We start from the raw sequence: 288,358 nt of genomic DNA, 5'->3' as shown, positions 1-288,358 counted from the left end.
ATGCTTTCATGATGGTAGTTATCTTTCTTCTACTTGGATATAGGACTCCTTATTCATTCTTTGCAAGACTGGTCTGGTGGTAATGAATTCCCTTAGCTTTTTCTTGTCTTAAAACATCTTTATTTTTCTAAAAGTCAGAGGGATGGCTTTGCTGGGTATAGTAATCTTGGCTGGCAATTATTTTATATAAAGGTTTGAAATATATTATTTCATGTTCTCCTGACATGTAGGGTTTCTGATGAAAAAAATCTCCTGTTAGGCAGTTTTCCACTGAAGATTTTCAAATTCTTTCTTCATTTTGTACTTTTGATAGTTTGATTATAATGTGTCATGGTAAGGATCTTGTCTAGTTATGTTTATTTGAGGTTCTACAGGCCTCCGATATCGATATGCTCATGTCTTTCCCAAGATTAGAGAGATTTTCTATTATTTCATCAAATAGGTCTCCTATACCCTTGGTAGGAATCATAGTACCCTCTCTGTGGCACTCATACCTAGTCTTGTCAGCAGTATATAATCAGAAAAGCTTCAGGGGATACCAATGCAGGGGACCTGTATAGGTGGCAGCAAAGTTGTTAATCCTTTCTGCTATACTGTTGGTATGCCTGCCCCAAACCAGCACCTCTCAGCTTCCTAGCCATGTACTCCTAGGGATGGGGCAATGTCAGGGGCTCTTCTCCCTCTGATTTTTTTTTCTGTTGTAATACTTGTAGGGATTGAACAGCAAGTAGGTAATAGCTCCAATCAGGTAAAATTTGACAATCTTCATGGTTTGTTAGAAAATGACCTGTGTTATTTATGTATTTATTTATATTTAATTTATTTTATTTTTTTAAATACACGACAGCAGAATGCATTACAACTCTTATTACACATATACCACAATTTTTCATATCTCTGTTTGTATATAAAGCAGGTTGACCCCCAATTCGTGTCTTCATACATGTACTTTGAATAATGATGTCTATCACATTCCACCATCCTTGCTAATCCCCTGCCTCCTCCCTTTCCCTCCCTCCCGTTGACTTGTGTTATTTAGCTACAAATTGGGTAGCATTCAGTTATGAAAACTTGGAGACATCTATTCTTAGATCACCACCCCCTTTTTCAAGAGGTTTGTACATGGAATGTCTAGAAACATAGGACTTTGGCCACAGAATTTAGAAAAACAAATTTAAAGTTTGTATTTCAAAGAAAAATTTAAATTGTGAGTGTAGACTGACAAAAGAAACCAGTCTTCCATGTTTTTTCTAAAGCAATAACTCTCCCTTCACTCTTCAAAGAGTCCATGATCAATTCTGATGGGCAAAGAATATTAATAAGAGTGTCAAGAGGGTGGATCTGGAGTTTGAAGATGTGATGAATTGAGAGTGACACTAGTAAAGTCTCAAACTCAAATCAAACTGGGGATCATTAAAGTTTGGTGTTGGTTTCCTAGTAGCTGTGACACTGGACATCTAGATTCTCATTCTTCAGCACAATCTACTTGGCCTCCTAAACACCCAGGGGATACCTGAACTGGATTAAGAAATGTCAAGCTACATGTCCAGAAGCGAGACCCTCACATTGCAATAGCACCACAGACTATGACTTGCCTTTCATCACACCTTCAGAATCGTAAATCTTGTCCCAGGCTAAATCTGGATCTCCCCAAAGGAAAAGTAGGTGGGGGAGAGGAAGAGATTCTGTATTATGTTACTTCCTGAGAATTCTCTTTCATTAATCTTTGCTCCGAAGGTGCCTTTGAATGGCTCTTGGTGCAATGAATAATGTTCACACACAATCTCTCTTGTCAAACATTTTACTCACTCTAAAGTCTGCCGACAGTTTGGGAGCAGTGTCTTTTGCTATTATGTTTTCCAATTGGCTTTCTATTGTCACTTCAAAAAGTGTGGAAACACCTGATTTATGAGAGCCTCGCTTAAAAAGTGTCATTTCCATTGCCTACTTAGTAATCACCTCAAATAAGCAGAGGAGGGCAATTTGACTTGAACTTGCTTTGAGAAGCTTTAAGTTTAATTTATACATTGGATAGTGCTTTCTGGCTCATTGAAATTCTACTTAATGCATTCTCAGAACACACCTGGAAGACAAGAAAAACAAAGTTACTGTATGCATGACCCTACAGTTAAGGCAACAGCTGTGTGTTTGTGAATACAGTCTCAAAGCAGATTCCTGTTTCTCTTTCTTCCCAACACTGTCAGAACATATAAAAAACAGAATTTCAATAACTCAGAAGCTATACCACAGTTAATAATTAGGCAAGTTTCTCAAAGGCACATTAAACTTCTTATTTCCCTAAATAACTGTCTATAGTTTGTCAATGTTATGCCTGATATATTTTTTCCAATAACCTCAAGAATGGGGCATGTCCTAAAAGTCAGTTGCAAAGAACTGACAGTTTGCAAAGAGAGGAGGTTTAATTTAAAATGTGCAGGCGCCAGAGTCTCTTAGAAGACAATTGCTGCCAAGAAATTTGGAAGGTCATTATGCGGACTATCTGCAGTACAGCATCTTTTGAACATTTTTAATGGGTAAGGAGTAACATTTATGTATAATGGTATGGGGCTGATTGTACAGTTGTCCTCAAAACTGTCAGTCACCTACAGGAGTCCAAGATGAGTTTTATAAATGCAAACTCACATTCACCAAGCTGAACAAGCAGTTTGGAAGCTGCCCTCAGCTTGAATTGGTAAGTGTTTCTTAGAGGATTTCTCAAACTTTAACATTCATACAAATCATTTGGGGAGATTGCTAAAATGAAGATTCTGATTCAGCCTGTGTTATGGTTTGGATCTGGAAAGTTCCCCAAAGGCTCATGTATTGAACGTCTAGTCCCCAATACAACAATGTTCAGAGGTGAGGCTTTGGGGAAGTGATTGGATCATGAGCTCTCCAATCTCATTAGTGTATTAATCCATTGATGGGTTCATAATTGAATGGTTTGGGGATTCAGGGGCGAGACTGCAGAAGGTGGGGTCTACTTGGAGGAGTTAGATCACTGAGAACCCACCCTAGAAGGGTATATTTTGTCTTGTCCCTGGCACACCTCTCTCTCTCTCTCTCTCTCTCTCTCTCTCTCTCTCTCTCTCTCTCAGTAGCTTTGGTGTACCACACACACCTGCCATTATGTCCGACATGTCTCACCACCATAGCCATGGGGTCAAACAATTAGGAATCAAAACTTCTGCATTAAAATATCTTTCCTCCTTTATTTCCTCAGATATTTTGTCACAGTGACAGAAAGCTGACTAACATGGCAGGTCTCGGGTGGAACCTGAAGTTCTGCTTTTTCTAACAGAGCTCCAGATAATGCTGATACTTCTGGTTCATCATCTACATTTACAGCAGTAAGCACTTAGAGAACTGTATTTCCCAAGATTCTTCTCATGTATGGAAACAAGGACTAGAATATTAGGTATACACAAGTCTGTTTTATGTTGGTAGGTACTCTTTAGATTCATCTTCCATATTCATTCAGAGTTTTTTCTGTTACCTATAGGTCTCTATGTTAAAAGCAAAGAAATTAAGGTAATAATTCAAAGGATTTATTTGAATCACTAAGACAATGGTCTAAGGTTTTGCATTTGTGTTAGAGACCTGATTTGGGGACCGGAGGGAGGAGTTCAGCTTTTAAGCCAAATACATCAGCATGCAAATAGTAATTTAGAGATGTGAGCAGCAAAACTTGCATATGAGGATGATTTTTTCTGTGCTCTATGATTTTGTTCTCAAATGAATAATGAGGCCAATGTGGAATTGCCAGGTTTTGCCATAATTTGGACAATGATTTCCATATGTAGAGGTTGAGTTAGGATTGTCTATTGGCTGTTTATCATTCCCCTTCCATTATTTCATTAGGGCAATATATTCTTTCAAACAGTCTGGGATTACACTCCATGAACACATTAGAGATACAAGATTTTTTAAAAAGTCATACTTTTGAGATTTTGAAGAGATGATTTTGCAGTTCTTTCTAGCCTTCTCAAGCATTGCTCATCTTTTCCATTTGAAGTATGAGTTCCTACCACCCAAGCAGTGCATAGTAAGTGAATAGATAGATAGATAGATAGATAATAGTTAGATAGATAGCAAATTAGTGGTGGGTTGAGGGGAGGGAAGGAGTGGTCAAAGTCTGGAATAGTGGGACTCCAAAGGGACAACATCAAAGTCATAATGTCAAGGTAATAAACAAACATTGACTTAAACTTGTGCAAAACTTTACCATTCATAGATCAAACACAATAGTGTTTTGATCCTGAGAGTAAAATACAAAAGTTAAAAATGCAACTTTCTCTTTACTTGTTCAGTTCTAGTGTAACAAAGTACTTTGGAGTTATCAGAGCCTATAAAGCCCTACAACAACAGACAATACCCATTACAGCTAAACCAGATAAACTTATAGAGTTTCCTTCACGAAGGTCATAAAATACTATTAAATAGGGTTTTTGTTTTTGTTCTGTTTTTATGTAACACTAATTTACCTTGAGCCAATACAAAAGACTTCTCTTCTCCCCAGTTAATGTACAATGGACAGTTATAACACCTAACACTTATTGAAAGTTTGTCATGCTGGGTGTGGTGGTGCACACCTATAATCCCAACAACTCAGGAGGCTGAGACAGGATGATCACAAGTTCAAATCCAGCCCCAGCAACTTAGTGAGCCTCTAAGCAACTTAGGGAGACCCTGTTTCAAAACAAAAATTTTAAAAGGCTGGGATGTGGCTTAGTGGTTAAGCACTTCAGAGTTCAATTCCATACTAAGAAAAGAAAGAAAGAATTGTCATGAATAAATATTGTTCATATTTGATATAATCCAATTATTATACCACCCTATGGGGTAAATACTATTATTAGCCCCATTTCACAAGTGAGGCATTTGGAATTTAAAACCACACACTCAGTAAGCAGTGGAATCAAGATTCATAAGTGGGCAGACTGACCCCAGAGGCTGTGTCCCTAACAAGGAGACTAAATTGTTTTCACTTTGGATGGAAGGTATTTCATTTGCAATAACAAAGGGTGTGCCTTTTTAATACTTTACAATTTTCACAAGAGTCTAATCCTAAATGTGTTGAACACTTAGAATAACAGTGTTTCTGGAGTTCAGAGTTTCACAACATCTGAACATTTCAAGGTCATTTTTCTTTTATTCTGAAAGGAAAACATCTTTTAGAAGATACCCACATAATCCTGATCAGCATTCATGCATATGCTCATTCATTTCCCATCATCACTGCCACTTCTACCCAGATTGGATTTGTGAAGGATGCCTATGATTCCTTCACAGGAGGACACTGCTAATGCTAGTGGCCATTTCTCAGTTCTCATCTTCCTTGACCTCATCATTTGACCTTGCTCATCACTCCCTCCTCCTTGAAATACTTTCTCTAACTGCCGAACAGGAAATCACATTCTGTTGGTCTTCCTCTTATCTTTTGAACTGCTCTGTTTCAGTCTCTGTGACTGGTTCCTTTCATCTCCCTGACCCCTGAACATCAGAATAATTTGAACTTTTCTTTCTTTAAGTCATGTTTAAGTGATATTCTCAGCCAATCTCAAGGCTGAGCACTCTTAAATTTATGTCTATTTTATGCCTATACCTCATCCTGAGTGCCAAACCTGTACATCCTACCCAGCCTGCTCTTTGCTTCCTCATCGGCATCTCAAATGTTTTATGTACAAAACTAAATTACTTCCTCAGATTCTCTCCTTCAGCAGTTTTCTCTCACATGTAGCATCTCTATTCCTGTAGTTGTTCAGGCAAACCTCGTAATCATTCTTTCTCTCACTCCTTATATTCAATTCATCATAGTATTTCTCCCTTCAAAAATATATCCAAAATATATGTAGCCTCTACCTTAAATATATATCCTAATACGTCACACACATCTTACCATTCCTAATGTTGTCATCCTAGCCTGAGGCTCTCTCCTTGATTAGAAAATATCTTCCTAACTAGTCTCCATGCTTCCATCCTAGCCTTACCACAGCCAATTCTGAACATAGTAAATGTAGGTCAGATCATACCCTATTCCACTCAAAATCTTTCAATACTCAGGGGAATGGCCCAAATCTTCCAATGACCTATAAATACCTATACAATGTGCATCCCCCTTCACCTTTCTGAACTCACTTTCTACCCAATTTCCCTCTTACTTACTCTGCTCTAAGCATCCTAAAACTACTCTGGTACATACCAGGCACATATTCCTTTCCCATTAGGACCTTAAGTTACATTTTGCCCTACCATGAATATTGGTATATCCCACCAGATATTGTCATGACTCCCTTACCACATTTGGGTTTTTGCTGAAATGTCACTTTCTCAACTTCTCTTCCAGTTCCTTTCATGGTATAACAAATTACTTCAAAACTTAGCAGTTAAAAGATAACATAGAAGTTTTCCTATGCTGAAGGATTCTGTGAATCAAGAATTCAGAAAGGGCACAGCAACAATGATTGAGGGTGACATAGCAGCTGGGAATTAAAGGCAACTGATGTTTCCTGGCAGTTGGTGCCTCAGCCAGAACAGTATGTGGCCTCCCCACATAGCTGCTTGGGCTTCCTGACAGTGTGGTGGCTGGGTTCCAAGAGTGGGTATTGCACAGAGTACCAGGTGGGTGCTATGTTGCCTTTCATGACCTAGTTTTAGAAGTATGCCTTTCATCACAGTCACAAACTCACCTAGGTTCAGAGAAAGGATCCTAGACCCCACCACCACCATCTAATGAGGGGAGTATCAATTAGTTACATCTTAAGGAAAGCATTTGGGGTGGGAGAGATTTTGGTAGCTGTCTTTAGAAGATATAATCTGGCGTATCTTCTCTTATTTCAAATTGGAACAGCCCTGCCCTCTGCCTCCTCTCCATGTCATAATTCTCTACCTTCATTCCTTTGATTTCCCCATAGCATTAGTATTATTTTCCTATTGCTGCTGTAAAAGATTATCACAAATATTGTGGTTTAAAACAGCACAGTTTATTTTCTTACAATCTGGAAGTAAGATTCTGAAATTAGTTTTACTGAGCTAAAATCCAGGTGTAGACAGGGCCACACTCCTCCTGGAGGCTGTGGGGGAGAATTCATTTCCTGCCCTTTCCCACTACCTTCCTTGGTAGGTGGGCCTGTAACATTCTGATTCCTGCGTCTATCATCACATCTCCTCCCTGATTCTGACTTTCCTGTTTCCTTCTTATAAGGACCCTTGTGATTACATTGGGCACACCTGGATAATTCAGGTCATCTTTCTACCTAAAAATCCTACTTGAGTTACAGCTGCAAAATCTCTTTTGCCATATAAATGAACATATTCACATGTTCTGAGTGTTAGGATGTGGACATCATGGGGGGCCACTATTCAGCTTGTCAGAGCACTGATTACCTTTTGACATAGTATGTCTTCTATATATTTGTTTACATACTGTTTGGTAGAATATGACCTCCATCAGAGAAGAGTCTTTTTCATCTTGTTTGTTTGTTTGTTGTTGTTGTTGAATTCCACGAATCTAGGGTCCCTGATGTGTGCTAGAAAACTCTTTATGTGTTTATTGAATGAGTTATTCACTTGTTGAGTTAATGATTCCACACATATTATTGAGTGCCTACTATGTGCCAGACAATGTAGATAAGTTGAAGCTTTGTTAGCATTTATTTTTCTGAGAGTTCAGAACACCCTGTGCCCATAAAGAAACTCATGTGTGTGGTTTATCAGGGTGAAAATTAAAGATCCAGCTCATAATTATAATAATAAATAATCTTAAAAGAATACTTTTTTCCCTTTCTGGACATTTTGCAAAAATATTACTGCCTCCATCATAGCAAGCATATAGCTGAGTCTCCGGGATCTTCCCACCCCAGGCACTTGTCCAAAACATGGAGGGAAGACATCAAAAATGATGAAGGACTCAGACCCTGGATCTTAATTACAAAAATTACATCCACAGGGTTTGGGCTCTGTTATCATTTAGTTCTTATTTGAACTGTCCCATGACTGTGCTTGCAGTTTTGTTTCCATTACACTCCACAGTATTTCTCCAGATAGTGCACAAATTTAAAAAATTGTTTGTATTTTAACTTTGAATTTCCTGTTTCCAGATCAAGCTAGCTGTGTGTGTGTGTGTGTGTGTGTCTAGACTCTGATCCATATGCTTGTGTGGATGTGAATTCTGTGACCTTCTGTTCTTTCTTTTCCTTGATGATTTGTACACACAACCTCATAAGGCAAATCTCATAATTAACTTGGATGTGTTTCAACCATGAATTTTTCAAAAGATCGCAATCATCATGGTTTCCATGTCCATTTAAGAAACAATGTAGGCACATATGTCCACAAATGAGCCTCATAGAATACTGCCCTTATCAATTTAGTTTTGCAACATGAGCCAAATTGGACTTATTTATATTCATTTCAGATGTAATGACTTAGCCTATTACTGAACATCACATAGGAAGCAGAATCTCAAAACAAAATAAAATTGAAATAAACAAATACCGTTTTCTGTGTTTAAGTTAGAGAATAAAACAGAGAGAAAGAAAGCAAAGAGTAACAAAAAGCTTCAATTTCTCTTTAAGCCTCAGTTTTCTCAGTTGTGAAAGGGGTGTGCTAAAAGCTTCTTTGGCAACTTATTTGCCTTTTATAAACTTGGGTTTTTTTTTATCCATAAAGAATGAGATGCTAATTATAATACAGACCTCGTAGAGGAGATGGAGGATGAAATTAGTTTCAGATGTAAAGTGCCTATTTAAATGCCTAGCACTTAGTAAACATTCAATACACTTTTAACCCATTGTTATTATCCACATATAGAATTCAGTTTACATTAACTAATTGGTTGCTATTTTTTAAAACAATATTTTTTAAAGCAGTCTTAGGCTCAGAGCATAATTGAGCTAGAGGTGCAGATTTCCCATATGCTCCCTGCCCCCACCATATACAGCCTCTCCCCACATGAACATGCCCCATCAGAGTGGTACATTTCTTACAATTGATAAACATACAGTGACATAATCACCCAAAGTTCATAATTTACATTATGTTTCACTGTTGGTGTTTTATTTTGACAGAGTTTCACTGCTGTAAAAAAATCCTCTGCCTACTCCTTATATCTACTCACAGCCTCTGGAAACATCGATCATTTTATTGTCTCCATAGTTTTGTGGTTTCTGGAATTTCACAGTTTTGGAATCAAATAGTATGTACCCTCTTCGGATAGGCTTCTTTCACTTAGTAACATGCCTTTAGATTTCCTCTGTGTCTTTTCATGTTTTGGTAGTTGATCTCTTTTTAGTGCTGAATAATATTCCACTGTCTGGATGTACTACAGTTGATCTATTCACCTAGTGAACTACATCTTGGTTGCATCCAATAACTTATGTTTCAAAGCATAAAAATCTCTTCTAGTTGACAAAGAACCATTTTTATAGTATGAAGAACTAAGAATGTTCTGTTTACCCATATGAGGGTCTCTTCTGCCTTGAAACAGAGCCTGCTGTTTCTCCACAAAGCTTAATTTATCTGACTTAAAATGATAACCTGAAAACACTCCTAGGAGAAATAGTACTTTAAGCATTGTTAGTTATTGTTAGCTATTTACACTTCAGAAGGAGTGAGTTTTATGTCTTGTTCTAAGAAATTTCCCCAGAGGAAGAGGGAAGAAGCTATGTAACACAATTGGCAGCAAGGAAGATGACTTCACCCGTTCCACAATCATAAGTGACATACAAATATCAAACTTAATGACAAATATAATTTTTTGTTCTCAGTGCATAACCCATAATTCGCTCCCAATGCCACAACAGAGTGGTCAGGCCTTGGAGATACTAGAGACACAGGCAAAAATCCTTTAATTAGCCTCGATTGGACATCAGAATGATTTTTTTAAATAGTTTACAAAGGTGAGTTGTTACTGGTTTTGGAGGGCATTTGCTTGTAAATTTCATGGCTGGGACTAAAGTTCAGGAAAACTATAGCCATGGCTCCTCGCTCGTGCTTCTATTTCTCCCTCTCTCCTGTACTTTCAAGACTCTTGAAATCAATCATCTCTCCCAAAAGACACTTCAGTTGGGCCTGGGTCTACCAGTAGCAATGCTGGAGGAAGCAGAAACATTGAACAAAGCCGCATGGTACAATGAAGTAGGTTGTCTGTTGGGAGGGAGTGAAAATTTTATTTTGCTCATAGTTAAAGAATCTACCAGCCAAGGTTCTCATCCCAGCTCTTCCACAGATGAGCTAATCCTGGCAAGGCTCTCCAATTCTCTAGACCTCGAATTTCCCCCCTGATAAAAAGAAGAATGGATAAGGTAGTTTGTCAGAGCCTCTAGTTCTGTGTTTCTATGGTTACTTCTTGACAGTTTTATCTTTTCTTTCTTTTTTCTTTTTCTTTTCTTTTCTTTTCTTTTTTTTTTTTTTGGTACCATGGATTGAACTCATGGGCACTTGACCACTGAGCTACATCCCCAGCCCTATTTTGTATATTATTTTGAGACAGGATCTCACTGAGTTGCTTAGCACCTTACCGTTGCTGAGGCTGGCTTTGAACTCACGATTCTCCTGTCTCAGTCTCCTGAGCCACTGGGATTACAGGCGTGTGCCATCATATGTGGCTGACAGTTTTATTCTTAACTAAATGCCAAGTGACATTAGTTTCTAGGCTTCCATGCCCAATTGGAATATAAACTTCTTTGCCAGTGCTCCCCAAGACTGTGGGACAACCCCCCTTTTACTGCCTAAACCCAACTAAAATAAGAAAGTTGGTCGGCTTGACCCTGTCTCTCCTTTTCTCCACCAGGCTTATCTAGATGGATACCTTTGGATCCTAAGTCTCAGGATTGCCGTAGGACAAGTTACCTCAATTCTCTGAGCATTAGTAACTTCTTTTATAAAATAGGAACAAAAATACCTATTTCACTGGGCTTGTGGTGTGAAGTAGTTTATACAATCTGCATAACTCACCTAGCGCTGTGCTGTCTTACGCTGGCAATTTTCTCTTCCTTTGACTTCACTGATCTGTGCTTTCAAAATTCTAATTCTTCCTCCACATTAAAGGAAAAGAAATTATTTGATGAGACTAAAACTCATTTATATTATAGGATGGTTCCCCCAGGCTCCTGTAGGGTTCAGCCTTTTTATCTCTGACTGTGGGAGGCTTTGACTATCCTAAAAAGGATCTCACATGTGGGGTGCAGACAAGAAGCAGTGTTCTCTCACTAAGCTGAGACATCTCTCTTGATTCTGAGCTCACACATCCTCAAAGTCAGTGCCTGGGTCTACTTTGTTTTTTTTCCCTAGGAAGCCAGTGAGTTGGATAAGCTTGAGCCGGGAGGAGTGGCAAATCTCCACCAGCTCCCTTCCTCACATGCCAAAAAAGACAACTGTTTGGGCTCCCTTGGGAAGCAGTGGCAGCTGCTGGAAGTTCTTGCCTGGGAACGGGTGGGTGGAGGATGAGGCTCTGGCATCGAGGGCCGTTTGCACTGATTCTTCCACCTGCTCCAGCTGGCTGCAGGAGTCTGGGTGAGGGACAGGTGGAGAGAAGACAGTGAAGAGCCAGGAGCAGCTGGACTCTCATAAGGATCCCACAGAAAGTGTTGTTCCAAGACCTGAGCACGTCAGCCCAATGCAGGGAGGCCCAGGTCACTGGCCATGGGACTCACTCCCTGGTGCTGCCTATTTCCAACAGAAGGCAGCCCAGCCCCTGGCATGGCTGCTGCCCAGCTTCATCTCCTACCACTTCCCCCAACATTAGCTTCTCATTATCTCTTGAGCAGCCTCCACATCTCCATGTTCCTATTAGCTGGGAAGCTTCTTTCCCTTTTCCCTATTGAAAACTCTGGAAGAGTCTATAAGAACCATTTCAGACTCACCTTCTTTGCATAGGCCAAGCAGTCTCTTCCCTATGCCTCTGCGGAATTCACACCTTTCTCCAGTTATGTCATGGCTGTCTACTCATCTAGTAGCTCCTCTACTAATGTGGGAGCAACTTAGGAGGGGGTCCTTGCCTGATTCACTCTTATCTCCAGCCCCCAGTCTGCTCTTGGCTCAGGGAAGGGAGTCACTCCATGAGCATCTCTTAAGTGGATATTGATTCTTAGTTGCAAGGAAATTATAAAAGAGAACTTGGTCTTCCCCTCTGTGTGGCCATGCGTGTGGCTCAGAGGTCCACGTGGCTCAGAGTATCAGGAACCCAATCAGCACTGGCACTAATCAGAGTCTACTGGAGGATAAACCAAAGATAAAAACTAGAAATGTGACTCAAAAAGTATTGTGACTCAAAAGTATTCAAAAAGAATACTCAATTTAGTCAATTTCTTCCATATTCAAAATATCGTTTTCCTTGCTCATTCAGAAAATCCTTCTATTGTGGTAGCAAAATTGTGTTCTCAGCTGCCAAGGAGCCTTGGAGTGAATTTCACCCCTTTCCTTTTTATTATCGTGATCCTATAGAAGCAGCTGGGAGAAAAAATATTATCACACACTGAGGAACTCAGGGCTTTGTCACAAAATGGACATTACAGCAGCTAACTGAAGGAAATTTTTCTCTGAGAAAGTCTGTAATATATTAAACATTTCCTAGACTCTCTGTCCATTTTCCTCCATCCATGGAGGAATTCCAAATCTAATTATAGGCATTTATGGAAACTGCATTCATAGATGCTTAATTTCCATGTCATACAATAACTATTGTGTACACCATTGTGTGTGTGAGAGAGAGATTAACTTTGCTATAGTTATCAGAGTTTATATAGTTTATATAGTTATATAGTTTATATAGTTATATAGTTATATAGTTTATCAGAGTATCACACTAAATTCTGTAAAAGTGTACTCAGTCTTCCGTGTGTTTGTCTGTCTGCGTGCTGGCCACTCACAGAGGACAGTTGTCAGCTCATGCATTAAAAAAGCTAGTCAGAGCCTTTTGTGAGATTTCTTTTGGATACCTCTTCCATACCCTTCACAACACTCAGCCCTGTGTGCAGCCACCTTGGAAAACTTCATAAATATTTTCAAAAACAGTCTACTTATTGAGCGACTGTGGGATTCTGTGTCAGGAATATGCAGAACACTTGGTGGCCAAGAAGGCTTTAGAAGACACATAGGGACTTCTAATCTGGCAAGAAGATCTGATACATTTTGAAAAGGGGCCTTTGAATAATAAATAAAAGGGAAATGCTGTTTTAGCTTTTTGTTACCTTTGAACCTTTCAGATACCGTGAAAATAACAGCTCTGCCATTAGCATCTTAGATGGAAAGTGGGAGTAAATTTCACCTGAAGCAAATTTTCCAATATGGGGAGAGTGAAGCAAGATTGTGGTAATGGAATGAGGGCTGGGGTGGGAGTCAGTCCCAGTTCCAGACATTTGCCCTCTGGGCTCTCTGCTATGTAAGATGGCTTGATGACAATCATGGTTTGGATGTGAGGTGTCCCCAAAAAGCTCACATGTGAGACAATGCAACAAGGTTCAGAGGAGAAATGATTGGGTTGTAAGAGTCTTAACCCAATCAGTGAATTAATTTCCTGATAGGGATTAACTGCTTGGTAACTGAAGTGGTAGGGTGTGGCTGGAGGAAGTGGGATTTGGCAAGGTGGCTTTGGGTGCATATTTTTAACTGGCAAGTGGAGATCTCTCTCTCTCTCTCTGCTTCCTGATCACCATGTAAACTGGACACATTCCTCAAAAACTCCACCACACTCTTCTGCCATAATGCCCTGCCTACCTCGAGCCTTGAGGAATGGAGCCTGCTGTCTTTGGATTGAGACCTCTGAAACTGTGAGCCTCTAAACAAACCTTTCCTCCTCTACAGTTGTTCTGGTTGGGTCTTTTGGTCTCAGCAGCAAAAAAGCTGACTGAAACCCCTGACTATCCTGAGGCTGCCTGTTTCCTTGGAATGCTAAGAAGAACCAAAAGGCCCAGGCAGTTGACTGTTATGAGGCAGGTGTGGTGACATGTTGGGAGAGTAAATGGTGCTAGCATCGGTTAGTACTAATATGTGACCCACTATACCTCCATGTGCAGATCAGAGGTTTGCTGAGGGAGAGACAGACATGAAAAGTCCCTGAATGCCACAGAAGATTCACTGATCTAAAAGTCACTCCACACCTTTGCCCACACCTGCCCTACACCCACCCCAGCCCTTCTTAGCCTTCTGGGTTTCCTCTCAGAGATTGCTTTTCTTGACTTGTGCTGTAAGTTATTGCCTACACTGACATTTCAGGAAAGTTAAGAAGCAAGAACTTGTAAAACCGCTTAGGTTTGGATAGTCTTAGAAGATGGGGTAGGAGCAACTTATTGTAGCTGATGGATTGCTCAGATAGTCCTGAGGTGGGAGTGGAACCTCAAATTACATGGAGGATATATTCCTCAAAAACTCTGTATTAACTACAGACTATATAACCAGAGGAACAGAGTCAATGCCAAGCTGAGGAATAAAGATGGTGGTAGCCAAGGAGGCGTGTAGCTCAAGAGGAAACTGCATTAAACAGTAAGGAGGCCACTCATGCCAGGCAGCTCCCAACCAGTGACTGAGCCATACAGGGATATTCAGGTCTGGCTATTTCTGCCCCACTCAGGACCCTCTGGAGGAGTGAAGCTCCCCCCTGGTGTGGCCAGGCTTTCTCAGAGTTGCACTGCTCACCCTCCCCTCTTCCTCCTCCCCTTTCAAGGGCATCAGACCTACTACATGACCTGAAGCCTTCTCCTGCCTACTCCTGTCACCTGTCCCCTCCATCATCCATAGGCACCCCCTTCCCAATCACTCACACTTCCAACTCTGATTTGATGTCCACTCCCCAGAAGACCTGGGTTGATGCCAAGTATATACCCAACCTAGGAGAAATTTACTTTATATTTAAAAGGGTACTTTGACTCCAAATACAGGTCCTTAATGTTTTATCCACAACTGAAAATACCAAAACCTCTGAAAACACCAAAACTTGATCTGACCTTATATGAGGCTGTTTACAATCTCTAGATATTCTACCGGAGCCACACATTTTATTACATAAGTATTCATATGCTAGTTTATGGGATGCCTTCCAAACTCTGCTGGGCATATATCATAATATATAGTATATACATTATATACACTCTAAAATACCTGAAAAACTCTGAATTATGAAAACATTCCTGACTATATGTGATTTGTGGATCTTTATTATGCAAAAGTTGAAAATAATATGAAATAGACAATCCCCAAAGAATGATCCCAACAATACACACCTTCCAGTCCAGTGCCCTTGTCTGAGCCTTTCTTTTGCTTGACCAACAGAATGTGGCTGAAATGATGCTGTGCCAGCTCTGATCCTAAGCCTTAAGAAAGCCTCATGGTTTCCACTTTTGTGCTCCTAGACAATTGATCCATCAGGAAACCTGGCTACTCTGGTAGACAAACCACATGGAGATACTAAATGGCCAGAAAAGGGTCCCAAGATTATTGAGGAGAGGGCTCTCCAACCCAGGGTCTCATGGGGTCTCATGTGTCCTTCCTTCTGGCCATCCTTACCCAGAAACCAAACATATTATATAAACCATCATAGATATTACAGCTCCTGCCATCTGACAACAAGCTGTATGACAGTCCCAAAGGGAGACCCATGTTGGATCCATCAAGTTGAGCACCAGTCAATTCATGGAATCATGAGAAATCATTAATTGCTATTATTTTAGGTCACCAAGTTCCATGGTGGTAGTTACATGGCAGAAGACATCTGAAGCATTGTATTAAAATGTTTGCACACAAATGAATGAAAGGTCACAGTAAGAAAGGCACTACAACAAAATAAAACAAAAAGCTAGAAGTTACTAAAGATGTGTAATGATAACAGCTTCCACTAATGCCTGCTACCCCAACTAGTACTGAGCTTACATATATTGTGTCAGAGCAGCCCTGAAAAGAAAGCTTTACTAATTCCATTTTATATGCTAAGAGGAGTCTGTAATTCGTCCAGGGTTTTTCAGCTAGTCTATGATAGAGCTGGGATTCACACCTAGAAATTTCCTGAGATTGATGCTGGCCATCTCCCAACTCTTTGAACCTCAGTGGAAAATAATACTCTTTCTGGTGAAAATATGTTATCTCGCTATTCTACATCCAATTTTCTGGGTACTGCACCTTTTACTTCCCTCTGGGAACCACCCACCCTATTTTCAATGAGTGTGCTTCAGGTAGAGTTCATGGCCTCAATCCATAAGCACTTCCATCCCCCAGGACACAGTTCAGACAGGTGCAGGGATAGTGAGATTTACTGGGGAAAATACTCTCATTTACACACTAGACTTCTTAGAGAGGAACATGTCCCTTACACCTGCTCTTCAACCTCACAGAGATCTCCAGGGGTTTTTCCCTTCTGGTCTACTGCATCCTTAGCATTTCCCTGAGCATTTTCTCTGACCTGTTCCTGGAACACCCTCCATGAACCTTCATCTTTTATCCAATTATTTCTCATTCTTAAGACTTAGTTCATGTCTTCCCTTGATGTAGCCTGACCAAGTCCCACTCCCAACCCATTTGCCCTGGACCTGACTTAACAGTTCCTCCTTTTTGCTTCCATGGTGGCTATGTATAATATGTTACCTTACTGATCATACTGCTATGTCGTCCCTGGTTCATCTTCCTTACCATTCTGCAAATTCATCAAGGCAGGCAGTATGTCCCAACCATCTTTACATCATTATCACCTTGCTCAATGTTCAGCCCGTAGATGATCACGTCAATAAAATGAATGGATGAATGAGTTAATGACAGCAAGGCTTTTGTGATCTTCTTCACCTAGCAAAGTCCCCCATGGGATTTAATGGCAGCAAATAACTTGAATATCTCAAGTTCTGCTTTTGGCTTTCCAATCCTCCAGGTTGTTGATGGTTGGCACTGGCATGCTTGAGGGTGAAAATATTGGTTACTATAGTGTTGGGGAGATAATAAATAACATTTTCTTCTTCCAGTCTGCTGAGAGCTGAGGCACAAGAGCAAGAACACAGGTATTGAAATGTTAATTTCATTGCAGTTAAAATTATTTGGGGAACATGATTTTAATTTTGTGGCTAGGTTGAACTTTCAAATACTGTCTCCCTTCAGGATGGTTTTAAATTGCAGAGCACATCATTCATTCAAAGTTGCTGCCTCTCCCAGCTTTGTGGCAGAGAAGAAAGAAGCAATGGACCTTCAATGTTGGCAACACTTTAGGTTTTGGTCCACACATTCAAGCAGTCACTAATGGAGTCCCTGCAAACTCAGTGGGTCACATTATCACCACTCCACTCGTGGAGAAGTAAGAAGGGGTCCAGGAAAGAGATTTGGAATGTAAGCTAGAGTAAGCCACTTCTGGAAATATGAAGCCAGGGCATTAAGTACATAATGGGAAGGGACACAGAAATCAGGGATCCTTGAACCCAGGAAGGTGATAGTCTGTCCATAGAGAAACACACAGGTGCAGGTTGGACAGATAAAAAGACAGACCAAAATACTCAGAAAAGCTACAATCCTGATGTGTCTACCTGAGCACTTGAAAACATTGATTAGGAATTTAGAAACCATACACTTTATCCACTCAAGCAATAATATTTATGGCATGTGGAATAACAAGCCTCTTTGCTAACATATCCAATGACATTTCTGAAACATGAACAATTATAGTGTTCTTTAGTTTACTTGGATATGTAGTAATTTCTTGTTTTTAATGGAAAATTCTGAAATGGTATATCAAAATGTTCCATTTTTAAAAAATTTGCATTGTTCTGAAAACTTGGGGGAAATTACAACCCTGGTTCACTTCCTATTGTAGTAAAATGCAGCACATATGGGATTCGTTTTTTAATTTCAGGCTCAACTTCCCTCTTAGGTACAAATGGAAGAGAAATTTAAGCTATTTGAAAGAAAATGGCTCTGGGGATTGGGATTTAAGTGTCCATGTGGTCATAACATCTAGCACCCTGAAAATAAGTCCCTTGTTTCACCGATAAAATTGAGATATTCACCAAGTAACAATAAATGTTGGTGAATATGTGGGGAAAAGGGTACTCTCGTCCTTTGCTGGTGGGACTACAGATGGGTGCAACCACTCTGGAAAGCAATATGGTGATTCCTCAGAAAACTTGGAATGGAATCACCATTTGACCTAGTTATCCCACTTCTTGGTCTATACCCACAGGACTTAAAATCAACATACTACATACTACACTGATGCAACCACATCAACGTTTATAGCAGCTCAATTCACAATAGCTAATCTAAACAAGGTGCCCTTCAACAGAGGAATGAATAAAGAAAATGTAGTATATATACACAATGGAATATTACTCATCCATAAAAAGAATGACTTTATTACTTTTGCTAGTAAATGAATGGATCTGGAGACTATCATGCTAAGTGATCATATATGAATACCCAACCAGTAAAAATCCACATCATGTACAACCACAAGAATGGGATCCTAATTAAAATATACTCCGTGTTATGTATAATATGTCAAAATACACAGTGTTCTTTAGTTTACTTGGATATGTATATCTAAAAAGGACAAATCAAAAAAAAGTTTAAATGGATATATTCAAATACCTACAACTATGGATTGAAATAAGAATTAAATGGGACAAAATTCACAGAAAAACTGCAAGGTAATGCCAGACATTGAACCGAGTGATTGATAAATGGTTTTAAAAGTAATCAGCATAGCACCCCATTATGGTTGTTACTTTACCAGATCCCAGGAACCAGGGGATTCTAGGGAAGTCTGATTTCTTTTGCTGGAGTTTTGACCCTGGGGTGGCTTGCCCTGTGAACATGGCATTGGCATTGAATTACAGAAACACCAAGGTTGAATCTTGGAAAGAATAGGATAAAACAATTAAAACATTTCAAAGGGCCTTTATCTAAGCCCTGTGGGCATGAGACTGGAATTGTTGTAGGGAGACAGGCACAAATATACTGAGGACTTAGGAATGAATGAATGAATGATGGAGACGTTGGGGAGGGAAGTGATTGCTGTTAGTGCATATGCAGTTAGCAAGCAGCTACACAATGTAACAAATCATTCACTCCAGCCCCAACTCTGTAAAATGACATTTTAGGACTTTCCATTAAATAGTAGAGTATGCATATCTAAGTATGCCAAGAGCTAAATGTGTAATTCAGGCTGTGGGATCTGTGCCGTACAGTCCAAGTGACAAGAATACCAGATAAAAAGTGATCTGAAGGAACACTCATCACCTATCTGAAAGTTTCCTGCAGCCATTTGTTTGTAATTTGGCTTTTCTACAGTTGGAATTTTGGATAGTGAACAGAGAAAATGATCAGATAGCATGACAGAAGCACATTTCCCTAGCAAGTTAACTGATTTTTGTTTGAAAAAGTCTTTATTTTGAACATGATGCATCCAAGACAAAAATGTACATAGATAATCTTTCTTTAAATTGATGTTCAATTTTTGTTTCCTAATTTGAATATGCAAATAGGGGACTTGCAGAATTACTTTTTCACAAGTATTGTTAAAATTTCATGCAAGATTGTAAGGTTGAGAGGAGGAATTACATTCTTTAACCATTACACTCTTCTTAGCATCCACCTACCATGTCCTAGTAGAATTTCAATACATGTTAAGTTAATGTAAATAAGCAGACTTCTAAGTGTTATAAACACCAAATTGTTTTCCATATTTTTTCTGTATCCTATAAAAGAAAATGAGATGTAACAATACACGTGGCATCAGGAACATCAAATATAATATGATGTGATGTCTAAACAATAAATACTATTTTCCAACTGGCTGCTTTATGAGACTGAATTTGACACAACCAGAGTGAGGTCACTGGAGTACCATTTCGGGTGGGAGAGCTCAGACTCTCCCAGTCCTGCACCCAGTATATCTCTACTCGGCTGTACTGGATTGCCCACTCCCTCTGCCTTTTTCTTGCTTTCTTAAATATGGTGAGGATCTAACTATTGTGAGAATGTCTTCTTTCTCCATTAGGAAGGACAATGCAGCTCATAAAAGGTGATCAAAATATTACCTTAAATAAAACAGTTTTAAATGAAAAAAAAAAAAGCACCAATAACTTATCCTCTTTGCTTGCCCTCAAAAGTGTCAGAAAGAAAGACAGTTACTCTTACCTTTTCCCCATCAGGAAAGAAAATGCTGCCAGTAGTGTGGAGTTTCCTGTCTAATATCACAAAAGGGAATAATTATACTCTACCACCTCGTTTTTCTCCAAATAACTGATACCAAGTTACACAGCTCAACCCTGGAAAACTGACATGAGCAGCAAAGGGAGTGGACTGTCTGAGATCAGAAGTGTCTTACTAAAAGTTAATTATTCCTCCATTTATTTTCTTCCAGGAGGGAGGAAGGCAAAGTCACCGTAAAGTTCATTTCTGGGAACATTCTCTGGAACACTCCAGGGCCCAGGGCCCAGGGAAATGCCTCTTGGATTTGTTGTTTCACCTTCAACTTGAACTCTTTTCCTCCAGTGTGGTTCCTTGCCGGCAGCTGGCTCTGGAGTCACCATGACCCAAGGAGATAGATAGCCTGAACCTCACTGAGCCAACACAAAGTTTCCCAAGAAAATTTGTATATTTATTAACTAAGGAAAAAATTAATTCCTTATTTTAATCATGTGTCTCAGAAGCCTCTGAATGATTTCTATAAGACACAGACAATGGAGAAAATCCAAAAAGCAAGCAGGAGACGAGTAGATAAGCTCAACTCAGAACAGCTAAAATGAAACCGAGAACAATACAGTGCTTTGATTGATAAGGTGATTTAAAAATTAAAAGAGGAGAGTCTATCTGTGAGCTGAATGCCAGTTTCTAGAGATTGATGGATGGCATGAGTCTTCTTCTCTTTGTGGCATTTCAGATAAAGATGTGTTTTTCTTTTAGAGAGAATCTTTATAAGACAGTTGCTTGACTAGAAAAAAGGTGTGTATGTGTGTGTGTGTGTGTGTGTGTTTGCACACACACATTACAGCATTTCAGAACAGTACTGTATACCTAGAATGCAAGGCTGCTCTGTAGTCTTGCAAACTGTCTGTACTTTCCAGAGCTTGTGCATAGATAAGGTACTTTAGAAACATCCCTCCTGGATGAGCCTTCATTTCCAATTGTGTCTATGCACCATGTGGTAACCAGCATGATTAAGGAAAAAGTGATTGTGTGAACCTCCAAATCCATCTGTCTTGTCATTGGCATTGAGGAGCCTTGCTGAAAAATTAGCCTCCTCCTTCCCCCAACTTGTGTTTTCCCATCCTCCAGACAATACAGGAAGCTCTTAGCTGGGAGAGAAGGGAACAAAGGGGCAAGGAATTCAATAAAAAAGAGATCCTAGGCAAAATGAAATATTGTTTCTGTGTCTGTGTTGCTCTCGCTCTCTCCAGTCTGCCAGAGCATTAACCGTTTGTGTGCTGTGCCACAAGACAGGATCCGTTGTAGGATTAGCTGTAGAGGCTGCAGTGTCTGAAGTATCAGGGACACAAAAGGCCAAAGTGGACACAAAAAATGTTAGGCACAATGTGAAAAAAAAAAATACTTTAGTTCCTACATCTTTGGAATTTTCCTGGTATGCCTAATTAACTATACTATAGGCTTAAAGATTTATTGGTTATTTTTATATTTTCTGTGCACATTTAAGGAATTCTTGAGTTTGCCTTTTAATGTTATTTACCTGTACTTATGTGCATTTTCCCAGGATCCATAGAAATCATCATTTTTAAAAGAGTTTATGACCTTCACAGTTAAATGGCTTCAATAAGATATTTACTACCTATTTCCAGTTTTTTCACAATTGCAGAGGGTACATTTTCTGTCATTGGGGATTAGAGGTTAAGAGACAAACCCTATCTGTGAAATACTGGGCCAAGAAAAGACAAATATAAAACACAAGTAAACCAGAAAACAGTTGTTGAATTAGAAAACAAAACAGAGGTTAAAGAATATTAGATTTATAAGGTCATTTTTATTCATTTAATAATTGTGATTCAGACTCAGACAAAACATAAAATGTACATTGTACAAATATCTCTAATTTTTAAGTTGTCTTTAAGAATTTAAAAAAATCTTATTTCAATTGTTGGGATAAAAAGTTGCAAGTATTTGGATTAATGAACTCATTTAAAATTTCTTCAGTTGGTATTAGATTTGAGGGAAGTTAATTAAAATAAGAAAACAATAGAAAAGCAAACTTGTTTCAGGTCAGGGGCTTTTGATGGAAAGAATTATTAACAGAGCTTGCCATAGGCAGGCTGGCCTTACAGTCACTGAAATTTTTAATCTGTGTGCATTCTTCTTAAACTGAATATTTTTTCAAAGTTTAAAAAACAGGGCTCATGAGGGTATTTTAGAATGGCATATATTAGTTGCAGTACATATAAAAGCTGTTTGGGACCAAAAAAAATATATTTTGGGATGAAAGGGAAAAGGTCTCTCTTTAAGTACTGAATCCACACATCGATTCCTCATGTGTCAGAGTGGAGATCTGTAAAGTAACCTCAGAGAGACCAAAAACAGCCTTTTGTATCCAAATACACAACAAACTAAAAATAGATGGGAGCATATATAACCTGATAAAGGACATTTATGAAAAAATGAAACTAACCTCAAATTAAGTGTAAAACACAGAAAGCTTTTCCCCTGAAAACAAGAAAATTAGTTCTGCTCTTGCCACTTCTATTCCACATTGTACCAGAGTTTCTCTCCAAGGAAACTAATCAGAAAAAAAGAAGAAAATAAATAAAAGCAAGGAAAGGTATCCAGATTAGAAAGGAAGATATTAAGATATCTCTACCCATATACAATCTTGTGTGTAGAAAATCCTAAATGATTTACAGAGAAACTATTGGAGCTAGTAAATGAGTACAGCAAGGCTTCAGGATACTAGATCAATATAGAAAATCCACTTATATTTCAGTAGTAGTAATGAACAAAGCAAAAATGAATTTAGGAAAACAATTCCATTTATAATAGCTTCAACAAGAATAAAATATTTAGGAATAAATTTAACAAAGTAACTCAAGGCTTATACTTTGAAACTATAAAGCAAGACCTAAATATATGGAAATATATCCCATGTTCATAGATCAGAAGGTAGCATATTCTTAAAATGGCAATAACTAGTCTCCAAACTAATTTTCGGATTCAACATAATCCTTATCAAAAACCCTGTTGTGATTTTATTTATTTTTGTTTTGTATTGTGGAGATTTAAAAGTTGATTCTAAAACTAATATGAAGATGAAAATAACCAGAGTAGCCAATCAAACTTGAAAGAGAACAAAGTTGAAATAACTAAACTTCTGTATTTCAAAATGTACTGTAAAGCTGCAGGAATCAAAATAGTGTGGCATAAGGATAAGCAAATAGGCCAATGGAATAGAATTGATAATTCAGAAATAAATGATTACATTTATAGTAAATTGTTATTCAACAATGACAGCAAGACAATTCAAGAGAGAAAGAATAGTCTTTTCAACAAAGTCTTTTCAACAAATGGTATTTGGACAACTGGTTACTCAAATGCAAAGGAATAAAGTTGAACCTCTACTTTGTACCATCTACAAAAATTAACACGAAATGGATCATAGACCCAATGTAAATGCTAAAACTCTTAAAAGAAAAATATGTAGAAAATTCATGACCTTGGTTACCCAATGGATTCTTAGATATGACAATCAAAGCATGAGTAACATTACAAAAACCTCATGACTTGGACTTTATAAAAATTTAAAATTTTGTGCATTAAACGACTCCATTAAGAAAGTCAAACAAAATCCCACAGAATGGCAGAAACTTTTTTTTTCAAATCATTTACCCAATAAGAATCTAGTGCCCATGCCAGGTATGGTGGTGCATGCCTGTCATCCCGGCAGATTGGAAGTCTGAAGCAGGAGGATCATAAGTTCAAAGCCAGCCTTAGCAACTTAGCAAGGCCTTAAGCAACTTAATAAAACCCTGTCTCAAAATAAAAAATAAAAAGTGATGGAGATGGGGCTCAATAGCTAACCACCCCAGGGTTGAAGCACCAATACGAAAAAAAGAAAAAAAATAAAAGAATCTAGTATTCTTGCTGGGCACAGGGGTGCTTGCCTGTAATCGCAGTAACTCAGGAGGCTGAGACAGGAGGATCACAAGTTCTAGGCCAGCCTTGAGAACTTAATGAGACCCTGTCACAAAATAAAAATTAAAAATGGCTGAGGATATAGCTCAGTGGTAGAACACCCCTAGGTTCAACCCCAAGTACTAAAAAAAAAAAAATAAAGAATGGTTCTTAACTCATCAGCAAAACAGATCAATAACAACAACAACAACAAAAAATGGGCAAAGAACTTAAATACACATTCTTCAAAGAACATATAAAAATGGCCAATAACCACACAGCACCCACCCACACACATACCATTTCAACATCTTTAGTCACTAGGGATTTGCAAGTTAAAGCCATAATGAGATACCACCACTTTGCAACCCCTAGGTTGGCTAAAATAAGAAAGAAAATAACAAGTGTCAGTAAGGATATGGGGAAATTGTACCACTCATACATTGTAGTTGGAGTGTAAAATTGTGCAGCCACTTTGAAAAAGAAGTGGAAGTTCCTCAAGTGCTAAACACAGAGTTACCATATACCCTAGCAATGCTCCATATATACCTTTTATGGTTTCGATGTGAAGTGTCCCCCAAAAGCTCACACGTGAGATAATGCAAGAAGGTTCAGAGGAGAAATGATTGGGTTATAAGAGTCTTAACTCAATCAGTGTTTTAATCCCCTGATAGGGATTAACTGGGTAAGTGATGTGGAAGGGTGTGGTTGAAAGAGGTGGGAATTAGGGCATGGCTTTGGAGTATATATTTGCATCTGGCAAGTGGAGTTTCTCTCTGCTTCCTGATCTCAAGTGTGTTGTTTCCCTCTGCCACACTCTTTCACCAAGATGTTCAGCCTTACTTCAAGCCCCATGGAATGGAGCTGGCCTTCTATGGACTAAGACCTCTGAAACCATCAGCCCTCAAATAAACTTCTGCTCTACAGTTGTTTTGGTCAGATCCTTTAGTCACAGCAGTGAAAAAGCTAACAGAAATTGGTAGTGAGAAGTGGAGTCATTGCTGTGCTTAACCTGACCATGTGATTCAGAAGCTTTTTCAGCTTTTTGAAATTGGTGGGAAAATTTTTGAGATGTTTAGCAGTGCAAGCTGGAAATGCTTTAGGTTGTTGTAAGCAGGCTTTTTTTTTTTTTTTTTTTTTTTTTTTTACTCTTTTCAATGTTTTATTCACTCAAATCACTTAATACAATTTCACTCTATAGGTTCTTAATCAAGGAATAAGCAGACATTAATGGTGGATTCTGGTGGGAGCTCAGAAGACCAGAAAGGCAATAGGACCATGGTCAGTGAAGACAAGGCTCAAGAGGGTTCAGAAAATGAGGACTCTATTGGAATTTGGCTTTTAGTCAAATTTGTTGTGATAATCAAGAGCAGAAAGCAGAGTAAAAAGATTTGGGAAAAGTGAACTTAAAAGGCCTGAGTAAAACTAGGGCTAAGGAAGTTGCAGTTGTTAAAGACATTACCACCACTAAAGAAATGCCAAAGGCTTTGCCTAGAGACAATAAGATGGCTTGAGGGCATCTTAGGAGCTGGCAAGACTCTACCCATCTCAAGCTCAAGGGAGTAAAGGTGAAAATTCTCTTAAGAAGAAACCAGCAGGGCACTCTTCTTGCACAAAGGCGCCTAGGAAGTTTTTTTCAACATTCTCAGCCACCCAGACACTCAGAAGCTGATGCAGTCAGGGTCCCTGGAGGCTTGGCTACTGCTCTAGATGGTGGCAGACCTTGGCGTCAACCACGTGGTGCTGGTTCTGCCGGAATGCTGGATATTGGAGTTAGGGGGTTATGGAGGCTTCCACCAAGATTCCAAAGGAAGGCCTGGGAGGCCAGGCAAAGTGCAGCAAGGTCGGAGTCCCTGAGGGCACCCCATTAGAAATCAAAGTGTGGAGATGTGAGGATACCAGTAACGTGGGGCATCATCCTAAGGAAGCTGCAGGAATCAAGCAGAAACAAACCAACAGAAAGGCCACTTGGGCTGCGACCAAGGAGCCACAGGGGCGGAGCTACATATGTCCTTTGGAGAGAACATCAAGATGCTATGTGCCCCAGATGCTGGAGTTGGAGCTACAGAACATGTTTGCACAGCTGGATTTTGGTCTTGCTTTGGTCCTATCCCTTCTTTTTATGTCCCTATTTTTGTAAATGGAAATGTTTACTCTGTACCTTTGTATGTTGGACTTATAAATTGCTTTTACTTTTACAGGAGCTCACAGTACGAGATTGCCTTGAGCCTCAGAAGACTTTGGACTTGAACTTTGAGAAATCTCAGAAGTGTTGAGACTATGGGGGACTCTTGGGAATAGACTAGATGTATTTTGCATTGTCAGATCAGTGTGAGCTTTCCCAGGGCCAGTGGTGGAATGTTATGTTTTGGGTGTGAAGTGTCCCCCACAAGCTCACATGTGAGACAATGCAAGAAGGTTCCTAGGAGAAATGATTGGATTATAAGAGTCTTAACCGAATCAGTGATTTAATCCCCTTACCGGTTTTAACTGAATGGTAACTGAAGTGGTAGGGTGTGGCTGGAGGCGGTGGGAGATAGGGCATGGCTTTTGGGTATATATTTGTATCTGGAGAGTGGAGTTTCTCTCTCTCTGCTTCTTGATTACCATGATGTGAGCCGCTTCCCTCTGCCACACTGTCCCACCATGATGTTCAGATTCCTCTAGAACCCCGAGAAATAAAGCCGGCCTTCTATGGACTAAGACCTCTGAAACCGTTAGCTCTCAAAAAAAAAAAAAAAAAAAAACTTTTCCTCCTCTATAATCATGCTGGTTGGGTCCTTTAATTACAGCAGCATAAAAGCTGACCAAAACAATACCCAAGATAATGTGAAACATATGTGCATCCAAAAACATGTACACAGATGTTAAGGACAGCATTATTCTAATAGCCAAAATTAAATCAACCAAGAAGTTTATCAAATGATAAAAGAATAAACAAAATGTGGTATCTGTGCAATGAATTATCAGCTGACCATGAAAGGGAATGAAGTTCTCATCACACTACAAAATGAATGAACCCTGAAAATATAAGAAACCTGTTATGAAAGATCATATAGTATATAATTCCACTTAAATGAAATATCCAGAAAAGACAAGTGTGCACCATCAGAGAGAGATCAGTGTTTTCTAGGAACTGGAAGGAAGGAGAAATGTGGAATGGCTGCTAATTGGTACAGGGTTTCTTTTCGGTGTGATGAAATCACTTTGAAATTTTTAGATTGGGGATGCTTGCATGACTATGAATATAATAATTTCATATTTTAAAGATTTAAGAAGAAATTATTAAGTAGCTGTATTATAACCCAAACAAGATATTAAGGTTTTAACGTACTTGAAGAATGAATATATCAGTCATGAAGCCAGGATGTTAATCAGAAGCCACTTGATAAGCAATATGTGGTACACTAGATTATTTGTTCTAATTCTTCATTTCTTTGCCTAGTAAGAGTAAAAGACCCAACAATATAAAATTGCCATTTTGAGTAAAGCAAAAATGGTGAAAAAAAGGAGAAGAAAGGTGGGGCATGAGAATCTCATGGAAATTGAAGGGAATTCGGTAGAGGCAAAAGACCTGGAGGAGGGAAGAGTGGAGGGAGGGGAGAAGTTCTAGGAGTGATATTGACCAAATCATATGTTAGATTGTGTGTGTGTGTGTGAACATGTAATAAAAAATCCCATCAACATGTACAACCATAATGCACCAATAAAAAATATGGAAAGAGAAAAAAATTATGGATTATCAGCAATTTCATACAGCTTAACCTATTACATTCATACCTTTGCCATATAATTGTGCACTGTATTCTCAAAGGTGATGGAGTATTCTACCTTATCCTGTTGATGTTGGGCTTGATGGTATAATTTGCTTAGGTATATGGAATGTTAGTGCACTAACACAATTACACAATTAATTGTAAACGTATGTGCAGAGACTGTAAATGTGCTTGTGTGATTAAGATTGTTCACTAACTATTCACCATGAGAAGAACAAACCTTAAATAGTCACTAATCCAAGTAAATACACGTGGAGCCCACTTGGAGTCAACCCACAGCCTAGAGCCACCTCATAGATGTGTTTCCTAATCAGAACCTCCCATACTATACCAACTAGATCTACCCACAAACTTGTGTGAGAAAAAATGGTTTTTGTCATAAGCAATTGAGGCTTTGAAGCTTTTTGTTACACAGCATTACTGTGCCTAGAGCTAACTAATATATCATCTACCCAGTGAATGAGCAAGAGTAACTGAAACAAAAGTAGATGGTGTCTGTCCAAACACTATTCAAAGGAAATGGAGTCTTGTTAAACAGACTTTGACAAAAGAATTTCCTGAACCCTGAAAGAGGAAAGACAGATGAATATATTGCAGAAGTAGCAATAGACACCCCAAGCAATCGAAGCAGCCAGAAGACTGACCTTGGATATTTGATTGAGTATCACACTAAAGGGAGAAGCTGACAATATCAATTTTTAGAACTTCCCAATTTTGACCAAGGTCTGTGTTGCAGTCTGTGATTTAATCTAAATTCTCATATATAGAGAGAAAATCAAGGAAAGTTTGATTACAAGCAAAGGCATATGTTAGTTATGGTTGTAACATGCTGAGGAGCAAACACTTGGATTCTATATTGCTTTCATTTACTTTGAATTTTAGGCTAAGTATTTTTCACTTGAGTAAATCCTAGAGCTGTTAATCGAAGTTGGTAAAAAATGTAAACTCAAGGTCTCATGCATTTATTTATCTCAGCAATTCCAAAGAAAATTGATATTATGTCTTGCCAACTGTCATCCACTTGTCTTCTTTGTATCCTGGATTAAACTATGACAATAATATTCTCCAGCCTCCCCAATTATAACAGTAGCTGCTACTTGCTAAACACCATGTACCAAGGACTTCACTAAACACTTTCAAATATTGTACTTAATTCTCATAATGACATTGAAAAGCAAATATTATTATCCCCAAGTATTATTATTTCCTTCAGAGGTGAGGAAACTGTAATACAGAAAGACTGAGTAACTTCACCAATAATATTACATAGTTAGTAAAAAGGGAGCTAGAATTTGAACCCAAGTCTAACTATAAATCTACTTAATGGTGATCAAACATCAGTTAAACTGAAGGCTTTGTTAATGAAATAAAAATGTTCCATTCATGGAGATGTAGCTAATGGCATAGAAAACAACCTCATTTATAAGAAGATCTTAGTTCTATCTATCATCTATCTATCTATCTATCTATCTATCTATCTATCTATCTATCTATCTATCTATCTAAATCTATAACATAGATTGGATTTGAGAAAAGTTACCAGACATTGACAGTTTGATCAAGTTTTTATATATCTTCCTTTTCTGAACATTTAATTCATTTTCAGTTTGGTTACTTCTTGTAGTCTATCATGTGTGAATGATGCTTGGCTAAGTACAATGCAATTGTTTTGTTTTGTTTTGCTTTTTTTGATTCTGGAGATTGAACCCAGGGTGCTTAACCACTGAGCTACATCCCCAGCCCTTTTAAAAAATTTTTTCAGAGTCAGGGTCTCACTAAGTTGTTCAGGCCCTCACTAAGTTATAGAGGTTGGCTTTGAACTTGCAATCCTCCTGCCTCAGACTTCTGAACCACTGGGATTGCAAGCAGGCACCACTGCACCCAGCATCAATGTGATTGTTTTTAAAGAAACAGTTTCAAATGTGATGAAAAAACTATAGTATGGGATATGAATGGCTCTTAAAATTTCTTCTGAGATCCTCTTCATCTTAGTTCCAGAAAACTGCACCCCTTCTCTCCCTCTCCCCCTTTTGTACTCCTCTCTCACCCCTCTCTCTATATGTACATATATTTTACACACACACACACACTTTTGCTCTCTCTCCTTTCTACTCTTTTCTCTCCTCTCCCCTCTTTCTTCCTCCCTCCCCACCAATTCCTTTTCAGCACACTAGGTTTGGGCCTTCCCATCATGTAGCCAATTTCTCCACATGTCCACCCAGCTCCCTACATACACTTTTGTTGACACTTAACCTACCCTGCCTTATCGAAAATGTAATGCCTCTTTCTTCATTAATAGCCTCCTCTAAGACTTTGGTCCATTCTAACTCCTCCCATTTTCTCTTCTCTCATTTCATTCCACCTCAAAAAGTTAAAAAAGACCAAACTGCTCCAGAACTTTCTTCAGAAAGGTAGAGGTAGCTAATCCCAGAAAATTCTATCTCTAGCAAAGAAAAAGAAAGGCTTCCCTAATCCTACTTGTGCATCACATGATATGTTAGTTTCTTAAGGCTGCTGTAACAAATAGCACAGATTTTGGTAGCTTAAACAAGACAGATTTATCATTCTACAGCTCCATAGGTCATAAACCCAACACAGGTTTCAAATGAGCTAAAATCATGGTGTTGCATGCTGCCTTCCTTTTTGGAAGCTCTAAGGGAAAATCCATTTCTTTCCTTACTGATGTTGTAGATAGAAGTCAGTCTCTTGTAGGACTAAGTTCCCCATTGCTGGCTATCAGCCAAGGGTCATTCCCAGCTTTTGGAGGCCACCCATGTTTGTTGGCTCATGGCCCATGACTTCCATTTTCGAAGATAGCAGCTGATAGATCAAGTCCCTGGCCTGCCTCAAAGCCGTCCTCTTTCTTCCATCTTGTCTCTCTAACTCATTGGAAAAATTCTCTGTATTGAAGGATGCATGTGATTAGAGTCACACAATCCAAGATTATCTTCTCCCCCTTCCAGATCTATATACTTAATCACTTCTGCCCAGCCTCCTCTATTATGCAAAGTAACCTATCTACAGGTTCCTGGCATTATAGTAGCAATATCTTTGAGAGAACATTATTCTGCCCAACATGTGATAAATTTCATTGTCATTTTATAGATGGAAAAGCTGAGGTCATATGGACAATGCAATGAATTAAACATTCCACTCTGTATTGGTAAAACCAAATAGTCAGATTAAGCTAAATTGCATACCTCTCAAGAATCTATACTGTTGGTGCATACATCCCTGTAGAAAAATCAGATAGTAACACATGAAAGTCATATGATAACTATGTTTTTTGATCTGTCCACCAAACGTTTTTGTTAAGTTGAATCTAGAATGTTTTCAATTAAGTAGTATAAGATCCAATGTATATTCTTAGAAAAAAAAAATAACTTAAAAATAAGTACCCATGATACCCCAAATAAGAAAACCTGGATTATGTTTTTTTCAGCCATCTTTCTGTAAGACATGATGATTTTTTGCTGCAAGTTCTCTTCACAATGCATTTCTAAGAAAATCACATTTTCCTACAACATCCTCTTTAAACATCCTGAACTGACTAGGTTGAGATAATTCAAGAGTCCCCAGTCACCATCATACCAGAATATCCCATTTTCCTTTATCTCCTCTGCTTAAGATGGGACATTTATAAATATGCAGCTAAATGGAAGGCTTGTCAAGAGGAAGTGGGACGGGAGCATTCCAGTTTATTTTATTATGTTTCAGAGTAGCTACTGCTGATGCATCTTACTCTCTAGGAAAATTAGAAGTCCAGATTACATCAGGTAATTGCAACATGCAACCAAGCAGGATACGCACATGGAGGCTGCCAGAAGCAACTATGATTGAATCATCAATGATAAACAAGAGGTAAAACATAAAGCAAAGTGGAACACCAGAGCCAAGCAAGGTATCATCACACCATCAAAAGCTAATAAGAAGGAAAGCTCATGGGATGGGAGGCGTGGCCTGAAAACGAGACAAGAGGCTTTATGTGTAGTGAGGGAATCTGGTGTCTCTCTAAGACCGTTATCAAAATAAAGAGTGTCTCCTAAGTCTTAGCAGTAGGTGGGGTGGACTGCTGCAGTGGATGCCCTGCTGCAGAGATTCACATGAGAGCTTTGTGCTATAGTCTTTGTTTTGCATTTTCGTCCTACCTGTCAGAACTTTCTATTTATGCTTTCTCCTTTTCTTCAGCAGAGAGCAGAGGAGAGTCATTATGGACAGTTGATAAAAATGTGGGGCTGAATTTACATAGCCATTCAATAACTGTCATGTACGGTGATGCGTATGGAGTACAATTAAGAGAGTCTCTAATTTGAATAAAAATCTGTTCTTTTAGTTCCATGTCATATATAATATCACTACAAACTCATCTACATAGCCTATTATAATGCACACTTTTATACTACTATAGCCTTCACCTAATCAGTCCTCTACGAGCTAATCAGCTCAAATACTGTCACAAGTGGCATAATGCATGCAATTATCCTTAATTCAACTTTTAAACATGGAGGTGAAAGATCATATTTAACCAAACAGGCTTATCAGGAATTCATGAATTGATAATCATGATTAATGGAAAATCACAGTGCAAAACTTGTTTTAATTTACCTGTTCATGTAACTTGTGTTACAGAGAAATGTGAACTTTCATCCAGAGCAAACAAAGAATGTCTAGACTTTCAAGTGAATTTTAGCCCCATGGTAAGAAACCTGTATTCACTATTTCAAAGATAATCTTAAATGACAGAAATCAGTGTGGCTAAGTAAGGCTTAGAGCTTTGAAAAAATCCCGACCTGGACTCACTGAAAGAGAAATGATTACTCTAGTCATCACTAATAAGTGTTTGAAGTGGGGATTTACCTTGAATGGGACAAATTGGACTTCTTGTCTCTGGAGAGCCTAGATTTCTGCAGATTGTGCTATTTTTGAAAAGTGTCTTTGAACATAGCTGCATTAAGATCCTTGTTCCCCAAAGCATTGACCACTTATAAGACACACAGAATATTGATGCATAATTAATTCACTTATTTCAATAATATTTATTGAGCAAATATTATAAGGTAGGACCCATTCTAAGTATTGGGGAGAAAAATATCGAGTGAAAGAAGCCTTGTCCTAGAGAAATTCACAGTCCAGCAGAAAAGATAATACAAAGAAACTAAAATAACCTATATAACCTGGTGAGATATTGAGAAAATTGCTGACGGGCTTCTTATTTTGTTACTACTTTGTAACAGTTAGCCAGGGGATGGTCAAATATATACCAGCACAATGCTAGTATTATGTTTCTGGGCAGACTTAGATTTCCCCTCCTGACCAATCATGGAGGAAGTTAATATCTTTTGTTTTACTGGCTGAGATGAAAAGGGTTAAAACAAACAAACAAACAACAACAACAAACAGATTATGCCATAAGTGGAGGAATTGGAGCTGGTGCTCTCATTAAATCGAAGCCTGGCTCAAGCTGACCAGGCAATTTCCCAGGAACTGGCAGAGATGTACCCCACCTATATGCAGGACCCAGCAGGGACTGATTGATGGTCTGCACATTAGGATAGGTGTGCAATGCTTAAAGTGCTGGGACTAAGGTCTCTGTCACCAAGTCCATAGTTTATGGAGGGAACCCCTGTGAAGAGCATCTCTGAGCCTACCTCTCTCACCCCAGAGCAGGGCTGCAATTCACAGGAGATACAGGCAACAGAGGATTCACGATGGGCAATACAAGGCTGTTGATGCCAACCCTGTTGTTTGGAAATTTCTCCAGCACAGAAACCCCATGCATTCCTGTGCATGTTTAGCAACTCCACAAACATTTCTAAGAGTGAATTTATTGGCTGGTGAATATATTGTCAGGGAGCAAATCCATGCCATCTAGTGATGAAGTGAACCTGAGTTGACAAAGTAGACTGCAAATGATCCAACCTTTGAAAAGCAAATGTTATCCAATTTCAACTGGTTATGTCCATGTGGAAATACCAGTAGAGTGCAGTGAGGTCTTTGATTTTTTTCTAATTTATTTTCAAGAAAAGCTGGATTTTCATGTAAAACCTTCTGAATTTTAATATTGGCAACTAACTCAAATTTTAAAATATTATGTAGACCAATGCATTTATTTTGTATATTTGATCCATAAACTGGTAATTTTAAAATTCTAGGCTATAGAAAAATAAAATTAGAAGTTTGGGAAGCAGTGTAAAATGAGTAGAGAAATTAGATTTTGAGATTAAAACGGAGGCATGGATGGGATTCCTGATAAAATATGTGCTATCAGAGACAATGGAAAAGATGAAGGAAAAGAATTTATAAGTTGGTCCACTTCTCATTCAACCACAATTTATTATTTCCTTTATGTCAGGCATAAATACACAGATGTGAGAGAGGGAAATGATCCCTGCACTCAAAAATATATATATATATATTTTTTAGTCTAGTGGTCAGACACTGAAAGATAAACAATATCTTCCAGAAAAAAATCCAGAGGGTAAAGGAGGAGTGTTCTAAGCAGAAAGAACAACACCTGAGATGGTCTAAGAATGAGCATGGAAAGGTTTGTCTGCAGATCCCAAGGATGCCTGAGAGCCTGGAGGACACTGTTCAAGGGGAAGTGGTGAGAGGAGGCTGTAGGGCTGATGGGGCCAGAACCTTGGGAGCCCCAAGCAGAGGCCCTGCAGAGAGCTTATGCTAATCCTAAAGGCAATGGAAAATTCATCAAGGATTGTAAACAAGAACTCCATGAGCAGGTTTGCAAATATAAAGGTCACTCATGGTTAGCATATTCGACATAGAATGGAAGACTAAGTATGAGGTAGCGGCAGTAGTTTGGAAAAAAAATGAAGGCCAGGTAAAGCTGAAAGAAGTGAACTGAGGAGAGTGAATGGGTTCAAGACACATTTAGGAGATGGAAGGAAGATCAAAGGTAATTGATAAGAAATAGAAAAGGAAGGAGATAGAAGATTTGAAGGTGACTTCACCAGGGTTCAGGTTGAAGCACTAAGTGAAAGATGGTGCCATGTCCTAAGAAAGGGAACTCTTGTATAAAATAAAAAGTTGGTTTTGGAGGAAATTTGCTTTGTTTTGCTTTGGTGTGTTAAATTTTTGGTGCCAAAGAGACATCCAAATAGAGATATTTAACAGGCAATGGGCTATAGACTTAAGCACAGGGCTCAAATTATAGACTACATTTTCAGTGCTAACAGCAAGTTGTTGGGGGTAAAGGATATTTTCCAGAGTTTAGAGGAAGAAGAACCAATAGCTCAGAGAAGACCATGTAAGACTACTATTGTTTAAGCAATGAGTAGAAAAAGAAAGATTGGGAAGAAGAAGTCAATTGAGAAGAAGTCAGAGAAGTAAAAAAAGAATCAAGTAGTGTAGCTAAAAGGCAAGAGAAGTTCTGAAGAAGAAAAGAGTAAATCAACAACTGAAAAATGCTCTTAAGATTTTATGACATGTAAAACATTGGAAATTGGAGCAAGAGAAGTTTCAGTGGACTGGAAGCCCAAGGATAAGGCATATTCATATCTTTGATGAAGACATGGAAACAGTAAATAAAGATAAATCTTTTAAAAACATGATTATGAATAGGAAGAGAGAAATTGCTTGAGCCTTGACTGAAAGGTCCATAGAATTTGTATGTGTGTGTGTGTGTGTGTGTGTGTGTGTGTGTGTGCTGCAGTTAAAGACTTGAGTTTATATAGATGTGGATAGGAGAAGGAACTGGTAGAGAAGGACACATTGAAAATAGAAGGAAAAAAGAAGATAATAGAGTGAGATCCTGGGAAGGAAGAGAGTCCAAAGCATGGGGGGGGGCATATCTTCCTGTTTTAGAGCTGGCAGTGGGTTGTAGAGGTAGAGGCAAAGTAAGTGAAGGGATCTTCTTTTCATATCTCTTTTGCTATAACATGGGAAGCAAAATTATGTCTTGATTCTGAGAAAAGGAGATGGGAGCTGGTAACCGGGAGAGAATGGGCAAGGTTTGGAACAATTCTTATGGAGAATGAGGGAGAGAACTAGAATCTCTGGTGGTGACAGGAGCCCTGATGAGCTTGATACCCATCAACATGTGGTGTCACAGATTTCCCACATTGTGACGTTCTAGTAGTGAGCTCATTTGCCCTTTTTTTTTTTTTTTTTTTTGCACTGGGGAATGAGGAACAGGGTAGCTGCTTTCCTCCAGAGTTAGGGTATTGCCAGGAGAATGCAGCAGAAGAAGCCTGGGACAAGTAAGTTAGACTCTTACAGAAAGAACATTTAAAACAGTGAACTGTGGAATTGGAGAGGCCCCCATTAATAATATTGTAATAATTTGAAACTATATTCTTATTAACACTTATACAACACTTCCTACACACCAGGCAATATTCTAGGCACACATCATAGGATAGTAATAACTAGAATTTTTCTCCATTTTACATATGATAAAACTGAAATACAGAAAAGTTCATTAACTTGCCTCAGATCACATAGCTTATAGCTCAAGAGTCGGGATTTGAATCCATGCAGTCTGGTTTCTGAGCCCATGTTTGTAATCAAATGCAGTCTGTCACCATTCTTTGTCTCTTGGCATCTCTTTGAATTTCATGGACAGGCATTCTTTTCTATTCAGTGGAGAAAAAAATTGAGCCAGACTTTGTACATTATAATACGTATACATGTAGACGTAGCCCAGAGATAGGAAGCAGAATTGGGAAGTTTTCAATCTCATTTTTCTTTATCCTAAAATACTCAGATCAGACACAGGTCTCAGTGTTCCATCCCAGAAGGACTAGGAAACATGCATCTTTGAAAACTGGCAGTACTCCTTACAGCTGCAGCCCAGCCTTATCCCCATCTGCACCACCACCTGTACCTATGAGTGGTGAGGGATCATTGTCTCCACCCAGCTTCTTCCTGTATTCCCTGATGCCCTAAATTCCTGGTGGAAATTTACTCCTTTATATCAAGTTAAAGTGTCTACACGGAATAGGAGCTCTTAAGTATTCAATCAGTCATTTACACCTCAGTTTAAAGGTTGTTTCTGAACTCAGTTGTTAATGGATAGAAAGAGTTGTAGGTAATGAGGTCATAAAAGGAAAGGAAAACTACAGAGTGGACAAAACACTTCACCTGCTTTAAATTTAATCTTCCAGCCAATTGTGGCTATAGGGTTTGGTTATATTTCTAAAAACAGTGAGATTAAACTGTGCAGACCAACTCCAGGACTTAATCTGGACTGTGATTCGCTTCTAAATTAGCAGCGTTTTCAGAATGGATGTATTTTCACTGTCTTAAATGGAATCTTGGACGTTTCTTTTTTTTTTTTTTAAATCACAGATATTTCACATAACATAGCATTTTTCATAAAGTGTGGTTTCTTTGAGATCTTTTAAAAGACTCCAGCTGTATAGAAATATCTCATTAGTGACAAAAACAAAGCAAGTTTTTCCTGCTTTGTCTGATCTAACAATGGGCAGACTCATCATACACTGGTGCCTCCTGTGCTTACAATGGATTGTGTAAGTTGGGCATTTTCTTAGCATTCTTTAAACATTTCCCTCCTCCCAGCATTTGTCCAGGTGCTCAGATTTATTTCCAAAGTCACAAAATACAAAATGAGTTGAACATCTGGCTCATAAAAGTCCTTTTGAAGCCAAAGCAGAATGCCTCTCTGGTAGGGGAAAGACAATGGGAGAAAGCAACACTGGAGGAATCCTACCAGAGAGTGCTTGGGGGCAAACCTGGTTCACTGCAAACCTGGAAGGTAATTGTCCTCCCAGATACTTAGCTGCCTGGTGTTGTCATTGGGAAACACTCACAAACCAAGCATTCACCCTGAGAAAAAGGGGAGATGTAAACCCGCCTATACCCTAAGCCAGGGAGGGATAACACGAATTCCATGCAAACCCAATGACTGGGTTTCCTTGAAGTTATTTTTGTTTCAGTAACTACCAAAAAGTTAAAAATGCTTAATGGAAAAAAATACATATATATACAAGGATATATATATATATATATATATATATATATATCACTCAGGAAACAAGCTAGAAAATGTTGAAGCCTCCCCATATGGAAGAACAATGACAAGAAAAAAAAAAAAACCTGTATTCGATAAACCCTATATGACTAATTGAGGTTGAACTATGATAAAAGTTTCTGCTGTTTCCTTCACTTTTTATGTAGGGCAATGAATTTTGCTCAGCCATTCATGTGCCAGCCAGCCTTTAAGTCCTTTGAAAGCAGAAATCTTGTCTGTCTTGATCAACATTGGTTCTCTTTTGCCTGGTACAAGGCTCTGCACCAAATGGACCCTAAAGAATTTGTTGAATTGTTTAAAGACCTAATTGCTCAGCCTAAACCATTCTATAAATTGTCTGTGAAATGGTTGCCCAAACCACATGTATAAAATGTTATTACAAAAATTTGATCCCTAAATAGGCAACTTCTTAAATGTATTTTTGCCTTGGCTTTGTCCATATTTTAATGGGCACACCCAGTTTATCTCTTAGATTTTCTATTCTAAATGGAAAGAAGCAGAAAGATATTTTCCCTTAGGCAAGGCCTTCTAAAAGAACATGTTGCCTCCAGAATTATTAAATAAACTTCTACCCCATTGAGTTCAAATCCTGAATATCCAATTTAGCCAGAAAAGAAAAACTATTGTCTCAATAATTGAAAGGGGGGGGAACCCCAAAAAGCCAAAAACAATAACAACAAAAAAACATGGGGACCTATTGCCCAATAAACCTCTAGGATGTGTGACAAACACGTATTGAACAAGCACAGAGCCTAAGAGAAATCCAATAGCCTTTACCTCCAGAACAAGTTAGTCTCAGAGGAAGACAATTATCTAGTGACCAATGCCTACCTCTGTTATTTAGTGCAATCAAGTACAAAGGCACCTCTAAACTACCATGATGCTTCCACTACAGCTCACCCATAGCCTTTGACTCTGCCCTAGAAATTGTCAGAGGGACAAACATTATCAGAAGCCTTTTACTCTGTTTCAGCAGCTTCCCAAATCACAACAAAGCACATCCTTCCTTCCTTCTTGTTTATTTTGATGGCTCAAGGGCTAAAACTATGCAGGAAGCAAGGACAGTAAAAAGAGATGGGGGAGGGGTGTAATTTGAAATGAATTTAGTAAACTATTAACATTAGTAGAAAGAGCACCAAAGCTAGAGCAGTTCCCAGTACCCAGGTGAGTCTGAGTCTCACCTCTCCAGGTCTGAAGGGACAGGGTAGAGAGAGAAAGTGATAGAGGGTTGGTTGTGTAGGAAGGGCCTTTTGACAGGAGCTGAGATTCCCATTAGCCTACAGAGAACCCACAAGGAGTAGCCAGTGGAATAAGTTCCTCCTTCCTAGTCTCTTTCCAGTATTTATCACTGACCTAACCCCAATGGAGATCCAGGGTGAATGCAATGTCTGTGCAGGTACAACTCCGAAGGCACAGACAGAAGCAGAAAGGGTCGTGTGGGTCTGCAGGGGACAGCAGATGACTTCTAGCATAGTGCAACATCTTCGTTCCCACATTTGGTTTTATAGTATAATGGGGAAATCAAGATGTCCTTGAGAACATTATTTCCCTCCCTGGATTGGATTTTAAGTTTTGTTGTTGTTGTTGTTATTGTTTTTGTTTTTAAATCATTCTGACCACCAGGCCTATTTCATAGGCCTTGGTTTCCTGATTTCCAAACTCCATGACTCTTTCAAAAGACAAAAATCAAAGTAACTAGTTTGAAAACCAGTCTAGTATTTACTATCAGACAACAATGGCTATTAAAATATTCATTGTTAGGAATTTAAATATCTAGGGTTTATTTACCCATACACACACACACACACACACACACACACACACACACTCACACTTTCTTGGAGCCCAAACTAAAAGAGTAAAAAGACTAAAGTCTGTCAGTCAGAAGTCAGACTAAAATGCTAGTTCAGTTACAGTTAACCACATAATCAATTCTATGCTAAAGTTTATCCAGAGTGGCTTATATTCTTCTCTGCAACAAAGGCTTGAATCTGGAATAATAATGGAATTAAACTTCGAAACAATAAAGAACATTTTATTTGCAAAGTTTTTACATTGGCCACCTCTCTTTCTTGCTCCAATCCCATAATATGGGCAGGAATTCTATTCTATAGCCCCTAATACCACATGAGCTCTCACCCTCATATGACCATAATAAAATTCCCCCGGTCTGGGTTTCCTGTGAGGGCCATCAGTTCATGGTGTCCAGCCAAAGAATCATAAGGACTGGTTTTAAAATACAAAATTACTTCAGATCTCACAATAGTTATTTTTTAAGCATGCATCAGTTTCTATGAGTGAATTTTCAATCAAAACCCCGTGTCCCTCAGGCTGGCTATTTTGCACACCATATTTTCAAAGTGGAATAGCAATCACAGTAGATCAAGTCACCTGGCTAACCACACCACTCCAGCACTACACATCCAAAGCAGCCACTACCATGACTGAAGCGGACACCTGGAGAAAAGTGAACATCAATACTGGGAGTTACTTGAAGAACAGGCATTGGACGTTGTCTCTTAATTCGTTCCCCATATCTGCACTCAAACCAGAGTTTCCTAAAAGTAATTTAAGTACTATCTAGTCCACAGTAATACCAGGAAATGTGAGTGGTGATATCGTTAACACAAGTATATACCATCTACTGCAGGCCACAGTTACACAGCACTCAGAATTACAACTACTTTACACATCACCATATTTGATCAGGAATAACTTTATAATAATGATTCTAGATATCTCATGTGATTATAATCTGTTCTTGTTGAATCACGTCACTGTGTTAAATATTCCTTGTTATCTACTCATGCTGTATAAGTCATGCAGCAAACTTGAGTCCAAAGCAATCAAATTGTCATTGGCTTAATTCTCAAGTCATTTTTCGCCCTTGTTCTATCTACCTGATCCCTTTTGTAGGGAATCTGATAACAAGCATTTTGTTTTTAAGTCCCACCAGGTGAAACATGATTGGTAAAAAGAAAATAAACATTGGGAAGGTACCTGACATAAACCCTTTGGTCTAGATAAGTAGACAGCCTTGGACATGAGTAGCCATGAGGGTAGTTGATGGAATAAGCACTCAACTTCATTCTCCTTACTTCCTGTACTTGGTTTGAATTTCATCTTATCCAATTATCAGTTATGTGGTCTGAGGCAAATTTACTAGCCTTCCTTAACCTTGAGTTTTCTTTCATTTCTTCTTATTTATTTATTTATTGGTGGCAAATTTTAGATGGTGATAAAAAAAATTTAAAAAAGCAACAACAACACAAAACCTATTCCACTGGGTTGCTCTAATAACTAAATGAAAATGTAAATCCCTTAGGATGTCACCTGTAGTACTTATTAAATAAACATTAGCTGCCTCACATCCCTCCTCCCTCCCCTGCCTGCTTCACTGAGCTGCTATGCTCAGGTAGAAACAGCACTTACAAACAGACTGGGAATAGCAGAATTTTACCCTTCAAAAGGATCATAAAGGTTACATACACCTCCTTCTTCCAAACAGGAATATTCGGTTCATCAACCCATCTTAGCTTCTAATGTGCACAGCTCATTTTTAAAATAAGGTTATTTCTTCTGAACTTACTATAAAACATTAATGACTGAAAATTTATTTCTCATTTTGAAAATAAATCTATTTTCAGAAAGCTTCTGTCCATATACAATATCTATACAACTTCTGTCCTATATACAATGTCTAATTCTGTTATGTCACAGAAATCTTTCTGGAATCAGACTGTAACGTGGGGCTTAGGCCCCATTCAGAAACTGAACAGCTTTGTGACCTTAAAAAAAATAAATGAATTACCCTGAAACCCAATTGAGCTGGGAAATGAGGACAACACCACTTGCCCAGCCTCCTTCCTAGGCCCTCGTGGACACTACCTAACCACACTCCCTTGTGCTCTTCCCTCCAGGCCATCCTGCAACATTTCCCCATCACAGCATCTTCTGTTCTTTCAGGAGTTTTCATTTGAAAGTTTTAAAGGACAAGGAAAGATTTTATACCAAGAACTTTAAAAAAAAGCCTCAAATTAATAATAACAGGCAAGGACCTTCCAGTAAATAGGCAGCAGAGAAAAGGTTGTGATGAGAATAAGTGCTCAAGACAGAGGGAAAGGTCTTGATATTACTGACCCACTAAATGGCGTGGCCCACTGAGAGTGTGGCTGGTTTAGGGAAAGGCTCAAGGTGCTGCTAAGAGTTTAACCAAGACAGAGTACAGAACAGGGAAGTTTTGAGGGTTTTGAAGGCAGGGAGGGGCATAATAAAGATGGCATTTAAGGAGAAGAACACAGCCCAGTTGTTGGCCAATGGGAAGGCTGAGAGTCAGAGATGCTAAGCATATACTGTGTAGTGACACATGTGAGCCTATAAGGGCCTGCTGCGTAGTGGCGGCTATAAGTAGGTAAACACATGAGAGACAATCTAAGGGAACATTTGACAGAACATGAGAACTTCCTAGAGACAGGGAGAATAACAAGAGGAATTGTGAAAGGCAATTCAAATATTTCACATCCAAGTGCCAGGGTGATTGGTGGAAGCTTTGACCAGAGAGAGTGACATTCAAGAAGAAACATTTATTATTCATCTGTAAGTTGGCTAAAAGTTAGCTGAGCTGTGTATCTTTGGTTGAGCTCAGCTGGGGGGGTCCATGTCTATCCAGGCATCTACTGCCTGTTTGAGCTCAGCTTTGATCTGTGTGTCTCACTCACCCTCCTCATGGGTCAAGAGAGTAGCCCAGGCATGATTTTCTCCTGGCAACAGCAGGGACTCAAGAGTACTACTCTAGTCTCTTCAGTACTCCTCTAGACTTGGGTCATATCTTGCCTGCTGACATTCTATTGGACAAAGCAAATCACAAGGCCAAACCCAAAGTCAAGGGCTAAGAAGGTGAACTCTAGTGAGAGGAACCACAAAGTCACACGGCAGCAGATACAGGGAGAATAAAGAATTGAGGTCATCAGTGCCACTTACCACATACACCACAGAATCAGTTGTAATAAGACAAAATAACCTATGTTTCATCAAAAAAGAGAATGGGTAAATAGATGGTGGTGTTTTCATTGCTCAGAGCACTATGTAGTAGTGAAAATGAATAAATTACAGCTGTCTGCATGAACGTTTATGAACGTCAAAAACAAATGATGACTGAAAAACAAGCAAGTTTTAAAATGAAATAGCAACTTGCAAAACAAGATCCAGAGCATAAAGTCACTGTGGTTACCTTTTAAATGCATAGACTATGTATCACATATTTGTTATGGATATACACATATGCAGTAAAAATATAAAATATGGACAAGAAAGATAGATCTAAGCCTCAGGTTAGTTATTACCTCCTGAGAAGGACAGAAAGAGAGGATCATGGAGGGAGAAAGAGTGGGCTGCAGCAGGATCTATGAAATTTCATTTCCTAACATAAAAGATATGGAAACAAATATGGGGATATAGTAACATCTGTTAAATTTGAGTGCTGAAATGCATAAGTGTTTCTTATAAGACTCTAGCTGTTTTTTGGTGAGGAAAGTGTTATAAAGAGCCAAATAGGTTTTGGCCCTAGAATAAAAACAATTGTCTGCTACAAACACCAGGAGATAATGATCACTTTATCTTCCTACCCCATTCTCTGTTAACACTTTGCTCCAAATACGGATGAAAAAAAAATTAGACAAAAAGAGAATACCAAGAAAAAGCAAACTCTCTTCCATTTCATTCTGTGGGCTTTGGCTTTAAATCCCAGAAACACCAACCGTTGCTTGTTTGGGGGACATGACTGGCTGTTTCATGAGTCAGCGAATCAAGTTATGAGGATACAGAATCTAGGTGTCTTTGTGGAGAGAACTGAGCTTAGAGGGAGTTATTTCATGTGTGTTGTTTTTTTTAAATTAAATTTTTATCAGAACATCTCAGAGTCTCTTTTTATCCTGAGGGAAATGAAAAGGACGATTACAGAAAGAAAATAAAACCCAAATTTTGTTAGCAAATATTAGGAAAATTTTAAATCATGACAAGAAAAAACTGCCAGATGTCTGGAAGTAAATAATAGCGTGCATGTGGGGGTTGGGAGGGAGGATGATTATGAAGCTCTTCACTCTCAACATGGTAAGTAAAGAAAAAAAAAAGCATTGATTTTTAACTAATATAAGGTTTACATTCTTTTTATTTTTCTTTTTAAGCAGAGTTAAGTTTGCTCTTCTTTCATTTTCACTTTTTTTTTTCCCCTAAAATTACTGGTTTGGAATTGAAACATGTGCATATGAAAAGTCATATAAAATGGAACACATATAGGTTTTCTAAATGGTCTTTGCTGTTGATCCATGGATGGCTGTATTAATATGCATTAACAGTAAGCAGATGACACGTCTCTGAAATAGCTGCTTAATTGAGGAAAATAGGATCATTGGATGCAAGGCCACGAAAGGGCTAGCCAGCATATTTTCCAGAGGCACTCAGCCTGAAATGAATATCCTTACCAATTTGCAACATTGCATTCGACGTTAATCTGTATGGTTTTTCTATGGAATTGTTTTAGAGCTATTATCTGTGATTTTGAAGTTGCTTATGGTGGGTATCATAAAGGAAAAAAAAAAAATCTCCCTTCCCTCCTCTGATACTCTTTTATGGTTACTTATTAAACAGGTCTTGCCTCCAAAGTCCATCCTGAATTTTTCTACTTCTCTCCATCTCCATGGCCACCTCCTGGCCACCCTCACTCAAGCCACCCCACTCTCTTGTATGATAATATGAAAGGGGTTCCCAAGCTGGCCCCTCTAAGGCCTCTGTGGCCTCCTCTCTCCCTCTGTTCTCCATACAGCATCAAGACTAATCTCTCTGAAATATAAATCTGGTCTTATGATTCCCTTTGATGAATTCCTGCCTTCATTCACTTTCTATTGCCCTTAAAATTCTCACCATGACCAAGATCCCACCACCCTGTCTAGGACCCACGACTTTCCTTATACCACATTCCCTCCTCCCACTACACCATGGTTTCCATTTCAATCCAGGTTATGATGTGCTCACACGAGAAAGCCGGAAGATCCACAAACTTGTTATGCCCCCTCTGAGAAAATGCCACCCCCTCACTTCCATCTCCACAGAAGAAACAGGTTGCAACTCTTTCAGTTAATTCTTGGGGTATTTTGTCCACACATCTCTAAATACTGTGCTTTTTAGGCTACTTTTGTTTTCGTTTTAAGCATATGCTTTTGAATCTTTACTATAGAAGAAGAGAATTTGTTCTCTTACATTTATCTCTAGCACCCCACCTTATAATAGTTACCTGATCACTGCGATTATATCAATGTCCTGTCCTTGTTATTTTGGCTATGCCAACATCCTTACAGCACAGCCATATACCTGGAAAGGTTACTCCTCCTTTTCTGAGTAGCTTTAATTTTCCCCTAGAATTAATCTTTGTCATTTTCACCCAATGGCTTAATTTTTCTCATCACGAAGTTAACCTTAAACTCTCCCTGCTGTTGTGTAAACACCTTTTCCATCTTTCAAACACTTAAGTGAATGTCAAGTTTTATCCTAAGGAATTCTCTCTTGCCCACACTTCTACATCGGAGGAGCAGCTGTCACCCAGGGAGTTTCCTTTATTATGATTTTAGTGGCATTTCAGGAAAAACTTAAGTAGACACATGGGTTCCATTGCCATCTTTACCCAAACTTCCCGCTTTTCTGTAGATCCTCCCCACTGTGCTTCAGGGCATTCACACCTGCTGCTATCTCTACCTCACATCTCTCGCTAGGCCTTGCTTAATTTCCTCTCAGCCTTTGTATCTGAGCTTAAAGGTCACTTCATCAGAGGTAGTCTCTGATTTCCCAGTTAACCATGCTCATTATAGCTTTTCATAATGTCCTGCACTTTTTCTTGGAAGGCACGTATCGCATGTGTTAGTATAATGCACTAATAACTTGAAATATTCATTTTGGTTGTTTTTTACTTCCACAACTTATGCATGACCTTTTACCTAATCAGAAGCATCCATTTACTCAAGGACAAGTAGAATTTTCATAGAGGATATGACAAGAGCAGGAAACATTTCATAATCAATCTTTTGACTTTCTGTAGAAGCTTACAAGTGCAGGGTGAGGGGATGGGGGTGCAGAAAAGAGACCATACTATAACCAGAGAGGAGATCCTGGGGGGCCAGGTAGAGAAAAAAAGTAGTGATAGCTTCAGGACACTGCCAATCACCATTCTTAGCACCCAGGAGCCCTGGGAGACATCAACAACTCTACAGACAGGGTGGTACTTAAGATATTTGACATCTGAGGCAAATATTTATTAGTATATAAATAAAAATTCCAAACATGCTTCCTTTATTGTCTGAATTATCTAAAACTGAATATACTTACCATGAAGCACAAATTGTAGCACAAGTCATTTTATTAGCTCTAACAACTTCCAAAGATGTTGGGTCACAGAAATTATTAGTTCATCAAATAGTCGATCCACTGATTAGGTTACAGCTCTCATAATCTAATTATTTCCTCTCTGAACATCCTACATCAACATAGGAGCTCTTGGGGGACACCTCATAACCAAACATAACCATCATTAAAAGGGGAAGTCACACGGGCTGAGGCTATAACTCAGTGGCAGAGTTCTTGTCTAGCATGTGTGAGGCACTGGGTTCAATCTTTACCACCATGTAAAAATAAACAAATAAAATAAAGGTATGCTGTCCATCCGCAAGTACAAAAAAAATTTAAAAATAAAAAAAAGAAGAAGTCATCGAAAAGGGTTGTCCAAAACAGCTGTTGGTATTTGAGGAAGGTTTTCTGGGTGTTCTGTGCCATTGTGCCCTGGTCCCCTTCTGATTTCACTTCAGCTCACTTGGTCAGTCCCTCTACCAACTCAGATTTTTTGCTATTCTGCTTCAAGACTTTTTTGAAGCCTCAGGAGCTCACCCGGCCCTACTGAAGACATGGCTTGAAAGTGCAAAGGAGCAAACACCTTAGGGACAACCTCATATAACAGTAAACAGCCATCAATGGGTCATAGCACCCCAGAGCCCCAGACTCCCATCTTTGGGAAGACAATTTGGAGATGCATTCTGCATAAGTTCTCAAAAGGTCTCCAGCAGAATCAGGCTTCTGCACAAGAACATTCCATCTGTTGGCTCCCCTTCCTTCCTATACCATTCATCCCATTCCCCTCATGTCTGTTTTGGGAAGTCACCTTCTAAATACAGGAGCTGCACCCAAGATCTTGTTTTAGGCTCTGCTTTTGAGAAAAACCAAAACTAATTTACTCTCTAAATTATGTCCCCAACTGAGTCATGGTATGACATTGGGAATTGCACCAAACCCTTTCTGTGACGTTCTCTTATAGTGATGGTTATGGTTTGGTTATAAGGGTGTCCCCCAACATCTCCTGTGTTGATGTAGGATGTTCAGAGAGGAAATGATTAGACTGTGATAGGTGTAACCTAATCAGTGGATTGACTATTTGATGAACTAATAATGGGGCTGAGGCTATAACTTAGTGGCAGAGTTTGAGTGGATTACTGGGTAGAAACTGTAAGGTGGAAGAAGTCAGTCACTGGGTGCATGACTTTGTCCCTGACTCCTTGTCCTCTCTTCCTCTGCTTCATGGCAACCATGAGGTGAGTATCTTTCCTCTACCATGCCCTTCTGCCGTGATGTTCTGCCTTACCTCAGGTGCAGAGCAATGGAGTCATCTGACCATGAACTGCCGGGTTTCTGATCTCGCGACTAAAAGGCTCAGGGTTTACTCCAGTTGAACTGAGCTGACTGGGCTGCACTAAATAACCATACAAGAGACACAAATACCTTTTTGTTTGGGGTCGCAGTGACGGCTCCTCTGACCTTAAGGGTCCACAGGAAGAGAGAGAGAGCGAGAGCATGCACTGACCCCTTTTATTGAGGAGAAGCTATTCAAATGAGGCAAGGGGTCAGGATTCAGGGGGCTGAGTCTATCTTCATGATGTCCACTGTCAGCAGGTTGACTGACACCTGGGTAGGCCACACCCAAGGGCACAGTAAGAGAAGGGGACACACACAAGGCACTTCCATGGAAGATTCTATCCTAAACAGAGCAAGGGGTTATATTACAAAGGAACAGGTGAGAATAACTTCACCCATGGGGCTGTAGCAAGACACATCCATGCATGAGAGACACCGACCCTTGAACCCAACAAGGATGGGGAAAGCTCTGCCACATTTCTGTGACTGAGCGCCTCAGCACCCAGCCGGGGAGTGTGACCCAGTCGCGTGCAAGGTTGGTCTCCCACAATGAACCGAACCTCTAAAACTGTGAGCTCGAAATAAACCTTTCTTCCTCTAAGTTGTTCCTGGTCAGACATTATGGTCACCATAACAAAAGCTGACTACCACAGTGAAGAGCATCAGGTGACAGAGGATCCTGTGAGGTGATTGAGGGATGGTTCATACACTTGCTCCCATGTCACCTTGACTGTGTCCTCTGCCCTCTAGGCCCTTGCACCTCTCCTGCAGCCTCTCTCATCCTGCCAGGACAGACAAGTGTTATTATGGTTTAGATCTAGGAAAGTCCTCCCAAAAGCTCATGCATTAAGTAATGTAGTAACATTCAGGGGCAGAAAAACTGGATTATGAGAGCTATACTTCATCAGTGGATCAATCTCTTTGGTGGATTAGAAATTTGAATGGACTACTATGTAGTAAGTGGGTATAGTTTAAGAAGGTAGGTCAGTGAGGGTGTGACCTTGGGGACTATATCTTATCCCTGATTCCCCCATCCACTTTTTCTCTCTTCACACCCTCTCTCTCTTTTTCTCCCCATCTCTGCTTCTTCAGTGCTATGAGCTGAGAGCTGGCTGCCACTCCTGTCTGCCATGATGTTTCTGAATGGCCTCAGACCCAGAGCAATGGAGTTGGCTGACCATGGTTTTTAAAACCATGAGCCAAAATAAACTTTTCCTCCTCTGAGTTGTTCTCGTCAGGTATTTTGGTCACAGTGATGAAAAGCTAACACAGGCCAGAGGCAGAGAGAAAGAGAGGAGAAGGAAAAAAAAATAGGGGAATCAATGGGTGAGGAGCCCAGATAGAAGGTGGAATATACATAGAGGGAAGAACAAGAATAGAAGAGGCAAAAGAAAGGAAGACACAAATAATAGTTATTGACATAAAGACAAATGCTTGTCACCTCACCTTGCTGGAAGCAGGGAGGGATTAATGCTGAAGTTTGTCCTGCCTGATCTATTCTGGTGAATGAGAGTAGCCAGCCAGAGACAGGGGGAATGGGCCAGTTCTTCTTCTCAGAGATCATGTACCAGAGGTGACAGAGAGAGGATGCACATGGTCACTTGCTGGAGCATATGGTTTGCTGGCCATTAAATAGGGTCCTAGGCAGACCTGTCTAGAAATGGCTGTCCCCAACCACATGAAAATGTACAATATAAAAAAAAAAGTTACCAACCTCACTGAAAAGATGCACCTGCACAAAATCCAGTCTGAAACAGCCTCCTAGGAACCACTCCAAGGACCTGGACTCTGCTTCTCCCCATGGGTAGAGTTTGGCATAACTTTGGGGGAAATACAAAGTAAGTCCTTCTCAGTTCAGTGTATAGACTACCACCAGACTCCAGAAATTGCAGCCCACTTTCCATAGCTTGAAATAAATAACCTAAAGTCCACCCCAGGTTTCACATCTCTGCACTTCAAATGTCCAACCCAGAAAAGTCTCAGTATCACAGTTCATCAGATTTCTGTGATAAAACCACATGTGCTGGAATTTTACTACACTTAATTTTACTGCATATTTCAGTTGCTCTTATGTTATTTCCCAACTGGTATAAGAATAATTCCATATTTAATAAAAAGTACAACTATATCAATGCACCTGTGGAATATCAATTCTGCCTGGATCTTAATCTCCATTCCAGGGTAGGCTTGCCACCCACAGCTAGCTGCACAGGCCTGTGAATAATCCAGCAGATTGCCTGTCTATTTCTTTGAACTTCTTAAGTCCCATCTAAACTTCAGTTCACCACTACCCTTCCAATATCCTTCCAGAAATAGAGATCCAGGTCTTCTCTCATTTTTCTATTTCTGTGTAACAAATCATCCTCAAGCCCATCTATCATCTTAAAACACAGAAGATGGCATCTTCACTCATAAGTCTATTCCCTGGCCTGGGATGCCTGGAGTAGCTGGGAGTCATCTAGGCACTTCTCTCACTATGCAGCCTCTCCCCAAAGCTACCTTGAGTTTTCTTACAGCATGGTGGACTCAGACAGAGGGCTGGTTTACCTAAAGGGAGACTTCCAGGAGCCTTCTTCTGATCTGTGTAGAAGCCAGGTATATAACCTCTGCCGTGAGTCCTGGTTACAGTGAGTTACAGGTTACCCAGATTTCAGATGAGAGGATGACTACAAAAGTCTGAATCCCAGGGAACATCTTTTGAAGATAGCAGAGAGGATACTTGAATAGGACCTAACAATAATAAAAACCCACCCATTTTGCTTAAATACATACTTATTTGTGTGATCATCTGTTTGATGACTTCTGTTGAGGCCAGGGATTGGCAAGCGTTCTGTAAAGAGCCAGATAATACATATTTCAGGCTTTGCAACCCATGCAGTCTCTGTCACACTTACTCAACTTCACATAGTGAGAAAGCAACCAGAAATAATATGTAAATGAGTAAGAGTGGCCATGCAAAAGAAAACTTTTTATGGACACTAAAATTTAAAATTTTTATAATTTTTATGTATTCCAGTGCATCATTCTTCTTTTGATGAATTTCCCCTCCTTTTTAAATGAGAAATTCATTCTTAGTTCTCAGGCAGAACAAAAACACACAGTCAGCCAGATTTGACCCACGTTTGCCAATCCTTGGTCTAGACTAACTTCCATAAGGGCAAGGACCATGTCTGCCTTACCCACTCTTATGAAACCTGTATTTAGTACATCATAGCAGGGCTCAATAAATATTTATTGAATGAATGAATAGTTGATTTATAAACAAATTATAAAGCCCTGAAGTAAGAATTTCTCTGAAAAGCCTTTAGTGTTCACCTCTACATCCATCCCTTCCACTTAAAACCTAGGTCCAAAATTACATTTGCAGCTTTATTGACATTTTTCTGGAAATATAGCAGTATCACTACACCCAAGTCTCACTTATCCATGCTAAATGTGCCCAGAGTACCTTGAATAATCTGAAACTTCAATACGAAAGAGTGATGGCAGTTTATTGCCTTTTCAGCTTCTCGGAGAGATGCAAGCACAGGCCATGAATCACTAATATCATAACTCCTAAGCCACACATCGCTATTAAAGTGCTAGTAATATGACACTGTAGAATCACAGAATTGCCAAAAGTTGTCCTGGAGACTCTTGGTCTAATTCCCTCATTTTCCAGCTATCCCACTAAAAATCCCTTCTTGAATGCCCAAACCACAGGACCTGGTGCCAAACCAATGTTCTTCTATTTTGTGTTCCAAACCTACTCCTCCCCCTTGACTTCCTTGTTTCTATTAATGACACCAGCAGTTCCTAATCCCTGAGGTTCAAACCTGGAATTTCCTTTTTCCCCTTCTTCTCCCTTATTATCCTATCTTCTCATTGCTATGGGTCCAATTAGGTAGCATTTATTCTTTTCTAGACTCTAATAATTAGAGTCTCCTACTAATTCTATCCTCCCATTTCCCATAGCCTCTTCCACCTCCTCCTAAACCAGGATTAACTTTTGAAAAGCACTTATAGCTATTGCCTTGTTTTATAACCATTTGGATAGCAATCTTCATGTATGATGCAATCTCAGTATGATGCTGAGTTTATCACTTGCCTGCTCCAAAAGCTTTGGTGGTTACTCTTTACCAACAAAATTAGACAGTGTTCCTGGCCTTGCATTCAAGGGGTTTTAACCTAACTTTAACTTCATCTCTCATATAGGGCCTTCATTTTAACAAGTAGGAGTGAAAGAAACTATTTATTTTTTCCTTCTTCCTTAGAAGTAGCATCGTTGGCTTCCATACAGGCACAAGGCCACTGTATTTTCCAACTTGCCTCACAGATGGTCATATCCATTTGACAAAGTTCCAGCAAATAGGAAGTCAGCAAGAAAATATTGTATGCACCTTGTAGAAAGTATCCTTAAATGGTAGGGGGTACCTCCTTTTACATATCTTCTTCCACTTAGCAAGGCAGAATGTGAATATGGTGGTTGTAGCTTGGGCTGCCATCTTGACTATAAGATAGAAAACAAGTATTGAGAATGGCAATATAGAATGACAAAAAGAGCCTGGATTCTTGATGGTCTCAGTCATCTTTCCAACCCTGAATTCCCAAATTTTGGACTTCCTTTTTTTATTATTATTATTTTAGTTGTAGATGGACATAATACTTTTATTTTATTTATATGTGGTACTGAGGATTGAACCCAGTGCCTCACACATGCTAGATGAGCACTCTACCACTGAGCCACAAACCCAGCCTCTGAACTTCTTGATATGAGAGAAGATAAACATCTGTCTTACTTGATCCACAATTCAATTATTTTGTCCCCTTCCTCTTCTTCCTCCTCCTCTTCTTCTTCTCCTTCTCCTTCTCCCAACTCCTTGTCCTTCTCTTTCTTTTTCAATCAATTGCCCCTGAACCTACTCTTAACTGATACCAGAACTACTCATTTTATCAAAACATGGTCTTCTTACTCCTAGGCCTTTCCACTCTTAGCATTTCTTCTGCCAGTTATACCCACCTCTTTTTATCCCCATTCCCTTCTGCTATGCATATTTCCATTTGCCCATTGTCAAGACCTATTTCCAGTGTCTGCCACTTGAGTTCTTCCAGCATCATCCAGCCCTTAAATTCTCCCACTTTCAGATTCCTCTAGCACTTTTATTTCCTTTATGCAATGTCTTCCTCACAGTGGTCATCTCTAAACTAGTCTTACCTCAGTGCTCTCTTCTTCCACGTGAGGGCAAACAGTCCCTACAGTGCCACGGATAACACATAGTTTGTGTTTGTTGAGACATATTTTGGGTGTTGTCCCAGCTCACAATGATTATCCCTGCTTTGGGAACTACCACTGCCCCACACCCTCCCTCTACCATTATGATTTACCATATGACTTCCCCTGTTCCTGGCTGACTGGACATCTGGTCAACACCTTCCTCCTAGTTTACCTATTCAGAGTCTCTCCTCTGAGAAATGAAAGCAGAATTCCAGGTGCTGCAGAAATGGCAAATGTCAGTCTGCAGTGTGAGAGAAGATGGATAAGAGAAGGATGATTGCCTAGCTTCTTGGTTCACCCACTCCCAAAGCCCGGATGTCTTCCTGCACTTCGGTTCTGTAAGACACTTTTGATTCCTACTCTTACAAATGTCCATTTTTTAAGCTAATTCTGATTTTTGTTCCTTGAAACCAAAAAGTTAAAATATTTTTGAAGTTTTATTTAACACAATAAAAACCACAACTCCCTTGTTGGAAGGTCAAAGACTGTTGAGTGGCAGAAGGAGGGAATCTCTCAGCTACATCAGTTTGGTGGGATAAGCCCAGGAGTTAAGAACTTCACACATTTCTTTTTCTTTCTTTCCCAGGTTGTGCTCTCTTTTAGTTTTTGTGACATTTGTTATCTGTGGCACTCAGGTAACATTTACCATTACTTCCTTGTTTTTTAGTATCCATAAGTAGCTAACTCACAAGCTACAGTGTAATATGACCCTATCTTATTTATCCTCCTGGGTCCAGAAGCCCATAAATCCATTAGCATATTAGTACCTTTATTTGCATTGAAGATAATCTGAACTATCACAGGCCAGTTTTTGTTATTCTAATCAGATTTATTTAGCTTAATCTTTACCAAGATTGAGTTTATTTGCAAATTAAAGTTTAGATAGAAATAGAGAAAATGCTGTATTCTTTTTATCACTTAAAATTTCTGATCCCCAAAAGAAGAAAAATCCACAAGTGAGAATTTTGAAGCAAAATAAATCGCAATAAGTGCCTAACTTTGGACTTTAATATAAAATTCACTTTCCAGCATGTTGTGCAATGGAACACATATTCTTCTGTTTTCTATGTTCAGCAGACAGCTGGAAACCCACACAAGATGCCAAAACTATGTGACCTACATTTACAGCTAGACAACATTTGCTAAAATGAAATCCAAGATTCAGAATCTTTTACTTTAAATCTCTTTGGGAGTATTATGTGTTCTGGATAATGGGGTAATAGATGCATTCCTTTTTTTTTTTTCCTTTCAGGTATTTAAAACCATGTCAATCTGCCTCCCTATTCTTCAAAAACAAAAACAAACATAAAAATTCCACTGGAACTTTTTTCCCATATAAAATATTTTTAAAAATTCGAAGTTTTTGTTTTTTTGTTTTTGATAAGTTTAACTAATGCACCATATTTCTGCATCTTTGGACTTGCCAAAATAAATGGAACTTCTTGCATTCTGGTTTACATCTGCTTCTTGTTAGTCTGGATAAAATAAATAAAGCTAAATACTTAACATTGCATTCAGATTCATTTTCTCCTTATGCAAATAGGCTGTAAGTACCTTTTTCAGGAGTCAAAAGCAAATGTTTAAAGGGAAATTCCACATTCCCATGAGATTCCCTGAATAAGCCTTCTCAGATCTAGCAACTCCTTAAAGTGGACACAGAGTTCTTTTTGATGATTTTGGGCCAATAGAGAAAGGTGTCTTTTTCTGAGGTCCAGTACAGGAGAGATCCCCTTAGAAATCAAGGTCTGTCCTGAATCAGGTTCAGGAGGAATTTCCCTTAGAAATCAAGGTCTTTTCTGAACCAAGGGATCCACACCCTTTAACCCTTAATTACCAGCCTGAACAAATGCAGCCTAAACTTGAAATAACTGCATATCTTTGCAGCCTTCAATGTGGATTTTCATCTGTCTGAGATCCTTCTATTTCCCCAAATTTCCAAGGGAAACAAACTATTTCCACATTTCATCTGGAATGTCTTTCCCACTCTTCTTTATTATTCCTTTCTCCCTTCCCTCTATCCAACTAATCTCATTTCTTTGGGGAAGTCTTTGCCGACAAACCAAAATGAATCATTCTCCTCCCAATACAACCCACAGCTCTGCTCTTAAACCTACAGCACTTATATATGTGTTAGTGGACTATCTGTCCCCTTTCCCAGTGAGCTGCCCCTTCATAACCCTCTCTTCTAGCATGTGAACTTCCTCTGGGAGATGGCCCCATTTTACTCATCTTTGCTCTCTCCTCCCCTGTATCTTCCCTAGTTCTTTTTCTTATGCTTATAAATGTGCTCAAGTATGTTGTCCAGGCTGACCTCAAACTTGTGATCCTTCTGCCTCTCAGCATCATATGTGCCACCACTCAAGACTCAAGTATCTTTAAAAGTATCTATAGCAAAGGATTTTAACTCTTTGAATAAATAAGAATCCATGGGTTCCAGTGATATGAATGAATAAATAATTAGATAAATGGAGGAGACTGGAAAGCCCTTCCTTATATTATAAAGTCAGTTAATACAAGTATGAGGGATAATGAGACTAGAAAATTATTATTTGGTAATCAATATAATAATAATTGATGCAGGCAAGAATCATGAATAGACTCTGCTACTAGGGAATGAACATTTGAGGAGAAAAAGGATATTTATAGTCTCAAAACATCCCCCCAGAAGATTATTATTAGTCATAAAACGAAGAACAGTAAAGTTTAGAGTAGAAAAATTTAGCAAAGACCATCTTGACGAAATGACCAGTACTGGGACAAATTAACACCTGTACCTCCTGATGGGATGCGCTAAGGAAGACATGGCATTGTTTCTATGGTATTCCTCCCACAAATGCATTACCAGAATCTAATCTTGAGGAAACATCAGACTAAGCCAAATCAAGGGCAACTTAACTGGCTTAGTCTCTCTCTTTTTAAGTATATTACTTTATATTTATTGATTTTCCATTTTGCCTGTCATATTTTCATTCAATATTTTTTTATTTTTTAATTAGACCTTTATAGTTTTACGTAGAAGTTGAGTTCATCCCAACAAACTCATACATGCATGGATATCAATTTTAATTCATGATCCCCATTTTTCCCTTCCCCAATTCCCTCCCATCCCTCCACCCCTTCTCAATTCCTCCTCTACTCTACTAGACTTCCTTTCAGTTTTCTATTTCTTTATATCTGATTGGTTCTTTTGACTTACACATAAAGGTGACATTCCCTATAGTATATTTATATATGAACATGACATGATTTTTTTAGTATTTTTTTTAGGTGGACACAATATCTTTATTTCATTTTTATGTGGTGCTGAGAATCGAACCCAGTGCCTCACGCATGCTAGGCGAGCGCACTACCACTTGAGCCACATCCCCAGCCCCATGATTTTTTAAGAATTCATTCTACATTATCTCCCTTTACCATTCCCTCCAGTCTGCCTCTCAAGCTCCTTCTACATCACTGATTTTCCCTTTATCTTTATGATATTCTATCTTTCTTTCCTCCTTTCCTTTATTTCACTCTAGCTTCTACATATGAAACAAAAAAAATTTTGACTTTTGAGTTACTGAGTTTGGGTCTATTCTCTTTTAAAAATGCTAATACTTTAAAAATAAAAATTTTAAAATGCGAGTAATTCATGAAATATGAAGAAAAACTGACTCCTAATTAAAGGAAACTAAGGAGACATGACAACCGAATGGAATATATAATCTGAAATGTTTTTGTATAGTACAAAGCATTATTGGAACAACTGGTAAGATCTGAATGTACCAATAATAATTTCTTAAATACTAATTTCATTGGGTCACAGTTATATAAGAGAATATTTTTGCATTTTAGGAAATACACTGAAGTGTGGATGTAAAGCAGAATTGTATCTGTGACTTCCTCCCAAATAATTCAGAGAAAAGTGAGAGACAGAAAGATAGACTGAGACAGAAGCAGAGAGGAGAAAGAAAGCAGAGAGGAAAAGTGATCAGACACCTTTTAATCACACTTGGAATTGCTTGCGGTATTGAAAATTTTCTAAAGTCTAAAATTATGTCGAAAAGTTAAAAAAATCATAACCAGCCAGTCAAACTTGCTTTTGCTTCCTCATCTTCCAATCAAGCTTCTTAAGGAGATATCTGGCAGTCACTGCACTTCTTTCATTGACCCTCACCACTGCAATTCATTATCCTTGTTCATTACCCAACTGAAATGATCTTGATATAATCTCCAGTGTGCTCATTACTGCTAAATCCAATCACATTTCTCTATCCTCTTATACTTTTTTCTCTCCAGCATTTGACACTCCCTTCACTTTAATTTTAGAAGCTCAACTCCTTAAACCAAAACAGTTCATGACCTTTCCCTCACCTAACTTTATAGTTTCCCTCCCATTATTCTTCACAAGGACTCTTCTTCACCAGAATTTGAAGTACAACACTGTTTATGTGTACTTCTTTCCATGCACCTCTTTTTCTTAGATAACTATCATCTTCAGTTAACAAACTCCAACTCATCCATCAATCTTCAGTTCACAACACCTCCTTTGAGAAGTCTTCTTTGAATGCCCTGTAGAATTTTGATAGTCCTTACCCTGTGATTCCTCTCCAAAGCACTTAGTACCATATAATAGCACTGCCAATTTACTTATCTGTCTCCCCACTCTAAAATCCTGAAGGGCAGACAATGTGGCTTATTTGCCTTAGTATTCTCAGCACCTGGCACAAACTAGACACTCAATGTGCATTGGATGCATAATTGAATGCTAGAAATCATGTGTAAAATCTGAAAAAAAAATGGCTTCTTATTCCTTGACTTTGAAGAAAAAAATTATTCTAAAGAAGGATGCTATAGTTAAGAGAAAGCATTCATTTTGTTTTTATTTTGTTTTGTCAAGTAGGCATATTTCATTGTTATGGTTATTTAGTACACTTGCACTATAATACCATTTGTGGAACTACTGTCTGGCTCCTATAATAATAGACCAAAATGAGAGAGTAAAAGCCTTCCAAGCAGACTTTCCTTGATTTGCAGTTTTTCTCATGCCTAATGCAAGTTATATTTCTTTTTATACTTTAGTTTCCTACTGGTTTCCATTTGGTAGGGAAAATGAAGTTTGGCATAGGACATAAAATTTATTCATTAACCTTATAGCAGCTTCAAAACAATGTTTAAATAATGGTTTCATTCTCCAGGGGGAAAAAATGTCATCAAATTGTTGGTACAAAATGAAACTCTGGAAGCATCACACATGAGAAATGCTTATTTTTGTCCCCCATAAGGATTCATCCCAGAAGCTAGCATTCATAATATCTTCTCTCAACTATAAAAAATGGAACTGTAGCTTATGCCTCAAACATACAATGGAAGTCGAGGTGATGCTTTAAGACCTTGAAATAGAGTTTCCATAAGGTGGAATCTAATAGACTACCAAATGCAATGTTGCTATTGTTTTTTAACAGTTAAAAAAATCATTACTTCTTTTTGAACGATTATTAGGAAAGGCACATTCAGAAATAAAGTTGGCCAAGAGTCTAGCTTTAATAGGCTGGAATTAGTGCCTTTAGGACTTTGCTTCCTTTATTATATTTAGGAAAATATGGCTTCAGCTGCATGTGGTTTTGCATTTGGATTGGGTTCTATGCACAATAAGCTATGAAAGCACATAAAAATCTGAGCAAAACAGGAGGAAAAAAAATTGCTAAGAATTTAGAGGTTTTTTTCTCAAAGACTCCTTTTTCACACGCCTGAAAGTTAAATTCAAATGTTGCTCTTGTGCAATCTGGTGCACAGATTCAATATTTGGGATGATGGTGGTTTCAAGTGTTCACAGATTTCAAGATATAAAGCTAGAAGCATAACAGAGCAATCTTTCTTGTGCCACCGAGTGTAGGAAGGATAAAAGGTGACAACAGGAGCAGTGTGAAAGATCAAGTATTTGAAAACTAACTTTCTTTCCAAAGAATATAACATAAAAAAATGCCCACAAACCAACCAGAAAGAAACTCTGTAGAAAAAAATGGTCAATGAATGACAGACACTTCACAAAGTTATCTAAATAGTAGTAAAGATATGAAATGGGACTCAGCCTCATTAGTAATCAGGAACTCAAAATCGTTCAACCTCAAAGGTAAATGGTTGTTTTTGTTGGTACACATGCATAACCAAATCACAGATGGTGTGTGGAACATCCTTCTGCCACTTCCACTTTACTTCATTCTGAATTTCTTATGGAAGAATAAAATGGGTTCAAAGACACAAGTCTCTGTTGTGCGAATCAATTAATGAGTCCTAAAAACCCATCTCAAGGATTATCAACAGACCTGGCTTTCACTAAGGAAGCAGACTTTCATGTCTGGTAAGGCTTTTGTGTGCATTATCTTCAAAATTGCCACATCTTGATCATATCAAACATCTGGATGACTATAAGAGTGCCAGACCCTTCTCTAAAGCAAAAAGAAAAAAAATTAATTAAAAATAAAAATAAAAGCAAATCTTTAAAATCTAATAAATAAATAAATTGTTTACCTGAATTTAAATAACAGACATTTTATATTTTAATTATTCAATTATTGTTTCATCATTCAAAGAAACAGCTATTTCTTGAACACATACTTACCACCTTCCAGGCACTATGCCAGAGATAAGAAAAGATAATAATTCTGCCAATCTATGAAAAGGGGAGGTCTTTCTATCTTTTAGTGTCTTGTCCAATTTCTTTTTTCAGTGTTCTGTAATTTTCATTTTAGAGGTCTTTCACCTCCTTGGTTAGGTATACTTCTAGGTTGTTGTTTGGTATTTTTTCCTGAAAGTATTAAGAATAGGATTGTTTTTATCATTTCTTTTTCAGTAGATATATAGAAAAGCTACTGATTTTTGTATTGTGTGACTTTGATAAATTTGTTTATCAGATCTAAAAATTTGCTGGTGCAGCCTTTAGGATCTTCTAATAATTTTGACTTCTCCTTTTTATTTCTTTTTTATTTCTTTCTCTTGTTTAATTGCTTTGGGTAAAACTTTATTCAATTACATTTATTCAAGTACTACATTGAATCAAGCATCCTAAGAGTGAACATCCTTTTCTTGTTCTTTCTTTTAGAGGAAATGCTTTCTGATTGTTCCCATTCAGTATAATGTTGGCTTTGAGTTTGTCAAATAGCCTTTTATAATGTTGAGGTAAGTGCCTTCTATCCCTAGTTTCTTCAGGGCTTTATTTTGAAGAGATATTGAATTTTGTCAAAGGCTTTTATTGAGATGATCATGAGATTTTTGTCTTTGGTTCTATTTTTGTGGTTTACTATGTTTATTGATTTGCATCATCTCATATCCCTGGAATGAAGACAACGTAAATATAGTATATGATCTTTTTAATTTTTATCAAATCCAGTTTGCTAATATTTTATTAATACTTTTTGCATTTATGTTCATATATGTCCAGTATAGGATATTGGCCTGTAACTTTATTTTTTGTAGGGTCCTCATCTGGTTTTGGTATAAAGGTAATATTGGCTTCAAAAAGTAACTTTGGGCCAGGCATGGTGGTGCACACCTTTAATCCCAGCAGCTTGGGAGGCTGAGGAAGAAGTGTCCTGAGTTCAATCCCCAGTACCTCCCAACCCACCCCTCCCCCCTCCCCCCAAAAAAAGTAAGTTTGGAAGAATTCCTTCCTTTCTATTTCTTGGAATTGTTTAAGGAGCATTTCTATTAGTTCTTCAAGTCTGGTAAAATTTAGTCAAGAATCTCTCCAATCCTGGGCTTTTCTTTGTGGAAGAATTTTTATTACTTTGATTCCACTGCTTGTTTTGGCCTGTTTAGATTTTTTTCCTTAACACAGATTAAGCTGGACTTCTTACCCAGGGTCTTGCTACATTTTTCAGGTTGGCTTCAAGCTAGTACTCCTCTTGCTTCAGCCTCTGGAATAGCTGGAATTACACGTACATGCCATGGCACCCGGCTTTCTAAACTGTACTTTTTAATATCGGAGAATAACAGTGTTGGTTAATATATGGAAATAGCTTAGGAAAAATTATGGTATTTGCCTTAGATATCTTCCAGTGATGGAGTGAAGAAAGCAGACAGAGCAGTTTAGTAGTGTTGTGGTGTGAGAAAAAGCAAGCCTTTTCACAACACTGCTCCACAAGCCCTCACTCATTCATTAAACTGGTTCTATTGATCAAGGGAGAAAACTTTATGGGTGTGTCTGCGTGTCTGTGCACAGACTATGCATATACTTCAGGAAAAAATGTGTTTCTGAAAGACAAACACTAATGTAATAGATCATAAGGAAGAAAGGGTCTATGGCAAATCTTGATATGAAAGGTTAGTATGAACATGGAGGGAATAAAGAAAACATTCCAGTAACCAGGTATTTATTAGTTCCCTGTGCTAATACTGTTTGCCTTCCTAGACCTGCTCCACGGTGTCTTCCCCACTGAATTCTGGAACTGCTTCACTACCAGAATTTTGCCTCTGGTTGGGCTTGGTCAATCAGAGGAATAATAGACTTGGTCAGTCACTAATCGACTAACAGGAAGGAAGGAAGAGATGCTGGAGTACTTTTGCCCTGTCCCACTCATCCTTGGCCACACCAAGTGTTTGGGCATCCATTGCATTCTGAGTTCCTCCATGTCCTTAGCTTCTCTCAGAAGGTTCCTCTTCTAAAGATTCAGTTTTTACTGGATTCCAGTAATAATACTTGCCTTCCCCTTCAGGATTAGGGGTGCTTATGCCTTCCTGGTTTTTTTCTCTTTGCCTGCCCACATTCCCTTAAAGGGAACCTTTGTTAAACTCCATCCAATAAGTCTCTTGACTGGATCTTCTGGTTTGTTCCAGAAATTTGAATAACAAATATCTATCCTCAATATCTGTTACTATTATTCAAGAGGAGGAGGCAAGAATTCAAAGAATTTTCTTGCAATCCATGCTGGATGTGTTTTCTCAACACAGAAGAGGCAACAAAGATATGAAATTCTACTTACTTTAATAGTGAGCTTGGGATCCAATGTTTACTGATAAAAATGATGACCAAAGAAGAATTCCTATCCTAACTGTTTCATAGGATTTTTAGGAAAAAAATAAGATGCTGTGCATGAGAGTACTTCACACATCAGCAACATTTTAGAGTTTTACAAGGGGTGTCTACAGTGAATTTCCTAGCAAAGAGGGAAAATTAACGATATTTGGTGGAGAGCATCCAAAATGTGGGTGATTAAGTGGCTAAGGGAAAATGATCCCACCATGCCCTTCTTTCTGGAAAGGTAGGGAGGGGTAAAAAGGGCCAAAGAAAGAAATCCAGCTAGATGCCCTAGACTTTTTTTCAGGCACACCTAAAGCCTCACCCTGCTCAGACCTTCATTCCTTTTTTTTTTTTTTTTTTTTTTTTTTTTTTTGTGGTGAGGAATGAACCCAGGGCCTAATCCATGCAAGGCAGGCACTCTACCAACTGAGCTATATCCCCAATTTCTAAAACCAACAAGACTCCATACCATTGCTTTACCTTTGCCATTTTCCTCCCAACATTCAAGTGATTCTTCACTTGCCTTGATTGTCTGCTACTTTCAGATATCATAGAAGTCACATAGGATATGGAATGACCTGCTGAAGACACCACATGTCTACATGCATTTTGTGAATGTTAGGACACTTAGGCAGACTGTTTCAGAACCAGAGAGCTTCAAAAGCCAACTTGCTTGTTGAGCCTGTCTAACTGTCATCCAAAACTTGATGCTGTTCTGAAATTCAAATATCATGGCCACAACCCTCCTCCAATCATCAGAAATGGCAGAGACAAGATAAAGTAACAGCCTCTTTTGCTGGCACAACATACTTCTTAATGAGTCTATTTAATTGTGTTAAAAACACTGAAAATTGTAAATGCTATGTTTTCAAGGATAGTTGGGCACATTAATTTTCCATTGTAATAAACTCAATCAGTTCTATTATATTCTTCAATATTTGAGAATCAATACATGCCAGCAAAGAGTTTGCTAACTTTTAATTTGCCCTTTAATTTTCAATCCATGCGGTTCTTAAGAAAGAAATTTAATATATTGATTTGAGATTTGGTACAAAGAAAAATCAGCTCCCTCTGGACAGCAGCTTTAAATGAATGATCAATGCATTCATTGAGTCACTACGAAGGGCTTACATCTCTGTCACACAGGTGGTGGTATGTCCTTAAGCAATCTTTTTCTGCAAAGTGGGAAAAAGATTCTCATGCAGAAGGAATGAATGAAATGCTTCTAGAATGGAATAAACTTTTCTGAATGTTCACATTGAGAATTTATACTTTTTGATGAGAAAAATGAATAATAATAAATCTATTTGAAAAAAGAAAAATGACTAGAGAAGAAAGGTAAAATCCTTGGCCCTATTATTACTTTCTTCTTTATACTTCTTTCTCTTGTACTTTTTCTCCAAGATCTCCAATTTTTATGTTACAAGTAGGAAGCAATGACACCTTGAGTAAGATATTTAGAAAACTTCTCCAAATTATGCACCATTTCTTTAAAATAAATATATTCATTTATTCAATAAATTTGCATCCATCACATTCAATGTAATATTCAATATGGTAATGCATACAAAGCATGTTTAGTAAGGTAACTGTTCAATAAATGTTAGCTATATAATAGTCATCCTAATATGATAATTTCCCAAGCAATGTGCAAATTTTCATGAACAAGAAAATGTGGACCTTACTCTTAAGTGCCTTCCTTTCTGTTTGGGAAAAACAACCCCCCCCCACACACACACACACAGGATAGTACCAGTGTGATAAGTGCTATGAAGGAAACAAACCAGGTATTCTAATATAAAAACTGGGAAAGTAAATTTTTTTTATAAGATTGAGTCTCATATAAAAGTTTGAGTCATTGAGTCAGAGGTCAATTTCTTTTGTTAAAATACCCTGCCTTAAAAAAAAAATAGTATCATTTGAGAAGAACTCTCTTAATTTAAGTCATTTGTTTATACTTCTCAACAACTCCAGGTAATTGTCACTCTTCTTTCACTTGGGCCACACATAGCTACATGTTTACAAACTTCACTAGGATCAGGATGCAATCTATAGAATTATGAGAGAGAGGAACATGACAAGAATCACTCTTCCCCAGTGAAGAAACAGAGACAGCAGAAATAACACGTTCTAAGTAGACGTTCTCTCTTCAATTTCTTCCTAAAATTAGTCAATGGATTCACTTATCATACCACGCCCCTTAATTTTTCTCAGTGTAATCCAAGTACTAAAGAGTTTAGAGGAAGTGCTGATGAATAAGAGTATTGGTTAAAGGGGAAAGAAAATTAGACTTTGAAGTACAACCCCAAAGCCTGATCTCCCCCACCACCCACTTGTTTCTTTGCAAGAATGATGTTTTTTGCGCAATTTAATTGGCTCATTTCTCATTTTTTGTCATCTCTTTCTTGTTTCCTAGCCTAGGGGCAGACCACTGCACTTTATGCCATTGTTTTAACCTCGATCAAAGGCCTTATTATGCATACCCTGTCATAAGTAATATCAAAATCCATAATCCTCACCTTCAACTGAGTTAAATATAATTGGACTTAAAACAACCAATTACGTCCTCAATTCAGCTAGTGTGCAAGGTGAAGAATGCAATTTCCCCAAAGGAAATGGGAATACTCTGACTTTATAAAATACTTTTAAAGGAATTTTATAATTGTCCATGTTCTTTGCCAGGCCTATCTTCCACTGAGCCTCCCAAAGCTCGGGAGACTCCCACCTTGCCACATTCCACCATGTGCCAGCCACCCCCCAAAAAAACACTCTCCAGTCTCCCCCAGCAGTGCTTTTCTTCTCTTTTTATCTGCAGGGAATGCCTTTCTCCTTCCTGTGATTCCCCTCCTGAAATTCTACTTCTCCTTCCAACCTCAACTCAGATGTTACCTCCTTCTTAAAGCTTCCCTCAACCCCAGAATTATTCTCCCACCTTTTTCCTGTAACACCTAACATCTCTTCTCCTGTCTTGCCTGATTTGATAGGGATTAGTAGTCTCTACTGTTTCTCTCTCTCTCTCTCTCTCTCTCTCTAATTCACTAAGGACAGTAATTTTGAAATATATTTATACATATCCTTTTTGCCCCCTGCATGGTGCCTTTGGTCTGGGCAGCATCCATAATTGTTTTTAATGAATGAATAATCAACCAATCTGCATATTGTATCTCACACAGTTCTCTAATGTTCAGAATCCTTGTGAAGGTCAATCTGCTTTTCTTTCCCCAAAAGAATTACTAATACACCTTTTCATCTGTTCACATTTATAGGGAAATATAAAGCTTTGTACGAAGGAAAAATCTAAGTTTGACCTCCCCCACCACTTCCCTTACTCCCCCAGGAAGCAATTCTATGTCTGTAAAACTATTTTCTCTATCTTTGCAGTAAACTTGTGATGTGCTCTGGCAAACACTAGTGTCCATGTGAATCCTTCCTAATGTAGTCAGCTCTTCAGCCAGAAATCTTCATTAAACTGTCCTGTGCTGGGAGCTGTATCATGTACGCGCACGAACAGGAGTTGGACTGTATCATTAGCACGTAAAACATGGTTTCAGAGTCATAGTATTTTCCACCTCTTTAATTATTATTCAAGATAATTTTAACATATGTTTATGGAATTAATACTTCCATTTTACTTAATTCCAGATTCTAGAAGGAGTCTCTTATAGGATGTCCAACACACCTGGACCTACCATCTCCTACATGGAAACTATGTGGACATTAAGGTCATACAATCAGACAATGATCCTCTCCCTTCTGAACATTTGGAAGAAAATTTTAGCACAAAAAAGCCATAAGTGATTTTTTTAAAATACTTCATCAGTGAAGCCAATCTAAAAACAGAGCAGAACATTTAGTTTTTACATGTGTTGGGCTGATAACCAAACTAGATTAGCTCCACAATAAAAGGTTTTGTTTGTTTGTTTGTTTGTTTGTTTGTTTGTTTTTTAAGAACTGGTTTAAGAGATGTCCCAGTTATAAAAACATTTGCAAGAAGTTCAGAGCTCCCAGCCACCCTTTTCAACCCCTAGACTCTCCCTGTGGCAGTTGACTGGGTTACCTCCAATTCCAGCTATTAAATTTTCAGTCGAGCCCTGGATCATGCTGCCAAGAAAGTATCCAGTGACTATTTTGGTTCTTCCCTCTCAAGATGTGCCCTTAGATGAAGCCGGGTTGTGTGTACTCCAGCCTCTCAGAAGAGGCCAGCCTCTCAGTTACATTATGAGTGCCTGATGATACAGCGGGGCCCTGCAGACAGTTGTCCTCCATGCGGGAGACGTTGCTGTGTCCAAGAATAACTAGACAGGCAGGTTTGGATCTGGGAATTTTTTTAGCTCATAGACATATTTAATAATGGAAACAACCGGTCCAAAATTTCCTACAGAGACCTCTGCTTTGGAAATGGTTTTATTTATACATAGCTACAAAAATACCATTTCTGAAATACTTATGTGGGGCCCAGTATTTAATCTTTTAGTGACTTCTGGAAAAGTTTTTTCAACTGGTAAAATAAAAACTCCTCTTTTTCCTTTAGCAAACACTTCTATAAGTATAACAGAGAACTAAAAAAAAAGAAAAGAAACAAACAAAACACCGTGTACACACACACACACACACACACACACACACACACACACACGGTTAAAGCAGAGTCTGTTAGTCTACATAGGATCTGATGCTTCATTGATAAGAATTTTTCCCCCAGAAAATCTGGATACATTTTGTTCTTTTTGTTTTTTTCAAATACTATCCTAAATGTAAGCAAGCAAAATGGTCATGGGAAATTTTATTGTATTTAAAGGTTAGCAATACTGTGTAGGTTGTCATTATGCTGCTTAAAACAAACATCATAATTCATATAATTTCAAGGGTGTTTTGAATTCCCTGGAAAATCTTGCAAAACATTTCAGTCTGATTAAATTTTAAAAATGCCCTTTTAATCAGGAGAAATGTGAACTACTCCATTTTCCACTTTCTAACATCACCTTAATTTACTCAAATCCCAGGTCCACTGTTACTGTTCCATTACTGCATTGACATTTTCTTGTAGCAGAGACAGCAGGGGCTTGAGAACAAAGCAGGAGAGACTATAAAGATGTGGTTCTCATTCATTAGAACTTTATTACGTTTCAGCTGCTGGAAATACAGAAGCAAACAAGACCCAGCCCTTACCAAGCTCAGAGGAGAGAAATCTGGACTTAAAAGTCATGGTTTCCTGGTGCTGGCTCTGCTACAACTCGTAGAAACTAAATGACTTCATTTCACAAAGATGTCCTTATTTTTTCATTTGTAACACAAGGCAATTATCCTCACATTCCTATCACCAACATTGTTGGTAGAAGCAAGTGATATATGGATATGCAAAAGTATTTTGTAAACTATGAAGGATCAGAGAAACACCAAATGTTTCTTTTAAAAAGTGAAATAGAGGGAGCTATCTAAAAATTAAAGTTCTAGTGAGTTCCTCTAGGTTATGGAATACCTCTTTGATTTTCCTAATCATTTTTCTCACTGCTATTAGTGTATTTCCTATTAGGAAATACCTATTGCTTATGGTATAACTAGAATGGATGTTCCTGAAAGGCAGAATCTATTCTTCATGCAATATTTGAAGCACTGGGTTTGTCCCATCTTCCTGCTACACCACCTTCAACAGGGAGTCCCCAAGGTCAATATACTTGTGTTCATGGAGCCAACAGAAAAGGAAGACGAGTGTTTGAAAACACACTCACTCCTCAACTCCTCAATGATCTTTGTCATTTTTGCTTACAATCTGCTAGTGAAGACTCATCACAGGGCCTCTTCTGTTTTCAAGAGGAACTGGGAATTATAGTCCCTGGATGCATGGTCACAACTTTATGAAAAGGGGCTGGTGATTTTGGTGGACAATTTTTTAACAGTCTCTGCCACAGCATCACACAAAAAGCCTAAAGAATGTCAGACCTGGAAGATACCCTGGATATCATCTACTTCATGCAGCACTTCTCAAACCATTTTGACTCTGACCAAGAAGATGAAAGAAATTTACATCATAATGTGGCCTAACACATATTTGTAGGCATCTGAAACAAAGGTTACATAAAGTGATATTTTTCCTGATATGCATAACGCACTGATATTTTCTACTTTTTTAAGTCCATTCTATTTGTTACCTTTTGTCACTGGCTTTGACATAGTAACTCGATTTTTCAATCGACTATTGGGTTTTTACCCACATTTAGACCTAGCTCAACACTTTAGAAATGACATATATGAAGTTCTGACGGGTTTTGTGATGTACCTAAGGTCACAGATGGTGAGCAGCAGCTTTGGGCCCACACTTGTGGTCCCATTTGCCCAGAGTTTTTTTTTTTAATACATTTTCTGGTATAGATTTAAGATACAAATATTTTTGCAGGAAAAAATATTAATATTTGACATAGAAAAGTACCTGCAAATTACTATTGAATGATATATTATTCTGTAAGCCTATATTTTACATTTGAAGATGACTCCTTATAAAAATATCAACAGTAGTTCACAAATATTTAGGTAATTTGAATCTTGAGTTAGTTGAAAAATAAGAATGTAATTTTGTTTTCCTTTTTAGGCATCTGTCTTACTACTGAACTCAATTGTCTTTCTGAAAATATTTCTAAAATCTTCTCATAAAAAAAATTCCTAAATTTACTCTTAAATTTCTGCCCTTTAAAAAACCTGTCTGGGGCTGGGGTTGTGGCTCAGTGATAGAGCATTTGCCTAGCATGTGTAAGGCACTAGGTTCGATTCTCAGCACCACATATAAATAAACAAAATAAAGGTCCATTGACAACTGAAAAAAATTTTTAATAAAAAGCCTTCTAAGTTTGGGGAAGTAGGGCATACCTGTAATCCCAGTGATGAGGGAGGCTGAGGAAGGATCACAAGTTTGAGGCCAGCCTGGGCAACTTAGTAAGCCCCTGCCTCAAAAATAAAAAATTAAAAGGGCTGGGGATATAGCTCAGTGGCAAAGAGTCCCTGGGTTCAATCCTCACTCCCCCACACACACAAGCACCCTTCTCAGTACACAGGTACACAACACTTTAAAATGATATGTGTGCTTCTTTCTTTTCTCCCAATGTTATTTTCAAATTACAGAGCCATTCGGATCGTCTCCCTTAACAGAAGCATTTCGAGGCTGAGAGCACCATCCTCATCAGGAGCCATCTCAATTCTGAAGGAGCCATGATCATTAAGAAGCAAAAACATCCCTGAAATAAATACACCCTCTTTAAATTCAGTTGTATTTTCATTTTTCTTACATTCTCAGAAAGGCTTATGATGTCCTTATGGTCTCTTGCCAACGTTTCTGATGAACAAGATTGTGTGGGGGAAAAATTCTTTTTTGAGCACATATTATACATTTTCCTAAAAGAATTGTACTGCACAGAGCAATTAATATTATAAATAGTGAACGCTGATTTGCATGAGGAAGATGCTAGGTGCAGATTCCAGCTGGGTGGGTGAGTGTGCACTCAGCTGAGAAACCCATCCTGTTGGCACAAGGGTGTCATCTCAGTGTATGGGTGGGATGCAAGAGGAGCTCTGAGAACTGCTAAAGGAGGAGAATTTTGCATCCTTTCCTCAAGTTTACTAGGAATTGGCTAAAGACCCTGGAATTTGATTTAAGTCCAGTGGCATCTGTGTGGTATCCAGTAGTGAGAGGGTAGGATGATGCTGCCAACAGGGTTTTGGGCTCAAAGAGACCTCACCCCCCTTACTATCTAGGTGACTTTGAGCAATCTGCATGACTTCTCCAAATCCTTAACTAATTCATCCGTAAAGCAAGAGTACCCACATTATTGGGTTATGAGGGTTAAATGAAACAATGCATGTAAAGTACTTGGGAAAATATCTGGTCTGTGGAAAATGCACGATAATTGCTATTAGTAAATAAAATTTTATTTTATTTACTAATAAATAAATAATACAGGTTAATCTAAGGCTATTTTTTTAATCACTCATGAGCAGATGTCTTTGGTCTGGAGAAGCATCATTATTTTTACAAAACTGTGGACTGAATATGGCCCTTTCTAAAATTAATGGAAATACCCTTTACTAGCTTCATGTGGCAAAACAAAAAACAAAAAACCTTAGCAGAGTAACATATATTTAGGGAGAAAAAGCTGCCTCATCAGTGTGATATAGCAAGGTACATACCACACTGCAGAGGGATGTTCAAGTAAATGAGCCTTCCTTGCTATTCTGTTTTGATCATCTGCTGACCCTGAACCCCAGACAAGAAATGTCTTTGGGTTTCACTTGATTTCAAGGTCACAGACCTCGACAAGTTCACAGTTCCTGGTTTAGGGATTGGTGCATTTGAAAGTAAGTCTCTTTACGCTGTTAAAGAGCCCAGAGAACTAAACACACTAAGTAATTTCAGGTTATCCTAGCTTATCTTCCAGGCACTCTTTCAAGGTACAGAACAAAGAGAATGTTCTAGATAATCTGCAAGTCCCTTTCCTTCTGGAGAAGGAAATCAGGACTTTGTGTCTACACCATGTCCTTGCTATTTGGCTGATGAAATTCAGGTTCCTTTACTGGCTCTTAAGCCATTTAAATCTTAAAATTTAATAACTCATGAACTTCAAAAATTACTTTCTATTTAAATATATTTACTTATTTTGAGAGGGGATTCGATGCATTAAGCATCTGTATTAAAAATATGATCTTTTCTGCCTTTGTGTGTGTGCAGGGTGGGGGCTTTCTTTTTTACTCTAAGAAAAGAAATAATAGCAATTGAAGATGAGAGTAAATTTCAATTTCTATATCATATAATGTTAGATCTCCCCCGTGAAAATATTTAATTGCAAAGGCAGTTTCACAGGAAATGCTGGCAATTACAATACTACAGCTTGGACTGTGTTGTTCATTGCTGTATCCACAGCACCTAGAACTAGGGATGGCATATAGTTGGTACTAAATAAATATCAGCTGAATATAATAAGCCATTAAATTGATCTTAGACATACAATTATATTAAAAGCCCTAGTTTTAAAACTTAATTTCCCACACAATTATCTGGAATCAAAACGCAATTATTGATTATTACTCATTAAAATAAAACTATTAGAATAACTTCGTTAGTTGCCATGCATTTTTTTGACAGTCAATAGCACAAAACTGAGCAGAATAATCAGCCATATCCCTTACACAAATAAATCTTTGGTTCTTAAAGTTCAAAGTAAAAACCATCAGGCACTATAAAGTATTTCGATCAACTAAAACTATTCCTCTGCTCCAGGAGCTGCTCCAACGAACAGAATTTTCCTGTTTGCAATTTTCAGCTGGCAGATGAGAAACGCATGAACCTTTATCCAAATGGAAAACCCAGTCATTCTTGGTAAAGCAGAGGGAGAGAAAAAAAAAAACTGTCAGCTCTGAATTTGTCACTAGGGAGACTATTAAATTGATGCAACTTATTTCTTTGAATAGGAACACATATAAAGTAACTTCTAATTTTCACATTTAATTGAACTCTTGTTACTATTTTCCTTTTTCATCTTTTTCTAGTTCTTCTGCAATCTGCCACACACATACTTACACCAACACATACACGGTGGTTTGGGGGAATTTTCTGGATTGGTTTGGAAGGATTATGGAGAAGTGGGGGCAAGAGTGGCTCTTGGGACTTTCCTTCAGGATTAGCTTTGCACTCACCCCCTGCATTCAAGTTGTATGGGAAAATGAACATCACAGATGACTACAGAGGTCCTCCTGGGAGGAAAAGTAGTGTTTACACAATTATTACTGTGCTGGATTCCAAACTTTTTGTTTTGGTTGTCTGTTTTAAGTTGCAAAGAGAATGGCTAAGAATTACTTTGGAAACCAATCAAAAGAAGAAGGGTTTGGATTAATATGTGGCTCCCAGACTTTTGGGTTTCATGGACTAGTGAATATCTAAAAAAAGGTTGAAGAACCAAAAGAGAGTTGCCAATGTTTATTTAGTCAAGTAAAACATTAAAACAGCAACATCAAGTCTTATTTTTTCATTATCACCAGATCTTTGAAAAAGGAGCAAAAACTTTAACAGCAAATAATAAGAAAACATAATCTAAGAATAAAGGACTATTCTTTCCAAGAAAGTATGATTGGTAACCTTAAATAATAGATGAAGATTAAGTCTGTTTACATTGTTAATGTTTATATTTAACAATGTAAGAGGGGCTGCCTAGATCTCCTCAGATCTTGGTTCTTGGAGCCTATCCCCCAGTTTCTATGTTCTGCTTCTTAAAGCTTCCACCAGCCTTCAGAAAATATTTAATCGCAAAGGCAGTTTCACAGAAAATGCCATTTAAATCTTATAGATTTAGGAACCTGTAAACTTCAAAAATTATTTTCTATTTAAATATATTATTTATTTTGAGAGGAGATATAATCTATTATATACCCGTATTAAAATATAATATTCTCTGCCTTTGGGGGAGACTTTCTTGTTTACTCTTAAAAATAATAGCAATTCCAAAGAATGGCCCTTGGGCTTTTAGAGTTGCTTTGGGTTCATGCACAGAAAACTACAGGTGCCTGGGAGTTTAGTGCCCCTCCATAGCCCCAATGTGGTCTAGCAGCCTGAATGGAGGATTAAAGCCCAGCCCCTGCCTTGGAGGTGAACTGCCTCTGGGGTAACCGGTACTCTAGAGTTCCCAGCATCATTCAGCTGACATTGGGATTTCCCCTTTCTTGGCTTTTCTCCCATCCCTGTCCTGCTTCCCCACTCCGTTGGTTCCTCCTGGGAGCGATTCTTAAATAATTCACTTGCACATAAATCTTTGTCTTAGTGTCAGCTTCTGGGGATACTGATGGAAAACAAATGTCTTTCCACATGGTGTCAGCCTTCTCATGATACTTGAGGGATGGTCTAGAAAACAAACTTGGTCTAAAATGTTCCCATCCAAGTCTCACCACCAACCAGATGCTTGGCTTTGGTCAAGTAAAAAGAAACCCCTCAGACTTACCATGTGATAGAATGACTAGTCAGGAGGCTATGGAATGGGGGTCAATTGGAGGCAATCTTACAAACACAGGTTTAAAAAAATAGCTTCTTCAGCCCCTAGAGCTGATCTGGTCTTTTCCAAAGTCTGTGTTCACAGCATTTGAAGGGTAACATGAAATTCTAGCCTCATTATCAGAGTCTCATCCAATAATTTAAATCACTCTTTGAATAAGTCATGATTTTGTAGATAAATGCTATTCTGCAGATTTCTTATTATTCCTTTCCAAGTTGGCATCCTACAGAACTGAAGGAGGGCATGTCACCTCCAACTGGAAAAGGAAAGGAGTTTCAGAGCTGTGGGTGAGGCCTCAGATCTGTCTCCCTGCTCCCTCGTTGTCTCTTTTCCCCGACTGGTGGGCACCCTGTCGACCCTGGGTGCTGAATGGAGGGCTCTTGAACAGGCAACCCCATTCTTGGCCTCTTCAGGACAGAGTCCACTCTTCCACTGTGTGGAGACCCCAAGGCTTTTGCTGGCATCTGAAGTACAGCTGCAACTTCCATTTGATGCCCACTTGGCGTGGCACACTGTACTCCTTGTCACAGGTCACCATGCCCCTGCTGTGGTGACTCCTCTTTCCCAGCCACACCTGTGCCACAAAGGACAAATGGGTCTCTGCAATGCCACACAAAAGCAGAAGCATGCTGGTACAATCTTCCTGTCTGTCAAGTCCCACTGTGTCATCATTTGGTGACTAGTACAGAATATGGACTGCAAGGGGCATCCTCCTGAAGTCCCAATTAGAATAGGGATAAATGCCCTTGTCTTTGGACTTTTCCCTAAACTTATACAAAATGTGTCACCTGAAGAGCAAGTGTCAGGACTCATAGTTTATGCGCTTTTTTATCTCCATCTTTTTATCCTCCAGAGAAGAAGGATGAGCTTTCTTTTTCTTTCTCTCAGTTTAGCCAGGGCTATCCCTGGCTATATCACAGGCCACCATGTACACTAGTACAGACTGTAAACTGCACAAGAATGCCAAATAAGATAGCAGGTACAATTTGAAATTCAGCCCGCTCTCTGCTCACTCCACCATGAACCCTGGCACTGGGCTGTGTCTACTTAGACCAAGAAAATCTTTTTTCCAATTTGCACAAAGGCATTGTAAGGGCTAGCAGGAGCTCTGGTCATATCCATTCTCTTCTGAGGGCATCACCCTTCCCTGGAGCTACACTGTTTGGAAGAGAATATGATTTACAAGGGTGAGGAATAATACGCACATTGCTTGTTATTTTCAAAAATACAATCCACACTCCAGATGCTAAAGCACTTAGAGACCAAAGAGGTCTTTATGGTTAGTGTATCAACACATACCTGCTCAGCACTGGTCTGGGACAGAGGTGAACGCACTGAGGGATGTATGACAGGATCCTTAGGGAAGGAAAGCAGAGTGACCTTTAGAAAACAGCGCTAGAAAGCATGTAATTGGGGCTCAGAGGAACAATGTGGGCTTCAATCTGCAAAGCATCAGGGTGGACACAGGCTCATGAGGTCTGGGGCATCTGGAGAAGGATGCCATCCACATATGGAAGACAGGTAGGGGTGGACTTTGTTGATCTCTTAAACATAGTGCCATCTCAGTTCTCACTTCAGAGATCTCTCTCAGCCTTAGGCTTTTCTCTCTTCTATCTACATTCATTCTCTTTTTTAAATTTCTAAACTTTTTGTACTGGGGATTGGACTTAAATACTGAGGCACATTCCCATTTCCTTTTTTTTTTTATTTTTTATTTTGAGACAGGGGTCTCGCTAAATTGCTCAGCATGTCACTAAGTTGCTAAACCTGGTTTTGAACTCCTGATCCTCCTATCTCAGCCTCCAGAGCCTCTGGGATTACAGGTGTGCACAACTGCCTTTATTTTTTAAAGAAATGAAGAAGAAACAAGCTTCCATAGATGGTCATATATGTACCTGCAGCAGAAATGTTCTTGGGCCCTTCTGATAAGGGGAAAATGTTACCACAAATTTCAATTTGATTTGTTCTTCCTGGTCAGAAAAAATCAAACATGATTATTAAAGTAAAACTTCAAGTGGAAAAACACACACACACACACTCAGCAACTGTGGGTTTAATTCCAACTCCTAATGTAACATGGGTTCAGCATTTAGTTGGTACCCCACCCCACCATCTCAGAAGGCAGAAAATTTATTTGTCCAATGTCTATAATATGAACATCTGAGCCATTATAACCAGGTCTTTTCTTGATTTCACCTTAAATTTATTCCTTGGGCTTCCAGGGTCATACATTTGAATGCCTCTTGATACACCTGTTGATTGCCCAGTGGTAATTTGTGCCTTTCAGAGTAATCAGTTCATGGAGAGGTGGGTTTAGTAATCAGCATAGAGGTCCTTCCAAATCTCACAGACCAAGTGAAGGTCAGGTCATGTTATTGAAGAGGCTTTATTGAAGAGGCTGCTAATTTAGGAGATACAGAAGAACTGATGGGTGACTTGTTTTTAGTGAACTAAAGTCTGTATTTTTCCCTATAAATAAATATATTTATAAATCTATGTACTATCTATAAATATTACAGATTATTTCTAATGAGGCCTGAGAGAAAAGAAAGAGAGAGGGAGAGAAGGAGGGAGGAAGAAAAATAAATGTTTTGCTATTGAGAATAATAAAAAAGTGTATTTATGTCCCTTCTCAAGAGATGTTTTTGGGTGTTTGTTTTTTTTCTTTTTTTCTTTTTTTTTCTTTATCAGAATTGATGCACTATGGAAAAATAATGCAATACATAAATTCCAGTTATATTAGCATAAAAATGAAAAGTAATCACAGGAAATGATTACAGTATAAGTATGCTTATAAATTCAATGTTTTTCTTTGTAAAAGATGCAGTGCATGATTTCTAGTGGAAAAAAAATGTTTATTTCATATCTTAAAATGGACTCCCTTTTAATATAAAAAAGGAAAAATACTCGGGATGCTTAATGTGAGCTAATATAATTACAATTAGTCTGAACAATTTTTCCTACTGCTCTGAAGTACTCACTAACATTTAATAGAATTGCCAGTTCTGATGGGAATCGTAATATTTGTACTTGCTCTACCCATCCAACTGGGTAGTTCTTATAGATACAAATACACCAGTAGTATGTATGACAGTGGTCCAACCCTGCATCAGCACAGGGACTTTTTTTGGCATTCTGTCACAGTCTTCTGGTTGTCCAGATGTGACACCATCTGTATGTAGGATGGGAAGTATGAGTGGCTTGGATTAGCATCCACCCAAGAGAGTTTGAAGGGACCTTGGCAAAGCCTCAGAGACATGCCAGCTTTGTTCCACTGGGCAATCCAGAACCACTGTGCAGGTAACTGTGGATGAAAGGAACATATCCCAGGGTCTTGGGGCAACTGCTTATCCTAGGCTGATGCATTATGCTACCTCTGAGTATGACAAGGAGAGAAAATAAAAGATCTATCTTTTAAGATTCCATATTGAAGAATATTTACAATTATGTCCTCTAACTTCTTTCTTTCCCTTACTTTACAAATAGGCTTCCTTCTTTGCTGGCCAAGATTCAAGGTTCCAGGTTCTGTGAAGTAGAATCCAGTAAAAAGAAAGGAGAAAAAGAAGACCAGAAGGGTGAAAGGAAGGGGGGAATTGACATGAAGACCAAGACTGTGGGGGCTGAGATTCATAGAAAGAGCTGGTGAGAAAGTATGTAGTCAAAGTTGAAAGGATGAGAAGCTCCCGATCCTTTGGTGTTTGAGAAAACTGGAGAGGGGACGAGTGACTAGGAAAGGTTTCTGTGGTCCATGAATTGTATTATAAAATAAAATCATACAATAACTGGAAGATAAAAGTTCTTTCAGAAACAGAGTTGAGGATGTGAATGGCTCTTTGATTGCATTTGGATGCTAGACAGTGTTTCCTTGGATGCCACCCCAATACTGGGCCTCGTGATTTTGTGGTGTTGATGCAGGTGTGTATTCGGCTTTCCAGCCGGGGTCCAAATGGCCTCCACATTGTGTGAACAATGTCATCTCACTAGTGACAAGTGATGAATCTAATGAGATTTTAGTAATGAGGCCTACCTAATGTGCCTCAAAAATCCTTATGACAACAACTAGAAGCTCCTTCAAAGCCCCACAGTGATGCAAAAGGCCAAAGACTGTTTTCTACATGAAAAGTGAATGTTTCTCAGAATACAGTGCATAACATAGTTCTAGTAGAAATTAACATGTGAGTCATGAGTCTTACCATTTATTTCCAGGTATGACCATGGCTTTTAATGTTTACCTTAGCTAGGTCATCCTTTATAACTCTCCCAAGGTTGTAGTAAGAGAATAAATCAGATTAACATTTGTATCTGTTTCAATTGTGTCCTCTTAAACATTTCAGCAAAATGAGCAAAATCATCAAAAGGGTAGTGTATTAGTCAGGGTTCTGGGCACCCTATGACGCAGACAAGTTAGTACATAACTTTTACCACCATTAAATTTTATTTTATGTTTATAAATCATATAACCATATTTTTTGCTCTATAGGACCTAGTATAAGACGTATCTCCATTTGTTAGTCTAAGCTCCAGCCAGGGGTTTGTCTTTGGGGGAAGGGAAGCCTGATGTGGAGGGATTCTCCTCACAGATGTTCTCTTGCTTGAGGTATCTCTCCTGAAGGGCCAGCCTCCCCAGGAATAGAAGAGACTGGTGGAGTACAGAATCATCCAGGAGCAGGAAGCAGGGGAAGGCCAGGAAGGCACCTCTGGGCCCTCTGTGGATGCTTCACCTTAGTACCTCCCCAGAAAACACTTCTTCCTGCCTGAAAACTCCCCAGATTTCTTACCACCACATCAGGGATTTAAAAGCTGGCAACCTTTGGGGGACATACAGCTAAGCACTTTGAGGCTGATCAAAGAGAAAACAAAGAGAACTCCTAGCTGCCTGTTGAGTTCCAGCATCAGTCCCAGGAAGCTGATTTTCTGCTCTGCTTCGTCTCTCAGCATATTGTTTTGAAAGCAGGAATACATTTTAGTTTAACACCATTCCTGAGCCACACCCTCCCTGTCCAACATTAGGGTATGTCCCCTGAGCCCAAGGTTGGGGCAATGTAGACCCTGCATCCAGAAGAGGAATCCTTAGTATCATTCTGGAGAAATAGTTTCCTTATAATAATGACTTGCAAGTAATTCATTACCTTGTAGCACCCAAAAATATTCCCTTCTCCAGGGCACATCTACATGACAGTAAGCAAATACTGGGGGAAAGAATTAACTTTACATAGAAATATGCATTAATTTCTTTTCATGGAAACCAGTTTGACAAACTGATAGTTCTGCCCTGATTCTTCAATGGGCAAGTGTTCTTAGTTGATTAATTCTCACAACAAACAAAACTCTGGCATACTAATTTGTTATCAAGTCTTCAAGCCAGAACTAATTTCTCTCTTTTTCTCTGTGATTTTTTTTTTCCTTAGCATGTGTCTGTACTTCTAGGTTACATGCCTGTGGCATAATTATTTAGGTGAACATCTTAGCCTTTGACTATGTTGTAAGCTCCTTTGATTCATCTTTACACCATGCACAGCATTTAGTACAGTGCTCTGCTTTGGTAAGCTCTTTTTAAATGAGAATGTCTATTTATCATGCAAAAGCCAATTAATACTGAATGAGCAGTCATCAAGACCCCAGCACTGTGCATGGTCCTCAACAAGGAGAAGTGGTTGCAACAACACAGATGAAACTGAGGTCATTGTGCTAAGTGAAGTAAGCCAGACACAAAAGTAAAAATACTGTGTGAGCTTGTTTATCTACAAAAGCTTTTAAAAAATGGATAAAAAATAGAAAGAGAGTAGCAGGGCATGGTGGTACGTGCCAGTAATCCCAGCAGCTTGGGAGGCTAAGGCAGGAGGATCCCAAGTTCAAGGTCAGCCTCAACAATTCAGCAAGGCCCCTAATAGCCCTGTCTCTAAATAAAATATAAAAAGGGGGTGGGGGGGTGGAGATGTGGCTTAGTGGTTGAGTGCCCCTGGGTTCAATCCCCAGTACACAAAAAAAAAAGAGCCAGAGAAGAGTGGTGGTTTTCAGGAGGTAGGTAGAGGGAGGAAGTAGGTTAAAAGGCACAAATTTGCAGTTAGATAAGATGAATAAATCTAAAGATCCAATGTACAACATGAGAACTATAGTTAATTATATATTACATACTGAAAATGTTTGCTAAGAAAAATATAATTTATGTATAAGAAAATAAGACAGTAAATGTAGCAAAGTTAATCTTATTTTACCTAATGTCTATTAAGAACAAGGGTCTTAGACCAATTTTAAAGAAAAACAAGTAAGAACAGCAAGGGAAAAAACTTGAGAAAAAGGACAAATTGTGTGTGGGTGGGTGGGTAGTGTTACCAGATATTAAACCATATTATTAAGTTTCTATAAATAAAACTGTGTGGTATTGGCACGTAAACAGAGGGACAGATCAATGGAAAGAAGTAGAAAATGCAGAAATAGACTCAGTAAAATATGAGAATATGATGTTTGATAAACTTGGCATCTCTGATTAGTTGTGGGAAAATGTACCTTTTAGTGAATGGGAAGGGATAATTGGAGAATTACAAGGAATAATATAAAATTAGATCCATTCCTGACACCATATATCAGAATAAATTCCAAATGATGTAAAAACTAAAGTTATACAAAATAGGAGAAAATATGAGTGAATTTGTATTCTGAGAATGGGAAAATTTTCCTAACTAGAAGTCAAATATCTAGAAGCAAAAAGGAGAAAGGACTGACATATTTAACAACATATAATTTTAAAATTTTTTACATGACAAAAATGTAAGCAAAGTGTAAAAACAAAGGAAAGCTTAGAAAATTCTTATCAACTGATATTACAGAGTTCATATTTCTAATATATTTAATGATGAAAAGGAATCATTGTCAAATTTTAAAATGTGACTTTTCCTTTGTGCTTATGGTTTTGAGAAATGGCCTTCATTCTTTAGAGATACCTATTCAAATATTTATGGATGAAATCATATGCTGTGTTGACTTTGCTTTAAAATAATCAAGAGACTAGAAGAGAATATAGAAGAAAATGGAGTGGCAATGAATTGAAAATTGTTGAAATTGAGTGATAAAAGCTTATAGCACCATTAAATTATTCTCTCTCCTTTTAAGTACATCTGAAATTTTTCATATTTAAAAGAAAAATATTTTTGTAAAAATATGTACATAAAGCAAGCAATTCAACAAATTTCAGTCACTTTCATTGGAATCATACTCAACTCATATTTGTGAATTAGTTTAGTAAATCCTTATCTATTATGTTGTGGATTTTTTCAAAGTAAAAGCCATCACTTCCATCACTGTGATTGACTAGTTCTAAAAGACTTCCTGCTGTGAAACAACCAAGTCTTATTGAAGACACTCTGAGACATGAATGGCCTCACAAGAGATGAAGGATCTGTTCAGGGACCCTTCCCTGCAATCCTCCAAAAACTCGCTTGTCCAGCCCAAATGTACCAGGAGCTGGAGCAGTTGGAACGGGCAGGGTTATCTGAGGTGGGCTGGACAATTGCATGGCCCACTATGACAAGAGCAAAAGTAGCTTCAAATTCCCTATGCAGAGTCCTACAGGGAAACTGAAATGGTCTCAGGTAGCTAGAGGGCCCCTTGGTCACAAGCAGATACATGGCATTTCTAGGGGAAACTTCCCTATTCTTCAATTTAGCTCTGAGTAAAATCAGGCAATGAACTCACAATCAGAGATCAGTAAACTTACACAAATGTAAACCACTCTGTCTAACCTGGCAGACCTGGTCATGGGAACTGATACAGAATATAGAATGGTCAAATGGATGGAGCTGGAGAATATCACACGAAGTGAAATAAGCCAATCCCTCCAAACCAAAAGCCGAATATTTTCCCTGATATGCAGATGCTAATTTGCAATAAGGTGGGGCAGAGCTAGGGAAGAACAAAGTTACTTTAGATTAGGTAGAGGGGAGTGAAGGGAGGCGAGGGGTTATGGGGGTAGGAAGGATAGTAGAATGAATCAGACGTTATTACCCTGTAACTAAACAACTGGTGTGATTCTACATCATGTACAACCAGAAGAATGATGAATTATACTTCATTATATATAATGTATCAAAGTGCATTCTACTGTCATGTATAACTAATTAAAACAAATAAAAATTTATAAAAATATATAGAATGGTTATGTATAAAATGCCTGAAGTTATGATTAAATCATGAATGTAACCTAGTCAACAAAAGACTAGGAAGAAATGAACAGATCATTTTAATCTTTTAATCAGAAACTTTGGAAATAAAAAACAAAATTTTGAAATTTTAGAGCATAGCACTAAGTTGACCCTTTGAAGAAAAGATAAACAGTACACTGGAAGAGATCTAGAAGAAGAAATTACCAAAATTACAACAAAAAGCAACAAAGAAAACCAAGATATTTAAGATAGAAAGAGAAGAAATAGCATAAATCTTGTCCAACTCCAAGAAAAAATAGAGCCCAGAATGAAAAGAGATAAGGACTGTCAAAATTTTCACACTTAATGAAAACCACAGATCTGCAGATCTAGGGAACAAAATGAATGTCAAGCATGATAAACAAAAAGAAATCATCCATACCATCAAAGGGAGATGCAGGTTGAGGGTTGAGTTGTCTGGAAGTCAATGCTGAAGCAGGATGATTATTAGAGATTAACACCTGTGAAAGGGCAGAGGAAGAAACTGTGATGTTTCTCTGGCACAGAGTTGAGGCCAAATCCACAGATCACTGGGACATATACTGCCTATCAGAGTTGTCCTGCAGTGGGCCCAAATAATCAGGTCTTTAGACCCCCACTAGCATGCATCAGTCACTGGATGTGGTGCAGCCAGCCTGTGTCTATTTTTGGGTCACGTGGTTCTTGAGTCTTGAGACCCTCACAATTGGAAACTACTTGATAATACCACCCATAAAATACAAGAGTCCTTACTTCAGGAATCTAGGCAGGTTTCTCTGTTCATCTCAGTCCATCCTTAGCTCTATTTCTCCATATGCATTCTGCTCTCCCAGTACTTCAGTGCGCCTGGAAACTTGGAAAGGTTAGTAGGATAAACTGCTCTGTCACTATAGCTGGTCCTAGAACTGCAAGGAATACTCATCATCTCCCTTTTCCACTACCTATTCTAGATTCCCTTCACTCTTGACTATCAGCTGTGCCAGTCTCTCACACATGTCATAGTGTGGCCCAGACCATTCATGAGGGGACTGAACACATGATCACCATGTCCTTCTCAGACTATTGTTCTTGAACTTACTATTTTTTGTCAACAGAAACAGGCAAAGGCATTCCATAAATCCCCTAAGTGGATCATTGGTTGATGTAAATACTTTTCTCTATTCCCATTGTGTAATAGCAGCTCTTCTTCTGCCTATAATTCTAAAAAGACATGTCCCAGCATACCCATGACCACAGGAATCCAAAAAGTTTGATTCATGTGGCAGGCCTCTGGATCTTCATAGTGTTTATCCCCCGCCTCCTCCTCAGCACATGTGTCTTAACTCAAGCCTTCAGTCACATCTTGCTCATCCAGTCTGAATCATCCTGTCCAATTAGCATAATATCACTGATGTAGTAGTGAGTCAGTGTGATGTTCCATAGAACATCCAGATGGTCCAGATCTCTTTGAACTATGTTACGACAAAGATCCTGAAAGAACATAGCCCAGGGGAACAACTGTAAATATATATTGTATCTCTTTGCCCATTCCATATGAAGGGGAACTCTTTCCGGCATTTTTTTTTTTAAATCAGGATAGAAAGAACCCACTCACCAAATCAGTAGCCACATATGCTGTACCTGAGGCATGCTAATCTGCTGTAGCAAAGATGCCTGAACAGTACAGGAGCTGTGATCTGATCCATTATTGGTTGGGTTAGTGGTAGTCTGCAGGCAGCCTCCAGAATCTGGTTCTGCAGAGACTGGACTGGTGCATTCAATAAAGACAAAATTAGCAGCTTCCCTACCCTGAGCTTGCTTATTCTTTAGATCAGGGGTTAGCAAACTTTGGACACCTGTTTTTGTAAATAAAATTTGTTGAAACTCAGCCATTCCCATTTGTTTATGTACTGCTTATGACTGGGATATTTTTGTTTTGTTATTTTGTTTTGGGTTTGTTTACTGGTTAGTTTTTACTACAAATGTGGAATGGTAACAGCAGAAACCACATAGCCCAAAAGCCTAAAAAATACTTACCATCTGGGACTTTTCAGAGAAAGTTTGCTTTAGCTCCTTAAAGGTGGCATTAATCTCCATTATGACCTCTTTCCCAGAATGTAATATTGTTCTTTATTTCATATCTTGGTTAGGTAGAGAAGCAATTTCAGAAGCCTCCACTTTATCTTCTCCACGGGCCAAAAACCCAATGTGGGGATTGTTTAACTGCCATCTATAGAAATTTTAACTGTGTATTCTTGGACCAAAGAAATGACCATGGATCTGATAAGTCCATCGGCCTAGGGGACTCAATAATAAGTTGATCTTATTTATTACCAGGCCCTAGTGTGCTCCATGCCAGCACGTCATAATTACCCTTCCTGTCACAGTCCTCAAAATATTTGGGTATTGCCATTTCCCATAAATGCAGGTGTCCGCCTAAGTGGCCATAAGTTCCTGAAGTTCCTAAGTTCTCTGGGGAAAACATTGCCACAGATACTCATCACTGTATTGCCTGGTTCTTCCTCCTGGAGACCTACCCTTCTTTTCAGTTTCTGGGTTATAGGCTTGGAAACTGACACAGGTTTGGAGAAAAAGAAAGAAATTTATTTACCGAAGCAACTGCCCTTAGTCTCCTGGTCATTATTTCTGATTTTTTTTTTCCAATGGTGCACACTGAGTAGAATCCTTGTCATTTGCCCATCTATTTTGCATCTAAGAATGTCACATTCTATCAGCCAGTTAAGTAAGTCTCTGCAGGGCAGGCTCCCTTGGCTGCCACTCCAGTCTCACCACTCGTTACCATAATTATATCTACCTGGACTCTGTTGTGTCAGGATCTTGTCATCCCTGGTGTTGTCAGTGAGCCTAGGTCTGTATGGGCCTCTCCTACTTCTACTCTTTAACTGTCATCTATAGAAATTTTAACTGTGTATTCTGACCTTCAGAGGAGAGCCACCCCTGAACATGATAGTGTGCTTGTCATACCCATCTCACCAGCAATTCCTTAAGGACTTGTTAATATATTGCCTCTAGGTATTCTCATGGAACAGTTTTCTGGTGGCCTTCATGCCTTCTTCATAAGCCTTTAATTGCTTCCTTCACTCTCTGCCATGGCAATTTGGACATTTTAACCTCATAAGGGCCATTGCTTTTTTTCCTACATCTGTAGGAGCCATTTCAATAGAGATTTCATACCATCTCCTGATATCTCTGCCATAGTATAAAATCCTATATCTCAGGAGAATGATCACAAATCAATGAATCTCTCCTACTCAATGTCATGGTCCTATTGCCTTGGTCAAACTGCCTTTGTATCTCATCCCATGCAAGTTCTTATTTCTACCATCACATGCTGGTTTGGGCAGGTCCTTCAAAGCATAGCATCTTTCTTACTCCATCAATCCCTGTTTCCCAGGTGGACAATTCTATGATAAACCCTATCTGTAGACTGAGTGATAAAATCTCAATGTGGTTTTGATTTGCATTTGCCTGATTACTAGAGAAGTTGAACATTGTTTTATGTATTTATTAGCAATTTGTATTTCTTCTTTTGAGAAATGTCTGTTTAGTTCTTTTGCCTATTTACTAATTGGGTTATTTGTTTTAGGGGCATTTTTTTGAGTTCTTTATATATTTTGGATATTAATCCCTTGAGAAGAAGGTGACAAAGATCTTCTCCCATTCCTAAGGTTTTCTTTTCACGTTCTTAATTGTTTACTTTTCTATGCAAAAGATTTTTTCATTGACTGCCATCTCACTGATTGATTCTTGGTTTTATTTCTTGTACACTAGGAGTCTTGTTAAGGAAGTCAGTGCCAGAGCTGGAATTGTAGCTCAGTGGTAGAGTGCTTTCTTAGTGTGTTTGAGGTACTGGGTTTGATCCTCAGCACCACATAAAATAAATAAATAAAATATAGGTATTTATTCCATCTACAACTAAAAAAAATTACAAAGAAAAAAAACAAAGGAAGTCAATGCCTGTGGCAATCTATGGAGTTTTAACCCCACATTTTCTTCTAGCAGCTGCAGAGTTTCTGGTCTTATCCTAGGTCTTTGATCCACTTTGAGTTGACATTTGTGCAGGGTGAGAGGGGATTAGTTTCCTTTTTCTACATATGAATATCCAGTTTTCCCAGAACCATTTGTTAAAAAGCCTATCTTTTCTCCAATGTATGTTTTTGGCACTTTTTTCAAGTATTGGTGAAGACATATCTCTGTGTCTTCTATTCAGTTCCATTAGTCTTCCTGTCTGTTTTAATGCCAGTATCATGCTGTTTTTGTTACAAGAGCTCTGTAGTATAATTTCAAGTCCAGTATTGTGATGCCTCTAGCATCTTGCTCAGGATTGCTTTGGCTATTCTGTGTCTCTTATTCTTCCAAATGAATTTTGGAACGTTTTTTCTAATTCTGTGAAGAATATCATTGGTATTTTGATTGGAGATTGCATTGAATCCATGTAATGCTATCCATGTAATGCTTTTGGGAGTATGGCCATTTTGACAATATTAATTTTGCTTATCCCAGAACAGAAGGTCTTTCCATCTTCTAAATTCTTCTTCAATTTCTTTCTTTAATGTTCTATAGTCTTCATTGTAGAGGGCCGTCACCTCCTTTGTTAGATCAACTTCCAGTTATTTTTTGAGATTATTATGAATGATAGTTTTTCTAATTTCTTTCTCAGCTGATTCATTACTGGAATATATAAAAGTGATTAATTTATGTATATTGATCTTGTATCTTGCTACTTTACTAATTTGCTTACCAGCTCTAGAAGTCTTCTGGAGAGGTTTTGGGGTTTTCTAAATATGAGATCATGTCATCAATAAACAGAGATAATTTGACTTTTCCTATTTTTATCCCTTTAATTTCCTTCTTTTGTCTGATTGCTTTGGCTAAAATTTCAAGGATTGAATTGAATAGGAGTGAGAGAGGGGCAATCCTTTTCTTGTTCCTGTTTTTAGTTTCCTTAAAAACTAAAAATTCAATTTTTCTCCATCTAGTATGATGCTGGCCTTGGGTTTGTCATATATACCTTTACAATGTTGAGGTAAGTTTCTCCTATCCCAAGTTTCTCTAGTGTTTTAAACATTAATGGGTGCTGTACTTACTTAAATGCTTTTTCTTCATCTTTTGATATACCATGTGATTCTTGTTCTAGCTCATTTTGCGGGGTGAATTACATTTATTAATCTTCATATGTTGAACCAACCTTGCGTCCTGGAGATGAAACACAATTGATCATGGGACACTAACTTCTTAATGTGTTTTTGAATGCAGTTTGCCAATAGTTTATTAAAAATTTTGAATCTATGTCCATCAAAGAAAATTGGCCTGAAGTTTTCTTTCCTTGTTGTATCTTTGTCTGGTTTTGGTATCAGGGTGATAATGGCATCATAGAATGAATTTGGCAGTATTCTCTCCTTTTCTATTTCATGAAATAATTTGAGACAGATTTGTATTAATTCTTTAAAGGCTTGGTAGAATTCAACTGAGAATCCATCCAGTCCTTGACTCTTCTTTGTTGGAAAGCTTTATTAATATCTACCTCAATTCCATTACTTGATATTGATCTAAATTTTCTATATTCTAATGGGTAGGTCATATGTCTCTAGGAATTTGTCAATATCTTCAAGATTTTCTAATTTATTGGAGTATAAATTTTCAAAATAGTTTCTAATGATCCTCTGAATTTCTGTAGTGTCTGTAGTGATATTTCCTTTTTTCATCACTAATTTTGTAATCTGGATAGTTTGGCTAAGAGATTATCAATCTTGTTTATCTTTTCAAAGAACCAACTCTTTTTTTCACTAATCCTTTGTATTTTTTTTAATTTTCAATTTTACTGATTTTGGCTCTGATTTTAATAATTTCCTGTCTTCTACTGATCTACTGATTTGGTATTAGTTTTTCTTCTTTTTCTAGGGCCTTGAGATGCAACATTAAATTATTTATTTGGTATTGCTCCATTTTTTTTTTAGAAAGAGAGAGTTTTTAATATTTATTTTTTGGTTTTCGGCGGACACAACATCTTTGTTTGTATGTGGTGCTGAGGATCGAACCCAGGCCGCACGCATGCCAGACAAGCGCGCTACCGCTTGAGCCACATCCCCAGCACTGCTCCATTTTTTTTAAATGAAGGAACTGACTGCTAAAACTTTCCTCTTAGAATTGTCTTCATACTATTCCAGATCTTTTTATATGTTATATCACTATTCTCATTTATTTCTAAGAATTTTCTAATTTCTCCTCTGATTTCTTCTTGTATCATTTTTCATTCAAAAGAGTATTATTTAATCTCCAGTTGTTAGAGTGGTTTCATTTTTTTAAATCTTGTCATTGATTTCTAATTTCATTATATTATGATCTGATAGAATTCAAGGAATTAACTTTTTTTTGTATTTGCTAAGATTTGTTTTCTGTTCCAAAATATAATCTTAATTTTAGAGAACATTCCATGTGCTACTGAGAAGAAAGTGAATTCAGTTGTCAATGGATGAACTATTCTATAGTTATCTGTTAAGTCCATTTGAGTAATAGAATTTTTAGTTCAAAGAGTCTACACTTAGTTTACATCTGTTTGACCTACAAAGTGGTGAGAGGACTGTGTTAAAATCACCCACTATTATTGTATTGTCTGCTTAATTTTTTTATATTGAGAGGGGTTTGTTTTATGCAAGTACCTGCACCATTGTTTGGAGCAAAAATATTTATAATCACTATGTCTTTTTGTGAGATGATTCCCTTAATCAGTATAAAGTGATCTTCTTTTTCTCTTCTTTTTTTTTTAAAAAAAATATTTATTTATTTACTTTAATTAGGTATATATGACAGTAGAATGCATTTTGATTCATTGTACACAATTTCAGCACAACTTTTCCTTTCTCTGCTTATATATAAACTGTGGAACCAACTCAGATGCCCTTCAGTAGATGAATGGATAAGGAAACTGTGGTATATATACACAATGGAATATTACCATATTACTCATATTGTTCAATGATGTAGGGTTGCATCATATGCCATAGCCATAGGGTAATGATGTTCATCTCATTCCACCATCTTTCCTGTCCCCATACCCTCTCCCCATTCCTCCCTCCCGTTTGCCCAATCAAAGTTCCTTAATTTGGGGCTGGGGTTGTGGCTCAGCGGTAGAACGCTCACCTAGCACACACGAGGCCCTGGATTCCATCCTCAGCAGCACATATAAATAAATAAATAAATAAATAAAGGTATTAAAAAAAAAGTTCCTTGATTTTTCCCATGCCCCTTCCCATTATGGTTCAGCATCCATTTATCAGAGAGAACATCACCAGCCTTTGGTTTTGGGGGATTGGCTTATTTAACTTAGCATGATATTCTCCAACTCCATCCATTAACCCGCAAATGCTACAATTTTATTCTCTTTTAATGTTGAGTAATACTCCATGGTGTATATATACCTCAGTTTCTTTATCCATTTATCTACTGAAGGACATCTAGGTTGGTTCCACAGTTTAGCTATTGTGAATTGAGCTGCTATAAACATTGATGGGCTGAGTTACTATAATATGCTGATTTTAAGTTCTTTGAATATAGACTGAGGAGTGGGATAGCTGGGTGAAATGGTTTTTCCAAGTTTTCTAAGGAATCTCCATATTGCTTTTCAGATCGGTTGCACCAATTTGCAGTCCCACAAGCAATGTATGAGTGTGCCTTTCCCCCCACATCCTAACCAACATTTATTGTTGTCTGTATTCTTGATAACTGCCATTCTGACTGGTGTGAGATGAAATCTTAAAGTAGTTTTGATTTGCATTTCTCTAATTGCTAGATATATTGAACATTTTTTCATATATTTGTTGATTGTATATCTTCTGAGAAGTATATGTTCAGCTCCTTAGTCCATTTATTGATTGGGTTGTTTGTTTTTTTTGGTGTTAAGTTTTTTGAGTTCTTTATATATCTGGAGATTAGTGCTATATCTAACATGTGTGTGGTAAAAATTTGTTCCCAAAATGTAGGCTCTCTCTTCACCTCATTGATTGTTTCTTTTTTTTTAAGAGAGAGAGAGAGAAGAGAGAGAATTTTTTAATATTTATTTTTCAGTTTTCAGTGGACACAACATCTTTATTTTATTTTATGCGGTGCTGAGGATCGAACCCAGCGCCCGGCGCATGTCAGGCGAGCGCGTTACCACTTGAGCCACATCCCCAGCCCTCATTGATTGTTTCTTTTGCTGAGAAGAAGCTTTTTAATTTAAGTCCATCCCATTTATTAATTCTTGATTTTGGCTTATAGTCCACTTTTGGACATTCAACATTTTAGGGGTGATTTACCCAGATGCCTGTGGCTCCCCAAATGTGGCTCTACTTTCCCCACAAATAGGACCTGACATTGGCACAATAGATCTGTCTTGGTTGGATATTTAATTTTCTCTGATGTTTGATCACTTAAGTCCTGGGCCTGGGCCAGGCAGGACTTCAGCTTACAGAACCCCTTCATAAGCTACCAGGGATATCCTCTGGCTTTCCAATTTCCTAGCTTTTCAACTGCTTATAAATCACAGTTTCTTATTATCTTCCTCTAGGGCATCAGTGGTGCTTAGCAATAGCCATGAAATCCACTGCCATAGAGTACCCATAAACTTCTCACCTGCCTGGTATGTCATACCAGCTATCCTATTAAACCCAATTGGTTCACCATTCCAATTCATTTGGTGTGAGAATATTAATCACTGGGTTACCACCTGTGCCAGGTGCTGTCTATACTCCTCCTACCACAGTAACAGAGACTTCAAATGTCAACAGGGAAGGGTGATGCAGTTCCAAAGCCTCATTTTATCGCCATTTCCTTAGGCCATTCTCAGCACCAACCATCTCAGACTGGGTTACTTCTTCAGGAACATGGAGGCTATATAAGGAAAAAGCATTTAAGTTATTGAAATTACAGGCAATTTTCTAATTTTGTGGTTGGGTGGCAGATTCATTGTTGTTTTTTATATTACAAGGTGATTTACATATATTTACATATAATATTTTAGGTATATCTAATAATTTTTTAAATAAGAAGGCAAAAAATAAATCATTTATTAATTCTTTTTACCACATATTATGCTACCATAATTAGAAAGTTATGGAAAAACATTACTACAATTAAAAAATTCTCTTTTAGCCTTCCAAATACTTTAAACCAGTTTATGAATCTCTTCTTGTTGTTGAAAGTATAAGTGGTCTATTGGAATTAACTAAAATGGTGGTAGTACATTATTTTTGTCACTTTTTATTGTATTATTTTTAAGAAAAAATGGTTTAAAATTTTTGTTTTAGTTGTAGATGGACATAATACCTTAACTTTATTTATTTATTTGTATGTGGTGCTGAAGATCAAACCCAGTGCCTCACATGTGCTAGGCGAGTGCTAGGCGAGTGCTCTACCACTGAGCCATAACCCCAGTCCACTTTTTATTGTACTCTTGATAATTGATTTTGAATAGGAAACACTTCAAATTATTTTTTAATAAATATAGTCTGCTTTAACTTTTAACCAATGTTTTAAGTCTCAATTTTGAGGTGCAAATAGAGATTGACCCAGAAGTCCTGATCTCAACAGGGTTCTGAGACAACACTATCAAAGTCATAAGGAACACTCTGGTGTCAGTCTTTAATAAATTGTACTGATTTTGCTTCACAAAGTTTGATCTTTTCATAAACTTTGCTGCAATATTAATGCAATGATTCTCAATTCTTTCTATGATGGACCCCTTAAATATTGACAAGTTTTGCCCAGACAAGAGCTGGTTATTAAATAAGATCTTGACAACTGTTTTTTGGTTTTTTTGGAGCAAGGGAATAAATGGTCACCTCTATGCCTTGTGAAACTATATCTGGCTGCTAGATGGATAATGAGTGGGGGAGAAGAGCATGGGAAGAGAAGGACAGCAGCCACTGGAACACTTGCCAAAGTCCAGGTGAGAAACAGTAGGGGTCCGGATCATACTGCGACAATGATATTGGAGAAGGAGGATGAAATTAAGAAACTTTTTGACTTTATCCTGGAAAAGGACCTGATCATTTAAAGATAGAGATAAAGAACAAAGACTAGTTAAAGATGACTCAATTTTCCAGTCCAATTGACTGGGTGGAAATAATACCATCTGCACAATTTAGTAATCAAGGATAAATCAGTAGGTTTGGCAGAGAAAGGACTAACTCAAATTTTAGCCATGCTGATTGTGACAGGTCTATAGGCCACAGAGAAAGAACCATACAGATTTTTAAGTGGGAACAATTACCAAAGGAATATATTATATATTTTAAAATATTTTTTAAAACTCTAATCTGCCATCATCTCAGTTATGCTTTCCTTATCTCCCTAAAAGGAATAAGAGAGAGGACAGATTTCCCAGATCTATGAAAGGAAGTAAAGAGTGCCTGATCTATATAGCAGCCCTGGGCCATTGCCCTAGCACTGTGGTTCTAACCACACACATGCAAATCCACAGACACCTTACCTGGAGCTGATTTTTTTTCTCCTTAATATTTTAGATTCTATTCTTTCTTTTTTGAATTTTTTTTTGTAGTTGTAGATGAACAGCATGTCTTTATTTTGTTTATTTTTATATGATGCTAAGACTTGAACTCAGTGCCTCACCCGTGCTAGGCAAGCTCTCTGCCACTGAGCTATAGCCCAGATTCTTTTTAAGATCACAAAACATTTTTAAGATCACAAAAACATTTCCAAAACTATAACAAGTTCAATTCTTTATTAGTTTTTAATGTATAGCTCATGCTAAAAATGAATGATTATTTACTGACATAATCCATAATTCCCAATGGACCAACACAGAAATAATTAATGTATAACAACAGGCCTACTGAATAAGCCAACCAGTTCTTTTATAAATGGGGTGTATAAAGCATTAACAGCAGACCCGTTCTAGACTTTTATTTTTAGTTGAGCTTAGCTGACCTTAAAATAGATTTGCACTGGGGGAAATGTAAAACTTCCTCAAATATAGTACTACTTGATTTGGCATAAGCCATGGGGTGGGGTTATGTCTCTGAAGAGACTTTTTTGCATACTAGAAAATATAAAAGAAAGTTCTATTGCTAAATTATTTCTCTGAATTTTTTATACTCTGATGAAGTTTATGAATGCATCTTTGGGCTTAATAAAAATGCTGCTAACTGTGTGCGCCTCACAGCTATCCTCACTTCTGGAATTGGCCGTAGAGTATCTACTCTCAGTGTGATTGGTGTTGCAGTTTGGCAGCTATCCCTGCAAATTTTGTTATGATGTCACTAAAAGATGATCCAAAAAATACTGTGGTCAAACTATAGTGTCTGCAAGGATGCCAGACTGGCAGGCAAATAATTGATTAGTCTGCATATCTTCTTCACCAATAACTTTTGGTATAGCTTTTGCAGTAACAACAGCACAAATGTTATTGTGGCCACACACTTTATTTGTCTTAGATAAATGAATTTTGTCTTCTGGTTTCTTAATTTTCCCATCAACCCCCTATTACCGGGACTTCTTCCATTTCCTGACATATCTATCAATACCTATCTCTGCTCCTTCAGCAATAAACACAATATCTGTTTGTTATGTTTTGGATTTCTCAAATATTTCAGTTATCCATCATATAACTCTGTAAGTAGTTATCACCCTTTCACTTAGGATAATACTACCAGGGGAAACTCAAGGCCTGAGAATGTTAGTCAGGTATCTCTAAAGAAACAGAAGTGGGCAGGTGAAGAGAAGGAGATCAGGTCCAAAAGCCTGAGAAGAACCAGGGGAGCTAATGGTGTAAATACTAATCAAACCGCAGGAGAAGTCCAAAGTCCTAGCTCAAGCCTAAAAGCAAGAAGCACAAGGAAAGAATTCTTCCTTCTTCCACCTTTTATTTTATTCAATATCTCAGATTAGATGATACCCATCCATTTTAGGGAGAGCAACCTACTTTACTAAATGTCTTCCAAAGACACCCTCACAAACACACCCAGAAATAATGTTTAATATGGGCACCCCAAAGTCAGTCATATGGACACATAAAATTAACCATCACATTGAAGTAACTCAATTGACTCAAGTGTTTAGGTCAGGCCAAACTTCAAAACCTCAACCATTATGCTATGTTGACCTCATATGTTACCTGCCTACTCTCTTCCAAAATCTGTAGCTAAAGGAAATACTTTAGGAAAACAATATAATTTCTAGTATGGAAGATTATAGGAGATAGAAGTCCTCAGAGGATACAGATTCTTGGATCCAAGCCCCCAGAGGGCAAGTTGGCCTATTTGACTCAATTCAACAAATGATAATTTAGGCCCTCTATGTACTAGTCACTGTGCTCCATGTGCTCCATGTTAGAGCAGAAACAAACATAAATTAGACCAAATTCTATCCCTAAGAAACTCATATTTATCTGAATCTTTGTTTACCAAGTATCACTGGATAGAGTGGTATCCTAACAGAAGAATTTAGCTTAATGAAGGCAGTTACATTCTAATTTATCAGGTGTAAGTTAGTATATTGGTTATTTGGACAAATCCCCAGTTCCTTACATTCCCCAGAGCATCAAGGACTACCTTGAATAGCAGAAGTAGAGTAGTGATAGAAAGAAAAAGCAATTGGAGATCTATGTAAGACCATTAGAGATCCCTGGACCACTTATAAGTTATAGTGGGCATTTTTTAAATCATCATCCCTTCCTTGGAGAAACTTCTCTTTTCCATAAATGATGATATCCTAATGGAGCTATTATCCCACAGCCCTACCTTCTTTGGCCGTGAAAGTAGGCACATTACTCAAGTGTCCAATCATGTCCTTCAAGGCATAGTGATTGGTCCAGAGGAATACATGTGCTCCAAGTAGAGCCTATCAGTATCACAGAATCCTGATGGCTTCATTCATTTCAACTCTAAGGTAGATTTATTAGACTCTGAGTTCCATGAAATAAACTCCTGCATTAGCAAATAGTTTTATATGTATTTGTTTGGGGGCTGTTTGTTTTTGCATTTCATGTAACTGAAAGTGTAAGAAGCAGTATAAGAAGTTGGGTAGAGAGTATAAATTGGGTTGAGTTTCTGTTGCTTGGAACCAAGAGTTCCAATTTTAAAAAGAAAAAAAAAAATCAGTTATCCTTAAACCTTATTCAGCATCAGTTAGTGGAGCTGCGTTGTTAAATCTCTGAGGGCGACAAAGCACAAAGTAGAGGGCTTGGCACAGTTCCCCTGCTCTTCATTTGCTGTGCCCCATAAAAACAGCACTGTTGGCGATGTACTCACTGTGTCTCCCAGGTCTCTTCCGGAAGGATTTGGAGCAATCTCTGCCACTCTGTAAGAATCAAGGGTGTCGCTGAGAGCAGCATCTGTGGAATCCTAAGCATCCAAGGCAGGCCTCACCTCCCTATTAGCAATTTAAGCAGTTTTGCCATCAGATCTTGGGACTTGACCCTTTTTCTTTGTTCTGACTCTCTGCAGATGCTGAGCAATGAATTGAGATCACTGGTCTAAGGTTTTTATCTCCAATATTTTAAAGCAATATTTTAGCTCATTCTTCTTGGTGATGAATAGATAGATTTCCAACTATGAATAATCTGAAAATAAGCCTTTTGTGGATCTTCACTGACCATTGTTAAGGCAGTTAAGGCTTAAATCAATTTCAATTACCTGGCACCATGGGAGGAAGGATGAGATCTGGAAACTATTGTCATGGATGACATGTGTTCCGTGGTCCCTGGGTCTGAAATTTGGCTACTTAAAACACATACAAAAAGTATGTTTCAGCCTCACAAGCTCTGATAATTTACCACCAAAAACAAACATGTGCTCAAGAGACAACCTCTATGTAAACAACACTCAGAAAGATTTTTTAGCATCTGCATACAGAAGCTGCCATCCTATACCCAGGAAAGCCCAGGGCACCAAACACAAAGAATGCTTTATCTTTTGGGGGAGGGTGGGGGCAGCATCTGTTGAGCATGAAAGAGAGACAGCACAAAGAGTCTCTTCTTTAGCTCAGGCGGGGAAATGAAACGTGATTCATCGCTCTGTCTTAAGCAGTTGCACATTTACTATTCCATAAGTGTGCTAAAAATTGGAGCTTACCTTTTATTAGAAGCTTAACACTTATCCTTAGTATTGGCAATGGGTTACAAAATGCTTATCAGGTGGCAGAGTCATTCAATATGACTTGTTTTCACTGAGTACTCATGGCTATGTATGGAAATAATAACTGGCCCTTAGTAGGTGCTTAATATATTGCATTTCTGGCCCATGTTTCCATGCACACTGTTGTCCTTTACATTTAGCAAATATGGTTTTAAAAAAATCAAAACTGTATGGCAGGTAAATTAGGGCATAAACACTATAAAATCAGAAGACTCTCTTATCTCAGGTTAATTTTAAATAGCAAGTCCCCTCACTTAAGATGCACTTAAAATTATAACTATTGACAACTAATTTCACTGTGAAACTTTTAGTACATACTAAACAGGGCACACATTTATGAGTGCCATTTGGCTCCCACCAGCAATTTGCAAAGCAATGGCTAGAAGAATTGACCGAAAGATTAATTGTTTAGTGAGGCAGGAAGTTGAAAGTATTTAACTTAAAATTAGGTTTGGGGATTATCTGAGGTCTCCAAATATTCATACAAATTGTATTCTTCATTATCATGGGTAAACAGGAGAGACTGTGAAGCCTATGTGAATTTATTGCCATGTGTTGCAATAAGAAAACCTCCAGAATCATCAGTTCACAGATTTATGGGTTTCGAATGTGAATTTTTCCATGGATCACATACCCGTCATGATGGTGAGTTGCTTTGGCCAAGCTATGTGAGACACAGGGACTCCTGCCAAGATGCCAAGGAGTGGGGAAGAATATGTGGAAGGGGAAGAACCCATGCTACTTGATATCCTGCTTTCTCAGCTCCATTGGAAGTCTGAAAGCCCCAGCCTACCTTCCAATGCAGATCAGGTTCCCCAGGGTAGACTAGCCTCCTCATTATGGCTGGTCCCTCCCTAGCTCACCCCTGTCCCTTCTGCTGCCTATTAGAGGTCATAGTGAAATAACTCACTCCAGGACTACACTTGAGTGTCTCTTCAGACGTCCTTTTAAATTTAGGAAGATGGTTTAGTTTCTTTTCTCTTATTTCAAGTTTGTTTATGGTTTTGTGATTTTATATAGTTACACATAACATTATCTAAGGAGAAATGTGGTTCCTAATTATCTGGGGTCTGATTCTTGCTTTTAGCATTTATCAAACAATAGCTAACATTTCTGGTGATCAGCTAATAATTCATTTTCATTCTTGCTCCCCAAATCGAAACTTAGGAAGTCCGTCATTCTAGTGCTGAGTAAGTCTCCTTGGGGGACTAAATATCAGAAGCGCAGAATTTTAGAAACAGTTCTGTGACTAACTCTATAAGCTTGAGCAAGTCCTGGACTCCAGGACTCTTGTGGCGGTTAATTTTGTGTATCATCTTGGCCAGGCCCTGGTGCCAAGATATGTGGTCAAATGTTATTCTAGATGATTTTGTGAAGGTGATTTTAGATCAGTGGGCTTTGATTGCCCTCCACAGTGTGGGTAGTCCTCATCCAATCAGTTGAAGTTTAGAAAAACCAAAAAGACTGATTTCTCCAAATAAGAGTGAATTCTACAGCAGTTGGTCTCCAAAATTGAATTGGCTCATCAGCTTATCCCTCTGTTTCCAGCCTGCTGACCCACCTTGCAGATTTGGGACATGCCAGCTTCTATAATCACAGGACTCAATTCCTTAAAATACTTTAAATCCTCTCTCTCTCTCTCTCTCTCCATATATATTTATTCCAGTAAACTCCAAACTTAAGAATTTGTAGTAAAAACCAGTACTTTGCTTGAAGTTGAGCAATTAGAAATTTATTTTTGTGATAATGACCCTTCCATGAATTTGTCTTCTTTGGTCTGATCTCCATCTGTGGGCTCAGACAAGCTAACTCCTAAGTATGGCCCCACAGGTCTCAGAAAAAAAAAAAAAAAAGGCTCTGTTTCAAGGTGAATGTCAAGGTCGAGCTCCCTGTGCTCTTACCCATGTCATGGGGGAAGGAGGTTCTGACTAGTCTTTCATAGGTCCCTGTTCGCCTCACCAAGATACACAGGGGATTTCCAGGTGACTTCTAATATTCACGTACAATTTGTTTACTAAGACAAGATTGACAACATGTTAACAGTTTTTGTTCATTAAATTTTTTTACCCATTATTTTTAAAAGTCTTTATAGAAAGTTTATCATGTACTAGACTCTAAAGAGTTCAAAGATAAAGAAGAATCCCTCCCTATATCTAAAAAAATATACTACAGACTCTTAAAACTTCCAAGGGAGATGACATGAAATATTCTCAAATCCCTAAAATCAGGAACACAGAATTATTTTTAGTTTCCTGCCTTATTTTCCTAAAACATATTTTTGCTTTCTCACATATAACCTATGAATATTTTCATACCACAAGTTAGCCATCTTTTAACTTTGTTCAGTTGTGATCTCTTCTACAGAAAAGGTATTTTTCCCTATGCCTGTAAACAATTGTTTGTTATATGTTTGCTCCTTTAACCAGAAATACATTATCAGTGATGAGCAGAAGACCAATAGAATCAATGGGTCAGTGGGTTAATCCGTTTATCAGATAATCAGTCTTGGACCTGAAAACCACCCACTTGGACCTGAAATCCAATCTCATATTTCAAACAATTCAGCTGAGGTCCCAAGTCTACATAGTGGCATTATCTCTCCTCCAAGGTGTGTGTTAAATGCTTGAATACCTAGAGTTGACTGTAAAATGCACCTTTGTTTTCCCACCCAACTTAGCCCTCTGGTAGCTAATGCCATTCGTTCAATGGAACTCCATACCCTATCTGGTCATTCTTTTGTGATAACTTTTGCCCCCACCCACTTCCACTGGCTCCAATCATACGTCCCTTTTCCCAGACCACCCTGCCTCCCAATTAGAAGTTGCCGGATTCTATCAGCCTGGACCCTGTGACCTTTCTTCGTCCACATTGCTCCATTTTAGTCCAGTTCCAAGCCCTGACAAAAAGCTAGGCCAACTGTTTTATTTTTATTATTTTTAAAGTAAATTATTTAAATTTCCAGGAATCTTTTTTTGATATTTTCTACTACATAAAAGTCTTTAATATTATTATTCTTTTGCACTTGGTGAGCAATCCCTTTATCATCTTTTGTTATTAATATCACATAATACATGAAAGTGCACAATCATAACTGTAGAACTTAGTTAATTTCTACAAAGCCAACCTACCTGGTATGTAGCCATCACCCAGATAAAGAGATCAAATAATTCCAGCACCCTGGAAGCTGCCCTTAGAGTCTCTTTCTAGTCACTATCTCTCCCTAAACACTTATCTTGACTTGCCTGTCTTCAACTTCATGCAAATGGAATCAAATTGTGTAATTGCCACTATTGATATGCCACTCAAATCTCCCTTCAAGAAAGAACTAGCAGGAGGGACACAGTAAGCCCACAACCTCTGGCTATTATACCCATCATGACCTGTGGCTTTCCCTAGGCTGCCCAGCCAATGATGAGCAGGGTGAAGACACTGGAGCCAAGCTATCGATGCCCAATACAGGACCCTCTAATGTGCAATCTTTGTTTTAGGCATTTCCATTGGCTTGGCACTACAGAGTTGCCCTACAGTCTAAACCTCTTCCCATTTAATTCTCCCTCCTTCGTCCTCTCCTCTCACAGATGTCAGACCACGTTGTCACATGATGTCTCTCCCCACCTATATCTACTTCCTCTCCCCTTTATTTTTCATAATACATCTCACAGTCTTCAATTCTGTCTTGGCATCTTCTTCATAGAGGACTTGCACTGACCCATATTTTTTTGTCTGACTTCTTTCACTAGAGCTTGTATATGTGACATTCACCCATGAGCAATCCTTTTATTAAAAGTCTAATTATGCACTAATAAGGCTATTAAAAGTCTCTTGATATAAGTGTTAAAATTTTATAACCAACTATAGTCTCTTTTTTATCTCTGTGATTAATTCTACTCTCCCAACCGCCAGCCTTCCTGAGCCTCAGTCAAATCCTCACAGATGATCTAATGCAGCCTGAAGTGCATGCCTAATAAGAACTTATCTCAGAACCAGCTCGAAAACTATCAATGGCTCACTCATTCATATAAACAAATAGTATGTTATTACCTACTCTGTGCCAGGAAGTGGGAGGGACGATTCTTGGTATGCCAAAGAAAGTCGAAGTTCAGTAACCTGGCAATGGAGCACCCCTCAGTGTGTGGTTTCACTTTGGCTTTTCAGCCACATCTCCATGTACTCCATTTTTACCCTTGAAGAAGGCTGGTCCCCCATTCCAAAGATTCTTTAGGACTTCCTACCTCTGCCAGTCGGAACCTCAAGACAGATCTGGACAGGACTGGATGCTTCCCTGTTTTTACCTTCAACATCAGCCTTAACCTAGCATTGGAGAAGGGCCTTAGAATTTGGTGAGAAAGTGTTGGGCTTCTCAGCATAGAGAACAGAGTTCAAGACTTTGTTCTTCTACTAACTCTATGATTTGAACAGTCCCTTAATCTTTCTGAGCCTCATCTGTACACTAAAGAGATCAAACTAGATTGGTCTCTTCTCTTATGGCCCTGTTGAGGACTCCAACCTACATGATTAAACAGAGAAGGCCAGATAGTGCTGCCACATTTGGCTGTGTAATGAACCACAGCATGTTCTTAATGGTTCAGTGAGATTCATTTTGTCATTTACTAGGATATAATCTTCTGGGCGGCCTTGCCCCAAATACTGGGTAACCCTGCTTTCCATCTGGTACCTATTCTGTGGGCATTCCAGGGACTTTCATTTCCTGTATTGGAGTCTAGAATCTTTGAGACCCCTAATTTCAAGTTGGAGGGGAATAAAATTGGTCCTGCATTTCTAAATGCAGAAAAGATGAACATTCTGTAACCCATTTGTGTCACAAACATGTTCTCTCTCTCTCTCTCTCTCTCTCTCTCTCTCTCTCACACACACACACACACACACACACACACGCACAATCTAAACAATGTCATGAATGTGAATCATTAGCTATGCATATGTATAACTTCAAATTTAACTTGTAGGCATATACAATTGCATCTTTATATCATCTTGTATATAGATCTAAAATTTTAGTTTTAAGAAGTAACTTATTCAAAATTCTAGGACTGAAGAGTTAGTCATTTCAAAATATACTTTTGGTTTTGAATTTCTGCCAATGATCTAAAAATAGTTACAGTAGTACTTTTGCTTTTATTTTAAATATGAATTCTGTTTGACTTGATCATCTGTCATCTGAGGCTCCTAGTTTCCCTCTGAATTGAATCCTCTGCCTGAATTTGTAATGCCTGAAAATAGTAGTTAGAAATGTAAGCATCGACAGCATACACACAACTATACTCCAGTTAAAATGCTTACTATTAATGTGTGTGATTATGTGATACTTTAAGCACTTAATAGCACTTAAAAGAGTTTGTCTTCATATAGCTCTAATTTTCCCTGGAGTTTTAATTCCATTTTCTAAGAATATTTACGTGCTGTTTTCAAAATGGCCAGAAAAAGCCTAGATAAATATGTGACTAGAAATTTAATAAGTCCAAGTTTATTAAAGGGCAGAAAAGAAAGAAAACTAGCATTTGTTATATGTGTATGTGCCAACTTTTGTGTTAGGTACTTTCATATATATTCTTTTATTTAATTATAGACAAAATGCCTATAATAAAAAAGGGATAAGTATAAATAAACTTTAAAGATTTAACAAGAGGGTAATGATTTTACTGAATTCATTCGGATCTTTTCCAATGCCTGCTTTTAAGTTCAAATTGATAATAAGTGTTTATTTGAACTCCCTGAAGACATCACCTCTGGTGTATAATTAAAATGGAATCTCCTCGGCTTACTTTAATAACTAGAAATGTGTTCAGCATTTTGGCCATTCCATTTCTCCTATTTTGTCATGTTAGTATAATATTAAAATTACATTTTACTTAGTCCTCTCTGTTCATCTTATTTTCTAGGAAATCTGAGAACAAATTTGCATTAGGTGTGATGTGTTCTTCATTGAGTGTTGCAAAAATGAATTTCATTTGTATTTAATAGACTTCATTGACATAAAGTAAGACATTTTTAGGTTACTTCTAATTCAAATCTTGAATTGTTAATGAATCTGTAGAAAAAAAATAGCAGTTTTAAAAAATAATAGCACTTAAAAAGACCCATTTATACTTTTAAAGTGTACCGAAATTGTCCAAGCATATTAAAATAGAAATTATAAGAGAGGCAAGAGATCTTTTGTCCTGCTTGGCAATGAGTAGTCAGTAAGATAAAAGATTTTTAAAAATCTATTCTTTTACCAAAAAAAAAGACAAAAATGGACACACAAAAAAAAGTTTCTTCCAGAAGCAATTTATAGAAGGCATAGGATGGGAATACATTTGTAAATTACTCATAAACATGTAAACATGGATGAAAGCAGTCTGGGGAGTTGCCCTATTCTGTTTTAATTCATTAATATGGAAATTTAAGAGTCATATTATTAATTATAGCTACTAACATTTGGAAGCACAGAACCATTGCATCAGTTTCTTATTTGATTTTTAAACAGCCAATAAGTTCTTCAGGATCATCACCGTCCCTTCTTACAGGTGGAATTGATGTCAGAGGCAGATTGGAGAAGAATGTTCCTTGGTAAATTATTGTGAAATCTCTGTGGCCTCCTTTTCCAAGAGGTTTAGTTGGAAGCATCCAGATGTGCATGATTATTTACTTTTGCTGTATTTCACCCACATTCAACTCCTGTTCATTTATCCAGACTCAAGAGATTGTGTAGATTACAGGCCTGTTGCTTCTCAAACTTGAGCCTATAATAAGAATTTCCCAGAGAGCCTGTTAAACCACAAGCTCTCAGGCCCCAAACCCAAAGATCCTGATTCAGTAGGTCTGGGTTTATCTCAGAATTTGCGTTTTTACAAGTTTTCAGGTGAATTTCTGCTGCTAATCCAAGGTGTATTCTTTGAATAACACAGTATAGGCTTTTGGTTTTATTTAATGTAGGATCTAATAAAGACATAGATTGCTAGAGCCACAAGGAGAGGATTACAGGCCAGAAATAATCACTTTAATGCTAACAGAGCTATTTGGCATGATTAAGAGCTGAGCAACTCTACAGGGTGATACTTAAGTCTTCAACCTGTACAACGGTCCACTGTATCCTTGAATACTATATGCATTATTCCAGAAGTAGAAAGAGAAGGGGAAACAGTCAGAGTAGGGAAAATGTAGAATTTGGTTTGACCATTGGATTTTGGGAAGTTCCAAGTTGTGGGATATTATCACAGCCTGTCTAGTCAGGCTGATTCTGGATCAGAAAGTTTAAGGAGAAAATCTGAAATCAGCTTTGGAAGACAGAGATTTAGAGAGGCTTCATACAGAGATCCAGGGGATAAAAAATATCATAAAGTTAGTTCTATACAGAATTCTTGTTGACTTAGGTGGCACAGGCCCCTGGCAACATCATGAGATAGCACCAAGGCACCATCCACAGAATGTTAGCAGCAGAGGTGGTATAAAGGCATCCTCTAAGTGTCTGGCAAAAAAAAAAAATACCTCCCCCACTGAGGGGAAGTCAGAACCGAGCCACCACAGATATCACCACAGATACCACCTGGGGACTCCAGGGACATCAGGCTGAGTTCTTGGGGCAATGCAGGCAGCAAATATGAAGCTTGCTGAATATCTCTTAATATAACAGGAACTTGTTCCTGCTTACAGGCTAGTGAGTTCTGAGTACCTCCAAATGAAGAAAGAAAAAAAAATCCAGTGATCCTAAGAATACAGATTTCCAGTATTCTCTCTTTTTTCCCCAGTATTCTCTTTTGTGATGATGTGATGGAGAAAAACTTTATTATTTTACTATTAGTCATACACCACCAGCAGTTCAATCTTTTGATTGATTGATCTCTGTGGCTGGTAAACTGCCACTTATATCACCACCTCAGTTTGTCACCAGGTTTTGAAATCTGACACAAACCCACGGCTCTGGGAGCAGGAAAAGCTCGGATGAGTGGGTTTTACTAAGCTAAAGTCCACTGAATTGTAGAGACCATTCTCTGTTCCTCCCAGCATTCCCTCCATGGCCCATTGAGTAGGAAGACCTGCCTCATTGAAAGCAGTGAGAAGGAGCTGTCTGTCCTCATTCCACCGTTTACTCCTTCCCAAGGAAGGAGCAAAATATATAATTGATAGATTTGGGAAGAGGAATGGAATTGTTCCTAGTCTAGTTCTTTCTGCTTTGATATGGTCAGTCCTGTGGGAGGTGAGAGTATTGTCCTCCTCTGCCCAGAAGGTGTTTGTCTCCCACAGAAGAGAATCTGATTGTGGTGTAGTGGTAGCTGGGTGGCTTGTTCATTATAGTTTGACTGCTATTTAAACTACATTCTTCCATCAGGGTCCCAAGAAGAAATGGAAAGTACATGCAAATTATGGTAATTTGAGGAGGATATATTCACAAAGAAGCTGTTTACAAAGGTGGGGGAAGAATACTGGAAACCCCCAAGGGATAGTGCCAGGATAGAGCCAAAATAGCAAAGGGGAAGGAGAGATGACCAGTGCCCATAAGCAGAGGACCATGCAGGAAAGATTACCTTGAGAAGAGTTTCATCTTCAGTATGCAGAACAGTGACCCTTCGTCAAGGGACACAGCCTGAGGCAATTAGATAGGAAGAAAGACAAGAAGGTAATACCCTAGTGTCACTCATTTCTATTCCTTTTATCTTGTACCAGGGCTCCCTGTTGGCTGACTGCAACCAGAGGCCAAGCGCAAGGGAGCCCACTGATGATAGAGTTCAATGACATACTATAGGGGTCCCACATCTCACCTGGCCCTGCCCATTGTCTTGCATGATGTGCCTACACCATAGCTTCTAACTGAAAGCACCAACAATTCTTTGCCTGATGGATTTCTCAAGCCAGTGGAATCCACTTGACTTTCATACAGAGCAGCTGAAAGTCCCAGATAGGTAGTGAGTTCTGAGAGCACCCCTTAAACAGTGACTGATAGGAATTGAAGGATAACTACTCCAGCCCTTGCCCCTCAGGGGTAATTCTAGGCATGTTCTACACTATTGCCTAGCATTCGCCTGTAGGATCAATCTGTCCACAGTTGCAATTCTTGATACCTCATCCTTTATTAGGCTCCCTCCCCTTCCTTGTATCACCTGCCCATTTTCCTGCTGGTACATGTAAGGATTACCTTCTAAACTATTTTGTTCAAACTATTAAACTAAATAAACTATTTTCCTCAAGTCAGATCTTTGAGTCAGGTCTCCTCTCAGGGCACCGAGACTATGATAGAAGAACATACAGAGCAAAACAATCAATAAATACCAGTCTACAACAGACTAGGCCTATTACATTTAGATACAGGAAGATAATGCTAGAAGAAACAGGTAAAACAATTCAAAGTGACTCCCTCTGGAGAGGGGATTTGAAATAAATCTGGAGAAACAGCTGGGAAAAAAACATATGCTGATTATTAAAACTTGGTATGATGATTTGATTATTTAATATATATGTATTTCATAAAAATAAAAGATATTATTAAAATGTGCTTTCGACTTATTTGCAGAAGAGGAATAAAGGAAAAACAAAGAAACAGAGGCCAATTAAGCTGGAGGAAGAAAATTTCCTTGAGAGAAATGTAATCTTTGTGATTAGGTTATAAAGATATGAAGAGAAAAATGAAGCACTGGAAACCAAATTTAATCTACCCAATTTGGAGACAGATAGAACTGAGTCTAACTGCTAATAAATATGGACTATAAATCAGGGTGATATTTTAATTATTATTAGCCCTTGAAAAGTAAATGGGGCTCAGAAATACACACACACACATACACACACACACACACACACACACATATATATATATATATATATATATATATATATATATATATATATATATGACTCAAGATTCTAGGAGCAAAAGCAAACTGAAATGGCATTCCTTGAGATAATTCAGATATAAGAAGAACTGAATATCATTCTCTAAATAGGATGTCCATAAAACTACAAACTGGAAAGTACACCATGGAGAATAAAATGATTCTACCAAGTGATGACAGAAAACCTGGGCTGTTTTGAGAGGAAACTATCAATGTAGAATATTCAAAATATTATTGCTTAGGTAAACTTCATGGTGACCTAGTTTGGGTTGCAATAATCTAGATATTACCTGTCCTATGAGAAGAGAACAAATCTAAAAATTCGTAGAATTCTGGGGTTATTCCTATTGAAATGGTTGAATGAGCTTCTATCATACCACAGATATACCACAGATAACAACTACAAACTCTAGAAAAAAATATAATAAAAAAATATTTAAAAATATAATAACACAAGTATCTGAAGGGAGTAGTGTTTAGGAGGAAAGGATGTCAGGGGGTAAGTTTCCTACTTGTATGGCTTGAGTCCAGAGCTGATGTTGGCATTATACAGAGCAGCTAGAACTCTGGAGGAAAACCCAAAGTTGTTCTTCCCTAAAGGACCAGAATCAGAAACAAGAATTGGAGAGAATCATTCAAGAAAGTATTTAGAGAGATAGAGCGCCAAACAACACAGCAAAGTTATATCTGGTCCCTGACATCCAGATAAAGATGAACTGAACTGAAATTTGAGCTGTCACCCAAGAGACAGAGTTTGAAGTTTGAGTCTAACCAGGTTAATTGCCTGACCAAACTCAAATGGGGGGGCGGGGCGGGGAAAGTCAATACTTTTCAGAGGAATTTAATAATCCAATCTCTACAAAATAATAATCTTGATATCTAGGATCCAACTCACAATATTCAAATAAAACTAGAACATTTTGATTTATTCTGAAGAGAATCAATATTGATAAACAAAACCCAAAATGATTCTGTTATTAGAATTAGTACACAATAATTTTAAAGTAACTGTTAAACTATGGTCAATGGGGTAGAGAAAAATATGCTCAAAGTGATTGAAAAGATGGGCAATCAGAAGAAATATGAGTGGTCAAAAATAAATGAAAAATGGGCTGGGGCTGTAGCTCAGAGGTAGAGTGCTTGCCTTGCATGTGGAAGGCACTGGGTTAGATCCTCAGCACTACATAAAAATAAAATAAAGGTATTATGTCTATCTACAACTAAAAAAAAATTTAAATGAATGAAAAAATGTTCAACATCTCTAGCAATTACAGAGATACAAATCAAAACTGAGATTCCATCTTGCCGCCATCAGAATGGCATTTATCAAGAACACAAGTAACAATTAACGTGGGGGAAAATGTTCACTTACACATTTCTGGTGGGACTGAAAATTGGTGCAAGCACTATGGAAAGCAGTATGGAGATTCCTTAGAAAACTTGAAATGAAACCATTTGACCCAGTTATTCCATTCCTTGGTTTATACTCAAAGGACTTAAAAACAGCATACTACAGTGACACAGCTACCTCAATGTTTATAGCAGCTCAATTCACAATACCCAAGATATGGAACCAACCTTGGTGTCCTACAACAGATGACTGGATAAAGAAAATGTGGTATATATACACAATGGAATATTAGCCATAAAGAAGAATGAAATTATAGCATTTGCCAGTAAATGGATGAAATTGGAGAATATAATGCTTAGTGAAATAACCCAGTCCTGCAAATTGGTGCAGCCAATATGCAAAGCAGTGTGGAGATTCCTTGGAAAACTGGGAATGGAATCACCATTTGACCCAGCTATCCCACTCTTCAGTTTATACCCAAAGAGCTTAAAGACAGCAGACTTCAGTGATGCAACCACATGAATGTTTATAGCAACACAATTCACAGTAGCCAAATTATGGAACCAACCTAGATACCCTTCAGTAGATGAATGAATAAAGACAATGTGGCATATATACACAATGGAATATTACTCAACATTAAAAGAGAATAAAATCGTGGCATTTGCAGGAAAATGGAGAATATAATGTTAAGTAAAGTAAGCCAACCCTAAAAAAAACAAATGCCAAATGTTTTCTCTGACATAAGGATGCTAATTCATAATGGGGATGGGGGTGCAGCGTGGGAGGAATAGACAAACTTTATACAGGGCAAAGGGGAGGGAAGGAAAAGGAGGGGACATGGGGGTAGGAAAGTCGGTAGAATGAGACAGACATCATTATCCTAAGTACATGTATGGCAACACAAATGGTGTGACTCTACTTTTTGTACAACCAGAGACATGAAAAATTGTGTTGTATTTATGTAATATGAATTGAGTTGCATTCTGCTGTCATATATAACAAATTAGAATAAATAAAATAATATATATATATATTTGTTGTTGTTGTTGTTGTTGTTGTTTTAAGAAAGAAGCCAGTCCCAAAAAAACCAAAGGCAAAATGTTCTCTCTGATAGGTGGATGTGAATCCACAACAAGGGAGGGGAAGATTAGAAGTTCATTGTGCTAGACAAAGGGGAATGAGGGAAGGGAGAGGGAAGGGGAATAGAAAAGACAGTAGAATGAATCAGACATATCTTTCCTATCCTTGTATATGAATACACAACCAATGTAACTCCCCATGATATACAACCACAATAATAGGACCTTAATTGGAACAAGTTATACTTATTCTATGTATGGTATAATTGACAAAATACACTCTACTCTCATGTATATCTAGAAAGAATAAATAAATAAAAGGTAGCTTCATACAAGTTAAATTATAATATCAAATACTAGAAAATATCAAACAGCTTTCAGCATTTTACTCTCCTCAAGAGTCAAAGCCTACTTTAATACCTTTCAAGCATTGAGTATTATATAGCTTTTATGTTTTTCAACTTAATAAGAAGTTATTTCTTTCTGCTATTTCTATAACGTTCTCTTAAGTGATTTTTTTTTTTTTTGGTGTGTAGGCCAAATTTTTAAATGTATCAGAAATTTAGATGATTTTCGTTTTGAGCCATTTCTCAATTACAGTGGGTATTATATATCCTGATCCAATGATAAGATCCACTTATTTATTAAGACAATAATTATTTGCTAAAAGTAGTAGGTTTTTTTACATAGTAACTATTTACTTTTTAGTTCTATTTGTGACATTTTGAAATGACAAGTGTTTTGCATTTTTTCTAACCAAAGCTAAACTTGTTTTTGTTTCACATTCCATGATTGGGAAGGTTTTGCCCATTATAAACATAGATTTTCATTGGGAAAAAAAGATAAGCAGTCAGTAGAAAAGCAAAACTATATAAAAAAAACAATGGAAATTTTAGAATTGAAAAGTAAAATGCTTGAAATGAAAAAATTACTGGATGGAGCATAAAGGAGATGACAGAGAAAAGAAGAAAATTTGAAGATAGATCAATAGAAATTATTCAATCTAAAGAGATAATAAAAAGAAATCAATAAACTACAGAAACTAACTCAGAAGAGACAATGATATCAAAATGTTTAAAAATTTATAGTTGTGCTCCATTTGTGTACAATGTGTCAAAATACATTCTACTGTCATGTATAGCTAATTAAAATAAATTCTTAAAAATATTTAAAATTTATAATTGAGGTCCTGGAAAATTAGTAAAGAGACTGGAGAAGAAAAGAATTATTATGATTTAGGTAAGTAGTGTCTCTCAAAAGCACATGTGTGAGACAATGCAAGAATGTCCAGAGATGAAATGATTAGGTTATAATAGCCTTAACCTAATCAGTGAATTAACCCATTGACATGAATTAGGAGGTAACTTTAGGTAGGTAGGAGGTAGCTGGAAGTAGTAGGTCACTGGGGTTTATATTTTGTACCTGGAGAGTGAATCACCCTGCCTTTCTCTCTTTCTTTCTCTCCCCCCACCACTCCCATCCTGGTTATTACGTCCTAGGCTACTTTCCTCTGCCATGCGTTTCCACCATGATGTCTGCCTTACCTTGGATCTTGAACTCAGAGCTACAGAGTTAGCTCACTATGGACCAATGCTCTGAAACTATGAGCCAAAATAAACCTTTTCTCCTTTTGTCATGTCTTTTGGTCACTGCTGGGAGCCATTAGCCAAGTAGGTATGACAATTTCCTTGCCAGCGTACCCCATGTTGCTGACATGTTGCAGCGACATTGAATGTAGGTGACCTTGCTCAAGGACCAAGGCAGATTAGGGTGTTCCCGGTTTTAAGATAATCCTGTTTAGGGCGTTCCCAGTTTAGGTTCCAGGTTTAAGGTTTAAGATTATTCCTGCTGGGAATAGGGCGTATCCTGCTGCCTGAGTTCCCCTTGAGTTCTCACAGGATTCAGACAGTATATTTTGGAGATAGAAGCCCAGTGGAGGTGGATTTGGGCAGAGAAGGTGGATTTGGGCAGAGAACGTGGATTTGGGCAGAGAACGTGGATTTCCCCAGAACGTGATTGTAGACGGCTGGTGTGAGTTCAGGAATAAAGAGTTGCTGTTTGAATCTACAAGCTGTGTGGTGGCTCGTGATTGTGTGCCCAGCCAGACTGCGGCATTTGTGCCCAGCCAGACTGTGGCAGGTCACTGTCATGAAAAAGCTAACTAAAACAAGACTATTTGAAGAAATATTTGAAGAAATAATGGTCAACATTTTTCCAAATATAGTAAAAGTCATAAATTTACAGATTGAAGGATCTCATCAAAACTCAACAAGAGGGGATGGGGATGTAGCTCAGTGGTAGAGCATCTTGCTTGGCATCCAATCCCCAGCGCCATGAACAAACAAGCAAACAAAAACCAAGTAGGATAAATATGAAGGAAACCATGACTGACACTTGATAGTAAAACTGAAAAAAAAAACCCAAAAACTACAAAAAAGAAAATCCTAAAAAGCAGCCTGAGAAAAAATGTATTTCCTCCAGGATATTGTCAACTTTTTATCTGAAACATGGAAACCAGAAGACAATAGAAAGCCATATTTAAAGTGTTGAGGGAAAAACCCCTGTATGTTCATAGAAAATATCTTTCAATAACAAAGATGGATTAAAGACATTTCAGGTTAAAAGAAGAAACTAATAAGAGGATTCATCACCAAAAGCCATGTACTATGAGAAGTATAAAAAGCATTCTTCATACTGAAGAAGAGTACTGAATGAAAACTTTTATACTTAGGAAGGTATAAAAAGCATGGAAATGGTAAAGAAATGGATAATTGCATAAAGTCTCTTTTTCCTTCAATCTTTAGAAATGAGAACAGTTTAGACTTGTTTTTAGATGCAATAAATATGGCTACTCTAGTATAAGGGACAAATGAACCTTTACTGCAAGGAGTTAACATTTTACATAAATTAGCAAATAATAACCCTAAGTGGGCTATAAAAAGTGAAGAATAATAGATAACAATAATTCCCAGTGTAATTAGCAAAATTAGTAATGCAAAAAGGTATACCTAGATAGCCAATATATAGACTGAAATGAAATTTTAAAATGTTCAGTTGATCAAAAGACATAAAAGAAAAAGAGAGGAACAAATTAATGAAGGAGTCAAAGAGACATAGATACAATCAGGCATAAATTCAACCATATCAATAAACGCAATTCAAAAGTGAAAGAAGACTTTTAAGCAAAGGGCACTGGAATAAATAGATAGATATCTAAATGTGTTGGGGAGGGGGGACTGATCACATAGTATATAACAATTAACAAATAAAAACTAAAATCATAATGCTTTTAATGAGAGTTTTGGAGAATAGCTTCATGACTTGAGGATAGGCAAACTTTTGTTAGGACACAAAAGCAAAAAATTATTTGGGGAAAATGACAAATTAGATTTCACCATAGAGAAAGGAACTGTTTATAAGAGTGTAATCAGAATATAGAAGAAGCAAAAGAGATAGTACCAGACCAGAGCTGGTCACAGGAGGGTAGAGAGAGTTTTCCAGAATCTAGAAGGAAAGACTCATGCAGGAAAGGTCACCTTGAGAGGAGATATGATCTTCAGAATACAGAGAAGTGACCTTTGGTTGGGCGACACAGCCTGTTTGAAGAAATCCCATGGGAAGGGAACCAGGACAATACATAGGCTAACATCTCCTTCATCTCTTACTAGGGCTCCACTTGGACTAAATCTAACAAGAAGCCAAGGACAAGGACTAGTTGATATGGCTGTTTGAGACATGGTAGGAGCCCCACACACATTTCCTTGGCATTGACATTCCCAAGTTGTACTTATCAAAATCACCTTTTAACATTTTTATTATATGAACACAGGAGATGCCAACAGGATCATTCTGCTAGTCTCTATAGACCTACTGTGTGTTAGTCAGATTTTCATCACTGTGACCAAAATACTTGACAAGAACAATGTAGAAAAGGCAAAGTTTATTTTGGCTCACAGTTTCAGATGATTCACATGATTGGTTGGTTCCAAGGCAGAGACATCAGGATGGAAGGGCATGGTGGAATAATGTTGCACTGCTCATGGCAGCCAGGAAAGGGAGAAAGGGGGGGCAGGGACAGAGAGAGTCCCCAAGACCACCCTCCAGTGACCTACTTCCTCTAGCCACACTCCCACCTGCATAACAAATAGTTACCACCCAGTAGTTCATTATATATTAATCCATCAAATGGATTAATCTCTTGTTGAGGTTACAGCTCTCACAATCCAACCATTTCCTAAAAGCTCCACCTCTAAGCCTTGCCTTGGGGACCATTTTTGGGGACCATGAGCTCCTGGGGATATTCCAGCTCCAAACCACAATACACTGTCAGATCCCTGCCAGCTCTCAGCTTCCCTGCTCCCTCGACTCTCCCATATGACCTGTTTAAAGTTTTAAGACAAGCTGTGCTTGATGGTCCCCAGGTCCTCTCTGACAAGGCTCTTGAGTGGCTTCCACACCCACAGCTTCTGCTCAAGATGTCCTTATCCCTCATCATCCTGCTTTTCATCACTTGATCTTCCTACTCTAGCCTGGGTTTTGGGCAGATACCCCTGTGTTTGCCAGTGATGTTTGAGAGGGATCTTCTGGCACAAATGTTTTCCTTAGAACTGGAACTGGAATAAAATTTGAATGTGAGATAGAATGGAAGACAGTTGGGTCATTGGTAGCACTTAGAACAGAGATAGGATGAATTCCCAACATAGTAGAACTCTAGATCCTAGAACAGGGTACTAATTTCTGAAGATATTTTTAAAAATAAATTTGCTAAAGTTCAACTTTTTCTTGAATCAATTTTCTCTTTTTTTTTTAATTTTTGTGAGACCTGGTGAGGCTTTCTGATAACTCTTAATAAGCCTGAGGAGACCAGAAAAGATCTCAGTTCTTTGCAATTTAAAAATAATCCTCTTTCATTCAGTTAAGAGACAGCATAAAATGATGACTCACACCATCAAATGGTCTTGAAGTATTCAGGTGATGTTTGATCCAGCAATTCAGTGACATTACCAAAGACGGATCTCATTGTCTATCACTTTTGCCAACTGCAGTGTTTGCTTTATTTAAGGTTCCAAATAGAAGCTCTTCTCTCATGGTGGCAGCAGTTCTAGCCCTCACAATTTTATAATCCATCATTGGAAGAGATAGAAAAATAACCTTAGGATAATTTCTGCATAAATTTTGAGATTTGCGGTCATTGAATGAATTCAAATCACATTCCCATCCATGATTCAGTCTCAGGGAAGAGGAGTATTTAAAGAGCTAATTTGTCAATGTTCTACACCTGAATCTATATGTTGGCTCAACATCTATGAAAAACATGATCTCCCAAAGAAACTGGGGTCTATGGAGAATGGGTTACTAGAGAATGGATACTTGGAGGCAATCCATATGTTCATATGTTCCAATTCTTAGACTAAATGACTACCAGAAAATATGCTTCTGCAAGTATTGATTTATGGAGCCTGGCATTCTACTATATTTTGTTAAAACTTGATCCTCCATTAATATGCCAGTATCCCTGTTAAGATAATACAACCACACACACATTCCTGAGAAGACAGATATGAGGAAGTGAGACAGCAATTGAAAGCAGCAGGCTTGTATATCTAGGAAGAAGGAAACTGCAAAAAAAAAAAAAAAAAAAGGAAATGGAGAAGAGACTTAGGATGCTAATGACAAATTGTGTCTTATTTAAACATGTGCATGCCAGCTGGGTACTGTGACATGTGCCTATAGTCCCAGCTACACATAGGACTGAAGCAGGAGAATCATTTGACCCTAGGAGTCTGAGGCCAGTGACAACATACCTAGACTCTTTTAAAAAAAATATGCCAAGTGTCCATATTTCACAGTGCCAATATTAAGGTGTATCTGAGCTGAACTGAGGAGGCTGAGAAGGTTCACTTGCCCCCCTCCCACCCGGCCTAGAATTGGTTCTTGGACCTCAGAGACCACTCTAGATATTTGAGACATTTTCAATTAAATCCTGATGGACAGTGGTAAAGCAGGAAGATGGGTCTCTTCCAGGACTTCCTTCTCTACTAAATTGAAATAAACAAGATCTACCATCAGGCATACTCTTCCCACTTCCCACCAAGTTGCACAGACTTACACCTATTTTTACAACCAGAGACAAAAGTGATACAGAAATGTGCTTATGCAGTAACCCTGGAAGTTCCTTAATATGCCATTCAGACTTACAAGCATTTTAATATGGTGCCAATTAAGCACATTGATCCCTCATTCATACCGACCCTGCCTTCATTTATTCCTTTCTCATCCTGTACAGTCCAGGAACTATCTAGATCAAAGCAAGCTTACAAAACTCCAATTTGATAAGCTCATAAGCCAATGGGTCAGGAGAGAGAACAATGCTGATTTATTTATTTTCCTATAAAAATTAGAAAATTAGTGAGATACTTGAAAAAATGGAGTAAATAAAAAATATATTTAAAAATTAGGTAAGCAATTAGTCTGTTATCTCAATGAGGTGCCACTCACATTGGCAACTACTCGTTTGGCAATCTTGCAAGCAAAATTTTAAAGACTTCCGCTGATTCACAAGAACAGACTCATAATTTGTATAAGTTTAAGTGTTCCAGCAAGTTAAATATCCATATGCAAAACAATCAACTTCAATCCATACTTCCTACTATATACAAAAAGGAGCTCAAAATGGATCATAGACCCAAATGTAAAATCTAAAATTATAAAATGTCTGGAAGAATGTGCACGCAAAAAATAGTTGGTTAGGCAAGGATTTCTTGGGTATGATACCAAAAGTAAAATCCATAAAAGAACAAATTGGACTTCATCAAACTTAACAACTTATGCTCTTCAAAAGACACAGTTAAAAGAATGAACAGACAAGTCACAGACTGGAAGAAAATATTTGCAAATCAAATATCTGATAAAGAACTTGTGCTCAGAATATATAAAGAGTTTGCAAAATTCAATAAAAAAACCTACATTTTTTAAAAAGACAAAATAAGATATCCAGATGGCAGATAAGCACAGAAAAAATGTTCAGTGTTAGTCAATAGGAAAATGCAAATTTCCAGGCATGGTAGAACATGCCTGTAATCCCAGTGGCTCAGCTCAGAGGCTGAGGTAGGAGGATCTCAAGTTCAAAGCCAGTCTCAGCAACTTAGCAAGACTGTCTCAAAATAAAAAAAGGCTGGGGATGCAGCTCAGTGTTTAAGCTCCCCTCAGTTCACTTCCTGAAACAAAACAAAACAAAAAGGAAAATACAAATTGAAACCTCACTGAGAAAGCACTCACATCTCTTAGAATGGCAAAATAACTGGACATAGGAAGCATTGGTAATGCTCATAGACTATTAGTGTAAACATAAAATAGTTTAAACTTTGAAAAAAAGTTTGGCAGTTTCTTATGAAGTTAAATATACACCAACTATATAATCTAGTCATTCCATTTTTTTATTTAAATCTAAGAGAAATGAAAACATGTCTACACAAAGACCTTTCTATAATGCTTAAAGCAGCTTTATTTATAATAGTTAAAACCTGGAGACAATGTAAATCTCCATCAACAGGTGAATGAATAAGCTAACTGCGGTACACCTATACAACAGACAATTAAAAAGAATGACCTATTGATATCTAAAGCAATGCAGGTAATTCTAAAAGTAATCACATTGAGTGAAAGAAGTCAAGCCAAAAAATAATAATAAAAGAGTTCAAAAGGTATGAGTGCCCTTAGATAAAATTATAGAAAATAGAAACTAATCTATAGCAACAGAATGGGGTTGGGGGAAGAGGGAGGGGTTACCAAGGACCAAAAGGAGGAAACTTTTGGGAATTAGAACTCAGTTCCTAACTTCATTAGGGTGAAAGTTTAGAAGGTATACACATATGTCAAAACCTATCAGATTGAGTGCTGTAAATGTATACAACTTATTGCATGTTAATTATACCTCAGCACATAATGAAATTTTCATATTGGTTGAAGATACCTAGTCGTGCCTGAATCTACCCAATCCCCTACCCTGGGATTGCCCCTTTCCGTTTACAGCTGCAGGCATTTGACTGTTCTCCTAGGCCCTCTGCCATCCTGCCTATGGCTTATTGACAACAGGAAATGTTTCTTTTTAAACCCTTGGATTTAGATTTAAGTAGATCTCTCCTTTAGAGGACTAAGCCTTGAGAGTGTTGCTAGTCAGACTTTCATCTGATGTTCTATCTCTGGTAACTATGCTTCTTATTTCTCTTGTACTAGAATTCTGGAAGTAAATTTCCCATCTCTGATTCCTATTTTTTTAGTGCCTGACTTGTTAGCTGGTGATGTCAGAATTTCAACTGGCTGTTTGTAACCAAAGTAGGAAATATTATACTTGAAAAATTTTCCTCTCATGTAAAAAACAAAATAAAACAAAACCACCCAGAGATAGATAGCCTATGACTACTAATGATGGATGGCTCCTCCATGGTCAGTGGTCAGGGACCAAGTGTCTTTCTTTCTATAACACCATACTTAAAGCATTGGTTTCTAATTTCAGGGTTTTCTGATGGCTCAAATTGTTGAAGCCTTAGCCATTGATGTTGTCTTCCAAAAAAAAAAAAAAAAAAAAAGCAAGGGAAAGAAGAAATAGAGGGACAAAAAGAAGCACAAAGCAGCTATTTGCCCTTTTAAAAAATTTTCAGAAAGGTTCACTTTGCAACTTCCATTTTTATTCCACTGGCTAGAAATTAGTTAGTTATATGGCCAAACTTTGCTACACAAACCAAATGAAACCAAAGTTCTCAGTAAGAGGGAAAGAGTAGGTTTGGGGTGGACATAATTGCTCAGCCTAGACACTTGCAATACTCCTTACATCCTCTCTTTTTCCCTGTACCAATGCCCTGTCTTATCTCTCAACCTTAACATGTGCTGATGGACTTCTAGACATCTGACTGTCTGCTGACTACTCACCTGTGTCTCAAAAGAATTGTGTGCTTCTAGTTTCTATAGCTCTGCTGTATTACCATATTTGTTTAGATTGCTTGCTTACTTCTTATTGGCTTTCCATGCTGTTGGCACCAGACTTGGACTGTCTTGTGTATGAATTCCTGGTAAATTGTACTTTCCAGTATTGCCAAAGACATTTGCGGTCCCCTTAGGGAGGGGAAGATGAGCCTTTTGCATGAGAAGCAAAAAGGGCAATGATAGCTAGTCCTTAGGTCAGACAGAAACACATTTGGTCTAGGGCAAGCAGATCCTTACCCTGCTTGGACTGCAGTTTCTTCTTCCTTCTCATTCTTTGCCTAATCAGCCATCACTTTGAGAATATACCCCTGTATCCAAGATTTTCATTCCTAGTTTGGCAAGTACATTGCTACTTTCAGAAATTTCTCCTCTTTATGGATTCATTGGCACAGAATCATTTTCCAGCTACAAAAGTCTTTAGTCTTTGATTTAATCTTAGAAATTATATTTCCTTGACTTTCTCCATCACCTGTTCTGTCAGACACCATTCTCATTAATAGCATCTCCAGGCTCTATCCTGAGAGTGTTGATAAACAAGTTTGTTTGTTTCCAGGGGGTTTGCTGGAGCAGGCTTATGTTGGCTTGGAAGAGATGGCTGTTAAAAATAAAAATAAATATAAAAACATAATTTGTCAAACTGCTGGTAGCTTGAAATTGGCCATGTAATAGTAATCACAACATGAAAATTGAAAACTGCTACTAATCAGGGCTTTCTTTTTTTACTGAAAGGTGGTTCACCAGCAGGGCATTGGTTGTTTCTTCCCCTAATTGCCGGATAAGCATGCCCGTGCACACACACAATGGATGTTCCTCATCTCAGATCCTTATTTCTTCACTTTACCTTAGCCTCCAGGTGCAGATGACCCTTCCACACTCAGTTATATCCCATGACTTAGCATTTTGGCTATTGTATTCAAACATTTGCCTGTAACATATGATAATGGGATATGTATTTTGAAAGTCCATTCTGGATTCTAAAAGGACTTATTGCAAAACTACTGATGACACTATTTAAGAATTACTAATATCATTCATCTGTCTTTAGAACACAAATAATCATATAGAGGTATCATGGTGTGTGTGTGAGAAACCTACATATATAAAATAGTGTTTCAATACAGGGGATTCATCTATCCATATCAGAGTGACTCATCATAAAATATTAACTACTGTGAAGTTAATATCAGCAGGAAAAGGACCAATTAATTATTATAGGTATTTCAGAAAGCCTGATGCAAACTGTGCAATGATAAAACTACGTGAAAGAACCAAAATACCAAATTGCTTTGCCCTTGGCAGGAATGACATCAATTCTAATCATGCTGTTACCTTGTATTGATCAGGAGCTGTGTTACATGTGTCTCTGATTAATAGCAATGAAACATGAATTGTTACTTATTATTGAAGCACATCATAAATAATATTATTCAAAACATGGAAGGAATAATTGTAGAAAGAACAAGGAAGACTTAGAAAACACTAGACAGAATTTGTAAAGAATATGATAATCTTTGATTAAAAAGCTACTATTTCTTTGCTTATAAACATTAGAGGTTGTTAATATAGTAGTGGCTGGAGTCACATGCTGTGGAGACAGACTGTCTAGGTTCATATTTAGAGCTTACTAGCTCTGTGATTTAGGGTAAGGTACTTCTTTTCTCTGTGCCTTAGTTTTCTCATCTGTAATGTGTAACTAAAAGCACCTGCTGCACATAATTACTATGAAACTAAAATGAACTAATACATAAACCACTGAGAATGGTAGCTGGCATTTACTTAATAATTAACAAATATTTATTTCATTTTCATTATTGATGTTATTTCTTGAACACCTAAACAATATGCCAGGACCTGTGCTACATGATTTATTTTCAACTGCTTGTAACCCAGCAGATAGGCACCAACATTGGAACCATTTTATCAGTAAGGAAACTGACTCTCAGTGACATGTAATTTTCCCAAGGTTTCAAGGCTAGGAAGTACGAAAGAGCTTGGCCCAATATATTTTAAATGATAGAACTGTATGTAAAACCACAGCTGGTATTAAAATCCAAGCCATCCCTATATTTAGTATTCTACTGGGAAATTCTTCTTCATGGTCAACTGAATGCTTGCATGCTGTAGCATAAACTATTCTCGTTCTGTCTTCAGCAGAGGCAGAAAAGCTCATCAGCATCCTTGTGTTTTCGCTTGAAGACTATTAGTAAGTTGCCCTTCTGACTTATCTTCTTCAGGTTTTAAAAAACACACAGCTCCTGTAGGCCTTTCTCATGAATCCTATTTATTAACCATAGAATAATCTCCACAGAAGCACTTCCACTTTCTCTACCAGTAATTTTTAAATTAGACTTTAAATCTGAAGTTCATTATTAATGTAAGTAGGGCGCAGTATCCTTTGGCTGAACTTGCTTCATTTATGAAGAAGCTGAATATAAGGATCCCTTTCCTTGTTTTGAACTTTCATACTCTACCTTCCTATTTAAAAGCTGCCTCCTATATGGAACCACTATACATTTAAAAAAGGATTTTTTAAATTTTCAATTTTGCACGTCATTTTGTTTCTCAGGGGTCAGTCTAGATTCACGTATACTTAGTTGTGCCATCAGGAAGACAAATGACATTCTTTAAAAAGTGAGGGTTGTGTCAACATTAATCATTGATTTATTCACCTTGTCCTGGCCAGCACTGTGCTAGACACCAGGAACAAACAGCACAGTTCCTCCTAACAGGGAGTAAATAAATCTTACAAGAGACACATGTGCAATTATTTAAGATAGAGCAATGAGCTGGGTTTGGTGGTGCATGCTTGTAATCCCAGTGGCTTGGGAGGCTGAGACAGGAGAATCGCAAGTTCAAAGCCAGCCTCAGCAACTGCAAGGCACTGAGCAACTCAGAGACCCTGTCTCTAAATAAAATACAAAATAGGGCAGGGATTGTGACTCAGTGGTCTAGTACCCATGAGTTCAATCCCCAGTGCCCCGCCACCAAAAAAATAGAGAGAGGCTGGGATATAGCACAGGGGTAAAGTGCCCCTGGGTTCAATCCCCAGTACCAAAAAAAAAAAAAAAAAAAAGATGGAGCAATACATAAGAATCAACAGGACTATGCTGGGCATGATATTGTATGCCTGTAATTCCAGTGGCTCGGGAGGCTAAGGCAGGAGGATTGTGAGTTCAAAGCCAGCCTTAGCAAAACCAAGGTGCTAAGCAATTCAATGAGACCCTGTCTCTAAATAAAATACAAAATAGAGCTGGGGATATGGCTCAGTGGTTGAGTGACCCTGAGTTCAGTCCCTAGTACCCCCCTCTCAAAAAAAGAATCAACAGGAATATGGGACAAGGGGAAGCAAAATGCTGTGGAATGTGAGAGTAGTAGAATCTGATCAAGATCTGATCAAGAACCCTAGGTAACCAGTTGGTAGCTCTGGCTCAATCCCACTGTATCAATTATTATCCCATCTATTATGGGTTGAGTTGTGTCCTCCCCAAAAATGATCTGTTGGAGGCCTAACAGATCTTATCTGGAGACAGGGTCATTTAAGATGAAGTCACTGGAGGGCTCTAATCCAATATGACTGGAATCCTTATGAAAATGGGGAATTTGGACATAGAGGTAGACATGCACAGAGGAAAGACAACGTAAAGAGACAAAGAGAGATGTTAGCCACTTATAACCCAGCAGAGAAGCCTGAAAAAGATTCCCTCCTGGCCCTCAGAAGGAACCCATTCTGCTGACATCTTGAGACAGGAAATTCCTGTTGTTTAAGCCATTCTGTCTACAGTACTTTGTTACCAGAGCCCTAGCAAATTAAGATACCATCTCAATGTCATAAGCATAACTCACATGCCAGATTCCACTCTAGGCAAGACCAGTTCCACATTTGGGAGGATTTGGACAAAAACAGGCAGAACAAACAAACCAGAGATATGCCTGCATCTGTCTTCAGCTTATTCTTATGCTGTGACCCAGAGGAATCCAAAGGTTTCTCTTTAGTGAGTTTGGGTTCACAAGAAGACCCCTTAAACTTTGGGCCTCCAAAAGCAATACTAGTAGTCCTTTGTTTATGAGGTAAATAAAATAATGTGGGGAATTTTGAGTGCAACTATGATTAATAGATAAAACTGTACTAAGTAACAGATCAATATGACATTACTTAAATAGTTAATAAACATAGGAAAATATGCTCAATAGCACACTCATGACAAAACTGCTCTAGGTAAACAGAGGTACTAATTGCACATCTGAGAACAAATTGTGCTTCCTGAATGAATTACAGCCTGTCCACCTACAACACACACTGGTGCCATTTGTCATTCTTGTTGCCACAACCAAGGTAAATGGAGCTTCCTAGAATACACAGTGACATGTACCTTTAAAACCAAACCCAACCTTCTGTTAGGTGTATGTTCATTTCAGGAACATCTTCTAAGGGAAAAAAAATTTAACCTAAAAAGGTATGAAGCAGTGAAAAGATAATCTCATAAGTTCAGCCAAGGTACAGCATTTGGGGGTTTTGTTTCCAGCATGCTTTGCCCTCAGGCCGGTTAGGTTATGCTTTCTTTTCTCACCCCCAACTCTTCATTTTCTCTGGAAAATTTCCATGCAGAACTCTGGTTCCAGGTCATCACTCGATCTGTTGCACTGGAACACCAAGGGAATGACTCATTCCTTTGGATTTGCCTCAGCAAGTCTCCAACAAGTCTTTGTTCCTCTGCCCACTCGCACTCAAACCCTCGGCCTTGGCCAGTGTCCATAATGGGTTTTTCTTTCATTCTCTCTTGCCTTCCATCCTTTCACTTCTTAAATAATATTATGATTATAAAAGTGATATACCATGGGGGAAAAATGAAGTGTACAAAGTTAAAAGTGGAAGTCTGCCTACCTTCAGCCTCACCCTAAGGCAAGGTCACTGTGTGAGTATCCTTCCAGGCAAGTAGATTTCCATCCTCCCTCCCCACTTCTTGGAGTTTATATTGTACATAGTGTTCTGACTTGCTCTGATCACTCAGAAATATATCATGGATACACTTCCATGTCAACACACATGTATCGTTCTCATTTCAAGTTATTAATTATTCCCCAGTGTAGGTGAGACCAATTTATTTAGCCATTCTTCTATATGTAAATGTTGAGATGCAGTCCTTTTTTTTTTTTTTACTTTTACAAATTCTACAATAGACATCTATGTAAATACATTTCTGCACACTAGGTATTTCTGCAGGAAAGGTAATTTGTAGTGGAAATGTGTAGTCAAAGGTTACATGTGTTTTTAATATTTTTAAGTACTGCAAATTCCTTTCCCCAAAATGTTTATTAATTCACACTAAAGTCAGTTAAGTATGACAGTTCCTATTTTTTATACACACTCACAAACACTTGATATTAAAACATTTTTGCCAAATAGATAAATTTTAAAAATATGCTTCTCAAAATTTACATTTTAGTCGTGTATGGAGGCGCCTGCCTGTAATCCCAATGGCTTGGGAGGCTGAGGAAGGAGGATTGAGAGTTCAAAGCCAATCTCAGCAAAATCGAGATGCTAAGGAACTCAGTGAGATCCTGTTTCTAAATATAATGCCAAAATTCGGCTGGGGATGTGCCTCAGTGATCAAGTGCCCATGAATCCAATCCTTAGCACGAAAGAATAAAAATGAATTAAAAAGTTTCAGAAATAAAATTTACACTATGATCAGTGGTGAGACTGAGTATATTTTCATATGCTTATTAGCACAATTCCTTCTTTCAAGAATTGCCTCTGCATATTCTTTATCCATTTTCTTATCTTACTGCTTCTCTTGTCCATAGTGATTTTTAAAAGCTGTGAGTAAAAACAGTAACCCTTTCCTGTTGTGTATATATATTGCATATATTTCCTCCCACTAAGTAACCTTGTTTTTGGTACATTTCACTGAACCAAAATTTTAAATTCTTTTGTGGTCAAAAATAACCAATATTGTAAAACAGTTTCTTAAGTCTTTTCTAGTTCTTTTAAATATTGAGATTATTAATCTATCTGGAATTTCTTCTAAAATGTGGAGTAAGAGTTAAGTATTTGTTATGCTTAACTCAGAAGGTATTTTTATTCAGAGAACAATTCACTGTGGGTGTCCAGCCAGTAGATACCAAAGGGTGACTCAGAGATCCAGTCTCCTCCCATTCTACTTCTACCCTCCTCTAGATAAGGAGTCAACAAACATTACCTACATCCAGCCTACCCTCTGTTTTTTTTTTTTTTTTTGAAATAAATTATTATTGGAATACAGCCATGCCCATTTTTTACAGAGTCTCTGGCTCCTTTCCCATCAAATGGCAGGGTTGAATACTTGTGATAAAGACCACATGAAGAACACAGCTATCTGGCCCTTCATGGAAATGATTTGTGACTCTTGCTCTGAAATCTCAAGGGCCTTAGCTTCCACCTGAGGGGCTATAGTATACTGAAGAATAAAACAACCTCCAGATCTCAGTGCTTAAATGAACAAAGTTTTATTTCTTGCTTATCCTATATGCCCACTAAGGACAGAGTGATGGCACTGCTCAGTGTCATCATTCACTCCAGCTTGGAAGACTGGCCATCACTTTGCACCTTGTGGTTTGCAGTACTAGAAGGAAAAGAGAATGTGGTGACCTTTACATTAGCTCCTAACTTTTGCCCAGAGTGATATTCATCAATACCATCTATCTTTCACGGCTGAAGCAACTTGCAGGGTTCTTTGCAGGGTTCTATTCCACTTCAGTCAGGAGGAGAAGTGCAATCCCACAATCTGCTTTGAAGGAATATCTGTGACCAGCCCTAATAAAATACCTCTCTAACACACACACACACACACACACACACACACACACACCACGTTCATCCCCTCCCTTAAGGGAGATAACCCAGATTTTACCTAGTGACTATACCCAGTCAAAGTCCAGGATCCCTGATCTCTATCAGGTCTGGATATTTAATAGCAATCTGGAGCCTAGCAACTAAAATCACTCCCTATCTACATGACTTGTTCAGATATCAGAATTCAAATAGATACTACACAAGTGATTGTGGCCTAAAAGCCAGCTTCTGGGATCTGAGCTACTTCTGTGAAGGTGAACCCTGCTCTCAATGACTATGCCTAGAATCAGGAGAATCAGGAATCCAGCACAATCTAGGGGTGGAAAGCAGGAAACATGGCGTTTTGCTGGAATCAATACTGTAACAGTCAGGTTTATTGACTCCCATGCTTATGAGCACATTGGATAAAGGTGTGGGTGGAAATTCAGTAGGTACAGGTTTAAATTACCTACATGAAAATATTAGAAAATAGAAACTAACGTATTTTGATCACCTCTCAGAAGACATTCGCTTTAGAAATAAAACCTGCACTTTCAAAATTTCTGTAAAAAAACATTTATAGATTAAAATCATAGAGAATCATTTTGAACAACAGAATCATACTAGCATCAGACAATCTCCTAGTCATAATTTCAAACAATAATTTTTTCAAACAAATTTTCAAAATATAGTGAAAACACCAATATGTATTCTATTTCTTTAGATTTTTTACCTCCAAATAATAATAGAAAAATGTTATTCTTGACCTAACAAAGCACTGCTTTGTTAGTTATTTGATGTGCAAGATTTTCCTTACATTTCAATAAGCATTTAAACCCTCTCTTCCAGAAACTGAAGGTTTTATTTTTTCCAGAGTAATTTATTTTGAATAGCAAAGGATCTAAGTTTGATTTGAAACTATCTACAAAACTTATAAGTCTGAGTTCTTTGGCTGAGCCCTTAGCTAACTCTTGAAAGATAGAATTGTTTTACACAGTTGCTTTATACTTATCTTTTCATGGAGGGAGACCTGCATTCCCAGTAAAGAATTAGTTTTAGCCTAGCATGTGGTACAGTGTTACTACACTACTATTCTCCATTTGTTTTTTCATCATCTTAATGCTTTAACATCTTTCCTCTCAGTACACATAGCAGTTATTCTTATGGCCACTACCTACTTCCTGGAAACAGCCCTCAAATGTCACATTCGGTTCTTGGGAGTATTTTTTTTTTTTTTGGTCAGACCTCACTAAGCAAGTTGGATTTGGAGTTCTGGAAAGATTATGAAGTGGTAGAATAAAGGAATGAAGACTGAATTCAAAGCACTTCCTAGAAAAGCAACAATTTATTATTCATTTTAGAATTCTAATTATATGGGAACTACCCCTCTCAAAACTTATGTGAATTATTCTGTAAAAAAAAAAACACCCTAAAATGTGCATCAAATTCCAAGTCAAACTTTTACAAGTTACCTATTTCACTATAACTTACTAAGCAATAGGATGGCATTTGTCTTCCACATGTTGGGGCCTCTAGAAGTAAGCTTTCCTATCTGCAGCATAGGTGGGGCCAGCAACTCTGAGAATGAGTAATTCTTCCACCATTTATTAGCTAAAAACTTAAACCTCTCTGTGATTCAGTTTCTTTACCTGTAAAAAAAAGGATAAAAAATAATAGATACCTGGTGGGAATGTTTGAAGGATTATATCAGCTAATACGCATAATTTAACCAACATGTGTTTATATTTTAAATGAATTCGTGATCCACATGCCAATCCAGTGTGACTATTAGGTAGCAAGAACAACCAGCACAAGTCGCGAAAGAAAATAAGTGTTTTCCTTTTAGCTCCTCTCTTGTTTGTTATGGTAGTGCTCTGTCAACAGAGGCACGTTTTGTTAGCAGATTTAAACTTAACCCAAAAGGTGTATTTTATTTAAAATTATAAATTTCTGAACATGGGAATAGACAGTTCTGTTGTACACTAGGGAACCCTTACACACCCTAGAGCTTGAGAGGCATAACTGACTCCGGTCTGATATTTGTAAGGGGCTTTGACATCCATGCAGTCGTCTAGAAACAGTTACTGGTATTGAGAAAAAAGAGAGGCTAGAAGTTGCTGTTCAAAAATAAACTGGAGAGCTGCCTGCATTTCACTCTGCTGCCTCTGGAAGAGGCGTGTTATCTAAAGTGCTTCCATCATGAATAATGATTGAGAAACTGCCTTTACTCTTCCGACTCCTGCACTCTCAGGCAGAAACCCACGGGCCGATGCCTAAGGCGTCTCATTGTAACTCGGTTATCTCTCTCTCCCTCTGTAACCCGCCCGCCCCCCACCCCGATCACACACGCGCGCGCACGCGCGTACACACACACACACACACACACACACACACGTTTAGAACCCAGGGTGAGTCCAGGAGCGAGGGCAAGGGGCCAGAACACTCTGGGGTAGCCGGATTTGCAAGGTCAGACTGAGTCTCTACTTTATCCGTGCCTATTTTTCGGGTCATCTTCAATAGGCTATCTTTGTTTACATTTTGAACTTGGATCGTCACCAGAACGCATTACTACCTTCTAAAAGGAGAAGCATCTTGCCTTTGCAGACAGTGCTGGTGGGAGCGAAGTTCATTTTCCTGGATAGGGAAGGATGATTCCCTTGCAACTCTTGCGGGTTGTAACACAATCTTTGAATAACGGGGGGAGTTTCCGTGAGGTGGAGGTTTGGGGGAGAGGCAAGGAGGTTGGTGTGGAGCAAGGAAGCAAAGTGCGGAAGCTGTATGGGGATTCTTCTAGAAAGTAGGGTGGGAAAGGAGCTAGGGAGGGCGTGTGGAGGGACGGGATCTGTGTCAGAACGTGCGTGTGAGCGGATACAAAACCCGAGAGAGGCGTGAGCAGCGCTGTGTGTGCGAGCAGGAGCGAGGGGCGCCGGCTCGGGGTGTGTGCGCCTGGTGAGTGACACTGAGGGGCGGGCTGGCCGGCGGGCCGGCGGGCGGGGGCAGCCTGCGCGGGGCGGGAGTGTCCCTGCGTGGAGCCGGCCGAGTCGGAGTTGTGTCAGTGAAGGAATCCAGTCCAGGGACCGAGCCGGCTGCGCTCTCCGCAGCGAGCGCGGGCAGCGCGGGGCGAGATCGGGACGGTGCGCGGCCCAGCAGCGGCTCCCTCTCGGCCCGCCCTCCGCGCTGCAGGGGCCGCCACTGCCACGGCGCCTCCCCCGGCGACCGCGCCCCCGGTTCCCGGCCCCGACCCGGGACAGAGCGGCCGACGCTCGGCATTGAGGTAAGCCAGGAGCCGCGGCCGCCGCCGCCCGGGACCCCCTCTACGCCCGCCGGGCCGCGCCGGGACGCGGAGCGCGGGCAGACGCGGCGGGGCCTGCGCGGCGGGGATGGAGGCTCGGCTCGGCCGCGCGCTCCGCAGTCCGGGCCGCCCAGCCCCCGCCGCCTCCCGCGGTGCTGGGTGTGGCCCGCGCTCGGCGCCGACGCGGGCTGGCGGCGGGGACCGGACGCGGAGGTCGCCGTCCTTCCCTTCTCCGGCCAGCGCGAGCGAGCGGGAGGCGGCGCTGGCTCCAGCGCACATCTGCGCGCCCCGGGCGAACGTGTGGCCGCTGCGCTCCGACGTGGACCCGCCCGCCCCGGATCTGAATGGCCCGCGGCCGCGTTCCCTGTCTGCCCTCCTCCCGCGCGGGCGCCCCCTTGCTCTCCCAAACGGGAGTGTGACCCACCCACCTCCCATCGCACGCCGCCTTCCAGCTCCGAGCCGCCAGGCTGCCCGCGTCAGCCAAGATCTTCCAGTCCTCATCCCGGCAGGGTTCGGGGGCCGTGGGTCGTGGAAAGTCTGCGCCCTTGGGCGCCTGGCGGGATCGGGATGCTCGGAGATCCCCTGTGCCCAGTGCCCAAGTTACGCTCGGCGGTGGCAGGCTGGTGGACGGAGTGGTCGCCAGAGCCCCGGCCGCTGGACAAGCGGTCGCGCCGCAGCTTGTGGGCGGGTGGACCCCGGAGTCGGCGGGCGGGCCCGGGAGCTCAAGACCGCGGGTTGTTGCCCACACGCGGGCAACAACGTTCTTCCCGCTGTCTGGACACACTTCACTTTCGCGTGTCTGGGAAGATCGCCCTGCCGGCTTGCACAGGCTGTGTTGGTCCACGCTACTGCAGGCGTGGGGTGAAGGGCCGGCTTCACCTGGACTGGGACTGAAGCCTCGCATCTTCTTGAGTGGAGGTTTCCAGTGTTTGGAGGGATGTGTGTGTGTGTGTGTGTGTGTGTGTGTGTGTGTGTGAGAGAGAGAGAGAGAGAGAGAGAGAGAGAGAGAGAGAGAGAGAGAGAGAGAGAGAGAGAGACTTCATAAGAACCTCGGTTCCCAGGAATCCTGATTTTAGCAGATGCCAAGGTTTTGGAGACCTGACACTTTCATTAAAGATTTTGTACAGCATTTTCCTTTGAGTGTTTTACATCATCTCTAGCTTGAGAACTAGTGAAAACCCTTGAACTTCAAACACAGCTTCTTTCTTTCCTAACGTGAAATATTATGTGTAATATTTTCACTTATTTAATTTTTTAAAAAAAATATTGAAATATTTACCAACCTCCTCTCACGGCCCACAGACTTGGAGAAAAAAACGATTCAGACATTTTAGAACCTTTGCAGAGAAAGAGACTTTACAAAGAAAAGAGTAAGATCGGGTGACCTTTCTAACATCATTTTAGTTTGTCTTAAAGGAACAATTCATTGCTACTCTGATTTTGTTTTTCAAAGAATTAAGCAGATGTGCATTATGGCAGGGAAAAGGACAGGAAGTCAGAAATAGAAAAGACTATTCAAGTAGTAAAACCAATTATTTTGAAAGATACTCTTTAAAAATAAAGTTGCCTTCTGGATAAAGTATTTTATAGGCCTTATGAAATTGTGTTACTTAGCCAGAAAGCCATGTAGTGTGTAGGGAGACAGTCTTATCAGGTAACTGTAATGTTTTAAAATATCTGGGTATAATGTTGGCTTGTTCTTTAACTGGGGAAAAATCATCTTTGGGAATGATTTTCTGTTTGTACAAGGCAAATACTACTGCAGTTGCTAATTAGAGTTTCAGAATAAACTCACGCTGAGTTAAAACCTTTTTTATGGAAAAGCAGAACAAAAACACATCAAATTCTATATCTGTGTGGCTTTAAATACACACAAACCAGAGACTAGTCCCCCAAAATAATTTGCATAAAAATACACTCACTTGAATGCAGAGAATATTTAAGAGGTTAGCAAAAACTGAACATCTGGGAAAAGGGTATATTAATTGGCAATTTTCTTTCTTTATTCCTTGAAAATATTAAATGATTTCCTAAGAATCAACTTATTTTATTGTGCTCTTTTAGGTAGTCAAAATGATCAATACTCCTTTTGTACTCATTTTTGTTTTTAGGAGGAACCTCCTAAGGAAAGTCTTCAATTGTTACTTTCTCTGTTTACCCAATTTTTCAAATGGCTGTTGTGGAGACTAGTATGTGCCTGCTTCTGAAGCCATTCCTCCACCTCAGTATTCATCTGGGAAACAAAATACATCCGCAACACCATGACCATCTTTGAAACACTACCAATCTGAAGCGTCTTATTGGTCACTTTTGCCATGTAACTGCTAATATTTTCCACCAGATATTAAGCTTTAGAAATGTCTTGCTTCTGGTCCTATTTTTTTTTTTTTTTTTTTAAATCAGTTTCTCAGCATAGGATCAGAAAATCGTACTTTCCTTAACAATGAGTGTTTATTAATGGTGGTAGGTTGGAGGTGCATAGATGGTCTGCATTCTGTTACCTTTATTCAGTTCTAATTAGCCTCTTGTGAAGTAAGCCACGATGAGAACTTTTGGTTACAAAAGTTTTGATAAGATGGAAGACATGAAAGTCAGTCCTGGTAAGATTGAGGTTGTTGCCAACTGTCCTACTATATGACAAGAGTGGAGTATGTTTTGTATGCAGCAGACAAGTACTGCTTAGTCACTGTTCCATGGTATTGTTTCTTTGGTCATTTTCTGTAGAACTTTTACTATTATTTGACTGTGATAATTAAATCTGATGGTTGCTATAACTTCTATACACAGGAGCTTTTGTAAGGACAACAGATCATATAGACAGATGTAAGTAGTTGGGCCTGTGAGTTGAACCCTAAATGAGTGTGCATAATTCACCTGATCAGTTCATTCCATCACTGTTTCCCTTAGAGTGTAATCACACAATTAAAATAGGATTCATGATACAAACAGTTAAAAAAACAGTAAACATACTTATAGAAGAAAAAACAAACTTTTTACTTCCCTTTTTTGAAGTAGTCTGCTATGAAGGTGTTATTTCCTTGACACATCAAAATGGCTAATTTGGAGTTGTGATGCTCGTTATGTAAATAGACCATATGTTGAATTTCTATAGAAAGTTTATTTGTACAGTGTTGTAGTAATGGATAGGATCCCCTGAGTACCATAGCTGAGAAAAATAATCTGTGAAGCTATTATCTCTATATAATTTTCATTACTTAATAACTAGTATTTTTATTTTCTTATAAATTTTAAGTGTTTTCTATTGCTACATCATATGCATTCTTATCTCTAATACCAATACAGACACTTTGTTTAATAGACTTTTCACAGGGGTGTCCTACTGTCAGGTTATTAGAGTACAGGTCTGATAACAAGCTTTTCATATTATCTGCTAAACTTGTTCTGGTGATGGTGAAAAGACTTTCCATTGCTTAATACTTTTTTTTGGTATTATCCAAACTGGAAAGCTAGAATCCACCCCTGACTCTTTTCTGCTTTTTTCCCTCTGGAAAACTGTGTCAAGTCCTATTAATTCTTCCTTTGTAACAGTTTCTCCAAGAGCCCGCCTCCACATTTCCTTTTCATTCTTCTCTTCCCTTGGAGCCCAACCCTCCGCCAAAACTGTTTGCTACAGTCCTCTACACTCTGGTCTGTTATTGCATCTGGTCTGTTATTGCATCTTCCCATTCTGTGCACTTCTATCTCATCAACCTCCCTAAAATGTTTCTTTTAGAACTCTTCTCCAAGGAGGTCTCACAATAACACTCACTGTGTTGAATTCAGGTTTAGATGATTCTAAAATTAGTGCTATTTCCAATATAGATGATCCCTAATTTAGGATGGTCCTGCTTAGGGTTTGTCAACTTTATGATGGTGTGAAAGCAATGCTTATTCAGTAGAAAACTGTACTTTGAATTTTCATCTTTTCCTAGGCTAGCAATGACGCTGGGCAGTGGCATCCAGGTGGCTACCCAGTTAGCCATGGATACTCTATACTGTACTGTGTTGCCCGTGTTTTTTGGATACATGCATTCAATAAAGTACATGAGATAGTAAATGCTTTGTCATGAAATAGTCTTTGTGATACAGGATTTTGCCAGGCTGTAGGCTAATGTAAGTGTTCTGAGCAGGTTTAAGGTAGGGTAAGCTATCATAGTCTTCAGGTTAGGTGCATTAAATCCATTTTCAACTTTTATGATATTTTGAACTTTAATCGATTTAACAGGACCTAACTCCACAGTAAATCAAGGAGCACTGGGCTCTGCTCAGCCCTCTTGCCCTCAGCATACAGTTCAGCCTCTCAACCTGGTCTTCATGTAACTCATAGTCTTGCCCAATTTTAACATGTCAACCTTATTTGCCACTTCTTTCCAATGCCAAACATCAGCTCTTACTAGTTGGAGCATAACTGTCCTTCTTAGATGACATGCTCCTTTATCTTGTTCCCTTTTGTTTACACTCTGCCTTTTAGAATGCCTTTTCATGCTTCTTTGACCTGACTGCACTTTTCAAGTTCAAACCTTGATCTGATCTTGTTATTCCCATTGGTTTCTTCCTCTTCTGCCCTTTTGTCTGCATCATTCTTTAGACCATCTTAGAACCTCTTTCCACTGTTGTGTGCTTCATTCTTGCTTATCCAACTAGATTGAAAGTTCCTTAATGGCACAGATGTACCTCATACTATGTCTTTGGACCAACTATAGTCCTGGTTATAGCATGTACTTGACAAGTACACCTGTTGAATGAATAACCCACACGGTGATTTGTTTTTAAGTGATGGGCCTTGATACTGTCTCTGTGCTACTCACCAATGCGTCAGCTCACAACCTGACACATTGTCATGACCTCAATAAATATTTGTTAACATAGAAAGTAATGTTGAAATTGGAAAAAAGAGTCAGGCATTTGAGGGAGGCATCTGTCAAGGAGTTTCTCCCACTTTTCTTCTGTGGTTCTAATCAGCCTCTCCATTCATCAGCTGTGAGGATTTTGAGGACTCGGCATTTCCCAGAGTTCAGATAATGATGGAGCATGGCAGTTGTGAGTTGGAGTTTAGAAAGCTACAGTTATTTTAAGGTTGAATCCCAGTAGTGAGCAAAAATAAAAGCATCAGACTTGATGCCAGTATTTTATACATGATACAATTTGGCTAAAGTTATCAGTTATATAAAAGTTTGTTTAATCAGCCCTAAAATTCCAAACTCAACCTTTTCATTTAAAAGCATCTATATATAAATTGAAAAAAAAATCATCTGGGCAATCCATCTAAGGGTGAAAGGTGATATAGGGATGCCATATCCATCATGTTGTATTCAGAACCAAATTCAATTCTTTAAGCCTTTGGTAAGGCTTGTTTTATATAAGGCACTATTTCTGCTGAGGACTTTGTAGTCTAGCAGGAAAAATAACACAGGCATCCAGGAAACAAAAGTCTAAGAGCTCAGGAGAAAATTTTCCTTCTGTTTGAGATGGAAGGGACTGCCCTGGAATGAGAGCTGTTTTTGCTGATGATTTAAAGGATTTGGATAAGATTTTAATAGCTGTTATTGGAAATATATGAATGGAGAAAGGATGATGGGGGTCGGGTGGGGAGTAGAGACCTAAATTCTAGGGTTTTTTTTTTATTCTAACATAAGTTCTCTTTTAAACGACTGCTACTTCTAAACCGAAATCCAGCTAGGGTTCTCCTGGGCACTAGGGATCTGCAGTGTTTGATAATGGAACATAAATAATATATAGATACCTGTAATAATTATATATGATGCCAGGTGTTGAACTGGCCATGACATAAAGCACACAATAAATCTTGTAAACAGTATGACCAGTATGTTCCTGCATAGCATCCAGCTTGCTTACCAGTGCTCGAAAAGGCCTCCCTCATTGTGAGTGCTGACACACAGTAGTGTAAGTACTGAGAGACCTACACCAGATTATTGTCCCAAGCGGCCAGTCAGAGCTCAGTAAATGCCATTAAAATGGAACCCTCATTCTGATTCTGTAGAACTACCCTCAAGGACTGTTAAACTAGGACAACAGGTATATGTTTCAGTAGGACACTTTTGGGGTCAATGTAAGAGAGCTTTTCCTATTCTGGATTGTGCTATTTCAGGGGTTGGTAAAACTCCCACCAAAAAACATGTACAAGGCTGTATCAGGCAATGCCTTATTTAATTACATGCATTTTGTCTTTCTTTCCTAAATACAGTGCTATGAAATACATACTTGTGTTACCCCATTTTACCAAATGCAAAACTGGAGCCCAGAAGGGTGGAAATCTAGGAATTTGCAAAACAGGTATCAAACCCAGGCAGTTTGAGGGCAGAGACTGCATATGTACTATGATGAGGAAAGGTTACAAATATCTGATTGTTATTTGGGTTTTTAAGGTCGCTTCCTATCATTAGACTTGATTCTTTTAAGTCTCCTTTAGGAAATAAGATGCTGATTGTTGCAAAACACTAATTCATTGTTAGAGCACCCAATTCTTAGAGATTTCGAATTTACTAAATGCAGTCACCACTGTCATTGTTATCATCATCCTCATCCTCATCTTCATAGTTATCATCTCATTAAACCTCACTGTGAACTTGCAAGGTAGAAATTACGTACCCTTTTAAGAAGGGGACACTGAAGCTCAGGGAAGTTACATAACTTGATTAAGTCTTCAAAGTTGATAAGGGGTTGAAATTTGGTGTCTGGTCCCCCAAGCTCCTGCTTTTCCTTATGCCATCCTGTGAGTAATGCACATTGACATTGAAAATATTTACTGATCAGTTCTGTGGACCAGTCAGAGAGACGTCAAGCTACAAACTACCTCTATGGCTCTCAGATGAAGAACATTGCCTGAGGTGATGTTTAGGTGAAATCCAAAAGTGTGTAAAAGGCTTATAATATACCAAGATCAGATCTGAAACTTCAGAAAACTAGTGAATTTTTCCTGTGTTCAACTTTATCTGATTTTATGCATGATATATAGTATTATTAAAGAACAAAAAAGCTTCTTGTATAATTATACAATTGGCCCTCTGTATCCACAGGTTACCTCTCCAAAGGTTCAATCAACTACAGATTGAAAATACTGAAAAAAGATTCTTTGTCATTATTCCCTAGGCAATATAGTATAACAACTATTTACATAGCATTTACATTGTATTAGGTGTTGCAAGTAATTGGCCATGACATAAAGTAGACATGATTTAAAGTACACTGGAGGATGTGCGTAGGTTCTTCTGCAGAGATTATGCCATTTTCTATAGGGGCTTGGGCATCCATGGATTTTGGTAACTGGAGGTGAAAGCTGGTCCTAGAAGCAATCCCCTGCAGATACCAAGAGACTGTTGTATTTCATTTATATTTCTAAAAATAGTTTAGCAATGGTAGTGTTCCATCTTCCTTATAAATGAGAGTCTTGGGGCTGGGATTGTGGCTCAGTGGCAGAGTGCTTGCCTCACATGTATGAGGCACTGGGTTAGATCCTCAGTACCACATAAAAATAAATAAATAAACCAAAGCATGCTGTCCATCTACAACTACAAAAAAATTTTTTTAGAAATAAAAATTAAATAAATGTGAGGATCTTTCCCATTCTCTTCTTTTCTTTCCCTTCTTCCAGTCTGAAGCAAATTCTCTGGCTGCCATCCCTTCTTGCTTCCTCTGGTGCCTTGCTCTCTTATATCTTTTTTTCTTCAGCATCTTAACCAACCTTTTCTTTCAGTGCATAAGCATGCGTATGTCTTTTTCACATTTTTTTAAAAACAGAAAACGAAAGACAAAAATCCCTTTGGCCCATTCTCTCTTAGCCTGGTTATGATCCATCTCATTCCTGGTCTTAGAAGGCAGCTTCTTAAGGGATGGATCCTCATGAATTGCCTGTGCCTCTTCACTTTCACTTCACCACCACCCTTATGTATTCCTGTCCTCTCATGATGGCTGCCCCTGTTCTTCAAACCCATAGATGTATTGTCCAGAGTTCTTTTCTATTTCTTGACCTGGTATAGCATTTGGTGTATTGATTACTCTCTTTTATGTGAAACTCTGCCTACCTGTTTTTCAAATCACTTCTTTCTCCTGATTGTTTTCTTTTTACTCAACTACTCTTCATTGGACCTCTTTATAGGCTCTTCTCTTTCTGCCAAACTTAGCGCTATAAAGAGTTTGGCCTTCAGCCTTCTGCCTGCTCTTCATATTTGCCCTGCAGTAGATCATCTGTTTACTTCTGCTGTCACCTATGTGATTCTTTTGTTTGGGTCCTGAACTCAAGGTTGCTTTATGACTGAGCTATAGCTACACCTCCCCCCCCCCCCCCCCCCCCCCCCCCCGCCTTTTTAAACTTTTAAATTTTGAGACAGGGTCTCACTAGGTTGCCAAGATTGACCTTGAATTTGCAATCCTCCTGCCTCAGCCTCCTGAGGAGCTGGGATTACAGGTGTGACCCACCTTGTGTGGCTTGCCATTGATTCTTAAATCTGTGTATTCAATCATGAACATTTTTCTTACAACTGCTTCAGGTACCTTAAATTCAGTAAGTTTATAACTCTACTTCCCCAGCTCTAAACCAGCAGATTCCTCTGCATTTTTTTTTTAATCTCAATAAATGAAACCCACTTCATGGTTGAAAATCTAAGAGTTGCTCTGGATTCCTGTCTTCTTCAGTCCCTACATTTTCTTGACAACTAAACCCCGAGAGACTGTCTTTTCAAACTCTCTTGAATCTGCCCTCTCCTGTCTGTACCATTACCACCATTACTGCCTTGGCTCAGGCCCTCAGCCCTTTCTTGAGGATTATTACAGCAGTCTCCTAACTGATCTCTCTGCCTTCTGTCTGGCCTGTCTCCAATCCGTTCCCCACACTGCTGCCTTTCTAAAAGGCAAATCTGATCACGACTCTCTGCTGCTTAAAATCCTTCAGCACAGTCACTGCATCTTCAGGATAAAGTCTAAGCTCCCTGGCATGGCACAAAAGCTCCTTTGTGATCTAGGCCCCCCCTTCATGTGTGTATCAAAGTCTCCTCTAATGATCCTGGTCCCCACTGTCTACCCCTGCCCATAGCATCTGTGCTACAGGAAATGAACTGTTATAAGAAAGAAATGATAGGAGAGATTATGGAACTGCAATATCCAGTACCATAGCCACTATTGCCTGTGACTCTTGAGCATTTGAAATATGGCTAGTCCAAAGTGAGATGCACTATAAGTGTGAAAGAAGACTTATGGTTCTTTTAGAGTTTCTTAAAATTAGTGCCTTGTGGATACACGTATAGGTGAGATTCACTGTGATATAGAAAGAAGACTTTATGTGGAAAAAAAAAAGAGTGTAAAATATCCCATTAACATTTTAATATTGGTTGTATGCTGAGATAATATTTTGTTTATAGTTGAGTAAAATATATTATTAAAGTTAATTTCATATTGTTTTAGCATGGCTACGAGAAAAAATGTAATTACTGCATGGGTTGCATTACAGTTCTATTGGACAGTGCTGTTACAGGACATCTCATTCCCAGGAAATGTGTCCTATACAAGCCAAGCCCATGAGCCTCTTGAATGATTCAGTCAGCCCTAGAGTACAGAGAAGCAACAGTGGTTTCGTTTCTTAAATCTAGAGATATAAAGTGCTTTAGGTAAGATTCAGAAACAGAGAGAGACAGATTCTGAACAATAGAGGCAGGAATCGTACATAGAATGTACACAGCTTGGAAAGTACATTAAAGTACATCAGTCACTTGCAGGCCTCCCTAGACCCCATCAGGAGTGGGAAGCAGGTCTTGTAGTGTAGCAGAGGGAGGATTTGAGATAGATGGGAAAAGCAAGGAGGAGAAAGTAGAATTACATCCCTGGAAGCATTCTGCTTGTGAGGTACCGGATAAGAGGCAGAAGGCCAGACCTCTGAGATGCCCTGCTATTGATTTTTCCCAGTGAGTTAATTCCCAGTTCCCACTGTCTAGTTCTAAGATCCTGAACAAGTTAATGAATTAATGAGCCAAAAACCCCCCAAAACCAAACAAAAAAAAAAAAACTGGTAAGTGCTCCATGGAAGTCAGTTATGCTTTAAAACTGAGGGTAGGCATCTGTGCATCACTTGGCCCAAAAGGCTTTAGGGGAAGGGTATGCGAGGCTCTCAGAAAACCCAGAGGGTAGGTAGTATGTTGTGTCATAAAAGATAGCAGAGCTTTATTCATGTGTTCATGGTGGAAAAGCCAACTAGTGACAGAAAACCAGAGCTTGTTGGGTTGGAGCAGGAGGGAGAAACCCTCCTGGAGAAGGCACTGGGAGAAATCAAGACAATTAAGAGAAAAGTTGAGAAGATTAGATTCCAGTGAAGTCTGGAATAGGCAGTGTGACTAGGTGTCTTCTCTCCTGGAGGGTTGCATGCTGCATTTTTCTGAGCCCTAAGGTTCTGAAAACAATCTTCCTCCTTGAAGTCTATATGAATAGCTGTTTTTATTTGCTTTATGTGGTGGACATTTGTATAAGAATATTTGTTAAGGGGGAATATTCTTGTGCTAAAAACAAAAGTTTGAAAGTCATTCATCTCCAGAAAAGGCCCGAGAGGAGTGGTGAAAACCCTGGAGTGGTTATCACTCCATTGTCTGCAAGATCTGGGACCAGTTTAGCCCTTTGCAGGCAGAGGCAGCTCCCTTGCATTTCTCTGTCATTGACTCACCTGACATCAAGCATGTAGCTTACCCAGGGACATGCAAATGCAGCTGCAGTATGCAGAGCTCAGCCTTGTTCTTGGATATTCAAGTTTTTACTTTGTATTCCAAGTTCTACTTTGTCTCCTACATTCACAAGGCCCTGCTTTGAGTTCTGTGTGGGGATCCCAAATCATCTTGAGGACCAGTGCTGTCATATCTCTCCAGGTTCTCTTGGGACAGTAGTGTTGCCTCTGAGCTGCCAACCTTAGGGCCATGTCACTGTTACTCTCTTTTAGGTCCCTTCAATACTGATACATACCAGCAGTGGTCAAGACACTTAATAGATGTTTTTAAAATTGAATAATTTGCATGTATACTGGCTGTATTAGTCCTTTTTTGTTACTATAAAAACAAAAACAAAAAAAAAAACCCGAGGCAAGCTAACCTTATAAAAAAAGGGGGGGTTTATTTAACTCGCAGTTTCAGAGGCTGAAATTTCAAATAGCATGGCTGCAGCTTTATCATGGGCCTCATAATAAATGGCAGAAATGCATGTGGGAGAAAAGAGATCTCAAAATAGGAATCCAGAGAGAGATTAGGATCCCATAATCTCTTCTTGATGACATAAGGACTTCCCAGTAGGCCCCAACTCTTAAAGGACCCACTTCCCAACATTGCCATTTTGAAAACTAAGTTCCTAACACACAAACCTTTGGGAGACAAATGACATCTGGACTATACCACTGGCTGTTGGGGTTCCAGGCCCCTGACAGCAAACACTGCTTTCAGATCGGCTGCCCCTCTTGTTTCTACATGCAATTTGGAAAGAGAAGAAGACAAGCAGTGAGCCCATTTTCTTAAATTAGGATACATCTGTGTCTTTGTCTTCAGTGGGAAGGCTGGTCTGAAGGGTCCATGAGAAAGGTGGCTGCCTTGGTGGTGTGATTTCAGAATCCTTGCTCCTAGAAAGGGTACTTCAAACATTGGCAGTTTCTCTTTCATGTTTTCTAACATGTAAAAGTCTACATTACAAAAATGCTGTTTTCTTTCCTAATTCCAGTATTTCCTGAAAGAAGGAAAAGATGAGCTTTGGTACTTGAAAAACCTGACTTTGGCTCCTGTAATTAATTGGCTAGCTGTATGATCAAGTTGTTTCATCTTCCTGAACCTCAGTTTTTTCATGTATGAAGTGAAATTAGTAATACCTACTGTTCTGTTATGTCTAATTAAGAGAAAAAAGAAAGTGCCCAGCACCAGGGCCTCAAATGCAAATACTATGGAAATAGGAACTTAAACTTAGAAGACATTTGCTCATTAGATAGAATAATTATATAGACCTTTCCCTGAGTCGGATAGGGAAGAGAATAAGAAATCTGAACCAAGGAGCACTGGTGAAAAATGACCGGAAGGAAGCTGCCTTCGTATTTTGCTTAAGTCCAGTCCTGCCTAATGGTTTGCACTTGTAAAAATATTCATCTTGGATTATGGATCCAGCATGAAGCCATAAGGGAAAAGGAAGCCAGTTTACATCCTCTGCCAGGATAACATAACAATAAGCAAAGCATGTGTTTGAATCTCTGAGTAGTCAGGTGCACTGCCATCAAAATAAACTTTTAATTTCTATTCTTTGCTGATAAATTACAAATTAAGGAAGCCTCTAAAATTCCCTGAAAGGGAAGGTTCATGTACAAATTAGACACCAAGGATAGGTTTCTTTTACACTCATTTTGTTGCAGCTATACTTGCCTTAACTGAAGGTGTTTGGGAGGTTCTTTTATTACAGCCTTTGTTGCTTATGAGAAGGAGGGAAAAGCTTCAGTACACTAAGGAAAGATGATTTTGATTAGAGGCAATATTGTTCTCAGTGTGGGCTGCCTTTCATACATTATAGTGATTGCTAGTACATAACTGAGGGAAACCCTCTTATTGAAGTGCTATAAGCAGCAATGAGATAGTCTGATCTGACATACTGCCACTTCTGATAGACAGGTGTTTATTACAGGAATGTGGGCAGACTTACACTCTTTAAAGAGAAAAGTGGAAGATATTATGCTGGTTACTGTGACTGCTAATGTCCTGATCTAGCAGGTCTTTGTCCTTTATCATTTATTTCCCCTGTGAAATCTGAGCGGTGGACTGGATTCAGTACATGCACAGGTTTCTGCCTTCCTAGGCTTTTGATGCAATTGATCACCTCACTGTAATACTGTGGCCTACATGAAATATTATATCAAAATTATGAACTTCAAGGAGAGAGCATAAATCTGCTGCCTCAAAAATTAAAAATAAAGGACTTTAAAAAATGTTATTTAGTGCTGCTTTGTGGCATTGAATATGTAAACTCATTTATTGTTCTGATAGTCCCCGAGCAAGAACTATTTTGGCTGCAGTAAATGATATCAACTAAGGTTTCCATGGCAGCATCAACTTATAATTTTCAAACTTTTGTAGATTTTTACCTTCTGGACTCTTCTGGATCGAGTTTAAATTTGAAGGTTTTTTTTCCCCCTCATTTATTAAGGCAAAGCATTTTTAGGTATTGCTTGCATTAATGTACTAACATGAAAATTACTATTAAGAAATTAGAGGGCTGGAATTGTGGCTCAGTGGTACAGCACTTGGCCTAGCATGTGTGAGGCACTGGGTTCAATTCACAGCACCACACATAAATAAAAATAAATAAATAAATAATTAAAGGCCATTGTCACCTAAAAAATATTTTTTAAAAAAGAAAGAAATTAGAAGCATACAATGTGGGCATTGGAAAGAGATAATGAATACTATGCTTCTAATGTCCCACCAACTGCAGGAATCCCTTCCACAGTATCCCAGTTGCAATTGAGCCCAGCCAGGAATTTATAATTTTATGATATCAATGCTTCCAATGACAGTTGTCTGCAGTTCCTAGATCTTAAGCTTCTCTTTAGATTTGAGTCTTGTCTTATTTGTGATCGTACCAATACTCATTATTAAGCACAGGCAGACAAAATATTTTTTTTCCTCATGGTGTGCTGAAATCCACCTCCCCACAGCTCACCTGATGGTCTTTGCATGCCCTTTGTGGTGCCACAAAATAAATAGAGAGCTTCTGTGAGGTAGCTCTTCAATATTTGACCATATCTATTGTAACTACTAAAAGTCTTTTCCTTTCAGAGTTATGTGGTCACAGTTGTCAACTGATATTTCTCCTGTTGCTTACATTCATCTGGACCCCGCCTCTCTGTTCATACCCACTTAACCATAGGGTATCTTGAATTCAATACCCTTGGCCTGACTCTTCTGAGCAGTAGAAACCAGGGCTACTGTTGACTCACTTGGCCTTAGTAACATCTGTTATTAACCTGTTCAAATGTGGTGACGCTTCCTTTGTAAATCAAGGCAGCACACTGTTAGATTATATATAAAGTCAAATAAAACTCCAAGTCTTTTTAACACCTTCTACAAAGCTAGTTCTCCTTCATTCTCTGCTTGAGCAATCAATCATGTGTGCTTGTTGGAGGATTTCACATTTGTCCTTGTTAAATTTTGTCAAATTACTTTTCTTCATTATCAAAAAATTTTTGAATTCTTACTTTTTAAGTCAATCTGCTAGTGATACTTTTCACTTGTTTATCAGTTGCACATTTGAAAATGGTATTATCTCTGTGATAGATAAAATGTTGTTCAAGAAAGGCCAAAGATAGAATCCTGAAAATTTCTATAAGCAACTTCTTGACATCAATATAGTATTAGTTTTTTTTTTTTTAACCTGTTGTATAATCTTCCACTTTTGCTTACTTTCTTGTCTAAGAGAAGGAAGTCAGGGAGAGACTTAGCCAGATGCCTTAGTAACTCTATCATCGTTGGTCTTCTAATTGCCAGTCGAAGAGAAGTAGAATGAGATTAATTTGGAATAAATTTCGATCACACTAATTTTCATTTTTGAAAATTTTACTAGAAATTGCTTTTTACCACTTCATTCAGTTCTCTTTACAGAATCATTACTCTTAAAATGAATTGGTTCCAACACAGTATTGTATTCACACCTCCCGGGACAGACAGTAATCAGGCTGAGACATGTCCAAAGAGTTTATTGGTGCCTGCATAAATGGCTCCATAACTTCTCCATAACATGACCATGACAGAGAATGCACTGATGGCATTATGTCACCAATGAATTTGTTTTCTCTAAAATCTGTATTTTTTGTAAAGAGTTTTTTTCCCCCCTCACATAATTTTTTTTTACCTTTTTAGAATAGTATCAGTTATCTGTCAATAACATATGACAGTGATTTCTGTACTATATTTTATAGTATTTATGTACAAAATTGCCCATGCTTTTTTGCCTGGGACTAGATAAAAAAAGAGTAAAAGAATAGTAGTTCAAGAAACACAAATCTATGATAAGTCAAGGAATAAAAGTTATTGCCTCACGAAATACTAGCATTTTGTGATACTTTATTTTTTGAAGTATTCAAACATTTTGTTTTGAAAATAATTTGATTTTAAAAATAATGTGTACCCCTTAAATCTGGAAATCACTGGAAAGGATAAAAAAATATGAAAAGTCAACTAAAAATTTTACCACCCACAGATTGTTATTGTTGTGACTTGAGTATTTTCTTTCCATATATGCATTTTTGTGGGTTGTATGCATGTTTAGGAGTGTGCATGTGTGCATGTATTTGTGTGTGTGTGTTTCAAAGTTTTAAGCTAGCCTCATCATGGACACAGGAAGTTTGTACTGAAGAATCATTTTGGCATAGTAGTTAACAGTGCTTTGGGATCTAGAGTGTAGCTTAGTGGTCTCTGGATTTGATTTCCAGCACGAAAAAAAAAAAAAAAAAGAAAGAAAGAAAAAAGAAAAAGAAGTCTTTGGAGTCAGACACAGATACATTGAGATTCCATCTTGTCATACTGTTAATATAGTGACTATAAATTACCGAAGCTCTCTAGACCTCAATTTCTACTTTTATAAAATTCATTATAAGAATTAATAAGATATAAAAAGTTTATTATAAAAATTAATAGATAATTCATGTAACATATGTATGTCATTCTTGGCCTATAGCATGTATTCAGTGTGAGCTAGTATCATAAAGGTTTTATTTTCTATTTTATTTACCTAAATTCTAGGGTAAAAATTTTCTTATCATAAAACATTATTTGATAATATTTGGAATGACTGCATAAATTTCAATATATGAATATACCTTAATGTTATCATTTCTCTACAGTTAGACCATTTCCAATTCTTTTCTGTCATAAAAAGTGCCACAGTTAATATTCTTTACATTATTTTTTGTGCATAGAAAACAGATTCAAAAATGAATGAATAATGACATTCTTACATAGAAAAAAAAAACCCTAGCAGTTCTTTCATGTCTACTAACATACCAGATTATATGCAACATTCTTTACAGCAAAATTCTCATTTAACTTTTGCATAACCCCTTTGAGGTAGTCTGTCATCCCCATTTTCCAGATGAGAAAGTTTGAGGGTAGATAAATCTTTTGCTTAAGGCCTCAGAGACCGGTGGTAAGAGATGGTATGTGGAGTCAGCTGTCTGATTCCAAAGCTTAAGCTCTTCCCACTCTGGCATGCATTTATGCCTATCTTTTTGAGGCAGGCAGAATGAATGGATACCATTGTACTTTCTACAAAATGTCACTTGGTGCCACATAAAAGGTAGGACACTTGGCCTGAACTCTGGGCTTATTCAATATAGTTCCTCTTGTTTTCATATGTTCTTATATGTTTTAGAATCAAGCCTCATTAAAATAAGGCATTAGCTAAAGGAAATGAAGCATTGATATGATTACTTGACAAAAGGAAACCTCTGGGAAGAAAACATTTGTTTAGTCAACAATATAAAATGCTTTTTTGTTTTAATTGTATGGACTAGGCCTGAATCATTTATCTCCCTAGGAATCAGAGTGTTTCACACAAATCAGTTTAGGAATTAAGCAATAAGAACAAAGTAAATTGACACTGTCAAAAGAAATTGTACTTTTTATTACTTGTACATTAAGGGTTGAATGAAAAAAATATTAACCTTAGCTATAAGATGATACCAGCAAAGAGCTGTGATAAGTACAGATCGAGGGGGAACATAAAGTATACTGGGAAGTATAAGGTATCCACCCCAAAGAACTATTTGATGAACTGACAGGCTGTCTTTAAAGTCAGCCTTATGGAACACTTACCTTGGCAGCTCTCAAGTCTGACTTACGGCTTGTAGTGTGGCAGCCAGTTTTGTAGGAAAAATACATAATTAATACGAAGAAGAAGGTACAGGTATTGCCAGTCAGCACCTCATAGTTTGTTAGAACAAAGGGACAGTCAAATTTGTCTTTTAATAGGGTAATTCTCACTTGTCACTTTGTACATTTCAGTTCTTAGTAAAAATGGAAGCAAAAATTCTAGCTTACAACTTGTACTAGCTTACAACCCTAGTAGTAATATTTCATATGCAAGAGGTACTTTGTTGCAGAGTTTGTAATTTTTATAGCCCTTGAGCTTGCACATTTTTTGTCTTGGAATTATTCCTATTTTTCTTTGGTTGTTTACTTCTTGCAGGGGAGAAACAGTGTCCTCAAGGCCCAATAGCCAATAAGGTTTTGTACCTTGACAATATCACCCACCAACTTAGACCGTTAGTGGTGTTTCCCCATGAGTTATTGTAGATGGAAGGGCCAAACAAGTAAAGTTCGAGTTCTGTGTACAACTAATGAATAGTTAGATTGGAACACAGAATTATATGTGGAATCTACAAATCAGTTCTGAGACATCTATTACTTATTAGCTGTCTAATCTGGGGAAAGAACTTTACTGTCTGAGCCTCCAGTGATAGTCAGAGATTATCTGGAGGATCAAATATATTGAATAAGCTATTTTGTTAACTCAAAAGTTATTTTGTGATTCTTTTCATAATTATTAACTACTAACCACAGGTCATGCCTCTTGGGGAGGAGCTAACATTTAAAATATTTACAAATGAAGAATGATGAAAATATTTGTGGTCTATATTACCAGATCTTTCTAACTCTTTGCTTATGTTTTATCCAACAATAATGGGACAGGTCCTTCCTTTACCCTGGAAACCTGTGGTGCTTAGCTTTGAATCTCTCAAACTTTGGATTTGGAGAGGCTGGGGTTGTGCCTCAGTGATAGAGCACTCTCCTAGTATGCATGAGGCAATGGGTTCGTTCCTTAGCACTACATAAAAATAAAATATTGTGTCCATATAAAACTAAAAATTTAATATTTAAACAAATTTGGGTTTGGATGCTCACTCCAAGGCATATTCCCCTGAGGATGGAGGGGGACCCTTTGAACACGATAAAGACCTTTATAAAAGTAGACATTAGATCTGTTGTGTTGTTTTAAGATAGAAACAAAACTGGTATATGCAATGCCTATTTTAGCTTTCAAGAAAAAGGCTCAAAGAAAAAGACAAAAAGGTAGAAAACCTATTCCAAGATTGCATTAAAGAAAACTATAGGAAGCTCTTTGGTTATTAGAGGATCATGCTGCTAGTGGCAAGAGGAAAGAGAACAAGAAGTCAGGAATTCTGTTGCTGGGTGACATCATGTAAGCTTTTTGGAACTCTCCCATCCCCACTTAACAAGATAAGGGCTCAGAACTGCATTTCTGCCCTTTCCCTGGGCTGCTGTGGGGTTACTGCTAAGCTTCGCCTCACTTTTATTGCCTCCCAGATGGTCATAGAGGATGGCCCTTTCTCTCAGTCTATTAGAAGAATAAGATTTGTCCATTGGCCGTCCTTCCCTGAGCTGTACTGTAGGACCCTTATGAAAGTGTTTCGGGAAATTAATGATTGAAATGTGTCTGTGAAGTTGCCCAGGGATGGGAGTGAACTAAGTACTGTTTCAGACAGCAAGCCACTGTGACCAGTTAGTTGGGAGCTGACTCAAGGCCACTAGTCCCAGCATGCCCTGAACCTGCTGCTATTCTCATTTTGAATTGGTTTCTAAATTTTATTTCTCTTTCTACACAGGAAACTATTCTGAATTTCCCTCCTTTGCTTTGAAATCCAGACATTCTTCATTAGTTATTTCCTGAATGTCTGTCTGCTCTGAACTAGGCATGGTGAGAGGAACACGGAGAAATCAGACATTGAAAAGGAAAAACATGCATAGGTAGAAAGCAAGAAGTACCTCCAGAGTTGAGAGAAGGGAGAGGTTAAGTTTGTAATGATTTTCTTTTCCCTCTGTACTTTCTGCAATAGATTGTACTACATAAAAATCTATAGCAATATTCATTTATGTAGCAAATCCCATAATAATGAAAATCCCTATTATCTGTGACTTTGGCATGCATCCGTAGTATACAATTCCAATACAGCAGAAGACTTTGGACAGTCCCTTGGAGTGAGCTGAAATGGGATTTGACCTATATATCAAGCTTTTTATGGTTTTGATATTTTTCATTTCCACGTGTCAACAAATACCTGACTTGATATTAAAGCCAGTTAAATCAATATTTCTTGCAGTAGTCAAGGTACAGCAACATATATCCAAGGGCACCATATCCCTAACAGCCACATTTTGTTGTGTACATATATTTTACCATAAATCTAACTGACTGAACTGTCTTCTGGTGAATAGATGAAAATATCAACATAGCTACCATAAAAAGAAAAAAAGCCAGAGAATCTTTAATCTTGCTCCTCACCCATCGTTTAAGCAATCCTACAATTTATTTTGCTTACTTTAATCATAAGGAAGGACAACATGAAAGGTCTCTATTGTGGTGGTTGTGGTTTCTTTATCTCTCCCCAAATTTATCTGCTTTAACCTTTCTCCCTCTTTCATCCCTACCTGAGGATGTCTGACCAAATACAGGTGGACCCAAGAGTCTCAGACTGCAGGAATCTAGTCATTGTAAGGAGAAGGAGAGTGGGGTGGAAGCCCATTCCTACTTACTCTTTTTCCTGAACTTGTAACCATTAGATTTCTCAAAATTATATGTTAGAAACTCATGGTATTTCTAGAAACAAATGGCCAGAAACATCAGTTTATAAACACCAACAAATTCATTTACTGTTTGTTATCAGGAAAGCCTAATGGACCTTCCATGTACTTCAGTACCTGCATTACTATTCTCACTTTATAGATAAAGAAATGTGTGAGACTTGAGCTGCTGAGTGAGTTATCCAGGAGCATTGATAGAAAGGAATTTAGACCCAAGTTTGTCTGATTCTAAAGCCTTTTCACTTTTTATTACATTACACTGTTTAATATATATCATGAGATTGAAGAATAAAATTTTCAAGTTGTTAAAGTAATAAATACATACTTACTATAGAAAGTTTGGAAAGCAAAAGACATTATAAAGAAAAAAATGACTCATCCTTAATCCTTCACCCCAGGGATAATCACTACCAGAATTTCAATTTTTTTTCTTTTCAGGCTTAACGAAAGCTATAATTTAGACACTCAGATGAATACTATTGCCAAAAATTGTCATCTTTGAAGTTAACACATGTACTTCAACAGTGCTGCCATTGCTTAAACTTCCTTGGAATCATTTTGAGAGCCAATTTAGGAAACAAATTCCCTGTAGACACCCTCATCCAGGGGACTTTGGTAGAAAGAGCAAAGACAGTGTATCTATTACCTGAATACCTATCAAAATAATACATAACATGTTTGACCATTTTGCACCTTCTAAAACCATATGCTACAGCTATTTAACTGTCCTATAAAGAATACCATCCTTGCCCTCTCTAAGAGTAAACACCGTATTCCAACTTCAGTTGCCATGGGGGATGGAATTTACAAAAACGCTGCTTCTTACCATGCCAAATATTGATGGATATTTTGGGGTATGTTTAAAAGCCTTTATTAAAAATTAAATCTATAAATGTTTAATATCTTATTTGACAACTCATTTATTACATTGTCAACACAGCAGTGTTTGCCTTTTGCAGTGCATAAAAAAAATCAGAAAATTGTTTTTGTCAAAAGTTTGAAAAGCATGTTTTGAAATCAATTCCTTTGTAATGGAAGAGTTACTCTCAATGAATTATTCCCCTCCAAGGAGTTTTTGTGAAAGCAAATTTATCTAAGTGTGATGAACTGATCTTTAAATAAAGTCAGTAGCATCTTGTGTAGCAGTTAATGTTTCCCAAGGAAGGAAGCACGCACGCACACACACACGCACACACAGATTGCTGTCAAAATGGCCATTGGTATACTTTACTAAAGTCTAGAAAGTCAAGGAGTTAAGCACCTGCATCCCATCAGCTTATTCTGACACCCTACCCCAAGACCACTAGGCACCTGGGACTCCTGAACCCTGGATTTTGGATGGCTGCAGAATTCCTCAGGGCCACTCCCAGGGTCGAGGATTGGGAAATCTGTGCATGTGCACTTGTCCACAGGACTGTGTTCTTCCCCATCTTCTGATTGCCAAGATTTCCTACCATAACAATTCACTTTGCTTTAGAGCTAATTATGAATGTAGGTCATGTCTGTGTTGAATGTCTTTGGCACTGTCCTGACATTATGTCCGTCCACGTTTGTTGGGTAATTGAAAGGTTATAATATATGCTCTCAGAAAATGGACTGTTGGGAGAAAAAGTTAGTCTGATTGAAAGAAAGTCAGAGTCAATGGTAGATTAGAATCTCAGGGCTTCAGAACTTCCAGGTCAGTGCTCTCATTTAAACATGAAACTTAGGAATGTCAGGTGACTTGAGCAAGGTCACCCAGAGGTGGTGCCAGAGCCAGGTGTGCAGCATTAGCATCAGCTTTCCTAAGGAGTCCCATTCTTTCCAGCACCTCCCTGATCTTGTTTCCCACTGGTTCCCTGGAATTCAGCCTTCTGAGTGTAGGATCACTGACCAGAGCATCCAAATCCCCACATGGTGCTTAACACATTGGAGATATGGGATTCGTCACTCAAAGAGAGGGTCTAGTGAGTGCATGAGTTCTTGGTTGACCTAGGACCTTTGCACACATCTCTGTGCCTAAGTGATTACTGGCTGACTGCTGTAGGTTTATGTGTACATTGTAGGCTATCTCTCCAAGAAGAGAACATTGGTAACAATAATAGCCAAGATTTATTTTTAATACATTAGGCAGGATATCATGTGGCTACCAATCCAGGCTGATTGACATACAATTATTGATATCCAATAAAATGGTAATTTTTTTAATGAATCACTGATATTTGGATGGATATGTCAAAAATCTTTACTGGACTTTTGAAAAGTCCTGATTGACATTGTTGGAAGCATAGCCCCACTTTGTGTCTTGTATAATTCAATGAATCAGGTCTTTGGACCTCTCGGTGCCTCATTTTCTAACATCTATAAAATGCCAGTGATGACACTGTCTCCCTCAGAGTATTGAAGGAGTTTGCCTTTGTGAATAATGCCTTAGGACAATGCTAGGCACTTTCTAAACAAGAAATGAATGTTAGCAATTGTTATTAAAATATCACTTTTATGTGCTAGGTGTGTTAAATGCATTGCACACATTTGATATCATCTATGACTTTGTTAGGGAGATACTATCATTACCTTCATTTTGCAGTTGAGTAAACTAAGGCACAGGGTGGCTACTCCACCTACCCAAGGCTATGGAGCTATTAAATCATGGGTTAGGACCGATTCCTTGTCTACCAGACTCTAGATCCTGTGCTCAAGTACATATATGCTGGGGAATGGATGGTGTGGTCACTAATATGAGACATGCTTGACCTTCCAAATTTCCTTTCTTTATAGAACACTCCAGAACCCAGTCTGCTTCCAGGAACATCTCTGTGGATTCCAAGGTAAGTAAAGATGGTCCTTCTCTCCTCCATGACCTCCTCCTGCCTATATAGCCAGCTGTCTCAGCACCCACATCTGATTCCTGGAGGCCCCCTTACAGCAGCTTTTCAGGGTCTGAATACCAGAGTTTTATTTATAGCGTGTAGACTGAGGCACTCCTGCTAGGGCCATTGGGGCCAATGGATCTGAGGTATGTCTGCCCATCCGCATCCTCTTTCCCACCCATCTCAGTATGTCTCTGGATATTGTTAGTTCTCATGCATCTAAACTACTTTGGAATACCACAAAAAAAAAAAAAAAAGGAAAAAGGTCTTTTATATACATGCTTGTGATTTAGAAGAGAATTACCATTAAGAGTGGCAGGCTCTGGAGCCAGACTGCCTGGCTTTCCATCCACACTGATAGCCGTTTTCACTCTTGTCACTGTTGTTGAAGAATGTGCCCCAGTGAATCTAGAAGTCTGACTTGCAATTCCAGTGCTCAGTCAGTGTGAAACGGGAGTGGAAGAACCCAGGCCTCGGAACCAGACAGCCTGGCTTTGCCTCCCGCTTCTGATTAATAATCACACAGTCTTTGCACTTCACTTCTCTAAGCCCCAGTTTCCTCCTCTAACATGTGGATGAGTATGCCCATCTTGCAGCATTATTGGGATGTCTCAAGTTCAGATATGTAAAGGAAACTTACCGAAGCTTGACATCCAAAAAGATGGTTACTATTTTTCATATCAATCCTTGATATTTGACTGGATATGTCATATCCATATGATATATTTGACTGGGCTGAAAGTATGTTGTTTTAGATTCATACATTCTCTGAAATATTTGTATCCCCCTCTCCCAGCAGCCTGTATTCCTTGGGAAAAGATCATCTTTGGTCCAGATCCAGTCAACGAATCATAAATTCCAAACTGGGCTGGTACAAATTAAAGAGGCTTTAGTGATTCCTGTACATTTTCATGAATATTTAATCTAAACTTGTTTTTTTTTCCATAAACCCCACCCCAAACTTTAGTAGTAAGATGATTGTAACTTTTTGAAAAGAGCCATTCACATCGGTGGGAGTTGGTTGTTTTACAGGCATATAATATAGTGCTTAACTTCCTCATATCTGAGTTATTGCAAAAACCCTTCTTTATAGTTGTTTAAAGAGAATTATCCTGGGAAGAACTAGTTGATTTTTCTCTCCGTCTCTCTATCTCTAGACAGACAGACAGACACACATACATACACACACACACACACACACACACACAGCCTAGTTGTCCTTTTGGTTAGGCAGCTGAAGAGTTACTATGTAAATTCTGGCATCCTTCTCCCCATCAGACAAGCAAGGGCACAGTCAATTCCTGTTTTCTTGGAACATATACCAAATAATCAGAAACTCTGATTATTCTGCTGGAAGGCAACAGCTTGATGGAAAGATGTACCAGTTGAAAACAATTCTGATCATATTTTTGTCAGGAGAATGAGATGCCTCCAGCTGTCTGTCACTAATCATATTAGAGGTGGAAAGCAGGAATGCTTTGGCCTGCAACAGATTACTCTAATCGCATGTTGGAACACTACTTTTACTGGCTGCTTATCCCATAACGGTGACATTAGACGTTCCTGCTGTAACTGGTCTTGCCAGTTGGTAGTAGTCTAAAACATATGCCACATGAGCACACTTAAGGAATTTTCTAATTACAGCTCAAAGGCTTTGCTTTTATCTTTTTATGCTTATACTGCAGACATCACTGATTGAAATGATTTCTCCCTCGGCATAATCCTATTGCCAGTAGTTACAACAGACTAGGAAGATGGTAAATGAAACCCACAATAACTGAAGAGGTGTCCGAATTCAATTAGGAGGAAGCCTGTCCCATGTGGACACAGAAGCCATATAAATCCATTTTAATTGTGAGCTGTGGTACTTATCTGGTCATGTTTATTTTGGATGCAAGTGCCAAAGCTGGATTTAGACCAGAACTCCAGATCTTCGAGCTCTAATGACTAATTTGGGTTCCCGTTGAATCCCTTTATTCATTTCTTAATTCATTCTCCTGGAATTAGAGTTGCTTGGTTGCAGTCATTTCATAAATTTTTTGTAAATCAAAACAAATATACATAGATTTTTTTCCCCTGATGGTGCACACATATTGCCCTGATCTTAAAGAACTGTTCTTGGTATCAAAATAATAATAACAGTTTCAACAACAAAAATAACCTTTTGCAAGGTACTATAGTGGAAAACGGAGTGAGGCCCCAGGAGACAGAATTTTGAATCTCAGCTCAACTTCTCATAGTTGTGGGACCTTGGTCATGATTCCTTTCTTCTCTCTGCCCCAGCTTCTTCATGCAAAATGGGATGAATGGTAGTACCTACTTCACTGAGTTGTTTTGAGGACTAAATAAGCTAATATATGTAAAATATGAAATGTGCATTGATATGTGGAAGATGCCTGGTGCAGTAATGAATGCTAGTCATTAGGTTTGTTATCAATAAGACAGTGGTAGACCAATAAGCAGATTTTGCTGGTGCCACAGTATTCTCATCTAAATATGTCCTGTTTCTGCATTCCATTTGGAGAACATTAATGATGATAATGAAAACACTGGAGACTCTGAATTTGGAATTAATCTCTATTATTTGTATTGTACCCTTAATTTGGCTACAGAATTAGCATTTTTGGCTTTCCAGCCTTGATCAGTGGTAACCTGAAACCCTTTTGATGCAAAATTGCTTTAAAATTGTAAAGAACATTTTATTCTCTCAGCATACACAATATTGGCCTTTGGTAAAAAGAAAAGTGTGATTATAATATGTAAAACAATGTGTGTGTGTGTGTGCGTGCGTGTGTGTTTGTGTGTGTGTGTGTGTGTGTGTGAGAGAGAGAGAGAGAGAGAGAGAGAGAGAGATAAAGAAAGAAAGAGGAAGAAGAATAGGGGAGATATTTGGGGGAAGAATCAGCTCTGATAAATGCATTGGAATGTTTCAAGCTATTTTAACAGTAAAATGTGTTTATTGTCATGTATGAGCTAAAGTCTACAAAAAGATAAGTCTGGTAATTTGATGATCTTTCTCCATGGCTACATAAGAAAGAGTATTGACTAAATTGATTGCCAAAAGATGCATTGCAATTATTTTCCCTTAGTTTTTTTTTTTTTAAACTACAGGAGCTGTTTAGGTATACATGTGTGTACCTGTCTATCTGTTCTAGAGAAATGTATATCCATGTGCATCCAGTGATGGATGAAGTGTAATTATATGTCGAAATATTATACAACAATGAAAAAATTAACTAGAGTATATACAATAACATGGGCATGTTACTACAGATGTAATGTTGAAAAAAGACACCAAAGAACAATACTTAAGCAAACTTATTACAGGTTAAAAAATATGAAAATAGACAAAACTAAATTTGTTGCTAAGGTACATATACAAAGTGGCTAAAATTATAAAGAAAAGCAAGAAACTTATTACTGAAAGAATCAGGTATGAGGATAGTGGTTACCTCTCAGGGAGGGAAGAGAAAGGACCTGGAGGTTAACTGGATATGCAAATTCTACATTTTTATTTTAACAAATTTTTACAAACTAGCAGAGTCTTTTCTGCAAAGAATTTTCAGAAACTAAAGATAATTTTAACATTATAAGCAACAAGACAATGTCAAAGCTTTGGATTGTCAAACTCTGTCATTCACTTTATGAGGTAGTGATGGTGACTTCTAGATCACATCTGGAAAGAACTGATCACCAAAATTCTGAATTATCTGGGAGACATACAGATTTATATCTACCATGGTTAATCATAAACCGCATCCTGTACATATGTGCCTTGATATATCATGACTACAGACTTGTCAATATTGTCATTTTGCTTACCTTTTTTTGTTCATGGTTTATAAAATACAATGTGTTAATACAACAGTACATGTATATGAATTGTAAACAAGCAACCAAATATATATTGGGGATACATGTTCAAAACATGTGATAAAATATCTTGGATACCACTACTACATAGCTCAAATGTATATCATAGTTGTGGGATATACTGTCACTACCAGTCGTTAAAATATATAGAAGATAGAAACTTGCCATCTATGTTAAAGGGAGACACATCTCAGCCCTAATTTTTTGTTGTTGGCAAACATCAATACTAAGGCATTACTTTATATATTTTATTGCATTAAAGCTTTTGCAGAGCCATTAGGTTTGGGTTGCGGTAGAAAATACAGAAGGAGAATCTCAATCTCTCTCTCTCTCTCTCTCTCTCTCTCACACACACACACACACACACACACACACACACACAATAGCTTTTTTGTTTGTTTGTTTCTGTTTTGCTTATATTCCCTGTAAGATTCTTTTTAACTGTTGGGAAAAAAAATATTGAATACCCTCAGATAGGTTTTCATGAGGCAAGAATACTGGAAAGTATCAGGTGGCTCATGTATTATGGCTTGTGCCATCTGCCAGCATCCAGACTGTAGTACATAGGCCTCTCTGAGCCTCCATTGCCTTCTGTCTATCCTGCAGGTGATATCAGCAACCTTTCCCCAAATCTTTTTTTCTTTTTTTGGTACCAGGATTGAACCCAGGGTACTCGACCACTGAGCCACATCCTCAGCCCTGTTTTGTATTTTATTTAGAGACAGGGTGTCATTGAGTTGCTTAGTGCCTCACTTTTGCTGAGCCTGGTTGAACTCACGATCCTCCTGCCTCAGCCTCCCGGGCCACTGGGATTACTGGCATGTGCCACCATGCCCCGCTTTCCCCAACTCTTATGGGGCCATCTATGTGAACGTATCTGTAAAATGTTGCATTTCCTACAAATATAAAATATCATGATGATCCTGTTCCTTCTATATCTTGTTTAACACAATATAACTTTTTATGAAGTCCTGATGTCCTTAACCTGCAAAGTTCTTTTGATTTGAAGGTACAGAAAATGACGGGCTGGTTTAAATTTTAAAAGTAGTTATTTAAATTTTTTTACTCGAAAGATCCTGGGATGTCTCAGAAATGATGAATGGTTGAATCAAACCAAATCACATGTAGGACATGGGAAGCTCAAGGGACCTCAGCATTGGACTTTATGGTTCTTTTCTCTTAAGATATTGCTATTGTTGTGATTGAGCAGTAATGACTGCTCAAGAGAGAATTTCATTGGTCCATCCCAGGTCGATTGATCACCTTTTGAGGGGATGATGTCATGTATGACAGACATGATTCCAGGGAGCTCCAGCCCTGCATATCTGGGACAATTCAGAGAATAAGGGATGCCTCTGAGTATCTGCTTACAACTGGTATAAATGTTTCAGTAGCTGTTACGGACCCAACTTTCTTTAAGGAACTGTTCTAATAAAAAATTAATCAAAGAAATATAAATTCAAAGGTGAGGGTTTTCTTCAGTAAATGCCAGCATCACCTGCTTATGTTCATCTTGCGGGGTGGGGGACCAGCGGGGACGGGGACACCGGACTTGATGTCACTTTCATTAATTGCTGAAAAATTCTCTGAAGGTCCCATGAAGCATCCTGTGCTTTGGCTCTTTTTCTGAAGTTTGGCTTTACTTTCACCTTTAATGACTGTTTTACCTCTTTTAGAAAGAAGGCATTAAATCAGTTTTAGCATTACTAATGTTGATACTCTCTCCACTAACAGCTTAACTTGCCTTAAAATTTTATGCCAATAGAGAAGATAAGAGAGTTACACAGAGTCTGCATACCACAGGCGAGTCGTCATTACCATTAAAAGTCCTCGAGTTTTTTTTTCTTATAAACCTATTATATTTGAATATATCATAACCATTCCTTAAAAAATGCATATAGCATTTCTCACGTGAAATGGGTATCCGATAAGTAGCATTTGTTCTACCAGGGTCTGAACAATTACTTGTAATATTCCCAGAATGGAAATAATGAAAATGTTCATATGTCTGACAAATGACAAACTTCCAAAACAAGTTGAACAATTCAAATATGTACTAAATATTGAGTATCCTAAACTGTCTCTTTGGAGTGTTCATTGTAAGCTATAAAAAGTGCTGCAGTTTTTTTGTTTGTTTGTTTGTTTTTCAAGCACAAATATGTCTGAAATAAACAAACTTCATATTGTTCACATTTGCTTTCTGTATAAAGAAATTTTTTTTTTCTTAGAGAAGCCATGCCATTGAAGAGACAGATATAGTGATAACAATCATTATTTACTTACCTTTCATTTTCCAAAACGTGGAGTTATAATATAATGTATAGTGCATACTTTTTAACCAGCTTTCAATACATTATCAACCCAATTCTCACACTGGTTATAAGAATAAATTATTATTTGTCAGATTTTAAGTACTGACTCATGAACTTCTATTGGTGGCTATTGTCCAAAGGTTTGCAGGTGTCCTGACTAATGCTTTGAAAGACCAGCATTAACAATAAATCGTACTTTTTCTGTAGTGGAATGGAAAGGATTTTGCATTCTGGGTTCTCTAAGCTTTGATATTTGGAAGTTACTTAAAGTAAAGGGGTAAAGCATTCTCAGGCTTTAACCCTTGAACTTTAGGTCAGCCATAGTCAATAGCAAAAGCATCTTGATAGCTTTGTTCTCCTAACCCTGAGATTTCTTGACTATGGGAACTGACAGAGTGCCAAGTAAAGGCCTAATTGCATTCCTTGTTACTGAGAAAAAAAGCTCAAAGGAATTTTCCTTTTTTCAAAGGGATACCTGAGCATTAACATTTTTGGAGGATAGCAAAATTGTTTATAAGACTTGCAAACCTTTCTGAATAGCTTGAAGAGAGGTCTGGAAGCCAGATAAGAGGCATGTGTGGCTTACTTAGAGCAGTAAAGTGTTGGGGAGTGAGTTAAAGGGTAGGAATTGACTCTGATCAACAGGCTGATGATCTTCCTTCTCTGTGGTCTGTTCATACTCAGCTAACTGACTGTGCGTCAGTTCTGTTCACCAGTATTCCCAGTGTCGTGCCAAGTGTGTGATACTGGTATGTGGGAGATGTTCACTTAGTATTTGTTGACTGCATGAAAATATTCAGGTCAATATTTCTGTGATCTGTGTGTTGGAGACTAATGTTTTGGGCTGGATCTCCACTGAACCAGATTAACTCTAGCTAACTCTAGTGGATTGAGATCTTTAAATACATAGAGTTTATATTCTAGTGAGGGAGCCAGACAGTGAGAAATCAAGTAACCAAGTGAACAAATGCAAAATTACAGCTAGAGCTAAGAGTGGTAAAAGACCTGAATGAAGAGAGTGCTGTGATAGATACTAAGGGCTTAGAGAAACCAGACCCTTGGATCAACCTGAAAACCTGGTGTTAGAGAAGGACTTGATACAACCTTTCAGATGGCTCAGTTTACTTTAGAAGTTAGGTGGTCCAGTGAAAAGTCTTATCTTGTCACACTTTTTCTTAATGCAGTAGTTTGCAGAGTTCTTACCATACCAATAACGTCATTGTCTACCGTATAGAATTTTGCTTCCAATACCTCAGTTGCCTAGTGCCTTGTGCCCAGACCAGGGTTTGTTCTTTGCCTCACTTCTCTTTTCCAAGCTGCAACTTGTCTCCCAAAGCTAGTCAGCTGCCTCCCAAATGCGCACCAGAGAAAGCCAGATGACCAGAAAAGGGTAGATCAGCACAAATTTATCATCAAAGCTAAAAGAAAGAGAGCCTCAAAGTGAATGCCCTGCTGACTGTGGGTCAGGGTGTTATCTTTGTATCTCAAGGACAGAACATTTAATAAAGATTTGGGTACAAAGTACACTTCACCCTCCAAGCATGCTGAACTATGTCAACCAGAAAACTGTTCCTTAGGGTTTACAATTTCCTCTCTTTCCTAAATTAAAAAATGCTAATGTGAACTGTTGACTCTCAACAATACGTTATTATCCTATATAGGGCAAAGAGTAAATAAGACACTTGCCTAATGAAATAACCATTCATTTTAACTCAGCAAGCTGGAAGTAATTTTAGCTTCCCCCACCCCCATTTTCCATGCTTCTTTGTGGAAATAGGCCAGAATCATTTTTATTCCACCATTCTTCATAACCTTATAGTAGGCTTCCTGTTTATGCTTTAAGAGCTGTTTTTAAAGAGCCTTAAGGGATATCCTTTAGTACTTTCCTTTTTAAAAGGATTATTCATCTACAGTACCCCCTTAGAATGTTTGAGGGTTTGGAAATATAGAAGCTTCTTAATGAGATATGGTTAATGGTCTATGCAGGGTATCACAGTGTTTACACCTGGTTTAGTTAACATAAATTGTATTTAATTAGTCATTCTCGAAAAGAAGTAGATATTTTAGAATAGATTTAGTACCTAAAAACACAGTTTGCATTTTATGTATAACAACCATAGATTCTGTGAGTAGTATTTATAGATTAAAACAACATGTTTACAGTAACATAAAGTCAATTCTTAGGAACTTAAGAAGTTAACATGAAGTGTCTTATTGGTACATGCAAAACATTCACAGAGAATAGAAGATCACTTTTATAAAAATTCTTCATGAACTTCAAAATGCTGAACAAATGTAAAGCAATCATGTTATTTTTGCTATTTTTACATTTGTGGCATGCAGAATTTCCTGACTGAATGACAGACCATAGCTTTTTGTTTTAATGCTGAATGTGTTCCTGTTTAGAGTGAAATTTCCCTTTTCCCATATGACCCTGTGTCAGAGGTGCCCTTCAGTTCCTTAGCCGGGTTCTTTCATGCTGCACTTGACTTTTGAACCCTTCAGACCACACTTTTGCCTCCACATGATGCTACACATGACACTTTAGAAGCAGGTATTATTGCCAGGAAGGAACCATGTCACATATGCAGTCTATAATGACTTAAAGAGTCCACTGTAGCTGTCTCCCCCAGTCCCTTGCATGCACTAGAACAGAAGGGAGCAATACCAGTCACTGGTCTTATGTGGCACTCTGCTATGGTCCTTTCTGACAAGTCAATATTTCCAGAGCTCCCCAGTGACACTCTTTATTCTTGCTGTTGTACTATTGTCTTGAGACTGGTACTTTTTTTTTTTAGCTAATTGTTATTATTATTTTAATTATTCTAGCTACCTGAGGTTTTTTCCTGCCCAGGCTGTGTCTTGGTGGATCTCTTTATTCTTCCTGATCCCCCAACACCAGATTCCCTGTGTGTTACTCTTTTTGTCCCCAGTACTATAAGGTACAAGAAAGCATGTGCTGGTAATATTCCCTGCCCAGGTTCCCACCCTTCTCCCTGGAGTGAGGCTGCTCTTTCCCAAAGCACTCCAGAGGTGCCAGCTGTGCCTTTGTTCCACATTCATCTCAGAAGGCTTCCCTGGAGTGGATGCAGTGGGAGGCACGGCCCTTTCTCCTTGGAGTGCTCCTCCAGAGAAGAGCTGCATTGTCCCCCTCGAGGACCCAGCCATGGGAAACAGACTCCCTGACAGTCACCCTGGGTTACACAAATATTACTTCCATTTGGCTTGACCTTTCATTGTGCTAAAAAATGACTGAACATACTTAAATCTTGTACAGAATTTTTCTGGAAACAAAAATAAATGGGGTTCTTGCAAGATGCCACACTCGAACTTTTGCCCTTGCTCTTCCCTTTTTGAGTCATTATGTTCAGTTCAAGGTTTCCTTTTATCGTGTATTTTCTTGTTGTAAGAAATAGATAATTTCTCTACTGATAGAATTATGAATCACAGAAGCGACATGATTACTAGAGATAAGGACACTTCATGTGGCCCTAAAGTGTTTAGCTCTGGGAATAAAGTCTTGCTGACATTTCTTAAGTGCTTACATGTGCACTTATGTGTCACTGGAAGACTGACTTCTCACTGCTCTAATGCAATGGCCCAGCTTATCTCACAGCAGCCCTGCAAAGAGGTGGTGTCATCACCCACCCATGTATTTTAGAGACACAGATGCAAAGGGAGAGTGAAGTTAAGCAACTGGCCCAAACTCACACGAACTGTGGGCAGGACCAGGCTTCAGAACCATGGAACAACTAAACTGCCCAAATGACTTAGTTTCCTAAATATAGCGCCTGGAAGCCTTGGTTTTCTCATCTCTGAAATGGAATAGTAATACCTATTTTGCTAAACTGTGAGGATCAAATAAAAATAATTATTTGAAAGGACCCAGTAATTTGCAAACTGCCAAAATATGAGGTTTATGTCTGGGCTCAATGTTTAAGATATGTTCTATTAGTCAGGTGAGTCTCATTGAGTCTGACCCTTGCTGTTTGGATGTACTGGTAGTTCAGGTGAAAACCTGTTTTTTGTTTGTTTTGTTTTTTTCTTGAAGCTGTCTTGAAATCATGGAAAACATAAGGTTTCACAATGAAAATGATCTTTTTCTTTCACAATGAGAATGATCATTTTCTTCCAAAATGGTAGCATTTGGTAGCAGTTAGAGCACAAGCAACAATTACCAGAAAATTTTTAACATACCTAATAAGTTCAGTGTCATTGTTTCCCTGTAACCCAAACCCCCATCAGTGTAGCACTTAACACCTCTCTTTTTCTTCTAAATTGTGCTCCATCAATTTTCTTCCAAGTATCTGTTTCCCACATACTGTGGGCTTGTCAGTAACTATCCTCAGTGTGGAACTGTGTCCCCTGCCAGCATGGGGCCCTGAAACAGAAGATATATTGATTGGACCAGGGCTAGGCCAATCAATGGAAAAGAGCTGGAAAACAAACTCAAAGATAAGGATTTGGAAAGGCCACAGACTAAAAAAACCCATGCTTCAAAATGGGTACTGGCCAGAGCCAGTACCACAGAGAGGTCTGCTGGGTGGTGTCAGAAGAGTTCCAGGAGCTGGGAGGAAAAATGAGGAAAGCTCTCCTTCCCCTCTGATGCTGGGCCTGCCTTCCCTACAGGGACTCCTCCGTGTTTCCTTTTGCTTCCCGCCTCCCACAATGCTCTTCCCCGTCACGATGGGGCATCAGATCTCTCACAGTCCCTTGGGGGAAGTGAATAGCCTGGAGGAGAGCTTTTATGAATCCTAGAAATTGAGTTTTTCTGTTTTTTTATGGGACTCATATTGCATACCCAGGGTCACCCTGTTTGGCAGGTCTTCCAAGCAGGATTTGTGATCATAATGAATGATTTTTTTCCCCTCTTCTCTTTTCTGGATAAGAACAATATCCTTGCCATTCAGTCTCCAAATATAGCAAGCAGTTATGATAGAAGAATGTCCTTATGTTAGGAAAAATGTTGGCAGTCTCAATGATGTGAAAATGTCCAATTTAGAAAACATGTTTAAAAGGAAAAGCTGTTGTTCGGTCCTTTTTTGAATCAGGTGGACTATAAAGGAATAAATAAAAAATTCAGAAAAATGTGTGGTCTGACAGCACATTCCACTGTTTCTCTTTAGTCTTATAGGTACTTGTTGATTTTGCCTAAACTTCAGATGTCATTTCTATCATTTCATTAACATGCCAGGCTACAAACTGGTCCTGGCATCTAATTGGGAGCATAACTTGCATGAAGATTTTCCAGCTGATGCATGTAATCAGAGCACTGCAATAATGTTGCTAAGGACTAACTGCTTAGAATGTCCTAAAGAATGGTGGTGAGGGCTGGGGATGTGGCTCAAGCGGTAGCACGCTCGCCTGGCATGCGTGCGGCCCGGGTTCGATCCTCAGCACTACATACAAACAAAGATGTTGTGTCCGCCGAAAACTAAAAAATAAATATTAAAATTATTTCTCTCTCTCTCTCTCTCTCTCTCTCTCTCTCTCTCCCTTCCTCTCTAACTCTATCTTTAAAAAAAAAAAGAATGGTGGTGAATGTCAAAGAAGTGTACTTAGCATAGAGGAAGGAGAAATGACAGCAGGTACCCAAGAAAGAGCCCAAATGGAATATACTAGTAGTTGTCCACTCCCAGTAGATGCCTAGAACCCTATATATACTATGTCTTTTTCTGTTTACACATGCCTTTGATAAAGTTTAATTTATAAATTGAGCACTGTAAGAGATGAATAATAGCTAAAAATAAAATTTAAAAATTGACAATATGCTATAATAAAAGTTATGTGAATGTGTTCTTGCTCTCAAAATGTTTTATTGTACTGTACTCAGCCTTCTTCTTGTGATGATGTAAGTTGTTAAAATGTCTACATGATGAGATGAAGGGGTGAGTGATGTAGCACGGTGATCTAGCAATAGGCTCCTTCGTAAGTGTCACTTGAACTCAAGCACAGCAGTACTGCAACAGTTGATCTGATAAGTGAGTGACCAGTGGTAGGGTAGCGTTTATAGCATGGATACATTAGATAAAGGGATTATTCAATCCCAGGCTAGCTGGAGCAGGACAGTGGGAAATAATGATCACACTTCTTAGAATAGCATACAATTTAAAACTTAGGAATTGTTTATTTCTGAGAATTTCCATTTAGTACTTTTGTACCTCAGTTATCTACAGGCAACTGAAACTCAGGGTAAGGGGAGGCTACTCCATGAATTAGTCATGGCGAAAGTGTATAAATAGGGAGTATCTGGTATGACATCATCTAATTGATGAAGGCATCTGTAGTTATTATTTATCAAAATTATAAGCACATCACTTAAACTTGACCAACTCAGGTGTGCCTATGCAGCTTTTCTTCATGCAGTACTGAACTGCTCATAGCACTTAATAGGGAAGCAACTCAAGTAAATGAAATTATGTGACTCCCCGTCTAGAGAGCAGTTTGGCATTTTTGAAATTATTATTTCTTTTAAATAGGTCTACTGATTTGTCACAGAAATTTTATTTATAGGAATTCATGTTAAGGAAATAAGTACAGATATGTGTAAAGGTTTTAACCACAAAGATGTTTATTACAGCATTGTTTATAATATGGCAAGTATGAAATTGCTTAATCAGCAATAATAGATTAAATATTTTATGTGTATTGTGTTACTGTCATACATAGAAATAATTATTTAATTAGTGTGGATGTTATAGATAAATATTAATAGCGAAAAGATTTTTATGTTATATTGTGATAAAATGTAGCAAAAACCCAAATAGGTACAATGTGATCACTTGTACATTAATGTATTAATATATTCTCAGAAAATGACCTGGAATTATAATTAAGATTTTAAAAGTGATTCTCTGGGTTGTAAGATTATAAGAATTTAAAATGCTCTTTCCTTTTATCTGTTTTAATTTTCTTGTTCTAAGCATATATTGCTTTCTAGGAAAAAAGGAAGGAGGGAACGAGGAGGAGGAAGAAGAAAATAATTTTTCATTGAAAAGGAGAATATAGAGCCAAACTGTATGAAAGAGACAGACTCTGGATAACAGAGCCTTCACATGATGATTTCTGTCAGAATTTACTTGTAAACACATTTCGACATGTCCATACATAAGTATGGACATGTCAGTTTTGAGAATAGTAACTGCTCTTTAGTACTCTTGATTTAGTTAAGATCATTACCCTTTATCCAAATCTTCCCTGCGGAATAAAGGAGCTCAATTTATTAGGGCAGCTCTGGGGTATCTTCCTATTCTCAAATCCCAGGTCTACACTTCCCATTTCCTGGGCCTACATTTTCTTGTGTCTATACTTCCTAGGTCTATACTTTCCAGGTCTACACTTCCTAGATGAACTGGGTCTACACTTCTCAAGTCTACATTTCTTGGGTCTACACTTCCAAAGTCTACACTTCCCAGGTCTGCACTTCACAAGTCTACCCAGAGAGACTGCTAAATGGGAGACTTTCTGCATTTCTCCTATTTACAAGCTGCCAAGCAATTAAAATATATGGTGAAAAATTCATTGAATTATTTGTAGTATACTAACCCACTCTGAAATATTTTACTTGATCGTCTGCTTCTTTGAAGAGAGGTGTTTGCAAAGCCTAGCTTTCCATCACTTGTTGGTTACCCTAGTTTTTACCTTTGCAATGCACTTGCAAGGTCAGGGTTACACAATTGAGAACTGTACAGTGTTTGAGGGGAACTTCAGCTGTAAGTGGGAAGCAGTTGAAGCAACCTGTAAAAAGGATTCCCTCCCATCAGAAAATAAAAATTCACCCCAATTGATAAACTCTAGCAGCCTCTCAGACTCTTTCTTTTGGATCAAGGATGCCTCTGTCCTGTCTACACCCTGGACCTGGTTTCATTCTATGACATATTTTTCCTCATTAAATCACCTTTGGCATATGTCATGGTTGGAGAACTCATTCGTCCTACCTTTAAGAATATCATTTCAGAATGAATTCAAAATTAAATGTGTAGGTAGGTAAATTATAGTATACAGCTGGCAGGCTGACACCCTCATTCTATAGCTTCTGAATGAACATTGGTGGAAAGAGTATTACCAAGTTAGAGTCCATATTTTGGTCCACTTGTTGTGGAACATTAAAGAGATGACTTAGCCTTTTTGGGTCTAAGTTTTCTCCCCAGTAACAGAGGGTTAAATTTGGTCATTTGTAGGCTTCCTTCCAGTTCTGAAATGGTATGACTGTCATCTACAAAGGCATTTATTGTTGCCTAATGACTCAAGACCAAAGGCATAGGGTCATCAAACAGTCCATTCCTGTGACTCCCCTGCCACCTGACTCTCTTTGTCCAATAAACCATTCTTCTCTTGTTTATCTTTCTTTTCTTATGCCGTGCTGCATAATTTCAGAGGCAATATCCTTTTGGCATTCTCTATATCCTGTAATATATGATGTATCTTTGTGAACTAGTGAAAAAAATTCTTTAAAGCAGCTACTTCCATTATTCTCCAATTTTTAAAACTATCCCCTGGGCACTAAATGTCAATTTAAAGATTCCTACATTTGTTACCATTTCTAACCTAACCAATAGAAGTCTGAGGCATAATTTGAAACAGAACGATTCCTGCCTGGAGACAGTAGGCTCATAAATATGTAGTTTGACTTATTCCTATCATTCAAGAAGAAATTAGGATTTTTAAAAACATTTTTAGCAATATTTTATTCAGTATCTAAATTGAATATGCAAAATTGGGCTGCTGTACATGCTTGCAGATCCTGCATTTTTAATTGTAGGTACATTAGTTTTTAATTGAGTAATAATTACAAGTGAAGCTACTGTAAAATGGAAGTCAGGTTATTGACTAATGAAAGATTTTACAAAATCAAATTCGTTTGTGTTTTAACTTGCTTTTTAATTTTATAGACTTAAAATATGTTGTTCCTCCTTTGCATATATCAAATATCTGCCCTTTTTTTGTAGTAAGCACAGAAAACCCAACCTAAGCAGGCCACAGAAGAGACTACCGATTTCCCAACCATTACCCATACTTTCCCTCTTCCCTAGTAACACACCTTGATTTTAGTCAAAGGAGTGATGTGCCTAGTTAAAGACAGTACTTCCTTGCTTTCCTTACAGTTAGGAGACAACAGAACAATCATTAGATGAAACTTGTAGAAAACCTCTTCAGTGGGAAGTGACTGGGTTGCATACGTCTTGACTTGCTCCTTATTGGCTCCTTTCTGAGCTCCACATGGTCGCAAGAAGGCAACCTGAGTTGCAGCGTCTGCTTCATTCAATCCTGAAAAGAAAAAGTCCAGTTTCCTAATAACTTAAGCAGAGCCCTAAATGTGGTTGTCCTTGGCCTGATTGTCCATTTGGGGTTGCAGTGAACTCACAGTTGATTCACGTGGAATGATGTGCTGATGCATCATTTTGCATCAGATAAACCACCCCAAGCCCCTGAGTAGAGGTAGCTTCAGTGGGTCTCCCAAACAAAGTAGAACTTCTCTGGCTAAGAGAAGTGGGAGTGGATGGATTTGGGATGATCAAGCCACAAATATCCACCCCACCAAGTTTCCAGTTTCTTTTGAGTTATTATAGTGCCTAGAAATCTAGTAAACTGAATGCTTTGCAAAATTACATCAACAGTGGTTTGGCCATTGGATTCATTTATGGTAAAAGAAATTGAAGGCAAAGCCACACCATCAATCCAGATAAGATATCAAAATGTATTTTAGTTTTCCAGAGTAATGTCTTACAATAAGCCATGTAATTTCCCTTTCTCATCAATACTCTGTATATGGCCCTCTAAAAGGGTTGAATAAAGAGCTAGCAAAAAAAAAAAATTTTTTTTTTAAACCCACAACAACCGTTTTCCAATATAGCTTGCTGATGTAGCAGAGGACATTGTTTCTGAACATAAAGTTGTATAACATGTTAGAGCTAAATGAAATTTAAAACAACTTGTGACAAACCCTGAAAAAGTACTGCTTTAAAATAGTAATGTCAGCAGGCTATTATGCAAACATCATACTAGTAGTGTTTTGAGTTTAGATGGAGGAGTAATAGGGCAATGACTGTTGTGTTTTCTATGATATGAATTATCATGTAAAAGTGACTTGGAAGTGACTGGCTGCAGGTCCACATTGGGACATGGTAACCAACAACATAGATGATCATGGCCACAATTCTGAAAGTGTTCACATGGCCCTCAATTAGCTCTGGGCAAAGCAGCTTCCTGCAGAAGCCCACATTGATTTTTCAGAATGCTTCCTAGCGTTTCAGCAGACCAATTGTGTTGATCCTTTGAAGCCACGGGGAACATCCTTGCAGGGTGAACTGTGGGAGATATTCCTACACTGGCCAGAGACTGGCTCTTTGGGCTGAAGAACTGGGTGGAGTGAGACTGAAGTGTAGTGACAGAGCGTGGGCTCTATAGGGAGAATGACCTCGGTTGGACGCTGGTACCTCCACATGCACCAGAATATCATTTAAGCTCTCTGAGCCTCACCTTTCTCATTTGTAAAATGGAGGCATGTGATAATCTAATGCAGGCATGTGAAGCATCTCACCCAGTGCTTCTGACCTGTCCTGAGTGTTCAGTGCCCGTCAACCATATTGTCTCATGGCTGACCCTAGAAAAGGAATGTTGACTCTTCCACTCTTTTCCCCTGAGTTTCATTAAGGAAAAAAAGAAGAAACTGTGGGTGTGGAGAAATTGAGTTTGGGTTGGCCTCAGCTCTAACAGTGCTATTACTTTTCTATGTGGAAAAATGGAGTCAATATTGGCATGTCATAGGTGCTTTCAGCTACATTGGGTCTTGTCCTTACTTTGAGTACAAGTCTGCTTAATGTAGCTTCCTTCTGGAAGAATGCCATTCACTTGCTACTGGAGAAGAATACCAAGAAGTTAGCAAAGCCCCAGGCCTGCAGATGGCACCATGTGAAAGACTGGTAGACACTCTTGTTCTTTTAGGCCTGTGAGAAAGAGTATCACCACATCTCAGAACATCCATACCCAAGGACCCATAACTCTTTAGTTTACAAAGGAGGAAACTGAGCCCTTAAAAAGGAAAGGTGACACAAAGACCACATCAAGAGTCAATGTCAGGGCTTGAGTTGTGGCTCAGTGGTAAAGCACTTGCGTAGCATGTGTAGGCACTGGGTTCAATTCTCAGCACCACGTAAACATAAATGAAGGCCCAACAACAACTAATAAAATTTAAAAAAGAAAAAAAAGTTAATGACAGAAACTAAACCCAAGTTTCCTGTTGCCCAAGTCTGGGGAAATAAGGATTCTAGCCACCAGCTGACAATGCTTATCTTCCAAATCTCTTTTTTCTGGTCTTCTATTAATTGCCAGTCTCATTCAACCACTGAAGGACAGGAATTCCCTCCTTTCAGCAAATTGATTTCTTAAAAGCCACCTCCCACTCCCCCAACTGTCAATATCTCTCAGTCTTCCTACTGAGGCCACTCAGTTTCTCAGGAATGAAGACCGTTATCTCCTGCCTTGGGGTTTAAAAGGGGACCCTGCCTTTGCCTGTGAATGGAGAAGGGATGAAGGCCTCAGTATTCATATCTAGATTTGCTCCTAAGCACTTGTATTGAAGATGACTCAGTGTGCCCTGCATGGTGCCTGGAGTCCTTCACTTCAGGTTTGATTTTTCCAGAGAGTAAACTACCTGTGTCCCACAGTGGTGGGGACAGATTGTTGCCAGGCCATTCTGTCATCCTTCTGAGCTTTACCAGGGCTCTTTGGGGTCCACATGACTGCCTGCTCTTTTGTACTCTTGTCCTTGGGCTCTTAAGTCTCAGTGTGCCCTGTTGAATCAAGTTACAACTCCTCTGTCTGCTTTCCAGCTTCTAGAATGGTTATGTCAGGTCTCGGCCATATTTGTCTCCTCTCCTAGTTTTTCTTCTTGGGGCTTATTATACCTTTTATATTTTCACCATCCTAGTGGGATTTGGAAGGAAGCAGAGATTAGCTCATTAGTGTTAATTCCCCTTCCTTCCTCCATAGAGATGGTAATAGCCATTTTTAGAGTATATTGTCTAAAAATTCATCTCCATTAATACAGGTTTTAATGTGATTGACCAGAGCTGAGTGCAGTTAAATTTTTTTTTCTTTTTTTTAATGTTGAGGATCTTGGCCTTCAGCAGTACAGAGAATGGGTAAAGGAAATCGCAGTTCTCATGTGTGAGGAGTTACCATCCGTGAAGATCACACCATATGTTCAGTCACTGCCAAGAACCTTCTGAAAAACAAATCTTCTCAGGTTTTGTGTTATCACCAAAAATTAACCTCACAGCATGGTTCACAATCATGTTTATGAAAGTGTTTTAAAAATGAAGTGCAGCATTCTGCAAACCATGGGTGGGAATCGGTGAGAGCTCTGGGGGAGAGTCAGAGCTGAGGATTCCTTCTGGAGCTGAGTACTTGCCGGGAGGGAGTGCCAAACATCTCTGTCAGTGTTTATGTTTTTAGATGCATTCCAGCGACACAAAGCTTCCCTCCAAGTGTGTACACACGGGGAATGCAGAGGAATAAATGTTTGTTAAGTGAATAAACTTAATGTATGATAGATTTTGTGCCTACACCAACATGTTTTGCAGCAAAAACATCTGAAGTCAAGACACTTTTCAAAACCCTAGGAAATTAGAATTAAATGAACAGCACATATTTTATTTCGCCAAAGACTAAAATTTTCCAGGAAAATATAAATATACTACCATGTCAGTAACTTTTCTCTAACACCTGATATATTTTAGTTAATACCACATTATTCTTGGTGTTCTGACACACATAATTGTAGCCAAAGGGATTCATCTAATATAGTATTCGGAATTGATGGCTGATTTACGTAGCCTTAAACTGTGAAGGATGGGGCAATAAAATCTTTGTATTCACTCCTCCCTCCCAATAGCAGGGGTTTATTGATTGAGTTTTTCTTTTTGATACAACTATAGTTTAGCCTTGTGAAAACAGAAGGAACAATCATGTAGAGTTTAGTATAAGGTGGTTTTGTGTGGACTGCTTTATTCAGGAAGTGTTAGATTCTAGAACTATCTGAAGGCTTTGGTTATGAATCCCCTGCCCCTTGATATCGTTCTTTGAGGATGGAACCCTATGTTCCATTTCATTCTCTCATATTGATCTGGTTCACCGTTGTTCAGGCCTACAGATGGTTGCCTTCTATTCCCTTTAGTGGGTCCTGAGCATGTCCTTACATCTCTTCTCCAGTTTCTATGGCCAACTTTCTAGCTTGGGTAATTCCCCTTTTCAGGGTACATCGTAGTTTCACATTAATGTGCATGAAGAAATAACCAGAGTCTGATTTTTTCTTTTTCTTTTTTTGCATCCCACCTCTTGCTTTTCCTAACGCAGGGCAGGACCAGATGACAGTGCCTCTTGTTTTACAACCAGAAGAGGTGCTTGCTGCATTTGTGCTCTGTTTGTTTTCTTATGTGAGCGAAACTGACAATTTAAGGACCACAGAAAAAAGGCATATACTTAAAGACATAAAATGAATTTTTGCAAACTCTATATAAAACATAAAGCATTTTGATTTTGAGGCCACTGTATAACCAGCAAAAGTTTAAAAAAAATTAAAAATCCAACAGCATTATTTTTCTTTCTCTTTTAAACATTATCCCAGATAACTGGCTTAACTAGTTTTCCTCCCACTCTATATCGATCAGTCGCTCTGGCTTTGTACAGAGGCAGCTCAGAATGCTCTTGTAAATCTGATGCTTTTTTTTTTTTTTTAAAAAACCCTGATTTTAAAATAGCTGGATTTAATGGCAGGGGGCCTTCAGACTCTGTTCCTGAAGGCTCTTTTCCTCCCACTCCCTTGGAGAGGGAAGCATTCATAATTTCTCCCCTTCTCTTTCGATTATAGGAAAAATCAGGTTCGGGGTAACTGAGTGCCCAGCACACCTCAGTTTAGGGTTTGGTTCCCCAGACAATTGCTGTCTTGTTCCTCAGCTTCCAAGGCCAGGGGAACAGAGAGGGTGAAAGGGTAATGAATTCTTCTAGGTGGTGATAAGAGCTACATTCCAAGAGGATTAACAGCACAAAAACCTTCATGTGCAGGGGGGAAAAAAAAATGAGAAAATGGGGGAGGGGAGCACCCACATGGACACAAATAGCCACAAAGGGGAACTTTTTCAGGTGTCCTCAAAGCCACATCTAGTTTCAACTACTCTGGCAAGAGCATCTACATGCTGTGCATGACAGGAACGTCCTTTAAAGGCTTGGAGCACTTTTGCTGCTGTTCCAAGGAGGGTGCCCTGTGTGGTTTCCTTTGCTCTGCCACAGGATTACAGCTGGCCCCTGTCAACTACCTCCTTGATCAAAGCACAGAAAAATTTCCAAATACCTTGATTTTAGACTTTCCAACCTAAAAAGCAAAGAAAAGGGAATGACAAAGTGTCCATGTAATCTGTTAACCACATCTGAGAACGGTTCTGGAAATGGAAATTTGGCCCCGTTTAAACTTTCCTAAAACAGCATGATCAAGCATTGAAATTGGGGATCTTGATTGTGCAACTCAAGAGGAGGTCCCTTGTCTGTGTTTTGACGGAAGTATTTGGTGAAATTTAAAGGCAGTATCATTGCCATCTGCTAATCAAGGTCCAGACCCAACCCACACACATCTGCTCCCTATCCTCACTGTCTGTTAGGAAAATAAGCCTCTCCTTTCTTGTTTTATTTTCCCCCCAAGTCATTAACCCTATAGCGGAAAACAAGAAGAGCAAGTAGATGTGGCCCCGGGATGTTTTCACCCCCCTTGTAGCATCTTCTACCCACAATAGCTGTAACACCTCAAGTTTTCAAACTTTAAGTCTAACTCCCTTGTCTTCCTACCTTGTACTTTTCAGAAAGAGTCTTATTTTAGCTTACCGCCCCCAAAGGAAAAATCTAAAGGTATTTGCTATTCAGACCCATTGTCCTTTAGAAATAAATACATAATCAACTCTTATTGAACAGTGAATTTTACAAGTACTGTGCTACAGCCTAAAATAGAAATGTGTCCCACTATTGTAGGAAACTACAGCTTTTTACATTTTCTTGGCAGAACTCAGGTCCTTTCTTTAGGGAGAAGAGAACATTCCACAAATATCGAACTGTGCCTTTGGTAAAGATGTCTGATCCATATTTTGCTTGTGGTGTCCCTTGGAAATGTACCCTCTTGATGTTTAAATAAGTTAAACATTTGCCGAGTGAGTTTGTTTGTGAGAGGATTCAGTTCAGGAAGGCATGTTAGAGCAAACCTTAAGCTTAGCTAACCATGTGTAATTATCTGCCTGTGTCCATAATTTTAACAATGTGAGTCATTAGCTCAGACTCTGCCTGTCTTTTATCCCAAAGAGGAAAATTCTTGGCTAAGACCAAGAATTTTAGTGAAAGCTCTTTGTTCTTGGTAGAAAAGGATCATGTTTCTTACCTTTGCACAATAATGTGACGAACAATCCTGGAAGTGAGGCCTTAGGTCTTAGGTCATGTGACTTATACCTTGTAAAGAATCCCAAGATCTGCTGGACCATCTTGCCTACCTGCTTAATTCTCATGCATTTGAGGCCCTCAACATCAGAGGAGGCTGGTTATTGCCAAGGATTCTTGTTGCTGTCCTTTTTTCCCATTTGTGGGGACAATTTATAGAAAATACAAGTAACTTTTAACTGCCTATAGATGTATTTTAAAGTGCTTTCTGAGGTTCACAAGAAAGAACTTTTCAGTTGAAGAGAAAACAGCCATTAGTGTGTTAGTTATTGGCTGTGACTGAACAAACCAGATTTTAGCAACAAAGGCAATACCTTTGACGCCTTGCCAGGGTTGTGTTTTGTAGCTAAACATGACATTTAGGAAATGTCAACTATGAATGACTTTAAAATAAAAAAAAAAAAAAAACAACTGTGGTAAGGTACAGTTGGATATACGTACAATCTCCGACTTACAAGAACTTGACAAACAAGTTTCCCGTGGACATTAAAGGCCACCCTTCCTCCATCTCTCCCTCTGAGGCATCCTTTTCACTTTCCTCCTTCACCTTTCACCCATCAATGCCAGGGCTCCTTCAGCACTGCTGTGGAAACTCCCTATGGAAAAACTTGTCTCTTCTAGGAAAACTGGTTTCTAAATCAAAGAGGTTTTGCAAAGTAGACATAGCTTGCAGGTCTGACCCCAGACATAGTTCCTGGGCAGGACCAGATGGGTTTCCTAATATTTTTTCTAGCATGGTGTGATTACATTTTAACTTCATTTACTTTGACTCATTTGGACTTCTGAGAATCCGTTTTAAAAATCCAGATGTCCATGAAAGGACTAAGGAAACTCCCTCCATTCATTGATATGTTCACATGAATGAGGTCAACTACTGACACCACACACACACACACACACACACACACACACCTCATGTGTGTTCCGTGATTTATATTTCATTATTTACAAAAGGTTTCCACACACACATGTGGTCTTGACAGCTTCTTTACAAAAGGTAAAGTTGCGACTCAGATAACTTGAAATATTTGAGATGCTGAAAGCAGGACTACAGGTTACAAACTTTAAATTGAGTTCTCTTTTTATTCCATGTTTTATTGTGTGTTCCACTGTGCCTTTTTAAACAGTGAAGCAAGCACATTTTCAGGTGATTGGAAAATAGGATATAATTCAAAGACTCTCAAAACCATCTCTGACCTTAATATTTGGCTTATGTGGAAGATCCTTATACCTGGAAGGTGAGAATTAGATGACTGAGTGTTGTAAGGAAATAAAGAAGGTTGTTTTTTTACTTTCAGTTTTTTAAGGAATGAGATTATTATATGAACCTATAAAATACAGTTAAAACCAGAATGTTGAGATTTTATAACTTGACTGAGAAATATCTATGTACTGATAAATTAAGTAATTAATAAAAATTAGAAATTATATTCCTATTTATGGGCCTAAACTGAACTTACATTTGTGAATTTGAATTACTTACTCAGTCCACTCTTGGTCAGTGGGTGTTTGTATCTACAAAGTTTGTTGGAATTTCATACCAGAAAGCCAGGCTCTTTAAATATTTTCATGCGATAACCTTTGTGATCAAGGCCTAGATAACACATTCTGAAACTGATAAACATGCATAAAAGCACAATATACAGGCCTATTTATAGTAATAAATGGCTCTAAACAGATTGGCTCACTGGCAGTGAACATACAATGGGAACATCATAAGAGATGAACTAGTGCCATTTTTCAAGATAGAAAATTCTCACATTTTACATAAAGCCAGAAGTAAAAATGGTTCCAAGAAAAAACATGTGTTAAGAATTATAAGTGTTTAGCTTAGAAGGAAGGGAAAAATGGGTTATCACAAACATTGCTTTTTTTTTCCTACCAAAGTATAGAAACAGTTTCCATTCTCTGACTCCATGATGTCATGCTCCGAATACGACAGTGAAAGAAATGGAATTATGCAAATGAATACAAATTCAACTGCTTTAATAGGAAGTGAAAATCTGAAGATGGCTTGGCAAATAACTTAGAAAGCTTTCAGCATCAAGGAATCATTATTTTTCTAGGATCTAGGTGAAGTATGTTGCTGATTAAAACTATAACATTACCATCTGATTCACAGGTATTGAATTCTGTTCATTTCTTCTTTATTTCTGCACCATGTGTTTTTGGACATTTGTTTACCCTTCCAATCTGCCTCTCTCAGAGAGGCCACTGCATTCCTGATGGTCCTTTCATTGGCTTGTCGATAGGATTGTGCTTTGGATTTTGCTGTAGTCTTTAGCATATCTGGCTAAGTGAGCTACTGAGAAATAAAGCCAAACCCAAAATGTCATTAAAAGGCTTCCCAGCTATCTGAACATTGGCAGGAATTTGGAGGCTCTGACTCTCAGCTCACCTGTCACTTTCTTTGGAGAGAGGTAGTTGTTACAAAGACCATTGATTTCTGCCTTTTGAAAAACCTGGAGAGGAAAAAGCAACTGTATAACTTATGTGATTTCTTTTATTATTAAAGCCTCTTTTCATAGTTTAAACAGGATTTGAAAAGCCAACCCAGACCAATTATTTTTTCCATACTTTAATACATCTTGGCTAAATTTTAAAGCACAGGCTGCATTTTATATAATGAGAACAGAGAAATTTTATTCTTATTTCACATGAAATGACAAGTACCGTGACTTGGTTTAGATCAAATTACATTCAAGTAGCCCATCAATGTTACCTGTGAAATAGCACCGGATTTTGAAATATCTGCAGTTAATTTTAGAGCATCAGTATATACATGTATAGGACCAGTACCTGTCTCAGAGTGCATTGGAGACGTTACCTTTGAGAGATGACAAGGATAATCAGTTTGACTTCATAGCAGAAGGCACCCAAGCACACACAGTTGCTTAACCACCGAGACAAGGAAACTGCCCTGATGTCAAGCAGCTCGTGTTCTGTCACTTGCCAAACACTCCTGCTACAAAGTCATGTTCTGAAATTTTCATCAACCAACTAGATGAATAAACTATGTGGTTTGGATTAAATAATATCTGCCTAAAAGGAAAGAAGTGAAGATAGCCAGAAGGCCAGATGGCAGATGTATTTTCTGCAGAACTCTATTTGGAAAGTGAGCTTTATGCAATTTGGAGGCGTTTCTTACCATCTTTGGAGACCATTTTCAGAATAAGTCATTGAGGAATCTAGCACACAGCTTTCAAAAAATGAATGGCACAGATGTAGGCACATCATATAACCTGTGCACAGAATTATAGCTACCTGGTGAAAATGCTTGAATGTCTGTTTCTCCCAGCATTGTTATGACCTCTTCCTCTATCCCATCTCTTTCATCATTCATTTGATTGAATTTATTTGACTGCATTATCCTAGAGCTAAACTTCATAGCCAAGAATACTGTGGAGTGCACACATAGGAAAGATCTGGCTGAAAAGTTACATGAACTAATTATCGCTCTTTATCTCGTGGTTGATTAGATTGTTCACTCATATGCAGAAAACCAGCAACTGTCCACTACATACACACAAAGATAATTTCCTTTGTTTTCAAGGAAAAGCATCATTCTAAAAATGAGTCTTGCAGCAAACTTAATGATAGTCTGGGCTCTTAAAGATTTAGCCTGTCTTCCATATTGAACACATTCTTTGAGGTTATAGGGTGAGCCCTAAGCTTTTAAATAGAAGCAAAGAAACATCAACTCACACTGGGGCTACTTATACAGCAAATCAGGATAAAGGTGAAACTTGAAGAAATCAATTAGGGCTGCCCATTTTCCAAGTGGTCGGATCATCTCTATAGTATTTGATTTTATCTTTTTCTTCATATCTTAACTGGTCATCAAGGCTTGATCATATTCCTTCTACCTGACTTTATTCTCCATGCTCACCTTTGTTATGCTAGTCAGACCCTAAGAGTCTCCTTCCAGACTCTTCTGAGTCATTCTAACCCAAACCAAATATTTTCCCACCCAGTATGCATCTTAATGGCATGATTTTGTTTATATATAACACTCTCTGTGGTTCTATATTTTGTTCTACCGCAAATCAAATCCAGATTTCTCAGCTTCAATTTCATGGTCCAGGGTAACCTGCCACTTCCTCTCTTCATTCTCTCCCCTGATGACCAACTGTATTTCCTACTCTTCTACAGTTCGTTGGTGCTCTCATCAGTGTGATGAAAGCCAGTCTCTTTCCCATTTCTGCGATAAGTCTGCTCCCTTTTTACTTCTAAGTCCCACTTATTCAGCAACCATTGGCTTAGTCCTCACCTTCTCCTTCCAGTTCAGCTCAACACGTAACACACTGAGCACCTGTTGTGAAATCAAAAGTCACTTCACAGTGCATGGAGGGGACTCACGGCTGTGGAGCAGGGCCTCTTTTGTACCACCTGAGTCTTCTGGATTCTCCAGACTCCAAGATCCTTCTCTCCTGAACTCCTGTAGTACTTCATGTCTAGAACAGTGGTTTCCAGAGTGGAGTGCTTAAAATAAGTCATAGATTGCAGGAAGAATGTACTGGAACTTATGCTGATATTTCTTTCATATCTTTACAAAAACTCCTATTTCAGTGTTTCTATAAAGTATATGATATATTAATACAGAAGTACATTTGACATTTATAGGTAAATAGCATATATACAGTCAGTCTTCTGCTTTACTGATTCCATAGATTTAACCATCTGTAGATAAAAAAAATCTTGTACTGAGCATGTACAGACTTTTTTCTCTGGTAATTATTCCCCCAACAATACAGTATAGCAATTGTTTACATAATATTTACATTGTATTGTAAATAATCTAGACATGATTCAAGGCATCAGGAGACATGTGTACATTACATACAAATGCTGTATCATTTTATATGAGGGACTTGAGCATCCATAGATTTTGGTATCCAAGGAGGTGTACCAGAACCAGTAGCCCATTGATACTGAGAGACATCTTTGTGTGTGCATAATCCATGTGCAAGTTATCCACTATAATTATGGATAATCCACTATAATTAATGGAGTAAATGATCAAAAAATACAGACCCTCAAATTCAGAACAATTTCATTGGACTTTCAGGAGGTCAGCAAACTGAACTGCCAAAATCCATTGATTCTCTCATTCAAAAATTGTTTACTGATTCCCTACAGTGTGCCAACTAGTGGTTAGAAAGAGAGAAGTCTGGCAAAAAGAGATCAAAATGTCAGCTTTATTTCTGAAAGAAGCTTGCTGGAAGATATGGCTTTATTCTGGGCAAGGATGGTTTGTAATACCTTGCCCCAACATTTGGCAGACCCAGTCACAGGCAAAGGGGACATTTCATCCCCTTATCTACCTCTTTCTTCCTCAGCCAAGTGCAGAGCTTACACCTAAAGCTACTGCAAGTCCAAGAGCAGGTGAGGAGATAGCCTCTTGGCTGGCAGGTGGAAGGATCCTAACAGTGAGGACTGAGATGTAGTAGAGCCCACCTGTTACCCTTTCAAATGCACCCATGAAACAAGCCACTCCTTTTTCAGGGAGGGGAAACTGGTGGCAGGGGCTCAGCAATGTCCTAGTAATATGGGTTCCCTTCTAATAAATAAGCCACTAGTATTTTTTGACTTTTATCATCTCCTAGTAAGTTCTGTTATTTCAAATGTATCTTCCTAGAAAGAGCATTCTTTCTTTTTTTCCCAAAAGAACTAGCAAAACACATAAAACAAGTTGACAGGATTAGAATTGTCTACAGTGAAAATGTATCTGTACTGAGACCTGAGGCTTGCTGCCATTAGATGACCCTTCTCTGAGTTCATCATCCAACTTCTCAGTGCTGTGATAGAACTGATCAGGGGGGTGTGTATGTGCATGCTCACTCCTGCCTGCCTATCCGTTGAAGTGTCTTCAATATTTAAAAAATGGCATAGCTGTTAATCACGTCTGGATTCCTTGTGAAACTCCTTCCCTGGCTCCACCACTATTCCCCCCGACACACACACTGAGACACACATACACACATACAAACACTGTTACCACCATTATACTTTGCAGAGTGTGGCACATGTATGATGAAAGATGTGATCATGTGAAACAAAACGTCTAAGTGCAAACAGAGAGAGAAAGAGGAAGGAGGAGGAGAGAAAAGGCATTAGTAGGGCATCATAGGCTAAAAAGTGCTGGTCCCTGGATGAAGGACTTCCTTGAGGCTATCTTCCTTCCTGCCTGCTTTCAGAGGGTAGAACTCTCTAACATTCTGGAAAATTAAACTCTTTTCACATTTTATCTCTTTATAAAGAAAGACTCAGTAACTAAGATGACTAAACTCAGGCTCAGGGAACAGTTTTCTCCAAATTCTGAAAGCTTTCTTGCTGTACTGTAAATGCTTCCCATTCTGTTCTGGAAGGGGCTATTCAGCACCATCCTTTGCCTGAACAGTGATATTAAGTTGACTAGTAGATTCATGATGGAACAAGCCAGTCCTATGCCATCACACACCTATTGTGTATACACGTTTTTAAATCCCCTCCAATTTTACACATCCTACTTTAGTTGTGGAAACTAAATCTAAAAATCACTTGATACTTTCTAGTTGCTTCTCTGTATTTAACCCACATATTCAGCTGTTTATAGGACTAATGTTAATTCAAAATCACTTCTTTACCTGTCCATCCTAATTTCTTCAGGGTATTAGGACATTTATACATAGATCTTGAGGATATAGAAATCTTAATCCAATGATATAAATGTTGGAAATTTCATGGAAGTTAGTGTGGGAATTTTGGGGATTAAATATTAGGGTGCTGATTTGGCTGCTCTTCTAGAAGGTAAACAGCAGCAGCTTAAAACTGTAAAATCGATTTCTCTGTCATGTAAGCATGTAAGCACACAGCCTGATGCAGACCAGACACCTTCTCTGTCATTCTTCCACCCCCACTTTATGGCCTCCATTTCAAGATCTTGTCTCACATCACCACAAGAAGGAAACTAAAGGAGGTGGGAAGCACACACCTTCCTTTCAGAGGTACCCAAAAGTCATGGAGATCATTTCCAGTCACATCCATTGGCCACAATTTAGCTGTGTGGACATTCCAAATTGCAGAGAGCCTGGAAACCATGGCCTTGAGCTTGGTGATCATGTGTCTGGGTGGAAGGAAAGAGGGGATGTTGGAGACAACAGTTCACGCTGCCTCTGGCTTTGTACAGCTAGCCCAAGAAGCATATTTCAACCCTGAGTTCAGCCAGGGGACTAGGAAGCAGAGTAGAAAATGCCTCAGGTTATAGAGGAGAAGAAATGCTGCTCTGCAGTGGAAGCTTGGCATTGCAACCTCGTGCATCTCAGGCCTCCAGTTCTGTGATAAGATGTACGCCTCTTTACTAAAGAAGTTGAAGTGTAACTCCCAGGGATACCATTTGCTATTGCATAATTGAATTAGAATAGTTTTCTAGTGAAATTTTCAGGCTTAATAGATGCCAGAGAACAAATGTCATTGTCATTGTCATTTTGGGTCACAGAAGCCTTGCTGCAACCTCCAACCACACTCTCCTTTCAGTCTAAGTTATTGCTACATTTCTATGAAAGGAGCAGTAATATAGATTAGAGGCCTGCAATGATAAATATTAAACTTTTAACATGCAAGCGAATGAATCTTTTTAATTTTTTTTAAATGGTACTTCTGCCATCCTTTTGTAAAATCTGAATTCCTTTAACAATGTCTGCTCTAGGAAAATAGCCATAAAAATATGTCCTGCTGATTACAGTGCTACACATACCCCATCTGGGACTTGCATTTGTTTACTTGATTAGCCAAGCGCTTTTTCCTGTTAGTGTCCACATTCATCTTTTTCAATTATAACTCTGGTTTTCATCTCAACCTGACAATTCCAACCTGGATTTTGACAGTCACACTGATTTTTATCTATTTAAACTGCTAGAAGCAAAATCTGATTTTGCCCCTCGCTTTTATTATTGGGAAAAGTAATAAAAACCAAGGTGGAATTAGATCATGGACATCCATTATTTTAGCCAGGAACAAAGAATAAATATATAGTTTTTTCTAAGTTTGGATTAATTTATGAGTATGGAGGCTGTTAAAAAATTACATTGGAAATATGCTGGTCATTTATTTGATATACAATGTTAACAATTTCCCTGTTATGGAAAAACTATAATACTGATAACTCTGCACTAATCTCTGTGGTCAAAGCTCTGGTCAATCCCACTGAAACTGTATGACTGGCACCCAGCAGAGGAAGAGGGATGGTGGGGAAGCTTAGTGTAAGACAAACAATAGGTGCTCCCTTCAGTATCATTATTCCCATTCAGGTAGATCATGCATGCTGAAAAGGAGGGAAATTGCATCCACTTCACAAGGAGTAAAGAAATCAGATACTAAGATTGAGGTCAGAGCAGAGTCATTGCTGCAGTAAGTAGGAAAGAATAGTAGGGGAGGTGGGGCATTGCTGGTTTTGGAGATGAAAGAAAGAGAGGAATGGAGCTAAAGACTGGGGTCACTTCTAGAACCTGAGAAGCAAGGAAGTAGAGCCTCCTCCAAGGCTTTCAGGAAGGATCCGTGATGAGCCTCTGACCTATAGAACTGGAAGATAATAAATTTGTGTCATTTTTCATTAAATTTGTGTTAATTTGCTACAGCAACACTAGGAAAATAACGTGTTAAGTTTCCTCTCCTATTCAATGAGAAGACTAGAGTGATCCATTTCATCAGTTTGTTGTGGGGGCTGAACAGAATGTCCTGTGAGAAGTCTTGACGCAGGGTGGTGGTGATGCACCATGGCCTGATCAGCATTTGGTAGGGACTGCTCACTGAGTACTTTCCCATCTCAGGCTGCTGGTGGACTTATTTATTTGATATCACTGACAACAGTCAAGTCCTATATTGGCCTTGTGACTTTAAAGAGACTTCTTACTGGTATCCCTGAGATTCATCATGAATTGATTTTATATTCTCAATCTCAGAAGACATTTTTATCCCACTCATTGACAAGTCATGGGAAGTTCCTTCTAATGTCTTCCATGTACCTTCCCCCTCCAAAATTCCCCCTCTAGTCTCTTTCACCCTGGTAGGAGTGTGGGGTATGTGGAGAGGTTAGAGAGGGAAATCCCTAGCAGAGAGAAGAGAAGGGCAGTCTGTCAAACTCCCAGGTAAGGGTAGGAGAGATGTCCCCTGTGGGCTGCCCTTCCAGAGCCAGATATTCCAAGTCAGGGCCTTACTAGGCTGGGAGGAATAAATCTGGTTACTGTTTTCTTTTTTAACTTATGGAAAGTTTTGTTCGTTTGCTTGAATGTTTATTCTTGTCTAATGACTCAGAAAAGGAGAATCTTTACAGTCTAACATTCATTGACTTGCTGCGGCCAATTAGGTCATTTGGGTTGAATGGTGTCAATGAAGTGAAGGTCACAGGATCTTCTGTATCTTAGTTGAGTTAGATTCATGCGGTATTTGCATTGTCCTAGGAAAAGAAACCAACAGAATTGCATTCCTACTACTCTGGTGCTAATCCCAGGTGGGTTTGCAACATCACTACTGATACCACCAATTACCAGTGAGGAGTCCTGCTTCTTCACATGTTGATGTATAATATTAGAGAAGCACGCCAAGGCAAGCATATAAATCAGGGTTTATTTAAAAAGGGGTAACATAGACTTCTCCCAAGAGGGAGAAGGGGGCCATAGCTGGTATCCCGGTATCCCAAGAAGTGAGGTGTTCCTCCTTTTTTTTTTATGTCTTAGGCTTCCTTTGTTCTCCTGCTCTCTTCCCCTTATCTTTCTCCTTTCTGTGTATGTGACTAGGCCCAGGAAATGCTTGGTGGGATGGCCAAAAGGTGGGAATCAGGTGGGCTGAAGGGGGATGGGAAGGATGGAGCAGCCGAGGACACATTAATTAATAACTTTATAACTCCCTGTAGGGAGGGGCAATTCCTGGGACACGTTACATCCCTGGGGATGGTGTTGGGGCCTCTCAGCTGAGACCATGTTTCAAAGCCTGATTTCTAATCTTCAAAGTCTACATTGGGCTCCGTGAACTCAGAGATGATTGGGCTCTACGATGGAAATCTCAGGCTAACAAAGTTTCCATATGATGATAGATCAACCAAAAATCTTTTATTTTCTTAGGGTGTTTCCTTCTTTCAAAGAATTATGTGCTTCCCCTTTGGTTGGTATCCCCATTCACGTGGCTAATTTAAGACCCAGCTTACATCTAACCTCCACCTGGAAACTTTCCTTGGCCCTCCTAATCATGATGATTCCTCACTCCCACCTCCAACTCCAGGTGTTCTAATAAATCATTGCGCTTTCCCTGTAGTAACTGACACTGAATTATGCTCTGTGCATTTGCCTGATAACCCTCACCAGAATCAAAGTTCCTTAAGGCCAGCATCCATATTTCTTTTCTTTTTCTTTTTCATTTTTTCTTTTTGGTACCAGGGATTGAACTCAGGGGCACTGGACCACTGAGCTACATCCCCAGCCCTATTTTGTATTTTATTTAGAGACAGGGTCTCACTGAGTTGCTTAGTGCCTTACTTTTGCTGAGGCAGGCTTTGAACTTACAATCCTCCTACCTCAGCCTCCTAAGCCTCTGGGATGAAACTTGTGGCTTCAGGGTCCATATTTCATTCACAATTTTCAACTAGTGCTTGACACAAGTGTACCTGTATAGGAAATGCTCAGCAAAATATTCTCAAATGAATAAAGAGTGGAAAACCTATGTTCAATTACCAGCCTTGTCACTTTTTTTTTCCCCACTTTCTTATTGTGTGACTTTTAACAAGTTCCTTATAACAAAGGCTCTTATATCCTTAGGGCCTCAGTTTTCTCATTTGCAAAAAGGAAAAACTTTGTTGAGATAATAGGAAATTTTTTTCAAATATGAATGTACCAGGATTCTAATGTAACTCATTAGCCATCCAGGAGCCATAAATCAGCAATCACAACTTGCAAATGATAAGTCGGGAACATTGCCATGGACTTCATTTCTTCAACATGAATTGATTCTTTCACTCCATCCACTTGTATACATTAATGGTCAACAGACTCATACCTATTTTTGTGTTAGTAATTCTGTCTTTGACCTAAGGGTTTATTTCCTACAGGATGCTCTCTTCATTGAGACTGATTGGTGTATCTAAAAGAAACTCTTTCAGCCTGAGAAAATAATAAATTATGCTTACATTCACTTTTTTTTGTTCTATGTCCATCTATTTTTACCAGAGGCAGTTAAATAAAATCTTTTGCTGTACTGAGAATTTCAAGTGAAGATAAATAAATTATTGTAAGAGAAGCATCAGTATCAAACAAGAAAATAAGTCAGTAAATATTGTTGGTTTTCCATCAACTTGAATTGGTAATAGACCTAATACCATATTTTAACTGTGTAGAATATTTGATGAGAAAATAAAGGAAGAAAACTTACTATTCGAATGCCAGCAGTAAAAGTGTGAATGTCAATTGTAAATAGTTGCAGTAGCTCATACATGGTGTCTGCCGAGTTAACCCTAGGGTAGAGGAATTCATGTCAAACTAGATTGGATTTGAGACTTATACATTTTAGAGGTTTCTGCATTCTGTGTTCCCAAACTTATTACTATAGGAATCAGAATCTTACCAGGACTCAGGCACTTCTTACTAGTAAGATAAACACAGCTAGACATTTCATTAATATATCTTATGTATTCAACTGAAATGGTAATTCACTTAAAATTTGTATAGGTACACCTACTTTTTCCTAAAATTTGCTGTACATTTTCTGGTGATTATGACTAATTGAAGCTCAAAAGTAGACTCAACATTTTTTTATAAATTATTTCTTAGCCTTTCTGCAAAGTCTTTGTTGTTGGTCTCCCAGGCTGACCTTGAACTCCTAGACACAGTTGACCCTCCTGCCTCAGCCTTTTTGAGTAGCTGGGACTACAGACCTATGCTACCATACCAGGGTACCTTACCGCAAAGTGTTAATATTTTTGAAATATAATACCTGACAAGATAAAACATTAGTATTCTAAATAAACTCACTACAAATAATTTTTAGACTCTATTTAATTTAATGTTTTTTCCCAGTGCAGAATTTTCTTTTATTTTTGGACAAAAATTGTATTCAGCCTAGCTAGTGAACTAATTAGCATTAAGTTGGGTTTTCCCCCTCCCTCTCTTCCCATTACTTTCATGGCTTGTTGCTTAGTTAGCAATCCATGCTGATCTCTGACCTGCTGACTCAGCAGAGTCCACTTCCAGGTCAGGTGGCCATGACCTCTGTGGACAGAGCACCGACTGTTAGCAACACACCAGGAAAACAACAAAGACAAATGGATTTGTTGTTTATCTGCACACAAGTTATTCTGAGCTCCAATCCCAGCCAATAAAAATGATTTGATGACTCAAATACTTGATACACAAACCTTGATGAAAATCTATACATTTCAAGAAAATAAGAGTGTATATTTATTTCATATGAGAACAAATTTTGGTGGCTTGTTTTGAAGCCACCTTTTGCATTTAATCATAGGTTACTTAAATTACTTTGCAAAAAGTAGATTAATGAAATTAAGAAAGTAGTGATTGTATTTACGTGTCCCAGGATTGAAAGTAAATTCCAACTTTTAAGCTTCATGTATTGCGTACAGATATGTAAATTAAAGTCCTACTTTAAAAGTTACTAGTCATGTTGATGATCAACTGAATAACTGAATAATATTATAAATTGGTCTATTTTCTTTTAAAATGTTACTTATTCCCATCATTTAGATCAATGATTCTTAACTGGTGGGTGATAAGGAATGTAGTTTATAATGTAGTACTTCATTAGCTCTGATATTTAAATTACAATACTTAATTTGATATTAAAATAGCATTATACAAAAGTCTAAAGAAGTTTCCTTTATTAAAACATTGAGAAAGCCGGTTTAACTCATCTACCCTAAAAAAAATAGGTTGGTAAATGGCAGAATTTGTAGCAGATCAGAAATAGAAGGAAAAGGGATTTTCCACTGGAATAGTGAAGTGGGTGGTTCCTAGAGCAGGAATCCAAAGCAGGAATCTTGCTTTGTAGAGGAGGCAGAGGTGTGAGGATCCAAAAACCCCAGAGAGGACACACACTTGTTGACGTGAAATGGAAGAAGAAAGAAAAGCAAAGCTTGGAAATGGTTCTTTGGCACTTAGTAAACATTCCATAAATAGTTTTTAGTGAATAAATGAACTTCAGACCACTTGGCCATAGCAAGCATTGGTATAATTTACTTCTGATGCAGCATACAAAAATGACACAGGGGTAATAAGTCAGAGTGATGAGAGACTTAAGCTGTTTGGACATCTGTTAGAAGTCTTGTTCATGTTTAAGTGAAAACAAGGTCTCGGATACCAATTTGCCTTACTGACATTTTCATCTCTAGGAAAGTAAAGGAAATGAAGGGAACCGCTATTTTGGATCTAATTTTAACCAAGAAGAGATTGGCTGGAGAAACAGAAGAAGAGGGAAACTTTATCCATTTACTCAATAAATATGTATTGAGACCAGCAGTCATATTAACTTTTAACTTTTGTGACAGCCGAGGAGCAAACAGTGGATACAGCCACATATCCTATGCATTTTAGGAGAGAAATTTCAAGTATTTCAGAGAAGTAGTGTACAAGACCTAATATATTTTATGTATATATATGAAATATAAATATGATTATAATATACATTAACATAATCAATATTATGTTGCAAATAGTACATAGTATGCATTGTATGTACCAATTATTATAATCAATAAATAAAATTCTGGGAGCATAATTATGAATATTTTTCCAAATTATTAAAGCTCATGTGTGCATGCACACACACACTCATACACACATACACACACACACACTACAAGTCTAACATACCATGATTCTTTGAATGATTAGAATTAGAGGTGTGATAATTCTCAAAAGTGAGGAAGGGAGATGGTGTGGCTGCAAAGGGCACACTCAAATTAACTCAAAATATAAACATTTAAAGAAGAATGCAAGGGGAAGCAAATAAATAAGAACAAATATTAAAGTGAGAGATAACCCCATTAGAAAAATGTCAGGGAGCCTAGAGCCCAGGGTGAACTGAAGTATGTAAAAAATTCTGAAAACAACAAAAGAGACTTAAAAAGCTGGCAAGGAACAACCCTTCAGAAAATGAAGTTGACAAAATAAGCCAGATGTAGACAACTGGAATGCTTGGGATGTCCAGTGAGTTGTACACGTTTTGGAAACACAATGTTATAATTTCCTGTCAAGTGGAATAGTATTTCTATTATATTTTTCATTATGCGGTTTTGTTTTACATTTGTCGAGGAAAAAATAAGAAAGAGACAAGACCTCTGATGAGAAAAACAAAGGACTATTCATAAATTCTTATTCTTGCCTATTAATCAAAGACACCAATTTATTACCTGGTGAGGAGAGAACTGAGACCAGCAGTGTCATGTGGGACCCTTGACCCTTTATCATGGATGGGGTCTCCTGGGCCAGGTTGCTTCCTCAGGCCTAACACACCTCTGATTGATCCACTCTAGTCAGTTATTTTAGGGAATTTCAGAGAGAGCTCTCCCAAATCCTGAAGATTGACAAAAAGAGAAAACATAAAACCACAGTAAAATTTGAGAATTTATTCTGAAAACAGAACACTCAGAAAAATAAATTGATAATCATTTGGAGCCAACAATAAGTTAAGCAGGACTAAGTGATTTTCCTGTTCAGTGGCATACCTATAATGCAAAATGAAGGAAATGTGGTAGATACGGTATATATGAACCTCATCAAGGTGGTTTTTACCACACCTCAGGATTTCATTATGGATTTAATGGAGATATAACAACAGAAGAGTTAAATGGATTCTCAACTAGGGTTGTATATCCAAATCCAAAGTCTGTGAAAGAATAGGTTGATGTGATTACAGAGGGTGACCTGTGTAGACATCTACTTCTGCTTTCTTCTAGATCTCTTTATAAATGGTGTGAATTATGATGTTTGATGAGAACAATAGAAATAACTGATTATTGAACTCTTATTGTCACTTTCTATTATTTTCTATGTGTTAACTTATTTAGTTCCCACCACAATTGCATGCAGTTGATACTTTTTTTTATCCTCACTGTATAAAAAAGGAATAGCACAGAGAGTTTAAGTAATTTCCTCAAGTGTCTGCAGTGTCTAAGTGGCAGAACTGATTCAAGCCCAGACTGTTTACATAATGGCCTAAGTGACATAAATGATATCCTTCAATTTGTGAATGACCAATGCAAAATGAATATCTAACATGGAAAGTTATAGATTTGGTACCCAAAAGAACTCTAATAGACTTGGAAAATAAGCCGTATTAATAAAACAAAATTAATTTGTGCTAAATACAGACTCATGCATTTAAGTTCCTAAAAATCATTTGCAAAAGATTGGGAAAATGGGATTCTGTGATATATTACATGAAGAAGTTTTGGAGAGTTTAATTGACTATAGTGCCATTATTGCCAATGTATAGAGTGATGTGATTATCAATAAAATCAATGTTAGGCTCCAATTAAAAAAGAATAAAGCTATAGAAAGAATGAATGATGAATGAGTATACTCTCAAAAATAGAGTTCTACAGGTTCAAGAAGATGAAATACCTTAGCCACAAAATAATGTTGGGATTTACAAAGTCCTTTTCAACTCTGTCATCTTTTTATCTTATGAATAATTCTGTACTGGAATAGAGAAAGCATACTTAAAATGAATCTGGGAGTTTGGGGAGAGTCGTCAGACTTAAAGATGTCTGAAGGCAGGACCACAGTATTATGTGGGAAGTTACAGGAAGGAGTTAACTCATTGTAGCCAAGAATGTAGGTGTTTAAGCGGCTGTCTCAGGAGTGGAGTTGTATTTGTTTGAGGAAGAGTTGGATGGTCACTTGATGAGAACGTTGGTGAGGGAACTCACTTACAGTACAGAAATAAGGAAGACTTCTTCGTCCCTGATAACCCCAGGATTCCACTAGAATAGAATTCCCAGCCCACTCTCTGGAAACCAGCGGTGAGGGATGGATATTATTCAGTGAAGGGTTGAAGCTGTACCAACTTGTAGGTTTGTAGCTAAGTTGAGCCACAAAGATGCTTCTCATGGGAGATGGATTGAGTTACAAGCCAAATCTAACACAAAACTCTTTGACAGAGGTATTTTTGTCTCCTGGTGACAGTTTCTTTAGATTTTGCTTCAAATAATAAATCACAAGTTGTCTTCTGATAAATCCATATTTTCCAGGCATTTCTGGCCCTGTCGGTGCCAGGCTTTTTCCATTACCATCTCAGACTTCTAGGCACGAAGAGTCCAGAGGAAATAATTGACTTCTGGGTGTATGCCTTGTATGTATCAGTGGGACTTGGTTTCAGTTTTCATTTCAAGCTTTCACATGATACCTGTCTACAACTGAATGAAAGTACTCTGGATTCTTCTTGGGAACCAAAAGTAAAGATGGAGAATATACTACAATACAGGCATTGTTTCTCCTTTTTGAATTCTGGAGTTACAAGGCACTCAGAGGTCACCCAGCTTCCTGAACTGAGTGTATCTCCTTTCCAGCATCTTCACGGAGTGGCCACCCAACCTCTGCCCAAACACATTCTGTGAAAAGAGACTCAATGGCACTCAGGATAGCTTCTGCCTTTAAAAATACCAGAGGTATCTACCAGAGGTGTCAGACATGGTGGCACCCACCTATAATCTCAGCGACTCAGGAACCTGAGGCAGGAGGATTGCAAGTTTGAGACCAGCTTTAATTTAAACTTAGTGAGACCCTGTCTCAAAATAAAAAAAGAAAGAAAGAAAGAAACAGGACTGGGGATGTATGTAGCTCAATGGTAAAGCACCCCTAGGATTCAATCCCCAGTACCCCAAACCAACCAACCAACCCAGATGTAACAGGAAGAACTCAGGTCAGAAAGAGAATTGGGGTGAGGTGAGAATGAGAAGGGTTCTTTTATTTGCTAAAAGCTAAGCAAAGCAAAGCAAGGATGTTATAAGTGTGTAACTGAAATCATACCATGTAACACCTTTTCCATCTTCTGCCTTCTGAGATCATCTAATTGCTTACTTCCTGATAATCCTATCTCCCTACAGGAGCCAATCTTAAAATTTTACTGCATTACAATTTGCATTAAATAAAAACACATAGTGGATCCTCAATAAATATTTATTAATTGATGTCTGGCTACGAAGTGAGTAGGTTTTCTTTCTGGCTTCACTCACGACTTACTTGTTTCTGCCACAGGTTTCACTCTGTGCTTTTTCCCTGAAATGCTGTTCCTGTCAACGCTAGTGGTATTGCCTCTAGGTGGTGAAAAATGGCACCTCCTCTCTGAAGCCCTCTCTGATTAATGCCACCTCAAGTAAAGCCTTCTCAGCCCTCCAGAAGTTATAGTCATTTCAGAATGATTAGTTTCATACTGTTACATTCCTGTTTCTCTGGGCTCTGACACCTCATGCCCTACAATATACACACTCCTGTAATAATAGTCTCAATTCTCAGAGACACATGGACACTCTCTACCTACAACTATCAGGCTCATAAGGAGCACACTCAAAGGGCATGTTCCACAATTGGATAATGAAATTGTTAGCATGGGTTAAAGAAAAGAAAGAAAGAAAACTTTGATTACCTGTCTCTATAAATCTGCCAAGAATGGTATAAATGGAATCAAGACTGTAAGGGATGGATCTGTTTCATCAAACAGGTGATCAAAACCTAATGCAGTTACACTTCAAAATTGCTTTAAGGTAGATTGGATGACTAACAGAAAGTCTTCCAATGGGAAATAATATACGGTATTATATTTAGTTAAGAGGCCTGTACAATATTTGAGCTATTGTACAAAAAGAGTTTTGATTCGTTCAATCTTCAGAAAAATGATTTGGAAGAGATTAAGCTACATACTGCTGTGGCTTATAGACCATCTTAAGAATCTGGGACTTTCTGAATTTCCCGCATTGTGAGTTGAGCCATCGGACAGGCCAAACCTCAGTGCAAAGTAGAAAAGATACGGTGTGTGCTCTAAGGCCTTTTAGGCTATAAATTATGGGGTAGACAAGATAGGTCATGAGAAAAAAAGGTTTCCAAAGAGCCCATAAAAGGCATATAGGTGTCGGCAACAACAAAAATCGTATCTTGCTGGAGTTTACGTGAGTATATAATGGTGAGGTTATTGGTCAAAACCTGTTTGCACTGGGTGGAAATGAATTATTTTTATTTTCTTATATTCCATAGAAAGATAAATTTCAGTTATTTATTTATTTATTTATTTTATTTGGATGGAAATGTGAACTTTGACGGAAATGTACTGGAGGACCTATTGTCACTTGGTTATGTAGTGCACCATGGCTGTGTTGACAAGAAATGAAATAAGTGGTGGATGCTGGCGAAGTTACCTGGTTAAAGAGGTGGGATATGTGGGGTCCAATAATGATGTGGAGGAAAAGGTGTTGGTGTTTGGACCTCAACTCTGCTAATGACCAAAAGGCATTGCAGGGTTAAGAGGACAGTGGGGAGGAGGACAGGGTTACCCCCCTGTTCATGGAAGGGTGTGTGAAGGGATGCAGGCTGGAACAACATTTGACAATGCAGATTCTAATGGTGCCATTTAAACAGATAACTTAGTACAAGGTGTTAAAAAAAACTGGGAGATAAATTATTAAAAACTCATTGGGACCAACAAAGGAAGAATAAATGACAGGACATGTGTTCTCCTTCCAGCTGTCTCTGTCAAACACTTAGCTTGTCACTAGCATTGTACTCAGTACCTGGGAAAAAGAAAGGCCAAATGGAACTGATCAGAAGCAGACATTTTAAGAGGAAGGAATTTTTTTGTAATCTCATTAACTTTATGCACGTCTTATATATTTGAAGTATTTTAAAAGTATTTACTGATTTTTCCCATTACAGCATATTTCCAGTGACAAATTTCTATTTTTTATTATAGTTAGACATCGAAAGAAAATTTGCTAAGATAGTCAATGCAACCTCTAGAATTTGAGCATATTTTAAAAAATGATCAAAATGAGCAACTGTATCCATCCATATACAATAACCTGAAATCAGAATGTGTGGAAGGAGATTTAGTAGTCTTTAGATTTCCCTAATTAGCTCTAAGACTTTACTTGAACTTTGCTCTTTTTGTGTAATAACTGCTTATTGTCTTCTAAGGATAACCACCTCAGCTGGGAACTTGGTCATAAAGCACCGATCACATCCAGTAGCCACCTAGCGTGGTCTATGGGGAAGAGGTATTGTAGTAGTAGATTTGCTTCTGCTTGGGTTTAAGTTTTAAGAGCACAGAAAATTAGTGACCTCTGGACACTGATACAGCTCTGAGCATTCCTGTCTCCTGAGTATGCTGCTGCCAGGCCCTGCCTAGGACTGTCCCGCCCTTCTTTCTGAAGTTGCCCTGGCCCTCTATCAGATGGCAGTTCAGTGGGAGGAGGGAAGGGCGGAGCCACCGGAGGGCAATGTGTGGTCAGAAGGTCAGGTTTCAAGAGCCAGCTCTGTCACCTGCTGGATGCATAAACATGACCTCCTAAACCTCAGCCTTTCACCTGTAAAATGAGGACAGAGAGAGATCTACCATGCAGATGATAGGGATTCTATTTATATTCCTTTACAGTACTTTTATAGTACTAGCTGTGTGCCAGGCACTCTTGTAATCACTTTACAGATACGAACACATTGCAGTAACACCCTCTGAGGTAGTTACTATTATTATCCCAACTGTACTGATGAGGAAATGGAGGTAGAGAGATCAAGTAACTTGCTCTAATCCCCAAACTAGTAAGAGGTAGAGCTGGGACTCAATCTTGGTAAAGTGTAAAGAATCTGTGCATCAGAAAAAAGGCAGTGTTTCCTCTGTGTGGCAGTGACAGAGGCCCTTCTTATGGACACCTCTGTCACAGGGTTGGTGCTGGCGGCTGCCAGGCTGGCTGCCTCTGTGTGCATAGCTAGTGGCCTCTGATGGGTGGGACCAAGTGAGGCCTGGTACAAAAGACATAGTCTAAGTATGTGTAGAACATTTTAGTTTTCTAAAAACATCAAACCGGCCAACAAGTAACATGTAGAGGAGAGCTAACAGATGATTCTAGTTGGGCCAAGAACCAGGAACAACAGGTTTTAGGACAGGGAAATTGCTTCAGGATACAGTGCCAGGAATGTTTACTGATTGATTAATATTCCAGCACTGGTGTCACCTGGAAGATGAGAATCCCTTCATGGACAATCTTACCCAGAAAGTGACCTTTGGAGTGAAGACTACAGTCCCACCCTGTACTGTCTTGCAGCCCTTAGAGCCCTCAGTATAAAGGTTACAAGTTCAGTCTTACACCTTCCCTAGGGTAAGAAGAATGAAGAACTGGGCATTCACTAATATGGGCCTGAGGCAAAAATCAGTGGGTAGTCTTACAAAAAGGAAACAATCTGTCTCTGAGAAGGTGAGGCTCTCTGAGCTTCACATATCTGAGGCCACTGGCCCACTGCTGATTACTCAGCCACACCCAAGATCCTGCCACTGCCCGGGTTTCTGGCTCTACCTACGTCACTTTTGAGATGACTTACTGTAAAAGCAATTTGATAAAGGTGGCCAGTTGGGGAACAGAGCTTATCTGCTTGCTGAGAAAGCCTGTGGCTGGAGACTGTGCATCGAGGGCCCTGATCTGAAACACCAGGAAGCCTTCAAAAGTGAGTGGGGGTTTGCATTTGCTGGGAAGCCTCAGGAAGGACGGTGACAGGGACAGAGGCAAGAGTGGGGCTGGCAGCCTGAGAGTTCTTTCCTGCCAGATGTGGATGTTCAGGGTCTGCCTTAGCTCCCTAGTATTTCTTTCCCACCAATCACCAGTGCTTCCATATGCAATTTTGTTCAGCGAGTGACAGTGACATTTCAAGAAAGTAGGAGGGACACGACTTTCTGTGCTACTTTAAGAAAATCTTTCAATGTTTACTAGGAGAATTCTGACTTAATGAGCAAGGACTACTGTTTAGAAATGGGAATATACTCAGAAGAGATAATGGATTCCTGTTCTGGGTGTTTATTCCATGACAACTGAGTCAGTGTCCCAGAGCTAAATGTGTAGGTTAGGTTTGCCAAGTCTAGTTCGAGGTTCTCTTCCTCAGCCCAGAATTATATTACAGAACCACAGTTTGGGTTTTCTTTGGAGATGACTATGCAGCGTTGTCCTGAAAAAGATGCAAAGTTTTCTAAAGCATGGAGCCACACCCCCTAGAATAGCAAGCTGCCCCTAACCTTCCTCATGCCAGGTCTCTTGGACTAGACTCTCCAACTGTACAGACCACAGTCCTAGCATCACACAGAATCTGAGCTACATCAATTCCAACTTTCATTTCTTTAGTCCATACTCCGACTTCCCTTCTCTACCTCTATAAATGGCTCTTTTCTGTGTTTTTGCCATGATCTCTGTCTCCATTGTTGATCTGTAAACTCCTTGGGGGCCAGGAGATCTGGAACCAAGAGATCTGAGTTCGAATCTTAGCTCAGCGTTTTAATAGCTATATACCTTGAGTGAATACCTTACCTCTCTGTGCTTACTTTTTTTTCTATAAAATGGAGATGATAACACAAGTTCATACTCCATAGGGCTATTGTGAGACTAAAATAAGTTAATATGTGAAAGATATAAAAAGTGCTATAGAAGTACTGGGTATGCAGTGAGAGTTCAGCAAAGTTCAGCTTTCACCATTACCAGCATTCCCCAGGGAGCCTGGTGCATTGTCAGTGTTGAATGAATGTTTGTCAAATAATAAGGAAAAACATTGCCCTTTCTGTAGGAATTACTCATACCTGGTTGGAGAGATGGGGGAAAGGAAAGGAAAAGATGTTATTTCTTTTTCAACATTTGGGGAGTTTGTGACAAGGTTCTTGGTGCTCTGGGGTGTGAAACACTGTAAAGATCTGTTGTCTAAATCCCTCTGGGATTTGAGATTTGGGATTTTCTCAGTGGGTGGTGGGATGGAATAGGGAAAGCAAATTCTCCTGTGATCTGCAGGGGGACTGTTTATAATGGCTTGCTTGCAGAGGGTGGGATTCTTCTGAACTTCCTCTCTGCTTCACATAACACTGGCCACTTTACCTTTCTTGAGGCATCTCTGAGGATGGGCATATTTTAAAGACTTCAGCTTACATCATCACATCTTAAAAGAACAGAGCATAATTGAATTGCTGATACAAGTGGGTACTTGTACCAGGTCCAGGTCACCCGCATCTCTATGGAAACACATGTTTGCTTTAAAACCTGGCAATCAAAAGCAGATCTTTATAAGGAGCCAGTGTCGGGTCACTTTTAGAAAAAAGCATCTATTTATATTCTCTGGCTGTCAGAGACCTATAAAATCAAATAATTTCAAATTAAATAGAAAAATCATGTCATAGATGAATGCTAACAAAACCTGCCATGCATCCTTTCCCTGTGCTTGCACTGCCTGAGATCTGCTGCATTTATTTTAGCTGTCCTTTGCTCTTTTGCTCCCATTTGCATTCTGCTGCCATGGGGAGATGGTTTGGCACGTTATGCAAAAATGGTTAATCTTCATTCATAAGCATTTGCCAGTACTAAAATGGAAAATTCAAAGCTGGGCCTGCCATAAAGTGTGCTTTGTACTCGTCCCCATCGTATCTCTGTCTGTGCAACATACACAACATTGCCCACAATGCGGCAGACTCTGCCGCCCACATAAGCACTGGGGCTGTGGAGTGAAGATATTCCCTCATAAAGGTCTAAAACTTGCATCAGCACATCTTGCCCTAGATCTGCTCAAGTGATATTCTAAGTGATTGGAAGCTTTTATCTGCCTCCGAAAGCAGGCCTTTTCAAATAAGTATTGACTGTTAATGACCTGTTTAAATAAAACATTCAATTTTCTTTCTTCCCCCCACAAAGAACTTAGTAGGCAGCGACATTTCTCAACCAAAGGCTAACCCTGCTTTTCAAAAGAGGCTGAGCTGAGCTTTTAAATGTGAAATTTTTTTCTGACATTTGCCCTTAAAAGGCTTTTCAGTGAAGTTGTTCTAACAGTGGGTTGAGTACATTGAAGTGTCTTTGAATAAAAATGCAACCTTGAGATTTTTTTTCTCCCATTTAAACAAAAAAGTCTAAGTATCTTCATATGAAATTCATATTTTAGTCACCATTCGGTTCCATTGTTTATGTGTTCTCAATGCTAATAATTAAAGCAACTCTTCTTTAAGGAACAAGACTCTACACAAGAACTTTTAGTAAACTATGGAAGTTAAACCACAGATAAAAAGAGCTAAGGCCCTTGGAATCTAAGAGACTTCAGTAATTACAAGGCCAGATAAGGAACAGCAAAGTGCTGAGAGAAAAGGAAGAGGCACCCAACAGAAGACAGAAGATTAGGCCACTGAAACGTTAAGCAATGTTAAGAAACCTATCTAATAATAAATTTAGACAAAGTCTTAATAGAAGGGACACTTATTTCCCTCTCAAGCTGGCATTCAGGCACCCCGGATCATGCTTGGGAGATTGGATGGTTAGTTTCTTGACTAGTTCAAGAATGATATATACACAGAAATGGCCTAGTTCATCTAAGACATACCCATGCTGTTTTGTTGTTGTGTTGATGAATTTCAGCTTTCTGCCATCTTGGGGCAGGTTGGGTGTTGTTCCTAGCAATTCTCAGTGTCCTTACAGGCTTATAATAACTGAGAGCTATAAAGGATCATAGAGGTCATTTGCTCCCACCTCTTATTTCATAGTTGGAGACCTGAGGCTCACATGCCTGACTGTGGCCCTGTCGGGATGAAGGGCATCCCTTATGGACAGATGTGCAGCCTTCCTGTAACTGAAAGCTCAGTTCTTGTCCTGGATGCCAATTAATGTCAATTTAATAAAGAGGACACAGTTTTGAGGAAAAGGGAAAAGTTGTTTTATTGCTTTGCTAGCTAAGGAGAAACACAGGGGACTTCTGTCCCTGAGGTTGTGGTTGTGCCCATCAGGGAAAACAAAGGAGCTATTCAAAGGCCACATTTCAGGTATGCTGCTCCCTGATGGTGTGTTAGGATTCACTTTTTAATTTGGGAGATATTCACTTCCTAGATCCTCTGTCAGACATCTGCTTCCTGTGGAGCACAGATAACTCAAGGTAATCTTGTTTCTCCCCCTCCCCCTCCAGGTTAGGGAGGGGAAGAGGAAAAGGAAAACATGCCCCTTTTAAAAAATAAGCCTCAGAGCTATATTTGAAAGGTGAAGTGGACCACTGTTACACCTAGCCAGGTGCCATGGTGCACACCCATAATCCCAGTGATTTAGGAGGCTAAAAGGAGGATTGAAAGTTTTAGTCTAGCCTCAGCAATTTAGCAAGGCCCTGTCTCAAAGTAAAAAGTAAGAAAAGAATGGAGATGAAGCTTAGTGGCAAAGTTCAATCCCCAGTACAAAAACAAAAACAAAAAAAAACCTTTCCTGTCCATTTTCCCCTTGCATCAGAGCACTACTCTCCACGGTAGGAGAATGGAATAAATCAACCTGTGATCTTGCACCTTCTTGCAGAGGCAATAGCATGCCCTAGACTAAGGCAAAATGCAGACATCTCTTAAGAAGTTCACACTCTGGGAGGCAGCTGGATGCCATTTAGGCTGAGAGGCTTTCTTTTGCTTCTTAAATCATGTCACATTACACACAAAATTGGGCCTGATTCTTCCCCTCTGAAGCAACCTTCAGAAAATGCCTCAGGATCTATGTGATCACAGTGTTGTCTGGGTATACCAAAGCCAGGTACATAGACATTTTAATTACTTTAATTTATAACAAAGAAGCAACTAAAATGCTAGACCCCAGAAATGCCATGGAGCCCTTTGGTGGCATCCAACATTCAGAAAACCATCCACTAAATGCATCCCTTTGCACTCTCCCCTGGGAGTAGCAAACTTTGAAAAACAGCGCCTTCGCTTTATAACAAGTACATGAAGAGTAGAAGGGTTTGCTCTGCAGTTTGTGCGCCCTTTATATGTACATCACATGCCTGCCTGGTGGGGTGGGCCCACAATGGCAGGAGCCTGCCTCTGGATGGTCTTATGCTTCTTGTGTTTTTCCTGCAGTTCATAGACAACAGTTTCCATGACTGGTTTATCTGATGGTTTTGCTATTAGTACAGTAGCCTGAGACACCAGAGTCTATTGGCCTGGATTTGAGTTCTGGCTCTGCCACTGGCTGTAGGAGCTTGAGTTCCTCTTTGTGCCTCAGTTTTCCCATGTGTGGAATTGGGATATTGTAATTTCTAGCTTATCACGTTGTGAGGGTAGAGTGAAAACATGTGTCGAGCACTTTGGCAGAGTACCTGGTGAATTGTAAGTGCTCTATAAGAGTGCTAATTATTATTAATAATATGTTGGTGAAGGAACCATTCCTTAACAATGTTATTTGCAAGAAACTGACCGCCATTTATCCATCTAGGTTTCTGTAGGAATCTGTTTGTTGTGTGCAGAGATTGGGATCAAGGAAGACACCCTCTCTGTATATTCCCAGGAGGAGACTAGACTCTGGCGGTTCTCTAAGTTTACCCAGTGTGCATCCACTGAGCTACAGGGCTGGTTCAGCACCAACGGCTGCCCATCTCCAGAGCCCTGCTTCACTCTCTGGTGATGCACCCACTGTTTGCATTGCTAATAAATTCAAGGTGATATTGGGGCTGTTCCTCTAGGAACCATACTCGGCTCCAAGATCTCACTTTCCAGTAGAGATATAATGTGAGCCACACATGCAATTGTGTATGTTCTAGAAGTTACATGAAGAAAAGTAAAAAGAAAAGGATGAAATTAATTTTTAATATTCTATTTTGTTTGACCAAACCTATCAAATACCATACTTTAAACATTAAAATCAATATAAACACGTTAATAAGAATTTACATTCCTTTGTTGTTTCAAGTCTATAAATTCCCTGGTGTTTTTTACACTTTCAACACATTCTAACTCAGACTCATTTTACGGGAAAATGACCTAGGTAGTGGCTGTTTTCGATCACTTCTCCATGCTGTTTGGAGCTGGGACTCAAAATTATTTTTCAAAGCTCCTCAGTGGATCCTGATTAGTCAGAAAATCAAGTGGATCCCCATCCTGTACCAACTTGGTCTTTTTTCTTTTCTAAGCCATAAATCATGATATTTGGCATTTATCTATGCCCTTCAGTAATGTTATAATAATTTATTGAATATACTATTAACAGCCCCAAATATGCTTTTCATGTATTTTATAATTTTTATGTTTATACAAAATCATGTGGAAAATGTTGCATAAATGGTCTTGAAAAACAATCAAAATCATTATTTTAAAGTTTTTCTTATGTCTTTCCTCTGGTTTCCTAAGTCCAGTTTAAGTGGAGTGATATAATACCTAGAACAGGAAAGTGAATTTAAGAGCGGTAATTGGGTTTCAGAGAAACAAAAGCGAAACTTTATCGCTGTCTACACTATAAAACATGGGCAGAAACAGAGATAGGAAAGTCATAAAGCCATTTGGCATTTTAGTATGATGTTTTAACTTTTCATGTTTCATATGATTGCATGGGAACTATAAAATATATTTTAAAACTTTGTTTTGGTAATTGATCAGGTTTCCATACATGCTAAACTTTATTGAATTGTTATCAATTAGAAATGCTAAAACAAATGTATATGCCAGAATTTCTACTCTTCAGGCTTATTTTTCATAAAATATGTTTATCTTTTAAAAATATTTTTTAGTTATACATGGATACAGTATCTTTATTTTGTTTATTTATTATTATGTAGTGCTGAGGATCGAACCCAGGGTCTCACGTGTGTGAGGCGAGCGGTCTGCCGCTGAACCACAACCCCATCCCAAAATGTGTTTATTTTTACTTATAAACTAATAGATCTTCTGACTAGTATTAATGCATAGTATGTAAGATCTTTGTGCTATGAGTAGTTCAGTTTGATAGAACTTTGTGTTTGAAGTGATTGGTGATAATCATATTTGTACATTATTAATTTTACTGTGGAGAATATTAGAGATGATATATTAAAATGGTGAAATTCTTTCCTTTGTGATTGATGTCTTTTCCTAGTAAGTTTTAACAGTTTTCTTGATCTTCATTTTTCTCTAGGATATATACAAAAATTTGATATCTATGTTTATTTGTAACACTGTGACTGAAATCTAAATTTTAATTTTAAAGAAAAATCTCTTGCAATTTATTCATTGCATAAATGTTAACACTTACATTTCTGGTATCTTAATTTTGTATTGATTATTTGAAATGGTTCATGTGTTCACAGATTCAAATACAGTCTTGGGTTGCTTAACAGAAGGTATACATCTGAGTAATGTGTCTTGAGATAGTATCATTGGTGTGGGAACATTAGAGAGTGTGCTTACACAAACTTAACTGATATAGCCTACCACACACCTAGACTATGTGGTGTGCACCATTGTATAGGTGGGCCTTCATTGACCAAAATGTATGCAGCATATAATTGTAGGTAGGCCTCAATAATTTGTTTCAAGAATAGCCTCAAGTGATAACAGGAACTAGAAACTGAGTTCTTTCCCAAGAAGTCAGAGATCCCAGTACCTGTCTTATAGACTTAAAGCTCTTGTGGTCCACCTCTGTTAGGGTATGAGCAGTGGTCATGTACAGCAGCATCACACTACTGAGTGTGATGACCAAGCATGATGTGAAGGAATTAGGCAAGTCTGTTGTCCAGGACATCTCCCACTCACTGTAGGACCTGAAAAATCACAGCATTAGAGGCTCTTGTAGCTACACTAGATGTCTGCAACTTGGAGGGCTGGGGTTCCACATTACTGAACCCTGGGTTTGTCATGTGGAAAGACATGAAGATATGTTTGCTGGGGAAAAAAAAAAAAAGTCCTTAACTATCTAGGTTAAACAGTGAAGATTCAAGTTCAGTTGGGCTGTCTGGCCAGATACAGTTCATAGTAGAAAACAGATTCCAAAAGCTTATCAGCACAGCATAGTTTCCTTTTCACAGGGAAGAGCACAGGATGCCATGCAGATATAATGTGTGCTTCTGAACATTCTGGAGGGACCAGGGCCAATAGGAGGCTGCAGACAGGGCCAATAGGAAGACCTACAGGGCACATTGCAATTTGCCTTTGCCTGTCCCACAGTTTCTCTGGCATTTGTCTTTATCAGTAGAACCCATCTAGCCACTAAAACTGATAATTTTTTAAGGCAAACCAAATTTATGATCTTTTTAGAATAAAACGCTTCAGATGTTTTCCATAACTGAATTGTGGCCAATTTCCCAACTCTCTGTTACACACCAGCCAGCAAAAAAAAAAAACGTGATTTGGAAAGGATGTTGGAATCCACCTGGAAGCAGAGTCTGGAGAGGCAACCTTCCACATGGAAAAAAAATTAAGAGCCTCAAACAGGCAGAGAACAGCTCCCTACTATTACTTTTTTTTTTTTTTTAAATACTTCAGCTTCAGAAAGTGCTGCATACTCAAGTCTAGACATCAAAAACCAAATGTAAAAACAAATCAAAACTTTTTCACACATGTGTAATTGCAAAATTATATATGTCTAGAAAATTCAGCTGGTCTAGTCAAGTGAAAGGCTCTGTGGCTCATAGGCCCATCCTAACAAATGGCACCAAGGCCAGTTGTCAGCGTTCAATTCTTACAGCTCCATAGGAATATCTCCATGCTCCCCCATACATCACACACTGCAAAATCCATGCAAATACAGTGTATGTTTACATAATGCCAGAGCTTTCATTTGAATGAAAAAAATCAGCCGTCTAAAAGTCATCAGGTATGATTGTAGACCATCTTACAGGCACTGAGATGACTGAGGTTTCACTCTTCATGACTTGTAAACAGAGACTCTGAATTATTTGTTCTGGTACTTCACAGGCAATCTCTGTTTGCTGTTAGAGATAATAAGAAAGTTATCTTTTACTGGTAACTTTCAGAGGCAGGAACAAGTGAAAAGAAAATTCGGGTATTATTTATCAACTATATACTTACTTTCTCCCATATACCAATTAGAGGACATAGAAATTGCCAATTCGAAGACATGGGAGGTGTGTTAAAGGGAAGGGGCACACTGTTTGTAGAGCATAGAGGAAAGAGCTGCCGTACTGGAAATAAGTATGCAGGATCTCTTCTACTAGTGTGCTAAAATGCACCTGTCAGTGGCAGCACCATTTGGAAACTCCTTTGAATAAAGTCTTAGTATTTTTAATATTTGATAACATCTATGTTGATTACTACTGAGAAAAATTAGAGTGTTGCCTGACTTTCATCCTAAAATCAGCAAAAGTTAATGAGTCTAAGTTCATGCCTTACTTTAGAACTAGATTCAAAGGGAGAAGTCAGAAAACTGTTGGGGAAAAAATCAGAGGAAAAAAGCAGATAATTTTTGCAAGTTATTTAAAACATAATATCTCCGCAGATGGGGGCACTTTATAGCAAAAGTCAGCAAGAATACAAGAAAGTGTTTCAATGGTTCTTAATTGACAAAAAATGTTCAATATGCAAATAGGTAGTATACATTAATACCTTGGCTTGATTAGCTATAGCTGCTAATTTCTGAAACAATCTGTTCATGCTTTTAAGGTATGTATTCTCTATCTCAAAAAGATTGAAACTGTATTAAAGATGTAAGATCTGTTTTCCATAAAGATAGTGAAAGATTTTGACCATATGAGAGAAGCAAAAACACAACATCTTGATGTCGGAGATTCAGATCTCAGAACAGGACCACCACACAAAAAAGATTGGGCACCAAAGGCAGAAAACCTGAAGAGTTAGGGAAACACAAAGATTATGGACAATGTTAAGAGCTCATTTAGAAACCAGAGATCTTAAATTCGTGGTCCTCAGAAATTATGTTGCAGTTATATTTGTATTGCTCCAGAAACTCGTTCATGTTAGTTAAGGGAAATGCAAGTTTAAACACAGTCATGTACTAATAGAGAGACAGGCAGGACCTGGAGACTTTAGGTAGTCAGGGAAGCCCTCTTGAAGGAGGCGATATTCAAGCTACAATGTCAGGAAAGAGATAGCACTAATAAGATCTAAAGTAACAGCATTCGAGATGGAGGAGAAAGGAAGTGTTTATGTTTGCACCTGGAACCACTTCTATTTCTTTCTATAGTGCTTGGTCTAGTTATGTACGGAAATGCCCATTAAATGCCTGTGAGATTACCTACAGGCTGATAAAAGCTTTGGGACAAAGAGAATTGAGATGAAAATGCTTAGTTTAAATAAGTGCAATTTCCCTTCTCTTACTGTTTTTGACCACCTTTTTTTTTTTTTAAGCACAATAAGAAGAAACACAGTTTGGGTTGGGTTGCATTCCCATCTGTCTTTGTCATTTTTAATGTCAATACAGAATGAATAAAAGATTTTACATTGTCTTCCAGAGTTCTCATATCATACTTATAGAACAATCTAAGTCAATGCTTAGCTTGAAAGTATTTTTACATTCTAAAATAGTATTTATGATTATGACTGAATGAAACTGTTTACTATGTCAGAAGGGAGCATAAAAATAACATGTTGAGAGATCAATTTTAAAACTTCAATCTTTTTTCCCCCTCTTCCTTATAGGACTTATTCCACTAGAAGCAAGATGGCTGAACTCAATACTCATGTGAATGTCAAGGAAAAGGTAAGATCAAGTTATATTGGCTTGCAGAAACGCCAGACTGGATAACATAATCCCTAGCTGGTAAAAAGTCAATTACAGGGCTTGGGTTATGGCTCAGTGGTAGAGCATTTACCTAGCATGTGTGAGACACTAGGTTCAGTTCTCAGCACCACATATAAATAAACAAATAAAGGTTCATCGACAACTAAATATATTTTTTTAAAAGTCAATTACAATGGAAGAAGGGAAAATGGTTTGGGAAGATATATAGTAAGTTTGTCACACTATTCAACTATTAACAGAAAGAATGATAAGTTGCATTTACTGAATGTATATTAAACACATTACATTCATTTTCTCATTTGCTCTTGACTATAGCCTCATGAAGTTGATACTGTGGTAAATTTCTATTTTGTAGGGGTAGATATCAAGAAACAGAGAGATAATTTGGCAAAGTTCACAGAGTGAGTAACTGACAGAATTAGGATTTGAAGCCTGGCAGTTCCCCTTTAATGCCAAGATTCTTGACCAACTTACTTGGTTGCATCTGAGAACGAGGGCATTACATTACCTTCCAGAACTGGCTTCATCTAGAGATGACCAATGCTTTACCAGATGGCCCCTGGGTAGCCTTTTCAAGTCTCTTTCAACCCTCAGAGTTCATGACATTGAAAATGCCCCTTCCTCATTATTTGTTGGAGACCAGTTATACTTCACAGTCCCTCTAAATCTGTGACACTTCCTCCACCTAAGCAGTCCCTTATTTGCCATACACCCTACTTTAGCTCTCAGCTCTTAATGACCCATGAACACAGACCATGTAGATATACCTGTCCAACCCATTCATCTGGCCCCTAGAAATAGAAGCCCTAGAAGTGAGTTGCCTGTGGTCAGCCTGGCCTGGAACCTAGGTCCCAACCATGTTCATGCCACCTTCCCTTGGGAACCCCTCCCTCCATTGCACCGCCAGTCACTTAAGGGTGGGAGTTGGTCTTTCATCTCCTTGTATCCCCGCCATATGAACAATACAGAGTGAAGAAAGAAAGAAGTAACATTTCTGGAATCCTTACTATTTCTTCTTTCACTTAGAAAAGCTGCCATGATCCCAAACACTGTTCATGCTGGGAATATGACTGGCACTGAACAAGTAGATGAGGTTCCTGTTCCCACAGAGCTCACATTCAGGCCAGGGAAGCAGAGAATGAACTCAAGAACATATAAGTGAGCACAGTCATTTCTGACAGGGATAATGACTATGAGGAAAACATGCTGGGTAATTTGATGGAAGGGAGGCAGGGGGGGTGGCTACTTTACATGAGTAGCCAGGGAAGCTCTTAGAAGAGGTAATATTTGAGCCTCATGAGATAAAGACAACGGGAAAGAAACACTGCAGATCTAAGGGCAGAGAATTATGAGTAGAGAAAAATTGAAAACAGTTGCCTAAAATGGACCAAGTTGAATGTGTTTGAAGAGCAAATGGCCAGTGTGGCTGTACTGTGAAGGGCAGAGTGGATGGGATGGGAGCTGAGTTCAGGGGGTACCACTTTGCCTGGGCCCATGGACCTCCAACGGACATGAAATCCAGAGTCCATGAGCTTGGATGGGAACAAATACATTTTTATCTTAAAATATAAAAGAACATTTTTGTCACCACTAACATCTAAAGGAAATTTAGCATTTCCTTTAGTCATGAATGTCAGCAAAGAGTAAAAATAAACCCATAGTAACAGCAGCAGGACCTGTTACTTTCACAGCTAGAAACCATGAATATTTTCATATCAGATTACATTTGTTACAGATATCATGAAATGTTATTTGTTCATCACTGCTTAAAAATTACTGTAGTTCTAGAACCTGCTGCTGTATTATTTGATGTGTTAATGGAGAAGTGCATATTTTACTGTAGCATAAATTTGCTTTTTATTAATATTTTAACTGTATTTCAATGTGAGTAGTTTCTTTTGTAATCATATGTATTTTATAGCATGAATTTTAACACAGTATCCTGAGAAGGACCGCATAGGCTTCACCAGTCTCATGGAGGAGGTCTGTGTACCAAAAGGCTTAAAAACAGTGATAGAGCCATTTAGGGCTCTATTCCAAGGGCGAAAGCAAGCTGTTTGAAAATTATAAGCAGGAGCTCGACTTAGTCTAACAAAGCTCATCCTGGCTTCATCAGTGACTATGTTACATGTTTTGTAAATCTTCTTATTAAATAGCTTTCTGTTTGATAAGAACACTGAGGCTTGTGATCAGACTTGGTCAAAGTAAGACTCAGGAAATGTACAACAGTAGGGATTCAGGCTCAGCTGTGACTGGTTCTAAGTCCTATGTCCTGTCTACAACATGACTGCTTCTCAGGGTTTCTACCAAGATATTCCTGAGAGCACAGAAGAACAGACTTGTTATGTCTCTGGAGATGTGGTCAAACCCAACTTCTACCAACATGTAATATTATTGGAATTATATGTGTTATTGTAAAAATTGATGCCATTTTAAAATTTGTTCTAATTAGTTATACATGACAGTAGAACACATTTTGATACATCATACATAAATGGAGTATAACTTCTCATTCTTCTAGTTGTACATGATGTAGAATTACACCGATCATGTAATCTTATATACACATAGGGTAATAATGTCCAATTCATTCTACTATCCTTCATACTACCATACCCCATCTCCCCCCTTCACTCCCCTCTAGCTAATCCAAAGTACCTCTATTATTTCTTAGCCCCTTTCCTTATTGTGAGTTAGCATTCACATATCAGAAGAAACATTCAGCCCTTGGTTCTTTGGGATTGGCTTATTTCACTTAGCATGATATTATCAAGCTCCATCCATTTACTGGCAAATGCCATAATTTCATTTTTTAAGGCTAAGTAACATTTCATTGTGTGTATATAACACATTTTCTTTATCCATTCATCTATTGAAGTGTACCTAGGTTGGTACCATAGTTTAGCTATTGTTGAGTTGAGCTACCATATAAACATTGATGTGGCTGTGTCACTGGAGTATGCTGATTTTAAGTCCTTTGTGTATAAACTGAGGAGCTGGGTCAAATGGTGGTTCCATTCCGAATTTTCTGAGGAATCTCCATACTGCTTTCCATAGTGGTTGCACCAATTTGCAGTCCCACCAGCATTGTATAAGTCTACTTTCTTTCCCACATCTTCACCTGCTGAGACACATGACTGAATCAGTCAGGGTCACTCCAATGAATTGGGCTGGCTACTAAATAACCACACAGAGACAGAAAATACCTCTTTTGGGGTTCAGTGATGGTTCCTCCACCTCAGCTCCCATAAGGGAGGCCAAAGAGGCAGACAAGAGAGAGAAAGAGTGAGAGCATGCCTAAAACCCTCCTATTTATTGGGGAGAAGCCATTCAAGAATATTCCACCCAAATAAGACAAGGGATTGTGTTGTCCCATTGGGTGACGCCCACTGCTAGAGCTGTACTTCCTTGCCGAGTGAAAGTGAGGTCCACCTGCTTTTGTGCTGTGAGGGGAAGCCAGTTCCACACTTTCATTACTCGAGGCTGAGTGTACATGCTCAGCTTCTGTTCATGGTGGCCCCCAACACTCACCAACATTTATTGTTGCTTATATTCTTGATTATTGCCATTCTGACTGGAATGAGATGGAATCTTAGTATAGTTTTGATTTGCATTTCTCCAATTGCTAGAGATGTTTGTTGAACATTTTTTCATATATTTGTTGCTCAATTGTACTTCTTCTTCTGTGAAGTGCGTGTTCATTTCCTTAGCCCATTTATTGACTGTTTTTTGTTTGTTTGTTTGGTTGGTGTTTTTTATAGTTCTTTATATGTCCTGGAGATTAATGCTCTATCTGAGGTGCTTGTGGTAAAGATTTTCTCCCATTCTGTAGGCTGAGTCTTTACATTGTTGTTTCCTTTTATGCAATTTTGTATCCATTATATTCCATAATGTAAACTACAGATCATTTTAATATGAACTATTTTAGCTTATTGATAATTGAGTAAACAATAGCAGAAAGTTGTGCACTCTTGATAGCATGGCTTTATATTCTCCCTGACTCACAGTCAGATATTCAAGTGAGAATCTGTGTTCCCCATTTTGAGACTCTGGTAAGGTATAACAGGGCTGACCAAAGATTGGCCCCTTCCCAGCCGTATTGATGGATGGATTGAACGGCTTCCAAGCTGGACTATGGGAAGGAAGAACACTTTAAAGAACCAAACTCCCTACAACACATAACTAGTAGACCAATATGGTAGGCTGAGCAGTCAACACTAGAGTGTTGTATTCAAAACACAGTTGGCATCTGGCCAGTATAGGGAAACAGACTGATCTACATGCACACAGATGGCCATGGTTAGTGTTAAGGTTCCATGTATTGGCTCAGGTGCCACATCCATCCACCTGTCATGAGCATTGTCAGATACCCATGTGAAGCACCACAGTAGATGTTTGCCATTGCACTTCAGTAGCTTATCAAAATGTTGGCAGTTATTTTGAAAAAGGGTGATTTTTAAGTTGTAAATATTATCAATCTGCATGACAATGAAAGTAGAGCCCCTCTAACTCAATTAGTGAATTCCATCTTCCCATGTCAAGGGGTTAATAGAATTTTCAACTCAATAAAATAAATCATAATAAACAACTGAAAATTCTGATCTTCTATAATTTTACATTAATTTATTTTAACATACTTGCTTCCTTTAGTTATTAGCTTTTATGGCCTTTTTATGATTAGCTTGTTTCTCAATCTGTCACACAAAGCAATGACATTTCGATGCTTGAGAATAATAACAACTGTTACATCTTACATTACAAGCTTTTGGGGATTAGAGAACAGAGCCTATGTAGTATTTTTAATAAAATATCTAGTCAAGCACTGTGGGAAATGAAATAGGCCTGTTGAAGTGAGTTCTTTGTTTATCTCTAGTGGCTTTGTGATTGGATGGATTAATTAGGAGTAGGTGCTTTGGTGAAGAAATAATTTTTGTCCTCATGCAGCTTTTAGTCCAAAGAAGGAGCTAATAAAGTTTAATATCTGAGTCAAGGTAAACTTACAGTAGACACTTTTGACAGTTTTATTTGAAAATATCCTCACATATTTGGATTATAACTTTAAGGATTTAAAGTGGAAACATCGTTGGAGTCCAAGTTCATTCTCCTTCGTGTGACACAATGCTTTGATCAGACCCCAGTCTTCTTTGACACTTTCATCTCCTGCCACTTCTCCACATACCCCTTCAGTCCAGCCAGACTGACCTTGAATACTTCTTCCTCTGTGCCATTACAAAGGCAGTTCCTGCATGTGAGATGTCCTCCTCAGGGGCCTGACCTGCACTCACCTTTCTTTGAGGAACTCTTTCTAAACATCTCACTTTCCTCTTGCCCTGCCTGAATTTCCTGCACTTCCTCTGTTGTCTGTCTTATATTTTGGTGGGATTCTCTGCATTTTTCACTGAAGCTGTTATTCCACATAGCATAATTGTTAGTTGAATCTCTGTCTCCCTGTGTGGACCTGCGTGTTCCCTGGAAGGCAGGACTGGATCTTAGTATGCTCCGGATTGACACATAGTTGACTCCCCAGTTAGAGTTAGATAAAATGAATGGATAACAAATGAATGAACACACCTGCTTGAATAGTTAAGTTCTTTAGAGACTACATTTCCCATTCATAATATTTTGCAAAATCTCAAGCCTTCTTGAAAAATGAAATGTAGGTTAATGGAAATGTCATCTCATTTTAGTACTCTCTTTGCTATTAAAGTGTGTTTTAAATTACTCCTAAAAACAGAAACTTAGGTTGCTTAGGTTGACTACCTCTGGTTCTGCAGAAAAGTGGCATCTTTATAAGATGATTATCAAATACAAGTGGTTTCAGGTAAGATTCACAATAACAACTGAGGTTATTAGGTGAGTAACCAGCCATATTCTGCCACACCAAAATAAAATAAAATTACATTGATTTATTTTACCATACTTTTCACTCCACTAAAGAGAGATACCAGAACAAAATCTTTGGAGTAATCAGGGATCTTATATTTAGGACATAACTCATTTTTCACAGCTCAAATGATTTTTAAAAGAAATTCAATCCTAGAAACTCAGATAAATTAGTCAATAGTGACTACTGGATTATTTTTTTGCTTGAGACGGTTGGGTACTAAAATGATTTACAGTTTTTTAAATATAATTCTCAAGTGAATAAGAAAAGGATCATTAGAACTGATATAGACAAAATAGAATTTTTAGTCACATGTTATTCATGCATTATTATGAATGAGTTTAAATCAGATTCAATTCAGCAATAGAACTTGGAGGTGGAAAGTAAAGCAGATCCTTGTTTGTAAAATGGGGTTAATATTTGCTGAGTGTTCAGTTACAGAGTGAGAACTCATTATGATGATGAGAGATTCTTAAGCCACCCTAGGGGACCCAGTATCTTTAGGAAGTAATGTCCAGTGAGGTAGAAGGAGTACAGAGTTGGGAGATAGGGGTTATTAGTTCCTCAGTTTTTAGTTGAACAACCTGGAGCAAGTCACTTATCTTTTCTTGGCCTCAGTTTCCTGATCAGTAGATTGGATGTGATTATAAAACTTGCCTCACAGAGCCATCAAATACAATAGTAAGTGCATAGCTGCTTTATGAACTCTTAGTAATATGAACTATAAACAATCTGTTTATTTTACAATCAGAAAATTCAAAAAAGAGTCCTGATTAAACATTTTGTTTAGAACTCAAAAGTATAAATTTCCATAGAACTGAAATTAGGGGAAAAAAATTAAAAGTTCAAACGAGAGAAAGAATATCAAAGTGGACTTGACTTCTTCAAACTTTGATAGCTATTGCTGAGCTTCACAAAAAATAATTGAGACTAGACAATATGGTGATATTGAAATGGGGAATAGCTCCGTCTGTAATATCATTGCTGAGCTGTGCCACTTATTGCGAATAGCTTTTAGAGCTGTTAAAGTTATAGAGGTAAATTGGATTGTAAACAATAATCGTATAGTGTCATTAAAATGAAGGGGAAGGAATAAAGAAGGAGAGAAGAGTCTCTTGTCCACAATGGGTGCAGAGAGGTGTCACTGTCAGCATTTCTTCAGATGACTGAAATAGAGGGTGTCCATGCCTCTATGTCCTGGAGACCACAACAGGTGGACAGATTTTTTTTTTTATATAAATATATCCTATTTTATTTTTTTCCTGTAACTGTTTTGATCTATGTTTTACCAAGTACTAAAATGTAGTTCAGATCTTTTCATGGGACATATATAGTCAGAAAAAATATCAAATATTTGATTAAAGAGATTTTAATGGGATGATCATATAGAAGAAACCCTCATTATACATTTTAAAAATATTAATTCCATTTGATACAGAATTCATTTCATGGGGTTGGAGATGAGTTTTAATGATATGCAGTTGTTTTGAAAGAACAAACCATGCAAGCTTTGGGGCAAATCTTAATTTCATAATTTTGCAGGAGCATTTAAGTTAACTTAGCCCAGCCCCTGGATTCAAACAGCAAAACTTCAGCTGTACAGCTTTCAGATTTCACCATGAATCGGTTCTTGTCATCATTTTCTCATAGGAAAGGGTCATTAAATTTCCCTTTCAAAGGAAGGAGAAACATTGACAATAGTTATTGCCTAATGCTTATATACAGAACTGCTGTTATTGTTGCTTGGCAACTAGAAGAGATTTGACAAGGAGTCTAAAGGAACTGAATGAATAAATGGAAATGTCAGCATCAGTTTCAGGGGATAAGAAGAAATTTACTATTGCAGGATTAGCATCACATTGCTTTTTCCAAGTTGCATGATTGGAATGCACAGTGTTTCTGTTCTGCTTCGCCTGCCCACGTCTCCTTCCAGCCTTTCATCGCAGCCCCTTTTTCCACTGTGGCTGAGAGGTATATAGAAGATAGATGGTTAATGCTAAGGAACACAAGAGCATGTCAAAAATGAAATTCTTTGCTGGCAGGAAAAAAGTAACCTCCGTTGGCAGTCCCTTGGAATTTATAGGTACTTTACCAACATTCTAGTTATTTCTCACAATGATCCTTCATATTAAATTATCCAGTTTTTACAGATAAAAAATGACAGGGCTGCAACAAGAGTTTCTTCTCTTCTGACCTTGCATTCTGAAAATCTGTTCAGATAGATTACATAGACAGACAGATGGATAGATTCAGCACTTAAGAGTAAACTGCTTGTATTAGTAATAAAGCCTCTTTTTTTCTCTATAAGCCGTTTCTCCACAATTTGATTGCAAATTCCTTATAAGCAGACAGGGAATTTTAATTTATGTACGTACTTAATAGCTCCCACAGTAGTAATATCATAAACCTTCTGTCCCCAAAACATTTGCTAATTAATCAACATTTAGTTTAATGATTAGTCAAGAGTCTACAATGGCAATTCTCAATTCATAGAGCGGAAGAAGGAGCTGGAACATGCTCCCTGAGTTGGGGCAAGTATTAGAATGTCAGCTATAATTAGAAAAAGGAAAAAAGGCATAATTATGTTCATTTGAGTCTTCCAAGAAGCAGATGCCAGGATGAGAAGCGATTAGAAGAGATGTATTGGGACAGGAAGAGAGGGTAGTGCTTATCAGAGATAAAGAAGAGAGAGCAGGCAGGAACAGTTATGGAGTACCCTCAGACTTCCATGCAGGTCTGACATCTTTGAAGATTAGAAGAAAGGGAAATCGAGTGGAAAGAATCTCAGACTTGCAATACAGTGCTAAGAAAGTTTTGGCAGGTTAATGGGGTGTGTTCAGGGCATGTTGACCACAGGAGGATTCCCACATCCTTCAGAAATCAGCATCCATGAGTACACACCACCTCAGTTATGGACAGGGGCATCCTGGAAGGAGTATGGCTGGGGTGCAGATACACTGCCCCCAGGGGTGCAGCTGGGCTGTCAGGCAGCTAGTTCCTACAGCATATTTATATCCTCCACAATACTCAAGAATACCACAAAATCATATATTGAAAAAAGGATATTGAATCAATCATATGAGAAAAACATGAGATTTGATGTTCTTTGAAAAGAATGAATAAAAAATTTGAGATCCACTGTTCTAAATTAATTAGTAAATTAAAATGCAATCTCTAGAATTTCTATTTCCTTAGTAAGTTGAGCCATACTGCCACTGGTGTGGGGCATCTCCTCAACTTGTAAACAATGATTTAGTAATCTTATCTTGTTTTCTATTAAGAATATACTGTTTCCTTTCTTCTTTCTTTTCTATTTTTTTATTGCAATACTAGATGGAATTCTGGGGATCTCTGAGACTAGGCTATATCCCCAGCCCTCTTTAATTTTTTTTTTTTTAATTTTAAGACAGGGTCTCATAGAGTTGCCCAGCCTGGTTTCAAACTTGTGATCCTCTTGCCTCAGCCTCTTGAGTAGCTGGGATTACAGGTCTGTGCTTGCTTGCTTACTTGCTTTTTTTTTTATTTTTTCAGTTCTTGGAATGAACTCAGAGCCTGTGCATGGTAGGCAAGCAGCTCTACCACTGAGCTACATCCCCAGACCTAAAAGTGTACTTGTTACTAACCACATTAAAAATAACAAAGGAACATGCTAATTCTACTGAAAAACTATGTCCTTTGGTATACCGTGTTAAATCTCTTGTCTTTATCTGCCAACTGAGGGAATTCATGTGGCCTTCAGGATCCTCTCCAACTGTAATGTTAGGTGAATCCAAAGTCTTTCCCACTCATGGGCACTGTGAAAGACCAAAACAGGGCACTGTGCCACAGATAAGAGAACCTCAGCCCTAACCTTAGCCTCTCTGCAGATCAGTTTCTTATAAATGAATGAATTTTATAAAACTGTCTCTAGAGTCCATTTATGGTTCACTGTTACAGCATTCCTCTTGCCTTTCTGTCTTTGGGACCCTTTAGAACTTTTCTCCTTAATCTTCAAAGATAATTATCAATAAATATGTGCTAAATGATGATTGAGGATCAATTACATAAATATTTTTTTAAAAAATTGTGGTAAGAACACTCAACATGAGATTGGCCTTCTTATTGGTGTTTTAAGTGTCCAATACAGTATTGTTACTACAGGCACAATGCTTCTGGAACTTTTTCATCTTTCATGAAGGAACCTTAAATGCATTAAACAGAAACTCCCTATTTTCTTCCATTTCCAAGCCTTAGAAGCCACCACATTTTACTCTCTGCTTTTATGAGTTTTATTGTTTTAAAATCTTACATAGTAATCCTGCAGAGTTTGTCCTGTGACTGGCTTATTTCCCTTACCATAATGTCCTTTAAGGTTCATCCATGTTGCCAAGTTGTTGTATACTGCAAGATTTCTTAAAGCTGAATAATATTCATCTCTATGTGTGTATCTCATTTTCTTTATCCATTCATCCACTGATGGACGATCCTTAGTATTTTCCTTTGCTTATCGTTCAAATTGTAATTTTAGTTGTTAGACTCATGCATAAACTAATTTTAATTCTTTTTACTCTCCTTAGAAGAAAAGCAAACAAATAAAAAATCATTGGGAAAACTAGATCTGGTTATTGGATGATTGCTTTTATTGATATTTATTATTGGTCAAACTCGTTAAATAAAAAATGCTATGAAAGTGAACAAACACCATCATCATTAGCAATTAAAGAAATGCAGATCAGAATTACTCTAAATATCATCTCACTAGAATGGCAGCCTATGGGGAGGTATCCAGTGCCTTGTTAGGGGGTACTTTTTCCTGCTCAGGAGGGTGTAAGCCACCTATGAAATTGAAGTTAGAATGATTAGTGAGGAACAAAAGACAGAGTCAGAAAATAGTTTCAAAGGATGGAGCTTCTGATAGGTCCAGTCCCCACAGGAGCTGGAGCCAAACAACTAGAAAATGGCTCCTGTGGTTTATTTAAGGGGGTACATCAAAAGCAAGGATAAGATGTCAGGGGTGGAGTCTTGCTTCCTGATGTCTTGCAGTCAGCAGGTTGATTGGCATTTTGGAAAGTCACACTCCTCTCTGAGGGGCTGTGTCGCTGCAGCAGGTCACCCCATCTCCAGGGCTGTGTGGGACCTGAGGTAGAGCTTAAATAGGGTCACATGTGTCTGGGCAGTCTTAGCCAGAGATTTCCACTGGAAGTTCCCAGACATCAGATTCTCCTCTTCACTAAGCTGTGATGACGATGTAGTTCACACACAGCCCATGGTTGGCTCTCCACAGCAACCATCAAAAATATAAACAATAATAAATGCAGGAGAGGATATGAAGAAAAGGAATACTTTTGCACTGTTGGTGGGACTGTAAACTAGTACAACCACTATAGAAGCAGTATGGAGGTTCCTGTAAAGACTATGCATGGAACCACCATATGACCCAACTAAACCACTCCTTGGTGTTTAGTCTAAAGAAGTAAAGTTATCATACTAAAATGATACATGCATACCCATATTTATAGCAACACAATTCACAATAGCCAAACTATGAAAGCCAGCATAGGTAGCATAGGTGTCCATCAGTGGAAGGATGGATGAAGAAAATATTATATATATATATATATATAAGTATTATGTTAACCTAAATAATTCAAACTTAGAAGACCTGGGTCATATGTTTTCTCTCATATGTGGAAGCTAGAGAGGAAAAAAGCACAGGAGTGGGGGGGAGTAGGGATGATTTCATGAAAATCAAAGGGAAATTAGTAGAGAGGAAAGGGATCAGGGGTAGGAGGAGAGGAAAAGGGAAAATACTAGGGAATGATATTGGCCAAATTATAGTGTATACATGTATGAATATATAACAATAAATCTCACCATTATGTACAGCTATAGTACACCAATAAGAAAAATATGAACCAAAAAAAAGAAAAGAAAATCAATAAGCACCTCTTAAAGAAGAAGTGTATCCCTGGTTTTCAAGGGTATTCAAAGGGTATTCAAGTGGTCTGCTTCTTCCACAACATAGTGAAGAAATATCCAAAGTTAACATAATACGTTGATTAAATTAACTTTCTGATTCTAGCATTGACTATAGGGTAATTAACTTTTTTATTCTAGTATTGATTAAAAGGTAATAGTGACTTATACCTTTATAGTACTCTTAAAGTCTGTAAATGAGCAGGAGGAAACACATACACACAGTAAGAATGGGTGTCAATAATTATCATCCCCTCCTCCCCCAGTGAACACTAAATTCCAAAGAAAATGAGCAAAGATTTGACTGAATATTCTGATAGAAGCAGAAGATAAATTTCTACTGTGATTAAAATACCAAAAGCAAAATATCTCCCTTTTTTTGTCTGCAGTAATAAGTCTGAATATGGAATTCATTCAAGATAGTGGTCAGACAGAATATTTTCCTAATCCTAAGACTATATAGGTATGAACAGCTGAAAACTGACTTCTATTGGACTCAGGGGCTCACCCAGCCCTAAAATTATTTGCAAGTCTAACTGGTAATTCTGGAAAAATAGAAAGAATCAAGCACAATTATAGAAAACATGCAGGTCTACACAGAATAATGCTAGCTAGATGGGTGAAATGAAATGTGTATTAAACCGTTGCTTGTCTCAGTGTAAATTAAAGAGGCTGTTACCAATAGCAACCATTTCATATAATTTCAAGTGTCAGATTGAAGATCAAAATTCTGATGTGAAAAATTGCTCATGGACTAAATTAAAAGATTTAAGACATTTTGTTTATTTAATTTAATTTTACTATTCTTTAGATAGGAGTAAAGTCCATATGAGTATGTCTTATTCTGCAAATCATCAGACTTATTTCTAGGAGTTAAAGAAGTAATATCTAACATAAACTATCGATTTCCATTTTGTGTTTTAACAACTGTTAAATTAATTTGCTTTTTTCCAAACGTTCAGTGTCTTCACCAAGTATAGATACAAAATAGATTGAAAGAACTCTGGGTTGTTGCATTCATTATCTTTAATCCTTTGAAGCAGATTGTATTCGCCAAAGTGGCAACAACAAACAGAATCTCCCTCTTTAAGAAATGGAGTCTCTGACCCTCCCCTTATAACTGGGTGGGTTTTTGGAGCTGGCTGAACGGTATACTAGGATGGAAGTGACTTCAAAGCTAGGTGATTCTGCTCTTCCTCATGAATTGGATACTTCATGGAACGCTGGACTGCCATGTAAGCAACCTGACTGTTCTAACGCCACCATGCTATGAGGAAGGACAGACTAGCCCATCAAGAGAAACCATGTGGAATGGCCTTGAGGCTACATAAAGAGAGAGATGCCCAGCCAGTCCTCAGTACACCAGCCTCTCTCTCCTCCATCATCTGCCTGCATGAGAGACCCCAAAGTGACTCACTCAACTGAACTCTCAAATTCCTGACTCACATGAACAGGGAAAAGTAATAGACTAAGCCACAAGGTTTGGGGTACTTGTTCTGCAGCAGTAGGTTAACTGAAGGGAGAGGGGAAAAATCTCTCTCCCAGTTTTGATTGACAAAAAAGGAATACTAATATTTTTTATATTATGATATTGCATAAATAATGGGAGTATAATAGTACACTCAGGTAAATGAGCAGGAGATGAACAGTAAACCTAAAAAGAGATTTGTCCTATAATACCTGCTTTTCTTTTCCTTGCCCACTCTTCCTTAACAATCTATGACTTCCGTTATATGGCTCACTCATGGTTTGAGGACCATGAGTCCAATTCTGATTGGACATTAAACCCATGATAAAAACTTTTTAAAAAATGAATACTAAGTGTATGATTGTCTGGGGAGCTCAGGGGTATGTAAATTTTTAAAAGTTACCAGGTGATTTCAGTTTGCAACCTGAGTTGATACCCACTATTTGATGCCAACAATGATCGAATCTTTATCACTATCTCAGTTCTTCCCCTGTTTTCCAAAATCATAGATTCAGCTGCCTTCTAGATCTAGACATGGATGTCTCACAGGCTCCTCAAAAAGTAAAGCTAGTTTCCCCCTCAAGCATAGCACCCCATCTCTACCACAGCTCCTTTCTCAGGAAATTACCCCACTGGCCACATAGGCACTCGAGCCCCAAATCTGGAAGTCATCCATCCACATTGCTTTATCTTCCTCATTTCTTCCACCTAATTAAACACAAATCAATGGCCTTCTTCCAAGCAATGTGTGAATCCTTCTCTACCATGTCCCATCTTGGTCCATTTTCTCTCCCCTGGAGATTGCAGTAGAATTCTAACCAGCCTTCTTTTGTTCTCCTCCCACTCATCCACAAAGAGGCCAGAATAACCTTCTTAAATAGCCAATATGCATCTTCCTCTCCTAAGTAAAACTATTCAATGGCTTACTCTTAGTATAAGGCTTAAAAATCGTCCTATGACTTGCAGGACGTTCGCATCTTCACCCAGTTCCTTGGTCTCCATCTTCTTCTGCAGTCCCCTCCATTTGAACACTGTTCCTTCTTTCCCTCGAGGCATGCCCCACTCATCTGCCATTCAAACATTTTTTTTCAAATGTTCAGTTTCTTGACCGAGTACAGATTGACAGAAATCTGAGTGTATGCTCCTCCTGAAATACTCTATGTCTTCTCCCTTTCCCCTCCCTTGACTTAGTGCTTCTCACCCTGCATTTTGTGTAAATTAACTTCAATCTTTAGGGCTTCCATAACTTTCTAAGTTAATATTAGTTTCCCCTGACAGATAACAAAGCATCTTTACTTCTGTTATCACACATCTGTTATCAAACATCTGTCTTCCTAGACTATAAATTCCAACTCAGGTCAGGGGATGTATGTGTCACAGCTTACGGTCCACCTTTGGAGTCTGTAGGTTATGACTGATTGACTGAATGAATAAGTAAATGAATGTGAATTAAAAAATAGAACTGGGGCTGTAGCTCAGTGGCAGAGCGATTGTCTAGCATGTGTGAGGCACTGGGTTCGATTCTTAGCACCACATAAAAATGAACGAATAAAATGAAGGCATTCTGTCTATCTACAACTACAAATAATTTTTTTTTAAATCAATATCAACTCTGGGAGTGTGGTAAATACTCTGGCCTCTGTACTTATCTCTGACCTATAAAAATTCACACCAACAATTAGGCTCTGTCCTATATGAAATTCAGACCAACAAATCTACTAAGGTATAGGAGATGTCAACTAAGTTTTTAAATGATACAAAATTGGAAAGAATAACTAGTTCACTGCCTGTTTGTGGGAGCAAAATGTGAGGTTCCAAAAGATACCAGCAGGCTATAGTAATGAGTCAGAACTGATACATTGAAATTTAACAAAAATGGTGTCAAAATGCTAGCCTTATATTCTAGTCATTGTACAAATATAGGATTAAGGATGCTTATCACAGAAACAACCTGGGGAGAATTAATAGTAAGTAAGTTCCATTTGATCCAGTAATTGGTGTGGCTCCTAAAAGTGCTAATGTCATATTAGACATTTTCATAGATAAGTGGGTTACCACCATGGCAGGTACTGGTCTCCCAGTCCTTCTCTAATCCAGCCTGTTCTGGAACAAAATATGCATCATTTATGGAACCACATTTTAACAGTAAACACTTGGAAGAGCTCTGCCAGATGGTGGAAGCTTGGGAATCACAGCTTATGAAAAATTGCTATAAAGCATATGTTTACCCCATAAAGATGGAATTCTGGGGAGCACTACTTAGTTCTTATACATCAGAAGGCTAGAACTGGTAATATCTAACATCCATTTTCTGGTCATTTCCTTATCATTGACCTCTCTCATCCCTTTTTTCTCAATTAGATCTCTCATCCCTCCCCCTCTCCCTTGTCTCCCAATCCATCATTCCCCTCATAGACCCCGGACGCTTTCATCAACTACCCTTATGGTACCCAGCACCCAAATCCTGGAATCCTAAGACCTACCACTGTATTTCTTACAGTTTGTAACCTTGGGCCATTCTTTTCCTTTGTTCCTGCTTCCGGCTCATGAAGAATTGCTGGAGAAATCCATGCCAGCTGGCTCTGCGACAGATCTGTGCTGTCCAGCATTAGTGGGCCTTCAGGCCTGCTTAGCCCTCTTTCATTGTCCAAGACCATTTCCTATCTCATTCCCAGTGGATGCAACTCTAAATCTTTCTTCACTTTTTAAACCAGAGGAATGGCTTCCAGAGATTTTCCTTTCCACAGTCTCAGATTTTTATCGTTTCTTTGCTTTCTCTTTCTCTCCTAATCCTCCTTTCTCAGAATACTGAGAAAGAGAGAAAAGAATCTCCCCTCCTATCCAAAGCTTGCTTTTCCACATGAACTTTGGTGCCATTTTCTCTCATTTCCTGTGGGACCTGGTTTCATAATTCATCTCCTCTATCTCCTCTCTTCAAATGCTTTCTCACTGCTGGCTCCTTCTTTCCATCAGTGAACGTGATGGAGATCCTTGTGCAGGGATTGTTTTAAGATGGATTGGAGAGAGGGGAAACTAAGTCACAGGACCCACTGAGGTTTTTATCCCAGAATCTTGGTGAAAGACAAAAGGAATCTGAAAGAAAGAACAGGCAGGGAGTAGATGAGATCCAGAGAGAGTTTTATTATGAGAATGACTTCTGTCCATTGTTTTTTTTGTTTTTTTTTTTTTTTTTTTTTTGGTTTGTTTTGTTTTTCTGTGTGTCTTTGCCTTATTTTCCTTACCATTTAGTCAGCTCCTTGGGGCAAAGATTGTGTCAGATTCATCTTACTTTTTCTCACAAAATCTGACTTGCAATAATTCTCCCAAAACCTTTGGTGGGGAAGGCTGCCAAATGGAAGGCGTGTGTGTGTATGTGTGTATGTGTGTGTATGTGTGTGTGTGTGTGTATGTGTGTGTGTGTTTTAAAGAGGATAATTGGGGAGATGGAGGTGTAGTTCAGTGGCAGATCATTTATTTGCCCAGCACATGTGAGCTGTGGTTTGATCCCCAGCACCACATACATACACACAAAAAGAGCACAAGAGGGCTGGGGTTGTGGCTCTGTGGAAGTACACTTGCCTAGCATGTGTGAGTGTGAGGCACTAGTTTCGATTCTCAGCACCACATAAAAAATAAATAAATAAAGGTTCACCCACAAGTAAAAATATATGTATTTCTAAAAAAGCACAAGAACTTAAAATACTTAATAAAAATAAATAAATAGAGGATAATTTGTGGATTTGGAAACAATTTGTCTTTATAAGAAGGAAGAAAGTGTCAGAATTGTTTCTCAAAAGAGGTCCTTTGTATTAGCTGCCTGTTGCCACTGTAGCAATTTGTCAAGGGTAGTGGCTTAAAACAGCACATACTGATTATCTTAGCATTCTGGAGGTCAGAAGTCTGAATGGGTCTCACTGGGCTTGATCGAGGTGTCAGCAGAACTGCATTCCTTTCTGGGGGTTTGGTGGAGAATTCACTGTCTTGCCTTTTCAGCTTTGGAAGCTGCCTGCATTCCTTAGCTCATCGCCCCTTCTTCCTTCAACTCCTCAGTGGCTTGGCCAGTCTTTCTCACATTGCATCACTGACTATATTCCACCTTCTTTCACTTAACAGGGGTCCTTGTTATTATGTTGGGTTCACTGAGATTATCAAGGACAATCTCTCTATCTCTGGAGATAGGCTAACAACCTTGATTCCATCTGCAAGTTCAGTTTGCCACATAACCTGATGTATCCATAGATTCTGGGGGATCAGGACATAGTGGTCCTTGGGGAGCCATTATTCTGCTGCCACAGCCTTGAACCAGCAGCATCTACCTCACCTGGGAGTTTATTAGAAATGCAGAGTCTCAAGAATCTCACCCCAAGCCTCCGAATCAGAATCTGCATTCTAATCAGATCCCCAGGTGATAGGGATGTATTTTAAAGTTTGAGAAGCCACAAGTAGGCTACTGCTAAGATTCTCTTCACTTCAAGCTTCCTATGATTCTTGAAAACTGTTGTTGTTGTTTTGTTTGTTTGGTTTGCATCTTCAAGTCTTCATCATTCTTTCTAATTCTTATTTCCTTAATTTTTATTTGTGACCCTGGTGTTAATTCTGCAAAAGTCAGCCAAGTATAACATGACAATATCCCCTGAACAATTTTTTGCTGACAGGAAATCGATGTTAGAAAAGGCAATTAAATTATGGAACTATACATGATGTAAAGGTACTGGTCTGCAAGGAGTATTTTCTTCCCCAAGAAGATTCATAGGAGAACTGCCTTATTTTCTCCTTAGTGTGTAGATAATATTAGTGGCCCAGAAAGTGAAGCAAAACGTACAACAGATGAACTATTTTTAAGGCATCTCTGAATGGCTTAGCATTTGAGAAATGTGACCAAAGCTGATTATAAAATTTCCTTCAAAGTTGCAGAAATGGCAAACCCATAAATAACTCTGGTTCTCATTGGTATGAAATGGAGTTGCTGCTGTTTGCTGTCTTTATTGTAGGGTTTAGGATTAAGCTCACCTCTAAGATTGCAAACTCTTCAAGACTTGGAAACAGCCATGTGCTGTGCTTGGGATCTAAGAGGCACACCATACATTTTGAGTTTGAATCCATTAAGCCTTAAAATATGTATATATGTATGTATGTATGTATGTATATATATATATATGTGTGTGTGTGTGTGTGTGTGTGTGTATTTGTTTTAGTTATAGATGGACACAATAGATTTTATTTATTATTTATTTATTTATGTATTTTAAAGAGAGAGAATTTTTTTAATATTTATTTTTCAGTTTTTGGTGGACACAACATCTTTATTTTATTTTTATATGGTGCTGAGGATCAAACCCAGCGCCCTGCGCAAGCCAGGCGAGCGCCGTTACCGCTTGAGCCACATCCCCAGCCCCTTTATTTATTTATTTTTATGTGGTGCCCAGGATTGAACCCAGTGTCTCACACATGCTAGGTAAGCACTCTACCTCTGAGCCACAACCCCAGCCCCCCATTAAGCTTTTTAATTATGTGTAATGCTTTATGAAGAATTTTAGAGATACACTAAAAAAGTTGGGGGGTAAAAAACCTGGAATATTTCAATGACCATTTTACTAGATTTCCTGTGTTTTATTCATTCAATCATTTATTCAGTTATTTGACAAACATTTATAAATCCATCTACTAAATATCGTCTACTGAGGGTTTTTTTTTTGTGGGTACCAGGGATTGAACTCAGGGGCACTCAACCACTGAACCACATCCCCAGCCCAATTTGTATTTAATTAGAGACATAGTTTCACTGAGTTGCTTAGCACTTTGCCCTTGCTGAGGTTGACTTTGAACTTGTGATCCTCCTCTCTCAGCCTCCTGAGCCACTGGGATTACAGGCATGCTCCACGGCGCCCAGCTTTGCCCACTGTTTGAGACCCTGGATATAAAGATTTTCTCCATGTCATTCAAAAGCTCTCATCCTGGTGGGGAAAATAGCCACATAAGTAAATAATGACAGCAGAATGAGTGCCAGAAAAGGTTTCTGAGCGAGACTCCTGGGCTTCTTTTTTTTCCCCAGTCTTTCATTTCCAATCTGACTGTATTTATCTTTCAAATGTTCCATCTCTCCCCTTTGCCAACTGGAGTAATTATTTGGCTGTGTATTTTTATTTCCAGCCTTATCTGCTAATATTGCCTTCAGGCAAGCACTACTTGCTCTAGAAAATGAAACCACCTCAAACTGGTGCAAGTAAAAAAAAAAAGGGGGGGGGGGTTATTAAACAGGTCTGGCAAGGTGTCCAGAGATTTTGGGAAGTTAAGGAAACAGCAAGTGAGACAGTGAGACAGCCCCAGGACAGCCCCTGTCTATCTCCACAATGATGTCTCTTCCTTTGCGTTGAATAGCTGAGACTTTCAAGGCAGAGAATCTGATTGGTCCATTTGCCTTTTCAAGCTGGGCCTCTTCCTGACCGTTATGGTTCGTTGTCAGTGTACTTTGGTCGTTGCCTTCATAGCACTCACTTAGCATGAGATGCAATTATAGACGGTCCCTGACTTACTATGGTTTGATTGACAATTTTTGACTTTACAGTGATGCAAAAGTAATATCCATATGACAGTTCTGTTTCTCACTTTCAGTACAGTGTTCAATAAATGAAGCTGTTCAGCTCCTTGTTATAAAATAGGCTTTGTATTACATGATTTGCCCAGCTGTAGACTAATATAAATGTAATACATATAACACAGTAGGTTACACATACTAAATCCATTTTTAACTTACAATGTTTTTAACTTACAGTGGATTTGTCAGGTTTTAATTTACGTGTTCACATCTATTTCCTTCTCTAGATTTGGCAGTGATCATATATCTTTTGTTATTGCTGTGTCTGGTCACTAGTGCAGTTCCCTGCACATTTAATAAATAGTTAAATGAAAGAATAAGAGGGAGATGAGAGTACGTGCTAACCAAGCTAAAGATGCACTTACGGTACCAGTAGCTTAGGATGGGGATTGGGAGAGACTGTGGGGCCCAGGAGGTTCTCTGAGAAGGAGGTATATAAGACAATCTTCCCCAAATAAGTCCTGACCTACTCTAGTTACATGTTGCCATTTCAAAGCAACAGATAGATCCATACCTTCTTCTTCATGGCCCAATGTAAATATTCCCACTTTTTTTCTATTTAAATTTTATTGAGCAACTAATATAGATCTAATTCTATATCAAACACTTTACATACATCATCTTTTCCTATTTTTATAGACTCTGTCAGGTAATATCTTCATTTTACAGCTACAAAACCAAGTTTCAAAGACTTAAGTAGTTCACCTAAGGTCACTGAGCTAGCACGTAGCAGAGCCAACATTAGAACACTGGTCTGTTTATTTCCAATGCTCCTTCCATGACATTTGGCTTGTCCCTCTAGGAAGTATGCTCCCCTTCTCAGGCAAACTTAATTTCTCCCTTCTCTGTAGTACCACAGTACCTTGTTCATAAAGACAGTACAGCACTTATTACATACTTTTATTATAGATATTTCTGGCTCCATTGCTAGACTGTGTCTCCTTAGAGAAGAACCATCTGTGATTCTTTTTAAGATCCTGTCATACTTAGCGTTCAACTAGTGTCTTTCTCCTAAGCTGAGCTTTGAAAGGATAGATAGACAGTTATGGTATTTCTTTTTTCTTTTGTTATTGTTTGTGATTCTGAGGATCAAATCCAGGGCCTCACACATGCTAAGCACATACTCTCACTGACCCATGCCCCCATCTCCATTTTTTTTTAAATATTTTTGAAATTTACTGAAGTACCATAAGTTTCTTACTATACAGAAGTAAAATTGTAAGAATTTAAAAGTCTCATATTTCAGAGATTATTGGATTATTGAAATATTCTTCCAGTCTCTGTTAATGAAATATAAAAAAAAAGTAAGTATGTTCTCCTGACCCACGCAGTGCTTAGGTCCATGCCACAGTCAACTGAGACCCACTCCCTATTATAGTGGATGGTACCTGCAGAGTAATGAGATGGTTCAAACACATTAGTGGAATATTCTTTTGACTCTGAGTAGCAGTCTGGTATAGGTACACGTTGACCTTCTGGTATAGGTACATGTTGACAAATATTTTATTAAATACCTACTAGATGAACCATGCTAGTCATTCTGGAATGGGCATGACGATCATACAGAAATTACTGAGATGAAGATTCTTCCCTAATATTGCTTACTCTCAGGGAGGAGACACAACACGTACATGAATGCTTAGGATATGAAGGACAAGGTGCTAAGACACCTATTGACAAAGGGCTACAGAAGTCAAGGCAGAGATGCTTCTGGTGAGGAGGAATGAGAAGAGCTTCATGGAGCACTTGGAATTTCAGCTGGAAGGCAAGACTCAGACAAAGTGTCTTAGGTTAAAGGCAAAGCCCAAGCAGAGGTGGGCTCTTGGAGCCCAGCTACTGATGGCCTTGAATGCCAGGATTTAGAAATTTCACACTATTTTTTAAGTTCTTAAGGAGGGAGTAAAATAGTCGTGATTATGTAGTTGGCCCTCCGTATCCATATGTTTAGCATCCAACAATTCAATTAACCATGGATGGAAAATGTTCAGAAGAAAATTACATCTGTACTAAACATGTGTAGACCTTTTATTTTCTTGTAATTATTCCCTAGGCAGTACAGTAAATAGCATTAACATTGTATTAGGTTTTATAAGTAATCTAGAGATGATTTAAGTATGTGGGAGATGTGCATAGGTCATACGCAAATACTACACTTTTTTATATAAGGGACTTGAGCACATGTGAGTTTGGGTACCTGTGGGAGACCTTGGAACCAATGCCCTATGTATTGATACTGAGAGACAATTGTGTTTTAGGGAGAGTAGCAGCTTTGGGATGAATTTGCAGGGAAAGAGATTGGAAGCAGAGGAAGCAGTTAGTTTATATTCATTTGATAATTCTGGGTCTTTGCTGATCGCACAGCTGTGTAGGTGAATGGAAAACTTGGGTCAGAATCACTCTGGAAACTCAGACATAGTTTAAGTGACTTAGCAGTAACCCAAGAATTGCTAAGTCGTCATAGATAAAAACAAATAACTATGCCTAGTGCGAACTAGAATATCTGTTATCAGCTCTTAAACCACCCAGCTCTGGTACAGGGGAGGTAGGTTCATGTGGAAAGCTAAAGCCAAACTGGGTCCATGAAAGTCATACTGCCATGCTGCTTAATGCAGGCGAGGTTCCAGCTGGGTGGGCTAGAGGCAGAGTGGGCCAGAGCCTACAGTGCCAGATAGGAAAGCCCCAGAGAGGGGGGAATGGAGATGAAAATACTCAGAAGGTAATATCTAACCAACCTGCTGTTTCGAAATAGCAAATTGAATTTGCCAAACCAGATTTAAATTAGTAGAAGCAAAACAAAACGGAGGAGCACAATTTGTAAATGAACCACTAACTAGCGGTCTTGACTGTCACCCAGCTGCCTAATTGGCCGCCTGGCGGGCACCTATGAACCTCTCTGTTTGGGGCATGAGAGCTGTAAGGCTGCATGCAAGTGCAGTGGCTTCCAACAGCGGCCTTACGTGTGAAACTGCAGCAGCCTCCACACCAGCTTGGGCCTGGCGCTGAAGGAAAGGCTGTGCGTGAAGTGTCACCAGAAACGGCCTCTGCAAAACAGCCACTGCAGGCGCGAATTTGATGAGTTCTCTGTATGCAGACTGCCATTAGTCATGCATTGATTGATCCATTCCTCCAGAAGCTCTCTTTCCAGAAGCTTCCTTTCCAAATGCAAAGGCAGCCTTTGAGCACAACCTCACAACAGTTCAGCCTTGGCCATCCATGCCTCGTATTTAATGCTACTTCATAATGAGGTCTCTGAGATTTAAATGCTTAAATCTTTGTGATTCTGCTGGGTCATGAATAATGCCACAGTGACGTTCTTTCATGTTTACATGCCCATGTGAGTGAATGCAATTTCTCCATCTTGCTCAAAGACATTTCCATAGGAAAATAAATGTAATGAGTAAATAAATAACAAGGATGGGAAACTATGCTGCTCTCTCTTCACATTAGCCAAATCTAGAGGTCAAAGCAGAAATTGAGGTTGGCCCAGAAACTCACTGGAATTCCATATTTCTGTGGACTCTCCAAGAATAGGCTTTTTTCCCCTCCCACCCCCATTTCTGCAAAATTTAGAATACCTGTCCTAATCATCCTCTAGGAATTGTATCCAATTGCATAGTTAGATTTGATATCAGAACTCAGTTGTTGACAATTTTCTGAGTAAGATATAGAAAAATGCCAAAGATAGAATATGTATTCTGCGTACATCTGACCATGGGTTTTTTTTTCTTTTAAAGGAGAATAGGAAAGAACAGTATAAATATCTAAAAAGGTAGTGTCTCTACAAGCAGTGGTTTATATTGTGTTTTGCCTTAACATAAAATGTATTAGTTTTTCGGGGGAGAGATAAGAAGCAGGGAAAGCAATTATTTTAAGTCTATTCCATAATTTTGGGTCTGTGCCATTCGCACAGATGTGTAGGTAGATTAGAAACTTTGGTCTAATGTAACAATAATATAGTTCATGTAATTAATAGCTAAGTATTGTATCATTTAGAATGGCATGCTTGATGTGGTAATAATGATGGTAATTATTAAGACATTTCATATAATAGGAGCTAAACCATAGTGATTTGAAATGTGAGAATTTTAAAGAAATTTATTAGAAGGATAACATGCCATTTTTATATATAACTTCAATATATACATATCTATAAGACAACATTATTTATTGTTTGGACTGTTAATAACCTTCCTGGACTGGATTCAGGATTTTTGTTTTTGCTTTCTCCCCATCTTGACACCCATTAAATGTTTTTCCAAAAGGGAGGTGGGAGAGAAAAAATTCTCTAACACAGTGATGAAAGAGAAAGTACAGTGGAGGGATGCTCGGAAGGCCTACACTCATGGTCTTGCAGGCCCTGTCTGATCTGGTCACTGGCCTCACCTGTGTTCTGCAAGCCTCACCCTCTGCCTCACCTCCAGGCACTCCCTCTCACTGTGCCTCCCCCCATTCATGCTGTTGCTTCCTCTTCCCCTCCCTCCCATCTCTGCTCACTTATCCTCCATATCAGAGCCTATCTATAAAGTCAAATCTCACTGTCAATGAATTTATAGCACTCATATATAATTTAAAAGTATATATTAATTATTGTCATCATTCATTCAATCAGTGTATATACTCCCTTTAGTCTCTATGCTCCAAAAAGTTTGGTGCCTCACCACATAGTAGGTGTACAAGAAATAGCCCCAGAATTGAATTTTTTAAAGAAGGTGTACAGAGAAGAAGTAAGAAAAAAACTTAAAATTTTAAGGAGTTAATTTCTTTTTAATGGAGGCTGGAGAAACTAAGAGCCATAGAAAACAAAAGAACCTTGAGAGCCATATATATTTGTATTGGAGCTCTTGGTAAAACTCATATTTAGCATTTATAAATGTCAGGATTCAAAACCAACTTTCTAATCAATAATGTCAGCACCTCTACAAGTCATATACTCATAGCTTGTGCTGTTTTCTCATTATAACCCAAATATTCTTATACACAGATCTATATGAAATAGGCTGCCATTTTCTAACATAATCAAGAAATAGGGTGCACTGCCCAATGAAATGCTCTGGTCAATAGCATCACATTATACATACCATGCTCAAATAATCCATATTCCATGAATCCTATTACAGCAAACTGCATTTAACTTTAAAACTCACTGGTCATAATTTAACCACTAGTGAAAACATGTAAAGATTGTATAGTGCTTTAATGACCACTTACCTTTACACTATACAGTACTCTAGTATTCATCAGTGCAGAAATCATTTTTTAGAAAGCTGGGTGAACAAGGTTTTGCTAAAATAGAGCATCCTGTAATAATCATAAGTTCTTTAAGATGAAGACCAATTAATTCTAACAGGCATCAAGAAAGAGTCTATGCTAAATTTAATTAATAAATGTTTATAGGTCGTTAATCATTGAATGTAAGCTTGCATTGATCAAAATCCTTAGCTTCTATATGTATTTACTTCTTTTTTTAATGTTTGATTTTTCAGAAGTGTTTGAGAACATTTTTCATTTACATCTAACATTACCATTTCATAAATAGAGCACTCCACCCTTTCCTATCTTTATAAACATTAGCGGAGTTTCACAACATGCTTCTGTGACCCCTGTTATGACTATTTTTACGGCACAGATAGAGAAGCTGAGGCATGAGGCTATTTCTATACATTTTCTAAAGATACCCCAGAGCCAGTGGAAAAGAAGACCGAGACAGAAAAAGATTCTGTGTCCTCACTGAAAACACATCTCGTATGCATCTTGGTCTTGGGGGAGGGTAGATTGCAAAACCAGAGTTGGCTTTTCACAGTTGCTCTTACAGGCCTAACAAGGAGCTCTCTGTAGCAGTGTGTACACCAAAAGCGTGGGTATCAAGGTGGTTACCAGGATGATCATTCACTGGTTTGAAAAAGCCACAGTATGCAGTTACCTTTTCAGGCCTTTCTAATAGCTATCATTCTATCCAAAGGGAGATTCATAGAAGACAAATATTTGAAGTGTTTACCTTTCTTTTTCTTTTCTTTTCTCTTACAGATCTATGCAGTTAGATCAGTTGTTCCCAACAAAAGCAATAATGAAATAGTCCTGGTGCTACAACAGTTTGATTTTAACGTGGATAAAGCTGTGCAAGCCTTCGTGGATGGTGGGTACATGTGTTCCCTGAAGCCAAAGACAGTGTAACTCAATATTCCATGTATTCTGTTTTCTTCCTTAAATGAACTGAATGTCAGTGACCAATGTTTTAGTTTTCATAAAAATATACTAGAATTTTAAAACACACAGTCCTACTCAATAAGAGCAGAATTTAGAAGTTATTTTTCCTTCATTTAAAAAAAAGAGTTCTGATAGTTTCCAAAGGATGCTGATTATAATGCTCATATAATTATATAAGTTTCCTTATGTCTCAGTCATTCTGATTTTGTTATTAAACGTGGCCTTTGCCAGGTGTGGTGGCACATGCCTGTAATCTCAGCAACTCAGGAGGCAAGAGGATTGCAAGTTCAAGGCCAGCTTCAGCAACTTCGTGAGGCCTTAAGCAACTTAATGAGACCCTGTCTCAAAGTAAAAAAATAAGGGGCTAAGGTTATAGCTCAGTGGTAGAGCACTTGCTTAGTATATGAAAAGCACTGGGTTTGATCCTCAGCACCACATAAAAAATAAAATAAAAGTTATTGTGTCTATGTACAACTAAAAATATTTAAAATAAAAAAAGAACCAGGCATTTTTTTTTTAAAGTGAAAAACAAAAAGGACTGAGGATATGGCTCAGTGGTAAAGCACTCCTGGGTTCAATCCCCAGAAATCCCCCCCCCCAAATGTCCTTTGTTTGATGGCATCTTTGAGAATGGAGGACAGTGAACTTTACTATTGACCTTTATGACTGGAGTCCTTGAGCTCAGTGCTTCTGTAGTCCAAGGGGACTGGTTTATGGCTTTTATATTTTTTTCAGAACATCAGTTCATCTTATCTCTAAAATAATTTTGCTGTATATAAAGTTTTTTATTGTTTTTTTTTTTTTAGGCATTACATTGCCTGTGACATTATAGAATCTAGTCTCAGAAGTTTGCTTAATCCTATAAGTATACACCTTAAAGCTTTAGATTTTCTGTAAATCATGGGGAAATTCTCTTCTTCTAATCGAAGTAAACAAGTTTCAGTTTTGAACAAAGATCCCTTATCTGGCCTTAGTTATTAAATGTCTTCTGTCCTGGTATTAGTTTCAATTTTGTAAGTATGGACTAGCTAAACACAATCTGACAAATAGAGTCAGGGAAGACCTGTCAGCACATTTCTCAGTTGTAGCCCATCTACACTTTATTTGCCAAGGACGGTATGATTTACTTATTTTCCGAGGAGTAGACTGGGAGTAGAATAACCTTCCAGAGTTTCTGCAAGTATAATTGCATTTTAGGGCAAGATCTTGGAACCAAACATGCTCACATTCTGGTATCAGCAGTCAAGGTTTAGGATCCTGAGTGAATTAGCAAATGATTATCATTCAAAATAGACCTGTAAGCAAATCGACTGAGCATAACTTTGCTGTTTTTTCCTGCTCTATAAGCTAGAAGATGTTGAATCCTTAGTCATTCGAAACAAATAATAGAAAATATAATATTAATCTGCCTCTGCAGCATTAGGTGCCATTTGTCTCAAAAAATTTTTGGAAATGTGCACATCCTGGCTCAGATAAGTCCTCTTTTCAGGTTTCACTTGCCAACATCACTTGTACAGAAGAAAAATTTTAGAAAAGGAAAAAGGCTATTATCCCCATTCCTCCTAATCCCCGCTTGGATTGAGGCCCCCGTGGTCCCCATGATGAAAGTTTTTATTTCAGTGACCTGATGAGATGTGCAGATGTGCAGGAGCAGAGTACTGCCTTCAAATCTGTTTGTGATTAGATGGATCACTTTGCTTGTCCTTGAAAATTTCACCTTGTCTCTGTTGAGATTTCATTAATAAAACTCATTGCCGAGGAAACTCATATCATTTTGGTTGGGAATCCAATTGGAAAAGTTGTTTAAAAACCAGAGAGTCAAAAATATTTGTTAGGAGCCATTTCTAAGTTATATTGCAAGCACTATTTCCACATGGCTTAAAAACCTCCAAGCAGCTTCGGTATAATTAAAATTTAATACTAACAGCTTCAAAATCCTCTGCAAATATGGGTATTTCTTCTTTAGAATTACTCTCTATAAGGTCACTGTCCAAATCACAAATAGAATTTATGTCAAGATATAAAAACTGGAGGACTAATTGAATATTGCAGTTATAAAAGCAGAAGCTATTCACCTTCTTCTGATTAAAAAGAATAGGAGTTAGCACTTTTTAAAATTACTTTTATTTAGAAAACAGAAGCTTAGCTGTCAGTTAAAAATGACCCTGCTGATTATGAACCACTGTTGTGACTTCACAAGAACCTCATGAAAGAACTTCCTACAGTTCTTGCACAGGAAAACACTGTGAAACATTAATTCTTTGGGAAAATCCGAAAAGCCCAGTTAATAAAAAGTCTGAATTATAGATTACTTTTAGGAGCAGTCTTATTATTTCAAGTACAAGCAACTCAAACAAGTCTAAGAGGGGCATGGAATTGGAAACTGGGTAGATAGGAATGAATCGCCTGTCTAAACCTTAGCAAAAGAGCCTTCTGTGCATGTGCCAGCCACAACGGACCCAATCATTGGGACCCTTCTCATTTGAAACGTCTTACAGAGACGAGCCTGCAGTTTATTATTATTATTATTATTTGTTTAGCCAACACACTCTCGGTAGAGAACTATCAGTCTAATAAGATCATATAAGAATGCTTACCATTGTTGAAAGAGTACACTTAAGAGCTATCCTCTAAGAAATGCCTGTTTATATGAAAACAACTGATGAACTCACTATCAGTAACTTGTTATCAAAATTACCCCCAGCAGTTGAAACCAGTAAACTTTGTTCGACCACGTGGAAACAGTGATTATCGTAGCTGACCAGAGATAAAACATCCTGTCAAAATGTTTTATAACTTAATCAGATCTGACTTTTCCTCTAAGTCAGTGCCATCCCATGTCTGTGTGTGAATGGGATAGATGGAACGTGTGACTCAAGTCATCATTTAATGAACTTAGTCAGTTTCAAGATGGAAGCCTTGTGAACGTGTTCCATCCCTATCACAGTGGATAGAGAGAAACTGATACTATACGATTTTCTATCCTCCTGCAGGTTTTGAATGTAAGAGTATGAGTAGAAAAAGAGAAAGAATAGCCACCCGGAAAACTATAATTCACATGGTTAATAATATTCAGAATCCCATGTTTGGTTCAGAAGATTTAGGGTGTTTTTATTCATATATTAAACAGAATAATTTTAATTCTATCTATAGCAATGAAGCTATCAGAAAATTCTCAAGATATATTTCATTTTCCCTATGATAATACAGTGATAAAAAATAAGCTTCATGGAGTGGAGCTTAATATTAAGATAAAACTAAGATTATGCAGTGAATTAAATGAAAATATGGGAAATAAGAAATGAAACTCACATTTTTATTAAGGTAGGATGTAGCAAAACAAACAAAAAGCCCCCGTTCCCTGCAAAATTGCTACCAGGATGAAAAGAAAGAGATGTATTTTGTGTGGTGTTTTATTATATGGATATTTGTTGAAGACTTTTTGTCTTTATCTAGGCAGTGCAATTCAAGTTCTCAAAGAATGGAATATGACAGGAAAAAAGAAGGTAAGATTAATATTGATTGTGAATTAGTAACATCATCAATCAAAACTTTCAAAGTTGTTATCATTTCAACAAAGCTGCCAATTGTATGCTTCTTTCAGATATATTAATATGTATACCCAGAAAGCTTCCAAATTCATGACTTTCTTAAATTACCAGCCACTCTCATTATTAATGCCTCTATTTTCTGTTCAGTGTTTTTTAACCACCAGGTGTGCTTAAGAAGTCCTATAGTTGTGTTTTTTTGTAAGTATTAAGGGGAACCCAGCTGGAGAATTCAAAGCATTTAAGACATTGACTTGCCTGAACATATCCCATACTACAAAGGAAAAAATTAAGGAGTGTTTTTAAAGATACTTGAAAAGCTCTAAATATATTTTCACATATTTTTTCATCTGAAACAAGGCTGCCCTGAGATACTTGTTTGGCTGAATTCTAAGGTTGATTTTTAATAAAGGAAGATCAAAAACTTCCTTGAAGCTGTGGTAAGCAAGGGGCCTTCTTGAACGCTGGCATGCCCCTCCTCCTCCGAGACAGAGGGAAGGAGATTTTACTCTGTCCCGTTCCAGTTACATGTATTGAGCCCTTATCTAGTCACAAGGAGACTGTGACTTCTGAGCACATGAGTGGTACACAGTGGCAAAAAGCTGCAGCTCTTTTCAAAGCCACCGACCCACCTGTTTGCACCATGGCACAGCCAGGCCCTGTGTTTTGGTTCTCATGGGATATTATATGCCAGCCTACCCTTTCCCAGGAGGGAAGATCACAGGCCTGTGAAACAGGTTTTTCACAAACCAAAAAGGAGCATTACATTCACACAATCCCAAGATTACTGAAATTACAAGAATCATCCTTTTCCCCCCTTTTCTCCTTCTAGTTTCATGTATAATAAGAAGAATTATAAGATTTTTTTTTCATCTTTGTGTGCCACCATCTTTGACAATCTCTGCTTATCTTTAATCATAGCTTCTCAGGCTTCTGTGTGAGATGAAGATGATTTGCAAGTGATTGAAAGGCAGTATTTATCTTTACATGGAAAAATTTCAGATGTGTGGTTTGGGTTTTAAATTTCTCTGATGTAAAAGAAAAAAAAAAAAAGGAGCAGACAGCAGCAGCTGCAGACCCAACTCATTACCAAGTCTTCCTCTTGGAGGCTCAATAGGGAAATGGTCTCCCCAGCCCATTAGACTAGACTTAGGGCCTGAAAGCTGGAAGCCTTTCTCCCTCCACTCCCCAGACCCACTAAGGGGTGGTGGAATAGGTACCATTGACCCTTTTATCCTGCACACAATGATGTTCATTTCTCACCTAAAGGAATCTTATTGGAAAGTGACTGGGGCTTCAAAAGAGAAGAAAGGGAGGGGGAAGAAGGTGAACAAGAGAAATACATTCTTTTCATTTCTTTCCCAAGTATGCAGGAGAACAAAGCCATGGCTGGAGCCTGCATCCTACTGAGTTAAGTACACTGAATATCAACTGGATGCAAAGCCAAAGTCAAAGAAAGTGTACCACATACTTAGGAGTAGCTACTCTTAATTTCCTAGATAATATTATATATTCATGATTAGGGCATCATAGGAGCAATATAGTAAAACTTTGCCATATGATATTGGGATCTAAACAACTTCATCTGTATAAAATGCAGGGTTATGCTCTTTCAGATAAACAAAGTGAAGCCTTGTAATGCTGTTTAGCTAGTAGCTGAGAAGACCAGGGATCAGCTACACTGTTGCACAGTCCAAATCCAGGTGGAACCAGATGAGTTTGGCATTTGTCATCTCCAGCCTAAATATTCACAGGGATGATTATGGATCCCATGGCTACTTGAGACTTTCTGGATAGTGGCAGCAATTTCAGGAATTTCCTGCTTGGTTGGTGCCTATTTCAGAGGTACCCAACCTACCTTCTACTTTCTCATTTTGCCAGGAAGAGTTTGACCCTTTTTCCTGCCAATCCTCCTCTCTGGCACCATCCTTCCTGAGTGATGGAAGGTGTACACCTTAGTGTGCACCTGGCCTCCCCTGCCCATAACCACTTTAAGAAACCAGAGTTACTCTCTAATGGCACCAATGCCGAACTCAAGTTCATGTGACAAAATTTTATTGTATTACCACTCACACATTAGAGCCTCACATTGCTCAAATGTCTCTGCTATTTATGCCATTCCTTGTTCTCTTTTTCTCCTTTTAAAGGAAACTGTGTTTGTAATGTAAAAATTTAGACAACATATTGGTAGGAGGAAAATATTTAAATTAACTTGGTGGTTAAGATATAGGTTGCCTATTAACAGAGCCAAGAACAAAACAAAACAAAAAAAGGTAACCTTATTTTCAACTCTCAGATCAAGTCTGAGCTGAATATAATTATTTTCTCATTTGTTTCTCATTATAGAACAATAAAAGAAAAAGAAGCAAGTCTAAGCAGCATCAAGGCAACAAAGATGCAAAAGACAAAGCCGAGAGGCCTGAAGCAGGGCCCCCGCAGTCCCAGGCACCAGCCATGCAGAACGGCCTTATAAATGGCTGTGAGAAGGACAGCTCATCCTCTGAGTCTGCCAATGAAAAGCCAGCCCTTGCCCCTCGTGAGAAAAAGATCTCAATACTCGAGGAACCTTCAAAGGCGCTTCGTGGGGTCACAGGTCAGTAAGTCTTAAATAAATCTGCTTAGGAAGACACAGAAGAAAAGAACACACAGGGAACTCTTTAGGGTTGCTACTGGTGATGCTGGAGAAGCATCCGCTTATGCACAGATGCATGGATCCACATGGGCTTCCTGAAGCCAGGATAGGGCAGGAGTGCAGGGTTAAGAAGACGTGCTCAATCTAGCCCTGCACTAAGTTCTTAAAAAAAAAAAAGAAAAAGAAAAAAGTTCTAGTCTGTATTGGGATCCTCAGGACAATGGAAAATCTTATTTCTTTGTAGACACCTCTGTTGGAATTCACCTGGGATAAGGGAAGGATAATTGGTGACAAAAAGAAATCTTATTAAATATTTTCCTTTAGGAAGGGCAGATCAAATTACTTTAACTCCTGGTGAATTTTATATGATGTGATAGAATATGAGTATCCAGGGTGTTAGAATCTGGAATGTTAATTATTTGCACTATAGCTATAATTAATTAATCTACAAAAAGCTACTTCTCAATACACTGTTAGGCTTGGAATACATCATATTTTTTCCCTCCAGTTTCTCCCATTTCTGTAAAATTAGAAAACTGTCTTAGTCTGTTTTCTGCTGCTACTCTAACAAAATACCACAGCAGGATAAATTATAAATAATAGAAGTTTATTTGACTTGAAGTTCTAGAAGCTGGGAAGTCCCAAGATTGAAGGGTGATGGGACAAACTTTCTCCTTTTATAAGTAACCCACTCCTGCAATAACTAATCCTCTCCCATGATAACAACCTTAACTCATTCATAAGGATGGGGAGGCTCAAGTTTCTTCCATATTGTTGCATTAGGGATTAAGTTTTCAACACAATAATTTGGGTAACACATTCAAACCATAACATAATTGTATTGAAATCTAATAGATCAGTTGTTCTCAATGCTGTCTGACCCAAAGCCCCATTTTTATAACAAATATTTAAATAAATCTTATACATAATATAATTTACCTAGAAATAGAATTTCAATAAAAAGATAAAAACTCTAGAAATAAGTAAAGTGGAAGGCCTTATAGAGTGACCCAGTGACTACTTGTAGTGGTGCACTTTGCACTTGTAAGATGTCAGACAGTAGTCAGCTGGATACTGTGGACACTGTTTCTTTATATTTAACATGTGAAGAAAGCGTCAGTAAGTATGGTTGTGCGTACATGTGAAATCACTTGGAATGCAGCTGATAAATACCCAGATTGGCAGGGGGTGCTGGGTGCCAATTTCAGCATCAGGACTGCTGGTATAATTGGCCATGTGATCTTCCACTTGGGGAAAGACTTAGTCAAGTCATGAACACCATAACATACCACCTTCCCTCAGTTTCCACAGAAGTTGAATCCTGGCAATCTAAGTAAATCCTATAAGTCCTTAGTAAAACTGTCTAGATTCACCTCATAATTTTTTTTTTTTAACAATCATGAATGTCCAGGTAAACATAAGAAAGTTCAAAACTCAGCACAATTCTTTGTTGTACAGGATGTTCCTGTGATTGTGATCATGTGGAAGCCCTTCCCCCCAAACACACATATACAATCATTTTGGTAAATGTTCAAAACATCCCCTTGGCCTTTCAGAATGCCTCCTATGGGGTGATAGATCCCTCAGTGAAAACCACTCCACTCATCAATTCCTAACATTTCTCTTCTAGCTATAAAATCCTGACTTGATTGAATCAGTGACTTTTTTAAATAATCTGACATCCAGAGCACTGTGCTTGGTGCCTCAGTGGGTTCTGAGAAGGATAAGGTGTGTTCTAGTCTTTGAGGGGATCACATTCTGATATCCATGTAGGGAGGGGTCTGGGTACCCCAGGGAATTTAAGGTTTGGAGAGGAGAGGTGCCACCCCCAAGTGCGCCATCCATGGTGGCAGTGGGCATCAAGGGGCCAATAGTCAAGGTGATAGGGAGGACACAGAGGCTCGGAAACAGTGAGAGGAACTTTACCCAGCACCTATCTCTATTACTTTGCTGTTTGCAAGGCATTGGCAGCAGCTGACATGCCAAGGATGAGTAAGACACCATCCCTGGCTAGGATAAGAGTTGGGTCCAGCAGAAGAGACAGGGAGACAAACTAGAAATTACTTGTGCCAAGTCATGTGCCATGTGCCAAGTCAGGGATTCAGTGAGGAGGCATTAGAAAATGGACATTCTGTACAACACACTGGTCAGCCCTTAAACTGCTCACAAAGCACAAACTTTCTTCCAGAAACAATTTCCTAACAACTCCATTAATAGTGCTGTAATTCAAATCATCCTCATTTACTATAAGATGGTTTTCTTAAAACCAAACAATGCCCTAAGCAACTTAGTGAAACCCTGACTCAAAGTACAAAAGAAAAAGGCTGGGGATATAACTCAGTGGTAAAGTACCTCTGGGTTTCCCAGTAACAAAACAAAAAAGCACAAAATAAGACAGTGGCAACAACAAAAATGATCTATTTCATTTTGAATCCAAATTCTCCAGGAATTTTTTAATTTAATTTTTACTGTGTCTACGATTTGGAGAATGTTTTGATTTATAGTCAGGGCAGGAGAAAGAGATTAAATAATGGAGTAGCAGATTCCCAACTTCACTTGTTATTGCTTTCACATGAATTACTTTCAAAATCTAATTACTCAAGTTACTGTTTTGATATCAATCATAAACTAAAAGCTTAGCACATATATTTGTTCATTTACTCATAATTTATACCTTCTTCCTAAAACAATTTCAATAACTCTGTCAAGTATATGACTAGAGAGAAGGTGATGCAGAAGGGCTTCACTTCATGGTGGGTAGCTAGCTTGAAAGTTAAGTGCCCACAAAGGGAGTTCTCTATACAAAGGGGCTTTGGTAAACCCTAACATAGAATTTCTTATGAATAATTTCTGATTGCACAAAGAAGCAACCCAAAATCCCTTTGGTTCTGTAAGTCGAGCATGAAGGCATTATTTGTTAATGTCACTGATTCATTACAAATCTTTATGCTTGGTGTACACTTCTTTGTTAAAGAATAAATGATGGGAACGGAAGGTTAATGGATGTTTTTGCAAAAGGAAGAGAATCCTCTTGGTTGACCATGAACTTCATTAGCAGCCCACGGGTTTGGATCATGAATTTTAAAATGAGTTTGTAACTAGTTAAGTTTTACTTCTCAATGATAATGAGGGTTCATCAGGAAGTTCATTCCAAACCTGTTAAATGACTTTAAAATGCCTGTTTGGTCTATCAGTAATCCTAAAGACCTCTAAAGATAACTCTTAGATGAGTATTAGGGTTTGGGAACTCTGCATATCATGTTGAGGGGAATTTTGGTACTGGCAAGGATGAGAAAGAGTAATCCTTAAATCCTATCTCCTCCCTTGACAGCTGAGGAAACTGAGGCTCATAAGTCAAGAAACCAAGAGGATATCTGTTCTCTTTAACTCTAAAAGTTGGCAAGACCCTGACTCAGATCCATGCAATCTTAAACATGCAGTGGAGAGTTACTGCTAAAACTGTGAACTCCCTAACTCCTAAAAAATGTATACTGAAAATTAGAAAAAGTAATAATAATAATGATAGCCTATACTTGAGTGGGTTCACAGTTCGAGCCTAAAAGAAATCTCCAGGCTACTAGTGGTGGAGCATTTATCAGGCTCTCTAGTAGTGAAACTGGCTGAACAAAGCCTGCCTTGGATGCCCCACTGAGCAGGAGGCTGTGGATGTGTTTGGGGCGTGCTTTATCTTTTATAACACCTTGACATTCAGGATCTCTCTCTTTTAAAAAGTCTTAAACAGAATCATTATTCTGGTAGGGGAAGAGTTAGCGTTAAGATCTATGCAGGTGGCTCAGGGGTGTTAGTGTGACTTCCTACGTGAAAAATAACTACCCAAAGCACCATCATTTCAGGCTGTAAATATAGTACTGTCAAGTGGGACAGTGCTGTGTGTCAATGTATAGCTTAGAAGTTTGGGAGTAGGTTTTAAGCCTGAGAGTAGTTCTTTTCTGTATTTCAGAATTTTTAATAACAGCTCAAATTAGACCTTTTATATAATCCAATCAAAATCATCCTGTGTTCAAATACTAAGTCAGGCAAGGAGTAGACCAAGATTTATTTTTACCACAAGTCATGCCAAAGATAATATTCTTTTTCTTAAGGAACCATCTAAATGTCTAAAGCACCTTCAGGTTCATATTTTCCAAGTATGCTTCCTGTCTTATGTTTAGAAACGTAGAGCAGAAAGAGTATTTCTAAGGCTCATGTAGCTGAGATGTGTAGGTGCTCATTTCCATTTAGGCTGGAACAGTAATTCACATTCCTCTATTGTCTTTCTTCTACTGGATGCAGTTCCCACTGAATAGGAAAGACACAGGACCACAGGCCACCAGCAGCTTCAGTGAGATAAACTTTGAGGCAGGCTCTCCTGTCTTTGCCTTGTCCTCTGGCTGACTCCAAGCACCTTCCTTTATTTTTCCTCATCCTGTAAAGCAATCCTGGCAAGTCTGGTCTTTTGTTCCCTGTTCCTTTTGTTCCCTGTTCCCCATGCTGTGTTTACTGACCTCCCCAAACCAGAGTTCAGGTTTGCCCTGTATTACAGGCCAGGTAGGGCCCTTTACAATGAGAATTCTAGGTTTCTGCAAGGAGTTGCTTTCTCATTCTCCAAGTGAAGTAAACCAAATGGGAGAGAAAGGGCCCTGTTATTTTAGAATGTTGGTTGCTTGTCTTTCATTTGTGCTTTCTGTAACAACAATAACAACAAAAGCACGCCATCGCTGTTTCGCAGCGTTTTATATGGCATGAGGTTCCCACAGGATTTCCAAGCAAATTTTTTCATGTTGCTCTTGGCCCAAGATTCAGGATGACCTCCTCTGCTTCTCTAAGCCTCATATTGGACCAGAGGATTAGAAAAGATGAACAAGAAGAAAGCAGCTAGCTTAGAACTTTAACAGCAGAGCCAAATGTGTATGTTCTAGGATTTCAGCAGTGCCAGCTCTCAATTGAAGCAATAAAGCCGTGACTCAGAACTAGGACATTGAGCAGTAGACTTGTTTCAGACCTTGATCTCCTCGATTACTAGACACATGACCCTGAACAAGTTAACCACTCTGATTGTCAGTTTCCTTATCTGCAAAGCAGAATATAGTACTCCACTTTATAAGATTCTAGTGTATAGTAAATGAGATCCATACGTGATTAGTGCAGCCTCTGGCACAGAGTAAATCTCCTACTGTTCATTGATCCATTGAGTAAATATTGTTAAGTATCTAACAGAACATGTGCCAGGTGTTTTTCTATAGGAAATGAACAAAATGACCAAGTTTTTAGTCTCAGGAAGTTGACATTCTTTTGGGAATAGGAAAAAAGAGATGGATAATAAGACAGAATACAACTAAGGTACTGAGATAATTATAGATTATGATGAACATGAAGGAAGCTTTTAGGAGGAAGTAGGGGGTGGGAGGTACAGTGACATCAGATAAGGTCAATAAGCATCTGAAAAGGACACATTTAAGCTTAAATTCAGGTGCTTCCATTCAGAGTCTCTGCTATCAGGTTATCATGATCTGGACAGCCTATGTTTTATTTAAACTTTTATTAAGCACCCTAGTAGAACCCCTTATATAACTATAACCACAGGTTTTTGCTAAGTTTTGAAAATTGAAGGTACAATACTTTATTAATATATATGTGTATGCGTATGTATGTATGTATGTATACGTATTAATATATATAGATGACCTTAAGTACTGCTACATGAACATGTATCTTGACATATTTTAAGGCACATATCTTCTATTTTCTCTTCTCATTGTTATTTTAGCATCTAATTTCTTGGTCTTAGCTTTCATTTACAGTTGTGTCTTGCTCAGCCCCAACCTCTGCTTCAAGCACCACCATATCTGAGCTGTCCAAGTAATTTTAGGAGAGACCTTAGATTGCATTTCTAGTGACTCAGAGCCCTCCTTCCTTTCTCTGGGCATGATAAAACAGAAAGAGAGAGACCGGTACAAGATGTAGTGACAGGAGGACACCGGACACATAAAACATAAAACTCCTCAGGTGTTTCTCTGACAACCGAGGAGGTGAAACTCCAAGGCTTCTCCTTTCTCTTCCTTGTTCAAAAACCACTTCAACTGTGAATGGATGACTAAGACGCAAAACTACTCATCTCTGAATACAGATGCCTTCAAGACTTCCCACTCATATATTAAAATGGATTTCAATGACAAATGGATTTAATTAAGTGGACCATGCTCCCTACAAAGACCAAGGTTTCAAAAAAAATTTTTTTTAAGCAAAGACTTACATGGTTCTATCAAAATGCCAGGAGAATTGAACCTATTTTGCAGAGAAGTAAAACAGAGGAAGGCACTTGATTTGTTAACATGCCTACCCTTTGCCATTGACAGCTTGTTATTATCTATTACCTTTAAATATAATCAAGTCTGTAAAGGTATTAATGACATATGATTTGGTGTAAAGACAGTGTAAACAAAACGAAAAGATTTGTTTCCAGTCGGAACACAGCCAGCTTTAAAGCACTCTGAGCTGCTCAAGTTTCATAAGACTTGAATGAAATAATAAAGCCCATTGGCATTTGATAAAGAAACGGAAAAGGCAGAACTGACATTATGTCTGAATAAACCTGTCTGTTTTGGTCTCTGTTCCAGAGTTATTGGTTCCTCTGTTATCTGTTATGCAGAGGTGGGAGAACAATGCAACTTGCAAGGAAGTGTACAGTAATTGCACTGTGAAGAGTTTTCTTGGGGCCTCATCAGTAGACTCTGATGCTATCATATCTCATCACTAGACCCTCATGCTATCATATCTAGAGAGTTATCTTTGCTCACTGTCTCTATTTGTTCTCCTCTCTCTCTCTCAATTACCACCCTATTTGTTATGTATGGCTTACAGTCCATCTCTCCAAAGAAACTGCTCCCACTAAGTTCACCAGTGGCCTGTGTGGCATTGAGACTAGCAGGCATTTTCAACCCTTCATATTTTTTCCTTATAGCAGTAATCAACATTGTCACCTACTCTATCCTTAGCCACTCTTTTTCCTCTTGTTTCTGCCACCTGACACTCTTGTGTCTGCTTCTTCTGTTTCCTTTGAGAGTCATTCTTTACCTGGCTATTAACTTGTTGAAGCTCTTCAAGGCTTGTTTGGTCCCACCCAGGTCCAACATCATGTAAAGACAACTTTTCTTGTTAGATCATTTCAACCATACCCTAGCTTTCATTATGCTACATGGCTCACAAACTCACCTTCCCGGTCCAGGTTACTCTCAGAACTTCAGGCTCTTATTTGACATTTTCTCCTTGGCATTTCAAAGCATTTCAACAACATGCTCAAAACTAACTCATGATCTCCCTTCCAGTCTTGGCTCTCTTTTAGTCTTCCTGATCTTACTGCACCATCTCTCCAGGGACGAAAGCAAGAAATTTAGGTATCCATCATGACATTTCAGCTCCCATTTCCAATGGCGGTGACCAAGTTCTGTTGATTTTCATTTCTGCATCTTCCTAGCATCCATCCATTTCTTACTGTCTTCACCTCTACCTTCCCACCCAAACCACCACCCTCTCTGGTCTGTACTGCTACAGTAGTTCACTCACTCATCTCCTACATTTAATAATTTCCCTCCAAATCATTCTCTGTTCTGTGATCTCTTCAAAAGACAAAGCTAACCTTTTATGAGTAAAGAGCGAAAGTCTTACCCTAGCCTACTGACCCAGGACAGTCGGGCCTCCATACCTCACTTTAGCCTAATTTGAAGTTGCTCATTATTGTTTTTTATTGATAATTATGAAATTTGTGTTTCTGAACTTAAAATTACTTTATCCTAATTGAGGATATTTGGAAAATCAGTAATCTTTAAGGAAAAAGAAAAATATCCTAGCTCCTGGGGGGGGGGGGACTCTGTTAAATTTCATTTTAGAATTTTTTAAAATGCAGACATATATAATTTTTTACAAAAATCCTATTATGCAACATGTGAACTTTATAATCTGCTTTTTACTTGACATGTATACTACCTCATATCGTTAAATTTTCTCTAAGATGATTTTAATGACTGCATTGTACTTTTATGAATTTGCCATCTTTCTTTTAAATATTCCCAAACTATTATTCATGTGGATTGTTTCTGTTGTTTCCTTTTAAAAACAATACTTTGGTGGACCTCTTTTTTGTATGTAAAATTCTATAAACAATTATGATCATTTTCTTAGCATATGTTCTCAGAAGTGGAATTACTGGATTCAAAGGATATAATTTATTTTTCTGTGCTGGGAATTGAACCCAAGGCCTCACATATGTTAGACAAGTACTCTACCACTGAGCTACACCCTTGGTCCTGAATATTTTGTTAAGTTCTTAACATGTTGCTGGTCAGAAAGGTTGTTTTAATCTCATTGTGTTTATTTGTAAAACTAATTAGTAGGGGTAGAGATCATTTTTAGGAAGTTTAATCTTCATGGGTATTATTCTCTTGTAAATATTTAAGAAGAGTCAAATCAGTTAACCAGTGAACCACTAATTATATTATTTTCAGTTATCATAAAACACTACTAAATTCATTCAGTACTTTTATGGCACAGACATTTAAGCAACACAGATATTAGAAATTTTATCAATTTTTTTCCAGGTAGAACTACTTTATAATACCCAAGTAAATCATAATCATGATGTTAATCATGATGTGCTTTACTGAAATTGCATGTGTATAGAAGATCGTGAAACCATTGTAATGGGTTAAAGTAGTTATTTTAGAACTACTCTATATTTAATTCATTTTAAAAGATAGATTTAAATACTGTGTATACTTCTTCAACCTGCTTATAAGTGTGTCAAGCTTTCAATAAAAAAGCAAAAAGTAGAAAAATTCATTCTCAGAAATTTTAAAATTTGAATACATACATGGATATACATATATTATGAAAATCTTTGATTATCAAGTCCATGTATTTCTCCCAAGAGGAAGATTTGTTTGCTTTGGTGCTGTTAACAAAAAATAACCAGCACAGGTCGTGTTTTACTATGTAAAATAAATCAAATCAAGGACAAGTAAAGTATGTAAGTTGATACCAAGATTTAATACCCTGGAAACTGATAGATGTCAGCATTCTTAAGAGTTAAATGTAATTGTATGCACAGCAGCTGAGTGTAAATTGGTACAACTTGACTGCATACTAATTTGGCAAAGCATACCAAGAACCTTTCAAGAAAAAGACATGAATTTACATTTCCTTCATCATAAACCCCACTAAATTATAGTAAAAGAATTTTTAAATGTGGAAATCCACAATAAAGAAGAAAATGAACAAGAGGACATCAATTTCTAGAATAGGGAAAAGAAGCTTAGCAGGATAAGTCAAGCAGGATAAGTCATAGGAAAAACCACACTATAGTTAAACTATTAAAGTCAAAAATGAAGAGAAAATAGTGAAAGCAGCTGGAGAGTGGGGGAGACACTTTGCAAACAGGACAACCACCATAAAAATGAAGACTGACTTTTTATCAGAAACAATATAGCTCAGAAGACAATAGAGTAAAATCTTTAATGGGGGAATAGCTAATATGGAACTGTATTTCTGGAGAAAATGTATTTTTAAAAAATGAAGATATTTTCAAATAAAAGCTGAACAAATTCATCACTAGCAGACTTATACCACAAAACAAGCTTAAGAATGTTTGACATTAAACCAGATTGAAATTTGGAATAAATTGCTAGAGGAAATGAAAATGGTAAATAAGTAGATTGAAAGATAAGAAGTTTTTCTCTTCCATAATTTCTTAAAAAACAATTGGCCATTTAATGCAAAAATAACAATTTGTTAACAACATATGTATAAGTAAAATATACAACCATCAGAAAACAGTTGTTGAGTGTGAGTAGAATTATATTACTATATGGGGTCCTACTTTATACATGAAGTAATACAATATTGACTGAAAAAAACACCTCAATAAATTAATGATACAATTTGCAATCCTTAGAACAGCCTTTAAAATAAGGACTTTTTAAAGATTGTAATCATTAGAAGAGTCTTTAAAATAAGTATTTTTTTACAATTATAACCATCAAAATAGCCTTTAAAATAAAGAGATTTTTTAAAAATTAAAAAAAATTAGAATAAGATAAATTCAAAATGGTAGATACAATCCATAATACTGATGATCATATTAGATATAAATGAACTAAAATTCTAATTAAAAAACAGAGGTTGGGTAAAAAAAAAAAAGTAAGACCTAACTATATGTAATTATTCTAAGAGATGCTCTTCAAATGTAAAGACAGAGTCAGGCACAAAATTATAGTAAAGATATACTCTCCAAAGACTGACCATAATAAAATAGGTCTGACTGTATTAACTCCAAAGAAGATTTTAATACAAAAAAATATTAGCAGGGTCATTTTAAAATAATATAGGTCAATCCATCAAAGAAAGGTGACAATTCTAATTTAATACATATGTAATGACCAAGTTTCCAAATCTGTGAAGCAGCAATTAATAGATCTAAATAAACAATGCCAGAATAATTATAGATTTCAATACCATTTGATTTAGTCAGCTTTTTTGCTGCTGTGACTAAAAGGACCTGACCAGAGCAACTGTAAAGGAGGAAAGGTTAATTCATTATTACTCATAGTTTCAGAGGTCTGAGTTCATAGAAGGCCAGCTCCATTCATTGGGGCTCAAGGTGAGGCAGAACATCATGCCAGAAGAGTACAGTGGGGGGAAGCAGCTCACATGATGATCAGAAATTGGAGAGAGAGGTCTTCACTTGTAAGATAACAAACATATACCCCAAAGTCACCCCCAGTTCCCACCTCTATCAGCCATACCCTAGCACTTCAGTTACCACTTAGTTAATCCCTGTCCAGGGATTAATTCACTGATTGGGTTAAGACTCTCACAACCCAATCACTCGCTTCTGAACCTTCTTGCATTGTCTCACACGTGAGCTTTTGGGGAACACTTCACATCCAAACCATAACACCATTTTCTTAGTAATTGATAGCAACAAGTAGATTAAAAACCAGAGTATAAAAGATTTTAATAACACCATCAGCCAACTTGACATAATTGATATTTATAGAACACTACACCCAACAGCATCAAGAATATATAGCATTTTCGTTGAAACAGTCTTAATTTCTGGACTGTAAAATAAGTTGCAACAAATTAAAATATATTGAAATCTTTAGAATATGGTTTCTGACTACATTAGAATCAAATTAACAATCAATAGCAATAAGACACTTAGAAATTAATCAACCTTGTAACTAATTTCATTGGTCAAAGAAAAACTCACACTATATAATAGAAAATATTTTGAATTGAATTATAATGAAAATATAATAAACCAGTTTGTAATATCAGAAATGAAATTAACCCTGGCCCCTCATTCAAAGACTAACTAGCTACAGGGTAATATGAATAATAATCCCAACAACTTAGATGAACTAGACAAATTCCTTTAAAAACATAAATTGCCAAAATTTTTAATAGGCCTATAGCTAGCAAAGAAATCCATAAATAGAGCCTCCAAGTATAGATAGCTTCATTTGTGATTTCTAACTAATATTTAAGGAATAAATATAGAATACTACCAACTCATTTTATGAGGCCAACATAACGCTTTTCAAAACCTGACAAAAGGATATTACAGAAGAATATCGTTCTTGAATAAAGAAACAAAATGTCTTCTACAAAATATTAGCAAATGAAGTAAGCAATATATAAGGAAGATAGCACACCACAATCAAGTATGATTTATCCCTGAAATGCAACATTGCTTTTACATCCAAAAATCAATCTAAGTATTTACTAACAAAATAAAGAAGAACAATGATGTGATCATTCCAGTAGATTTTTTAAAAATATTCTTTAGCTATACATGGATACAATATCTTTGTTTTGTTTATTCATTTTTTTTAATGTGGTGCTGAAGATAGAACTCAGTGCCTCACATGTGCAAGGCAAGTGCTCTGCCACTTAGCCACAACCCCAGTCCTCCAGTAGATTTTTAAAAATCACTTGACACAATAAAAACTCCCAGAAAAATAGGAATATAAGAAAACTTCCCGAGTCTGATAAACATATAAAAATTCTATAGCAAATATTATACGTAATGATGAAATATTGAATTCAGTTTCCCTAAGATTAAGAACAATGCAGGGAGTTCAGTGGATTAGACAAAGGGGAATGAAGGGAAGGAAGGCAGGATAGGAATGGGAAAGACAATAGAATGAATCAGACGTAACTTTCCTATGTCCATATGTGAATACACGACAAGTGTGACTCCATATCCTACACAACCACAAGAATGGGGAGTTATACTCCATGTATGTATAATATGTCAAAGTACACTCTACTGTCAGTTATATCTAAAAAGAACAAATGAAGAAAGAACAATGCAAGGATATCTGTTGTACATTGCCAGTCCAATAAAAATTGGAAAGGAAGAAATTAAACTTCTTTACAGATGTCATTATTGTATATATAGAAAAAAATCTTAAGAAATCTATCAAACAAAATAAAAATAAAACTATCAGATCTGATAAGGAAATTCACTAGGTCTCTAGATATAAACTTGGAATATATAAAAAATCAACCATGTTATTGCACTATAGTAACCAACATTTGGAAATTGAAAGTTTTAAAATTAATACCTAGAAATAAATTTGACTATAGATACACAGGACTAAAAACTGTAAAATGAAGCAGAGTTTTTTTTTTTTTTTAAGTGGTACTAGATATTAAACCCAGGGTTGCTTTATTACAGAGTTACATTCCCCAACCCTCTTTATTTTCTGAGACAGGATCTCAGTAAGTTGCCAAGGCTGGCCTTGAATTTACAATCCTTCTGCCTCAGCCTCCCAGATTGCTGGGATTATAGGAGAGCGCCACCTTGCGCAGCTGTTGAGATAATTTTTTCTTTTCCTTTGGTACTGGGGATTGAACTCGGGGGCACTCGACCACTGAGCAACATCCCCTGCCCTATTTTGTATTTTATTTGGAGACAGAATTTTGCTGAGTTGCTTAACTCCTTGCTGTTGCTGAGGCTGGCTTTGAACTCTCAATCCTCCTGCCTCAGCCTCCTGAGCCCCTGGGATTATAGGCATGCGCCACCACACCTGTCCAAGATAATTAAAAAAAAAATAGCCAAATAAATGGTATCATATATCATGTTTAAGGATCAAAGGATTCTATATTGCTAATATATCAGGTATCCTCAAATTGGTTTATAATAGATTATATTATATTATAATAGATTCAAAACAAGTCAAACCAAAATTTCATCAGATTTAAATTTATATTGAGACACAGAGGGACTTAAGATATGAAACAATCTCAGAAATAAAGAGCAAAGTTGGGGCTGGGGTTGTGGCTCAGAGGTAGAGTGCTCACCTAGCATGTGAGAGGCACTGGGTTGGATCCTCAGCACCACATAAAAATAAAATAAAGATATTGTGTCCACCTATAACTAAAAACCCAAACATTTAAAAAAAAAAAAAAAAGCAAAGTTGGAGGACACACATTGCCTAGTAGTAGACTAGTTATATGGATACAATTACTTAGCAAACCAGCATGGCAGTGATGTGAGGCTAGATAACTTTGTCAGTGGAGCAGAGCCCAGAAAGAGACCCATGTACATAATCAATTGATTTTCAACAGAGATGCCAAGACAGTTCAGTGGGGAAAGGTCACCTCAGATTTATGTGCTCCTTAATTTTTTTATTTTAGTTTTTCACATATTACATATTAGTTGTTAAGGGCAGAGAGACTATGTCTCATTTGTCTCCTGTATATAAGCCCAAGATACCACATCCTGGGTACTCCACTGGATGTATCTGTTGAGTCCATTTGAATCAAAAATCAAAATGATTCTCAGTAAGTTATAATAATACCATCTGTATTTGGATTTGATAAGTATTTTTAATAAAAAGAAGGCTCAGATAATAGTTAAATTCAAAATCATATAAGCTTCTAGGAGCTGATTTTAGATACGTGGACAAGGATTAAATTAAAATATATACAATTTTATTGAATGCTGAACAGATTGGATGTTTCCAGAGATAAATTTTCTTTCAATGATGTGATTAACCACTTTGGTTCAAGTATTTGATGAGTATTAAAGTCACAGCCTGAGACTCATATCAAACCAGGCTCCTTACAGTTGCAAGGGCCCTAGCTATGCAAAGTACTGAAGTAATGCTGATTCATTGATCCATTCATTCATTCGTGATTCAGTATATAACATGCATCTACTAGATACTAAGCATATTATGATAACAAGACATATATCACTACTTTCTCAGGTAGAAGTTACAGAATTTTTCAAGACTTGAATAAAATAAATATTCTCTTATTCTAGAATATAAATTAGTGGAATGATAACACATTGTAGAGCACCTAAATCATGCTTCTTATGATTTATATTAGTGCTATCCAATAGAGATATAATGCAAGCTACATATATAACTTTATCTTTTCTAGTAACTACATTAGAAAAGTATAGCCATGTACAGTGGTACATGCCTGTAATCTCAGCAATTTAGGAGGCTGAGGCAGGAGGATCACAAATTTGAGGCCAGCCTCAGCCACTTGGCAAGACCCTTAGCAACTTAGAGAGACCCTATCTCAAAATAAAACAATAAAAGAACTTGGGATGTAGTTCAGTGGTAAATTGCCCCTGAGTTCAATACTCAGGACACCCCCACAATTTTATATATATATTTATGTATGTATACACACACACATAAAGAAAGAGGTGACTTAAATTGAGAAATTTATTTTATCTAATTTAGTAATCTAAAATATTATCTCAGAATGCAATTGATATTTTTATTTTATTTTTTAATTTACTAAGCTATACACCCAGTCCCAATATTTTTTAAATGACTGAAAAACATTTTTTACTCTTTTTTTTGGTACTAAGCCTTCAAATTTCAATACATATTTTATGTACAGGACATCTTAATTTGGACAAGGCACATTTCAAATATTCAGTAGCCACGTGCAGCTTGTGACTACCCAATTGGACAGGGAAGACTTAGGTCAATCAACTCATGGTCTGTCAAAGTTTACTCATTGCCTCCAGAAAGATAGAAACTGATGATGTTCCTGTTATTAAAGGGAACTTATTATATCCAGGAAAGAACTCCCATTTTTCTGTCACTAGAAATATGAGGATTTGTGGTCAAGATGAATGTAATTCTGTTAGAAATGTATAATACTCGACCAGTATTCATCTGAAAGAATTCTGCAGTTTTACTATATTTTGAGACAGACTTAAACAGCCAGTATGCAAATATATCCAAGTGGTCCTTGAGAATTTAAACCTTCCTAGTGTTCAATGATCCTACCAATAATAATACAGTTTTTCAGGACCCTAAAAAAATATTGGTGCTCAAATTTCTCAATAAATATTTGCTGTATAAATGATGAAATGAACCAAACCACATTATCAGTTCTCTGATACACAAACAAAATATTTTTAGCTCTAGGGTAATGAGCCATTGCTCATTTGCATGCTTGTCTTCTGTTTAAAATTCATTTGCCTCTTAACAGAATAATTTTTGTTCCTCTACCTGTGCTCATTATTTCTATTATGTTATCATATATGTCCCCTTGTTTTCAAGAATATGACTAATTTACAACACTATGCACAAAGAGCTATGTTTTAGATTCTCAACTTATAATATCTCATCAAGACTGAATCTCAGCTATGATTTAGAAAGGAAATGAGTTGAAACCAGCTTGTACTTAGTCATTGTTTTAACCCAGATGTTTATCAAGTGGATAATACCACCCATGCCCACTCCAACAGAATCACCTGGGAAGCAGAATGCTGGGTCCCCTGTTGCATCAGGATCTCTGGAGGTGGTCTTTAGGAATTTGCATGTGTGATAAGTACCAAGGAAGAGTCATTACACACTGAGGTTTGACAACCACCGTGCTATGGTGAAGTTCCACTTCAGTGTAACAAAAGATAAAGTTGCATACTGCTGTTTAAATTGGTTTCATTACCGGAGGAAATACTGTTTTCGGTATTTTATTTAACTTTGTTCATTACCTTTTGTGAACACTTCATTGTGTACTGTAATTTCCCTTTAAGTAAATTTTCATCATTCAGCCCCTAAAGTATGTTGTGGTTCCTTCACATGTAGGCTATGAATGATGGAGTCAACTAGAGTCAAATTATATTTAGCATAAATGAGCTAATGTCTAAAATCAAATTGACAAGGATTGGGATCGTATTCTTGTGCACTTTCCCCTGGTGCAGTCTGTAACGATTATGACGGTGTCAGGAAAGGTGCTTCTTTTTTCTTATTTCTTTTCAATGAAATCATTTCAAGTGTACTTCAATTCAGTCACCATTCTCTAGAAAGCTATAAGCCAAACACAAGAACTGGGACTTCAGAAATGACTCTGACTCAGTGTCTGCCCTGCAGGAGATCACAGCCTCTGCAAGGCAGTGGTGAGACGCAGACATGAACTTTCTAAAAGGCATCATGGAAGTAGAGAGAAGTAGCCTGCAGGTGACTCTGTAAAGGGGACCAGGCTTCAAAGAGATGCTTATACCCCCTGAGCATGCACCACATTTGGCCAGAAAAGTGCAGACCTGCCTACAACACCCTTCAGGACGTGGGAAAGTTTAATGGAAGCATTCTTTCCACTAAACTCAGCTTTCTCCAAGAACCTGGCTTTCAAAAGCACACCGGCCTCCCTTTATTCACACCCAGAGCTCTCCAGTAGTAAGATGTTAAGGGTGATACATTTCCTTTTTCGTGCTCTTAGATGCCATTTAATTCACTTCATCAATAACGACATAGGAACTTACCTTTAAAAGATGCCAAAAGCAACGTGCTGCTAATTTATTGCCACATCTATTAAAGCTCCAGAGAGAGACTAACTCCCTGGATTTTAAATATAGTTGAGATATTATGAGGATGTTTCCTGATTTAAGCTCTCCGTAAATTAGATGAAATGATTATAGTACCTGTTGTCACTTCATTCTTGCCCTATCTTCAATCACTCTTCTGCCTTCATTAATTCAGAATAAAATACCACAAGACATTAACGTAGCACCTTGGAGATAGGAGGGCTACATTTTTATAGCTTCAATATGAAATCATACTTTAAGATGCCTAAGCCTTTACTGGAATGGGGGAGCAGATCATGCTCTTCTCCTGTAATCCTCTTAATAACCAGCCTGAATAGTTACAAGTGAGGAAACCAAGGCTCAGAGTATTAAGAGGCTTGTCCTGGGTCACTCTGCAAGTAATTACCAGAGCCAAAACACACACCCAAGTCTTCTGACTGGAAATACAAGGCTCTTTCTTTCTAGTGTAACCTCTAATCTCCTGGGGATTCTATTAAAACAGTCCCTTAACCATTGTGCCATGAAAGGCACTATTGACAACATGTGAACAAAGCCAAAAATCTTAGCATCCCCATCACTTTATCATCAGTGCTTTTAGTTTTTCACTTCACAGTCATTATTTGGTGTTCTCTTACAGAAGGCAACAGACTACTGCAACAGAAACTGTCCTTAGATGGGAACCCCAAACCTATACATGGAACAACAGAGAGGTCAGATGGCCTACAGTGGTCAGCTGAGCAGCCTTGTAATCCAAGCAAGCCTAAAGCAAAAACATCTCCTGTTAAGTCCAATGCCCCTGCAGCTCATCTTGAAATAAAGCCAGATGAGCTGGCAAAGAAAAGAGGTAAAGTGATTTCTTTTGCACAAATGGTTCAACGTATTTTGCACACACACAGAAAAGTGCCAGAATGATGGAACTTGCCAAAAGATGCTGTTTAGTGAAGAGAGATGTGCACGAAATTGCATGTCTTTCTCTGATCCACATAGATTGAAAGGCAGATGTTATGTTCCCGGGTTAAACAAAGGACTGGAGTGTTCAAGTGGAATTATGTCCCCTTTCTCTGCCCCTCTGTGGCCACTTTCTTTGCAGACATGGATAAAAGTGCACCACAAATACCTCACTCCCTAATGAGTTACTATGCAAGTGTTAAAGCAGGAGCTCTTTTAGAAGGGATCGATGTTTCTCAGATACACAAGTTCTAGAATTACATGGCACAAAGATGAGTCTAGAGTCTGGTAGGTCTCCTTCAGAGATGATCCTGCCCATTGAAATTCATTTCTGTTATAACTTTCAGACTATGTAACACCGAAAGAGGGTTTTCTATTTGACATACTGGATTTTTATTATTTTTAAAGCTTTGATATACTTGACTCAGAACTCCTATTAAGAATGAAAGGGGCCAAATCATTTCCTTTCTGATTCCCAGAAGATAAAATCATATTCCTCTCCTTCAGCCCCAGTTGTCTCTGATTTCCTGGGGTGCAGTTTGATATACTTGCTCACTTTTCTAGAGGGGGATTTCATTCTTCTGAGAAACATGCCCTTGTTGGGATAAGTACCATGTGCCTGTTTGCCACGCACTCTCTGTAGACCCTGGGGACAATTGCAGGAAACCAAGCATGATGGGCACCCAAAGAGCTGCTTTGAACACTACTGCTGTAATTACAGGCCTGGCTCAGGACGGACGGGGCTGCAGCCAACGTACCTGGCACCATGGCTCCATCCTCCCTCTAGCTCATTTGTACCTTTCCTGATCCCTGTGTCATTTTCCTCTTCTAAAAGCCCTGATGGCTTTTAACCACACACAGCAGTGTTTATAGAGAGAACCAGCCGCACAAATGGCCTTTAGATTCTAAGACACTGTAGCTTGCGGTAAAAAACAATCAGAGCCTCTTTCTGAGGAGCAAAGAAGACAAGCACTCCCCAAATGGCCCAACCAGAGGCCTCACTGGTGAAAAACAGCAGCCTTAGGAGCTGGACAAATCACCCACTCTGCATTATACACATCCTCTTCACAGAACTTCTTTTATTCCATTAAGAGAGACAAAAGATGAATCTCTATTTTCTGTGGGTTGGTTACTCTGTTTTATTGTTTATCTCACAAACAGAGGATGAAGTACTCAAGTTAACAATTATTTTTTTCCTTGACATCAATTTCAGGCCCAAATATTGAGAAATCAGTGAAGGATTTGCAGCGCTGCACCGTTTCTCTAACTAGATACCGTGTCATGATCAAGGAAGAAGTGGATAGTTCAGTGAAGAAGATCAAAGCTGCATTTGCTGAATTGCACAACTGGTGAGTCATTCGACCTAGGAACTATAAATCTGTGGTGCTTGAACCTATAGTTTGTAAAAGCATCAGATGGAAAACATTGTTTATTTTATACATAAACATTACAGAACAACTCTAGCAGATTTTCTTAAAGCTCTACAGTGAGCAGCATGTGTCTTAGGAATAAAAAGGAAGAGAAAGTATTTGAACAAGAAGAAACCTGATAGACATAATTCACTTTAAAGTTGGCCCAAAATTATATGAAGGATATAGAATAAAACCTCAATAGAGAAAAGAACAAATAATACTGACAAATACCTGGAAGATGAATAACGTGAGTACAACTAAGAAAACAAAATATTTACAACCTTATTATTATAAAATAAGAAAAGTTCCCTTAACAAAAAGAAACATTTTATGGAAGCCTAGTGATAGAATCCTATTCTTGAGTATCCTTAAGACTAGGTGAACTGATGTAGTTTTGTCTTGTCCTGCCTGCCCTGCCCTGCAACTGATTTGAATGGAAGATATTTCTTTGAGCCCTGTGTGCATGTCCACAAGTAAAATGAAATATGTGTTGGTATAGGTTGTTATTACTAGAAGAAAAATGTTGAAAATACTGGAAGTGTAGCAGGACTCTGAACTTCAAGTGACAGAAACTCCAGTCACACTAAAGATAAAAGATAATTGATTAGCTGATGCACATGAAAATTAAAGAAGATTCCTTTTGGCAAATTTGGTTCAAAGCCAAATTATATTATCAGGACTCAGTTTCTCCCCCACCCTTTTCTTGTTACCTTCTCTCCCTCATCTTTTCCCCTCTCCCCCTCTCCCTCCCCTATTTCCTTTCTCAATGTCTCCAATGATTTTTTACTTCATTCTTAAGCAGCTCTCTACATGTGGCAGCAAAGGTAACACCCCTAGCTACTCCAGACTTACATAACTCTTAAGCCCTGGAATCTAAGAGGGGGATTTGTTTCTAGTAATTCTAGCAAAAAAAAAAAAAAAAAAAAACAAGGACTACTTCCCATTGGCTGGGTTGAGTCACCTGCCTGTTTCTAGACCAATCACTGTGGCAAGAGGGATAGTCTTCCCACTAGGCAGGCCAGAGTCATAAGCTTACCACACAGACAGCAGTGGGGTGAGCCCCACACCTCAACCCCCTGGACTATGAGTTGAAGAGCATGGTTTTCCAAAGGAAAACCAAGATGCCCACATCAAAAGTAAGAAGAATAAGGTAAGATAAAGAAAACTCATATCCACAATGCTCAGGCTCATCTAACATGTTGTCTATCTCTTTGGCCTCCCATAATCCTAGCATTTGATCACATCTTCTGCATATTTTTCTTATTCCAAGTCTCTGCTTTGATACTGATGTGCTTTTTAGCAGAAACCGTGGAGTTGTGTAAAACTAAGGATTAAGCTTCACACTAACTTAATCTAAAATTCATGAATTTTAAACCGTCTGCTACATATAAGATCCTAAGGGTGCAAAAGACACCAGGGACTTCAAAGAAAAGCTTCTCCTGCAGTCACCAGTGAGACCTTCACAGGTCCCCTAGGTGAGGAATCCTTTGCCCGACCCAGTTCTGATGTCAGGCCTTACTGGAACTCTTCCCTCTTGTCCAATTTGTAGAATAACTAATGGTTCAAAGCAACTCCAAGAACATGTTTGAATACTTAGAGAAGGTAAAGATGCTATACTAATGAAGGCTCGCATTATTATGACTTTTAGTTACATGAATTTTCTAATCTATCCTTAAGTAAGTTGCTTTACTACTTATAAGTATACCCATCTTCCAGCCTCTTCTGCATAGCCAGGATCAGCAGACTTTATCTGGAAAGGGCCAACTAGTAAACATCTCAAGCATTACCAGCTTATGGCCTCTATGTGACTACTCAGCCTGCTGCTGTGGCTGAAGCAACCAGAGCCAATTCAGAGAGGCAATGGGCCAGATGGGCTCATGGGAGTTGCAGTTTTCCAACCCCTATTGGGGGACTGCTTGGATAAGAGTGCTCTGTCCTGTCAGTTTGTGCAGCATTTTAGGATAAGCCCTTCCTCTGAGGACTTCTGCGTGATACCTTCCATCTTGAGTGACTCACACACTAGTTGACCAAGTGTAGCAATGACCTCAAATTACCTCTCTCTTCTCCAGCTGTTCTGAGTACTTTTTATTTTATTCCATTCTCCTTCTTAGTAAAATGAATAGCACATGGGTCACGAGACATCTTAAGATTTACAACAGATTTTTTTTTTTTCTCAGTACTGGGAATTGAACTCAAGGGTATTCTACCACTGAGCTACATCCTCAGCCCTTTTGGGAAAAAAAAATGTTTTACTTTGAGATAGGGTCTCACTAAGTTGCTGATGTTGGCCTTGAACTTGCAATCCTCCTACCTCTGTTTCCTAAGTAGCTGGATTACAGGCCTTTACGACTACATCTGGTTTCCCATTGTATTTTAAACCAATGGGGAAAGATCACTTCTAAATGAGCTCTTCCAGGCAGTACTGCTGTTGAAAAGTCACCTACATAATAAAAGGGGACTCTTTCTCCAAACTGAAGAAGACATTTACAGCAAACATTCTCTGTACGCAGTTGCTATAAAAGGAGTAAACACCAAGCACTTGTTTTCTGCTATAACCTTCAATAAAAATGGTCCTACAATAATTGCATACGTGTTAACTTAAAAATAAAACCACAGTACTTTTTTAAATCAACCATTTGCATGCATTTCTGCCAAGTGGAAAACTTTGCCTCTGCTTCAAATAAGCCTACAGCCCAGCCTACGTGGTGACGTGTTTGAACAAAGCCTCCCTCTCATTTTCTAAGGGGGAAGACAGGATGAATTTTAGAATCTGGAGTGCTCTTGCAAAATATCATGTGGCAGAATTGAAGTCAGCTTAGAAATTTTTACAAAGAAGTTTTCCTATTGCTGGTGAAATCACAAACCCTAGAGAATCATAGATATAGCACTACCCATTTAGGTACGGTTGTAACCTCAGGATGACATCAGAAGGTATAGCTAGATTTAGAAGATATAAGACAGGGCTTCCAAAAAGAGTGCTAGCTCTGGAACAGATTTGAACTCGTGGTCCACAGTGTCACAGGTGTGTGCATTCCATTGTCTTCTTTCTTTGGGCCACCAGGTTCTCTGACCCCCAAATACTCACTGGGTATAGTGTGTGGTTTAGAAATAAATAGAAACACTAAGGTAAAAAATTAAAAATCTTCACTCTGCTTTCAAAGTGTCAGCTTGAGGACATGAGTCCTGCTCAACTAAAGTACACACAACTAAATTGCACATCTTCAATACTAAGTGAACACCCATCAGGGAAAATGAGCTGAGTTCCCATCCGTCCCAATCAGGCTGTGAAGAACACTTGTTCAATACAGTTATTGAAGAAAACCTTTAAGTAGCTAAAATATAAAAATCCAAGTTGGCATTTAACCCGGACTCAGCTACCTGGTGCTAAATGACCATAACTTAGAACGCTCTCATTTGCAAGGGTAACAAAGATGACACAATGCTCTCACAATACCTCTGAACAGAAAATTAATTTGGCAACAGGAACACGAAAAGTCACATCAGGAACTAACATGAAACAGCTGGTTTCTCTTCTGTACTATTGGCCTCCTACCACAACTGGAAAATATTCATCCTTTGGAATCGTAGCTGCCAGATTTCATTGCTTTGTGTGCAAACTAGTTTAGCGTCTCACCACAAAGCTGTGTGTGTTTGTGTCCAAGTTGATTGTGAAGGCTTAAAATGAGCAATAAAACATTAAATTAAAACAAAAACATCAAGGAAGGATAATAATACTTGATATTTCTGCCATATGTTGGGGGAGAAAGTATTCCAAAACAGAGCTAGCTGTAAAAATTCTGTTAGATGCTATTGTCAATTTAATGTCTAAGTAAGAGCACTTTTAAAGAAAATGGAAGCCCATCCAGGGCCAAGAGGGGGAATGTGTGCTGCGGGGGAGAGGAAGGAGCAAAAGGGTCTCAGAGACTGAGTGAGGGAGAGGGCTACCTTGTAAGCTGCTTTGCTTTCAAATAGGAAAGGGAAATCAGTCAAAGCACAGCGTTCTGTAGAAAGGGGCCAATAATGTGCCTATACCTTGTGTTTATTTCTTTCCTGAAGCAATGCCAGGTCTGGCCCAGGCAGAATTTGGAAATAGGTCAGGAGTTTCAGCTCCCCCAACCCTCTGTTCTTGCCCATTTCCCTTTTCTCTGCCTCTGTCCCTTAGTCCTTTCCTCCTTCACAGCAGAGGGGGTGAGCCTCCTATAGCCCGCTACAGGCCAGAGCTCCTCACCCAGACACCTCACTGAAGACTGGAATTTGTGTACTGCTGTTCCCTTATACCTTTTCTTTCCTTCTGTCTAACCATTGAAACTTGTTTGCCTTATGTAACTGGTGACCTCATCTTTATGATGGTATCTCCTCCCTCTGAAAGTGACATATTTGCATATTAACAAATGCTCTGAGGAGACTCCCCAGCCAAAAGAATAACTCTAACACCAGAATTTCAGGATAAAGAAATAGTCATTCTGAGATAAGTTTATTTTGTCCAACATCCCTCAAATCCCACTCATTTGTTACTAAAGCCCTGTTGGTAGCCAAGCACACATTTTTGGGGAGGTAAACAAGTTGACCCCATACACTGACAGATATCAGCTCTGTGACATTTTAAATATGTTCTTTTTTCAAGAATGTGAATTTTAGAAGCCCTCCCAAATAGGAAATTCTAGTGAGAATGTTGTATTTCAGAATAACATAGGTGACAGTCAGTCACATATTCCCAGATCACTGGACCTTGGATACCCAAATAGTATAAAATTATTGGAACATATGTGCTTGGAGCCATATTAGTTTGAATTCAAATAAGACAATTTTTCCTCACTTTTGAAGGTTTATCATGCAACATGATTCTTGTTGTTTGTCCCTCCCCTTGCAACACACACACACACACACACACACACACACACACACATTCTCTAAACTTTTAGCTACTTTTGTGTGATACTGGGATTTCTACGCAATGCAAATAGCCTGGTTTTTCTGTGCCCTTTGGGTTTTGTCTTTGTGATTAACTTAACATTGACTGAAAGATGATACCTGTAAATTAATATTCATCTTTCCATACCAAAGTATGTGTGTGTATACACTATTATTAAAAAAAAAAAAAAAAAAAAAAAACCTCTTAGAGTGATTGTCCTTTGCCAAGTTGCCACCCACCCAACCCCACTCCAGATATACTGATTTCAGTGGTCTCAGGAATAGGTATTTTTTTTAAAAATTACCAAGGTGATTCTCATATTCATCTATAGTTGAAAATACTGGTTGAGGGGCCCACAAAGGGAATCATGTCTGGGATCAGAATAATAGTTCACAATTGGGTGAATTTGCCCCTTGGGAGACAGTTGATCTGGCCACATTCATGTCACAACTGCAAGGAAGGAGTGCTACCAGCTTCTAGTAGGCAGGGATGCTGCTAACCAGCCTGGAATGCACAAGACAGCCCCTTCCCGCCCCCTCTTCCTTCCCATGAGCCCACAACAAAGAACTAGCTGGCCCCTGTGTCAGCAGTACTGAGACTCCTGGGCAAGAATGCACCAGTCCTGCTGCCTATTCTGCCATAGCTCCTTGAGGGAAGGACAGACTCCTCCCTTTGCAACACCCCTGAGCATTTGTCTGTCCCCTAGCCGCCCTCTGAAGCAGAACTAGCTGGCCCCTGTGTCAGCAGTACTGAGACTCCTGGGCAAGAATGCACCAGTCCTGCTGCCTATTCTGCCATAGCTCCTTGAGGGAAGGACAGACTCCTCCCTTTGCAACACCCCTGAGCATTTGTCTGTCCCCTAGCCGCCCTCTGAAGCCACAACTGGAGAGATAAGAGAGGGAATTTCCTTGCCAATCACATACCTCAAAGAACATAGTGTAATGCCTTCTCTTTTCAATCAGTGTACTAGGAAATGTTTTTTCCATACTGCCTGAAACATAAACCTTCTAGCTACATGTTTTAAAGGTCAAATTACATTTTTTGCCTCCTTGAGATCAGAGAAACAATTATATTGTAGTGTAGAAAATAGAGGGCTTTGCTGTTTTTGTCTGCTTTTCATTATAGAATTCAACTCAGTCCTTAGAAGAAAATGGAAAAATTAAGAACTGAAGTTTGTAGCTAATGACAGACAGTCACTTTCATTAGCCATTCTGTCTGTACCTGAGTCTTTTTTCCTCATTTTGCAATAAAACCAAATATCACAGTGGGGACCAGGATTAGGATGAAGATCTGAGGCATGTAAAGATAAATACAGTGGGGGGAATTGTTCTGTTAAGGTCTGTTTGGAGTTATTCTTCTGTGGCTTTAGCCAGTCATCAGTATTACTTGGTGTTCCTGGGCACACATGGCATATGTCCAGGTACTCTAATGCCACTGGTGTACTCAGGTGTGCCAGCCCTTGAGCTGTTTACACTGAATGAAACAGAAGGTCTTTTTGCATGGCTTATGGCACAGGGGTATTTGAACAAATACTTTTTGACCATTTAATTACCCTCTCACTTAGGTGAATCATTGGAATTATGGACTACATACACTTTAATAGGAAAGACAGATTAGATGAACAGGACACTAGAATCACATCTGTCATAAAACAGATGCTATGACAACAACTGGACTTGGCTTATGAGTAAAATCATGAACGATGTTGAGGTAAACATGAAGAATGAGGAGAAACTCCACTGTGAAGCCCAAACAGTGAGCATTTCTGGTGTACACAGTGGAATGGAGGGTATGCAGGGTAGCATGGTTGTGCCAGTAGGAGAACTCATGTTAGGACCCCCTTTAGCCACTTGGCATTTGTTATATGATGATTTTAAGTGCTTTCAGTTCCCTATTTAATGATCAGGAACAATTACTAAATTTTACTAGCTCCTGAGACAAAGCATGTAATGAAGACAAAAATCTAGAGTTTAAGCTATGTGTTTTTTGGTTTCTGGTTTTTTAATAAATTCAAGAGTTTGGAATGTGTTTTTAATTTTTTTACAAGAAATTTAATAAGAAGTCTCTATGTTCTTCTGCTGTAGAAATGAATACAATCTTCCCATTGATCAAAACCTGCACAAACACAACTTTCTGACAAATCTCCCTTTCTTTCTTATCAAATGGTTCTTCTAGGTGCCTGCATGCTTGTGACCAAAGCACTATACAAAGAAAATTAAACAAACTTGTTCCTTCCTTCCACACCCAATATTCCATATTATGTGAGGCTTTAAAAGAACACACCATGTGGGGAAGAGCATGCACTTGCCAAGGATACCCAGAGACAATAATAGAAGAGGCTAATAAATATATTTATGCCTCAAGAGAGCCATATGGATGGTTTTTGTTGCTGTCTAGCTGACAAATTGCCCAAAATGACTCCTTTTCCTCACTCTGCACCAGGCCAATAAAAAGAAACAAGCTCCCGGAACCATTCTGAAATTGTGAAAAGGGCAAATACCATATAACACGGAAAAACTCAAGGTTCCTGTGACTTTGTGACTAAGGCCAGTCCCTGTGGTACTGTGTATTTCAAATCTTGCCTCATTTGTGAATATGTGTCATTCTAAATAGGTATAGCTCACTCTTTGGAGGTGAAAGTGTCTCTTTTCCTATTTCCTTTTCTCCCTGAGATTTTTCTCTGCATTAGATGTTTCCCCAGGGCCACTACAAGGACTGAATGAATCAGATGGCATGAAGGAAGAACAGGTTGATAAATACAAAAAATACCAAACTGGCCTTTTCAGTTTAGGTTCAGTCCCAGGAAACCAGCATAAATAGCACCTCATATTAATAGCCTTCCTGAGCCGCGTGGTTGGATTACCTCCATACATTATGTCAGCTGCACACTTGGCATGGGAAGTCCATTCTGTTTCACTGCAGCCTCCTTTGCAGAATAATAGACCCACAATAAGAGGTTGATCCTGGTTTCAGCTTGAAATCTGAAAAGATTTCTGAATCTTTTCAGCAAATGAAGGCTACCAATCAACCAGACTTGTAACATGCTTCTGAAAAGAAATTGTTGGCTTTCATCATAGAGTGAAAATATAAGAAGGAATTAAGCAAATTGTTCTACTGGTACATTCCCATAGGGTACTGGTATGATCTTTCTTTAAATTTATAATATAATCTGTTTTGCTGGGGAAAAATATAATGAACTACATTGTTCTTACATGTTAGCATAAATATCAAATACATTATAGCATTTAAAAGGGGGCTATTCTAGGCTACAATTTCAGAATGGGTCTTAGAGCTTATTTCTACTTCTTAGACTGGTACAGAGTGACCCTTAGAAACCCTTGTGGACATTTGTCAGCTAAGATAGCAAAAAAAATTGTACAATAAGACTGCAAGGAAGTCAACATAACAGAATTCCTTATATAACTCTTTCAATGACTATAAACTCTTGCTTCTCACTAGGCCATATTCTAATAAAAATCCCATTTTCCAAGGTTTATTAGCCTCTAGTTAGGAGGCATGTGGTGTAAAGCAAGACCGATTAGAGTTTAAATCTCATCTGCACATATTCTAGCCCTGAAGCTGGTTAAGTTTCTTAACATGTACTCAGCTAAAAACAGGGGTACTGCTATTACATTCAAGGGGTTTTATAAAAATTCGTATACAAGGTAATGCACTCATAAGATCACTCTAGAAAATCACTATCCTGGCTCATGATAGATGTTCAGTAAGATTGGTTCTCTTCCCTTCCAAGTGGCATTTAGGAAGTTTCTCTACACCCAGACCCTGGGATGAACATATCCTTCTCCAGCTTTCTGTTAGCATGCAGTGGATCCCAGGTATGAGACATGGATATTTCATCACTTTTACTGTTCCTTGCTTGAGGAAGCAAGAACTAAGGCAAAGGGACCTCTGATTCAGAATGGCCATGGATACCAGCTTTCCTTCCCCTTTCATCTCTTACCATCTCTCTCCCTACCTTCTCTTCCTGTTTCCTCATTTGTCCCTTCAGTAGGCAGAGGAGTGTGTGCCAAAACTCTAATCCTTAAACTTCTGTGTGCACAGGCAGCATCGGGGTTCCCTTCCCAGAGATTCTGATTTCATTTGTATGGGTTGGGGCCCCAGAGTGTGCATTAATGAGTTTAGTGAATACAAATGTAAGTGCTCTGAGCACCACACTTGAAGAAGCACTGCCAAAAATACTAATGGATTAAGGCAATCTTTTCCTAAAGCCCAAGGTCTGGGGCTGGGGTTATGGCTCAGTGAGAGAGCGTTTGCCTAGAACATGTAAGGCCCTGGTGTTCAATCCTCAGAAACCACATACAAAAAAACAACAATAAACCAATAAACAAACAAAATAAAGGTTAACTTCTTAAAAAAAAAAAAAAAAAACAAGATTTATGGGGCTGGAGTTGTGGCTCAAAGGTAGAGCGTTTGCCTGGCATGTGTGAGTCCCTGGGTCCAATCCTCAGCACCACATATAAATAAATAAATAAAATAAAAGATCCATTGACAACTAAAAAAAAAAGCTGAAGATCTACTGGCTGCATACAGAAAAAAAGCCACAAAAGTCAAGGTGGCAAATACTGACTAGTTAGGAAAGGGTCTTGAAAGCCACTACTTAGAGCAGGGCAGCAAGTGAGACCGGAGGAGCCAGGTGGGTATGTTCTCTCCCCTCCTTTCTTCACCTGGGAGCCAAGGAACTCAGGAGGCTTCCAGGAGGCCAAACGACATAGAGACTGGGCCTGGCTGCCTTGGTTTAGATATAGACCAGCATTTCTGATTGTTCTTCCACCTCCACATCTCTTACAGTTTCTGTTCCCAAGTTATTTATGTTCAGTAACTATGATGGCATTGGCATAGATAACCCCCTCCCAATTTTTTTTTCTCAAAATGTTTTTGGGTGGAAATATAATGGAGTGTTTAGAATGGTTGGTTCTATTTTGTGTAGGAGACAAAGAAGGATTTTGCCTCATTTCATTTTGAAATTTGTTTTCTTTTATCCTGTTTTCTATATTTTCCAGTTTTTAAAATAAGCTTGCAAAAAAATGAAATTAACAAAATGTGAAGAAGAATGTCAGCTCAGCTCTTTAAATGGTACCCTTGTCTTATAAGACAATTAATCCATGGATAGAGTCTTTTGCTTTCTTTTCCCATGGGGGCTTAAGTCCTATTATTTTCCTAGAAACTGAACTACAGTTAAGGTGCTTTTCCTGAATATTGATCCCTGTTGAAAGAGACCAACTAGGAAGTAGCTAGTAAAGGTAAATTGTATTATTAAGCAAAGTTATATGTAAAATTCTAAATGGAGGGATACAACGAATATACATTTTGCAGTTGGATATTTGATATCATAGGATTTGTAGACATATAGGATTTTTGCAACTCTTTGTCATTTTAAAAAAGTCGCAAGAAGAAAAAGGAATCACTTTGGGTTTTCTTTAATTAACTTTTCTTTTTAAGGAAACCCAGACTTTTATAAAAGTTGAAAGTCTTCAATGTTAAATCTGTATGTGTCTCATTTCAGAAATACTCCTCAGACAGTACAATGCAATATTCGTTAACTGTGATTTCAAATCATTGTTTGATTCCAACATAAAATATGCAGACTAAGATATTCACACAATGTATTACATCTGATAAATAGAAATAAAATGGGTTCATTCTGATTGGTAAGTGGAGTACAGTTGTTTATTGGCAGAGGGATATTCACTTTGCTTTGTATTATTGAGTATGCTTCATAGCATTCCCAGGGGTACAGGTTCCCAGGGGTACCATTTCCAGTCCAACTTCATCATAATCATGATTAGTAGGCATGCTATAGACATGTATGTTGATGTTGTGTATTTACCAAATAATGCTGGAATTCAAGAAACCTTTCAAAAGATCAATGTGTTGCCATTGTTGCATTCAGAAAAAGAGAATCCCATTATGTCTTACCAGTTATGAAAAGAATTCAGGTTGTTATATGATCTAAATGCAAAAATGTACATAGGAGAAGGTAAAATTCCAGGAATTCCAGCAGTGTAGCCAAAAGTAAATAAATGTAGCCAACTGCTTGATAATGAGGGTTAAATCAAGGACAGTAGAAGTGGAGAGAAAGGTAGAAGAGATATTTCTCTACTGGAATAGACTTCAGTGGACAGAATCACATGGGAAGTGAAGGATAAGGAGTGGTGACATCAGTAACCTATATACAGGATATAGGAGAGAGACGGGATGGACAGAGTTCAATGAAGAAAGAAAGAACCAGGAATTGGTAGCATACAAGAACATGAGCACCATTTGTAGTTAGAACTCAGTTTTCCTGACCCTAGGAATACACACCTTGCTGCACTGTGGCTCTCAAGCCAAGGAAGAGATTTCATTGACAGCTATAATGGTTGAGAAATGGGTGAGTTGAAATCTTACCCTAACTTTTCCCTCCTTCAAGAATTACTGGGTACTCAGGAAGTTGGACTGGAAATGGTACCCCTGGGAGCAGTACACTATGCCTTAAATGTATAGAGGAAGCTTTCCTGCATTCCACCTGATGGACAAGATCCCCTCACCCAGGGGAAAGGACAGATCCTTAAACTTCTCAATACAGTTACTTCTTCCTTCAGCACTAGATAGTGAAGGGCGAATAGAGGTCTCCAGTTCAAGGCTCCTCTAGCAGCCACTGGGCATTGCAGGGCCATCTGAAGCCTGGGTGCATCACAATTCTTACTCCTGTGCAGTAATAAGGAGCAGAGCCCAGGGTGGGAGAAATGCTCTAACATTACTCTTTCTTCTTCAGTGAAAGAAATGGAAAGTCTTTATACCAGGAAGCCTGGCTATAGGACTTGTCTCTCATTTGCATGCCTCCTGCTATTTGGTAGAGGCCAAGGAGGGTAAAACATTCCAATAGCATTAGTTAGAATCCTTTCTTCCAAGTCTTCTCTTTCTTTATAATGAGGCAGGGGATGCAGGTTCCTGTACAGCTTGCCCACTTTGCCAGGCCCTGCGCCAGCCTCTGACTCCCTCCTGATCCTCCCAGCCTGCCTTGTCTGCTTGGCAGGGGATGAGTTAATGAAGCACCAGCTGAAGCACTTTTTGCCTACAAAAGGTCCTGAAGCAAAATTGTCTGGAATCAGATGGTCAGGGGCAATTTCTCTCTCTCCGGTCTCCCTGAGGCAAATGCTTCAGAGGTGGGATGTGGCCGAGTTTTAATTCTTCGCCATCCAACTCTGTTGTTGCAGACTGATTTCTTTAAATTCCCTTTGAAATTCTGCTTTAATTCCTCAGCATCCACCAGCAGTTCTTATCAATCATGGCTGCCTCACAATCATTGATAGCATCTTTATTTTTGAAGAACACTAGGCCAGACGCAGTTCATCCAAGCTCCCCAAAGAAGCATTCATGTCACTCAGTGTCTTGGGCTCCAGATTTAAAGATGAGCCTTTCACAGAGCAGAAAATCATAAATCTATTCCTCCTAAAGAGGCTTTCTGATTCTTTTTATTACTATTATTATTAGTTCCCCACAGAAAGGAATCAAGACAGTGGAAACATTTTTAGGAAATGACACTTTATCTCCGTGATTAACTATATAATAAACTATAAAATCTTTGCCATGGTAATCTCCTCCTTACACCTTATTGCTTTGATAATAAAAGCTTTTTTATGACAACAAAATAAAATTTTATTATCCAAGCAGTTTAGATAAAAGAAGATGTGGTTTGGGAAGGATAAAGGGCAGGTCTGAAACATGTGAGGTCAGCATGGGTTTTATGTGGTCTCTGTTTATATAGAACATGTTTGATATATCCTAAGTCCAAGCCAATTAAAGAGTTCTGTATTTCTGTCAAGTAGGCAGGATCCCTGTGGAAAAGCAAAACCATTCTATACTTAGAATTTAAGATGAGTGGGGAAAGCACACATTTCAGCAATGAAACCAACCCAATTTGCAAACACAATCATCAACTACCTGTTTTGATTCTGAGCCAAACCTTGTTTGGTGAATATCATTACACTTGTACTCAGAAGCTTATGTCGTAAATGATTAGATTCTGTCCAGGACCAAAATCATGGACTTTTACATAAACATGATTTATTTGCAAGCACTACAATGTGCCAGTTAAGAATTTTCATCATTGTTATGCTGTAGAAAGAAAATGTTGTCTTTTCTTACATTCATCACTATCAAGCAATTTTTGTTGAGCAACCTCTGAGAATCTAAGATCATAAAGTTGAACAGAAGTTTTTAAAAACTTAGAGCCGGGCGCCATGTGTCCCACGCCTGCAATCCCAGAGGCTCAGGAGGCTGAGGCAGGAGGATCAGGAGTTCAAAGCCAGCCTCAGCAAAAGCGAGGCACTAAGCAACTCAGTGAGACCCTGTCTCTAAATAAAATACAAAAAATGGGGCTGGGTATGTGGCTCAGTGGTCGAGTACCCCTGAGTTCAATTCCAAGTATCAAAAAAAAAAAAAAAATTTAAAAATTAAAAAAAAAAAAACCTCAGTCAGAGCTTTCTGAGGAAGTAATGAACAAGCCAAGACTGGAAGGAAGACTTAATCAGATAAAGAGAAGAGCTTGAGAAGGAAACTGTCTTCAAGGCCAAGGGGAGGGCATGTGCCAGGGCCTTGTAAAGGAGACAGCAGGGCTCCTACCTCCTGGGGCACCACGATGCTTCAAAGAGACCATTCCAGTAAGGCGCTGGCACTCTGCTGATGTGCCTGGCCTGCAGTCAGCACTCAGAAACTGCTAGTTCTGATCAGCTCCCATCTGGACAACTGAAGGCTGGTGTCTGTCTGACAGGAGTACCTCGAAAGCAAATGTGTGACCTTTTTGCTTCCCCAGTAGGAACATGGCCATGACACTGTGATTCTTCTGTGACTCATCAACCCTGAATGTCATTCCTCTCGGGTGGCCTCCCTCCACATCTGATATCTGTACACCAGGGTTCTGCCAAACATGCTCAGCCTTCCCCAGCCTGCAGAGTTGTTTTCATCAAGCATCACTTCAGTGGGTGTCTCTGTCCTGGTTCCTCTAAGGAGATTCAGCAGCACTGATGAATCACTCATGAAGCTGGACGTCACACCCAGTATTTGTGGGACTATGGAAGGCCTTAGACAGGGGCTTTCTTTTAGTCTGGAGCCAGCTTCTCACTGTCTGACAGGAAAAAGACTGGCTGGCCTATACTACTGAGTCTGCCACACCCATTTGCCAACGTATTCTACCCTCCCCATGCCTTCTGCCTCGGAAAAGCAAACCCAAGGAACCCTGAGGTCCTAAGGGACGAGAATCTCAGCAAAGGGTCAGGTCTTTCTGCCTCAGGCTGGCCCCTGATCTTGGTTTGCTGTAGTCCATTAGTTGAGAGCAGGGTCCTGATTCTGCAGAGAACCTTGGTTGACTTTTAAGTGCATGAATTTTGAAAGCAGTCATACATAGATAACAGTGCGTGAGTTACTATGATGCCTAAGGACTATCTTCCTTTGTTGAAATACCCAGAGGAATGGAAGCATGGTTTGATGCCAGCTTCACAGGCTTTTCCATATCCCCAGGTGTGTGCATTAAACAGATTAACAATTTATTGTGTAAACCTTCATCCCTCCTGCTGTTAGCACAGAAGGTCTGAAGTAACCATTGTGTGAATATCTGGCTCTGTTTAATACGTGTTAGACGTGGGGATGAGTACTATCTCTCAAATGTCCATCTTGTAAACTCTCTGGGCACAAAATTATGTTAACAAATTTAATCAACAAAAACTTTCCCATGACCTTGTAGCTGGTAAAGAAATTAACAAAGGCCCCTTCCCACACCATTCTCCCAGCCCAACACACAGTCTGTAGAATTCCCAGCCTCCAAGGTCTCTGCTTGGTTTGGGGCAGGGTTAGTGAGGGCTGGTGACTGTGTGAGGACATCTGGGCACTCCCACTGCAGTCTGCTCCTCTCCCGGCCACTGGGCATCTGAGGACAGGCCAATCTTATGTCACATGCTTATATTTCCCTAGTTGTGTGTATGCATCTCTCCAAACCTGAGGCTTCTATTTAGAAGCCTTCTAGTTCTAAATAATTTTTCCTGCCAGCATCATTTTCTTCCCTTTCTGGTTTTCACTATTTCATCTGAGTCCTGCAGGTCCTCTCACATTCTTCTCAGCTGTTAGAAAAATAATGGAGGCTCCACAAGAGTAAAAGGAATCTTTTTCCTTTTCTTTCTTTCCTTCCTTCCTTCCTTCCTTCCTTCCTTCCTTCCTTCCTTCCTTCCTCCCTCCCTCCCTCCCTCCCTTCCTGTACTTCCAGCCCCCACACTCTTTGCTGGCATGGACAGTCACTCAGCACATATTGTTCAAATGACTGAATGTTTTGTCGCTCTTTCCACTTCTGGGGAAGCTGATGCTGTCTACAGTTGAGGCTCTGAGCCCAGGACTGGAGGAGTTGCCATTCACTGCACACATCAGTTCTTTTTATTTGGATTTCCTCTCTCTGGCTCATTCCTGTATAGCAATCCGAAACCTTGTGAAACTCTGCCTCACTCCACTGGTGAAGAGAATGGAGCACAAGTTACCTGCAAGTCTCGAGTGACTCTTAGTGCCATCATTTTGTAACCCATAAGTCAGCTCAGGTTGCCCAGCCTTTAAATCCACTGAGTTTTCCTGGCCTCCTGTTCCATGTCCTGAGGAAGTACAAAGCCAGCTCTAAGGGCTGGGGGTGGGTTTCACATTATCACACTCACTAGGTCTTTAAGCTGTGCCTCTTCCTTTCTGTTCCATATAATGATCCAGATGTGAAACCCAGCCACTTCCTCGTGTGTGTACCCCTTCACACATCCAAGCTATCCACAGAAGGCATAGTGAGGATATGGGCATCCTGAGCAAGGTCCACAGCAGTCCCCCTCATGATGGCATAGGAAACATTCAGGCTCCTGGAGAGGTTCTTTTGCCCTGCCCAACCTTCTCACTGACTCTCTCTCTCTCTCTCTCTCTCTCTCTCTCTCTCTCTCTCTCTCTCTCTCTCTCTCTCATGTTCTCAGGCAGAGTACCTTAACCATATATTTGTAGTAAGGGCCCTGAGTCCAAAATATTTATGCTTTCTTCTTATTTCCTGAACAGCTTCTCCATTAGCCTCTGTTTTCCTAAACTAAAATGGAAGTGCTCTAAGAAGGTTATAAAAAAAGCAAAATAACAACAAAAACACACTTGCCTCCATTATGGCTGCATTGGTGAACTTTACAGAGAAGCTTAGTATACCTTATAATCATAGAAACACAAGGCCCATTGACTCAGCCCTCCATTTTATACAGTTGCCAAATATATGCTGATTTGTACACAGTTGGATTTTGGAAAGAAATACAAGAAACTTATAACATTGAAGACCTCCAGGGAGGGGAACCAAGTAAACTGGAACAGGAGTGGAATAAATACTTCCTTCTCAGCGTATGCCATTCAGTATCATGCATTTCCTATATTTAAAACACATTGACATCATACCTACGTAATGTCAATAAAGAAGGTGCAGGTTTCCTGATATACTGGTTACACAACAGTGGTCATATCCAGTGACCTTAAGTCATATGCATCATGGGGAAGCTGATGCTGTCAATGGATGAGGCTCTGGGCCCAGCACTGGAGGATTTGCCACTCACTGCACACTTCAGTTCTTTCCATTAGGATTTCCTGCTTGGAAAGAGCTGCTTCTCAGTCAGTTTGCAGTCATTCTTCAGGTGTTTAGGTAACATGCAGTAGTTGAGGAGCCCCAATCTGTTACAGATACAGCCCAGAGACCACTTATTCCTCTGAAAATATTGCAAAATTCTTAAGTAGAAATACATTTTTAACACTAAATTTGAAAGCACGTCTGATGGAGGGAAACAAATTCACCTGGAAAAACAATCTAAATAGTAACAAGGATGATAACTGCAATGCATTGAAGCATGTTGGACATGAGCTTATAATTAAACTATACCAAAAAAAACTCATTGGTAACCTTTGGATGATGTTAAGAAATTAATTATAATTTTTAAAAAATATTTTTTAGTTGGCAATGGACCTTTATTTTCATTATTTTTGTATGCAGTGCTGAGAATTTAACCCAGTGCCTTACACATGCTAGGGAATTGCTCTACCACTGAGCTACAACCCCAGCACCAATTATTATTTTGAAAACTGGTAAATAAAAGGGAGAATCAAATGTTTATCCTGCTTTTCCTATACAAACTATGCTTCATCATAACCAAATAGCTGCAAGGAAACTTTCTTTTTATAGAAGGCCATCAGTAAATAAGTAAAGGAGTGATAGAACTTGTATATGGCCATTATGCAAATCCTGTTGATCTAGGCAATGATTATCAATGGATTCCAATAACTAAAAGTGAGATGTCCTTTTTTATTTATGATAAATTCATTGTTAGATGCAGAACCTTGATAAGACTTAGACTTGATTTTTTTTCAGGAAGAATAGTTTATAATTCTATCTGCACACACATAAAGACAAAACATGCATAGAAACTATTTTATCTGAAAAAAATATCAAAACTGAATCTCATCAAACTTATATATCTAATAACAAATTTGTAGAAAACACAAAAAGAATGGGTTAAATGATACCATGGAGATATAATTAGTATAATTCAGACCTTGGTCAACTTTAGAACAAACAGCCTGGTTTCTTCAAATAAATTGCAAAGGGAATGAGAAATCAGATGAGAGGTTTTAACCTATGGATTAAAACACAAGAGACAACCAAGTATAACAATCAGGCCTTATTTATTTGGTTTAAACAAACTATTAAAAAGATTTATAGAACAACTGGGGAAATTTGAATTCTGAGTATATATTTACCAATATTAAATTATTGTTAGTGTTTTTAGATTCAGTGGTAATATATCAAAATGGTCCCCCCCAAAATCCCTATGGCATATATATTTATGCTATATATACATATCATGTGTGTGTGTGTGTGTGTGTGTGTGTACATATATATTTTGGTCAATGAAAATAAAAGAGTATGTGACTTCTGTACTTGTATAGACATAATGAGTTGTCACTTTGGGAAGAAGAAATAAGGAGTTAGTGGTTGGGATGAGAAGACACAGACTTGGAAAAATAATCACTTATGCAGGTAATATCTTCTCAAAGAACTAACCAAGAAATAAATGAAATATCATGGGGAGAAGTTCATTAGAACCTGGAAATGCTTGTTTGGGAGAATGAGAAAGGCAAAAATCATAATGCAGAGCATGCAGAAGGATTATCCTGAGTCATATTTGTCAAAGTACAGTCCCAGGACTTTCTGATTCAGAATTGGGTCCACCTCACTCTCTTCTGGCCAGAATCTCAGAGAGTAGAGCACATTTGGCAGCTACAGTCCTTGGTGACCAAGTGCCAGCTTTTCAAATACTGGTGTTTTGGAACTTTGGAATGTATAGGGCAAAAATACACCCAAATTTGAATTCAAAGCAGCACAATTCTGAAAGTCTGAAAGCCTTTTTTTTAGATGTGTTGACAATGATTTAATCAGCAGATGTCACTATGTAATCCTTGGGAACATCCCTTCCATGTTGCCTCAGTTTTGGAGAGACAGAGAGTGCTGCTGGCATTGTAGCATAGAAATATTTATGGTAATTTGGTATTTTGTTTAATGAAAATCATTTTTCTCTTACTTCCAGTGCCTATTAAAAGTTTATTTTTGATTAAGCATTCTTTCCTTTTGTTTTTGTTTTGTTTTCCCCAGCATCATTGACAAAGAAGTTTCATTAATGGCAGAAATGGATAAAGTTAAAGAAGAAGCCAGTAAGTAGACATTTGATTAGGTTCCTCCTAACCAGAAGCAATCCATAGGTCAGATTGACAGTGATACTGGATTCTGAGCAGGTTCTAAAATTCACATTGAAATCCTGGCTCATGTAACCTTAGTCAAGTCACTGATCCCCTGGAAATCACAGTTACATCATTTGGCAGAAGGACAGAGCTGTGGCACCCCCTCAGTGTAAGTGTATGGCAGAATACTCACTCAGTAATTAATGAGTGTCAGTTGGTATTTGAAAGTTCAAGGGGACTTTCTTTCACAGGAAGAACTTACACTTAATCAGATTTAAGGTAACAATGAATTCAGTATTAAATTTTAAGATATTCATTGTTAAACCTTTATAACTTATTGATCTTGCTATATTATTTATACAGTCATTTTCTTTTTTAGATTCAATTAACTCAAGTATATCAAATTAAATTCCCCTAAAACATTCGTCTCATTTGAAACTTAATTCCCTCAACATTTGAAATTTATATGTATAAATATATCTGACTTTTTTTAAGCACTTCAAGTGCCTGACAAGACATTCACAACCTTAACAAGCAAAATAGTCCCAAGCTTTTAAGCAACTTGTATAAGATTAATAATTTAAATTTAAAGATATGCTAAATGAAATTTTCTTAAAACACTCCAATTCTGTTTGCAAACTTCATCAAATATGCTGACACCTGCCAACTTAAAACCACAAAAGAAAATCAATTCCATGTTCTAAATTGGAGTCACAAGTTAGATTGCTTAATGTACCAAATTCTCTATTTAAATGATGAACACATTCAAAATTATCTTGATCATTGCAAAACTTTTCCTAAATTTAACACAAAATATCAACATTCTTAGTTTGATTTATTTTATTTTATTCATGTTTATGTCTGAACCTTTCAGTGTGGTAAAGTTACTCAATGAGTAGCAGAGCTGATTTGCCTTCCTACACAAGCCCAGGCTCATGGTTAGAAGTTTCAGCGAAGACAAGATTACAGGTGGACATGCTGAGACTCTCTTATTATTGAATACAGTCTTCTTTAACAGGACCCCCTAAGACAATATATTTTTCAGATGCAGTTTAGCTTTACACTCCTGATTCCTAGACATTTTAAATTCTTCATCCTCACCCACATTTTTTCTTACAAGTTGAATAAATGGCAGTCTGCTCCCCCAGCCAGGTTTCAGCTAAATCCCTTTTTATTTGACTGCAATGTCAAAAAATGTTTAAATAATTTTAAACAATATTTTAGATCTAAAATCCGGCAAGTTTTATTAAAAGAAACTAATATGATCCAGGGTGAAGCTGTGGAATATTTAGGTAGTTATATAATCCTTATAACTGTGAAATTATTTTGTCTTATGAAACTTGTTGATTTCTTCAATAATAGTGGATTATACATATGACATGGGACTTTGTTTCTTAGGTATGCTTTATTCCAGGTTCATGTCCTAATGATAAAAATGCAACAACACAGACTCAAATGATTCTCTAGAAAGTCACTAGCATAACTCTTTCTCAGCGCTTCACAAAAGACCTCAGGTTTTACATACTCATTTTTCCTTCTTGGAAAATTAATGTTAGGTGCCAAGGCCTGTGGTATTTGGAGCATCTCTGGAAAGCACCACTGTTTTAAAAATTCCTTCAACCAATAAACATTCACTTGTGTGCTTCCTTACATGCTAAGCTCTGTTCCAGAGTAGGGTAAACAGCAAACAGATAAATGTACAGCCTACACTCACTGAGCTTTCAGGCTAACTGGTTCACTTAAAACTTCAGTAATTGGTTCTGCAGATTCTGGTTTTAGAAATGCCCATAGCCCTGGGAAAACCAGTTTGCTTGTTCTGGAGACAGACAGAACTGAGTCGAAATCCAGCCTCCATACCCAATGGCTGTGTGACCTTGAGCCATTTTGTTAACTTCTCAAAGCCTGAGGTCCCTTATCAGAACAGAAGAAGTAAGAATAGTGTCTATCTCAAATAGTTATTGCAAAGATAAAATGAGAAGATGTGTGCTAGACACTTAGCATAGTGTGTTACACAATAGGTATGTAAAAAGGGAAAAGCTTTTTAGTAAATAGTTTGTCCAGTGCCCCTTAGAGGTCCAAGAGGTTATGCTGCATCTTTCTGGAGACTTGCCTATGTCAATCAGATTACTTCTCCACAATTGAAGGAATGACTGGATTAAGTACCCCACTGAATCAGGGACAAACTGTCTTTGCAGTCACCATCTTGAACTTGCTTATCTATGACCTCACATTATTTTTCCATTTTCTGTACATAGTATAAACCATTTTTCCTCAATTATAACATAAGTTTATATATCCCTCATGGCACCTAGCACAACACTGAGAAGATTGTTGGTACTTCACAAATATTTGTTAAATTAAGTATTATAATCAGTTTAGTGTATATAGACTGTGAGATGCAATATTACTGAACATTAATGTAATTGCAAAAAAAGAATGAATAAATCTCACTTTGTTGCTAATATTTATAATTACCATTTTGATTATATTAACCATATCAAACACTTCACAAATGTCATTTCATTTGGTCACACAGTAACTCACATGGTGTATCAAAAATCTTCTTAGGGTGTATACACATTTTACAGATAGAGAAACTTAACATTGTAGTACTAGAATCTCAAACTTGATCTGTCTACCCAGGGAACTGGAGGCCTGCACAGGCATGTTCTTAGGGTGTGAAGTTTACTAGAGATATGGGGAAGAAAAGATCACTTTGTATTAATAGGAACACAGGCATTTTACAAAGTAAAATGCCAAATTCACAAGAATTTGTCAGGAATAAAAAGAATTTAAAAGAACCTTTGTGCTTAAAAGATTCCTTTCTGCTCTGACATTCCCCCCACACCCCCAGAATTCTGAGCACACCTGCTGATGAGTATTATTGAAGAAGCCTTAAGATTTTCCATGGTTCAAGTAATATGAGCCAATCTTCCAATGCGTTCCAAAAACTTGAAGAAATTTATAAATCCTATTGAGAAAATGGATTTCAGCATACCAGATACTGTTTATAAAAGTGCATAAATAATATTAAGTTCTGCCCACAGTAAAAACCTAAGCTGTATGGAATTGTCTCCCTCTACAGATTTCTGAAAGGATGGTGCTTTCAAAACATACTTATTATTCTATTTTAAATTACAGGATCAATGCATCTTAAGATCTGATCTGTTTTTGTTTTTGCTTTGTGTTTCTGTGATTGATGTGTTTGAGGTGAAAATGTTTGCCCCTAAAGAATATTGGCTTTAGATCTTAACTTTTAAGGCTTTTTTTCATAATGAAAGGCTTTGAAATGTTAATGAGACTATATGTAAAACGCATCCCAACACTTGCTGATGCAAAGTATTCATTTTCGTGCACATTTGCATGAGTTTCAATTCAGAATTTATTGGTGATCTTGCACCTGCATTCCCATTTTAGGGCCCATTTATATCTATTTCTAAAAATCTTATGTTTGGTGTGAATGCCCAAGTTCTACATAATCAAAAAGAACAATGACCCCTAATTGTCACCAGTCCCACAAATGATCCATTAAGAAAAGTCAGATGTGCTTAGCGGAGCAGTCACTCAGGATCTACTGACTGACCCCTTTACTAACTGTACTAATTGCTTGTCAAGTCTGGGTCTTCAGAATTTATTTTATTGTACTTTGCAAGATGAAAGTATCTCATTTCGTCTTTTTACTCAAGAAGTTAATTTTAATGTTGAATTGTAATGGCAAGGAAATTAATAAATAACCACTCAAAGGTATGGGTCCTCGATGTTCTTAAGTGGTCCCTGGACCCTAGGAACTTCAATCCTTCATTAGATATTTCTTTCAAATAATGGACTTGTTAATTCACTGAATCCTTCATTCAGCAAGCATGGTGGGCACTCTCTGTGTACCAGGTACTGGGCACCAAACACAAAGAACTGCATGGATCATCAGTCTGTATTATAGATCCATGAATGACTAAAGACATTGACAAGCAGGTAACATTAATCTGCTGAGAGGGACAGGTGAGAAGGTACCATGTTCCATCTAAATAGGGCTTTGGCTCTTCTGCTTTAGCCAGTTGCTGACTAACTATAGCCAGAAATTCCAGTATCTTAAGAGACACCAGAAATCTAGCTTTCAAGTGGAATTTCCTAATATTTAAATGTGAGCACTTAATTTGTAGAAGTAATGTGTGGGCCAAACAAAACAAGTCCTCTAGCCAAAAATTATAATGGACCACCTTTTTGTGACCTCTGATCTAATTGGGTAACCTGAGACATCATATTCAATAATACATTATCTACATTGAGATGAAAATTCCTTTACACCCATCTCCTGGACAATTTTTTCACAAGCTCTTCTATATCCCGAAAGACCATCAGACATGTTTTTTCTTTTCTTAATTTGTATTTTTAGTTATACATGACAGTAGAATATATTTTGACATATCATACATACATGGAGTATAACTTCCCATTCTTGTGGTTGTACATGATGTGACGTTACACGGGTCATTTATTCATACAGGAACAAAGGAAAGTTATATCTGATTCATTCTACTGTTTTTTCTATGTGGTACTGTAAGGGAGCTCAGGTAAATAACCAAAGCATAATTGGTATATCTTGGCAGATGATTAGGCTTTATGACTTGTAGATTAATTATTTTATTGACTTCTCAACATTGATTAAACATTGACATTAGTTTAAAAAGTTAATGTCCCTCTGAAGAACGGTTTGTGGTTTGCAAGGAATCTTAACTCTCCATGGATTCTGTACTTTTCAGATTTTTGAGGGGACTGCTATTTGACATTTTATATATTAAGAACTCTTAAAATCAGAAATTATATTGTTTGGCTCCGCATGAACACCCTGAATCTGGTCTTACAAAGCAATTGGTCCTTGTTCAAAAAGAATAGAATATGAGTTCAACATACATGACATCTTACAGGGTTCCTATTTTCTTAGAACTCAAAAGGCTGTCCAAAAGGAATAAAAGCAATTCACATATGATGAATTGGAGATCTCAGGACTATTTATTGAAACATGAAACTTCATATGTAAATCCCACCTAATGTGTTTATATTTGTTGCTTCTATTCCATAACCTTTTGGGAAATGCATATACACAGTTTAACCTAGGGGTGACTACATCCCTCTGAATCTTTAGTTCATCTGACAGAGATGGGGAAGTATGGCACCAGAGAAGTCCCCAGTGTCTTCTTTATACGTTCAGATGTTAAAGAGTTCACACAATCCAGTTCAAGCTGGATTGACTCACCCTTGAAATTTTTCCACTGGGGACTCTTATAACAAAGATCCTCTGTCTGAAACTTCCCTCCGTTTGCAAAATGGGAATATATCTGCAGAGCATCAAAAGCAGAGGCATTTTTCAGCCCACAAAAAGCTAATAAAGTAAAACTTTTATATCTGTGTGCCAGTAACACAGCTAGTTACCCTAAGTGAGTATGTGTTAAAATTTAGAAGGTCTGGTGCTGCTGGAATTTAAGGTACAGCACATACAGAAGAATGGATTTTGCTCAGTGGACTCCCTAGCTTTGCAATATGGTTCTGATAGGATTTTAATGTGTCTTTTTTCAGAGATAGTTGTTCTGGGTAACTCACACATTGAAAGTTCCAAATTAAGCAAGTGACATCAGATGATAATGGAGAAAATGAAGAAGAGGAATGTGGGTAGATGGTGAATCAGAAAGAACCAGGTTTAGTTTGGGGATTAGTGCATAAGGATGCAAGGAAATGGGTTGTTGGTGAAGGGCATCAAAGATGAACCCTCTGTAGTGACCGACTCAGTTGTGGTCCAATTAAGTCATCTGTCTGTAGAGGGAGAACTAATTCCAAGTAATTCTGTCACTTAATGTTTAAATCTCTGGCCCTAACGCATTATTCCATCTTACTTGGCAGTGGAAATCCTGACTGCGCGTCAGAAGAAAGCAGAAGAACTAAAGAGACTTACTGATCTAGCCAGTCAGATGGCAGAGATGCAGCTGGCTGAACTCAGGGCAGAAATTAAGGTCAGTTCTGAAATGTCCCAGCCTGAGCCTGAGATCTGATCACCATTATGTTTGTTTTGCATGCACAGGGTGCTGCTCTCCGCAGGCCTATCACCATACACCCAGCTCTCTTTCACAGGGTTGAAATGCAAAATACAGAAGAACGAAGAACCACCTAATCACTATATTTAAGTATAATATGACCTGAAGGGATATATTACTACAAAGGAGAGATACAAGCTATTTTCTTAGTCAGTAGGAACTGACCCAAGTAAAGTGTACTCAACCATGAATTATAGCCAGAATGGGGAACAGTATTTTCACACTATGTAATTTGTGTGTATGTTTATAAACACACACTCATCTAAGCACACCCTAAGTATGAACTCAGTGTAACAGTAGGGATTATAAAGCAATCTGTGGAGACTCCTTTCTCCTTTTCAAGCTTAATTGCCTTTTTATGAATCTTATTACCCACAAATGTGTATTTATTAGATTTCTTTTTCCATTGCCAGCAACAGAAGTGACCCTGGCTAACCTCAGGAACAAGTAGAATTTGACAAAATGTCAAGGATAGGTCACCAAATCAGAGTGTAATCTGAAGAACATGGATCTAAAACTAAGCAAAAAAAAAACTAGGATGGCTGGAGTCATGTGGGAAACAAGCACTCCCAGATTCTGTCTTTTGGACACCGTGGGAGTGAGTAACCTTCAAACATCATTAGCCCTGGAGCCACCTTCTTTGTTTAAATATCTCAGAAAAAGGTGCTGATTATCCTCCACTTGGACCACATCTATAATTTGGCCAAGAGTGGATGTGACACCTTGATTTACAGACCAAATGAGACTGTGGGACATTTAAACAGCATTGGAGTTGCCCAAAGGGGAAGTGGTTGCCAGAAAGGCAAGGACAAGTATTCACAACCAAGTGGGCAGTTTATAAATTCCTCTTTTTCACTCAGTAAACTAAATAAACACACACACATGTACTCCACCTTTTACCCACCTCTAGGAAACCAGAGTCATTTTAAGAGAATTGCTGCTACTTTGGAAGAGTATCTGCTCATCTAGGTGTACACTGGTGGAGTGTGGCAGAAAGCGGCAAGTGACATTTTGGTCTCCTCCATCCTGGTTAGGCATGAAAGGGAGATCATTGGGAAGGAGATGAGAACCAAAGCCTTGGGGTGTTTCCCTGTCTTCTCTATTCTGGTCTTTGCTGCCTCCCACCCAGCCTGTTGCTATGGCCACCAGACTTTCTGCTCCCACTGCCACTCCTCCATCCTAAATTCAGAGTTATCCCTCAAAGCATATCTGGGCTTTCCTGGTATGATCCTTCCCTCCCTCTCAGAATAAATTTCACATGTGGACTGCAATATATATTTCAATTCCCCCTATGAAAATCTCAAGTTGTTAGAACATCAGGTGAGTAATATAAAATTGCAGCTTCCTGGTCTATTGAAATCATGTCTTCTTCCAAGTTTCATTTCTACCTTTCAAAATTCCACTCATATAATGGGTAGTAACACAGGCTTTGGAGTGAAACAGTACAGCTCCAAAATTTCTACATCTTTGAGGAGAAAGTATATACAGCCTTAGATTCTTAGAATTCCATTTCATCCATCTGTAAAATAAAGATAATAATAATCCTGATTTCATAATAAGGTGACCAGATGAAAGTGCGATTATCTGTTAAGAATCTGGTCAGTGTCTGGTAAATGTTCAATATTTTTTATAATGTTCCAGCTCAGATGCTCCCTCTTGCATAACTATTTCCTTATTCCCTCAGTAGGAGATCATTTCTTCCTCTTTTATATTGCTAAAGCACCAACTTTATTCTACCTTGTATTTAATGATATCTCTTCCCCTGCCATTAGGTAAACTCCCTGGTAAACTCAAGGAGGGACTGAGTCATAGTTATTTCTGCATAGTTATTTCTCACTCTGTCATCTACACATAGATCTTTAAATTTTAAAATGAATTTTAAATGAATTGGAAAATAATCTCTTTTCTACCTCCTATATAACAGCACTTGAAATTCCACCATTGAAGATGTTTTCTAGATACTGAAGGTTTTTTGGACTTCCTGGTTCCCTCTTAAAATAGGAATGGGTGTCTAGGAAAGATGATGTGTTTTCTCTTGATGGTTAATACCTTGGTAGGCCCTTGGCCAAACTAGGAAGCCTCTGCCAGAATATAAGTCAGAAAATTGCTCTAGCAAGGAGCACTAAAAGGTTAAATAGATGACTCCAGATGGACATTTTCCTGCATCACAGTTTTGTCTAAGCCTGGACAGGGGAAAGACAAAACCCATATGTATTCCCAGAACAAGGTGATCATGGTCAGGTAGGGCAGACCAAGACTGACTCCATGGAGCCTCTCTGATGCCGCTCACACAACACCATCAGCAGGCACTGGAAGAGCAGAGGGAATGAATGTGCAGGTGTCTCAGTCATTTCTGTGATTGTGAAGCTCCTGCTTTACTTTTCTTTCCTCCAGCACTTTGTCAGTGAGCGAAAATATGATGAAGAGCTGGGGAAGGCTGCCCGATTCTCCTGTGACATCGAACAGCTGAAGGCCCAAATCATGCTCTGCGGAGAAAGTGAGTTTTGCATACTTGCTAAATAATTCTGTGTGAGTAAGCTTGGTGCTTTTTGGAATTGATATTGGAAATGTCAGGTGTGCAGTCCCCCAGCGGGGCTAAAGTGAGGTCTAAAGAGATTTAATGATCTAAGGTCATGACACAAGTCACTAGAAATGTCAAGATTTGAACTTAGACTCTTCAAATGCCACTGCCCATCAGTAAATCCCTAGGATTTATTATGAGGAACAGAACAGGTCAACTGGTTTATACCTTTTGCAAACTTTTTTTTTTTTTATATTTTTTTTTCTTTTTTTTTTTTTAATTTTTTATTGTTGGCTGTGGGGAAAAATAATACAAGGGGGACAAACGAATGTCAGTAGAGGGGGCAGAGAGAGAAGAGGGGAGGGGAGGGGAGGGGAGGGGGGATAGTAGAGGATAGGAAAGACAGCAGAATACAACAGACACTAGTATGGCAATATGTAAATCAATGGATGTGTAACTGATGTGATTCTGCAATCTGTATATGGGGTAAAAATGGGAGCTCATAACCCACTTGAGCACCGCCAGATGAACTGCTCCTCTGATTTCAGACGGCCCTGGTCTACAGAGACTGTTCTGCAGAGAGTGTGAGGTCCTCATCAGTCTGGAAACAATCAGCTATTGTTGTGCAGGGCCCAGCTGTCCTGTGCGCTGTTCTGCAGTTCCCTGAGCTCCCCGCCCTCTCCCCTGGTTTCCTCTGCTGAGTGAAACCTGCAGATAATGAAAGACCTCACTTCAGCCATTAGCTTTAGTCTTGTTTCCTATTAAGCTTTAATTAGAGCAGCTAATGTGCAACAAAATTGGCCGCTACTTTTCCCCCTACTCCAGCCCACCCACAAGGGGAGAAGGAAATGAGCTCTAATGTGATTTTGAGGAGAGCCACAAGGAGGAAAGAAGGACGAGTGAGGGACAAGAACAATCCACAGTCTCACAGTCAACTGAAAAATTGAGACTGAGCTGCACTTTTCTTTTAAGTGGAAACTGCTCACCCCCACCAAATGTAACAATAATAAACCTGATCTAAAAATTATTGAATTAATATTAAATAGAACATGACATCATTTGGGGGGTATTCTTTATATTTTATTCACATATGCATGTTGTAATATCATTAACTGTTTTATATGCTCCATTCATATATAATAATACAATTCATTTTTGCCTCTTCACAATAGATAATAGTCATTTTCCATATCAATGTATTCAACTGATCACTTATTTAAATATAATTGATGTAACCAGTCCTCTGATATAGCATCCAAGTTGCTTCCAGTTTTTACCATTAAAACAGAAATATTGCAGAGCATCCTTGTTCACACATCTTTCTCAATTACCTGACTTTCTGATTGCACTGCTTTAAAATTATTTTTTCCTTATATGCTCTCTCCCTTACAAAAAATCAACCTATTTGCCATCCTCCATCCCTAGCTTTTACAAACAACCCAGTTCCCAGTTGGAATTTTTTGTTGTTGTTTTTGTACCAGGGATTGAATACAGGGCTGCCTAACCACCAAGCCACAGCCTCAGCCCTTTTTTATTTGAGACAGGGTCCCATTAAGTTGCTGAGGGCCCCTCGCTAAGTTGCTGATTGGCCTCAAACTTGGAATCCTCCTGCCTTGGCCTCCCTAGTCCCTGAGATCACAAATGTACGCCACCATGCTGGACTCACATTTGGAAATTTAACTACCCATCCCAGTTTCCACTTCAGCAGGATGATGAGCAAGATCCTAATGTTGAGTGACTCTCAACCATCTCAGGTGGGGTGGTAAAGTTTTACCCATTCTCCTTCCAGTGCCATCTAATGGGAGAAACCTTCCCTTACCAGATTACAAAGTCCCAATGAAAGAGCCTCACCTGTTTGTGTCTCTCACAAGGCCCTTTCCATCTTGGCTTTGTTGAGAGCACATTGAGAGCCCACAGCTAATGAACTGGAAGTAGCAGTCTCCAAGCTATAGGAAATAATGACCCCACACCACTGAATCTGATGAGTCATGCCAACAGCCCCAAAGTGCTGTCTCACCTTAACTATAAGATGAAGGGACTGGCCCCTGTCCTTTCCATTTCTACTGTTCGCTGTGATCCTTACTAGTCACTCCTAATCCCTTGCAGAATGCTAGGATTAAGTCTGATCCAACAAAGGTAGCAGAGAAAATTGCTTTTAAAAATTGGTGACAATTTTAAGATTCAGAGAAAGGTCTTGCTGTCAGGCCTGGTAGTCAAATCCTGGTGAGCTGTGAGAGAGAAGTCACAGCTTTATCCTTGAATTGATTCCCTCTGGCCCAATTCAGCATAATCACATAGAAATCATCCTGTCAGAAACCACCACTTTCAAAACCAGTGGGAATGGCAATAATAAACGTTGAACAGACCTGCCTGCACCCTAAGCCTGAGCTCTGAGTGGGGTCCACCTGATCAGCCTACCTTGCCTGCAGCATTGGAAATGGTGCAGATCCACAGTGGAGCTAAGAAAGGATTGGATAATGTAGCTCTATTAGAATTTAAAGGATGCATCAGGGACTGGCAGGCCTGACCCAATGGCAAGGGGATATGCAAGAGCCAGAATGACAAGATTCCTAACACCTGACATGCTCCTGTTCTCATGCTCTCAAGACATCACAGCTCTGACAGCCGAGTGTCTGCATGCATACCTTTTCATCTGTGTCTTCCAGACTCACTAGTCCAGGGATCTGACAAGGGTGGCAAGAATGGGTTTGGTAATAGGAATCTACAAGGAAGAAGGCATTTGCAGACAGGGCCAGAGAGGGAACCTCAAGGTTTCATTATCTCTCTTCCTTTGGTAATTCTTGACCTAAAGAATAATATTTAAGCTGCTCAGATAAGTTTTATTTCCTACAAATGTCTCCCAACTTGGATGATTATGCTGTAATCAATTTAGTGATTCTCACAGGAGAAACTGAATGGTCTCTCAGCACTGAGGTACCCTTTCAAATGACATCTGCGAAAAACAAAACCTTGCCTTAATGTTTGCACAGAGCTCCTGCCAGTTCCTTCATCCTCTAGTGCTTCCTAATGGTGTCTCTGGCAGCAGTGTCCCCACTCTGTGCCTAACACCAAGCTCTTTCTTGTTGCAGTCACACATCCAAAGAACAACTATTCCTCAAGAACTCCCTGCAGCAACCTGCTGCCTCTGCTGAATGCTCATGCAGCAACCTCTGGGAAACAGAGTAACTTTACCCGGAAATCCAATCATAACAAGCTCTCTGAGGGTAAAGCAGCAAACCCAAAAGTGGTGAGCAGTCTTCCCAGCACCACCGACCCTTCTCACCAGGCCATGCCAACCAACAAGCAGGTAAGCTACTGGTGGGGGCCTTTTGACTGCCTGCAGGATTCCTGCAGACACTGTCACAGGGAAAGAAACCATCCATTTCCAGAGGAAGAAAACAGCAACTGCTAGATGCTGAGTTCCCAGGGGTTCCTCCCAAACTCCTCTACCCCCAGCAGCACTACCTGGTTCCACAGGACTCCCCTAGTCCATCCGGTCTACCCTTCCTAGGCTTTTCCCATGAGCAAGAATCTCATGCAGATGGACATTAGCAGATCCAGAGCAGGTCCACCTACATGATGAGATGGCTCTTCTCACTCCCTTGATTGCCACCATACTCAGGTCCCCATTACTGGCCTACATGTGGAAGGGACCCACACAGCCACAGGAACAAGATTCAGAACCAGGCCATTGAAACCATTGGTGCCATGAAAACTGGTGTGTGGTTTTTCTTAAAGATAATTTGATTCCCACTTACGTTTAGTTTATCAGTAAAAGGCCAACGTTAGTGTAAACTTCTCTTCCTCTCTTGGGATTTTAGTAGAGGAAAACACATTTCAAAATGCCATTATTCATACTATCCACCTGGCCTCTAAAAATACTAGTTTCCAAAGGATAATATTCTTTCTCTCCTGCCTTTCCACTCTACCTTTGAAAGGTGGTTTCTACCTTATGGTTAGAGAATGAACAAGGAATGAGATTTAATGATACAGAGATTGGGCATGCTGTAAAGACACCTTTTGTGATCTGTAAAAAAAGAAAAAAAAAATCCTCCTAAAATGCTGGTTTTCTAATCCATGGCCTGTTGAGTCTTGTTTTGGTCTTTTAGAGTTCTCACTAATAGCACTGATTATAATTTCTCAGATCCTGAATATCTTCATAAACTTCAAAGTAACACTTCAATGAGGAGCATTCTGTTTCTTCATAGGTTAAAGATCATAAGCAAGTCTGTTTTACTTGTAGTCTAAATGCATCTTCATCTCTCCTACTCCTTGCTCATTATTGAACACCATGTTAAAATTTATATCTAACATTTAGAGCAAGAGTTTCTCTTTCATAATTTCTTAAAAACAAAGGAAGCCATATGAGATGCTATGATGTAGATAATCCTCCTGCTCACTGTTTCAGCATTTTAGATAATGGCTCCTATAAGTTGAAATATTCTTATAAGTCTAAGCCAGAACACTGTAGACTGGGCAAGAAGAGACCTGGTACTTGAAAATAACTCTTTCCATCCCTCCCCAGCCTCACCCTCCCTATAGAGTGGAGGGGTCATTGAACAAAGGAGACATGGCCACCCAGAATCTGCACTCTTGTCTTCTATAACATGCTCCGAGGATTTGAACTCTAGGAATTCTTTTCTCACATGGGCTCAAGCCTGTTCTCAGGGTCTGTTTGGACTACTTCCCTGGATATACAGCCTTGAGGGCAGACCACACTACCACTTTATATACCTATAAGTCCAAAGGGTATGGTTGTGGGACTGGTGTGAGCTTAGGTATGGTGCTAGCGTGTCCACATTCATATGTGCAAGACACCCTCACAGCGTGAGACAGAGCCAGAGGTAGGAGGACAACACTCAGATAGATGCCACGTGGGCCTGCATTTATACTCTTGCCCTGGGCCCTGGATTAGGGGTTAGTGTGCCCTAAATCTGTACCAGGTAGTCACTGTGCACAAATCAAGAACTTTATATTCTTGTAACTCATAGAATCACATTTTAATATAGAGGTTTGATTTTTAAAACAGGTCCATGTTCATGTAATAACCAACTTATGAATTTTGTCAGGAGATAGTACATCAAGGGGGAATGGCTCCATCATTTTCTCACTGTAGACCTTTAGCAACTTTCTTAAACCCATGATCCTCATCTGTACAATGAAGCAAGTAACAGCAACTATCTTCAAGGGGGATATGATGATAAACAAGACAACACATGGTGAAGCACCTCCCCAGTGCCTGGCACTCTGTATTCATTCCATAAATGTTGGCTTTTATTCACCTCAAGAAGTCCAGAAATCTTTCACCTCCATAGGGACAGACAGGCTTAATCCATTGCTTCCTAATTACTCATCTGTTTATGTTCCTGGATGTTGATCTAAAGGCATGATTTTTTTCAGTATAAGGCTTCAAAATTGGTTAGCTTACAGCTACAAAAAGTTTAGAAAAAGAACTAATTGCCTCTGTGAAAATACATGTTATCTCCTCATTCCATCACAATGTACCAAATATACCTCATCTCTATATTTGCCCAAAGTAATAGTTCAGAGCTATGGTAATGCTTTTTGAAATAAAATAGAAAACTGCTTTAAAGAAGAAAAATTATGGAGAATTTTACTTTTTTCTTCCTACATGTGATTAGAATCCATATACATGGGCTATATAGAACATCTCAGAAACTATCATGGCAGAGAATCACCATTGCCCTGCCCTATGTACATTTCATTTTGTTGTGTTTTAAGCATACTTTATCGGTTTTATTTGGCCTGGTTTTTTATTATGTGCTTCTTAGGCTCTCTTTCAACATCAGTAACTTTCTTGCAGTTCCATTTACAAGACGGGCCACATTGTGCTAAGGATTTTATTAGCTTGATGTCATTTGCATGTTGCTGTATTCTTCTGAGGCATTCTTTGGGGATGTGAAAAGCTTACCTGTAGCTTAGAGATTTGGTTTCCCTGTTGTCTACTGGTGTCATCTGTGGTTTGCTAGCAGCTGACACTAATCTCTTTTCTTTTTTGGCAGAATGGACCTTCTAGCCAAAGACGAAGATTTAATCCACAGTATCATAACAACAGGCTAAATGGGCCTGCCAAGTCACAGGGCATTGGAAATGAAGCTGACCCAATGATGAAGGGCAACAACCGGCATGATCACAGAAGACAGCCGCACAATGGTTTCCGTCCCAAAAACAAAGGTGGCACCAAAAATCAAGAGGTCCCTTTGGGGACAAAGACCCCAGAGGCCACAGCCCATTCTGAAAAGCCCCGGCGAAGGCAGCATGCTTCAGACAACTCAGAGGCCAGGCCTTTCCGGGGCAACGTCGGTAGGGTTTCACAGTGCAATCTCTGTCCCACGAGAATAGAAGTTTCCACAGATGCCACGGTTCTCTCAGTCCCGGCTGTGACGTTGGTGGCCTGAGCTAGGAGAGAAAAGAGCAGTTTTCACTCAGTTTTGGTTCCCTGCCCGAGGTGCTGACCCAATTCGCTGCCAAAAGAGAGTCAATCAGAATATACAAACCCTGTATGGTTGTGTTATCCTCTCTTAATCATTTTTACTAATTCTAATACTCGGCTCTAGCTTGCTTCATAACTTTCATGGCTTTGCTTGATCTGTTGACGCTTTTTCTCATCAAGATTTTGCAGCATTTAGCCAGGCAGTATTTACTCATTTGTTAGGAAAATCAAGATGTGGCTGAAGATCTGAGGCTCAGTTAGCAACCTATGTTGTAGCGGTGATGTCAATCCATTGATTGTCTTTAGAGAGTTAATGTTGAAAAAAAATTCTTAATGAACAGACAAACATGATCTGCTGAAGACACATGCGCCTTTGTAGAATTTAACATCTGGTGTTTTTCTGAAAAATATATATATACATATATTGCTTTATTTGAAACAAATTAAAATATGCTGCATTTGACACTTGGCTCATTCTTTTATTGATACCTTATTTTTGAACATTCTCAGTAGTGTTTTCAAGAAAACTTGAGGGACTAGAGTCTTCAGTGCAAAGCTCTGTACAATGTTGTTTCTTGAACAAGCACCCTTTCAGAAAAAATAATACTTCTTTCATTTACATTATAAATAGATGAATACATACCACAATCTTCTTTTAGACACCATGCAGCAGTTGGAGACCTGGGGTTCAAGTAACATAACTCTCGGCTCTGGCTACTTTAACTGATAAAGAGAATGTATTGGTTGAGTCACAAAAAGTCTAATTTATCAGGACACCAGCTCCTTTCTCTTGATTATCTCAGTTCCCTCTTCCTCCTTAGGCTGACATTGTATTGAAAATGGTGACAAATGACCACCTTCATATGACTCAGTTCTGTCCCCAACACTGTCCAAAAAAGAAAACCTTTCCAGGTAGCTTCTACATGGAGCAAGTAATCTTCTCAGAACTCCCAACAAAGGTCTTGCACACTGTTGTTCATAAGTCCATCCAGGGGATATACTAATTAGCACAGACTAATCAGAGCCCACCCCTGGTGCCAAGATGGGACCAGCTCCCAAAAAGCACTTTGGGCCATATAGAGAAGGGCTACCATTTCCTTAGGGAGAGAATGGCACTGGGTAGCCAAAACTCCAAAGAGCCTGATTCCCTTTGCAGGATTTCCATTGCAGTTACATGTGTCCTACAGATTTGTTGGCTGCTTTCAGGTGCAAATACTGCTTTTCAGCTCCATGGTAACATTTTTTTCTGGCAACCCAGGTTCACCAGTTCTCTTCCACAGAGCAGCCTGAGCAGCTGAGCCTGCAAGCCACGCAAGCATCCGTTTCTTCCTTTGCCAAGTACAGGAGGATGTTTGCTCTCTCTCTCTAGCACTTTCTGAGGTCTCTGGGTGTAGCCAGGATTTAATAGGAATTCAAAATGTTAAGTCACATTCCAGGAAGGAAGGAAGAGTTGTTCGTTCAAATAAGAAGATGAATGTTCACGACTGCAGCTCTGTTTACCCCATCTGAAGCCCTGAATTTGTGTCAGAAGGATTTTGTACAATTTTTGTGTAGCAAGACTTTGCTCACCACTGAAAAATGTCAGTTTAAATGTGACAGCTTTAAAGATGGGTGAGATAATTTTTGTAAGGAGAAGAAATATGGGTGTGACAGGTCATGAATACACCTGCCTTTGTCAGGGTTGGACCCAACCACTCTTAACCTTGCCTCACTCCCTCGAGTTACTCTGGAGTTAAGAAAGCTCAAACACATTCAGAGAGCATGGCAAATGTTCCCTGGTCACTGAAAAGAAACAAAGGATGCTAAA

At 38.5% G+C, this 288,358-nt stretch overlaps 1 protein-coding gene across 4 annotated transcripts; it reads left to right on the top strand.

Annotated features, from left to right (window-relative positions):
- Window positions 1–125,612: 125,612 nt before the first annotated feature.
- Spats2l (spermatogenesis associated serine rich 2 like) lies at window positions 125,613–287,014 on the top strand. Of its 4 annotated transcripts, none has more exons than XM_027925022.2 (13): window positions 125,613–125,693; window positions 148,887–148,936; window positions 201,217–201,277; window positions 227,246–227,354; window positions 230,882–230,931; window positions 233,320–233,566; window positions 251,086–251,292; window positions 252,610–252,745; window positions 271,408–271,466; window positions 277,386–277,495; window positions 279,971–280,073; window positions 283,187–283,404; window positions 286,121–287,014. In XM_027925022.2, the coding sequence occupies exons 3-13, from the start codon at window positions 201,239–201,241 to the stop codon at window positions 286,514–286,516; spliced, it is 1,674 nt and encodes a 557-aa protein (XP_027780823.2). In that variant the 5' UTR covers window positions 125,613–125,693; window positions 148,887–148,936; window positions 201,217–201,238; the 3' UTR covers window positions 286,517–287,014. The 4 variants fall into 4 exon arrangements, with proteins under 4 accessions (XP_027780823.2, XP_071475043.1, XP_027780821.2 ...); XM_027925020.2 differs by lacking the exon at window positions 125,613–125,693 and adding an exon at window positions 126,091–126,176; XM_027925021.2 differs by lacking the exon at window positions 125,613–125,693 and adding an exon at window positions 126,245–126,501.
- Window positions 287,015–288,358: the final 1,344 nt, after the last annotated feature.

The sequence above is a fragment of the Marmota flaviventris genome, chromosome 11 (assembly GCF_047511675.1).
Source record: "Marmota flaviventris isolate mMarFla1 chromosome 11, mMarFla1.hap1, whole genome shotgun sequence".
Classification (NCBI taxonomy): Eukaryota; Metazoa; Chordata; class Mammalia; order Rodentia; family Sciuridae; genus Marmota; species Marmota flaviventris.
The sequence above is the reverse complement of the archived record's forward strand: the minus strand, read 5'-3'. Positions and strand labels throughout refer to the sequence as shown.

Excerpts from the sequence above, each read along its gene's own strand:
- Spats2l (XM_027925022.2), top strand. The coding sequence starts at position 201,239 with ATGGCTGAACTCAATACTCATGTGAATGTCAAGGAAAAG. Across the intron at positions 233,567-251,085 it reads GGCGCTTCGTGGGGTCACAG|AAGGCAACAGACTACTGCAA; the intron begins GTCAGTAAGTCT and ends GTTCTCTTACAG. Across the intron at positions 251,293-252,609 it reads TGAGCTGGCAAAGAAAAGAG|GCCCAAATATTGAGAAATCA; the intron begins GTAAAGTGATTT and ends CATCAATTTCAG.